The sequence below is a fragment of the Eleginops maclovinus genome, chromosome 17 (genome assembly GCF_036324505.1).
Source record: "Eleginops maclovinus isolate JMC-PN-2008 ecotype Puerto Natales chromosome 17, JC_Emac_rtc_rv5, whole genome shotgun sequence".
NCBI classification, from domain to species: Eukaryota; Metazoa; Chordata; class Actinopteri; order Perciformes; family Eleginopidae; genus Eleginops; species Eleginops maclovinus.
The window spans coordinates 3,778,935-4,067,292 of record NC_086365.1 but is presented as its reverse complement, the minus strand read 5'-3'; the positions used below and the strand labels follow the sequence as shown (position 1 = coordinate 4,067,292).

General features: G+C 40.3%; 14 protein-coding genes across 17 annotated transcripts in view; 6 read left to right on the top strand and 8 right to left on the bottom strand.

The window, feature by feature from the left end:
• The window catches only part of cracr2ab (calcium release activated channel regulator 2Ab), a 16,231-nt gene extending 7,675 nt beyond the window's left edge, over window positions 1–8,556 (bottom strand). For all 3 annotated transcript variants that reach the window (XR_010167778.1, XM_063905374.1, XM_063905375.1), the window contains exons 1-9: window positions 8,433–8,556; window positions 7,335–7,698; window positions 4,990–5,101; window positions 4,006–4,195; window positions 3,767–3,913; window positions 2,290–2,380; window positions 1,957–2,052; window positions 1,041–1,228; window positions 154–225 (exon numbers count right to left, since the gene is read on the bottom strand). Coding sequence is in view for 2 of the 3 variants with exons in the window: in XM_063905374.1 (XP_063761444.1) it covers window positions 154–225; window positions 1,041–1,228; window positions 1,957–2,052; window positions 2,290–2,380; window positions 3,767–3,913; window positions 4,006–4,195; window positions 4,990–5,101; window positions 7,335–7,487 (1,049 nt within the window). In the remaining variant the exon portion in view is untranslated. The remainder of the gene's footprint in view (window positions 1–153; window positions 226–1,040; window positions 1,229–1,956; window positions 2,053–2,289; window positions 2,381–3,766; window positions 3,914–4,005; window positions 4,196–4,989; window positions 5,102–7,334; window positions 7,699–8,432) is intronic.
• Window positions 8,557–8,709: 153 nt separating this feature from the next.
• On the bottom strand, window positions 8,710–11,024 carry ccdc59 (coiled-coil domain containing 59). Its single transcript, XM_063905472.1, has 4 exons — window positions 10,773–11,024; window positions 9,740–10,115; window positions 9,482–9,590; window positions 8,710–9,339 (listed from the first exon to the last, which is right to left on the bottom strand). Exons 1-4 carry the CDS (start codon window positions 10,915–10,917, stop codon window positions 9,172–9,174), a joined length of 798 nt encoding a protein of 265 aa, XP_063761542.1. The 5' UTR covers window positions 10,918–11,024; the 3' UTR covers window positions 8,710–9,171.
• Window positions 11,025–11,082: 58 nt separating this feature from the next.
• Window positions 11,083–21,617, top strand: mettl25 (methyltransferase like 25). Its single transcript, XM_063905469.1, is given in 13 exon segments — window positions 11,083–11,627; window positions 11,629–11,692; window positions 12,086–12,268; window positions 12,371–12,477; window positions 12,619–13,161; window positions 13,438–13,585; window positions 16,080–16,174; window positions 16,375–16,404; window positions 16,898–16,971; window positions 17,902–17,995; window positions 18,391–18,465; window positions 18,863–18,934; window positions 21,318–21,617. Coding segments are annotated over 13 exon segments (1,755 nt in total). The 5' UTR covers window positions 11,083–11,465; the 3' UTR covers window positions 21,426–21,617.
• A 6,766-nt stretch (window positions 21,618–28,383) lies between these two features.
• On the top strand, window positions 28,384–86,793 carry tmtc2a (transmembrane O-mannosyltransferase targeting cadherins 2a). The gene is made up of 12 exons (XM_063905468.1): window positions 28,384–28,734; window positions 57,821–58,418; window positions 68,124–68,958; window positions 69,299–69,413; window positions 70,649–70,734; window positions 71,385–71,569; window positions 71,730–71,808; window positions 72,905–73,026; window positions 75,464–75,545; window positions 77,721–77,835; window positions 80,377–80,440; window positions 85,412–86,793. Exons 1-12 carry the CDS (start codon window positions 28,652–28,654, stop codon window positions 85,619–85,621), a joined length of 2,574 nt encoding a protein of 857 aa, XP_063761538.1. The 5' UTR covers window positions 28,384–28,651; the 3' UTR covers window positions 85,622–86,793.
• On the bottom strand, window positions 41,877–44,777 carry LOC134879133 (E3 SUMO-protein ligase ZBED1-like). Of its 2 annotated transcripts, none has more exons than XM_063905471.1 (3): window positions 44,357–44,777; window positions 42,912–43,531; window positions 41,877–42,741 (listed from the first exon to the last, which is right to left on the bottom strand). In XM_063905471.1, exons 1-3 carry the CDS (start codon window positions 44,508–44,510, stop codon window positions 42,337–42,339), a joined length of 1,179 nt encoding a protein of 392 aa, XP_063761541.1. In that variant the 5' UTR covers window positions 44,511–44,777; the 3' UTR covers window positions 41,877–42,336. The 2 variants fall into 2 exon arrangements, with proteins under 2 accessions (XP_063761541.1, XP_063761540.1); XM_063905470.1 differs by having other exon boundaries at window positions 44,167–44,459.
• On the top strand, window positions 50,831–53,975 carry LOC134878964 (E3 SUMO-protein ligase ZBED1-like). The gene is made up of 3 exons (XM_063905153.1): window positions 50,831–51,802; window positions 52,207–52,835; window positions 52,930–53,975. Exons 1-3 carry the CDS (start codon window positions 50,956–50,958, stop codon window positions 53,326–53,328), a joined length of 1,875 nt encoding a protein of 624 aa, XP_063761223.1. The 5' UTR covers window positions 50,831–50,955; the 3' UTR covers window positions 53,329–53,975.
• Window positions 86,794–91,657: 4,864 nt separating the features above from the next.
• Window positions 91,658–95,045, bottom strand: LOC134879116 (protein mono-ADP-ribosyltransferase PARP11-like). The gene is made up of 7 exons (XM_063905443.1): window positions 94,805–95,045; window positions 94,585–94,699; window positions 94,443–94,512; window positions 94,270–94,333; window positions 93,584–93,717; window positions 93,345–93,496; window positions 91,658–93,256 (listed from the first exon to the last, which is right to left on the bottom strand). Exons 1-7 carry the CDS (start codon window positions 94,898–94,900, stop codon window positions 92,958–92,960), a joined length of 930 nt encoding a protein of 309 aa, XP_063761513.1. The 5' UTR covers window positions 94,901–95,045; the 3' UTR covers window positions 91,658–92,957.
• Window positions 95,046–95,134: 89 nt separating this feature from the next.
• LOC134879115 (protein mono-ADP-ribosyltransferase PARP11-like) lies at window positions 95,135–102,093 on the bottom strand. Its single transcript, XM_063905442.1, has 8 exons — window positions 101,918–102,093; window positions 101,543–101,667; window positions 100,689–100,809; window positions 100,480–100,555; window positions 97,524–97,596; window positions 97,226–97,353; window positions 96,862–97,013; window positions 95,135–96,767 (listed from the first exon to the last, which is right to left on the bottom strand). Exons 2-8 carry the CDS (start codon window positions 101,657–101,659, stop codon window positions 96,451–96,453), a joined length of 984 nt encoding a protein of 327 aa, XP_063761512.1. The 5' UTR covers window positions 101,660–101,667; window positions 101,918–102,093; the 3' UTR covers window positions 95,135–96,450.
• LOC134879113 (sodium- and chloride-dependent betaine transporter-like) lies at window positions 101,550–117,008 on the top strand. Its single transcript, XM_063905440.1, has 16 exons — window positions 101,550–103,052; window positions 103,144–103,344; window positions 103,939–104,073; window positions 104,287–104,427; window positions 104,602–104,713; window positions 105,148–105,210; window positions 105,799–105,928; window positions 106,526–106,660; window positions 108,460–108,563; window positions 109,096–109,220; window positions 110,680–110,792; window positions 110,880–111,017; window positions 111,690–111,792; window positions 114,380–114,480; window positions 114,943–115,089; window positions 115,197–117,008. The coding sequence occupies exons 2-16, from the start codon at window positions 103,155–103,157 to the stop codon at window positions 115,362–115,364; spliced, it is 1,905 nt and encodes a 634-aa protein (XP_063761510.1). The 5' UTR covers window positions 101,550–103,052; window positions 103,144–103,154; the 3' UTR covers window positions 115,365–117,008.
• Window positions 117,009–123,379: 6,371 nt separating this feature from the next.
• Window positions 123,380–133,773, top strand: LOC134879114 (sodium- and chloride-dependent GABA transporter 1-like). Its single transcript, XM_063905441.1, has 15 exons — window positions 123,380–123,616; window positions 125,089–125,497; window positions 126,552–126,683; window positions 127,348–127,448; window positions 128,354–128,463; window positions 128,690–128,822; window positions 129,788–129,922; window positions 130,002–130,105; window positions 130,194–130,318; window positions 131,133–131,245; window positions 131,467–131,598; window positions 131,914–132,016; window positions 132,318–132,418; window positions 132,563–132,730; window positions 133,177–133,773. Exons 2-15 carry the CDS (start codon window positions 125,257–125,259, stop codon window positions 133,270–133,272), a joined length of 1,794 nt encoding a protein of 597 aa, XP_063761511.1. The 5' UTR covers window positions 123,380–123,616; window positions 125,089–125,256; the 3' UTR covers window positions 133,273–133,773.
• Window positions 133,774–134,794: 1,021 nt separating this feature from the next.
• iqsec3a (IQ motif and Sec7 domain ArfGEF 3a) lies at window positions 134,795–228,145 on the bottom strand. The gene is made up of 14 exons (XM_063905439.1): window positions 227,526–228,145; window positions 211,564–211,644; window positions 187,084–187,831; window positions 179,276–180,540; window positions 167,945–168,106; window positions 162,415–162,537; window positions 154,874–155,040; window positions 151,184–151,323; window positions 146,055–146,180; window positions 143,824–143,923; window positions 143,258–143,416; window positions 141,526–141,618; window positions 141,020–141,063; window positions 134,795–138,169 (listed from the first exon to the last, which is right to left on the bottom strand). Exons 1-14 carry the CDS (start codon window positions 228,143–228,145, stop codon window positions 137,612–137,614), a joined length of 4,386 nt encoding a protein of 1,461 aa, XP_063761509.1. The 3' UTR covers window positions 134,795–137,611.
• A 9,269-nt stretch (window positions 228,146–237,414) lies between these two features.
• On the bottom strand, window positions 237,415–239,738 carry LOC134879493 (troponin I, slow skeletal muscle-like). The gene is made up of 7 exons (XM_063906041.1): window positions 239,703–239,738; window positions 239,497–239,541; window positions 238,771–238,812; window positions 238,389–238,520; window positions 238,202–238,291; window positions 237,937–238,119; window positions 237,415–237,817 (listed from the first exon to the last, which is right to left on the bottom strand). Exons 2-7 carry the CDS (start codon window positions 239,518–239,520, stop codon window positions 237,716–237,718), a joined length of 573 nt encoding a protein of 190 aa, XP_063762111.1. The 5' UTR covers window positions 239,521–239,541; window positions 239,703–239,738; the 3' UTR covers window positions 237,415–237,715.
• Window positions 239,739–249,632: 9,894 nt separating this feature from the next.
• On the top strand, window positions 249,633–264,863 carry st8sia1 (ST8 alpha-N-acetyl-neuraminide alpha-2,8-sialyltransferase 1). Its single transcript, XM_063905849.1, has 5 exons — window positions 249,633–250,375; window positions 251,380–251,524; window positions 256,458–256,567; window positions 258,747–258,839; window positions 260,663–264,863. The coding sequence occupies exons 1-5, from the start codon at window positions 250,158–250,160 to the stop codon at window positions 261,141–261,143; spliced, it is 1,047 nt and encodes a 348-aa protein (XP_063761919.1). The 5' UTR covers window positions 249,633–250,157; the 3' UTR covers window positions 261,144–264,863.
• Window positions 264,864–284,281: 19,418 nt separating this feature from the next.
• On the bottom strand, window positions 284,282–285,873 carry LOC134878982 (E3 SUMO-protein ligase ZBED1-like). Its single transcript, XM_063905185.1, has 3 exons — window positions 285,470–285,873; window positions 285,011–285,197; window positions 284,282–284,863 (listed from the first exon to the last, which is right to left on the bottom strand). The coding sequence occupies exons 1-3, from the start codon at window positions 285,853–285,855 to the stop codon at window positions 284,390–284,392; spliced, it is 1,047 nt and encodes a 348-aa protein (XP_063761255.1). The 5' UTR covers window positions 285,856–285,873; the 3' UTR covers window positions 284,282–284,389.
• Window positions 285,874–288,358: the final 2,485 nt, after the last annotated feature.

Genomic DNA, 288,358 nt, shown 5'->3' with positions numbered 1-288,358 from the left:
GCGAAGATTGAGAAGAGAAATTAGTGAAAACTGCTGTGGAAAAAGTATGCAAAAAGAAGCACTTTCTCCCCAAACTTTAACTTGCAACTAGAAGCAAAAGAGACCAAATACCAATAGAACCCAGATGTGTGCTCATGGGATGTAGTGATATACCTGAGGAGGTCAAGCTGCTTCATGAGGCTCTGCTTCTCCCTCTGAAGTCCTTCAGTTACTCTGTACATTTCCCTGAAACAAAAACAATGACAGACTTTATATTCAGTAGAAGTACATGTCAGTATTTTGGTTTGTAGTTTTAGGAATAAGATGATACAAGGAAACACTTTGAAATGCACAATATGACATTTCCTGCCACTAGGGGGCTCTCAATCAAAACAAAATAGCGGTTGGTAGCATGAAGTAGCGTGGGATCATGGGAGTGTTTTATCTTTACAACCATGATTCCTCAGTTTAATAATCTGATAACTCAAGATAGAGGTCTCCTAAATAAATTGAGAGGTTGATTAAAATCAGTTAAAACACTAAATAGAGCCGTTTTAAGTTAAGAAACAATTTCTCCCTTGATGCTGTTAGCCAGCCGCTAATGCGTTCATCTGGTTATAATAAAAACGACTACTTTCAAAAAATAGGTTGTAAAAACGTGGCTTAAAACTGGATATGAGGGCTTTTTTTTACTGTACTGAGTTTGTCACATTTTCATATTTTGTGTAAATTTTGTCTTTATTTTTCATTTGTGACAAAGGTCTTTAATAATAGTACTATTTTTGGTGAGTATTATTCTTTCTTTTTTGATGTATTCAGCATTTAAAGCATATTCCTCATACATGTAAACCTAACTGGTAATAAAACCAATTCTGATTCTGATTTTATGACAGCTTCTGGCATGGAAACCCCAAGACTGACACGTGCTCAAAGAGAACAAGATGTCATTGCAGGTGACCAAATAAAACCATTCACAGGTCTAACGTGAAAATGCAACATATGTTACCTTTAGATTAATGTTAAAAACAATACTCAGATGTGTTAGAGGTGTGTATACCCACATCTCCTTCTCCTGCTGCAGCTGTGCGGCCTGCTCCTGCAGCATGCCCAGCTGCTCCTGGGCCAGCCCCAGCTCCTGGCTCGTGCTGTCCAGCGCTTGGGACAGCTCGTCGTTGGTCATCTTCAGCTTGACGTTCTCCACGTGGCTCTCCTGCTTCTCGCTGTTCAGATCTCGGCACTGGAGTTCTAACTGAGAGAGGGAGTGAGAGAGAGAGAGAGGGGTATATGCACAGGGAAGAAATGCACTAATGCCGGGAGAGTGTGCCTTAGAGAGTATCTGCAATGGAGAGGGAACCGTCAGGCGGCCGTTTAAATCCCTCCCTGCAGCACATGTTAGCTGGAGGGAAGGATTAATACCATACAATACACTATACCATAACCACATACACACTGACACTTTATGGTATGTTATTGTTCTAAATGTATTTTTACAGTTTTTTGTTGTATTTTATCTCATTTTATTTGTATTTCACGTTCAAGTGTGTCTAATTATAATTCTCTTGTAATTTTAATGATCCTTTACTCTCATCTGTTTTTTAATCTTTAAAGCCCACTGAGACAAATGGGTTTTGTGATATTGGGCTATATAAATAAACTTTGATTTGATTTATTGAAAAATAGTTCAAATTCATTATTTTACAAAGTATCAGGACTATTGAAAGTAAATAAACAGCATTTGCACATTCAAAACAAAAAAAACATGCAGTATGTTTAATATTCATTTCACCCTCTTGCTTTCATTTTTTGTATTATTAAAGTGTGGAAACATTTGAAGAACAGTTTGTTTTTGCAAGAATAATATCTATGTCGTCTTTTTTTCTCTCAGACATTTTTCAAAGGACTGTTTGAAGAGCCGTTTGAAGAGATGCTATCCTGATGTAACTTTGACTCACGGGAAATGTTAAAACATGAACTCACCCTTTTCTGCTTCTGGAAAAGATGTTCCAGCTCTTTTTCTTTTGAAGACAGCTGGTGCTCCAGGTCAATGCTGCGCAACTGAAGGCGCTCAGAGTCCTGCTCGCCCAGAGGAAGAAAAGGTTAAAGGTCAAATGGTGATGAGAAGGGACATGATTAAAATACCCTTTACACGTGAACCATTCTGCACTGTGAATGCCAAGGAATCAAGTGAAGAAACAATAAACAAAATGCATTTCAGAGTGGAACGGGACTTTAATATCTGCTGTTTTGTTCTTCTATATTGTTGATAAAAGGGGTGTTGCTTTAAGAGTGTTTGTATCTGAGCTTCTGTACCTTCAGAACCAGCCTGTCCTTCTCGTTTTTGATCTGCGCCTCCATCTCTTCGTATAAATAGCGGATCTCACTGTCATGTGTTGCAGACTTTCTGAACGGGGACAGTAGAGACATAACAAATATAAGGTTGAATCGATTACATAATACAATATCTAGGAACAGAACGCCATTGTTGTCTCGAAGCGGCTTACGTGTAAACACTCAGGCACACAAACCTGCAGACACACAGTAACTTAGCTTCATTTTCAAAAGAATACAGAGTGGTGTTTACTGCACTCTAACAACTGCTAAGACCCAAACAGCCAATTAGGGGAGGAATAACAAGCTGGAGTACCATGGGAAAAGTATGCATGTTTCATTATAGTGATATTCCTGCACATTGTATATGTTGTATAATGCTTTCCAAGATGTTGCTGCTGAATCTCTCTCTCTCTCTCTCTCTCTCTATATATATATATATATATGAAAACAACTTTTACATTTTCATGTGCTGTAATGCATAGTATGAGTGTATTTCCACAGCAGCAGCAGGAGGTGGTGAGACTTCAGAACGGGCCTCCAGATTACTGGTCATTTGACATGGATAAAGGGGTTGTACTTTGGAGAATTACAAGTAAATCCATGCAAACACGTTCAGGCTGCGGGCCCAGCGGGTGGTAGGGATATAAACACACACACACACACACACACACCCACACACAAACACCATTGTGACACAAAATCTTTTGGCTACTAAAGACAGAGAAGAAAGTTAGCTTAACGCGGTACATACAGTTCTGTGCTTAAACACTCAAAGTGTGGGAACCAATTGAGAAATGTGGAGTTTTCAACCCAGGATCCTCACAGCCACAGTAAATACGCTTTTTGTCTTTAATCCCAGTGTTTCCATTTTCTCTTTCCGGCATAACCTTTTTCATTCTGTCCCTCACTCCCTCCACAGCTGAAGGGAATTCTCTCTCTTTTTTAGCTTCAAGTACATGTGTGTACTACCTAGTGGAGTGAGAAGTTCTCAGATATTTTACTTAAAAGTACGAATACTACAGTGCTAAATGACTCTGTGACAAGTAGAAGTCCTGCATTTAAAATATTACTTAAAGTAAAAGTAGAAAAGTATTGGTAGCAATATAAGTACCAAAGTAAAAGTACTTACTGTTCTAATGTCCCATTTTAGAATCATATATAATAAATGATTGGATATTTAGTTTTGATGCATTGATGTGATAATCACAGCTGTTTTTAATGGATGTATACACTGCATCTGGATATTTTAAGCCATGATTATGGTCATGGTCTATTAATTAGTTAACTTTTATTTAGTTTAAGCTAATCTGAATCTGTAAAGTAAAAAGTGCAATATTGGCTTTCAAATTGTAGTGGATTATAGTAGGATAACATAAAAATACTCAAGTAAAGTACAAGTACCCCAAAAATCGTACTTAAGAACAACACTTGAGTAGATGTACACCCATGGCGCTACCTCTGAAGGGCGCTCTCCATCTCTTTCTTCTCCTGGTGGGCTTCTTTGATCTGGTGTGTGACTCGGGCCAGGAACTCCTCGAAATTGGACAGAAGATGAGGCTCATCCCGCCTGAGCCGAGCCCAGAGACTGCGCACCTCGCCCGGACTGGAAGGGGTGGAGAAGCAGAGGGGGATTCATGTGTCAAGTAGGAATTATCTTTGCTAGAACACCCCAAAAAAAACAGGGATAGCACTCACTCCTCAAATACATTACTGGCCCCCAGGCTCTCCAGCAGCATACAGAAGTGTCCCTCCTCCTCACTATCAACTCCTGACAGCTTGGCTTCCCATTGGCTCTGATAGAGGGCTTCTTTGGCCCTGATGACATGGCTGGGGGCCGGATTCTGGTCATCAGTAACTGAGATCCTCCGGCCGTGAAGGAACTGACCTGAGATAAACCCGCACAGGGAGGCAGCATGGATGTATTATCGTGTGGAAGCAGCATGCCATTTCCTCTGAGAGCGAGCTTCTGAGTTACTTTCAGGACTGAATTGTCATTTGAAAGATAATAATGATAATAATAAAGATTATTTGTATAGCACTTTTCATACACCAGGTGCAGCTCAAGGTGCTTTAACAACAAGGCACACATTAAAACAGAAAGCAAGTAATTCACTTAAAACTGTAAAGCCTTTTTGCACACATGCAGCCTAGCAACATGATATACTGTAACAGTGCAAGGGACACAAAGAAGTAAGACAAATACATTCAAATAAATAATGATCCCTCTTGGTAAAATGAAGACAAAATATATAAATACAATAAAATAGAAAAACCTATAAAAATACGCAAAACAATATAATAATAATACAAAATAAATAAAACGTATAAGATAATACAGATTAAAGACAAATTTAAAGGGGATGTCGCTAATACAACTATCAAATAAAAAAATCAGAATAAAAACCTGTAAAATAAATGAATAAAACTATATAAAATGAATTAAAACGAATAATAAAGATTGAACGTTTTGGGAGCGTGGTGAATAAAAGCTGCTTCACTTATTTTATTTTTGGAATATTTAAAAAGCCATCTGAATAGGACCTCAGGGCTCGTGCAGGGACATTAGACTAGAGGGAATGGGTGAGATATTAGGGTGACTTAACATAAAGAGGTTTATAAATCAGTAAAGCTCAAGGTAACCTGTATGCAGATAGAAGCATTTGAGGGCAGGAGACCTACTGAATCCAGAGGAGAATGCCTCCAGCGTGAGGTAACCCGTGTGGTCTTTATCCAGAGAGTCAAACACGTCCTCCAGCTCCTCTGCAGACAGAGGCAGCTGTCTGTGAAGCCTCTGCCAGGAAGACACAAACACACAGGACCTTAAAGATGCTGCCATACCCAGAAACACTCAACAGGGATCACCTGCAATGCTAAGATGACCTGCACTTGGTTTGGAGTTAAATTTGATAAATGTCACCTATAAACAGAGGTGTAAAATAGATTTGGTACTGTACTTCACATTCAGAGGTACTTTACTTTGAGTTTGTTTGTTTTTTTTGGTACTTTGTACCTCTGCTTCACTATAACTCAGAGGTAAATCATGTACTTCTACTCCACTTTATTTATTGAATACCTTTAGTTACTTTGTAGATTTGGATTAATGATGGTAAATATAATCAGCCCTTAAATCTTTAGTTCACCTGGAGTAAATTCAGCAGCTACCCTGCAGTATACAAAGCCATTCAAACTAGCTGCACCTTTACCAGCTCTGAGAACACTTTAATGATCAATAATTATAAAACATATCAGAGATATTATTCTGAAATGGACCAATCAAACAATGACTACTTTTACTTTTGTGCTTTAAGTACATTTTGATGCTAATACTGTTGTGCTTTTACTTGAGTAACATTTTTGAATGCAGGACTTTTACTGTTAAAGAGTATTCCTACACTCTGGAACTTCTACTTTTACAAAATCATGTTCTTGTCCAACCTATAAACGTGATTTTAATCTCCCAGCTCTGTACTGATGTTCCTCATACAGCGAGTGCAGAGTGAACACTGGAGAGAGCTCTTCTTGGAAACCCTGAACACAAACAACAGCAACAAAAGGCATGAAGCTCACAAGGGCCCTGTCCTATTTAACCGACAGCTCGGACATTGTTAGCGCTTTGAAGAGGCGCGTGTGTCTGTTGTTGCCGCCAGTAAAATGATTTGTGTGTGTGTTTGACAGAGAGGCAGCGAGGTGAACCTAAACATTTCCATCCATGGTGCTTCTCTGCCACTGTTCGTGTGTGTTGAGTGGGTGAAGTGCTCCTTTAGCAAAAGGTAAGATGAAAAAATATCAGAATCGAGCGAGGATGGCACAGGGACAAAGAGTGTTTCATGCTTCCCCTTCACCGCCCATTACAGCTCCACTGGACACTTGATTACACCCAGGTAAATGTGTCTCCTTGACCTATTGTCCTCCCTAATGGAGGCTTAATGCATTCACAGAACATCATTACATTTTCAAGAAGAATGAGAGACTTTAAAGGTTGAGTGTGACGGAAATATGAAGTGTACAGCAGATTTATCTTTTAGAATATGTTCCTCTAAAATCATGCCATCAATATCTCTCCTGATAGATTGCTTAGGTTTTCAATATTGATGTCTAAAGAGTAATCAGATCAACTATTTGGTAATCCTTCACAGAATTCTTTGTGCAAATATGTCAGAAAAGGCTGTTTTAAGCCTCTCATATATGGACATGTCTTGCCTTGCTGTTTAACATATAATTATTTACTTTAAGTGCTTTGAGCACAAGGAGAAGAGCTATATCAATAACATGTATTATTATTATTATTATTATTATTATTATTATTATTATTATTATATCATATTAAAATGAATATTTATTGGTTTTGAACTGACAGCATTTTGACTTTTATAAACTGGGATGATTTTTTTTATTTTTATGTCCTTTTCCAGACTAAATGGTACACTACAAAATAATGAAAAAAAGGGTCAAATACAGCCGGAGTGTGGAGACTTCACAAACCAGAGGGGGAAGAAGTATTCAGAAGCTTTACTTAAGTAAAAGTACATTACTCCATTACAATTAAAAGTCCTGCATTCAAAATACTTACTTAAGTAAAAGTACAAAAGTGTTATCAGCAAAATGTGCTTATATTACAATAAGTAAAAGCAATGATTGTGCACAAAAATGGCCTTTATGTGTGTATATAATTATATTTATACATGTGATATTTCTAGATAATATCAAGTAGCATTTTATTGTTGGAGACTTAGAGCAAAATATTTTAATAATTTAACTTTTTTATGACTTAAAGTGTTAGTTTTGTTAAAAGTAGCTAAATCTTTTAAATAAATGAATAAATCACATTATTTCCCTTTCAAATGTAGTGGAGTGGAAGTATCATAAATTGGAAATACGCAACTTCAAAATTGTATTAAGAACAGTTCTTGAGTAAATGTATTTAGTTACTTCCCACCTCTGTCATTAACTTGAGTCTCCCCATCCAACCTCAACCTGATACACACACTTTAACACACACACACGCACACGGCCTGCTCTCTAACCCTCATATCTGTGCGGCTGATGAAGCCTTTGCCCTCCACGTCGCAGGTCTGGAAGAACTCCTTGGTCTTGTCCAGCAGGGCGATGCTGCCCCAGTCTGAGCGCCTCCTCCCTGGGTTCAGGCCGAAGCCGTTCACTCGGCCTTCCTCCTCCATGTCTGGGAACTTTAGGGAGCAGCGCGGTGTGTACGCAGCATGTATTTCACTGGCAGTCACAAGGGGAATCAGACATCAGGCCTCCTCACTGGCCCTGTATACAAAGCTGTGGGGCTCGCACAGTCTCCATGACGACAGAGACAGGAAGTAGCATCAGATTGTGAGATCACTGATAACTGTGTGGTTTAAACTGAGAGCTGGTTGCAGGTTCCTGTGAGAGAATAGCAGAAATACAGAACACATTTGAGAGAAAATGTCTGGTTACACAAATGATCCCAACATGAATGCAACAGTACATCACTTGTTACACCTATACAGTACTTTTCTTTTCTAATAAGCCAGGAACAACTCACAAAAGGTATGTAAACACGGTGTAAAGGATTATGTTAATACCCCGCCATACAGAACACATGACAGCATAATGCCTGCGGGAGACGTTACCGAGAGGCGGCTGAGTTTAGAGCTGTAATGTACCGCACAAGCCATTCTTGTTTTCACACTACAATTTTCCCTTTTAAGAGCCGGGGGTAGGAAACGGACATGTAAATTGAAGGCAAATTATGTTTATTTTAATGTTGTGATGGGAAAGTTTGTTTTACTTTCTAATAAGAGGGTTTCAGCTTTGCGGAAAACAAAGTTAAAGAACTGTGAATTGAACATTACAACCTTACACTCCTATTGAATCCTCCAAAGAAAACTAATAATGCACAAATCTCAAGTATGTGACCCTCAGCTGTATAAAATGACGGTCAAAATCTGTTATACTCCTCTAAATATGCAGTTTGAAAACATAAGAAAAAGTTGTGACCTTTCTTTACAACAATACCAACTTCTGGGAAACTCTGCTCCAAACCTCTCAACTTGACCACATACGCAGCTTTAAAATACTTTGCGGTGACCTACAAATGGCGTCTTTAAATACACTAGAAACAAGAGAGGTCTTACCTTTTTTACAGATGATAAGCAGAAGTGGAAGCCCTTTTTTTTCTGGCTCTGAGTGTCAACAGAGCAGCGGCCGCGCTCTGTGTTTAGGAGGTCTTGCCTCAGATGAACGTTACAGAAGTCACTCTGTAACCATGTGATGTCATGAGGAAGCTGCTGGAGGCTTTTCAGCCTGCGTCCCAAAGCGAGAGAAGGGGGGGGGGGATCTCTCTCAGCGGGCTACATGTATGCAACAGGTTTGTATACATGACGATAGCAGAGTAAATAAAACTACTAAGTGTCATTGTTTATATACAAGGTTTTATTACTACTGTAAAAGCTTACTAAAGTTGAATAAAGATTGACAATTTTTAAGATTAAAGCAAAATGAATGATTATGTTACATGTCATGGTAATACGACTGAAATGTCTTTGCCATGTTTGAAATTAACCGCCCGTTACAGAAGGAAAAAACATTTATTGTTTGAAAATATCTTACATAAGCACGTTTCTCCATCTCCTCATGTTTTACAATGCCATCTTGTGGTCTGATATTAAAAATGAAACACAGAATTTTAGTAAAAAGAGACTGAATACAGAAAACTCGTTTGAGATCACCACTCTATATAAATCAGCACTGAAACGACATCTGTGTGTAAAGATTTCAATCCTGGTTGTCCTCAGGAAATCTTTTAGAACTTTTTTTAAATAGCGCAATCAAATACAGGCAAGGTCCCATTCATTCTTCATCGATATCTCTGACTCATTTCCCAGATCCTTGAGTGATCTTTTGAAGCAAATACTCCATTTGTAAATTCAGATTGGGCTGTCCTTTTTTGGTCTTTTTGCTGATTATCTGAAAAGTCTCCTCCTTTTTCTGTTTGTACTTCTTTATGGCTTCATCTCTCTGCTGCTTGTTTGTCAGGAACTCCTGGAATTTATACAAAAAAATAGTCAATGAAAAGAACAAGACAACCGACAGAGGAAAGACAGACTGCATTCGATTTGAAGCAATAAAAAAACAAATACTTAAACTACTTTGTGAGTCTGTATTAACATAAAACTTATTTCACCTCTTTCTTCTTTTGCCGTTTTTCTTCCATTGTCTCAAACTCCTCTTTTGTCTTCTGGTAGGACGTCTTTTTCAGCATTTTTTTCTTCATGCGGTTGCTCATTGGAAGACTAAATGAGATTATAAAAGCAGTGTCATTTCTGTCCGCCAAATAAAAAGCATCAATACTGTTATGTAACTACTTAATTCACTTAAAATCTCACAAATTCAGGCGTCACTGCTCACTCCATGTCTGCTGCGAGTTGAGATGTTTTCTTACCCGTCTTTCTCTGGAGACGCTGTTGGTTCAGAGTTCCCAGGTCCAGAATCTGTCTGCTCGGATCCACCAGTAGCTTCTGTCACTGGGTCAGCAGCTTCAGCCTTAGCAGCAGCAGCATCATCATCTTCATCATCATTTCCACCTGTCACTTCTCTTTTGTCCTGCCCTTTCAGTCTCAGCTTAGTCCTGTTAAGTCTATTGGTCCAGGCTTCGTCCCTTAGTTTTTCTGCCTCAGCCATGTATAGATGCCGGAGGTGTTCGGGGTACTCCTCCTTGTAGAGAGCGTTGGATGCAGGGATCATCTTTCTCTCCTTACGCAGCAATTTGTTGTACTCATGTTTGACTTTTTCCTTTCTTTTTAAAGCAAAACCCTGTCCTGGAGACAAAAGACAAAAGGCGTAGCAAGAATTATTAACATGAAAAATGATAGAGAACAGAGAAATCTTTTTTTTTCATAATGAATAGAATATCAAATGAAAATTCAGCATTTTTTTGTTGACAAACTGGGTGACCTGATAGTGAAGCTTTTGAAAATAACTTATAATTTCAATTAAAAAAACAGCTGAATCTAATTGTCAAAATGTGTATAAAATAGAAAAATCTCTTGAATCTGATAAAAAGACGTGTGTCTCAATTTTTCAGCAATAATATCTGGTATAGATTGGACGTCAATGGGTAACATGACATGGAAGCTATTGAAAATAAATTCACTTTTCATTAAAATACTATAATAAAAAGTAGCTGGACTAAAATCAAATATAATCATTAGTCCATGGTAGTAATATAATAATGTATTCATTTAGAATCACTGAGTCACATGACATGGAAGATATTTAAGTCAATCATGTCTTTTCATAAAGATATTGATAATAAACAGTCACACACCAAAATACAAATGTGAGAGAATAATCTTTATCCAAAAAATGTAATTGCATATGTACTGTTGCAACTGGGTGAATTAACCAAACCTCCTACAATTATTTTATTACTGTCTCTTCCTGCTTTGAAGTGTAGCTACTAGCTAAAAGCGTACCTTCTTTAACACTGCCTTCAAATAGTTTGTTCTCGGGGACCCATTTCCTCTTCTTGACACCATGAGCTGTATTTTGTGGTTTCTTCCAGTTACCACCTTTCGCAACAAACTTCTTATCCTTCATTTTTTGATCTGTCGGGGCCATGTTAGTTAAATCTTGCCAGGAAAGGCGAAATGTTTACAAAACTCATGCGGGTTTAGCTTAAACTGCATGCCATTTGTGTCAAAGACGCGATGTGATGACGTACATGCAGCAGCCATGACCAATCCATCGCAGAGCATTCAACCTCGATACAAATTATCTTAAAACCTGAGGTGATTCATTTAATATTAGGACATTTCTATATTCGTTACATGATGGAAACATGTACTCAGTAACATGTTTTTATTAAACGGGCTGACCTGCTTGAATTCACTTAAAAAAATAAATAAAGTGAATTCAAGTTACTATCAATAACATCTTGTCAATAACATACCAAATCAGGGTTTTTATTATTTTAATTTTCATAACGTGCAGCTTAGTTTGACTATCTTGTCTTTTATTTTAGCTAGTGATATTTGAAATAGGGTTATAGTACAGTGTTTTTATAAAACCATCGAAGAGTATTTTCCATTACTTACGTCTGTGCGTACATCAGTGCAGGAACACTTCTTACATGCTTCACTCGCGCTATCTTTGGAGAGCCTTTTAATATGTCATCCTCCTTATACAGCCTCACGGAAATACAACGTCGTATAGATGAAGTTAAGCGGTTTCTGTCTATAACTCTGAGCATCGCTAATGCTCACACTGTGGAGTTTTACACTCACGATGCGTGGAACCGATTCACGGCGGTGCCACCTCAGGAGGTCCTGTCAAGCCTTTAGCTCCTGTAATGACGGCACTGACCAGCAGAGGGAGCCACAACACAGAAGAAAGGGTAAACAAACACACTTCTTGTGGGAATCATTATGGGGGCCAATATCTCATAAGGCATCATGTAGACAGGTTTTAAAAGTTATATCCAACAAAATTAATGGTCGACACTTGATTTACTAATGATTGATAAATGACTTTATGACTAATGACTAATTAATCCTACTGTTGAATGTTTTCAGCACCAAACAAACTTTTGCATTGGTGTGGTTGCCTAAAACACTAACTATCCAGATGACTAGATCCCTCAATTAGTTGTGGTAAACTCAACCTTTAAGGGGTTTAATTCCTAGCACTAAAATGTGTTGAATTTCTCCCCAAAAAAGGTCCCAACATTAAAATCCTTACACAAATTCTTGCAACAGTACAGTTATTTATGTGTTGTTATCCTTAATAGATCAATCCAAGACCACATTCGGGTTTTGCAATGAAACCAACCGGCTGGTCGATGCTTGTGAACTGTTGCGGGCTGCACAAGCTCATTCCCTCCCTGGCCTTGGAGTCTGTATGAGCAGGGAAGATGTGTTGCAAGCCTTCAGAGACAACAGGGCTGTGTCCAGAGCTCCAGCAGCAGTGATGGGTATGTCTGAACACATTGCTTCATCTCATGAGAATGAATTAGGGAATAATTTGGGCGAATATGAAATGTAAGACTACACAACATTTGTTCTCTCTAACCCAGGTGCTGAGATGGAGACAGATGAGTTTATGAACTCCAAAAAATCTCACGAGGTCCAGTCCATGTCTGAGGTGGTGGCTTGTCTGGCCCAACACTGTGGAGTGAAACAGGTAAAGTAACATTATAAAAGTTGAAATTAATACCTTAAAAAGATCATGTTTAGGTCAGACTTCAACCATGCAGGAGGAAGTCTATCATATTATCCTGAGCATTGATTCGATTTCTTCTTCAATTTTTTCTCTCCCACCCAGGTGATAGATGTAGGCTCAGGAAAAGGCTACCTGAGCTCCTTCCTCTCTCTGCAGTACGGCCTCCACGTCTACGGCATCGACTCTTCCAGCACCAACACCCATGGAGCCCAGGAGAGGAACAGAAAGCTGAAAAAGTTCTCCAGAGCGTACCAGAAACACAACAAGGCCGCGAGGGCACAAGGAAAAGCCGCACATTCTCCTCAGGAGGAGTCAGAAGAAACAAAGCCTGAAGTGGATGGAGATGGTGATGTTTCATATGCAGATGCGGTAGGGATTATGTCACAAGAGGAGGAAAAGGAAAGGGATTCAGAGCCAAACCAAGAACAGGACTTCTTCCTTAGTGCCTTATCACTGGATGTGATGCAGCCTACATCCCCCAGGGTTTCCTCCAGCCAGCTCACTGCTGAGGAGAGGGAGAGGAGGAAGAGGGAGAACCTGGAGAGGAAAGCTCAGAACAGAACCAGCGCCAGTGTCACTTTTTCTCCTCTCACTTCTTATGTTACTGCGGAAACGGAGCTCAGAGAGCTTATCAACGAGCTGGAGGTGAGCAAATCCAAAGTTTAAAAAAAGATCAAAAAAATGTAGAGGTTGCACATAGCTGCACATTATAGAAGCAAAGCATGAATCCCACAGGCGCTCATGAAATTACAAGTCTACCACAGCAGCTGGAGTTTGCTTTGCTGGAGTGTGGGACGTTATCGCGGTGCCAAATCCGCAGCGCGTCATAATCAATAAACTTAACCATTGATCACCACCCCTCCCCTCTTTTTCTACTTCTTCTGCTCTCTCCTTTCCGTGCGTTCTTTCTTAAAATTCCAGGATGCGGTCATGGTCGGCCTTCACACGTGTGGCGACTTGGCTCCCAGCACCCTGAGGATGTTTGTGGCTAAACCGGAACTGGCCGCAGTCTGCAGCGTGGGCTGCTGCTATCACCTGCTGTCTGAGGAGTTTGACCCTGCCGGACAGGGTAATCACACACACAGACACACACTGGCAGTGCCACACTTAGATTACAGAAAGTGAACACACTGGAAGACATATGGTTTCCGTTGTAAATATAGCTCAGCTTTTCTCTCTATTTTTATCTTTTTCTCCTACACACATGTCCCATAAACCGATCTCAGACACCTGCAGGGCTTATCTATATCTCTGATCCAATCTGAAATGAAATAATATCTTCCCACATAAACACTCATAGCCATATTTTATAGTAAACAAGTCAAATGTTCCACTGAGAGCCTGGAAACTCAGCCAAGTAACCCTTCTGGCGATTGAGTTGGGGTCTGTTAAAGCCATTACTGTGGATTTATAATCAGGATGGCTGTTTAAGTCTGCTGAAAATCAGCTTTTTTATTTTTACTTTGACTTATTCTGAAACCACCAGCATGTTGTAAATGCTTAATTTTTTAGTTAGCCTTTCAAACTGAGGAGATGGTATGTCATCCTCTACACCTCTAATTCAGGTGGCAAAACCAAGACAACACTGATGTCTTCCTCGCTTCTTCACCGCTGAGTTTACGAGGTATGAAATCAACTACATGTGTCCTCATGCTGTGACTGCAGCCTCTGTAAATCTATAGGGAGAGCCGTCACTACAGTGGATACAGTGTCGCGTCATCTCTTGTTAATGGCGTGACCTTCGATCCTCGTGTCATCTCGGTCCGACGTAGCTTCAGGCAAGAGCCAGCGGAAAATTATATCACGACAGCTGATTGAAAACACTCCCATCCATGCTTGTTTCTCAAGTTACAGCTTCATCCTTTCAAGAAGTGAACAAATGCCAATCACACCAACACACACACTTTCTCTCCCCTTACAGTGCAGCCTGGGATGCTGGCCAGCTCCTGTGGTGGCCTACGTCACTCTGAAAAAGAGCTGGAGAGCTGAAAAGCTTCATTATAGAAAGCTACAGTTATGTGATCTACCCATTCTGGTATCGTACAGTGGTGCTAGACCAATTTTACTGGGGGGGCTGCGTTTGGGCCAGTTATTCTATGAGAGGAGCACATGTAAAGCGCGACAAAAGACTCAAAGAACATGGTACGATACGAAACGTGTACTAGATTTTTTACATTTTTATTGTAAGAACTGCCTATGGTATCATCCTTAAATGCGTCATCCATGTTTAATACCTTAAGTGGAATCAGGAAAAAAATCATTCTGTTGACAGGAACACGATAAGTACATTCAGGCGTCTACGGTCTGGAGCCAGCGTGTCCCTACAAAAAATATTTGCAAGTGTTCAATCGAACACAAGTGACTTCAGAAATATTTGCCTTTCTGAATGCGAGTGCATGTATGTGGCCACTTCAGATGTGAACTCTGTGACAAACACAAAACCAGCTTCTATAAACATCTTTGTGTACGTACTGTAATCAGTAGGAGGAAAGGCCTGTCCACTTTGATTGCCTCCGAGGGAAAACTATGTGTCAGCAGGCCATGTGCCGGTGCAGAAGGGAAGCTAACACGATTGCTAACATGTTAGCGTGTCCAAAGCTGTTTGCTAGGGCCCGGGCGGCGGCAGCTGCACATGTTATTACTGCTTTCTTTGACCGTGTCCCTCTGGATTCACTGCGCCTTGGCCTCAGCCACTGACCCCTTTAGAAATGACATGGAAAGGATGGCTGGCTGTCAAGAAGTCACACTCAGTGCCCTCCCAAAGGGATTGTGTGTGTGTGTGTGTGTGTGTGTGTGTGTGTGTGTGTGTGTGTGTGTGTGTGTGTGTGTGTGTGTGTGTGAGCTCTGCTATGGTTCGAAAGGTGCGTTTGCTCAATATAGCAACATTTAGTTCAACTAGTCACACTATTTCTACGTTTATTTGGGAGCAATGAATTTTATATTAAAGGTTTAACCGTACATTTTAAGAACATCAAAGAAGAAGTTTGAGTTTCTGGGAAAATATTCGTTGATGTCGCAGGTTAAAGTACAGAATTGATACCACTTTTAAGTTTGAATTGTAAATGTGAAGCTACTGTATAGCCAGGAGACAGTTAGCGTGGTTTAGCACAAAGAATAGAAAGAAGGGGAAACAGCTAGCCTAGTAGATACATTTAGCTAGCCTAGTAGCTACATTTAGCTAGCCCGGTAGGTAAATGTAGCTAACCGTTTCACCCGTTTATTCCAAACGTTATGCTAGGTTATGCTTACTGTTTCCTGACTAACAGTGGTTTCAGATTCCGAAGACAAATATGAAATTGGTATCGATCTCCTCTTTTGATTTGCCTCTTCGCAACTAAAGAAGTTTATTCCAAAATCTCAAGCATTTTTTGTTAAACTCCTATTTAACACCATAACAGCTAGTTAAAAATCTAAATCGTTTTAATTCCAGTTCCAGACTCTTTCTTACTCTGCTCTCTTTTTCAGTTCCCAGGCAAATGTTTAAAATTCAACCCACTGATTGCTGTTGTTTGAGAAGCTGATCTGTCATTTCTGTGCTATTATCTCTGTGTGTTCCCTCACAGAGTGTTTGCACGGTGTGTGTGGCTTCCCTCTGAGTCAGTACCTCCGCCAATGCTCCTGGTTCTGCGGCAGAAACGCAAGGATGTCAGCGTGTTTGGTGAGTTTTGAGTTTTGCACACAAAATGTGCACAGCAGCAGCTTTCCTACAGAAACATGTGATCTTCAGACAGTGAATTGTCTTTGCTGTAAGTTACAAGCAAGGCATGTGGATGAGTGTTTTTTATCTTTATTCCTAAAGCTCAGTTTTTCCCAATAAATAATTTGTTTTAACACTTCACCGTTTTTCGCAACAAACAGGCACTTGAAAGAGTTTCACTCGGCCAAGGGGTAAGTAAGACATCCATATTCATCCAAGTCATCATCGCACATGAATGAGGCTCAAATCTCTTTCTATTCTCACTTCCCACCCATCAAAACAAATCACATTATTTTAAATATCAAATATGGGGGTTCACAATCACTCAAGACTGTTATCTTTGTAAGGATCTAAAACAATCAGCACATTGATTCTGCTATTGTTTTAAGTCCGTGATTGACTGCAGTGTATTTATTCCAAATGGAGCTCGGGGCAAAACGCTTGCTACATGATACCACCAGCCATTAATATGGAATGTTTATAAATATTAATGCAATCACTAGATTGATTTCTTGTTGGAAATGGGGTCTGAATCTGGCTTGATTGCCTGCTATTCCTGCATCAGGCTGGGAACGTGTCAGGAGTATTTATCAACTGTTCGTACACATGCTGAATGAATCACAAGGGGTAATATAAAGTAAACTTCATCATGTTGAATCGAGTTATCTTTGATCTTGTCTACAGATTCAGATGGAGTCTCTGTTTTACCGAGCGGTCCTTCATGTTATTCTGAGGGATCACTACAGCTCCTTCAAAAGGTAACATACTGTGCAGCGGTTTACATCTGCCATCAATTCAATATGAAAAATGACAGCAAGTATAAAGCTATTAAACATTTGCTGGATATTATTTCACAGTCTCCACATAGTTTAGTTAATTAGGGTTGTATTCAACTAATGCAGCTCAAATAAACATATACAAAATGGTTAAAATTGTAACAGACCAAATACAATGTATTTAATGCAGTAACTCATGGGGGTAGAGATCCACATCTCGGTCACAGTCTAGAAGATATAGCTACTTTTTTTCCTTCTGTTTCTTATTGCTGTTTTTTTATAATATAAACCAACCATAATGGCTCAGTTCTTGATATTTTTATAGACTGAAAACATTAAATGCACTCTTTTAAGGCATTGATATTTATAAGATTGCTTTTCTTGTAATTTAGTACCTTGAAAAAGGAAACAAAATGGCAGATTAGGCATCCTGGTGGTTTACACACAAACATCTTTAGATTTTTGGGTCATTAGCTATTACTTGGCTACCTAATAATTCCTTATTTTCAGGCATTTTGTCCACATTTTTGGCTGGATTATGATCATGCTGTCCTCTTATTAAGTGAATTGCACTAACGAAGTAAATACCGCAGATTTCACTTAACCTTTATCCAATGTGCTCAGTAAACATGATCAGAGATTCTTAACAGAGCATTGATCCGGTCCCCTCCTGCTCTGTGACCTTCAGTGTAATGACTAGATCAGATCAGGTTGAAATATCCATTACTTTTCTCTAAGAGCACCTATTCATCACTGTTTACTGCTTTTAGAAGTGTTCACAGCTTGATTCTGGTTGCTAAGATGTGAAAAAGAATGGGACCCATCAAGCGAGTAAAGGAGGGAAAGTTGTTTACTTAACTGAGACGTTCAGGCACTGAGAAATGCTGAATGTATGATTTGTTTGCTCTGCAGTGAAAAGCGAGTTGGGAATGTCTATTCCAAGGCTAAGTCCTTCGTGGACTATGTTCACCGAGCTCTACGCAGACTGGAATTGGATGAATCAAAGGTCAGGACAAAAATACTTTTGTCTTACAACACCTTAGAAACAAACTGTGGAAAAACACTGCACTCAAATTGACTATATTGTGGCTGGACTACAGGGAATATAATTCCTCAGTGGTGTTAACCCATCAATTCATAAAATGAATTATGTGAGCTTAAGGAACTACACAGGTGGTGGGTATAGGATCTTGCCAGGAACCAGGATGTTGAGCTCTTCTGGCAGACCTGGGTATCCATGGGAATAAGGATGATATATAACAACTCCAAAAGTCATAAACCTCTTTTTCTTTCTCTCCTACTTTGACTCCTTTTCAAATTTTCCCTACATTTCTCACTTTTATTCTGCTTTTAAATGCCCTTATATTCTGACTCACTTGCACAATTCTCTCTTTCTCACAGCTCTCCGACAAGGACATTCAGGATTACCACGACACATACAAACCGCGAATGGGCGAAATGCATGCTTTTAATTTGGTAAGTCCTCGATAACATTTGAATGGGACTGGTAAATATTTTAGTCTTGTGAAAAGAGATGAATAATACCAAGAAGCATTAAGTGAGATCATTGTAGCCTGTGAAAATGATTGTACAGAATGGGACCAGCCTCTGGTTTCACATGAGGCCACTAATTGTGGTGTCAACCAACATACCAATTTTCTTTCATGACATAAAGCAGTAAAAAAGGTTTTTGGCGATTGCCCATCAGCTACTGGCAAGACACTCGTCATGGTGGGTTTGTAGTGTAAATTTTGGGACTAGAAAATAAGCGGTTTTGTACCAGATAGACATATACCCTAGTCAAAAACACTGATATGAAATTAAATCAACCGATTTATATTCAAAGTCGTCTCATGTCATTGTTTCTGTGCAGTTGAAGGTGACCCTGGCTCCCTGTATTGAAGGTCTGATTCTCCTTGACCGCCTCTGCTACCTGAAAGAACAGGTAAAGTCATTTCAGTCGGGACACTCTCATAAATCATTTAAAAATAATAGGAATTCATTTTAGAGGTGCGGCCCTGCTCCCATGATGGACCCCCTATTTAGCAGAACCTGGAATATTCAGGTTATACTACTCAACAGGAAGTCATACTGTAAAAACATAAAGCCAAGAAGAGACAGGAGAGGTTAGAAATTAAGAAATTAACAGGTATGTCTTCAAAATGCTAGTTAAAATAGTAACTCTTACCAGCAAATCAAGCATTTTCAATGAATAAAAACTATACATTTATTTAAAATAGTTTTTATTCAATGGAAATAGCCAAGTCATAAGAGGAAATGTTTGATTTTGTAATATGTTTTATCACTTTAAATCTTAAAATGACTCTCAGAATACAAATTGAAATTGCACAAACTAGAAAAAAACTAAAACTAGTAACATTGAGTCAGTCATGATTCAACTAACAGTGATTTTCACAAGCACCCTAGGGACACGCATTGCTTTCTCGCTTTCTTTGTTCAGCTGGATTCACCTTTAAAATTGCTTGTACAGATCCTTGATTAGGATTTAAAACTTCTTCCCAGATGATGAAAGCAAAGATGCAGAAATCTCAGCTGAGATCTCCAAACATTTTTTTTATTCAACTCTACCGACAATAATATAGGTGTCGGCTAAATTAAAGCCAGCTTGCAATTTAACTTCTTGTGCATCTGCAGCCAAACTCAACATCCTAATCTGTAGCCTGAGTCACTGTGATGAGATATGTACAAGTGGGAAGCTTTGAACCTGTGATTACATGCATGGCTGTGTGTCAGATGGACTTCCTTACTAGGGTCATGTAATCAAATGATATAAGCCCTGGTCAGCTTTTAGAGATTTCCCCCAAGGAGGAGCAGAGGGGGAAAAGGAGGTGATAGATGTATGTGAATATGATCCATGTGATGATAAGTTTGCTGAAGCATGTTCAGCCTTAAAGGATATAAACACACTGATCAGGGTAAGTTCAGAGCCCTGATTATTACCCAGAAACATATTGTATATTTCTGTATGTTTTCATAAAGTATTCAGGCCCTAGGTGAAGTGTTGAAAACACTGATGCACTTATTAAGCAAGTCTACACTGTGACGTGATGCCTGCTGAAAAGAAAAAGCAACAGTATAAGATAAAATAGGGAATATCTTACAAGGGTATGACACCAGCTTCAACACAAATGTTAGTGTGGTGTAGTAATGACCGTTGTGTTGTTCATTTGCTTTACCATGCCATAGCAACACTGAAAAAACTGAAACGTTGACTTAAATAATGTATTATGGCAACACATTACACATAATTGTATCAGGTTATTTGAATTCAATAGTTGAATTGAATAAAAAGTGATAGGTTTAATTTAATACTAATGCTTTCAACTAACCTAATACAATACATTAGTTTGCCTTTTAACAATTCAACCATTATGTGGTCAGTATACCACAGTTAGCATGCTAACAAGCTAGGACAACTGAGATGTGAACATAGTTAACATTATAACTGATAAGCATGAAGAAAGTTAGCATAAGTTATGAAAATAAACCTTTGAATCTTGAATAATTGTCTTTTTAAGCATTTTAGTATGCTGATGCTAGCATGATAAAACAATAAGATAAGCACGATTTTAAACATGCTAAACATCAAAAAGTAAGAATGACATTTTTTAGCTTGCTGATGGTGGCATGCTAACACGCTAGGATAACTACGATTTAAATAATGCTAAACATGAAAAAGTAAGAACTGACATTGTTAGCATTTTAGTTTGCTGGTGGTGGCATGCCAACAAAAAAAAGGTTCAAAAATGTCACACTTGGTAAACTCGCGACCAATCGCTACAGCTGCCCTAAAGTTCCACCACTGTAGCTAGATCTAAATACAATTCAAAATAGATACTAATTCAATTAGAATCAGCACATCAGGTAGCAACTAAATGCTGTTTGTGTCTTGTTTCCCTTATTAAGGAAGTCAGCCAAATATGTAGTTGCAGTAGTAGCATATAGACTACCACGTGAACACCTCTACAAATAGTGGAAGGTTTTCCTGCTCTTCACATTCTGCCGACTTGTATCGGATGCAGCTAAAGTACAGCCTAACAAAGCGACTATGTTAAGACTTAGCCTTGTTACTATTCCAAAATGACCTACAACTTAAGAAAGAGACACTTGTTGTTCACATGAACAGTGGTCCACCTGACACAATATTTGCACAGATGTTTCTTCTCTGGGGATTCAGTAGAGACATCTTTTAAAGGGAGAACGTCATATGGCAGAGGCAAACTAGGAGGAGAGTCAAGACTGTTATGTACATGTGTTTTTTATCATCTTCTTTTGTTTCTTATTGTTTGGTTCTTTGTGTCCTGTAGGAGGATTTATCATTCTCTGCACTGGTGCAACTCTTTGATCCTTTGCTGTCACCGAGATGTTACGCTGTCGTTGGGCTGAAGAGTTATAAAGACACAATTTCATCTTGATGATGATTATAAATCGCTGCTGGCGAGGTCATGATTATACATGATTGTATCAGCAATCACACTTGAGTGGCTGTGCTATACATGTGATCTCTCTATGTGTTTATGCAGCCTCTGTCTCTCTTTCAGCAACATCTTGTTTTGTTTTATATACTTTTACTGTTTTTGATGAAAAATAAATCTTCAGTTCTTTAAGCGTTTAGTCCTTGACTGTGTTCTTCCTCATGGAAACACATGCTCACAACACCTGGAAAAACTGTCAGTCCCGTTTGATTTGATTGTATCCATCTGAGCCTTTTGTCTTTATGTTTCGTGACTCTTAAGAAAACGCTTGTTTTTTAAGGACCGTTCAGGGAGCCAGGGGCATTGTGGGATTTAGGAAAGCTTTGTTGACAGGTCTGGAAACGTCATTTCTAAGCTTCCGAACGAGAGGAAGCAGGGGAGAGATAGACAAGGCAAGACGCACCCTTGACCCTGTTTTACTTCTGTTTTTCTTTGTGCCGGGCCATTTAATAAATCAGCCTCTGCTTACACGTTTGATAACTAATGTGACGGTCTTGAGTACACACATGAATTATAGTTAGGTTTGCACTGAAGGAGGGAAATTGAGTATTTAAGGGACCAAACATGTCAAATTATGGTTATTTTTATATGCTACAAGTCTAGTTATACTATTACACCGCACTATTACTAGTACATTATACAAAAATGGTTATCTCTTTCAAAATGAACAGTCATTGTGTGTCTCATGTCATGTAAACGTGCTTTCATTGTTAAAGCTCAACATTTTCGAGCTTCATTACAACAAAATTAGCCTGAAACAAAGGGAATACAACACTTTCCCAGTGGGCACTACTGGTACAAATCACTTCCTGCTAACACATCTTCCATGGCTTCTATTATTGCTCACTGCCTGCACATCTGTAGGCCTTCCCCAGGTCTGTCAACATTCCGCGGTGAAACTGTCCCATGGCTTTATTTTTGTCTCGATAAAGACAGATGGTGAGTCTCTCTGCTGTGTCTGGACCGTGTTTGGATCCGGCTCTGTGTTTCCTACTGACAGCCCGTTCTGGGGACCAAACCGGACCAACACGAACGCAAGCAATTCAAGATGTGACGCACTTGTTGTGGGATACAAATGTTCCTCGGTTATGTTGCGGCCGAGTGACTCACGTCCTGCCCACTGGTCCCGTCCTTGATGCTTGCACGCATGCTTGTGCACATATATGTATATATAAACACACTGGCCCATCTCTCTTTCATGTGCCCACAGGGAAGACAAGAAAAATGACATGACTAAATGCCTGCTGCAAATACACACAAACAAACCTTAGCAAAAACTATCAAGGCAAAGCAGTAGGTGATATACAATTTCCTGATATTGCACTTAAGGCAGGAAAACGGGATGTGGGATGTGATGAAGGCCTGGAGACAGAAATAAGTGTGCATGGGGAATCATGCAAGCCAATCCTAGCTCAGATGACTTTACATTGCAAGATAGGAATGAGAGGAAGTGGAGGGGAAGTGAGAAGAGTGCGTCAAACACACGGTACTTTGCTGTGATCAGCGTTTCTCACGGTTTTGTTTGGATAGGATTCAAGTTCCTGTTACCTACCTTTGGACTGAAAAATCATCCCAAAGTTCAGATAACTGTATGAACCGGAAAGGACCTACATTCACAGTTTGTACACTTTTAAATCATGTCTACATAAGATCTGTGCTGGGGGATGTTGAGTGGAAAAATGGCCTTTTCCTAACTCAAACTCAAAATAATGAAAGACAACATTTGAAGAAGAAGCTTCAGGCTTTGACACTTGGAAATTAGGAAAAGTATTAAGTTATTTGAAAAATCGGCGATGATGAAAAAGGTAAATCAAAGGTCTTTTCATCACAAACACAAATCACCACCTTTACTCGCATACACACTACCCTGCACTGAAAAACCTGAAACGTTGACTTTAATTAAATGTATTATATTGACAGATTTCACATTACTGTATAAGGTAATATTAAGTTAGTAAAATAAAACAATAATAAAATATTTAAGGATTAATTTTATATTATTACTTTCAACTAACCTAATACAGCTATGTGCAATCAGTAGATATAATACATTTAATCAAAGTCAACCTTTCAGTTTTTTCATATTATAACATCTTCCATCCGAGCATGATCATCATGGTGTCCGGTTTTAACTGTTCCAATGCAAAAACTACATTTTTTTTTTCGCCTGGGCATGCAGCCATCATAAAGAAGGGTGCCAGGAAGTAGTCCTGGCCGCCAACGTCGTGCCCCTTCAGTCACCAACAGACTGCACCTCTCTGCCAGATGTCCTGCTTGTGTGAAAGAGGGAGATTTGGCTGGATGTGGAACTGGGCACACACAGCTTGTTTATGATTCAAATCTGCTGTTATCACCTCAAGTCACTGCGGATTAATTCTTTGAAGAACAATTTAACAAATGCATTTTTACACCTGTCAGAGAGAAATCTGTGGATGTGTAAACAGCCATGTCAAGATGTGTAAATGTTTGAATCAGAGCCTCAAACAATGTCACCCTCAGGAAACACTTGATGGAGAACGGACTTGAAACAGAGTCATCAAGTATCCAACAACAATACCACTAGGCCTCTGATTCATATTTTCCTTTAATCCTGCCCATTCTTTTGGAATGTTATCCAGATGAATATCAAATCAGATCAATCTTAAACATCTGCAAAATCATTGAAAACCGCCAGAGAAAACTAGAAACACAGTTATGTGTTGCTTGGAGAAAGTACTCTACATCTTCTACCTATAATGCGATGCTTAATTTCCCCGGCCCTAATATGATTGCCGTGATTAGCAACTTGCTTTGTTTGTATTGCATGTTCTAAAAACCTGTTTGAAGAATTTGAATTCTGAATATTCCATTATCATCAGTTTGGAAAAAAATAAGAGGATGAAGACTTTAAAATTAAATGCTAGATTTATTCTCATCACTTTGACTTTATTCCCAGTGTATTACCTTTATCATCTGAATGGTATTTCAACTTTATGATGAACATTATAATCTTCAAATGCAAAATAAAACAAAATCCCCTTATGGCTGAAGCTGATATCCTTCTTACTATTTCGACTCTATAGAAGCTGTAAAATACATTCCCTGTATAGTATTTACATGGTGTTGGCACAAACTGCAATGTTTAATGGATGTGACGGGAGGAAACTGAAGTGGAACACCACACAGATTAAGCATTAATTAAAAAACAATGTTTTCCTGTCATGTAGAATAAAATGTATCCTTTACTTTCATTGAGTTTAGAGACTTTTCAGAGGTGGGAAAATGCTTTGAGGTGAGTCAATTTGATTTATTTTACAGCATCGCTGAACTCTTTAATAAATAATATAAATAGAGAAGCCTCTAATATACCCGTTCCAGTTTAGTTTCACCCACGTTATAATCTCCCTGGGGCAGCTACAAAACATTAACTTTATTGCACACAATAATGATAATAGCTAATGGCATATGAGCTGCAGGATTTAATGGTTATGATGTAAGTATAATAATTAAGGTATTTTATTTTATTTTTACAATCCGCCTTCTCTCAAACAATGCTGACCCTTTGAACCTCGATTAAAGCCATTATACAGTCCGTCATTAAAAGTGAACGTACAATAACAATCATTATGTTACTTAATTCAGCTCCAACCCATAACAATCATCAGGCTTCAAGGTTTTAAATCTGATCTTGAAGAGGAAAAGAAGACGTGACACCCTGAATGTTCCACAAACCAGGGCGGGTTTGATTGGTTGTGCGATGTCTCTTTACTTTTAGGGTTGCCAAGCTTCAATGTTGATATTAATACCATGGGTGTGCTATTTCTGGGAGAGAGAGGTCTTTCCAGCTGTGATTATCTGTTTCCTGAGTGATTTTTATCTGCAGGGGTGAAGAGGCAGTGGTTCCGGAGTAAATGGCAGAGGGAAATTACTAGCTTTGTATAGTTTAAATGGAGAGGAAAACTCCTAATAACAGTGTCGATGGAGATACAGTTTGTTGTTAAAGATTTTCCTGTTGGTCAGTTTTGTCTCTTAAATTGGATGTTTGAACTTAACAGGAGCATTATCTTGTAATCTTTAAAAAAAAAACCATTACATATAAAGCCATGCCTTCGGGCAATTCTGCAAAATAACACAAGCACAATGCATAATGGTGCTTAAGGGAACAGCTCGACATTTTGAGTATGCTTTTCTAACTTTCTTGCCAAAAATGACGTAAGCTGATTGATACCACCCCTATGTGTGGTAAATAAGCTGCAGTCGGTTAGCTTAATATAAAGACTTTGTTTTTTTATATCAAAATAACTTTATAACCTTCCTACAGTATGTGTCACTTCCTATAACAGATGAACAAATAGAAGGAGAAATAACCTAAAAGTGTATATGCACCCAATGATTTACAGAAGCCCTTAAATGGCCCTTTAGAATTCTTCATCCAAAACCCCAAAAAGGATGTTTAATTTGGGACTGTTGCCTGTTTACAACTAAAGAGCAAGCAATATATTCATTACGCCGCTTCCCGGTGAGGTTGTAGCAGGTGATCAGTCAGAGGGAGTAAACACTTTTCTCCTGTAATGTGTTTGTTTTGCCCTGGGCCTGTTTATACCCTCTACAGGAACATTTCCCCCTCTATTCCTGAGCTAATCCCTTAATCACTTGTCGACTTTTATACAGAGCACCCGTTGTCCCCATGGGGCAAAGCAACACCACAGTGTGCATCTTGTATGCTTTGTGTTTGCCTGTGCGGTTTGTTTATGTGATAATGTTGGGCTACAACTCTCCTAAAGTAACAACACCTATAACATGTAGGCTGTGTCTTATAGGTGGCATGTGTCAAAGGCAGAAGGCTTGTACTTGAGTAAAAGTAGTAGTACCAGAGTGTAGGAATACTATGTTACTAAAAAAAAAGTAAAAGTCCTGCATTCAAAATGTTACTCAAGTAAAAGTATTAACATCAAAATATACTTAAAGTACCAAAAGTAAAAGTACTCATTGTGCAGATTGTCCCATTTCAGAATAATATATATGATCTGTTTTGTTCTTAAAGTGTTGTCAGAGCTGGTAAAGGTGCAGCTAGTTTTAATGGCTTTGTATACTGCAGGGTAGCTGCTGACTTTACTCCAGGTGAACTAAAGTCTGATTTAAGAGTGGATTATATTTACCATCATTAATCCAAATCAGCAACGTAACTAAAGCTATTAAATAAATGTAGTGGACTAAGAGACATCATTTACCTCTGATTTGTAGTGAAGTATAAGTATAAAGTAACAAAAAAAATGAAATACTAAATCACAAGTCCCTTAAAATAGCACCCAATTACAGTACTTGAGTAAATGTACTTAGTTACTCGCAGCGCTGTCAAAAGGACTAAATGTCTTCCTACAACCTAAACACAAGCGATCATTTGTTACCGCTGGACTTTGATGAATGCTGAAGAAAAGGAAGCAGGTATAAAAACACAGCAGCATGGCTTGCTAAATAATCCAACAGGTTCTACGAGGTCAAGGTCAAGAGTTTTCCAGAGTTAGGGGCGCTTGGTGCCTCTGTTACAAATGACTTCTTTTTGCCCTGTAACGCTCTGTTTCTGTTTCACCTCTCTACCAGCTGATACCTTTGCACTCTGCACCATCTGTTTTACTCTTTGCCGCTCTGCACTGCACTTCTTAACCCTGGAGCCCCGACTCAGAGACAGGCGTTGGTCCAGCTGGTAGTCAGCGGGATCTGGCTACACGTTTCCAAACTGACGGCCATATGCGTCCTCACCATAGGGCGAGGCACAACAGTTCATCCATCAAGCCTACTCTCCCAGTTTAGCCTCTCCATGGAGACAGTGGGGGGGGGGGGTGGGGGGTTGGTATAGCAAAGGAATCAATATTTTTAATTTGGGGTTAGAATGAGTGCATGTGATACCTAAAGCAACTGCTCCAGTCTCTGCTGTTTAGCAGGAGCCCAATCGGCTCTTTAGAAAAGTATTTAATTTATGATAACAATGTTTTCCAAAGTTATTCAGAGTGGGAGTTTATTATTCAACCATTCATCACATCTTTATCTTACTGGCAGGGGTATTTATTGTCTCTAAGATGGGATAAGAATTAGAAAACATCTTCCCTTGTGTCCTACAAAATATGTAAAAGAAATATATTTCCTGTGTTTTATAGGCTACATATTTTTATTAGGAATCTTTTTTATATATATGTGTGTACTGTCATAATTTGAAGACACATGTAGTTTATAATTAAGTCATTACTTTGATTGTAACTTAAGAAAAAAAACTAAATGTTTAACTTTTATTATGTTTTTTGTAATACTATTATTAATAATTACATAAAATACAACAAAACTAAGCCTACATTGTGTAAAGCGCCCATACAGTACACTAAAAACAATTCACATGGATACTGTAGGTTACTATACATTGGTACATTTTTTAAGCATAACCTATCTCTATATGTTCTTTATATGTTATATAGTATATTCTTTGGATACTCTGTAGACAAAATATTTGACAGGTCTAGTGCACTTGAGTATTGCTGCTTTGTACTTCTACCCCATTACATTTCAGAGGTACATTTTTACTCCACTACATTTATTTAATACTTTTAGTTACTTTGCAGATTTGGATTAATGATGTGAAATATAGTAATCTATTTATCTCTGAATTGTAGTGATGTATAGTACAACGTAGAACATCATTGAAATACTCATGTAAAAGTACCTCAATATTGAATATAAGTACAGTACTTGAGTAAATGTACTTAGTTACTTTACACCGCCGGTCGTCAGTGATGCATAAAAACACCATCACTTAACTCCGACACCCCCCATGTTATTTCCTCCAGTTCAGAGCCCAGTGCGCATGCGTAGCCTCTCTGAAAACCCCATGCGTCTCTCGGCTCGGCTCTCTCCACTGCCGAGGCGGAGAGATGCGCACAGCGAGGACACCGCAGCACAGAAATGCGCACAGCTCCGAGCCAGACCCGGCTGTAGCTTCACCTCCCGGCACCCCTCACCCTGCTCTCAGCACAATGGCTCACAGGGAATATGGCTAACTTTGACAGACTTTGCGTGCCACGGGGAAATGCCCTGCGAGCGGCTCCATTGAGAGCACAATAACAGAGAAGGGGAGGGGAGGGGGGGACCCGATTTCAGTCATTTCTAAGGCAGCTCCTCTCCCACTTCGGTTTGGAGAGATGATCACGGAGCTGCTGTGCACCGCCGTGGCTGTGGGTCTTTATGTGAACACGCTAGACGCTGATTTCTGCTACGATGACAGGTAGGTTTCACCGCTGCCACCCCCCCACCCCATCCGACCGTCCACTTGTCATCTCCCCCTGTAAGCACAGCGCGGAAGCGGAGGGGGGACGGGTCCGCCTGCTCGCATGTCTGCATGTGCTTTTGTCGTAGCCTGTCATAAATCACTGATTATTCTAAGGATGTTGTTAAAAGCAGAGAGACAGGGATAGGAGGAGTACGCACTGAAACATGCGCGGCGAAACTGCAGTAATTTAACCAGAACATGCTGGAATCGTGGTCCTATAACTTGGATACCTGTTTATTATGGAGTTAATATTGCTCTGAATAATCTTATCCCCGAAGTTGTGTAACATTCATTCCGTGAATTGCAGTGTTGTAAAGTAACAATGTTTTACTGCTTTCTGCTCCGCTGCAATTCAGCGGTAAATATAGTACTTGTACTCCACTACTTTTATTGAATACCTTTAGTTATTTTGCAGATTTGGATTAATGATGTGAAATATTATCAACCCTTAAATCTGACTTTAGTTCACCTGGAGTAAATTCAGCAGCTACCCTGCAGTATACAAAGCCATTCAAACTAGCTGCACCTTTACCAGCTCTGAGAACACTTTAATGATCAATAATTATAAAACATATCAGAGATATTATTCTGAAATGGACCAATCAAACAATGACTACTTGTACAAGGGTATTGTGATGTCAATACTTTGTATTTTACTCAAGTAACATTTGCAATGCAGGCCTTTTACTCAAGTGACAAAGTACACTCAAGTAAAAGTAGAAGTACCAAGGTATGAATACTTCTTCCAAGGAAGCTGATATTTCCTTTACTCCACTGCATTTATTTGACAAAATAAGTTACTTTCGAGATACGACAAAAATATAAACTAATACATAAACTTTGATATGTAAATAGAGGTTAATATATCCATTAGTAGTACATAAAGTAAATTAGCTCTACCTTTACCAGCAGTGATGAACACATGCTTGGATGATAATCCAAGTTAGTAATGTATATGATTCTGAAATGGAACATTACGCGCAATACTTTTACTTTTGGTACTTCATTTGATGGCAATACTTTTGTACTCCTTCTCAAGTAAGATGTATGCAGGACTTTTATTTTGACACTGTAGTATTTCTACTTTTACATAAGAAAAACATCTGAGTACTTCTTCCACCTCGCCTTGAAGTTGTGTGTGTAACAGTCGGTCAGGGACTTGCTCTCTGTTTTTTTGTTGTTGTGGAAACATGATATAAAGCGCCCTCCACATGGTCCATGTCCATAGAGGTGAAGTTCAACACGGTGTGTCCTGACAGCAGCCTCGCTCGGTGCTGCAGATGCTGTTCGTGTTGATGAAGCACACATGCCTGCTATAATAACGCCCAGAATCCCATGGGAATTAAAGTTAATTTAAACCGGGAGTTTCATTTTGCAAACAGCTGAATAAACATGTCAACACTCTGCTGTTTGCAGGGGCATTCTGGGGAAGACCATGCTGACCTCATGTACTGCAGGGTCCAAAACAAAGACCAGCATGAGAAACTTTCACTTACAAACGCCTGTTTCATTTTAAGCACAAGTGTAAATGCATAATAAAGCACATGTGTACATGCATAATACAGTATAATAAGCAATATCCAGGCAATGAATAAAAATGAATCATTTAGATTCACCAGTGGTTATATCTGGGGTCAGGACCATCTAAAGATTTCCAAGACAAATCTGAAAGGCTCAAAAGTTTGTTTGAATTTTCCTCCCTAGTTTATTTGCACATTATTTTAGCTCACTATTTGAGAAGTAGTTTAGTGGATAATATGTTTCCAAGGTGACTACTTCAAATGTCTGGCTTTGTCTGACCAACAGACAGAAAACAAAGACATTCGGTATATGATATAAAACTGAGAAAAGCAGTGTCAGACTGAGAAGAATATCAGAGAATATTTTTTATTTGATGATTAATCAATCATTGCAGTAGCTGTTGATCATTTTTCCTGCCTTACAACTAAAGCCCTATGAGATGATTTTTCTTACACAAAATAACACTTATCTCCTGATTTTGCTTTAATTTTTAGCTTTTTCTTTCACTAGTTGGTTAAACCGCCTGTGTTGAATATCAACAATGAGATGTCACCGAGCCAAAAAGTTAATGAACGCTAATATAGATTACTCTGAAAAGAATGCTTTAATCATATTCTTGGCCTGTTTTTTTTTCACATCCAAAAAAAATTGAAATATGCTGGTACATTTTTGTTAAGTGAGTGCCAAACATCTGAGCTCTTCGAATAATAATCTAACAGTTCAGCACCACAGCTGTTCCCCTTTCACAAAGAAGAACTGGACAGGTAGTTTCTGGCTCATGCAACAGTTCTGTCAAAACTGATATTAATTACTCGTCTATTATGAAGTGTTAATTCACATGTTGAAATCTGTGATATGCAAGGTATGTGGTAGATATTTCTGTGGATTCAAACACAGGACATTGAACAGCTCACCTCCCTTATTCGTTCTCAGTTGTTGCCGTCTGGTAAGCATCTCCAGACACCCTTTAAAAGGTCAAAGATCCCCCCCACTTTACTTTTCAGCACCACCAGTGACCCCTCTGTGTGTTATGCATAAGCAAGACAGAGTGTGCGTGGAGGTGAACGAGGAGACATAATGCAGGAACATAGGGTGGTGGTAGAAATGAGCACCGTACACAGACTCCAGTTCCATCACACCTTGCCAAGTATCCTGTGGAGCGCCCAGCGGGGTTATTCATCCATCAACCCCGGCCGTACATGAGACCGTGACACTGCGAGGTTGTCAAAAAGCCCCTCGGTGACGGATTACCCGCGGGTCTGCCCCTGCCTACGCTCGCACTCCATCCCGTCAGTGAAAATTCAGTATCCGCCAGTGTTGTGGATCTATCAAAGTCACCATGGTAATTTACGCTCCTGGGGACGCACTCTGCCGTTTTGGTTCAGCGGTCTCAGATGGAGGAGGTTGAATACCAATCAGGGGTCTGACCTTCCCTGGTCGTTCATCAAACACCGTCCTCTCTCGGGGTCAAGAGTCGCGTGCTCCCGGTCTCATCCCTCAGGGATCAGAGCAGAGTTATGAGCTAAAGGTTAAGGCGAGAGAAAGATTGAAGCGAAGGAGCATTCTAAAAAGATGGTCACAGTTGTGGACAAATTTGTTCTTCTACATTTTGTCTTTGAAAGGCCTTGTCGTGAGCTGGGACGATCTTATCTGATAGTTACCCTATAATCAAATTCATGTCACATGCAGCTCTTAAAATCGACAAGGAGATGGCGGAGGAGATAATTCAAGGCACTTCAAATTGTCGGGATGTTCTGGGCAGTTTCTGCTTTTCCAATCATGTCAAGTGTTTTTCCTGGGCACTGCTGCGGGCCCAGGCGAGCGTTCTTTCGGCCAGAAGTATCCCAATGAAAAGCTTCTGAGTGTGAAATGACTACTGGAAATAGTAGTCAAGTGAATATTTAAGCAAGGCTGATTTTTTGCTGGTTTACAGGTTCTGGTGTTCAGCCAATTGTAAAGGCTGGCTTGTGTGTAGAATTATATTTTGAACAAGCTATTATGGTGCTGATATCTTTGTACAGGCATGTTAAATTGATTCCTTGAGAGTTTTGGCCATAGCTTTGGACTCTCCTTTGAATACTGCTCATCTTTTGACAGGTTAACAAATGAGGCTTTGCATGATGCTGTCATTTTCATTATATTGGTTTCTAACACCTTTTGATGAATCGACCCTGTAAAAGATCTCTTTCCTAAGAAGACTAGGACATTCTGTAGGCACCAAGAGTGAAGGACAAGAGATAATGAAAGCAACATTAGGAAATGAAATGCATCCTAAGTGGCTTTCAGCGTTTAGAGTTGTGTTTCCGAAAGCATTTGCGACCATAATCACGTTACGGTCTCCCTGGAAATGCATTATGGTCCCCAGTGGGATTAAAGTGGAAACATCTTCCCCCTTTGTTTCAAAAGGGCAAAATACTTTAATTGTGTGAGGTTTGGTGGAGTTTGGTTAGGTTTGGATTTAACTTTCACATTCCACTTTCTAATTTCAGTTTTATTCTCTATTCGACATGGAGGTTGAAACTGAAAATATCCCATACAAACTTTAACATTATTATGCCACACAAATAACTCAGTGGTGATTCAGAGAAGCGCCAAAAAGAAGACTGAATATTTGGGTCTGTCTGTTCCAACATCTGTTACTTTTCTAGCTCGGTTTCTGAGGTTGAACGATAAATACATCAATATGGGATTGTCTTTAAGAAGTGCCCTTTCATCTCAGTTCAAACCACAGAGCTTGTGTTTGCCTTCATGCATGTTAATGGTGCACGCATTTATACATTTCCCTGGAACACCTTTAAATATTCAATATATCTGTGAATCCTTGCAAAGAGCATTCAGAAGAGCATGGGAAGAACGGTTTTGCTTCCTTTTTTTGTCCTTCTTGTAACTTCCTATTGTCGAATGAATGAATCTATTATATGTAGATAGTAATAAGTGGAAGTATGCTCAGTTTATAAGAGCATTGTTTGTCAGGAATGACAACGTGCTTATATTAACTGAGATAAGACAAGCAGTAAATTCAGTTTCAGCACGAGGCCAGATTTCATTACAGTTTATCTTTTGTTTTCTTTGCTACTGACTTCTAACTTAGATTTATTAGATGTACAGTTTGTATCGCTTACGCATGTTTTTAATTGGGTTCCGACAATAGGACCCATGTCATCCCTAAATCCTCTCTGTTTGCCATAACTGGTTATCTCTCATGAATGGCGTTCCCAAGGCTCAATTTGATGGGTCACAGCCCACTGTCGTAAATGTTGCAAGGAATCTTGGTGCCTCTAGTGGAAGAATTATCTGAAACATGTGCCCTAGTGGTGTTGAGGTTGTTTAAGTTAAAGTGCTCGGAGCAGATAAATATTGATGGACGATGAAGGCTAATAAAATGAGTGAGAGAAATCTTTTTGACCTAGTGCTGTAAGATGTTGAAGTGAAAAAGCATCTGATGGGAGGAATTTCTACTGTAAGCGTTTTTGAGATGAGTACACCGCCTTAAGACGTGGAAAATTTAATTGAACAATGTGGTGAGTGAAACTGATGAAAAAGTGTTTGCGAGCAGTAATTTAAGATGGTTTTGAGGCTTTTAACCAGATTTGGGTACATAAAGGATCATCTCTTTTCAAGGAGAAACACGCTAACCTTATTAGGAGTGTGGTTTGGTGGTGGAAAATGTCTTATAAACTATCCCAATGTATTCAAGCATTTACATGTTTTAAAATTGGCCTTTAAAAACGTTTTGTTGATGTCTGCTTTTTGCTAGTCTTCTCAGATTTGGTGGTGGAGGGATCGATTATTAGTCGAACAATAGGATCCTGCCTTCCTAAAGAATCTCACTTTGATTACTAGCAGATTTAAGTTATGAAAGCACTTAGTGGTCAACTCTGCAGATGTTGTGGCTTTGAATCGGCTTTAAACACCACAAGTGAAGGCTTGAACCCAACGTGTTGAGTTGGGTGAAGGACAATCTCCCTTTGGGCTTATAATTAAGTGGTTTAAGCTAAGAAATGGCAGCACATCTACAAAGACAGATGAAACATTAAATCCTATCTTCTTGCGATGGGATGTGCTCTAGAATTTACATTGCCTAAAGGGGCAGGGAAAACCACAGTCTGGCAAATAAAAGTGCTTCTATACCATGTGCTTCCTAACAAAAGGGTATTAAGGGCCGCACAAGGTAGATTTGTTTTCGTCCAGATTTAGGGTAAATATAAATCTCTAAATCTCATTCATTTAGACATTTTTTAAACAGTCAGATTATCATATATTTTCCTACCAAGGGTCAGGATGCGACGTAGCAGCTACCACGTGATTAAATCTGACAAATTTGTGTGCCAGTCATCCAGATATAGACCTAATTTAAGTGTTACTGTGAAATATCCGGCACAGATGGCACCATCATTTACTAGGGCGATTGAATTATTGTATTATATTATATTTAGATAATTTAGTATTTGTTGAATGTTATCCAAAAAGGTTAAGAAAATGTCACCTTGGGGTTTGGGAAATTGAGATCCCGCACCAAAATGTCTGTCATTTTCAAAACCCAATACATCCTTAAATCAAATATCATACACAACTGTAAGTTTCAGCTTTGTTTGAATCCTTTATTATCAAAATATACGTACATTACAGGTTTAATAAATGTAATACATAATATAGCGCTTGCTTTTGGAACTAATTGGACTCAAAGAAGGGTTGGGTTTTTTTATTTTTAGGTTGTTCCTTCTCCCATTAGGTCCCAGGCAGCGATGCATGATACTGTCTGAGGCCGCCGCTAACCCTTGTCTGCCCTGTATGCTTCTCAGGCCGCAGTCGACCCGCCCGTCTGCCAAGATAGGACCGCCAAACCCCAGTCCCACGACCCTCCCTGTATACACACCATATGTGGATACCAAAACACTGGTATCCAAGGACAACATGGCTCACAATTTTGCCAGAGCACAAAATATATACATACCAAAGCCGTAGATTTGTCATGCAACATCCATGCTAGTTTTGGGAGGATAACAACCTCAAACCAAAGATAAACGAGTGAGAACACAAGTTTCTTATCTGGCCAACCGCATGCGTGTTCATCTCGCTCCTCACTAACTGAGAGCCTTCATCATTGGTCAGCAGCATGGGGTTGAATTTCTACCCCAATGCACTAAACTCACTTTGTAAGCAAAGCTCCTTTTTGTGGCGTTAGATTACACTTAGAGGCTAAACTACAAGGTGGACTCTAAAGCAACTTAAAGCAGTTGCGGCGTTATACAAAACCAAACCCAAGCATGGGATCACACAAATCGCAAGCAGTCACTCTTTCTACCGTTTGTAATCAATAGCCATTGAGTATCACCTTTCAGTGAGTGTGGAGGGATTTTGTTTGTCTGCAGCCTAGAACAGCTGTCAGAACAGAAAATCAAACGTGGGTTTTAAACAGCTGCACTTGACAAAGCGCTCACGTTTCACGACTGCTCGTATCAGTTCTGACTCTGAAGTGAGCTCTGACTTTCATCAACCAGCTCTTCAGATTGGTGAAATGTGGAGAGGTTGGTGTCTCTCATGTGCACTGACAGATTTCCCTGGTGATGGTGATGCTGTCAGTGTTTAATGGTCTAAATGAACAGGGTGATGGAGCCAGTGTTGCCAAATTGGATTTTTTCCTGCCTGCTTGGGTTACTTTTGATTAATTTAGAAGTTAAAAAAAGAAGTTGTTGAGCTCATTAGGCTCGGCTGTACAAAAAGGTTAAAATGTCATTTCAGAATATTAAACTAACTTGATGATTGACAGATTCCAAATATTAAGTATTTATATTTAATTTAAAATGCCATTCTTGCACACTAAATGTAATAATATCCCACTTTTTATTGTGAGCTGTAATTTAGCCCTTCAATAGTGTTTTATTTGTGTCCTTTTTTTCTTCAGTTAACTTTTATATTTTCACTCTTAGTTTGGGTTTCTCTGCTATTTTGAGTTGTTTATCTTGTATAATTGTTTATTTTATTATTTTAATGTGCAATACTTGTTTTACATGCTGCTGCAACGAAAAAAAGATCCCAATTTGGGATCAATAAAGTATATCTTATCTTATCTTATAGCTCTGTGATATACCTGTGTGATATAATGTGTAAATATGATCAAAAATGTCCCGGATTAGGTCTAGGATTAATAAAGTAAATCTTATCTTATTATCTGATCTTATAAGGCTTGATTACATTTTAAATGAACCTTTCATCTAACAGTTTTCTGTTTGTTTTATAATACTGATAAAACAAAACGCCAAATAGAAAAAGGAAATGACCTTGATTGCTAATGCTTACCTTATTCAAATAAAGCCCTTAATGCTAGTTACAGCCTTTTGGATTCTTTGAACTCAGGAATACACATAAAGTGCTTGTTGAGATGACTAGAGTTTTTTATCTGCCTGCTATTATTATAACCTGAAGAATATCTACCCACCAAGTGTCATTCATTAAGCTGAGTAGCAACAACGGGCTCCTGAGGATAAAGTGAGATATTTGGGTACCCACATTTAGATTTTTGTTGGACAAACACCTATTGTTCGATGAGGCAAAAATGTTCAGTGCAAGCTGTAATGTAAGTCCCATTGTTCTCAGCATGACAGTGACACTGTGCCGTGGCTAATTATAAAATAAGTAACAGCTTCACAAAACCAACAGAAATTCATTAGCTTGGCCACCGTGGTGGCACTGAACCCCTAGCTGAGCCCTGCACACGCTCTTTTCCATTTTCACGCATGGCTACTCCAGCTAACTCTTGTAAAATATACTAATATGCATAAAGCTTTCTGGGTCAGAACAGGGCCGACGTTGTGTGGGGGAAAATGTGTTTGGGCTTCTCACATCATAAAAACCTGAGAGGGGGAGATTGAGAAAGTTGGTGTGAGGGCTTGAGGGATTTAAGACTCAGAAGGGATCAGATAACAGCCCTGTTACCTTTACTCAAGGGCACAGTTATAGTGTTTGGTATTGAGATGTAGGAGGAGAGAAGTGATTACACTGGAAGCTCTGTAGCTCTAGTGTGCTACAGTTAGTATTTGTTTACCGTCATATTTCTTTGTAGCACGATATCGGGGAAATTTGCTGAAAGAGGGTCATCATGAAAGGGTTATAAGGGATTTAAGATGGGTATGCAGTAATTGTTCTGTACATTTATGATTATATATTCATTTGTATATGAATAAAATGTCTTGTAAAGTCTGAAATTCCTTTTAAAACATACATTATTTGATTATGTGAAGACATAAATGTTTAAAAGGGATTCTTATGTTCATATTTCACGTCCACATGATTTATACTGCCGAGTTAGATAGCCTTTCTCCCTTTCCTGTTTCCTCCTGATAAGCGCCTCAAAGAACAGAACTTCACTAGATAATACAGATAGAGGAAGTGTGGAGGTCTCAGTGCAGCCGGGTTGTTTGGAGGTTCATTGTAGCACAATAGGCTATTTAGAGAAGAGATGACACGAGTTATGCTATGAAAGGAGATGATGGTGATTATGATAGACTGTTGGAAGCAGAAGGAAGTGGATACTAAGCTTGGAACTGGGATTTCCTGCTTCTCCATAAAGCCCCAGATTTTGGTTTTGTATCATTTCCAGCCAAATTGAAATGCACCAATTCATTCAGGTTTGGCTCAGCAGCAAGGTAATTATTTTGTGTTTAAAACCGTAAAGCACACCATCCTTCAACTTAACTATTCTCTTTCATTATGTAGGCAAGGTCAAGAAACTTTGAAGCCAATTTTCCGATTCTTATGGCCTGCCCATTTATGCTCAATAGTCCGCTCATCCATGTGACGGAGGGGAACTGATCTTCTCATTTCTGCAGAGTTGGTCTTGGAAGCTGATTTTTTTTAGGTACTTGGAGCTTGCTGGAGATAAGGTGAATCACTGTTTAAGTAAAAATAACAGTCCTGACTGTAAGCTGTATAAGTAAGCCTTGATAAATGGGAGGAATCTGCATTTGATAATAGCTGTTTTCCTGCCTCAGTCAGCCAGAGATAAACCAGCCACAATATTTATCTTTCTACAGAGTGTAATTTGTCTTACCATCGTTTTGATATTCATGGATCGATGGAACTGGCAGAGGCTGTATGGTTAGGCCTATAGGGCTTTCATGATAAGCTGTGACACTGTAATTTATTTTTTGATGTATTTCGGGGTGAAATATAACACCCCACTCACACCTTCCCTGTTTCAATTTATTATTTTCATCTTTTAATCCTGGATTGTACTGAAGGTCACTGAATTATTCATGTTTCTCTTTTGATAAGAACATGGCCAGTTCACATGAGCCCTGTGGTGCATTTTCCCTTTCATTTTGAGAAATATGCAACAGAGAGCTTGGACAATGTCAATGCTTTGATTGGTTGCCCACCCGTCTAAAAGAAAATTCTGCATCCTAGGCAATCAGATATTCTTTTTCATGTGAATTTGAACTTAGGAGACACACAAAGTCCATCCTGCATGTAGATTTGTATCTGGCTCTGTAAACATGGCGAGCAGGCATGTTAAAGGTCACCACTGAGTGTGACAGTGCCAGCTCATCCACCAAGCTGGGTGCATTTCATCTAAAAGTCCCCACAGACATTTTCCCTCCGAGGCCATTACTGGAGCTGCTGAAAACAAAGATTTAATCTACAGTCTGTGGCCTCCCTTTTTTTTCTCCAGCATCTACTCTACAGACCATGTGACATCCCTGTTGCAGACAGGAAAGATGATTGTCCGTAAATTCAAATTGCCCCTTGATTTTTTTTTTTCTTTCTCTGTTCCATACAGACATGTGACTTGAAGATTGGGCTATCTTTTCTTAGTGGGGGAGAGATTACCTATTATATTGAATTCCTGTTAACAATACACACTGTCCTTCCAATTATTGAGGTTGCGATGTTCTGGCAGTCTATGCTAAGATGCTAAGATAACTTCCTGTTGAATCAACAGCTTTATGTCCATTCTTGATTTATTTTAGAAGAAGTATTTGTTCCATTGGTTTATTCTAGGAATATTAAAAATAAGAATAAATTTGCATCAATCATTTGTAAAACATAAAAGTCATGAAGTTTTAGCACTAGCATGACATCATGTCTGCTTGTCCCCCTCGTCCCTCTTAGAGGGGAGTATAATACTTTTATGATGCTACACAATGCGTTTTATAGTTTTTATTATGGAATTTCCTGCCACATTTTAAACAGTGACATATATTTTGGAAACCCTGCTGATTGCATGACAGACTTGGATTATATTCAACCTCCTGGAGAGAATTGCATCCAACATATTTTATTATTGCACTAGATGCTGTGGTTCGCATAATTCATAAACTATATCAATTTCCGCTTGCCTTTGAACCATTTACACAATTTGTATTGTTAAGGTTAGTCAGAGCTGAATGAAAACGTGGCTCGAGTTAAAGTATCTTTGAACAACTTTAGTCGTCTTTTGCTTTGTCCTAAGTTAAGGGTCAAATGGATGGGGTTTGACTTCATTGGTTCCAATGTGAGAGTCGAGTTCAGGCAAATGGTTTCGTTGTACCAGCCGTGTTGAACAGATCACAGATCAGAATTTGAAAAGATCTTAGATAATTAGCACGGATCTTTGAAAAGAAGACGGATTTGGTCTGGGTTGGCCCTTGTGGTACCCCTCTATTGCTACAGTTTCTCTCTGGCTAATGCTGGAATGTGACAACTGGTCATGGCAGAAGAAAGGAGGGCCTATTCTGGATTGGTTACAGTGCTGGACAGCCTGTTAGTGCAGAATACTTGGCCATTACCAAAGCTTCATTTGAATGTGACCACTGCAAGCTCTCTTAGCAGAAATAGGCTTCACTCCTCCTGAGTGTGACACTGCAGTCTCTTTCTGAACTCGTTCTTCACATCCAGGCACAAATCCTCAACATTCTCAAAGTTGCTGTCATTTTTAAATTTCTGATCAGATTACAAACCAATTTCAGAGGAGAATTAAAGTGTTTTTTTTCTAATCAGAGACAGAAGGCTTTCAAGCAGGAACAGAATGCTGCTTTGTTTCTCCAGCTGCTCCTTTGGCTGTGCGGCAAAATTCAGATCCTCCACTGGCTCCGTGATTTGTCATCAGCAATTAAAGTTCTCTTCATTATAAAATCGGCAGAGGATATGAAATGATCTGGTTTCTCAAGGAGCGCCGAAGTCTGAACAGAAGTTGGCTTCCCGCTGAACGGACTCTTTAAACAATATATGGACTCCCCATATACACATTTGTTTACCCTTCAGCAAAAGTACTCTTTACTTATTATTCCCGTTTGCTACTTTATAGAAGAACTAGGGTCAGGGGAACATAAAAAGAACTTAAGGGTTTTCAGAGTCTTATAAACTGATTTTTGGGGCAGAATAGAAAGAAAGAACTTTTCTTCCTTGGTAAAAACTCCAGCCGGTCATTGCCAAGTTCTGGCATGCTTTTGATTCCAGAGAAGCAACACTCTGGAGAGAGTATTGGTGGGTATTGTCAATGCACTGTGGGCACACCTGGCACTCTGTAAGTGTGTTAGTAATTCAGAACATGTGCGCATGCAAATTCTACACTGGCCGTCCCTTCTGAGCTGTGTGTTCACGACCCATCAACCTTTTCCTCTTTTCCCTGTAGAGAAGAATCAATGCCAGACAAGGCATATTTGCTCGGTGTCCCCCCCTTTTAATTCAGTTGGGGAAGTGGGGCTTCCATAATGATGAGTGTAGGTGACTGGAGGTGCACGTTTTTATAGGTCACTGTGCCAACACCCACTGCTTCTCTGAAACTAGGCCAAAGGAATTGATTTTGGAAGCAGAAAGTGATGAATTAAGGAGGTGAGGGAAAAGGGAATAGGAATTGTCTCGTCACATACTGGTGATAGAGGAATAGTCACACTACTGAAAGTGAAATACTAAGGAGAATAATCTGACAGGAAAACGACAATTAGTTACTTCACATTTATTTATTTTTATAAATGAGGTAATCCAGAATTAGTTTTGAATTAAAAGCATGTAATTGCCTTCAATTTACCGTCATCTATTTTATTCAAGTCTTCAATTTCTAAATGTAAAACGTAACAGTTTATAAATCTCAAATAAGCAGTTATTGCATCCAGAAAATATAAGTATACCCTATAAACTGGATTTCCACCCATTTAATACTTATTCAATTTTCCCCTCATTCAAATAGAAGTTGGACATTGTAATAAAAACAGTCCTGTTGCTCCTTTTTCCATAAACTAGAGTGCAAAAGCACCATTAAAACCCCCCGAAAAATAACATCAATTTGCATACATTTCTGGAGATGCAACAATGTTGTATGAGCGACGGCTAACTGGAATACAGCAACATCTGTCCGGTGTTTTAAATCACCATCAGCCTGCACACAGCTGTGATTTATGTATTGTTGGCAAGAGCATGGAGAACAGCACTCAATGCGTTTTTAATCAAGCGTCACATTTATCACTGTGGATGCAGGCGACTCGGGGAGGCCACCCTAATTACCCGTCTGCAGGCAGACACTGTAATCAAACGTCGGGAACGCACTGGATGCAGAATTTAGACAGACTGATTGTAGGGCTGAACGATTTTAAGAAAAAATTGAAATTGCGATTTTTCTGGCAGAGATTGCGATTTCGATTTCTCCACGATTTTTTTTATTTAAACAAGTTTCAGTGTAACAACAAAGTGGAGCAAAAAAAGAAGTCTTACCTTAAAAGTAGTGCAAAATGGCTCAAAGGAGCTAGCTTATGAACCTCAACATCAGCAGCAGTTACAGATATTCAACCCGTGTATCCAGAAACCTGTGCTTCTTCTTCAAATAAAGTGGCAAGAGGAAGTGAAATGTAAAGGTAGTAAAACTAAATAATAATAATAATTAAAAAAATACATTTTCCTCATCAACAAAAGATGTCCAACTGGTTACATTATTTAACATCTAGTCTGTAAACAAAAGATAAGTAAAAAAGAGTGAACACCTTTTTTAATGGAACAAAGACATGTCAGGGTAAGGTGCAGAAGAACAACAACAAAAATCAATAAATCTTCCCCTTCATCCCTTCAGAGATTTTTGGCCAAGAAAACCAACATGTCAACCTTTGCTGGCTTCAGACTTGCACGCTGACATGTGACAATATTGCCACTGGCACTGAACAGTCTCTCTGATGGTGCACTCATTGCTGGTATGCAAAGGTACTTACGAGCCAACTTGCTAAGCCATGGGAAGTTGACATTGTGCACTCTCCACCAGGCCAGTGGATCTTGCTCTCCATCAATGGTAGGAGTTATGAGGTAGTTGTCCAGTTCTGCTTTAATGGTATCCTCCAACTGCACAGTAGAGGAAGCAGGGACCGCCTTGGTCTTGAAAAAGCTGCCCAGTGACCGCTTTCGCTTTGTAGAGGTGGATGGTGGTTCTTCTTCTGCACTCAGGGGCATGGGATGGGTTGTGACACAAGCCCTCTGCTCCTGCAACACACAGTAATAAGAGGCATCAATGTTTTGCTATCAGTTGTGATTAAGACCAACGAGGCATTTTGTCTAAAAGTTTAAAATGTCAGTAGAGTATAGTTCAAAAATAAAAAACACAAATACAACTTTGTTTTATTTTGAAACAACAAAGAAAAAGGAAAGCTTACCTTTTGTGCCACCTGTTCCATTTCCATCTTCACTCTGTCTTTGATGTATGGGACATTCTCTTCACTTATGTAGCTCTTCTTGAATCTTGGATCAAGGAAGGATGTGATGTCCAAGAGCTCCTGTGTCACTGGGTCGCTGTATTTCTCTTCAATGTAGTGGAGAGCTCTTGATTTGATCTCCTTGGTGAGATTCGTGTCCTGGTCAGTTTCAGCAAGCGTTGCTGTTCTGAGGAGATGGAGCACTGGCTTCAGGTATGACACGCTTACGTAGTCCTCACCTGAGAGGGCGTCTGTGAACTCCTGAAGAGGACCGAGGTCATTGTTTACAGATTCAAGGACATCTGTGTCTTGCCAAGTGAGGACCAGGTGCCGCGTCTTCCTGTCTTCAGACAGAACCTGGCACAGTGCCTTGCTCTGCTCCAACACCCTCCCAATCATTTTCTGCCCGGAGCCCCATCGTGTCGGACATTCAGTGACCAGTGACTGTTGAGGTAGGTTCAAGTCTTGCTGTGCCTGTTTTAGTGCCGCCTTCTTCTTCCAGCTGTGAGTGAAGACCGCAACCAGCTGCTTGCAAAGTCCTGTGGCCCGTTTGATTCTTTGCTCATCTTTGACAGCATTTTCTGGGGGAAAACATTACATGTATTACAGTATGAAAAGCCATAAGGATAGCTCATAACACAATATTCATAACATACCATTGATTACATCTGTTGTCATGTATTTAGTTCAATGACGTTTTTTTAGCAGCAGACTTCAGGTGGTACTACCACAGTAAGTTATTGCCCATAAATTAATTTGTAATTGGTAATTAATGCACAAGCAATTAATATGCTTCTTAGATATTCCACTAAAAACCAAAAAATCATTTAATCCGTATAGTGGCATCAGCTGATGTTGCACCAGCCTGACATGTGCTACTACTAAAACACGTTAGCTGTTTATTGTACCAAAAACACGTTAGCTGTTTATTGTACCAAAAACACGTTAGCTGTTTATTGTACCAAAAACACGCTAGCTGTTTATTGTACCAAAAACACGTTAGCTGTTTATTGTACCAAAAACACGCTAGCTGTTTATTGTACCAAAAACACGCTAGCTGTTTATTGTACCAAAAACACGCTAGCTGTTTATTGTACCAAAAACACGCTAGCTGTTTATTGTACCAAAAACACGTTTCCCCCTCGCACCGAAACACACATTACATGGCCTCACTAATCCCTAATCCTTAAAACGTGCACACACATACAAAGTTTACCGATGAAAGGGTTCATTTTTCTCCCTAGGATAAACAGTATGTTAAAGTAGCATTGCGCTAACAGTTGGTCAGCTAACGACAGCTTGACAACAAACTTCTCGGCGCTTCGTCCCCAGATAATACGAACTCTCACACTTGTAGTAACCTTGTAAACATACACACTCGCACAAACACACATTCTTGTACTTACCAATTGCAAGATGCAGCCTGTGTCCGAAGCACTGCAGTCTGGTCCATTGGTTAAGTCCCATTGCTTTGACCATATTTGAAGCGTTGTCTGTTATTATGCACGTCTGGGCCTCTTCTTTTAGACCCCAGTTGGCCAAGCACTCCTTCAACCCCATGGCAATATTCTCCCCGGTATGGTCAGTGGGGAAGTATGCTTGAAATTGAATGACAAGCTACACACTGACTTGGGTGGCGAACACGTGATCTGGTCACGCGCAGCCTGCAGCTTTCTGATCGGTAGCTGACACAGAGCCTTGGGCATTCATGTGAAATTATTGACGAAATTATTATTATTAATATACACCAAGCAAAAACCGCAGCTTTGACGATCCCAAAATCGTGTTGTCTGAGATCGCGATTTTCGGTCCAAAACGATAGATCGTTCAGCCCTAACTGATTGGCTGCTCATTTGTTTTCTCGTAACATGCTGGAGGTTGTTTCCTTTCTGGATCCCACTGGTGGGATGTGGATGGATGGTGTAAAAGTTGGTCACTGTTACCGCGATAAGAGCTGCATGTGTAGGAAAGCATATAAAACTCTAAGCATCAAGTGCTCCTGGATATTGGCAGTTTAAATGTGTTTCTCACTATGAATGCTGTTTGGCACGATACCATACTGTAGGCATATGGCATGTTTATTAGGTGCAACTTTTTTAAAGATACCTATGAATTTACAGCAAAAAGCTCCTATCTTAATGTGAAAGGCAGGAAAAGAACAGTTTATTGTAGCCTTTTTCCAAAGACGCACCTGGTGGTCTTAGGGGTGTTCATGGAGTTGTGAAACTATAATTTGCTGTTGAACTGGAAATTATAGTCCAAACCTGAGTCTCAATTGTTTTGCAATTACGTTGCAGTAACACATATGTCTTTTATAGTATGAACACTGATCATCTCATCAGGACAAAGGGCTGCACAGACGTCATGTGTGTCTGCAAATGTAGTTTTAATAAGTTTCAATGTTAAATGTTTAAATACAGAATCAATTCTGCAGCTTTATTAAGGCGTGAGTTTTCAACCCCTCAAATCGCAACTCGCTCTTTCTTTTTACTGCATCTGACATATTTCCGTCCTGAGGAGAGTAGGGCATTAGTTTTATTAGCCATTGATTTCCTATAGCGCCCCCCTCCCTACTGTGGGCAGAGGATTCATCACAGCCTTTTATTGACACCATCACTCAGGGGACGCTGAGGTGGACTCGGCCTTTATTTCAGCTGAAGTGGCAGTGTCGGCATTGTTGTAAGATCACCTCTATTTTGTGCTTCTAGCTAATGGGAAGTAATCAATCAATCACTTAGATGCAGATAAAGACTGAGCAATCCATCTGCTGAAAAATAGATGAAGGAGTTGCACTCTCAATGATTGGGTTCATAATTTCTAACCACAAAGAAATTGAGTGTATTACGAAATATCTGTGTGAGATATACTTTAATGAGATTTAACTTGTTTCAGCACTTGTAGGGCAATAAATCATGTTTAATATCAGTTGATCAGAAACAATATTGAATTGCTCATCATCAAAGGTACAGCTTTGTAAGTATAGTGCGCGAGAAGAATGTTAGCTTAGTTTAGCATAAAGACTGGTAGCAGGTGGAAAGTATTTCTTGGCCAAAAGCTAACTATTTCTTTGTGCCTTTCTGTTTGTACACGGATTAGAGTTGTTGTTAGGCTTATTTGTGAACTTTAGAGAGAGCTAGGGTAACTGCTTTTAGCCTTTTTAAGCTAGGCTAATCGACTCCCTGCTCTTGCTTTATACTAAAGTGAGACAAGAAACTGGAATCAATCATTTTTGTTCAGAAAGCAAGTAAGTTTATTTCCAAAACTATTTAAGTATTCAATTTATCATTTTACAGCAGTTTACGCATTTTGCTTTGCATAATGAGGTTATTTGGGTATAATCATTTGGTTAATTCATCAATGGGCATATAATTCAATTAATTTGCATCTCAGACTTCAACCAATCAATAAATGATTGCTTTGCTTTGTTGAAACTTCAGCACAAGCTTTTCTTGAACATGAGAACTTAAACTTGCAAATGATTATGCTGTCATGTTTTTAGGAAGTTGAACCTTGCCTTTTTTAGATTTAAAATATCTATTTGCAACTGTCAGGATATTTTAAGACGCAAGTCAAGAGTATTTACAAATTCAAATCACAGCACTGTGCGTCACCACTCTTCATTTACTGATTGTTTTGGGACCAACTAATCCGATGCCTTTTAAACCATCTCCTAAATACAGTTTGTGTGATTGTTTGATCCGCACTGCAATATAAAAACAGACTTAACTATTTATCTTATCTTTGTCATGCTCTTTATTATTTAGGTTAAGTACAATGAGTTGACCTTGGCTTATTTGGAAGTAGTAGTTCTGCCGATCAGGAAACCGGCTTTACAGGGGACATGAAAGCGAGTCCTTGGTCTGACAGAACAGACAGCCAACTTCCTGACTGTTTCAGCCTCTTTGAAGCAGAGAGCGCCTGGAAGAAATCCGTTTCTCCTGATTGGTTGCTGGGACAGACTGAGGATGTAGAGGAGACTTTATCTTAATCAGGTATTAGTCGGCTGTTGGGATCTGCGTAATGATGAGGCTGAAACAGCTGGACTCCGGTGATGAGTAGCAACTATTCTATAAGTGTGTTCTTATATAACTTAGTTGGACTCGAGCCAAATGTTGATGTGTGTGGAATCTAACCATGTTTCATCAAGTCGAAAAATGTTGCCTGTGGAAGTGTGAGCCACAAAAATGTTAACCGATGCCATGTTAGCGGCATGAGTAGCTTTTGTTGTGCTCCGACACTACTCTTTGCTTGAAGTTAAAATAAGTAATTTAACTGGCCTTTTTCTTTCAACAAACTTCTAGCTGGTTATTGTACACCCTTGGGATAAGGCTGGGAGCTGCAGGATGGGCTATTTTTAATCAATGAAAAGAAAGATCCAGTGAACTGTGCAGGAGAGATAAAATGTAGGTTAGTGCCTTGAATACAAAGTAGCTTGTATCCTTTCTGTCTCAGAAATAAATGTATTAAAAAGGTGAAATTCATGTAGGATATTTTGTCAATGCCCAGCTATGTTGTACACTAACTAGCAACAGTTAAAATAATGGAAAGAAACAATATTTGCGTCAGAGCTGGGCTTTAAATCTGTCAAATCTATGTCAAATTTCATTTTAAGCACTAGGAAAGGGAAGAGCTTCTGCAAGGCCGAGGATAAATCTTTCCCCAATAGGCCAATAGCAGTATGAGAGAGTTTTATGAATCCTATCTGGACATTTATGTATTTTCCTCTCCTCCTATATTCGTGCCAGTTTGGCGTGGGACGGAGTGTGGGAACGCAGCGGTGCCACTTCTGGTCGGGGTATTGTTCTGCCGCTTGTGTAGCTGACGTATGATGTTTAAACACACCCTTAATGCTCACTTCCTGACCCTTTCTGTCTACAGATATACAAACTAAACAGAAACAAAGAAAAGGAAAGATTGTATTAACGTCTTGTATTGCCTTTGTCTGCAGCAGAGATTTTTAGTGAGGAGAAATGGAAATCAAATCTTTATTAAAAAGGTAGGACGAATATTGATGAGGATATAAGATCCTGCTGCCAGAGCTCATCTTACTCTTTCATCTTCATCATCATCTCCTCATTGCCTGCTGTCATTCTGCGGCTACATACTGGAAGGATTATAGCAGCTGAAAATCAGCCAATGAATGAATAACTCAAGCCGGGCGTTACGTCTTCACGCTTTTTGCTCTGTGACGGATGGTTAGGTACTTTAAGATTAAAAAAAGATTAGATCTCCACGTGTTCAGTCACATCATGTGGTGCAATACAACACGCTCCCCACTGCAGTGACCAATGAGCTGAAATTTATGGGATTTTTTATCCTCAACCAGCTGTGGTGTTCAATGGGAACAAAGCCATGAATATTGTTTTCCTTCCAACCCCAACACCACATGGATTTGGAACACTGCTTCATATGGATTACATATTGTGTCGATGAACATGTGCAGTGTGAGTGTGGAGCCCTGAGCGCACACACACACACCACCTTTAAATCAGATTACTCTTGACCCCCAACCCCAGTGCATGTTTCAGAAACTCAATGCACTCTGATCACTTTCTAATCCTGTTAGTGTTGGATTAAGACAGAGGTGATCTGGACCCTGACACCCAACCGCACACACACTCCAGCTCTCCAATACACTGCCACCTATCTCTATGCAAAGACAGGATCAAAATGATGTGGATGAAACCAATAGTCATCATCAATGTTTGTTTTTGAATTAAACGGGACAAGTCAATGAAAATGTTTCTAATGCAGGCAACCGTCGCCCACCGAGGCCATATTCATGCTGAATTTGGGCATTAAGGAGTGAGTTTAAACAGACACATTTTTCCTATTGGCTGAGGCTGCCGATTGGCCAATCAAAGCCAACCAGTTGAACTCATGGTGGTTGTTTTGTAACCGGAAGAAACTGTTTTATTCAATCTTTCAGATGCATAGAATGTAAGTAAACAGGAAGAAAATATTGGCCAATGTTGTGACAAAGCCTTTAAAATAATATGTTTCTGCATAACCAATGAATTCTTATGGAAAACCTCATTAGAACCAATCACATTTTCTAAAGCCTGGAGTAGAGTCATCAAACGTCCAATGTTTTGTCCAACATAAATCAGATATATTTACTTTTCAATGACATAAGACCCAAAGAAACTAGTAAATATTTGCTTTGGAGAAGATGAGGCCAAAGAATATTTGGTGTTCTTATACCTGAAATTGACTTCACTTGAATGAATCGAACTGGAGACATTGCAGGTAAGGTGTATGGCCCTTTAAGCCTGTTCTTGAGAAGGCCTCTGTGAGTCTTGTTTTCCTTCCCTGTTTAGTACAAAATGGGTGTCAATACACAGGGATCCAGGCAGATTTCATGTGGTGGCAGCTCCTTAATCACAATGCTGTTTAGTGGCAACACCACAACACATTTTCCACTACGCTGCTCTGATTGTTTATCAAGTATGGAGGATTTTTCGTAATCATCTGCGCCCCTGTTACTGGCGCATAAAGCCAACAGCATCAGTGTTCTGTTTGCTTCAGCGTGCGTCAGCCCCGACATTAGCATTGTGTGAATAGGCCTGTCTGTGTACGTAATTAGCAATCAGATTGCTCAGTGAGGAGATGGAAATTTAATAGATCTTGGCCAAGAGGCACCGAAAAGATCTGGGTTCTAAAGCAGACCAGTTCAGATGAGTTACATTATGAAGGGAGAGCAGAAACATAAAAAGGAAATAGCAGCAATAAACGTAATGATGACAAATCAGGTAGATAAAAGTGAGGGATGAAATCCTATTAACTTCATACATACTTGTAATAAAGGATGGAGTGGCTTGCAAGAAATAAATAAATAATGGAAGCAAATGGAAGATAAAAAAAATGACTGTTGTGATGATGGGCTAATCCATCTTATTATTGCTGTCAGGGAGCAGGAGGATGCACTGCTACATGAAGTTGTAATTCAGCTGGCCCTGATGACGTTAAGTGAACGCCGTTTATACTACTGATGTTTATTAGGGGCCGGTGCTGCCAACGGACAGGCTAAATATTTAAAATGGACTCAAGTGCAGAATTTTGCAATGCAGTTAACATGAGTGTTATTTTATTAGAGCACACAAAAACATTACAAGTAAAGGTAGGTTTATTGAGTCAGACCACAGAGTTATGCACGTTTGTGTAGTGTTTGTACATAAACTGAAATCTGCAAACGGAATTTTACAAGCACGCAGTTACAAAAATGTTGGATGCAGCATTTCCATAATAAATATTGATATTGGTTGGAAACTAGTTGTTTAGAATAATGAGTTGAGCGTACATGACATATTTTCAGTACAAAGTCTGTTTATCTGTGGATGAGTTGTGTATAGACAAACCAAATTGGCTTTGCAAATGCATTCAAGGAGTTTGCAACACTGCAATGAAACTTGCAATGCATTTCAACAGAAATCCAATCCACAGAGCACCTTTTAATATTAAGAAGACTTACAGAAGGGAAACTGAAGACACTTCCAGAATTAGCTCTAACAGGCATGCTGATACCGTAATAAACAGAAGATGTTGGTGAAAATACTAAAAAAGATCCACGACTATTGTACTCTAAGGAGGGCAAGATTGAAAACCTGTGCATTTCCTTTAGGGCTGAACGATATATCGCATTTGCGATAATATCGCGATATGACCAAGTGCGATGTTCTAATCGCGAAAGTCTGCGATTTAAAAAAAATAATAAAATGAAAAAAAATTATTATTTTTTTAAATTTAAAAAAAAAACTTTTTTTTATATCATTTAAAAAATCATACAGTACATATCAACATACAAACGTACAAGGGGTACACACGTATAAAAATACATCAACATTATAAAGAAAGGCTGCGATTATACTCTGTTCACGTGATATGCGGAGTAAAACGAGATTGTCTAACCACAGAGGCTGCACTCTGGTCACGTGACACAGGGAGCAAAGTTTTGAAACAGTCTACCGGAGAGAACTCGCAAGCAAAGCTAGCTGTAACCTACTCAATGGCCTCAGGCTCAACAGAACCAGACCCTACGGGGCTAGTTTCAAAGAGGAAATACACATCAGTCGTGTGGGACTATTTCGGTTTTAAGAAAGGAGATGTTGCACAGAGTCAGGTACTGTGTAAAACCTGCCTGGTCAGAGTTGGTACATCACGGGGCAACACTACCAATTTGTACCAGCACCTAAAAACGCAGCACAAAACAGTGTATGATAGATGTATGGCTACAAAATCAAGCAGTGTGCAGAATAATCCTAGTAAAGTTAATCGGCAAGGATCACTGACCGAACTGTTTGAAGGTGTTACGCCATATGAACGCAGTTCAAAGCGGCACACGGAAATTACCAAAGCAGTAACCCAATGCATCGCGAAAGACATGATGGCCGTCAATACGGTGACCAAGCTTGGGTTCAATAATTTGGTAACTACGCTGGATAAGAGGTACAAAATGCCCTCCCGCACGTATTTTAGTCAGACTGCCCTTCCGGAGCTACATATGCAGTGTAGGCAGAAAGTAGCAGCGGACTTGAAGGCTGTGGAGTTTTTTGCGGCTACAACAGACATGTGGTCAAGCCGTACAGCGGAGCCTTATCAAAGCCTTACGGTCCATTATATCTCTGAAGACCTCCACCTCGAAGCTCGCAGCCTTCAAACGGCCTACTTCCCCGAAGACCACACAGGCGAAAACATTGCTGCTGGCCTGAGAGCGGGGCTTGCGTGCTGGGATCTCACTGAAGACAACCTTGTCTGCATAACGACGGACAACGCGTCAAATATGGTGAAAGCAGCACAGCTGAACGAATGGACCAGACTCCAGTGTTTCGGACACAGATTACATCTTGCTATTGGTAAGTTTCTGCTGAGAGAGAGAGAGAGTGTGTGTGTGTGTGTGTGTGTGCGTGTGCGTGTGTGTGCATGCACGCGCCTGTGTATCACTCTCTCCCACAAACACACACCACACTATTATTTCCCTTGTTCTTTAATGCTGTTAATTCTAGTTATGTTATGTCAACCCAACACTGATGTACCCACCTCTCCTTATGTATTTTCTTTTTTGTTTTTGTCTTATGGTCTGATGTTCTTGTATGTCATGATGTATGTAACAATAGCTTTGGCAACACTGTTCCCATAGTCATGCTAATAAAGCAAATTTGAGAGAGAGAGAGAGAAATGGTGAAACCTTGTATCACACAACTGCAATTGTTTGAGTTACACTAATTTTACTTTTTTACTTAATTTTTTTTTCCTCCAGAAAATGCAATCAAAGATGATAGAGTATCCAGAGCAATAGGGCAGTGCAGGAAGTTGGTGGGGCACTTCTCCCACAGTTGGAAGAAAAAGGCAGCGCTCACTGAGGCACAGAAGGAGCTTAAGCTTCCTGAGCACTCTCTCATTACCGAGTGCCCTACAAGATGGGGGTCCAAAGAGAAAATGATTGCCAGAGTGCTGGAACAGATGACAGCCATATCAAAGGTATTGTCAGGTGACCGACATGCACGCCCCCTCATCCCAACCTGGCAGGATGCTGCCGTGTTGAAGTCCATTCATAAGGCACCGCATCCTCTCTCCGAATTTACTGATGCTCTTTCTGGAGAGGAGTATGTGAGCATCTCCTACCTCAAGCCAGTTCTCCATCTTCTGGCAACATCAGTCTTGGCTGAAGATGCTGAGGACACTGATCTGACTAGATCAATTAAAACCAAGGTCCTGGCTTACCTCAACGACAAGTATAGTGACCTCATCACCCAGGAGCTTTTGGATGTTGCGTCTTTCATGGACCCTAGGTTCAAAACGCAATACATCAGCGCAGACAACCTTCCTGCCATTAAGGCCCGACTGAAGACAGAAATGGTGGAATCAGCAAGACGTACACATAATCAGGTTAATCCTTGAAAATAATTTTTCCACAAACACATACTATAATAGGTATATATAAGCTAACTGCAAAACTAATGTCTCTTTTCCCATCTGGCAGGAGAAGAGGTCTCGCACTGAAACCGCTCAAAATTCTCCAAGTGCACAGGCCTCTGGGGGAAAGGCAAAGAAGTCTCTTGGTAGTCTTTTTAAAACCAGTGTGGCCTCTTCAGCTTTGCCTCTGCCACTTGAAGATGTCGTGGAGGCAGAGTTGAATAGTTACCTGTTGAGCCCTGTCATTGACGGAGAGGATGATCCCTTAGCCTGGTGGAAGGTGCACAACATTCACTTTCCACGACTGTGCAAGATGGCCCGCAAATATCTATGTGTGCCAGCCACAAGTGCCCCCTCAGAGCGTTTGTTCAGCACTGGAGGGAATATAGTGACTTGCACTCGCTCATCCTTAAAGCCAGCAAAAGTTGATATGCTGGTCTTCCTAGCAAAAAACCTTGAGCTATGATGATTATGGCTGGCAGAGCCATACTCATTGTGCACTTCAGTTTGTGCTGTGTTACTGCAGATAATCAAGATGTTCAGCCAGTTTTAATTTAAAGGTGTGTTTGTGTGTGTATACAATTGCTATATTATGTTTGCACTTTATGTGTAATGTTACTGACTAGTTTTATTTATTTAATATTATTTTTTAATTTAATGACTTTCTAGCAGTTCACAGATGTCGAAAGTCGAGTGTGGTAAAGCCACAGATTGTTTTTATATATATATATATATATATTTCTGCACATTGTACTGACTTTCATTTGAATGTTTACACCAGGGTTCCTTGTCAGCACTTTATGCTCAGATGTTACTATACTATGCTCAGAGATGTTACTACTCAAAATATACTATTGTGTATGTTCAAATATACTGTTTTGATTGAATTAGTTGTCAGTCATCATTCATGCAAACTCATGTCATCATAACAGAGGTATGTCTTCCAGGAAAGAACAGTTTAAAATTAATGTAATATAGTATTGGCCATACTATATGATGTTTTGCTTGTCAATAATACAGAAGACAAAGTCCTTAAAAAATAATCGCATATCGCATCGCAATCGCAATATTGGCGCGAAAAATCGCAATTAGATTATTTTCCATAATCGTTCAGCCCTAATTTCCTTTACTTGAGACTATTTTTTTGAGTACCCTGACAGACTAGGGTGTGTACTCTATAGCTGCTGCACAAAGGGATGGAATATCTGCCAGTAGACTCTGCTCCACCTTAGCTGTATTTTTGGGAGGTGACATGATTTCCATTCCACGCAAACTGAATCATCTTTGAAAGAAAACACCTCTTTCGGCCCCATTCAATGTATATTTGCCTACCGTCCCCAAGAGAAAGAGGGCCTAGTGTGTGTCTTTAGGCCGCCACAGCACATGAAAAAGCAAAGTGGTGAGATCACCGTTGGGGAGGTGGTGGAGTGCTTCATTTGCATATTGAAAAGAAACATACTCAAACACTGAAAGACGGCCAATTTTCTCTTCACTGAAAGCGGTGGACAGGTGAAAGAAGAGCTCACCCTATTACTAATGGACCCAAAAAAAAGGGTTTCTTTTCAGCCTTGAATAGAAATCCCTTCGATTTTACCTCCCCCCGCAAAAAAAAAAGAAAATTGAAAAGAGTGAACCCGTCCTGTACTTTGAGGATTGTGAATAGAGCGCAGCCCGCCTGCCTGCCCCACATACGGTGGCTGAATACAAAAGACCCCCCCTCTGTAAGAGCAATCACTACGGGAGACCACTCTATCTGCACCGCTGCAGCGACTCAATGAAGCCATCAGCACAGGCTCTGCTGTCACACACACTCACAAACACAAAGACGGACACCTTACATGCAGCACACACACAGCCAGTACTTTCCCCAATAACCCTCATGGCCGATGCTTTCTATTCATCCTCCAGATCCCACAATGCCGGGCAGGAAAAGGGAGGGAGATGAGTGGTTGGTGCAGATTTGAATATTTAAATTATTTATCACCAGAGAGTATTGAGATCCAAGGCATGCCAGGGGACACGGGGGAGCAGGGTGAGGGTGAATCTAGCCTTGTTTGGCGTTGATAGCGGGCTGTTTATTGCCTGAAGGGACACTGGAAACAGGAAAACATTGCAGATTTTGTCGTTATTTATTCTGTCTACATCTTTTATGTGGTGTGTCCGTGAAGTAATGTGAGATTGCTGTAATCTCTCAGGACATTAATGTAAATACCACATTAATAAAACTTTCAATCATTATATTTCAATATGTTATTTGCTCTTAAAACCCGCTATCTTTTCAAGCTGTATTGGCGCTGAAAATGTTTTATAAATAATAGCTCACTGTGGAACAACACTAAAAAAATAGGGTTTTTAAACCAGATGATGTAATGCAATCTGAAGAAATATTGGACAAGGGAGGGTTCCACTTTGGCTTGTGAGAAACACATTTGCCTTTTTCTGACGGAGAACAATCCTGGGAAATGGAGGAATTTACTGTAGATCACGCGATGACAAGCCAAGGAAAAAAGATTTACATTTGGATTAACACATCGAGCAGTTGGATTCATCTGCTTTTTTCCTTCATTGTCCCATCCGTTCTTTATAACTTTCCTGCTTTCATGCTGGGTACAGGCTGGTCTGTGCTGATCTCCCCCTCCCTCTTCTTTATGCGCTCAGCACTAAGTTACAATCTCGAGACAAAGGAAGTCCTCGGCTGGCCCCCTGCGCTGTCCTTTTCCCCTCTCTGGTGCGCCATGCACAGGTACAGAAACAACACGGATCCAAATTAAACCCTGAGAAAAGATGATTGGCACTTGGCCATTGTGATCAGTTCATAGAAACTGCATTTCTCTTCACTCCACACTTATTGTGGTTGTCCTCAGAAGACAGCTTGCGTTCATTTAAATATTCGCTACAGTGATTTGAAATCAGTTTGTTTTTGTTGGCTCCAGTGCTTGAGTCAGTTGGTGCTCGTTAGGAGGCATTGTCCACAGCTGAAGTCTTTTTATATCAACTTACTATTCTGTTCTGTCTGATGTGAAGCCTATGTTTTGAAGTTTTTTTCAGCTTTCCTATTTTGTTCCAACTGGCTGATACAACTAATAATTTACAATTTTATTTTCATCTTTGGATTGACCCATTCATAGTGTTTTCTGAGGTACTTTACTGAGGTGTGTTTTGTACATGCTATAAATGGCTGGTTTTACATCCTTGGGTTAAAGACTCAAGCACATCCAATACTTTCACTACCCTTGGCCCACAATTTTGATTTATTAAAGACAGATCAGATGGTGCAAACTGATAATGTGATTTAAGGCCATTCAGAAAAAAAAATCCCAATAAAATCTTTGAAAATATATATTTTTTTCCAAAAGACATTTTCATTATTGACAGTGAGCTTTTTCTCTATCTAGCAGATCCTCCCATTCTGCTCTGAGTGGTTGTAGCTGCCATCCATCTCCCTTAGATCCCCGTGGTGAACCTCATTTGTTTCAGCCTGTGAGTGCACACCAGCGTGGATCGTGTCCCCAGTAATGATCTGCTAATTATGAGAATCCACAGCAGCCCGGGAGGTTTGAAACCACCTGTGTGTGTGTGTGTGTGTGTGTGTGTGTGTGTGTGTGTGTGTGTGTGTGTGTGTGTGTGTGTGTGTGTGTGTGTGTGTGTGTGTGTGTGTGTGTGTGTGTGTGTGTGTGTGTGTGTGTGTGTTGTGACATATGTCCATGCTGTGTGTGAGAGAGAGCAACAATGTGTTTAATCTCACTGAGGCCTGTTTCTTACATCTGGTTCCTCATTCTCTTTGTCTATTAACTTTCTCTTATGACTGGTGTATTGGCAATGTGAAACACATATTTTATGAGGAGGCGATGCTGTGTATGCTGTGTGTGTCCTACAGAAACTGCAATACGTGAATGATTTCATAAAATCTGCTTTAAGATGCTTAGTTTCTTATGATTTTATTGAGCTTGAAGCTGCTGAATTTTTATATTAACATTTGATCACTGCCTTTCTGTGACAGAATAAAGAAATTCACCCTGCAGTTCCTTTAAACTTCACAAAGCTTTCAGCTCATTGTTATGTTTTTATGGCCCAAATTTACTGTTTAGTCTGGTTGCTCTCAGCAGTGTTGTTTTGGAGCAGAGAAACAAGATTTCAAACTCATGCAAATGTTGTTTGTGTGGGCTGTGTGTGAAAACTCAATCAATGACAGTTTCAGACTCCTTTAAACATGATAAAATGGTCATCTTGGGTTCACTGTAGGTCTGTCCCAAGTGCAACCAAGTTTCAGTCTGATTAAAAGTAGACTTATAGTAGAGCGTGCTGACCAAAGGGCTTTGCAGAAAGAAAAAAGAAAAGCCATATCGGACTACCTACCAAACCAACATCTAAGTTCTCAAATATTAATTCCACGCCTAAGTTCACAGCTTGCTTAGACCTTCCAATAGAGCCCTGATGCAATATATGCAGCATGAATATATAAAACAACTTAATATGTAATTAATTCACAAAAGCTACATTTTCTCCCACGCCGGTCTATCAATATTCAGTCAACACAAACTGGTATAACAAGAAAAACAATAATGACAAAAAGCCTATCAAAGTGAAAATTTGATGACAACACCACCCAGGACTCCAACCTCACTTTGGACGACTGCACTCTGACCCCCAGTTTAAATTCGATAAACACAGACCACATCACCGGGACTGCCATCTTCCACCTCAGAAACATTGCTCGCCTCCACCCATCACCTCTTTCTCTGCTGCAGAAACCCTCATCCACGCATTCATCACTTAGACTGGACTACTGTACCAGCATCCTGTATGACAATAAATTCCAACACATCCAGAACTCTAAACTCTTATCTTATTTTGACCTCTGTAAAGCATCTATGAGCACCTGTTAAAGCGCTTGATGAATAAAATGTATTATTTGATGAACTTTATGGTTACTATTATAGTATTTTCTGCCCCTTTAGTCGAGCCATCAAGACCAATCAGGACCTTCTCCCTGAGACTCCGTGGACCAACGTCCTGTACGACGACTTCTGGGGCACCGTGCTGACTCACAGCGGCAGCCACAAGTCCTACCGTCCCCTCTGCACCCTCTCCTTCCGCCTCAACTACACCCTGCATGCCCTGCGGCCCTGGGGCTACCACCTGCTGAACGTGGTGCTGCACGGCCTGGTCACCGCGCTCTTCACAGCCTTCAGCCGCCAGCTTCTGGGCGCAGGGCTTTGGAGCCTGCTGGCTGGCCTTCTCTTTGCATCTCATCCGGTTCACACTGAAGCAGTCGCCGGTGTGGTTGGGAGGGCGGACGTTGGCGCCGCGCTGTTTTTCCTGCTGTCTCTTCTCTGCTATGTGAGGCACTGTCGACTTCGTAGGGACATCCAGAGCAGGAGATGTGGAGGCAGCTCTTGGTGCTGGGGCTGGATGCTGGCCAGCCTGTGGTGTGCAGCAGCCAGCATGCTGTGGAAGGAGCAGGGGGTGACGGTGCTGGCCGTGTCGGCGGTGTACGACCTCTTCGTGTTCCAGAGACTCCGGTTTCGCCAGGCGCTTCTCCTCCTGCTTGGAAAGGTAACTTAATGCGTGCCTCCTGGCATCTAAACCAGTTTCCTCTTCCTTCCCCTCAGAGGCATTCCTTATCCTGCCAGCTGTTAATGATTCCTGTATGGTGGATTACGTTTTGTGTGTGCATGCTGTTTGCTTTTCATTGGGGGTGTAATTAGGAAAGCTGTTTGCCAGTGCAAACCGCACAGTTGGTGCATAGAAAGTAAGCTACTCTCATTTGTCATCTCCCAAACAGGAAGGAACATGTATGCATAGGGGAAGTTTCCCACTTCCTCACATTGCTGCCCCCTTTTCCCGTTGGCTGCAGTAAATAGATGCTCATTAACGCAAGGAAATATAGATTAAGATCGCAGCCTGATTGTGTATCTTTAGGGGAAAAAAGAGCACAGGGTGAGTTGTTTTTTTCTAATCTAAGGTAACAAAAGGTATGTTCCACAACCAATTACACAACCTAGTCTAGTAAATGATCTGTTCTATCCGAGTAAGCTTCAAAACAAACACTAATGTAAACACGCATACACACACTATGCTTCCTCTGTTCTCCCCTTTAGCTTAAGTTATCTGACGAGGACAACCTTGACTTATCTGATTATGGGCCTCAGTGTTTGACTGGAAGAGCTCTCTACATCTGATTTGATTAAACTCCTCAGCCAACTTGATGCCCCCTCATAAAAGCTATAACTGTCATAATAAAAAGTCCCCTTGGGTTTACTGATCAAGGACAGTCTGGCTCTAAATGTGAAAGTCTTTTTATAGTTGTTCCTTGAGGAAACATCTATTAATACCTCTGTTTGTTTGTGCAAGGTTTGTGATGTACCCCTGCATAATACAGCACTCATGTGTTTCTGGTGTACAGACTGCAGCACTGTACCAACTTTAGTGACTATCTTATCCACACAGCCAGCCTGGAAATGAAAGTGTTCTCTCCTGAAGTGTGTGAGACTTCAGCGTACCTGGGGGGCCGCTTCTGTAGTAGTCCTTTCTGGCAGGATGATAACCTGCAGCCGTTATTAAAAAGGGCCCTGCAGTGAGCAGCCAGGAGAGATCAGAGAGGGGAAGGAGGGAGATGTTTTCCTTCTCCGCGCTTGGCAGGAGTGACTCACAGGCTTGTTTATGTCTGCTTGACAGATTCAAAACACCTCTCTTTCAAATTGTTCCCAGCAGTTTATTAAATTTACTGAATTAAAGTGTCAGCATGAAAAAGCATAGATCTTTAGCACAGGGATGTCAGATATATGGCACGCTGGCCAAAACCGGCCCATCCGACTCATGGGGTGACTTTGCAAAGTGTAAAAAATATAGTTCAGGTGTCAGTTGTCAATTCAGGTGGATTACTACACAGATGTGGAAATGAAAGTAAAATTATTTCTAGATCTTGACAAGTTGTTTTCATCACAAAATGAAATACTATGTTGTTCAGTTCCAGATACCGGTGACTCAGTGACACCCTTTGATCTGTAAGATGCAATACTAATTTACACCTGTTTACAGGAGGCTTTTAGAAAGAGGTCAAAAGAGCTGCTGGTATTCGTCTTACAACACGAGTATATTTGTTGAATAGCCCACCTCTCTGACATCATCTCCAACTAAAACTATTAATAAAAACATTACTGAGAAATACAAAGAAATGTCAGTCCTAAATAAAATCTGTTCTTTGTTGAGTTTGTATTGCATCATCAGGCATTCCTGTTTTTTGTCCGCCCTTGTATAAACAAAGGAGGCAGAGACAGCATGATGAAAGCACAACCTGAAAGACATCCAGCACCACTTGTTCCAGTCAGTTGCATTACCGTCTGAAGAATTTCATCACCAAGAAGCCGTTATGAAAACCCCCAATTCCCAGTATATTCATCACCCAGGAGAGCTCCACCTCTCTGCCCGGACACAGCAGCTCTGACCAGGCTCCCTGTGCCAGCCTGTCAGGTCCCAGTGCCAACCCCCGCGCCCCCCCCCCCCCCCCGCCTTCAGCACATCTGGCTCGTTTATCACTCTGGCAATGCTCTCCTCTCCTGCCCCGGTCACGGTTATCTTGGCGGGGAGCTCGTTATGTTCCGGGTCCGGCCACGGGGGCAATCGTTTCCTCGATTATGAGCCAGACGTCTCGGGATGCATGGGAACACAAAGGGAGAGGGAGAGAGATTGAGAGTGAGCGAGGCAGAGGGAAACTATGCCCTCACTTCCTGTCCTTTATCTGTTCTCCGTCTTTCTCACCTACTGTGCCCTAAAAGCACTTTGAGAATGCTGTATCACACTGAGAAGGCACTAGCCATTGAATGTGATGGAAGACAGAGAGGTTGCAAATATGAACGTGCTGTATAGTATTTTTCATGTTACCTCAGTTTCTCACATTTACATTTTGTGTCAATACATTTTTTGTAACAATGGTCTTTAAAATAGCTTTTGTAATAGTACTACTTTTTGCTCCTTTCCCATGTCTTCGTATACTATTTATATCAAAGCAAAATCGTTGTAAGTGTAAACCTACTTGGTTATAAAATTGATTCTGGTATCTTGGCAGAGAACAATGCAGCTATTTTCGTTCAATCTAAATGTGTTCCATTTCTTTCACAATGAAGTAAAATATTGAAAAACCCCCCTCATCACATTATCTGACCGCTCCCTCACAGCAGCCACAAACAATAAGGAAATGCAAATCAGCTGCAGAGTAGCGGAGGAGACAGATGCGCCTCGGCCAGCACTCCGTTTCTCATCATATTAACTCCCTAATCAGACTGAGATGAGATCTGAAATGAGACGCGACAGGACGGAAGGAGGAGAGCTAGAAAGTGTTAGGTGGAGACAAAGGAAGGTGTGGTGTTAGCACTGCAGTCCATTGAGGAGGCAGAATGAGTCCTGTATGCCAGGGTCAGGAGAGAATACTGTCTTTCTTCAAGGTAAAAACCTCCTTGATGAAGGACAGGGAAGTAAGTAAATAAATAAAACTCTGAACCAGAATTGGTTTTATTACCTAGTAGATTTACACATATGTGGAATTTGCTTTGGTATAAATAGTGCATGTTTTTATTTTTATTTGAAAAGATTCAAAATATAGTATTATTATAATGTCCATTAAGACTATTGTGAAAAAAATCAAATAAAGACAATATTTACACAAAATATACATTTGTGAGAAACTGAGAACAGTCAAATATAATAAAATATGAAAAATACTATATTAAAACATTTTCCTTTTTAGTATTAGTGACTGTAAGATCTCTTAGCTAAGCTTGAAGTGAACTGAACATTTAGCAGGACAGATTAATCTCATTAATTCGGTTTGTTTAAATGTTGAGCAAAGAATTTAAGCATTTACTTAACAAAGACATGAATGATTGTATAAAAATCTCTAGTTATTCTAATAAACACGAGACTGGATTGAGTGCTTTACTGTATTAGCCACCTTTGCATGTTCTTAATGAAACTTAAAGGTTGGATACAAACTAAAGATGACATTTATGCATTTTACCAGAGGCACATGGACGATAGAGGGATTTTACTGTGTCCTTAAAGTGTTACGGACTCCTCCTTCTCGTTTGTCTCAATGAACGCTGGAGGCAGGAGAATTAAGTTCAGTGTAACCAGCTGAGGGATGTTGTGCCAATTATCTTCTCGCAGGAGCATTCAGCTGTGAAACGAGGCCCGCTGTAGCACGTCCTGCTGCACGTCCTGCTGCATGCTCCTCATTTAGATGCAATTGTGTGTATACTGGGATTCCAGAAGTAGGGCATGTTCAGACTCTCTGGCTCATCGTCTTATCCTCATTCGTAACATTACTTACATAAAAACAATCAAACTCCGCACAAACTTTTTGGGGAAAAAAAAGCGTGTGTGATCCAATCATGTGGTAGATAGTTGTTAGCTAACTCGCTGTTATTGCTAAGTAAGCAAAGTATTAAAATTCTCAATGGAGCTTTTTTTTTTTTCTCCTTTAGCAAAGGGTGCAATGGACTATCATTTACCAAAGGAAAGGAGTTAATGCCAGCCAACAATTCCTTGCTACAACAAAAGTCAAAGCAAGGCTGCACCCTTTAGCTGTCAATAAATTCACTGAAGCTTTTTGGATAAATTAAAGAAAAATCCTTCTTGGTAGGTTTGATTCTGCTACTACAACAATGTCAGTGTTTCTAAGGGCCCTTTGTCTCGCTGTACATTAAACACACATTCAAAATGTTCAATATCTTCTATTGCTAAAACAAATTGATTAAAGTCTACCACATCAAAGCCAACAAAGATAAATAAGATGCATGACATTTGATTAAGAGATCCCTATGTTGTCCTAACCCCCCTTAGGACACTGATGTCCCTATATTACTCAAACGGGAAGCTCTTTTAAATGTCAAGTTAACACCGCCGCCCCCCCCCCCCGTTGCTTTTATCAGCCGTCTTGGTAGACACTCGCAAGACTTCAACCTGTGACCTGTCTCATTACAGGTCTCTGTGCCAGCAGCGGCACGGCATTCAAAGAGAGAACCGTGGGGTAATTAGGTCACTCTATCAAAGTCAACCCTCTCAATGCCAGCCGTGCTGCTGTCTGATGACTTGGGCGAGTTGCGCCAAGTCAGCAGAATCCGGAACACATTAGAGAGCTGGAAAAAGAACTGGATGCATGGCTCATTGTACCTTTCATCACACTTTAGCAGGTCACTGGTAATGCATCAAATATGAGCGCTGCTGGGTGTGTTTTACGCAAACAGTGGAACCAGAACTTTGGAGGCCATTCCATACACATGTCACTGACAAAGAATTGCTCCACAATGGAGTGATGTAGCTCCCACCTCAACTTTATTACAAGGTTTTTCCAAAATTATATTTGGAGAGTCTCATAAAGAATATTTGGCAATGAAACTATGGTTGGAATGAAAATTGTTGTTAGTTTTATCTTTATTTTTGGAAAAAAGGAGTCTATGTTTAGAGCGACATTTTCTACAATATATTTTTGTCGAGGATAACATATTGAATTCAATTTCTCAAACAAGTAGTTGGAATTAAATGCATGGTCAGCCCCGGTATGCTGGAAAGAGTTACGAGCAGTTTAAATTGGACACGACTTTCACAAGAAAAGTCCAGAAGATTGATCCCCTGCTGTCTAAAGTCAGTCCGCAGCAGCTCCAAATGGCCTGCGTATGAAGTCAGCTGCCGTATCCAGCAGTGTCTTCACACATGTTAAAAACACATGCTATAGTGTCAGTCAGCAGACCTCACGTGTCTGGGATTAATAAAACTAAAGCTCATAATGAATAGCAGTGTAAAAGATGAAGGCTCTAGAGCTTAATGATGAACTTGAACTATGTCTATGTGCTGAAACAGAGGGACAGGACGAAGACACTATATTTTAAATTCAAGAAAGAAGTGGAATTTGAAGTGTTACAGGAAAAACCACAAAGTTGAATTCCCAAACAGGGATCTAAAGTAGACGAGATATGTGGAAGGTTGAAAGGCTTGGAGCAAGGGAGATATTACGTTTGACAGTTGGCAGGGGATTACGCCAGCCTGCCTCTAAAACATAGAGATCTCATGAAGGCCAATCAATTGAAGCTAGAACATGTTCCCAGGAATTTAGGTTAGACAGCAGTAAAGCTGAACAGTAATATCAAAGAAAACTGAAAATAAACTCAGTTATATGTCATTGTTGTCATTGTTGACATATTCAAGCAGCCGACTCTTCAGAAAAAGTTAAATAAGAGAATTACAGATTATTATATATTATAGGTAAAATAAATTCGGAATGAGAATGAAATTGTTCTGCGTAGCAAATAGACCTTTGCTTGTGGTTGTTGCAGGGAGAGCAGGTATATTGTAATAATGGTCTTTTGTTAAATAGAGGCGTGTATGGCCTTACATATGGGGGAAAGACTGGGAAAATATCTGAATTTGATCTAAATTGATTTCACTAGTTGAAGTAAACACACCAGCCTGATCGAGCTGGCAAAAGAAAAGTAGCTTCGCAGTAGCGCCAATGCTGCTTGTCATCATTAAATTGTCAGACTTTTCTCGTTACTCACAAGGTGTTGAGGAGGAAGCTCCTTTCTGGTTGCAGTAGTCCGGCTTGTCAAACACAGGTGTGACGCATAGTCTTAACGAGGTCTCTGCAGCTTACCTAACACTTGCATGTGGCTGAGTCATCGTTAACGTGATCAGTCACACCTGTGCGTGCACCATGACACACGTACAAGAAACGTCTCGACTTTTTAATTTAATTTATTCCTCAAGGAGATTCAGAGATGGAAGCTGCAGGTGCCCACTTCATTATTTTAGCCAATAAAATACAAACATGTTTTGGGTCTGTATTGGTCAGGATACTGCCCTGTCAGCGTTCCTTGAACCATAGGATGACCATGGAAGAGGGAATCAATTAGCTGAGTGCTTAAATGACTTTTGAGAGCAATTAAAGGCGAAGCTGAGTAGGAGATAATTCAGTTGTTAGAGGGTTATTTAAGATCCATTTCCCCAGCGACCACAGATGACTTTATTCAGTGGAGTGGGAAGGTCATACCAGACTTCAGCAATACAGGAAGTAAAAACTAGTGATCCTTTTACTTTATGCATGCTTCATCAAGCTGATGCTTCTAAAAGTTGGCTAGAATACTTCAGATTTTTACTGCTGACGTTGGGAATTCTCAGTCATATATCATTATAAAGGCCAGCCATGCTTGCAGTTTGTGATTGATCAGGAAGTCAATTAAGGAGCGATTTAGAAATAGACAAGGCAGCTAAGGGGAAAATGAAGCTCATTCACCTAAATACCACAAATGACTCCTCTTGCTGAAATTGGCTTATCCTCTGATACCAAGCAGAATTGGATTTCTCAGACAGTTTTCTCCCTTGAGAAGCATTATGGGCTCATCCATCAATAAGCACATCCCCCGTTTAGTGTTCAAGGCACTCTCTTATTCTTGTGTACCACCTTTCAGCATCCAAATCAATATCCAATTTTTTCTCCACTCTCACGTACTCACTGCTTATTGAAATGTTGTACTCCTTGAACTGGCCCTTTTCCATCTCACTATTGACAGGTGGATTTGTGTAACTAGCTCTGTCTTTACACTTCCTCCCTTAGCTGATCTCTTGGGGCAACACGCTTTTCCATATCAGATGTGGAGAAACCAAGTGGAGCCAGCAGGTCACGCGAGTCAATGCTAAACCTCTTAATGTAATCCTGGCATTGTTATGGATAACTTGTGTTTTCCATCTCAAGCATACAAGAGAGGGATCATTTCTCTCAAAGGTTTACACTCAAGAAACTGAAAGCGCTTCTTTATTTAGAGTAGCTTTCACCTGCCTATTGTACATTTCATTTAGGGCGGATTACGCAGAGAGTCTAAATTATTACTGAAGAAGAAAAGAAGAGTAGGGCTACCATTGATCAACACTCTGATGGTGATTATCAGTTGTATTAAAGCCAATACTGACATTACTATTTGCTGTACGATACCACACAGTATGAACATCCATTACATTTCATAAGCATGCACTTGAGTTCGCACCCGCACAGATCCAAGTCTCCCCAGACAGGTTCCAAAAAAGAGTTCATTTTACATATCAGAATGAAAAATTGGGCTCAAAAAGTTGGACGTGAGCAGCATGTCTATTCTCATCACTCAGTCCATTAGGGAAGCTCTGTTAGGAACAGGAATTACAAACACTTTTTGGTCAGCAATGCGCCAGACTGTCTGTGTCAATAAGCTTACATGACATTTCAGTTTATTAAATGAAAGAAATTGAATCAAATTCACAGAGTTTTGGCATAAACACACTCTCAATTAAATTTAAGCAGTAATTGATTTCAGAAAGCTCCATATACAAAATGTGGTAGTTTGGAATCATCAGAGCATCTGACAGACGGAACATGTCCTGCTGTCATCACGCTACGCCTTTCTATTTCTCTCCCTGTCACTGGTGAATGTAACTTTATAACCAAGTATTCAAAGGTTAAGGGGTCAGGGGTGTGATGACATAACCTTAAATTTGTTAAGAATTGCAACTCAAAGTGCAGACATCTAAACAGCTCATTATGATGCAACTGAGATACACTATTGGCCACATCTAATTTATGCATCTAAGACTCATTTTCCTCAAGAGTCACCAACCAAATGTCATCTTTGTTTCTTTCGAACCATTAATCATTAAGTGTCGAACACAATTTTAGGTATTAAAATCAAGCTTTAAATTACGGCGGCAGCGACGACCGGGTGGCGTGTGACAGTCAGTACAAAGGTGCTGCGTGACAGAGGAACTAATGGTGATCATGCTGCAGAATTAATGCTCTTATGAGATGTAAACAGCATCTACATACCAACACAATGAGCCCTAAGCAGATTAGCAGTCACACTCACTGCAATCCTGACAGGCAACAAGCAAAGACTTAGAGGAAAGCCTCTCATGCTTCAAATTATTTCAAAGTTGACCTCAACAAGGTCAGAACAGAGGGGAGCGTGGGTTGCTCTTATGGAAAATGGTAAAAATAGTTTTGACTACACTCTCATTTGTTATTACTGTTTTTAAATGCCATTCTGCACTTTTTCTTAATGCTTTTCATTTCTGTAAAGCACTTTGAATTGCCTTGTGTTGAACGGTGCTGTATAATAAACTTGCCTTCACATCAGCCTAAATAAAAGACATGACAGAATATATTTGCAGGTAAATTCAAGTTAATGCGCCCAGTTTTAATATCACGCATCCCATCATTTTAAAGAAGATTATCTCAATGTAAACAGTCACGTTGCTTACCAGAAGTCACATCCATCAGTCCAAATCCCAATGTGTGCTTCACCAGTTTGAATATGTCATATTTCCCTATATTCACGTAAACAGAGCTCTGTTGTTTCTGGCTATGGTGCATTTTTTAATTTTAAGAAGTATGCTTGTGTTAGAAAGAACTGTATAATTTTACATGAGTGCGGTTTATGCCCCAGGCAGCTACCAAAAACATTCCAGCCATTGCTTTGTATAGTTTATCTTTCTGTATGGGATAGTGGGAACATATATTTGGAAGCTTTTTCAATGGCTGCTTTGCAAGTCAAACCCTTATAGCTCATGCCGGAAGACTGGAAACAACCTGAGACATTTGAGGCTGTTCAATGTAAAGATTTAATTGAATTGCAGACTTCTTCAGTTATGCATAAATCGAAAAACGGAATACTACCAGATAACATACCAAACAAATGTGTTTTAAATTTAGAGGATGAGCAACATAGGAGGAAATGTAACTTTAAGCCTGGTTTACATTGACTACTTTAAAACTGAGGTTTATCTCTGAGTTAAACTGTGGAGTTATTTACTAAATGATTCATAAAGAAAGAATAACCAGACAGTATGAAGATGAAGATTGTTATGTTTGATGTGTTTTTGGTTTCATGTTAGTAAGTTTCGGTTGTAAGCAGCTGTGACTGACAAACCATCTATTTTTGGGCAAGGGGCAGGAAAAATAAGACTTTCTTCTCCCTGCTCCTTTCCATCACGGGCTACAAAAGAAATTGCTTAATGTGAACGTTTAGAACATAATTAAAACATAATTTACTCTACAAAAAAACATGAATACATTTATCAGACCATTGTTGCTCTGATCTACGCCCATAACTTGAAAGGTATTACAATACAATTCTAAGATGAAAATAAATTCAGGTGGAAAATAGTGTGGGCTGAGCTGTTCTGGACTGAAATGTTGATTTAGGGGTTTTCCTTTAGCATGACTTTTCCACTCCTCTCTTTCAGAAGAAGAACATCAGTGTGTTGCTGAGTCTCTGCGTGCTCGCTTCCTGGGGAGTGATTCTGCTGTCGGCTCGCCTCTACTGGATGGGCAACAAGCCTCCCAACTTCTCCAACTCTGACAACCCCGCCGCTGACTCGCCACATTTCCTCACTCGAACACTGACATTCCTCCACCTGCCAGTCGCCAACGCTTGGCTGCTGCTCTGCCCCGACAGGCTCAGTTTTGATTGGTCCATGGATGCCATGCCCTTGGTCAGGTCCTTAGCCGACTGGAGGAACCTTCACACTGTTGCCTTTTATGGAGGATTCATCCTCCTGGGTTTGTTTGGCCTTCATGGCCCTGCCCTTAAAGCCAAGGAGACCAATGGGAAAGCCTATGTGACTAATGGGAAATCAATCACTAACGGGAATGGCTGCCATGCCCCTGACACAAACCATAACACAGACCAGGGGCCGCCAAAGACCACCCTGAATGGGTCAGCAGGACCCGACCAATGCCCCCCGCGGACGTCCCTGCCCCCTACACAACACCTAGTCCTGTTTTCATTAGGCATGCTCGCCTTGCCTTTCATCCCTGCCACAAACCTCTTCTTTTATGTAGGTTTTGTGATTGCAGAGAGGGTACTGTACATCCCCAGCATGGGCTTTTGTTTACTGGTTGCTGCTGGGGCGAGAACTTTACACATCAGACTGAGGACTAAAGGCTGCAGGGCCTTGCTGTTGTGTCTCTGTACGGGACTAGTGCTGCTGAATGGACTCAGAACTGTTCAGAGAAACAGGGACTGGAGCAACGAGGAGAATCTCTACAGGTCAGGGATCGGTGCGAATCCCGCTAAAGGTAGGTTCAGAAACTCATATTAGGGATGGGTATCAAATGCTAATATGTGTCATTAGTATATTTCGATACATGTCTGTAGATTAGTGAGATATTCAATTCATTCAATATTTTCTATAGTGTGTATTATTGAGATACTTTAGTGATACATGTCCTTTCTGATGTGAATTTGCTGAGTATTGAAATCTGATTTAAAGTAAGACATAACGTTGAATCCAGAAATGGCACCTTCTTCTAATCCACTGATTCAAAAGTTCATTTTATGTTATTTATTTCATTCAAATCAACAGAAAATGTGTGTTTTCCTGAAGTGCAACCTTACACTGACATGTGTCTCCTGTAGCCTGGGGAAACTTGGGGAACGTTCTGAAGAACCAGGGCAAGATGGCGGAGGCGGAGAGAGCATACAGAAACGCTCTTCACCACCGAGGGAACATGGCTGACATGCTGTATAACCTGTGAGTGTTAAAGACGCCTGTCTCCCAACCACCCACCCCCCCTCACTCCTGTTTGCAAAGACGTGACACAAACAGGTTTAGATTCCTGCCATCCATCACTTGAGATTGCAGTGGCAGAACAAAAGGCAAAAAGGAACAAGGGGAAAAGGAATACTGACAGACAGGAAGAACTTAAAGAAAATATATGTAAAACATGAGAGAGGAGAGAGACTCAGAGCTAGGCGTGATACAAGACTGTGACAAAGAGGAAATAACTTTGGGTTTCCCGGATGGCTCTTTGTACAGTCTTCTGCTTCTGATTTGATTAGTCTTGGTTTGTGGGGCCTGTGGGGAGGGACACCAAGCCACTTCCAATCCTGCAACACAGAGTCAAAGGTGCCAGACCCTCACAGCAGATCCTCGTCTCTATGCTCATACTGACTCCGTCTCTCCTCTGCTCTCTCTCAAGTTACGGCTGTCGGGAAGCTGGCAAAGCAACATAGGGAGCAGGGAAACCAGAGGATGGTGGTTCTGATTTCTTTGAAGTTGAGGTTCTGTTTGAATGTGATGGAGGGTTGGCAGTGATGGATAGAAACAGTACATTTACTCAAGTAGTATTTTGAGGTACATGTTGTTTACCAGAGTATTCTCAGTTTATGTTACTTTATACTTGTACTCTACTACATGTTTTAAGCCAATATTGTACTTTTTAACCCACTTCATTTATTTGACATTTGTTCCTTTAAAAAGCTTTATATTATTAGCTAATAGACTACAACATCTAAATGAATTATTTAATAAGCTTTAACATATATTTATAGGTTAAGATATCCAGCAACAGTATAAAAAGTTATTCAAATTAACTCTACATTTAACAGCTATGATAAAAACACACCAATAATCAGAATAGTAACTATAAACGATATTCTGAAATAGGCATTACACATAAGGAGTACTTTTGTTAACTTAAGTATATTTTGATGTTGATACTTTTACTTGTAACAGAGTGCTTTTACATTTTAGAATTACTACTTTTACTTAAGTACTTCCTTGCCTCTGATGGTTGGGTATATTGCAGCTTGTGTATTGATGTTTGGTAAGGGAAACAGAATCTGTTTCAGTGTTTTATTTCTCAGCTTCCTTCATCACTTTGTAATTATTTCAGGTAAACCTTCACTAATGCAACACAAATTCCTCTATATGCAGCTATTGGTGGCGTACAATGTCTCATATTTCTGCCTTTTCTCGTCCATTAGTGGCTTGCTGCTGCAAGAGAATGAACGTCTTTCTGAAGCGCTGCATTATTACAAACTGGCCATTGGGAGCCGGCCAACACTGGCATGTAAGTAAACTTAAAATTATAGTCTCTTTTCGTAGCAGTGGTTGTATTTAGCGCCGTTAATTCTAAGCGAGTTGAAGTTCTGCTATCGGATCAGCATCATGGCCCAATTTGAAAGCTGAATTAGATGGGGGTTTTTCTACATGCTCATTTGAAAGGCCATATTCAGGCTATTTCAGCCTGACGGTGAAATGATGAGATTCAATTCTCACACTCGAGTGCTTGCATGTGAGATGTTGGACCATCTTTAACTGTACCAAGGACACTTTTATACGGGAGGGAAAGGACAGATTGCTTTTTCAAGTTGATACATTATCTTCAAATTTCCGTTCAGCCCAATTTATTTATATTTCTAATATACTATTACAGTTATCTATTCTGCCTTTGACCTCTGACCTGTCTCTTCCTTGCATTGTCATCTTACCCTCCTTTCTTGGTAGATGCCCCACATCTTAGCCAATATAAAATACTTAACCAATGATGTTTTTACTCTGTTGATTCCTGGTATATTCACGTATATCAAAAAGTTGGTGTTGTATAGAATTAACATTCTAGTTTTCCTAACAGAAACGTAGTTGTTGTCTATTATTAGTCTGTGTATGAAAATATCATTTGGACGACAGGTTATAACTGGTTCCCCCCCCTCCTCACAGCGGCCTACCTGAACACAGGGATCATCCTGATGAACCAGGGCAACCTGGAGGAGGCCAAGCGCACCTTTCTGACATGTGCCGACATTCCTGATGAGAACTTAAAGGACCCCCACGCCCACAAGAGCTCCGTCACCAGCTGCCTGTACAACCTGGGAAAACTGCTCCATGAGCAGGGTCAGCAGGAGGTCAGTGCATCTTTATTTTTTTTAAACATTCCCTTTTTTGTGCTCTCTGAAGCAGTGTTGAAAGTAAAGTCTGTTTGCACAAAGTAATAGTCCCTCATCAATTATGCTGATGCAATGCAATGCAAAAACTGGACTCGTTAACTTTTTTCTTCCATTCCAGGAGGCCCTGTCTATTTATAAGGAAGCGGTACAGAAGATGCCCAAGCAGTTTGCACCACACAGCCTTTTCAACATGATGGGTGAGTCACCCTTTCACTCTGAAACATTGTTCTTATGCAAAAACTGATATTGCAGGATTAAAAATGCAAATACTTTGGTGAAATTTGCTTTTAAATGTTATTTAAAATGTGTATAATAAGTGAACCTAACCAGTTCATACATGTGATTAATAAGACACTCAAAATAAAAATGTATTTCTAACCTAAAATAATTTAGACATCAGACATGCTTGGCTTGAGTTGCAGCGATTCATTTCACTTGTTTATTTTTTTTTTTTAAACGTTTGTCTTCCATATTATCTGAGCTTTGAATTGAATTCAACAAACTGACATTAACCCATTGCCAAAAACAACCCTTGGGAGGACTTGAACCACCTGTTGGAGTGTCCTGGTGCAGAGCATTGAATGTAATCCTTGCAATACATCACATCCCTCTCTGTTATTGTAACACTAATTACACTATTGGAAGCTCATCCTGACGGCATAGTTGAGATTGCAAATAGATGTCTGCAAGTATTTCTTGGACGGGTGAAATGAGAAAGGGAAGTGTGTTTTGTCAGGTGGAGGGAGGGGGGGATGAAGGCAGTGTTTGTATTAGTGTGACGTCCAGGGGATTCTTTGTTTAAACTGCAGTCATTTTACCCCAGGGGCCAACAGCATGTCCTCAGATCAAACAATATCAGAGTTTTAAACAACAAGTGTTCTTTCAGGGGAAGAATGTAGATTGTTTCATAATTCTCTGACTACAAACTTAAACTGAAATGCTGCTGATAACAAAATATCTTTCCATTACATTCATGAAGAGATCCGTTTATAGAGATAACTCATGTCCTTTTTGTTGTTTCTATACCAAGTATTACTCAATATTTATTCTTATTTTATGTCTATTCTTATTATCCCTTGTGTTCTATCTTACTATTGCTGCTATGACAAGTCAATTTCCCTACGGGGATCAATAAAGGTCCATCTTATCTTATAGCCAGAGGAAACTGCGCACCAATAATGCAACTCTTGCACATATTGTGCCTAAGGCTAAGGCTTTCCTTTTAGTTTCCTACGGTTTGAATTTTCATCCTAAAACACTAACCTCAAATCCTGCCCTGTGTTGTGTTTTCAGGAGAGGCCTACATGAGACTGAACCGACTGGAGGAGGCAGGTCACTGGTACAGAGAGTCCCTCAGGGCAAAGCCTGACCATATTCCTGCCCACCTCACGTATGGCAAGCTCCTGTCCATCATTGTAAGTCCCATTACACACACACATACATACACACACACACACACACACACACACACACACACACACACACACAGGGAGAATCATGAGGCTTTGTCTCTGAAAGGACTGCCGTGGTTAACAATTTGGCAGAGTTTAATTAAACGGGACCTGAAGAGCCAGAGCGATGAATAATGCATATTGAGCGACTTATAGGAGCGAGGCGAACCCACGCCATTGATTTCTCTGCAGAGCCTGGAGGACAGTGATAATTGTTATGAGTTGGGAGCTTCTGACTGAGAGGTGCTTATTGAACAACCCCCCCCCCGATCAGAAGTCAGTCATTCATGAATATAGCGTTTGACCTCTAGCCAGACAAGTCGCATGAAAAGAGGATTATACAGTTTGAAAGAAGAAATGAAAGAAACGATTAATACCTTTTCGGCGGCCTTGGATCAATCCTGATCTAGGACTGATGCCAAGAAAAAAGCCAAATAGTAGCTACATAAATTCTCGTCTGAAGGTCGCAGACGTGCAGAGTGCGTCTGGATGAAAGCTATCCCTCTGTGTTTGGATGACTTCCAGATTTTTCTGTCTGTTTTTCATCCCTCCCTGTGTGTATACATGTGAGTGTAAGAAGACATCAAGGGCACCAGAGTTTGCCCAACTTCTCCCAAATGTTACCTTGCCCCCCCCCCCCCGATGTTTGTTCTGTGCAGGAAAGGCTCCCACTTCCCGGCCTCCAACCGCTCCATAAAAACAAAAACAGTGCTTACAGATGTGTTCACAGCTGAGTCAAGTTTAGATGTGGGGGTTGAACCGTGTGCCCCCCCTAGAGATGTTTGACCCCCTTCCCTTCCTCAGGCCTGGGTGCTGAGGAAACCAACCTTCAGGGTCCGACAGAGCTGCAGCTGCATCTTCTGATCATTTCCTCTCTTGTTGAGATTTGAACACACACACACACTAGAGTCGCCCGGTGTGGCTGGACATCTGCGGCTCCCCCTCAGGCTCAGCACTGCGGATCCATGCAGGGCCCCGACTCTCAGAGAGGCCCCCTTCCAGTACTACAGGGCTTAAGGAACAGGAGATTGGATGGACCCCGGACAATGGGCCAGTGGACAGGCTTATAATGCAATTACTCTCCTTCCTTATTGAATCACTCCACCAGCTACATTTTTGCCGCCGTCAATCGACAATACAGACCAGGTCAAACTGAAGTCTTGTACTTTAGTTTACCCCGACGTGTAATGTAATGCTGTTTTTGTTGAGCACTACACATCAACTTTCAAAGTGTCCGTCTCCACCTTCTTAAATCCACACAATATTTAAAGTTGCAACCTGATAGTGTTGTGCACCTCCACATCCTTCAGCAAATAGCAAGTGCACTTTAAGCCACTAATATCGCCTCATTACTCCCCAAGGTCAAAGTGATTAATAATAAGTCTAGTGTAACATTAGAGCCCTGCTGTCTGTCAGACATCTCTCGCTGGAGTCAGATGGGTGTGGTGTGTGTAGAAGGGAAAGCTGTGGTCTGTCGACACTAAGCTGATTTATGAATTTGAACTCAGCTGTGTGTTTAGATATATTCAGCACTGTTGTTCAATAATGCAGAAACAAAGACTTACACAGCAATACATCAGTGCACCACACAATTGTCTTCTGGTAGTGTTTCAAAAAATTACCATTGACCTAAACCTCTCATACATGGACTACAGTTCAGTTCTGATAGATGTCTGGGGAAAAGGGTTAATTGAATGTAAAGAGAAAAGTGCCAAAGAAAATGTGAAATAATCCATCGAGGCCTGATCCTCGCTCATTCATTTGGAGGGATTGTGATTGTATGGGAAAAAGCTAATGAAGCAAAGCCTATAGGTCCAGTCCTCTCATTTCTGTTTCATGGCAAGTCTATTGGCAATATGGAAGCAATCAGTGCTGAAGCATGAAACACAGGAGGAAGAGAAAGAGAGCTCCATGCACAGGAGCAATATGTTTCTCAGTGTGGTTGAAGCTTTTGTTTATGAGCAGCAGTTTCCTGCCATTACCTGTGTGATGCACAAGATGTATTCATGATATACATTTGTGTTGCATATACTAATGGTATTCAACTAAAGTATTGTTTCACATTGTATCCCCTCCATCAGTCAGTCGTATGCCAACTCGAGCGATAAACACATTGTGAAAGACTGAGATATTGCAGTCAGATTTTTGAAAGGAGTGGAACTAGTGTTGGCAGAAAATAAACTATAAAATATAACTCCCATTCTTTATTTTATCGGCCTTGGTTTGGTTTAATTTATTTTACAATAAGGCAATAGTGTTTTATTATTGTGGCAGTTTACTGAACTCAGCAAAAAGGCAGATCTAAATAATATTGGGGTAATATTATAGGTAACAAACCAATGTTTTTGCACAGAACTAATTATGAACTTGTAATCAATGATTTCCTTCCTTTTCCTTTTAGGGGCCAAAGACAGAAGCAGAGCGGTACTATCTGAGAGCTATTCAGCTGGACCCAACTAAAGGAAACTGCTACATGCACTATGGTGAGAACAGGAATCAAAGGCTTCCAAACTATTCCAGCAAAGCACATGAAATCATAAATATATCCATGTCCTAAAAATGTTTGTGGTCGTCAGAGCTATGCGAGTGTTAACTCCTTTTCTAACAAATTGCCTGATTGTCTGTAATCCAAACGTCTTGCTGTGCAGCCCTGTAGGATCACTCTAATGCCCAGGCTTTGCTGCAGTAAGCTGTACTCGGGTTAATCATTAGCCCGGGGTCTTTAGACTCTTTTATCCAAGACCTAGCCTTTGTAATGTCAGACGCAGAGTCATTAAACGCACCAGGTCCTCTTAAAACTTAAAAGCACCCGGGTCTAAGCTCATGTAATCTGATAAGGGTTTTTGAAACAAATTAAATCAGTGTGGTAATTATTTGGAAGGGTCAAAGGCTGTGCTGTTTTTATACATTTTCCCCAAATTATTATCTTTTATACAATCCTGTCATTGCCAGTGTTGGTATCCGTGCTGGAAGTGTTGCCGCTGTTTGAGTTATTGCAGATGGTAGAAACACACACACACAAACACGCATGCTATCTGAGTGTGGGGAAAGGATCAGAGTACACTGTTTACCATTTGTGAGATAGAATAAAACATGATACAGAGTTCCGCTTGTGCTGCGGTTAATGCAGTACTTCATATCAGTCTGGAGGACTAGGGTCCTGCAGCTCCATGTGGCTATCATCAGGATATTCATTCAGAGGAAATTAAATCTGTCCCGAAAGCACCATTGTGCTTCTCCTCTTCCTTATCTCTCTCCGTCCCCCCTAGTGCTTTCTCTGCGCTGGATATCTCTGCGTTCTAGTTTAGTTCGGTCCCTGACGACGCATTCATTGCTGTCTTTGGACCAAGCCGTTTCCCCCTTGCACTATTTTTCTCCCTCTCTGTCTACTTTCTTTTTTCCATGTTATCTTGTAGCTTCATGCTAAAGGTGATGTTTGTTTGGGCCGGTCCCCTCCTTTATCGCAAATCTGGCAGCTCTAGCTTTCCTGGGTTCACTGGATGAGCTCCAGGTGCGAGTGTGTAAGGAGTGATGCTATCTGTCCACATTATAGCACAACGGATGCACACAATAAACACACATGTGAGAGAGTGTGAGGAAGCGAGGACACAGAGGGTGATAGCTAAGAACTGGCCCCCTTTCCTGCCATGGTTCACAGTCACTCTTTTATTGCAAACTGTCCCTAATATGACCTGCTTCTAATTACTCCATTTGGTGTCCAATGCCTTGTTTTTGGAAGCTCATGTAAATTCAGTTGAATTTTAGTTCAAGAAAAGACAACCGCTCTGATGCATACTCCCCAAATTCCCCTTCCACCTCCTACAGTCGGTAACATCTGCGGCTGATGTCTGCTGTTAATTTATCTCCGCTGAGGAGGCAGAGGCTTGTGGGTGCCGCACCAGGTGGTCAGACCCCCACAGGAAAACTCATGAAATACCTCCATCTCATCTGTGCTCTCAAACATCGCCCAGAAAAACTCCTTTCACATTTCCCTCACTGTCTCTCCTTGTTGCGTTTCCTGTATTACTCTATTTCACCCTATTCATCTTCCTTTGCCTCTCAGCAGATGTCCATCCTCAAGCTTTTCCCATCTTTCTTATATTCTTGCCTTGTTAGTCGAGCGTGTTGGTATGCTTACATTTTCGGATTATTAATTGATACATTGTCAGGGGGTTCCCAATATATTACAGTTTATCTTGAGGCATGGATGAAATGTGTTGTCATCCAGGTACCATGAAAAGGTGTTAAAAATGTGTGAATTCATCCAGCTGATGTAAATATACTTTACTGGTGACCTGCTTGTGATTCTCCCAAAAATATTATTACTTAATTCAAGTGTTTAACTTCTTGGCACCCTGAGTATGGATGCCAAATATAATGGCAATCCATACAAAAGTTGTCAAGCTATTTAAATTAAAAAAACTTAAATGTGAACCTCTTGTTGGCCCTAGCTATAGGATATAAATGAATTGGGGTTCACCCTCTGGGGAACATCAATATCTATACAAAAATCAACATCAAATGATCCAATAGTTGGACCAAAGTGCTGGACAGACCAGCCAATAGAATGACATTGCCATTCAGAAAGCCATAACAGTAGCATGGGGAAAAATCATGAAAAATAAATAGAAATGCTCTCCGTTTTCCCCTCTCTCCAGGTCAGTTCCTGCTGGAGCAGTCTCGGCTCGGAGAGGCGGCGGAGATGGCGGAGAGAGCAGCAGATCTGGACCACTCAGAGTTTGATGTGGTCTTCAGCGCGGCTCACATGCTCAGGTTGGCCAAGCTGCTGACATAAAAACACTGCCTGCCATTGGAGTTTCCCCTCTTGGAAAAAAGCATACAGTACAGAAAGTCTAATGATCGTATATGTCAAGAAATGTTGAGGTTTCTGAACTCCTGTTTTTACAGACTTTGTGGCTTTATTCTCAACCACTGCCATTTAATAGGCATCCTCGAAATATGAATTATACTGATGTTATAGAATAGTAAATGTCCTCTCTATGGAAATTGTTGCCATAAAAGCTGTTATGTATTTCATGTATATACAGCAGTACCATTTCAGTGCATCATAGTCAAGTCTTAGTCCAAGTCTTGTAAAGAAGCCATCTGAGAATTTTCCGTAAAAAAAATTGGCAAGCATTCGCATAGACGGCGTAAAAGTCTTAAAACGTGTTATTCCCAGCAACGCGATGTGCTTTCATTCCTTTTTGCTCTATATATCTGGAAAAGTCATTACTACCCTCTAGCATTCATCTGAATGCAACAGCACAGAGGATTTGTATAAAGTTGAAAGTCTCAGAGTTTGGCTGGAGTTTCCTTTTAGTAAGTGAAAATCTAAATGACAGATCATTCTGCTCTAAGTGCTTATTTTCATGTGAGACTGACTGTGACATAAATCTAAACCCATAAGGATAAGAGTTTGATGGATGTGACACAGACTTGTCATTAGCTGGATTCAGAACTGAAACTGCTGATAGTAATTGTGAGCCACAGATATTGACCAGCTATAAGGAGGAATAAAATAAAGATCAGGGGATCAGTTTGAGGGAACATTTTACTTTAATATATTGTTTGTTCACCAAGTCACCAACAAAGCATTTGTTTATTAAACCCCAATGCATTTTAGTTTCACCTATTTTACTTTCATAAAGATGCAGAGCTGTATGAGAAATAACTTTTTATTACATATCGGAAACTGTCACTATATCCTGACAGCGGTGCATGAGACAGGTCATCTATATCAAGATCATTTGCCTCACTCTCTCCCTATAAATAGTTTGAACAGTAACATAATCTTGATTCATTTGTGATCAGTGCTGCCAAGTGGGACAGTTTCATTGTTTTTTAACAAGCAGTGATTGACACAGAGACTCCTCAGCTCTGATTGGTTGTTTTCCTTTGTGTGCTGTAATCTTAAATGTTTCAGGATCACTATAGGAGGACGCAGAGGAACCAGATTTTTCACAGATTATCAGTGTCATGCACTGCTGTCAGGATATAGTACAAGTTTAAGTAAATATGACATTTTCTTCTTTCTCTAACAGGTAGCTGCAGCTTGAAAGCCAGACATCCTAAATCTTTATTTACATTTCCTAAAGAAACAAAGACAAAGGAAGCACACTAAGATGATGACTATGATAGTTGTTCATCGACTCCAGTGAACCCCTAATAAAGTACTGCATTGGTTCTGAAGGCATATTTGACTTGAGTCACAGTCTTATAAATATTAATCAGCATGTGGGGAAAGAATGGTTTCCTTGACTTTATTAACTCTGGCACTGCAAAGTCCAGTTCTTATACTCTTTGGATAACATGTAATGTATGGACCAGATAACTGTTGAATCTTTATGAAACCACCTGTACAATGCAAGGGCAGACTCTTTTGGTGAAGGAGTTCTGGCATTATAAAAACATACATCTAGTAGTAAAGCATTGGCACCAAGCCGTTCGTAGTAGTGAAGTAAGTCTTAGCAGTGCAATCAATGCCCCAATATGAACTCTAACCAACATCATGACAGTTAAGTAAATACATCACTGTTTGGCCACTGGTAAAAAGCAGAAAGGAACTGAACTGCTCTTGCTTATTATAAATAAAGCTGATTCATCTATTATACCTGACAGATTGGGCATATTTGATTTTTTTGTAATCCAAATGTTCCAAGTTAAAGATGCAGTGTATTATATTATCGATTAATCCTCCTCTTGTGTTGTTTTCTCCCCCCTTACTTTCAAAATTTGATAAGTCTGTTAGAACTGCTCTTACACAAAAAACACAAGTCATCAAAATAATTGATTTAACACCCTTTTAAGTTATAAACAATGTCTCTACATGTACAACTACTGCTGTACATGAATAACTGCAGTGAGTGTACAAAGAATAGACACTGAAAACAAATTTTAAAAATTAACATTTAGTCAATTTTAATGTGTGCTATCTGATGGATGAACATGATCTACAGTTACCGTTCATTTCCTATAGCGGTCATTTTTGAGTGGGGACATAATGGGCGTTACAAACTTGACACTGAAAACTCGATGAAAGTGGTGATCAGAAGTTATATGTTCAAAGGCCTAATGTGGAGGATATTAGAGGGCCTTGAAGTGAACAAATGTAAAACACAATATTTATGATTTATCAAAGTAGTTAATTGGTCAGATCCACTCGAACACGACAGGAAGGTCCCCACTGAGGCATTTTTAGAGCAAATCCACAGTACTTTATACAGTATGATTAGCTCAGTGTAGTAATTTGTATTATTCAAATATTATTAATCTAACTGTGTTCTCATTCTTCTTTTCTCTGTGTCACTATAGGCAGGCCAGTCTGAATGAGGCAGCAGAGAGACAGTATGAGCGAGCAGCGAGCCTCAGACCAGATGTGAGTACCTGCACACACATACACACACTTCAATTTACAACATACTACGTGTTACTCATCATTCTGACATTATATTATAGTACTGTTGTTCCTGGCAAACAGGGAGTATGAAATGGAAAATATGCTCTGTTCACCACTGTGAACCGGAGCCTGGATGTGCTAATGCAAACACAGAGATCCCAAAGAGAGGAGAGCTCAGTGTTACCGGAGCGGTCTTTGAATTCACATATTCAGCTTTAGAGTAAATACTTGATCGTCACAGTACAGTGTAACAGACAGAGCCAGGAGGGGTATCATGTCTCTCAGGGTCAGCACATGTGCTGGAGGAAGGTATGGGCTATTATATCCTGTTCAAGTATCAGTCAGTCCTTCAAAGCGACAGGGTCTAGGAGGGGGTATTGAGAGTCTTAGCGACCCCTGTGTTTTCAGACAGGACTTCCTGCCGTCATCCGTCATGTTAATCTGCTCAGTGATGGTCGGCTCAGTGACTTATGTTACCACTCCATTCAGGAGGGAGCGTAAGACTTTCATCTTCATGCCCTTGTCTAACGTAACCAATGTTATATAGCCACACCCTTTATGCCAACGTTGTTTTGTCTAGAAACCCCTAAGCTAGACATAGGTGGAGATAAAAAATGTAAATGTAAGTCCTGATTTCTTTGGCCAAATTATTGCAATTCACTATATTATCCCAATCAGTGGTGGGCCGTCAGGGCCAGCAAGGCCTTCTCTGCTGGCCTAAACATCATCAGAATATAAATTAAATTTTGATATATTTTTTCCACAAATACGTATTAAATTATTCCCCATAGTCTATTCTCTTCATTTTATAGCGTTCGTCTTGGCTGCGCTGCTTCCAGCCTCAGAACGAGATTTGGAGGGCTGGCCTTTATGTTAGAGCTTTTATCCAATCATATTTCAGCCATAATGTGTTGCTAGGGTCAAAGAAATCTGCCCTTAGGCCTTCAGAATCAACAGTGCGGGCGGCTGTAAGCTTAAAGTGAACGCAAACAAAACTGTGGCGTTAACCAATCAGATTTCGAGGTGGCGACAACGGGCCAGCTAGCAGGCGTATGCTAACGTTAGCACGTGCACATCTTCTGATTGGATACGCACTATTGAGAGGCAGAGCTAGGCAGTAGGCAGAGCCATACAGTCTATGGGCAAAGCTAGCAAACAGAATTAGAACTTGAGCGAGCTAATTTGTGTAGATTTCTACAAGCTATTTTTTTCAACCCACAATGGCTGAAGGAGGACAAGAGATCAATTTGGTAGAAGATATAATTACAACGCCATTTTCAAAACGAACTTTTCAAGTAAAGCTACACATCTTGAAAAGGGAACGACCAACTCCAACGCTAGCGAGCCTAGCACAGCAGGGAAACTACGAGCGGTACCCCTGGCTCACAGCCTCCGAGAGGCACTGCAAATTGTACTGCCGGGAATGCCTGGTATTTGCAACTGATCGATTTGGTGTTTGGAGCCACACTAAATTTGCAAACTTGAGTTGTCTAACCAAGGCAGCAGCGAGACACCAAAGCACAGCTGGGCACTTGGAAGCACTGGTGCTTTTGTAAAGCTTTGGGGACACCCGAGTGGATCTACAGCTCAACGAACAAGTGCCCAGGGAAACGGAGCTCCACAACGAAAGGGTGAACAAAAATAGGGAAATATTGAAAGACTGATTGATTGTGTCCTGTTTTGGGGTAAACAGGAACTTTCATTTAGGGGACACGATGAAAGCGCCGAGTCCAGAAACAGAGGAAACTACGTGGAGCTTCTTTCTTTTCGTGCTGAGAACAACACAGATTTGCATTACCACCTGTACACAAACAACATGTTTACTGGGACTTCAGGCAAAATACAAAACGACCTGATTTATGCTATTGCTGAAGTGATGGGAGAAGAGATCAAAATGAAGATTAAAAAAGCACCCTTTGTCGCTGTTATGGTGGACGAGACGTCAGATGTGGGTAATGTAGCACAGCTGGCACTTGTCCTGCGTTATGTGACGGACACAGGTGTCAAGGAGCGGTTTGTCAGATAATCTGATTAATTAAGTTAACTGTAAATATGCTGATGTATTCATTATAAATGCTTCAGAAATATTAATATAACTCTGTTGTACTTGACTATGTTAAGGTGATGCAACGCCCGGTTATACTGCGTTTCTGTCTAAATGTATAGTTTGTAGAGCCATGGCGTCATAATGATGGTATTAAGAGGTGGAATAATTCAGGTAGGACTGTGTAGGACATCACTGAAGGCCTAGGTGTGAAATGCACGGCCCGCCACTGATCCCAATAACCATCAAAGTAGGCTTACTATTCTTGAAAAACATACAGGTTTACTTCATTTTACATAACGTAAGACTATTTTGATTGCATAATATGCAGTAAGAGAAAACAATAAAGCCATGAAGTAAGAGCTGAAGCAATTGGTTTAATATATACTCTATTCCAATTATGATGATAGCAAACATTTGCTGTTATTATCTTCATCTAATGATTTATCATAGGCCTCTGTTTCTACTCTATTACTTACTGTAGCTATTTCAATCATTTATCCATTTTAAGAATTTTATTTAACAGTGTCAATTGTTTAACTTTACTTTCAGCTGTTAAACCTCACTGGTTTTCTCACACTATCGATGGCTTACGTAGCGTTCAGATGCATTTTTCAACGATTTATTTTTGCTCCTTTACAATTTTTTCTCCGCATCTACTGACAACTGCTAAACAGTACCTCATAGGGCAAAAGAACTGGCTGGGAATCACCTCTTTAAAGCATCTGGCATTTTTAGATTTAGTCTGCCTGTCTTTTTATATCCGGTGTAAGCCTTAAAGCTGAGTAAATCCATAGAAGAATCCTGGTTGTCCATTTTAATTTGGTAAGCCATGTGTTTATATGTTATTCTGTAAGAGTCACAGTCATTATCATTCACAGAAGCATTCATGTTCACATACAGACACGCCAAGGGCTCTTCTTGTCATTTGTCTCAAAGTGAAGCACCTGTTGCCTTGACATTTCCCTGCACACGTCTGCTTAGTGACCGACAGTCTCTCAAATATCAACTTAATCCAGAAGTGTTCGGGTCATGAAAGATTTAGCTCTTGGTCTACGTGTTAGGAAAGGCAACGATCGTGTGCCTACAGGAAAAGCTGCAATTATAGTCTTCATTTTGCACTCATCGACTGAAGTGCTTATTTGTACCACTTTATTTACTGACAATGGTATGGGAAATGATCCTTGTAGGAGTCCTCGTGCGACAATATACAACATATGGTAAAAAAGGATGACATTGTGGTTAATTTCCTTTAATATAAAGTTGTTATTCTTCAAATGTCAGTCTTTTTTCATTTGGCTATAGCTGTGGTTAGCATGTGGACTGCAGGCCTAATGTATTGTGACAGCAAACACTCCTGAGCAGAAGTACAACAGAAGAAATGTATCCGTTTACAGAACAGAACAAACGCATGCGTTTTCAAGTAAAAAGATAATTACATCTGCAATCTTATTTCATGCTCCAGTTTTTTTTATTTTACAGCAAGGCACGCAACTGATTTGTTCTCTTGCTGGAGAATGGGTGTGCAACCTCTTGCCTGAATGTATCAACAAAAAAACATTCGATCGTTATATATTTTGGAGTTCCCAATGAAGGATTTTTAACAGCATAATTCAACTTTGTAGAAAAACAGCAACATATCAGACAAATTATTCAAGACAGTGTTTTGTAGGGGTGGGAGGGACATTTAATTATATAAAAGGGTTCACTGTAGTGCATAGTGCATCTCTAACGCTACCACAGGCAGATGCCATCTTCAAGAAATACTGTATATCCAACATGTTTAAGAACGTGTTAATTGACGCAAGAGCAACCAAATGTTATATCTAATCCCAACAAAGGCCTTACTAAATGACTGCCTTCCCATACACAGAGCATAAGCAAGGCTCTGTTTCTGATGATGAAGCCCAGTTTGTGTATTGCATATCAGCTTATTGTTTAGAATGGCAAAGGGACGCTCATTTATCTAGATTAGTACAATATGTTTCAGCTGCGCTCTCATTGGTACTAAAGCAGAGCAAGGGTTTTGGAGCACCCTGAAATGTAACGACTTGGTACATTCATGTGTTGCATTAGGTGAGAAAAACAAACTGACTGGACTGCAGCTCCTCTCTGCATTCATTATTGAAATACTCCAGCTCCTTAAGCATTCATTTGTTACATGAGGTGAGAAAAACAGGCACTTCTTGAGTAGTGGAATGTAAACGAGTGAAAAATCAATGTTGAGAAGAGACAGTTGTGTTTGGGGAGAGAAAATCTGTGAAGTATTTGCCAAGTTGCTAAGCATATGTCATGCGTCGAGGACGCGGGCCAGGGAACCAAGCCAGGTCCGACTGATGAGCTGCCGACTGCTTTTATGATGGGATCTGGGTGTTTGTCAGTAATGGCTTGCTGAGTCATGTCTGTGAGCTGGGTTTGTAGATTTCCACAACATTATTGATGTTCTAATTTCACCACTTATTAATATGGTATTATTTCTATAAGAACTCCAGAAAGAAACATGTATTAAATAAAAACAACTCGCAGCCGTAGACAATCTGTACCTATTTGTCCACTGTGGCCCCATCAAAGGACGTCCTTTTGTCTTTGGCCATGCCCTAGGTCTAATTGAACGCATATTAAATGTGCTAAACCTTAAACTAATTTCACCAGAGACCTTTGCTTAATCCACTCTCCATTTAAAAAAAACTGGCATGCTTCCTAAAATGTGTGTACGTCTTACATAACTGACTGTGTCCAATGTGGAGCTGAGAAGGGCAGGTTTAAAATACTTTGCCCGGACATATAAATCCAAGGTGGACAGAGTTGCAGTATCATTGGACAGCAACCCTGAAAGTCCTCTCAACTTAATGTAATTATGTAAACATGCAGCACTCTGTTCTCATGGTGTCTTTTCCCTCTCCTAGTACCCGGCTGCTCTGATGAACCTCGGTGCCATCCTCCACCTGAATGGGAAGCTTCCGGAAGCGGAGGCCAACTACCTGCGTGCTCTGAAACTGAAACCTGATGATGTCATCACCCAGTCCAACCTGCGCAAGCTGTGGAACATCATGGAGCGGCAGGGACTCAGGGTCAAAGCGTGGGATCGGGATGCACAAGAGCGGCCTTCTAACTGAGAGAGCTGCTGCTCTGTTCTCTCTGTGATGACAATGTGTCCTCCAGACAGTGAAGCAGGACAGTATATGAAAGAGTTGGAGGCTGAACTCTCTACAAGACAGGAAAAAACAATCTTTTATGAGTTCTGACTGTTGTGGAAGACAGCTTAAGGCATGTTGGAGATGTGAAGCGCAGAAAGAGTCAACAGCAGTCCTGTTTGGTGGCTCAAATCACTGATATTATCATACATCATTCAAGGGAGGCAAATAACTGCAAAGTTCAAAAGAGAGAGAAATGTCTCAAAAAGTAGCAGAATATTACTTTACTATGAGAAAATAAAGCTGGCTTATGTTTTAAAGCACTTCATTTGAGAGAGGATGTACCAAACTATTCAAACTATTTCCACAGATTGGGTTTGGAAGTTGTCAGCACTGATGAGTGAATGAGGCCAACTGGTTTTGTCAAAAGTAAACTCCAACAATTTCAAGCATTAGAGTCTTATTACAGGTATTTATGAATGCTTTCGCATATACAGTATAAAACAAAGTTATTAATCGGGATGTTAGTTGCGTCCGAAGACTACAATTTTCAAAAGGCAGAAAAAAAAAATTACTTTGAAACGGACCTCTGTAGACCACTCGTCATCTCAGCCAAATGCTAGCTGCTAATACTCTGACACACCTGAATCTCTGACACATTGCATTGTGGGTGATGTAGGTTTTGAATTGTTTCCGATCCTTTCTTTTAAACTGTGCATCGTGAGTTGACAGTTTTATAAGAGTGCAATGCTAAATCTGTTGAGGAATCTTGAAAATAATCAAAACTCTGATTGATATCATCAGGGTGCTCTTGCCATTAACGTATACTCTTCAGACATTAAATGCTTACCAATAAAAGCATGCTAATGCGTCTTCAGGTACCTCCCTCTAATACAGTGCTATGTAGTCACTCGCCTAAACCAATAAAATAGCAGGTTAAAGCATAATGCATATCCAATTCACATTGTGTTGTCTGAGTCACTGAAAATTGTTTGCACCTGGTGCATTGTAAATGCTTGTGACTGTAAACAGGTCATGAGGAAACTCTTCAGCGGTGCCAAAGCTTGTACTGAGTCTCTACGCCTCTCGTGCCAAGCAAGAACTGAAACGTGTCGTGTTCCTTGTGTCGAATAAAGATGTTTCATTTCATGTGATCAATGATCAGACTTAATTTATTAATACATGTTATTTTATGTGAAAAAGCCAACAATGTGCCGTCACTGTCACAGTAGCCCACCCTCTCTTGTTTCCCCATGTAGATAGGCTACCTGACAATTACAATAAAGCGTGTTATTTCCTCTCTGCTCAGGGACATCAGGGTGTGGTTCCTGTCACAGAATGGCTCTGTGACACAGAGAGAGCTTCTTAAAATTATGTACAGTGTTTTGCGATGATTGTGATGTTTGGTTAAATTATAGAACATGTGTAGCTGGAAATGTGTTGTGTTTTGTAAAGAAAAAGTGAACCTTTTGCCATAATAAAAACATGACTTTTGCCGTCAGCAGTGTGATGTCCTCAGGGAAGCCTTTGCCTCTCAACAATGTAAGTTCAGTCCCAAACCCACATGTATATTTATGTGAATACAGAGTCTGCACTGAGTGTATGCATGTCCTTTCATCCTGTCGCTGCATGCAAGCGTACACCTCCATCTGCCCTGGCAGCAGACACTGGGGAGTGACAAAATCAAAGCGTAAATTTCCCATGAGGCCAAAATGCCATGAAAATATGTCAGTGGGCTTTGTTCCAGACAGCAGTTTACTCCCCTAAAGCCAATATACTATATTATAAACTATAACGCTCAAGTTGTGCAGTGAGCGAATAGGAACTCACTTTAACACATAAAAAACAAGTGGGAAATGTCCAGTTCCAATCACAAAATACAACCTCAGGGATCTAAAACCCATTAGTTCATGACAAAAAGTAGATACTGGTCTATCCAGTCCAAGAATTCTACAACATGCACAATATATTAACTAAAATCAGATGCCAAATGTTTTTAAGGAAGCAAAAACAAAATAAAAGGTCCTTTAATTCAATTTGCAAAATACGAGTATACACCAACATAAATACATCTTACCACAAAACAAACAAAAAAGCATTACACATTCCAATCCATGGGCCACAACATCCAAAATGAAGCACGCTCAGCCTCTACTGAACATGATTCACATTTAATATCAGTGCTTATAAATGCTACCCAGATTCAGCACACGATTAGAAACTAGCCAACACTAAAACATAACATCTCTGCTCACCCTACAAAGACTTTAACTCATGATGTTGACCAAACAGTAACACAAGCAGCAACGTATCAAACAGCTAAAGCTCCTACCTTATCTGCAGTCATTGTTCTCTCTAGCTTTTGAAAAGTTCCATTTTGGTGTTTTGGTGTCTTTTTCTTTTTCTCTGAGTTTTATGGTGGTTGGCATCTGGCTTAATGGTGTATTACCGTCCACCACCTTTCTGTTCCCTTTAAAGTGATATCCTGTATAACTCCGTAAAATGATTCCTCAACATTGTGGTACTCATTGCAGCAAACTGAAACATCAGTTGTCCTCAGCAGGAAACTCACAGGTGAGACTGATGACACCAACGATGGCTGAGCCCTCGTTATCCTCATGAATCACACCTGTGCTGCTCCTGCTCTGACAGCTCCTAATTCCTGCTGGATAGAGGGTCTGATCTGTTGATAGAACCAAAGAAACTGGTTATACTGTATCGTTTCTGGAGGCCCTCCATAAGATTTGCGTAAAAAAATTAATTATTACAAAAAATACCTTTTTTTTTTCTTTGATCAAAACCTTATATGTAAAATCGAAGCACTTCTCTTAACCAAACATCTGAATAAAAAACAGAATCTCTTTGTTGTCATCAAGCATAATGACATTTCCTTGGCATCTCTCAAAATACAGTAATACACATAGATACAATTAAATAAAAGCAGTGATAAAAGCAGAGGTAGCAGCAATAACAATGCACTGCATAATTAAATTAAATGTCAGCTTGTATTGTTTTTTCACAGAAAGGGGAATTATTTCATGTTTAATATTCTTTATACAAAACAGAGAAATAAATAAAAGATTAAAATACAAAAATCACACAGCTCAGCTCACAAACCATAAAATAAGTTAAAAACACAAATAAAAGGTACCAGCCGTGGTCTGCTGTAAATATTTAACACATCAAACTTGACTTTGAGAACTCCCAGCCCCACTTTCAAACATTTCAAACTGGAAGTTAGCATAAATCTGTAAGGACACATCTCATTATGCAATTACAAATGCACTGTATAAAGAATTCATAGAAACAACCTTATTTTGAAGCTTGTCTCACCCCGGACTTGGCATTACACTCTCAATACTAATTAAAATGTCTATATTGTTTATTTGAAACAGCTTCAACTCAAAAAACTACAAATGTCAATACAAAAAGAGGAGGATGTGAGATGATATTTTATTGTGGTTTTTCCAAATCAAATTGCAGTGTTAATATTCTATTCACCAAACATGATGAAATATTAAAAATAATTAGCATGCGAATGTATGCATGTCCCTTGGGATTGTGCATGGGACATTTTTCACAATTAAATAGTCTAATGTAATAATTGCATCATCTTATGGGTTGGGATGGATTCCACTGGACCCTAATGTAATTCACATAGTTTATCCAATTAAGTACACAGGAGGATAAGAGTTTCACGAAATAAACACATTTCAGGGTAAAATAAACTCATAAACAATAAACACATTCAGGGAATTCCCTAAAAATGGATTTAACTTTTCTGAAAATAATTACCTTGAACACATTGCTGGGAGTGGTGACAAATATACATTTCAATGAACCACGATAAAAAACCATACATCAAGTTACATGTCTAAACGCAGCTTACTATATTATCCTCAGTGGTGTAAAGTAACTAAGTAGATTTACTCAAATACTGTACTTAAGGTTAATATTGAGGTACTTGTACTTTACTTGAGTATTTCCATTTTTTGCTACTTTGTACTACAATTCAGAGGTAAACCGTGTACTTTTACTCCACTACATTTACTTAATATCTTTAGTTACTTTACAGATTTGGGTTAATGATGGTAAATATAATCAGCCCTTAAATCAATCTTTAGTTCACCTGGAGTAAATCCAGCAGCTACCCTGCAGTATACAAAGCCATTCAAACTAGCTGCACCTTTACCAGCTCTGAGAACACTTTAATGATCAATAATTATAAAACATATCAGAGATATTATTCTGAAATGGACCAATCAAACAATGACTACTTTTACTTTTGGTACCTTAAGTATATTTTGATGAGAATACTTTCTACTTTTCGTTGAGTAACATTTTGAATGCAGGACTTTTACTGTAACAGAGTATTCCTACACTCTGGTACTTCTACTTTTACTCAAACACAAGATCCGAGTACTTCTTCCACCTCTGAATTTCCTTCATGAAGACACTCTGTACTTTACAAAAATGTTTAATTCAATCACACACACGATGGCGACATGTGCTCCATGTCCGCAGACATGGCTTCTGAAAGCAGAACTAACACCTGAGCCAATTTGTTACAGTGAACCAGTACAAATAACACAATAGGGAAGGAAGTAGGGCAGGCCAGTGACACATAAAAGATTTCCTCCAACTGCTTGATACTACGCCTGCATGGCAAGCATCTGTGAGTAGTGGAAGCATGTGTCTTGGTGTTCCAGTTAAGTGGAGTTCAGCAGACGTGGAAGACGTACTCACATCTTGTACTTGAGTAAAAGTAGAAGTACCAGAGTGTAGGAATACTCTGTTACAGTAAAAGTCCTGCATTCAAAATGTTCCTCCAGTGAAAGTAGAAAGTATTCTCATCAAAATATACTTAAGGTACCAAAAGTAAAAGTAGTCATTGTTTGATTGGTCCATTTCAGAATAATATCTCTGATATGTTTTATAATTATTGATCATTAAAGTGTTCTCAGAGCTGGTAAAGGTGCAGCTAGTTTGAATGGCTTTGTATACTGCAGGGTAGCTGCTGGATTTACTCCAGGTGAACTAAAGTCTGATTTAAGGGTTGATTATATTTCACATCATTCATACAAATCTGCAAAGTAAAAGAGTAAAAGTACACTCTATACTTCTGAATTGTAGTGGAGTAGACGTACAAAGTAGCATAAAATGGAAATACTCAAGTATCGTATTAGCATCTGTTATTATTTTTCAGTTATTCTCCTTGAGTTAAACATTGTTATCAAAGATGCAGTTTCAGGATAGAAGACACACCTGGCCGTTTTTGACCCAGTTTCTAACTGCAGATTGCATGAGAGAAGCTGGGATTTTTTTCTTTAAATTAAAAATGATCTAAACATTACATTTTCTCACTCAGGAAGTTCTTTTATCCAAGCTTATTTTTTGATGATTTGAAAGAGGATTGTATTGACGGTAGGGTCACAAACACAGTGTTTACACAGTTTAGAAGCTCTGATTAATTTAAGGAAAGCAGAAAATGGAATAAGTATTTGAATAACAAGTATCTTCAAATTGTACTTCAGTAAATGTATTTAGTTACTTCCCACCTCTGGAGTTCAGGGTTATTAGATGTAGTTTCATTGAACAAAGGTGTCTTTTTGTTAAGACACTCATCCCAGATCCATATATAAATTGTACTGATGTAGTACTTTACTTTCCACCACTACATATAACCACTTGCTGGGATCCTTGGGTAAGAAATAAAGACAATGCTGGGGGAATGAAGCCGGATGAAGTTAAGACTCCCCCTTTAAGAGTTAGGTGCAGAGAAAATGGCAAAATGTGCTATTAAAACCACTTACCATAATGTAACCCAGCCAGCTGATCTCTGCCACGTTTCCAACAGGTATTTCTAAAACAAAGTGCATACAGCGCCCTCTGCTGACAGTTTCCCTTAGGTACAAATGATCAAATGTATGTCTTTCTTTTCATTGAAAATGATCTATACTAAATTAATAAAGCCCTCTCCATAACATTTGCAATCCTTTAGGCCTCTAAATGCATTAAAAAAAATACATGTTTCATTCTCTGTATACAATATAGTTGTATTATTTATTTAAATTGTTGAAAACTCGCTCAGCCAGTGATGTCAGCACAGTGTGAGTAAGCTATTTGCTTCAATTGTGAAGGACGTCAGTGAATGGAGTGTGTTGAAAATGTACACCTGCAGAGAGTGCGTCAAGCTTTCTGGCTTGAGTTCACTTTCTATTGTGGCGCCAGGTGAAAGGGATGATAACAGTTTGGAAGTACTGGTTGTGCTGCTAACAACTATTCTACACTACCTGCACATGTAAACAGTGTGGTACTGATAGTGTATGTTGTAGCAGTGCCCTTACTGCATTATCTATGCCTCAAGTCATTTTAGGCCATTTATTCCACAGATAAATTACAGATAGTAAAATGTATCAAATTACACAATAAAGAGATTTCCGTTTGGTTCTGAAAACAATATTTATTTATGAAGCTCACCTGTTTTGAAGTCAAAGATACATCTGCGTAATGTTAGATTACTGTAAATCATATGACTAAAGTCACCTGGTAAAAATAAAAAATAGTACTTATAATTATACTATACTATTTTTATTTGTAGCATTACTTCCTTTCATAATTGGTTACCTACGGTATGTAAAAATACACTGCCCGGCCAAAAAAAAGGTCACACACTCTAGTATTCGTTGGACCGCCTTTAGCTTTGATTATGGCACACATTCGCTGTGGCATCGTTTCCACAAGCTTCTGCAATGTCACAACATTTTTTTCTGTCTTGCATTAATTTTTCGCCAAGATCTTGTATTGATGACTGGAGATTTGGACCACGGCGCAAAGTCTTCTCCAGCACATCCCAAAGATTCTCTATCGGGTTCAGGTCTGGACTCTGTGGTGGCCAATCCATGTGTGAAAAGGATGTCTCATGCTCCCTGAACCACTCTTTCACAATTTGAACCCGATGGATCCTGGCATTGTCATCTTGGAACATGCCCGTGCCATCAGGGAAGAAAAAATCCATTGATGGAATAACCTGGTCCTTCAGTATATTCAGGTAGTCAGCTGACCTCATTCTTTGGGCACATAACGTTGCTGAACCTAGACCAGACCAACTGCAGCAACCCCAGATCATAGCACGGCCCCCCACAGGCTTGTGACCTTTTTTTTGGCCGGGCAGTGTATTATGATATATGAGTCCAGCTCCTTCTTTAGAAATGTAGTTTAAAAGATGTCGTAAATAAATAAAAAGTCTTCAAAGACTATGAGAGGTTTTTTAGTTAAACAGGCTGATATTGCAGATTCTCAATATCCTCTGTTCTCTTCATCTATACTGAATCAAATACTCAGGGTATATTTGATTTGGATCAAAAATAACAAAGATCTTGGGATGATTGATATCATCCACACAGCTGTAGTGAGTGTTCTCAGTAATTCCATGATCAGGTTTCAGATACTCAGCCTGTCCAACCTTTGATTTTCCGATTATCACACGAGCCAGAAATATCACTTTGGTGCAGACACCTGGAACACCAAGTGTTTCCCTTCCATACAGCTGCAACGGATGTATGCTGCCTACACTGAATTTGTCTGCATATGTGGCGTGTTTTGCAAAATATATCCCTGAATAAAAATACAAAGGAACTGAGATCAGAATTGGCAGTTATTCATATTGTGTATATATATATTGTTGCACAGTCAATTAGCTTACCTTTGCCATACATGCAGCCATGTTTTCCAGTCAGTCGTAAATCAAAGTTATACTTGCAAATGCTGTCAACATTCGTACTATCTGTCCCATGAAAGAGTCTCTTCTCCTGAATTAGTTTGGCATCCTGGATTCGCATTAGCTGCTTCTTTTTCCTTTGACACACATAAAGGGAAGAAGCATTTTGATGACAAAGAACTATGGAGTGAATGAGGAGAGACAAAGCGAAAACACTTCCTCACCGACAGTACATCTCCCATAGGTCCATATTCTGTATCCTGATGATTGATACGATGGCTGCCGCCAACAATCCCTCTGTCTTCACGTAGTCTGCCACAGTGTGATACTCAGGGGTGAGTTCATTGAGAGGGATTAACTGTCACATATATAAAAGAAAATACATCTGATAAAGGCAGAACATGTACATATAAGTATTTATAGTGGGAATTATGAAGAGACTTGTACTTTACTTGAGTATTTTGGCTATTTTGTACTTTTACACCACTACAATTCAGAGAAATGGTGTACTTTTACTCCACTACATTTATTTAATACCTTTAGTTAATTTACAGATTTGGATTAATGATGTGAAATATATTAAACCCTTAAATCAGACTTTAGTTCCACCTGGAGTAAATTCAGCAGCTACCCTGCAGTATACAAAGCCATTAAAACTAGCTGCACCTTTATTATACTTATAGTCAAAACATATGATGACATAATGAATATATTATCTCGATTTGCATAATGAGTACTTTTACTTTTGGTACTTTCCATTTTGATGCCGACACTTTTGTATTTGTACCTGTAACAGAATATTCCTACACTCAGATCTTGTACTTTTACTTAAGTACAAGATCTGAGTTCTTTACATATATACAAATGATCACTTGAATGAAAAACATATATTTATTTGTGTATACGTCACCTGATATGGACACTTTGGATCCACCTTTTCCCAGAAGACAGGAGGAGCACTGTAGCAGGAGCAACTGTGGGATAATGAAAACTGTGCTGAGTTTCACTTTCACTTTCCAGGAAACTATACCTATCTATACCTCACAAATCTTGTTTTATTCACGCGTTTCAAACCTCATTTACCTTCTTTCAATGTTGACAGCCTTTTGGATTGTTCTCTGCCTTCCTGTGAGGAGGTCAGTCTGTAACATGGCTGTTTAAAACACAGTAGTCAGTCAAGTTCTTTATGAGGACTTAATGAGAACAAAAACATGCCGTCAGATACCTGAGAAGTCGATCTTGCGTTGACTATTACAGGATGATGTATTCAATACTCCTTTAGAGTTTTTTTGGTAATATTTTTCAATATCCTCGCTCCTCAGGGGGTAATCAGGGTCGTCCTGCAGGATGGACAGAAGGTAAGAAAAGATCAACTATTCTGCTTCATATACATCGCTTTTATATTTTGACTTGGATAAAAATCTTAAGAAAAGTTAACATTTTACCTCAAATCTGTGCCACCTTCCACAGTCTGCCAGATAATACCAACACCATGGGGAGTCTGATAAGTCCATGTATTCCACTTCCTCATTGCTACACATTGTCCAGACAGAAATGTAATAAATATCACAAATCAGCTGAATTAATATGTTTCAATAGGTCCTTCAGCTTTCTGGTGCTCAGTTAGCTGTTAAAGTAGTTATTGACCTTTCTCATGTACAGTATGAATGACATGTCACTCATAGCCACACCTCTCAGGTAGGCCGGCTTCCCTGTTTTAAAAGGGGAAGGTAACACTGGGACTGTGTGAATAAATTAGAAATATTTTTAAATGATTATGTTAAAAACTTTATTAGTTGTAACATGTGCAAATTACAGACACGCCATAGCTTTACTATAAACCCCTAAACTCACAGCTGTGTGTTATGACTGAAGACATCAGGTGGTTCCCTCATTTACAACCAGGAAATGCAAAGATCCGCTTCTGTACTTTTGCGCCATCTTGAGGCCAACATTGCTGTGACACCGTGAATCCTTACGTAGTCCTGGCTGACACACACATACACACACACACACACACACACACACACACACACACACACACACCCCCACAATCAATCAATCAATCAAGCAATCATTCAATTAATTCAACAAATACACACAGCAAAGCAATAATACATTGTGTGTTTTGTTTTCATTACAGTACTATACATGTGCTGGCTACATTCATTTCCTTTTTAAAGATACACCAGGTGCAAAGGAAACCTGCTTATTCCTTACAGAAATGTGTTAGCAGGCGCTGATGTCACACTTGGTTCAAAGTCAAATGTGATGCTAGATATTCAGTTTTGGTTGGGAATGAACTTGGTTGCAAAGGCATACAAAATCCAATGTTTTAAAGATGTCCAGAAAGATACACAGAAACATATTGCTGAAGGACCACAACACAACATCACAACTTCATGTCATTGTGACACAATTACAAAACCTTTCATGGAAAGGGGGGAAAGTGCAGTGATGCATGGTTTAAAAAAAAATGCAGAGGTAGAAGCGTTTTTTTTCAAACAAAAACAAAAAGAAATCCATGCCTACATAATACGTCTTAGATCACACAGACGATGAGTGACAGGATGTTGCTGGAGGAGTGAGCAGGAATGGTGGTGGGTTTTGGTTAGGTCATTTGGAATTATGTCTACATGACTTGTAAATAAGCTGAAGCGTGGCACTGTGGATGTGAAGGAGAGGCTGTGGCTGATGGCAGAACATCACTTGTGACCTAAAGGCTGCAACTGTCCCTCCTATTTCAAACAACTGGGTACAGATATTGGACAAGCGAGCACAAATTTCTGCCTTTGAAAAATTGCCTCAAAGGCCGACTTCAGTATTTTTTTTTCTCTCGACGGTGCAGAAACATTCTGACCCATCTTACAATGTATTGTACAGTGACAAACTCTACACAAAGCCTCTATTGTCTTTTCGATTCCCCAAAGGCACTTTATGCTCCAGTTAGGCACTGGATCTGAGGAACAAAACAAATGTCTCTTAAGCCGCTTGTTTTTCCAATATTCATCTCGTCATGTGACACTGTCTTTATTTTTTCTTTGTTTGAGAACCAGCCTCTATAAAAAAAAAAAACTCTTATTTTTAAGCTTCAGTAGAACTCAATCAGATACTCCGGGTAAATCTGATTACTGTCAAAAATGACAAAAATCTTTGGATTGGCCATATCGTCCACACAACTGTCGAAGAAGTTGGTGAAGCTGGCATCCTTGGAGGGCGGTCTGCAGTACATAGGGTGACCCACTGTGTGTTCTCCAACAAGCACTCTGGCCAGGAACATGGTCTTGTAGGGCGGCTCCGTAGCAAATATTGGCGGGGCGAGTCCATGTCGCTGCAGGGTGGTGTTGTGCTTCCCTGTGGTGTGACAAAATTTACTGGAGTATTTGGCGTCCCGGGCAAAGTAGCTCCCTACAGGAAGAACAATTGTAAAAAAAGTTAAATTCATCCAAAAAAGCGTGATAAATAGTTTCATGATGTCACATCACAACACAAAAGGATCTACCTTTGCCATAGACATCACCATGGCTTCCTGTCAGCCGCCAGTCAAAGTTAAATGTACATATAGCTTGTATGTTGCTGTGCCCTGTGCCGTGAAACAGCATTCGCTCCTCAATATCCAATGTGCGCTTGACTTTTCGTAACTGTGTTTTCTTCCTTAGGGGACCAATGAATGACAACAGAACACAGAGTACTGATCATCATTTTGGAACTCAGTGCTCTTTCAGACGTATCAAAAATAGATTTGGTTTTATTCTAAACAGAAGAAAGCTTTGTCTGTAGTAGGAGCTGGGAAAAGTACTCAATTGAAGACAGAGCTTACACAAAATAGCACTTTAGACATTCACTACAGTAAAACAGTTGTCTACCTGCAGAAGAATTCCCATAAGTCCAAGTTCTGAATCCTCTGGATGGATTTGATTGGATGATCCATAGTCCTTTCATACAATCTGGCGACTTCTTTAAATTCATAGGTGTCTCTTCCGAGCTGGATTAGCTGCAAACACACAACACAGTGAGTAAAAGTACTACAGAGCTATGCTGTAGAAGCTACACAAATATTCCTATGTTTTCTATGGAATAAAGTTTTCTCTGGGGTAAAATGCTGGGTGGAAACGCAGTATGTGTCGCAGTATTTAGTGAGTAACAGTGTGTTATTGTACTCACCTGAAAGGGTTCATCTGTATTGATTCTCTCCCAATGACACGGTACAGGCAAGGCCAGATTATCGCAGATGAACCTGACAGCAGAAGTTTCAAGGTTTCAAGGTTTCAAGGTTTTATTGGTCATATGCACAGCATATACAGCGTATATGTTGGCAATGAAAATCTTATATCCCATGCTCCTCCAACAACTCAACATACATGGTGCAAATAAGATAAATAAAATAGTGCAAAAAGAGAGAAGAATATTTACAATAACAACAATAAAGATTTGAGGATGTGAAATATATACATATGTGGAATACATTGAAAGTATTTAAACACTTTACACTGTTGAATGAGGAGGTATGGACAGATGCATATATTATGTATAACAGATATGTATATGGCAGATATGTATAATAGAAGAATAGAAGTTGCAGAGTATCCTGGAGTCCATGTTGAACTTCCGCAGCCTGCGGAGGAAGAAGAGTCGCTGTCGAGCCGTCTTGGATATGACCCTGATGTGATGTGTCCATGTCAGGTCCTCACTGATGTTTACCCCGAGGAACCTGAAGCTGCTGACTCTCTCCACAGGAGTCCGGTCAATGGTGATGGGTGTGTGTGCCTCTCTCTGCCTCTTCCTGTAGTCCACAATCAGCTCCTTTGTTTTGCTGACGTTGAGATGGAGGTTGTTGTCCTGGCACCAAGATGTCAGGGCTCTGACCTCCTCTCTGTACGCCGTCTCGTCGCCGTCTGTGATCAGGCCGATGACGGTCGTGTCGTCAGCAAACTTGATGGTGTTGGAGCTGTGTGTGGCCACGCAGTCTTGCGTGAACAGGGAGTAGAGGAGAGGGCTGAGCACACAACCCTGAGGGGCTCCGGTGCTGAGGGTCAAGGTGGAGGATGTGATGTTCCCCATCCGCACTGCCTGGGATCTGCCTGTTAGGAAGCTCATGATCCAGTCACAGAGGGCGCTGTTGAGCCCGAGGTCCCTGAGCTTAATGATGAGCTTGGAGGGCACAATGGTGTTGAATGCTGAACTGTAGTCAATGAACAGAATTCTCACATAAGTGTTCCTCTGGTCCAGGTGGGAGAGGGCAGTGTGGAGGGTGAGGGAGATGGCATCATCCGTGGACCTGTTTGCTCTGTAGGCAAACTGCAGGGGGTCCAGTGAGTCAGGGAGGGAGGAGGTGATAAAAGTTTTGACTAACCGCTCAAAGCACTTCATGATGATGGAGGTGAGTGCAACTGGGCGGTAGTCATTGAGGCAGATGGGTTTTGTCTTTTTGGGGACAGGGACAATGATGGACTCTTTAAAACATGTGGGGACTACAGACTGGAGCAGTGACCTATTGAAAATGTCCGTGAACACATCTGCCAGCTGAACTGCACACACCTTGAGAGCACGGCCAGGGATGCCATCAGGTCCAGGAGCCCTGTGTGCGTTGATCCTTTTCAGAGATCTACACACATCTGCACTGGTTAAAACCAGTGAGCAGGGATCCTGGACCTTTTGTGCCTCCACAGCCGGGGGCCTCTCAAAGCGTGCATAAAATGTGTTCAGTTCATCTGGGAGAGATGCAGACACTTCCTCAGCACCACTCGTTGTCCTTTTGTAGACTGTTATTTGTTTTTGTCCAGACCACATATTTCTGGCGTTGGAGCCCTTGTAGTTCGACTCCAGCTTGTCCCTGAATTGTCTTTTCGCACTGCTAATAGCTCTGCGGAGTGCATACCTGGAATTCCTGTACTCATCCAAATCACCGCCGCTGTGCGCGATGGCCCGTGCTTTAAGTTTAGCTCGGACCTCGCCGTTTATCCAGGGCTTCTCATTTGGGAATGTCCGTACAGTAATCCGCGGCACGACGTCATCGATGCATTTGCCGATGTAGCAAATGACCGCGTCAGTGTGTGTGTTTATATCGTCCTCCTCAAACACACACCACTCTGTGATGCCAAAGCAGTGGCGTAGAGCAGAGTCAGACTGCTCGGACCAACGCTTCACTATCCTCGTCACAGGTCGGTCCCTCTTCAGTCTCTGCCGGTAAACCGGGAGCAGAAGAAGAGATATGTGGTCTGACTTGCCGAAGGGGGGGCAGGGGAGGGCTTTAGATCCATGCCGGAAAGGTTGTTGTTATCATGAAGCACACACCTCCTCCCTTGCTCTTCCCTGAGTTTATTGTTCGGTCCTAGCGATGAATGGAGAATCCGTGTGGAGCAAGGGCGGCGTCCGTTATCGTGGGGTCGAGCCAAGTCTCCGTGAAAACCAAAACCTTACAGGTCTTAATGTCCCATTGAAATGCCATCCTGCTACGGAGTTCGTCCAGCTTATTATCCAGGGATTGGACATTTGCCAGAAGTAAACTCGGTAGAGGAGGCCTGTTTTCACATTTCCTTAGCCTGACCAGGACCCCGGCCCGGGATCCCCGTCGTCTCTTCCTCCTGCGCTCCACAGGTAGAGCTCCAGCAGGTAAACACAGAGACTCTCCATTGTTTGCAGGTCGTCGTGGATTATTACTGTCCACCAGCAACCTGATGTGTAAAAGTTGTTCACTATCATATTGGATGATAGGGCTCGCTTGGGCGGTTTGCATGTTGCAAAAAAAAAAAAGTTAAAAACAACCAACAAAGTAAAACAATAAAAACACTAAGATGTGGAGTTGGTGAGGAGCTCGAGGCACGGCAGCCATCCTCGGTGCCATTAAGTGAGAAGAGGGAGAAGAGGGCTCAGTAATTAAATGTGTTTGCATCTTTCTGCTTGTGTTTTTGGAGGGACCAAAGTTCGAGGTCAGCTGCAGGCCCTCTCCCTTGGCAGCTGGTGGGAATTCAGGATTTACATCAAGGATTCCTGAGGCTGACACAGACTGAACCCTGACCTTTCACAAAAAACATCTTAGTCAAACCTCATCCGGCCTGACCTAACAGATGAAGGGGGTGAAATACAGACAAGAAAAACTGCTTTATCTGCTAAATCTTACCTGAAGCCAGTTGCAGAGTGGAGGGATCGTTTGATTGGCCGCTGCTTCCCTGTCGTTACATTGATCTGTCGCATTGCTGGTGAGGAGTTCATCAAAGTTAAGAGACACATTAAAGCACTCCTTCTTAAACAGGATCAATCCCGAGACAAAGAGCAGTACCAGAACTCTTGACTCCTATCCTTCACTTACTGGGCAATCATTAATCATACCTGAGAAGTCCAGTCTGTAGGTGTACTTGGCTGTGTAGAACTCCATGACACCTCGTTGGTTTCGGCTGTAGCACTGCTCAATCTGAGCACTGGTCACAGAGCAGGCTGCACTGGGATCAATCTGACAGGGAAAATTGAGAAATTAGAAACTAAGTCAAAAGAATTCTTGAAATGCTCAGTTGAATTATTTAGTGGTCCATTGACAGAGAGTTCTGTGGCATCTATTTAGAGAACATATTATTGTTTAAGTATTTTCTCTAGGAAAACTGAAAACTTGTCACTTCCAGATTCTTTGTTAGGTGCAATTCCTGCTAATGTGATCCTCAATTAAATATGGTTTTGGCCAGACAAAATATAAATTTGAAGATGTCACATTAGTGCGAAGAAAGCATTTTCAACCACCGCATGATTTTGATTTATTTCTGACCAACGTCTTAAAACCAAAAGAATATTACATTTACAACAAAGAATTGACAGGGAAAGAAGTGAATTCTCACATTAAACCATCAAATGATTGCCATTTCGATTTACAAATTTGTATATAAATATATCATGGACGTATTGTTCATTGACTAAGCATTGTGGCTTCAGTTAAATTAAACTTACATGCAGAAATAATTCCTTCATAGAAATAAAAAAGGCAATGTGCCTTACAACCAGGAAATGCAAAGATGCAAATCAAAGAAGAATGCTAATCTATTGCACACATTAAAAACCTGCAGATTTTTGGCTGTCATTTGCAAACAATTAGAGATCACTAGATATCCCAGGTATCAATGAGGGAGGGGCAACAGCAGAGGAATACATTATAAGGAGTGTGAGAAAGTGTACGGTTGTCATGTCCTGTGAACTACCTCGAACATATGCCACACGCCACACTCAGCCAAGTAGAACCAGCACCAGTTCGGTTCCGAGGTGTCCATCTCCTCCATCTCAGTGGACTCCTCCTCTGCCGCCCTGATAGCTAACATAGCTAAATCTGAAATGAATAAGTGAAGAGACGCGAACACCTTTGGCAAATAGCAACTACAACAGATGAAAACATGGGGGCAGCAAGGTTTATATTCATGTGACAAAGCTAACGTGAAGCAAGTGTTTTAAATGCATGGTCGTGAGAACCTTCCATCCTGCAAATAAATTCAAAAAAATACAGGACATTGCCATAGAGAGCTAGCTATCATTAGCAACTGCCGCACCCGACTTTTGTTAGCTCTTAATGGGTATCTTACCGGTTTCCAGCCTGTGTCTACCTGGATCCCTTTCCTTATCGGGATATAAATCCTTTATGCATTATGAATCACAAAAAATTACAGACTCCGAATGACATCGGGTGACTGTCGCTACATAACATTTTCGTCTTCTTATGCGTTGTTTACTTTTATTTCCTGGTTCGTCACGCACATTACGTCAGAGCGTCCATGTGATATAAGCCCTCCCCTTTATCCTAGATCAAGTAGCCCTGAGTTTGGCCTGTCAGGAAAAAGTCTGCCCAGATACCGCAGCAGAGGTGGAAAAAGGACTCAGATATAGTACTTAAGAAAGAGTATAAGTACTATAATGTAGGAATACTCTGTTACAAGTTAAAGACCTGCATACAAAATCTTATTCTAGTAAAAGTTAAAATTGTTGGCATCAAAATATAGAAGCAAAAACAACAGTACTTATTTTGCAGATTTCTGAATAATATATCGATTTTAATAATTGATGCATCATCTTCAATAACTGTGTTTACTGTAAGGTAGCGTGTGTATTTACTCGAGTTATAAACAAAGTCATATGTATGTGTCCAAATCCATGTATTGGCGAATCCAAATCTGCATAATGAAGTAAGAGTACACAATGTCCCTCTGAATTGTCGTGAAGTAGAAAGTAGCAAGACATAGAAATACTCCAGTAAAGTACAATTAGCTCAAAGTTGTAATTACATACAGTGAGTACTTGATTACTTTACACCACTGTACCGCACCCATATGATTGTAAAAATTGTACATAGATTATTACATTAAAGGTTGTGAGTATAAAAGTACTCATCTAGTACAGTGCCTTTGCATAGAAAACGAGTATTGCGCAATTACATTCAACCAGTTTTTAATTCTCTACAGTTTGCAGTTGACAGTAGTTTGGAAATACAGTAGCTTGTCAATCAACTGTATACTTTATTTGATTTCTTTATCCCAATCCTCTACTTTTCAGAGAGAAATATTGAAACCTACTTATTATTATATTATATATCACCCATCCCACGATGTAAATTTAAGTATTTTTTACAGGGGTCCAGCCCAGGATCCGCCCATTTTTAGAAGAAAGCTTTTTCTTTATGTTTCTCTCAATCAGACTATAGACGGCGCTCACTGCAGCTTACTGGTGAGTTACACATTTCAATCTTATCTCGGAAGCCCTTTTTCAACAGACACGGTTGCATTTCACTTGTGTTTATTATCTGTGCATACATTAGACTGAGAGAACATGAATGAGGAAATAGCCAAAGGGGCTCCTGCTCCAGTCTCCGGGCCACATAAAGGCATTCCTTTGGAGCAGGGTAAACCCAGGGAGAAATGGGCCAACAAGACGGAGTTCTTGCTCTCCATGGCTGGAGAAATCATTGGCCTCGGGAATGTTTGGCGTTTCCCCTATTTGTGCTACAAAAATGGAGGAGGTGAGAAACCTGGTTTGGATGGGCGAGCTGCTGAGGTTGATTTACAAATGTATGCTGATGATATATCTGTGTGTCCACATGTGTATGTATGTACACCCAGGAAAACAAACACACTGTCATTCTATTTCCATTGTTGTCTTCAAAATCAGAAAACATTTCATAATATCCCATTTACATCATTTTACTTGTTCTTTTTGTTGTCCATCTGGATGTGTGTTTTTGTAAATTCTATTCTATTTTTATCTTGTATATTTTATGTATGCATGTTAATTAATATTTTGCTATTATTGACTCCTCACTTTTGCTGTAACAATGCAAATTTCCTGTCTGTGGGACAAATGAAGGTACTCTGATTATAACACCATTTTACAAAACAAAACAATTGTTTACCTTGGTTATGGTTCATGATTCTGTAGAAGGGTCATTTTCCAAGCCGAATTGAAAATTGTGTAAATACCGCAAACTTGTATTTAATTACAAATCACCCCTTTTATCCCACATGTTTGTATATGTGAGTGTGCAGCATGCCAATATCTTCGGAACCTTGTATCACATACAAGCGAGTCTTCTTCATGTCTATCTATGTATTTTCAGGTGTCTTCTTCATCCCCTACTTTGTTTTCCTCTTCTTCTGTGGCATCCCTCTGTTTTTCCTGGAGACGGCATTGGGCCAGTACACCAGTGAGAGTGGGGTGACCGCCTGGAAGAAGATATGCCCCATGTTCCAGGGTAAAAACAACACAAAGTTCTGTATAAAATGCATGTTTCTTACCTGAAACAAGGAGGTCAAGGAGTGGTCAACCATCAATAACAGTGCAAGCCCCTTTTAAGCCTGTTTTCTCAGTGTCTTTATTTCAATATCCAAAGTTGCTCAAAAAAACACCATATACATTTCAATTGTGGCAATTGTACTTATTTCTTTATCAAAACTGTGTCCTGCAGGGGTGGGGATTGCATCCGGAGTGATAGTGGTCTATTTGAACATCTACTACATCGTGGTGTTGGCATGGGCTATCTTCTACCTGTTTAACTCCTTCAAAAGCCCTTTGCCCTGGTCCACATGTGACAACGTGTGGAACACTGGTGAGCCTGCTTTGGGATGTATTAACACTGACTTGTTTAAACACATCTGTATTTGATTAGCTGTTTGCTTATTGCTTTCTTTCACAGGAAGCACAACATGCATTCTCTTTACACGTCTTTATGTTTTTTTAACCACGCTACATCCGTCTCACCTTTATCCCGCTTTCTTCTTAGAACGTTGTCACGGTCACCAAAGCGTCTTTGCCAACCCTGAATTGTTTCAAGCTGGCTCAAACTGGTCGTTCCTACACAACATCAGCTCACAAGACTACTTTGAATCCTTTACGTAAGTTGTATTGTCAAGCTGTACTGAGTAAACTATCAAAATGTTGTTAATTTTAATAGTGTTTACGTCGGACAGTTTATAGATTATTTATCTTCATAGTCAACTGCATATATCTTTTCTCTAATGCCAGTTTATTTGTATTTTTATTTGTATTTCTTATTTTGTCTACACTTTAGCATTGTTTATTTCTACACAAAAAAATGTCCCAGTTTGGGATAATGAAGTCATTCTTATCTTGTCTTATTTAAAATGTGTCTGAGACACATGCTGATAGTTTTTCTGTGGTATTATTCTTGGCTTCCATAAATGAAGCAGTTTGACACACCCTCACCTTCATGTGTTCATGTGGTGAAAAGTACACACAATAATTATTTGTGAATTATTGTGTGCCTGAAAGTGTTTTTTAACTTACCTGCCTCTGTTGTTGTTTTTAGCAATATCACCATGGAGGACATGCAATACCCCTCGGGCATTTCACCGGAAGAGGAGTTCTGGGTGTAAATTACACCACTCATTCACACACTTATCTTATTTAAACAGGACCTCTTTGACTGTAATGTCATATTAATATCACTTAATGCCTCACAGATACCAAGAGCCAATATTTTCTGTCTGTTGTGCTCAACATGTCAACATGATGAACCAACTTCCCCTTTTTTTTTTTCATTTCCAATATTTAGAGAATTGGCTGCTGCTCACATGATAACCTTGTGATTTAATGTGAGGGTAGACATTGGGAAAACAGTTTGCACTGCAAGATGAGAAAAATATGTGCTATTTCCACTGCAATTTATATAATCTGTACTGTAGCTCTCCAAAATAAACCAATGCCGGGTTTCACATCTGTATTTATGAGGCAGATGTTTGGTCTTTTTGCAGTTTTTGAATGTATTCTCACCGTGGACACAACAACTATGTGTTTCATGAAGGATTCAAAGCGGGGTTGTGTTTATATCCAATAGAAAAAAGCTTTTGAAAGAAGAAAGACATTTTGTTTGTATGTACTGCACATCCGGACAGCGGTTATTCTGCATGTCATCTGGATGGAGTTGTATGTGTTAACGTGTCTGATCTCCTCCCCACAGGCACCGTATGTTAAGGATGTCCGATTCTATGACTTTGGGAAATCTCAACTTGGACCTGGCTTTGTGTCTCCTCCTTGCCTGGATTATATGTTACTTCTGTATCTTTAAGGGAATCAAATCCACAGGAAAGGCGAGTCCTCCTTTTGCATACATCTGGAGTACTGTCTCTGAGATTCAGCTGCATACATACTGTATGGCTTATCCCCCTTTTTTTTTTACTCCTTTAGGATTGGTACAAATGCAATTAATCACAATCCATACGTGATTGATATTGATCTTGAAATATTAGTGCACAGACATTTTATTTTATAATTGAGTTAAAAAGTGTATGCCCACATTGTTTAGTAATAGCCATACGATGTGCAAATTAGCATTTTGTAATTGCCTCTCTTTATACTTTCGTAATTATAATTCATTCAAATTGTTTGCGTATGCTGCAGATATTCCCTGAAAGCAATGCTCATATTTATTCCTTTTCATTTTATATACATATTTAACATACTTGATCACAAAGAATAAATGTTGCTTTCCTGTAGACTTCAGATTTTAATGCTCAACTTTATTTCTCTATCCTCAATCTCGCCCATTTGTTTTGTTGCTCAATCATGAGTCTTTGGTATTCTTTACAACATTTACATAAACGTTATATTTAACGTAATAGAGGCTTAATGTAAAGAGTTAGTGTTTAACTTGGCATATGACATCATAAGCTACTTTTTGTGTGCAGGTTGTGTACTTCACAGCTACTTTCCCCTACCTGATGCTCTTGATCCTCTTTTTCCGTGGAGTGACGCTCCCAGGAGCCGGAGAGGGACTAATATATTACCTGTATCCAGACTTCAGCAAGATCGCTGATCCAAATGTAAGAACTCAAGGCTTTAATCAAGATATCTGTTGATATACATGACAAACAAGATGCACACCACAGAAATTCTGTATTAACTGATCCTTAAATTTGCAGAAAGATGCATTAATACAATTGCATGGTTGGCTTTACAACCAAACAACGCCTCTTTTTATTTCTCAATACGTCTCTATCTGTTGGAATACTCTGTTCTAACATGATGGATGTGTCCTATTATTTCCCCCTCTAACACACTCCCTTTCTGTTTTCCTTGAATCTTGTTTCCGGTCTCAAGACAGAGGCTTAACAAGAAAAGCAAACTAGAGTTTATTTTCAGTGAGAAGTTTGTTAAAAAAAAAAAAGCTTTCCTCTTGAGTATACAGACACCTCAGCACACAGGAACAGTCCCCCTCTGTGGGGAAGTTTTAAAACATTTTGATTGCATATTTACCATATTAAAATGTGCTTTTTATAAATGTTATAAAGTAAGCCCACTGTATTACATTCTTGCAACAGATCTGTCAATCAATCGGCAAAAGGATGTCATTACTGAACTGAAAACGGAATCAAACATTGAAAAGGCAGACGGTGATTTCTGGATGCATGCTCCTGCACAATGGCATCCTCTGTATTTACCAGCAACAACCTTTTAAGAAAAGGACCTTCCCCTCCCCGTGCTGCTTCCTCTTGAAACTTCACAGCAAGACGTCAGGGATCAAAATGAATGGGGGTCACCAGAGCCTCATACATCGTCTCCCCCTCTTCCTTTTCTCATGTTGGAATGTGGATGTGCATGCATGCATATGTTTGCATGAACATTCCTGCGAGTGGTGAATTGATATGTAGCATTTGGATACTTCATGCACAACTACTTCCAGCAAGAGTTAGAAGACCAAATGTGGCTTCTGTTGTAAGAACTATCTACTCACACACCTCTGAACAATCGTGTGTATCTCAGCGGGAAGAAAGCAAAACCGTGAGAATTTTCCCATTTGGGTCAAAAAGCAGAGCAAAGCAGTGCCAGACGCTCCTAAAAAAACATCTGATTCTAATGAGTCTGCCTTCAGCATGCACATGATTTTGCCTGCAACACAGAGGAAATCGGAATACAAGTCTATCTCACATCTGGAGTTCTTTTATGTTCCTCCTTTTGTCTGTGAATGCGTGTGTATATCCAGAGCAGCCGAAAGGAATTTGCAGTAAAGCGCATGCTTTTGAAGCAACAACAGTTTCTTCTGTGTCCAGTCACAAGTGAAGATACTTTGCCACAGGCTGAAGCATCCACTTCTGACCCAAGGCTGAGAATAAGTCAGGACCTCCATGGGGCCCGAAAAAAGGGCCTGGTTAGGGTTTGGAACCTCGCCAGCTCTGTCTTTCACTATGTGCCTCTAATGCTAACCAGATACTGTCAGAACGAGGGGCGTGGAAGACATTCATGTCAACAACTGCCCACACCTAAATGGACACGAACATGCTGCAACGTTTGAATGAAGGATTTTCATTCTTTTTTATATCTCTGTTATTCACATGCAAGTTAAACCCTCTCTGGTACTTGCACATTAAAATGTATATATATTTATCTATGCCCACATATCTGTATACATGTACATTCACCGGATCAGTGTTTAACTTCACTATTTCTGTCTTCCTTTCTTATTTTGTTGCTGCTATAAAACCTGCATTTCCCTACAGGGATTAATAAAGGTCAATCTCATCTTATCTTATGAGGAAAGTAGTTTATGAAGAGCTGTGTGTTGTGTTTTTTTAACAACGTTCCAGGTCCCTGTAAAATCTTTCTCAAATCTCTCCTTCTGTAGGTATGGCTGGATGCAGGGACTCAGGTGTTCTTCTCCTACGCCGTGTGTCAGGGAGTCCTCACCTCCCTGGGGAGCTACAACAAATACAACAACAACTGCTACAGGTCAGCGTCCTCACACATACACACACACACTGACTGTTTTTGCATTGTACATTTCCCTGTAGCCGGACAAATGAAGGCTTTTGTTCTTTGTATGCAGTGGTGGAATGTAACTTAGCACATTGACTCAAGTACTGTACTTAAATACAATTTTGAGGTACTTGTACTTCAATGTTTTCATGTTCTGCTATTTTATACTTTTACTGCACTCATACTGCATGTATGGATTTATATTAAAGAATAATACAATAAACCAATTAATCATTATGTATTATTATTGGTTCAACTACCCAGCATTGACATTAATGCATTAATAATAATAGTTTTATTATTATTATTATTATTATTATTATTATTATTATTATTATTATTATTATTATTATTATTATTATTATTATATACAATAATATAATATCTGATATGGGCCATATTGGTCAATGAGTACTTTTACTTTTTGTATATTTTGATGCCAATACTTTTTTTCTTTTACTTGAGTTCATTTTAATCTTCTTACACATCCGTTGGTGTGTTGCAGGGACTGCATGGCATTGTGTCTGCTGAACAGTGCCACCAGTATCTTTGCTGGCTTTGCTGTGTTCTCCGTGCTGGGATTCATGGCTAATGAGATGGGCGTTTCGATACCGGAAGTTGCGAGTAGCGGTGAGTTCATTCCTTCACTCTTTTAGTAATTTCCTCCTAATCTGCCATCTGTTAACAAATGCAAATGCATTGTTATGTCCAACCCGCATTAAAAACGTACCCCAATAACAAGTACAATTACTCAAGTACAATTGTACTTTACTTGAGTATTTCAATGTTCTGCTACTTTGTACTTCTACTCCACTACAATTCAGAGGTAAATCACTTAGTTTTTTTCCACTACATTATTAAATACCTTTAGTTACTTAAAGATTTGGATAAATTATGTGAAATATAATCAACCCTTCAATCTGACTTTAGCTCACCTGGAGTAAATCCAGCAGCTACCCTGCAGTATACAAAGCCATTCAAACTAGCTGCACCTTTACCAGCTTTGAGAACACTTTAATGATCAATAATTATAAAACATATCAGATATATTATTCTGAAATGGACCAATCAATCAATGACTACTTTTACTTCTGGTACTTTAATTAGATTTTGATGCTTTCTTCAGTAGCAATTTGAATGCAAGTCTTTTACTGTAACAGAGTATTCTTACGCTCTGGTACTTCTACTTTCACTGCCTGTAAGTACAAGATCTGAGTACTCCTCCCACCTCTGACTAATATATGACAAAACTTCAAATGCTCTTATCTGAGAAGCTAGAGACAGCAAATGTTTGACATTTTGGCTTCAAAAATTGTTCAGTGTAAAAATAGTTGCCCATTTATTTTCCACCATTGTGGCTTCAGTCTTTGCAGTGACAACAACAACAACCGCCAATGCCACAAGATGGCATATAATGTCCACACACAGTTCTGTTGAATGTCCACCTTCTTTTTCATCCTGTTTCGGAAAACACCATGCATTAAAATCAGAATGATTTTATTCGTCCCATTAAGTTAGTAACAACAAAGAAACAGAACTGATGGAGACAAAATAAAACAGAATCAAAACAGTATTTAGCAAAGTGAGCACACATATGAAACAAATGTAAGAATTACACATTTCAAGAAAAAAAAAGTAGTAGCATTGTATACAAAAAAAAAAAGTGAAACAGGTAAAGTAGCTGCAGAATGACAGTAATAAAAACTATATTTCCTAGTATATAAGTATATATTGTAAAGTTTTATGTTACATCATTGTTGTTACAGGTGTTGGATCTTACAATAACCACGGTGCATTAACATATATTCAACTGAAGCTATAAATAAATGTGTTAAAACATTGATTCTCCAGCCTGAAGTTTGGGACACCTCAAAGGGTCATGTGAAAAATGTGAGGGTCAAGATGATATTTATCTTCCATTAAAAATGTTTATTTTTTATCTCACGTGTCATCAGTAGGCTATAACCTTTTATGACAGATTTAGAAGTCGTTTTAAGGGCCCGCAAGGTCGGGAAGTCTCTAAATCCCTCATCTTGAAGATTAGCCGACCTCTGATGTGCTGATGGATGCGTTTATATGCTCTCTCCAGGTCCTGGTCTGATCTTTATAGCTTATCCAAAGGCTCTGTCAATGCTGCCTGGCTCTTCCTTCTGGGCTGTGCTCTTCTTCCTCATGATCTTCTTCCTGGGTCTGGACTCACAGGTATTGTATTTAATGCATCAACCTGTATGCGCTGTTTCTTCACCATTAAAATACGTTAAATAAGTTAATGTGTTCCCCTCCTCCCAGTTTGTGTGTGTGGAGAGCTTGGCCACAGCCATCACAGACATGTTCCCAGCGCAGATGAGGAGGCGCGGCCGCAGGGAGATCCTGGTCCTGGTCATCGCCGTCTTCTGCTTTCTGCTGGGGCTGCCATGCCTTACTGAGGTGAGGAAATGCCTCATGAAATAAGGAAATAGAGGAGACTCGCAATAATTATAAGAAGTAATTAGGTTTTTTTATGGTGAAGATTGAATTTAATTATCAAATAACAATGTCGACATAGAATAACACTCGCAGTACTGTGATCTTTATTGGTATGTTAAAGAAACACATTGGATTTTCTTAATACAGATGCTAGTTTACCATATTTGTGTGTGTATGTGACTGATTGAGGCAACTATTTTTCAATTTGTCCACTACCGAGCTAGACATACAGCTATTTCATGGAGTGTCATGACATTTGCTTCAGATATTTATGCAATTCATGAAATGACTTGTAATAACTTTCACTATCCGTTCGTTTTTCATTAGGCAGCAATATAAGGTGATTAATTTTAAATTGTCTTCAGTAATTACTGTAAGTCCATGACCAAATACCTTTACATTTGCATATAAATGTGGTGCTAATTGGAGAATTTCTTGGCTGTAAGTAAGTACTGATAAGATTTTGGTAGTCACTATGAAAGTTGCCTAAGAATTCATATGCTGATTATAAAAAAATGCATATGTTAATTATAAACACACATTTTGACTGACTTGGGTGTAAACTCTGCAATTTGACAGGTAATTGGAGCGTTCAACTGTTAGGCGGTAATTTGAGTAATGCTCATGTTTCAGGGAGGGATGATCGTCTTCCAGCTGATTGACACCTATGGCCCCAGTGGAATCAGTCTCCTTTTTATTGCTTGCTTTGAGTGCATTGTCATTTCCTGGGTGTACGGTAAGTCCTGCCATAGGCCATCACTGCACGTTGCTTCTCATCATGCACTGTATGCCGCAATGAACTACTGCTGCAATGTTTAATGCACATTTCTTGAGCTTGTGAGATCCTGGCAGCAGCGTTTGTTTCATCTGTATAATTAACTAACTGTATCTGCACAATCTTATCTGTAAGAAACCATCTTTTGATATCCACAACGTCAACTAAATTATATTTAAAAGAGATCTACCTTCAAAAGAAAAAAGGCCATTTTGATGAGATTGAAAAGACGGATGGATCCTGTGTTCATGTTTGTTCTTTTACACCCTGAAAACAGTCCAGTTCAATTCCAGAGTGCAGTATCCCAGGAATATTGGTGTGTATGAATGTAAGGACCAGTCCAACCTGTTCAGAGGCTGGTGTGTTGGTGCATGTTTAAGTGTACGGATTTCAGCGAAGGAGTGAAAATAATTAAGCCTCAACGTAGCTGAGGATCCTAGCAGGCCTGGGAAGATCACAGAGAATGCAGGGTGTGGTGTTGAAGGTGAATTGGTTTAACCCTCCATCTTCTGGGTTCAGTGATCGTTCAAAGACTGGTTGTTTAGGAAAAAGTCCAGAAGAATCCGACTGGGTTCAATAGCTGCAGTTCAGGGAGATCTCCTTCCTCCCCAGCTCAGGTGTGACTTATTGTCTTGATTATCTTCCTGGATTGGTTTTCCTTCCCCCAGCCTGCTACATTTGTTGTATTTTATGGGAACAACAACATGTTTTACATTTTATTGCTCAGTGTCCCAACAACACGCATATTCTGTTTTCAACTAGTTCTGACTCGAGGTTGCATTCCCTCATATTGTGAAACAGCATGAATGCGTCACAAATGATATGTCCTCTTTGGTGAAGGTAAAATATTATATAAACTAAGAATTCAAGAGTTGAAGCCCACAACTTGAAAAACTTCTATTGACAGCCTTTGTGTCTGACTTTAATTATGTTCACAACACGGCTGAGCTACATCTGGTCACAATTACAGCGGTTTACATTTAGTTACGGTGGTCGTTAGAACCGCACAGGAAAGACAGCCGTGTTCTTGTTTTCTTGTATTTTTAAAAACAGAAAACCCAATTGATACAACACAAAGAAACATCCAATCTTGAATTGTTTGTTTGTGGTTTCATGGCCTATTTAACTCAGTTATGGAGACACTATCTAATGATCAATCTGAGAGAAACTGGTCTGAGAGTGGCATGTGTGTGTGGGTTTTTATCTGAAACCACAACAACAAGCGCTCCATCTACTGGACTGACCAAATCCTGTGTCTTGCTGCTAATCTTATTCTCTTTGTACACTATAGACATTTAGAATATTTAATGATGTTTTCAATGGTTATCTCTTCTACTCAAATTATTCATCATTTTTGGATAAATCCTCTGAGTTCTGCCTCCCACACCTTCATTACTGGCTCAATTACAACTCGTGGGTGGAGAGTTCCTCTGTTCTCTTACTTTCTGTATATCTCATCTCTCAGAGCATCTGTATTGCATACTCAACAAGCAGATATCTTCATTTCTGCTACAAAACAATGCAGAGGGATATGTTTATCCTTTCTGCAGCTGCTTCCTAATCCCTACATTAAGTTGTTTAGCCATTCATTGGGCCTCTGTGACTCTTCTGAGTGAGTCTATGTACTCCCTCCTCCTTCACTGTGTACGTGAAGTTGGTTTCAGGGGTGGATTATTGTATCATTTGTTCAGCTGTGTCTTCTTTCCTACCTCATTTTGACAACTTATTGTGCTATTCTGCATCCGCACGAATCAATCTGTGGATGTTGTTACATGAGCAAGGTCATGAACCTGACGAATTCCGCTCCTGTATCTGTAGTCTCTCTTGATTTCTTTGGCATCCAAAGTAATCAATGAGTAATAACATTTCCAAAAACGCATAAACATTTCAAACATATTCAACTGATGCCTGGGTGTAAATAGCACTATCTACTATTGATACCTGGGTGCATGTGTTTCTACAATGCTATTAACACCCAGGTGCGAAAAGCTTATGTGGCTACATACATTGTGGTGTAAATAGCATCGTTGACTATTTTCACCCGGCTGAAGATAGCATTATTGTACATTTTCACACAGGTGTAAATAGCATCGGCTGTATATATCATCGTTAACTTTTTTTACCGGGTGTAAATCCATGTGAAAAGTAACTATTATATAAGTGAAGTCGACTTTAATGTAAAGGTAATGTAGGAGAGTAGAAGTGTTAGGTTGCATTGAGAGGAAATATTTTATTTTTAACATCGTACGATTCTAATCAATCAAGTAAGGACGGGTTGAGGAAAAGATGCAACAAGATGTCGCAAAGATGTAGCTATTTACACGATAACTATTTCCCCCGGGTATAAATAGCATTGTTGACTGTTTTCACCCCGGTGAAGATAGCATCATTGCAAATTTAAACCCGGGTGTAAATAGCATCGGGTGTAAATAGTATCATTGACTATTTACCCAGGTGTAAAAAGTCAATGATACTATTTACACCCGGGTGTAAATACCAAATACAAAACCAGTTGAATCCTTTTGGTTGACTTTTACTTTCCGTCCAGGTGCGGACCGTTTCTATGACAACATTGAGGACATGATCGGATACAAACCATTCCCCGTGCTGAAGTACTGCTGGATGTTCATCACGCCGTTCATCTGTTGGGTGAGATACACACACCTGTCTTGTCATGTACTCTATTATATTTTCTACCTTATAATACTTCTAAAAAACAGACCTTTGGTGCCTATTATCTTTGCTTTTTCCTCTTCCTTTTTCTCATTGTTTTCTATCTTTGCTGAGTGTTTCACATGTTTCATTTTGGCACATGAGTAGATATGCTTACGCTCATGCATGTAAAAGAAGACGTTAGAACGATCAATCAAACAGTAGTCTTGTATGTGTAGGCTGCATAAATCCCAAACATTTTGTAGAATATGTAGTTAAATCACACAATCTGTGCAGTTTTCCGTTGGATGTAGATAATGTGCTTCCTGAATTTACAAACACCTTTTTTTCTTCTTTCTGTTGGTCATAATTCTTTCTTTTCTTGCACTACGAAGCTCACTGCAACAATTGACAATAATGTAATATTCAGCATTAACTTCATCTCTTGTTCTCCTCTAGGCCACATTGATGTATGACTTGAGTTTAAAAAAAGAATTCTCCATTAATGGTTATAAAATCGGTCCACATTGGGGCATATTCAGCACGATACTTGTCCTCACTCCACTGATATGCATACCAGCATTCATTTTATTCGCAATGTGCAAGGTGAGATTTCAGTCATAATTTATTATCTTTTAACCTCAGGTATTTACTTTTGTACCATGGTGATAGCTTGACTGTATATTAATTGCATTCTCCTCGCTCTAAATCAGACTCCCAATACCATGGCTACACCATCCAGTGATCTGCGTCAGGCTCGGCCACACAAGCCCATTCTCACGCTTTGTAAATGGGCCATCTTCAAGGCACAGGCGCCACCAAACAGGCCTGTGGAGGAGAACAGTGTGAAGAGGGAGATGGAGGAACCCAGCATGGTTTGATGGTCATTAAAAAAAAAAGACCTCCAGTTAACTATTGTGCATATAGAAGTCATCCTTAAACTGTACAAATGTGTGACAAAAACACATTTCTTTATATTCAAACTTTTACAAAGGTATTCAGGGATGTTTTTTGTAAGTTTTTTATATCGGTACTCAAGTAAACTTTTTTATAATAATTAAAAAGTCTAACATAATCATCATTTTTGCCCTTATTGTCCTAATGGATTGCAAAAGTATATCACCAATTGTATAATACTGTACAGTATGACCTACAATCGAGATGAAAAAAAAAAAATCAATATTGATGCAGCAGAAGCATATATCATTTTTTCCCAGGCATTCTTCTTCTTCTCTTGAACCTAGGGCCTACATTGCCCAGAATGCATCTTAGACAGAATTGGGCGTGTAATGCAAGTAATGGAGAAGACTATTACGGGTTGGACCCCCTTTTGCCTTCAGAACTGCCTTAATTTTGGTCGATATTGACATGATAGCATCAAGCAGTTGCTGCAGATTTGTCGGCTGCACATCAATGATGCCAATCTTGTTCCACCAAGTCCAAAGGTGCTCTATATGAATTAAATCTGGTGACTGTGGAGACCATTTGAGTGTAGTGAACTCATCGTCATGTTTAAGAAAGCATATGGAGATGATTTGAGCTTTGTGACATTGCACATTATCCTGCTGGAAATAGACATCAGAGGATGGTCAGGACATGGTCAGCAATGATGCTCTGTGGTGTTTAAACCATGCTCAATTGGTATTAAGGGGCCCAAAGCATGGCAAAAATAATATCCCCCACACCACTACACCACCACCACCAGTCTGAACCGTTGTTTCAAGGCAGGATGGATCCATGCTTTCATGTTGTTTACGACAAATCTTGACCCTACCGTCCTAGTTTGATGAGCCTTTGCAAATTGTAGCCTCAGTTTCCTGTTCCTAGCTGACAGGAATGGCACCCAGTGTGGTCTTCAGCTGGTGCAGCCACTCCCCTTCAAGGTTTGACGTGTTGTGGTTCAGAGATAGTCTTCTATACCTTGGTTGTAACGAGTGCTTACTGGTTACTGTTGCCTTTCTATCATCTTTAATCACTCTGGCCATTCTCCTCTGACCTCTAACATCAACAAGGCATTTTTGCCCAGAGATCTGCCGCTCACTGGATATTTTCCCTTTATTCTCTGTAAACCCTACAGATGGTTGTGAGTGAAAATCCCAGAAGATCAGCCCGTCTGGCACCAACAACCAAGCCACGTTCAAAGTCACTAAAATCACCTTTCTTCCACATTGTGATACTCTGTTTGAACTTCACCAGGTCTGCTTGACCATGTCTACATGCCTAAATGCATTGAGCTGCTGCCATGTGATTGGCTAACTACATATTTGCGTCAACGAGTGGCTAAACAGGTGTACTTAATAAAGTGCCCAGTGAGTGAACACTGAACCCTTTACGGTTTTAATGGGATAATCATTGTTTTTAACTGATATATCTCCATTTTAAGACACTCAACAGGATAATTATAGTTTTAGAATAGATATGCACATTATCTGCAATTTATACAATATATTTGTGTTGATACCTTAGACTCTATATATAAATAATGCAGACAATGCTGATCTCATTAAAAGTGTCCCTATGCTCAATATCCTGGAGCTATGTGTCATTTTTGATTCTATTGATATTGATTGCTCACCAGCGGCGATCAACTTTCGATTCATGTTCAGTTTGTCAGGTCACTGAATGCATCTCATGTTTCCTGTTTTGTAGCACGAAAACCAAAACATATTCCACATGGTTTCAACCATCTGATCGTCAACAAATAAATAAATGTGGCTACAGTATGTGCTGGGCTGTGTGTATATGGGATGTCACAGGATGTTTTAGATTGGTCAACATGAACTTGCCCCATCATAATGCCAAGTTCAGTCATCTGTGTGATTCAAACCGGCATTCAATTAACAGACAATTCCGGCCAGTTGCCACCTTCCTCTCCTCCCCCATCCCGCCCGACAAAGCTGTCTCTGGTTTACCCGCAGTGACACAGAGTGACCCTCAGTCCTGAAAAAAATATGGCCCTGAATCCTTTAACGCCAACCATTAGGTCAAGTGTGGTAAAACTGTAACTTTCAGGTTCTTATGAAGAAAATACGAATCAACAACTTGAAGCTATAACATGTTCCTCAGGTGATTGAAAACCACAGTAGGACTGTTAAAAGTCACGACCCCAATTTATACATAACGGCTCTGTGCTTAAATTAAAACTTGCCTGAGGCTGGACCCTAACCCTAAGAGCATCTACCGGTTATCCTTTACATAAGTAGCCACTAACCAGCTGGATCAGAGAGCCAGAGATGCTGTAATGGAAAACAATTGCATGGGAAACAATTGACTATATGTACACTTCATTTGAATGGTGACCAAAATAAGGTCAGTGGGACGTTAATAGCTGTCAGAGCGTTATTTTGAGATCATTCTTTTTCTTATGTTAAGGGGAAAAAAGGTGATACAAAATTAGAATAGAGTATATATATTATTTTCTGAGCAAGTGAGTGCATTTGCAGCCATTATGTACCCAACAAAACCTTAGAGTTAGGGTTAGGGTTACAGTTCTGTCTCGTTCTGTAATCAGGAGCTCTTAGTTCCACCTTTCACCTGTCAATTCAGGATCGAAATAAACCAAGATGGCGAATCGCTAAAATGCCGAACTCAAGGCTTCCAAACAGTAGCCCACAAATAAACGGCTGACGTCCGGCCACTACTGTGATGAATCAGGGACAGTTTCTCAGACTTTATAAAGTTCCCTCCAGAGCCACAGAATAATTTATAGAAATGTTTCCCAACTCTTTTTTCCTTTCAGAAACACATTAAGTGACTGAAATGTGTTTGTCAACCATGTAGGATGTGTCTTCAGAAATCACCAGGCTAATCTGAGCATGCTGGGATATCACATTGAGAAAATCCTGCTGTATCATTACTTCACTGCACTAATAAGCTGCATTATTTCCCAAATGATAGTGTCGTTGTTTTCCCTTCCTTTATTTTGTCTCATAAAAACACAAACAGAAAGGAAATGCCACTCAGCTGGGGGAAAAAATGCTTAAAAAATATTCATTTTGTAGATCCTCCTACTATTGGAGGACCGAGGAGTCGAGGAGGAGAGGAGAGAAAATTGAGGAATGAGAAAGCGCTCCAGTCTTCCTGAAAGAACTTGCGCTGAGCTTCATTGAATGACATTGTCTGCAGGACATGCATCACTCTGAGTTCCATTTATGCCCATCAGTCCCCGCACATATATATCCCCATCAATGTTTAATGAAGCCTTTGATTGTGTGCCGTACTTAATTCCCATAATGCATAAGGTGAGAATGCCTGGCCTTATCTTTCACTCAACTCTTTAATCCACATAAAATTACTGAATGCATTTTCAAATTGCTAAAGTTCCTCATAACCCAGATTGTTTTTCTGCCTGATTGCTTCTTCGGGGCTTTAAGTGTACTTAATTGCAGGGCATATTAAGGACAAATGCTTATACAAGGTCACAAGGATTTGTAACTCTTGGAATGAGAAGACATGACTCAGGAGTAATAGAAGGGAAGCAAAATGAAACGGCAAATGAAGGGGTTGATAGATCTCCAGGGAGGAATAGCACACTCTGCAGTGACGCCGATGAAACTCTACTCGACTCATGTAGCAGGCGAACTCTAAATGAAGACATTTCATGGCTCTATCTGCAGCAATGGTACAATCTTCCTCTGCTCCATTTTTCAGTTTCTTTATATCTTTTCATCTCATTCCCCTCTTATCCACCCAGGCTCTACTGCGACAAATCAACTTTTCCCATTTTTTGTACCACTATCTTTTCATTCTGCCTCCGAACTCTATCTATACCCTATACGTCTTTCTTTACAGTGACTGATCTGCCCTGCCTCCCTCATCATCTTTCATCTTCTCACTCTTTCTCTCTAATTAACACAGTCATGCTCTCTGATGTTCGCCTCGACCAGCATTTGTCCTTAACCTGAGGAAATCTATGCTGCATGAATCGTTCTACTGCATTACAGGATGAAAATGTTGGTTATATTAGCATCTACGCATGCCAATCGCCTCTGGGAGTTCCTAGCTTTATAATAACCCCCACATTGATTCACAGACCGATACATGCAGTGGATTAAAGGCAGCACACAAGGAAGCCTTACAGGCAGCACTTTCTCTCATAAACGGTTGCACACTTCATTTTTAATGCATTGACTCAGAATTGAAGTTAGAAAAGTTAAAAGTATATTACTTGAGCTTAATATTCACCAGAACATTTAGTCTGTATCGGATTGTCTTGTTGATGCGATGTTGAGAAATATAATTGATACTTTACTGTATGAACAAAACTAAGAATAGCCATGCTAGCAGCTCTGTGAGACTGAACTGGAAACAGCAACATAATTTAAAAGACAAATATTATGCCGTATTTATAAGAATTAAAAACAGGGATTGTGACCATAAATGGCAAATGTTAACTTTGGTTTGTTAAAAAAGTGGGAATGAGGCGAATTGTCTGGTTGACTTTTGCACAATCAGACAACAAGTAGTGTCTGTTTAGATGCTTCCTGTCTGTCACAGAATTGATTTAAAAACACTGCTGCTGGTTTATAAAGTATTGCATGGTTTAGGCCCAAAATACATTTCTGATCTATTGCTAAATTATGAACCATTAGAACTAAATAAGGAGAAGCAGCGTTCTGTTATTATGCTCCAAATATCTGGAACAAACTCTAGTAACAATCAGCTTATATTTCAAGCCTATTAACCCAGAGTGGTTATACAACCTGGCAAGGAGTGGGGCTGATTTATTAAGTGTCCAATAACAAATAATGTTCCCCCCCAAACTAAACCCGAGACAAGGTAGGTCTGGCTTTTCATAAACTGTTTAATTGCCCAAAACATACACACACCTCCAACAAAATTGCAAACATAGAATAATTCTGGAGTAATTCTGAATTAATTGTCCAACTTAAAATGCAGTTTTTATGATAGGCCGAATATTCCCAAAGGAAGCAAAAAAACCAACACTAGTCACTTCACAAAAATCATATTCCAGAAAAGCAAAAACACGGCAAAAAGAAGAAAAATGTCCAGAAAAAACGCTCACCGGCTGCTGTCCAAAGGAAAAATAGGGGCCTTCGAGCGGGGGTTGAGTAGTTGCTGAGTCCTCAGGTTCAGGGGCTCTCAAGGCTCCTCCGACTAGCCCTATATCAACACCCCCTCCTTAGCAGGTTAACTAATTAGATAAATACCCCTCCAGCAAAAGCTCCCTTTTTCCTGCTTCCTCCTGGACCAAAACCTTTTTCTCACCCCTACCAAACATTTCCCCTCTCCCTTTGTTCCCCTTGGGCCCCGCCCCCTTCACCACACCTGCTTAAGGCCTTCAGGGAGTGACAGGGGAAAACTGAAGGGGAGAGAGGCAATGCTGCCCATAATGGACAGAAATCTAGCTCATAAGTGATCTACCTGTCACACGCTGCTAATCTTACTGCTGAAGACTTTTCTTTTTGCAGCTGCTTTTAATCGAGGTATTCATATCTAACACTGCACTGTGACTTTCATTTATGTACCTGTGTTATTCCTGTTTATTTTATTCGCTTTGCCATTTAAAATTATGTTTCCGCTGCACTATTTCTTATTGCTCTTAATGACTTTCATTTTTGTAAAGCACTTGAATTGCCTTTGAGGTGTTGAAGGTGCTCTATAAATAAACTTGGTTTGTTTACTAGAGGAGTTTGAATTGCATAGCTTGCATTTTAATGCTGCCATAAAAATAACAAACCAAGAATGTTAATCCTAACATGCTTGTGGTTTCCAGGTATAACATTTCACATGATTACTGTCTTATTTTATCATGTTAGCATAGGGAGCTGGAAAAACATCCAATATGTAACTGAGGCAAAAGGAATGTCATACATTCACAAACGTTAGATTATGTGATAATCAATCTGGTCACTGTTGAGATATTTTACTAAATAAATGTAAATTATTAGAATGATAAACTGACAGACTGACATCTGCAGCCATATTGGTAGCATAGCTAAAGATCCTCAAAGTCTAAGATTTGAGAATACACACCAACTTCTCTGAAATGCTGGGCATTGTTTTGTTGTTCTGCATCAAATCTACATTAATTTTGTTATTCTAAACATTGTTCCAAAGAAATATTGACAATTTACAGCAATTACCATTTTTTAAAACAGCACACATGATTTATCTTTGAAACCGGTATATGAGCCATTCCTCTGTGCTGTTTGAAAAATGGTTTGGATGTTGCTTCAGGCACTCATTACGCAGCGACAAGACCGGAGCTCCTGCATACAAATGGCTTGCTGCTAAACTCTACCTCTGGGCAATACAGACTCAGCAAATCTCAGAAGTATCCATACCAAGTGAAGTTGCTGTCACAAAGTAAAGAAGAAAACAACAAATAACAATGGATTTAATGGGGCCTGAACACAGCATGCTGTTGTTCCTAAGAGCAGAAACAATGGGATTACATGCAGTAAATATAGTGTCTACACATGTGCTCATGTGAATGGTTTGTGAAGTGAAGCGATTGTGATATGAACCAGTATGCATTTGTTCTTCCTTTTCTATTTTACACTTTATTTGTATTTTTGTCTTCCACCTTAGACTTTAATCTGCAACAAAACAGGACATTCAATTCTATCTGTGTTTTGGGACAGCTAAAAAGCATTACTGCTGACATTTATCTTTTACCATTATATTGCCACTCTTGCCTCCACCAAACCTCTCTTACATTTTCCTAACTTAAGTTACCTTAGTTATTTCTATCCTCATCTTAAAATGAATTTGTCATAGGGAATTACTACCAATCAAATGTTGACATCTTCGAAACTCTGACAAACTTTAACTTCAGCTTGAAGTCTCTCCCTGTTGTTCTGCCTCTGTCACCTAAATAATCGCTCCTTATTATTCTCGGCTGTGGGCGCTATGGCATCATAATTAGGTTGCATTGATCGGGGACGCTGTAAACAGATTGATGAAAACCAGCTTTGACAACTCCAATCGAGCCAGCTATCATCATCGGGTCCACATGGACAATAAACCCCACCAGAGATCACACTGAATCTGCTGTGGATAGGAGCGGCTCACTTTGGGTGTAATTAAGCTTCTAATATGATTAAATCTCTCTCTTTTGAATCCCCGTCTCCACCAACCGGTACAGCAATGGGCTCTGGGTAAATGTTCATTAGTCTTTCTAATTGGCTGATGATGGACTATCTGGATCAGATATTAATGTTAGGAGGTTACCTGCCAGGAGAAACAAGAGAGCTTTTGGCGTCATATCTAATAGCATTAATGTTAATGAAGATATTGTTTTACATTCTCTAGAGTAATTACAAGGAAATATACACTATGTCTCTATATCCACTGCCAGGTCACAAGTGCACATGTTTTTAAATTAACAACACGGTCTCTTTCTGAGTCTAACAAGCAGCAAAGTGAAACTGGAAATTTCCAAAATCCCTCATGACTATCACATCAACCATAAAATATTTTGAAAATAAATTAATATTGTTTTGCACTCATACACTTTGAGCTGTCCTACATTTCCTTCAAATCCTTTAAATGAGCACATTGAGGATGACTATTAGGTCACTTTATAAACTGATTGCTGATACTGGCATGACTGTATTTGTGGTCCTACATTTCCAGGATCTTTGCCAGCTGCCATCGCTCGTTTCATTTTCCAAAACTCCACGATCCCTTTCACTGATCAGGCCCCTTTCTGTTGGGAAATACCATGGTAACAGTTTTGGCAAGGGCTGACCTCGGCTATCGCAACAAACACATACACACAATGCACAAACACACACTTGCTGCTGCAAGTGTTCTCCACCAGAGTTGGCGATTGACATATCCCCCATGGCCTAGGGGCCTCACTAGTCAGAAGTGAAAAGTAATCAAAGCAGACACACAGGTCGAACTTTATTATCAAGAACTCGATAGCGGCTGCAGGAACAACCACAGGTCCTCCAATATACAGTAAACAGGAGGTGCAAAATCAAAAAGGGCTTTTCAGGCAGCAGATACATTTTGGCTTACCTCGGGCCTGGAAGCTTTTCACAGTTGGCTCAAAGATGATCTCTTTTCCTTTTGGATGATAAATTGAGCTTTAAGGACTGCTTTTGGTGCTGCTGTATGAACCAAAGCTGATGACCTGACAGAGGACTTGGATATCTCTCAGGTATGATTGACCTTATTCCCCCTCCTTCATCCTTTAACACTGCCTCTCATCGAGTCAGTTATGTTGGTTTTGTCGATCAATTAAAGTTTTTTGTAGTTAAATGAACAGGTTGAGATTATTTTATTAAATAAACAAATACATTAGAATTATTTAACTTGTTAGTTATATGTTAGTAATTGTTGAAAGGAACAAAACGTTTAAAAGGCATTATAAAAAATGTTATCTGTAAAGTCTCAGCCAACAAGAAACAGCAGGATTTACTTTCAATCGCAGTGCATGACATTGTCAAAGGGAATCTGTGATGTGTTTGGTAATGATGTGCTTTTCAAAACGATACTCACCTAGAAAAAGATTTAAAAGTAAACTTCTGATCATTTCACTGTATAATACTCCGTCGTAGTATTAGGATGGATTGAAGTTCATCCCTTTTTACACAGTGTGGGACAAAACTCATTGCACATGGGAGAGAATAGTTTTGATCATGGTTGTCTTTGATTACATCACGGTAACTGTTTGAAATGTTTCATACTTTAACTTTTTCTAATACATTGAATATTTTATATGAAAAAATCTGTGTCCATTGCATTAAGTACACTCTGCCAATACATCAGCATCAAAGTCTAAAAGGCATGAAAGATGCATCAATTAAATTATGCAAAGGCTTCTCATCATGATAAAAAAATTAAACATGAATATACATTGAATGCTTTGAATTTAACAACACGATGCAGGAAGCAGATAAAAAGCACAGACAATTAAATACAGCAGCCTTATTGAATCAGTCCAACAAAGGGTTGATATGCAGAAAAGTGATACAATAGAAAAAGCCCAGCGTGATACTGCTGATTCGGAGCTCCCCTGTGTGAAAATAAGCAGCAACGTTTCTTTAAAAACTGTCTTTGGCTCTCTGAGTATTGGACAGGCAGCACATGCCTTGATAACTATAGACAAAGACTTGACTCAGCTCTTCAAATACCGTTTTATGTTTTCTTGTGTGTGAGCAGTATTGTGGACGGCACATAGTGGAACCTTTGTGTTATTTTCATCCATGCATTAAATTATTTTTCCGGTGTTTTGGTATTTTTGTGACTCACCACGAGCTTTACTGGCATTGACTCAAGTGAAAGGTTAAGTGGGGTGTGTCAGTTGTAATTAAGATGTAAATGTTCCAAAGGATGATATGGATTGCACCACCTGCCTGCTCATATCAGGCCAATGGTGCTGTGCTATGCTTTTTGTTTGGCTTAGTTTGCTGACCACCATAAATCAAAGTATAACCTTCATTGTGTTAATTATACAGAATTGCCAAAGTTTATAAAAAGGCCACAAAACCCCATAAAATGCCTCAGTAAATTGTAATTTAAGGACTGTTCCTCTTCTTTAACACAGTCAATCACAGCACAAGTGTTCTATATTGTATATAAATAATTCACATAACACCTCTAAACTGTAGTTTCTCCCTCTCTCAACAGCTTTTAAACACATTCAGTGTGGGCACATTGTCCTCAATCTGTCAAGTGGAGAACCAAACTCAGTGTGAGAGGCTGAGCCGGACAGTAACAGAGACTGTTATTCGTCACAATTACAGGCTGTGAGGACTGCGTCATTTACTGACCCCACTGGTCTGTAGTGCTCCCACCATGGGGAAGACTGGGAAGAGTACAGTGGACTTAAACTCCCCAACAGAGGTCAAACAAGCAGTCCCCTTTGAGGAGCTGGATATTGTGGCGCCCCCTGCTGATGAAAAGGAGAAAAAAGAAGAGCCGCCTGACAGGGGAAGCTGGAAGGGAAAGTTTGATTTCCTCCTGTCCTGTGTGGGATACGCCATTGGCCTAGGAAATGTCTGGAGGTTCCCTTATCTGTGTGGCAAGAATGGTGGAGGTATGAAGCACATAAATTATACATATAATTTGACAGCAGCTGGGTGACAAATCCTACAGAAGCCCTGCTATGTAATGTTGCTTTTGATAGTCTTGCAATGAGCCCCCTTTCAGGAGACCAGTTTCTAGGACTTGACTAAGCTTTAACCCCCCCCCCCCTTACCTGCAGTCACACCCTCCATACCAAGCTATATTCTCTTTTGACTACTACATCACCAGCTAATGGCCATGCTACCCAACTACCACCAGCTAACATTATATTAAACTAGCTATCAATGATGCTATCCCCCCTATAGCCTATCAGATAATTAGTCAGCCAGTTACTTAATTTTAGCTAGCAATAGTAACAAGTTTAGCCATATCTACCACACCAAGTTAGGCTACAAATATGTCAGGCTAACTAGCATTCTAATGAGCTACCAAATGAAACAAACAACCTGTTAAACTAGTTAGCGGAGAAAATGTGTGCTGCCTGAGCCAAACCAATGCTCACCACAGTACATGATGTGGAACAAAACAAAATGTATTTGCTTAGTCTAAGAATAATACATGCACGTCTCTTCTTTCCTCTTTTGCCTGCTCTTCCAAACGTTAAAGCCCTTAACAGTTCACTTTATTCAAATGAGGTACTTAGCCACCCATTAAAATTTACTGAAACCAGTTGTAAAACTTTCTCTCTGGGCAATGTGAACGTTCTCTGGGAGATGGGTGTCTCTTGCATGCACATTGTGAAATATGGAACAAGAAACACTGCCTTCCAGCATTTTTCGTATAATGATATGAATATAATAATCAAGTACATCTTTAGGCAGGAGCTGTGGTTTAACAAATTGGTGGTAAAGAGGCCATTTTCCCAAATATTACATTTCCGTTTCAGCCTCAAAGAAAAGTAATCTTTAACTTGAACTTAATTGTTTCTAATTTAATAGTGTCCCCTTTATTATGATATTGTGATATGCCATTCCAAATTAAATCATTCTGACCCAATCTTTCTTGTTGCTGTCTGCATTATCTTACCAAGTGTATTTTGTTTAACTCCTTTGTGACGATCATAGGGGCCTTTCTGATCCCGTACTTTATGACCTTGGTGTTTGCTGGGATACCTCTCTTCTTCCTGGAGACGTCCCTTGGACAGTTCACATCAGTGGGAGGGCTGGGGGTGTGGAAGCTAGTCCCTATGATGAAAGGTAAGATTAGGTAGAGTATATTGAGTTACCGAGATGCTTTTGAGCATCCTTAATCAACTGTATGCCATCAAGAATATGCCCTTTCAAATAAGATTTTATTTATTAGCACACATTTTCTTTTGGTAACTGAATCTTTTCTTACCTCACACACACAATTTAAAATGGAACTTGAAGGACACTCTCCACTTGACTTTTTGCCCAATATATTCACTTGACATCAGGCCCGTTCTCTGTGCAATTTCACAAACAAACATAACAAAGACACAAAGATACCAAAGAGGTGCAGAAACACAAAAGCTAGAAACATTTTTTCATTTTCATTTAAGAATGAAAAAATTGTTGTGATTTCTTGGTCCTAGCAATCATAACACTGCCTCCAAGCTCAAAGAGCTCGAGTGAAGCACATTTTATCTCCCGCCAGCACAGATGGCTACAATGAAAGTGACTGTGCTGCTGTGCAAACTAATGCTCAAAGTCAAGGGCAAGTAAACATTAGGAAGAGCAATATAAAGATGATGAGGATGATGAACGTTATCACTCACATGCTGAGCGATAGACAGTTTTTTCTGGCACCCCTTACTTATTACCTTACATTTTTCCTTGCATGTTTTCTGACTTCTAAAACATTGTGAAATGCTGATGTCTGTGCCTCCTTCTGCTTCAGGTGTTGGTTTAGCTTCAGTGGTGCTGGCCTTCTGGCTCAACATCTACTATATTATCATCATTGCCTGGGCACTCTACTACTTATTCAACTCCTTTGGTTCGGTATGTTGCTTAATCATTTGGGGTAAAACTTAGCTAAAGATGTGTGTATTCTAAGCAGTGCTAAACTGAGTGTAATTATTACATAAACAGCATTTGAATAATGTTATTCCATGCAAAAATGTCAAAAATGTGCAACTTCAAGCTTCTCAAACGTGACAATTAGCTGTTTCGTCATATATGATAGGAACTTGAATACAGTTTGGTCATTTGTGCTTCTTTGTGACTTTTTATAGACTAATGTACAATTAATTAACATGTCAGATGTATCCTTGATGAATACGACAGTCGCTTGCAGCCCTAATAAGTTTGTGTTGCTTTACATTTCTCATTTGGTTACGTAGCCCAAGCTGTTTGAAAGAAATGCGGAATTTCATCAAAGACCTAAGTGGTGAAATTGAATCATTAGAGAGTTTTGTGTCTTTCAGCTCATTGTTTTGGTTTTCTGAACCACATTTTACTGAATGGGTTCACTCTCTTGCCTCTCAAAAAGCCTTTTTTTGGCAGCAGCTATTACCATCTCTGATACAGTGATTTTGATACTACTACCTTATACAGTAGTGTCATGTTGGTGTTTACTGCTTGTTTCTGCTGCTTTACAATTGGCCAAAAGATAAATGGTGCAGGCTCAATGTGAAATCGAAAAGCTTTTGACCTTACTTTTCTTTTGTATCTTGAGTGACTGGCTCAAGAAACCCTGGTGGAGAACATGTAATGACTTTGGTTATGTTAAAAAAATATATTGTTCAATGTTGTTATCTGAAGGGCAAGAACAAAGTTAGGCCAGTGCAGTAAGTCAAGGACACATGAAGTATCTAAGTAGTGTTTCTAAGTAGTGTCTTAGAAATGTCTTTATTTGTGTATGAAGAACTATTTTATCATACTCATACATATGGTTTTTTTTGCAGGAGCTGCCTTGGCAAAGTTGTGATAACCCCTGGAACACAGAAAAATGTTTTTGCAACTACAGCCTGACCGACACCACCAACCTGACTAGTGCTGTTACAGAGTTCTGGGAGTAAGATATGCCATACAGTAGCAGTGTGTGGGTACAGGATGCTCTGTGGAAGAATGCGTTGAATTGTTACTGGAAGATACTTTGGTTTATCTGTGTGTGTGTGTGTGTGTGTGTGTGTGTGTGTGTGTGTGTGTGTGTGTGTGTGTGTGTGTGTGTGTGTGTGTGTGTGTGTGTGTGTGTGTGTGTGTGTGTGTGTGTGTGTGTGTGTATGTGTGTGTTCCTGCAGGCGTAACATGCACCAGTTGTCCAGTGGGCTGGAGGAGCCAGGGGAGCTGCGCTGGCCCTTAGCGGGCACCCTTGGGCTGGCCTGGATCCTTGTCTACTTCTCAATCTGGAAAGGAGTGGAGTGGACAGGAAAGGTCAGACTTGTCTCTGACATGTCCCCCTTATTATTTATTGGACATATTTCCCATGAAATGTTGTACAAAAGAACAGGGTAGGCTACCTACTTGGATCACCTAACTTTTCGTCTAGCACCATCACAGGATTAACGTTTTTGTTTTCCCAATAACTATTGGATAGATTGCCATGATACAATCACTCATGTCCCCCTCAGGTGATTTGAATAAATGTGATCCAATCTTTTCGTCTTGCACCACCATGAGTTAAATGTATCCACTTTATGCAGAACAAATGACATTCCAAACAGAGGATGTGTTATCAGCCCTACAGATTCGAACAACAACGTCAAATCTATTAAATAAATAATAGAGATGTATTAGTATGTATTGATTCTCCTCAGACTGTTTCTACCTGCTGTCAACTCTGTCTTTCTATCTGTCTCTCAAAATGTTACAAATAGACATGGTTTTGAAATGTCTTGTTCAATGCCAAACTCCTGGATGATTTAGAAGGGATAGCAAAGAGTTGGAAAAAATAATAATTTCAGGAGCCTCGGATTTTTAAAATTACAGCAAGTCCATGTGATGTATGTGGGCAGGAACACATTTACACATTCACTGCTAGTGGATAATTGGATTTTAATGTGTGGCATGTGAAAGCAGTGAGAGAAATGAGTTCCCCCTGGGCCCCAGTCTTGACGGACAGTACCAATTAAGAATAATGATTATGCAACAGAGCTGCGGGCCAGAAACGTATAAGGCTCCGGGAAAGTCTTCAAGGCAAAGAAAAGGCGTTGAAGTATTTTTAGTACATCTGAAATGTTTTACTCTATTTACTGAAGAATGGATTTTGCATCTCCTGTTCAGTTTTTGTTCAACTATCTAGGATTCCACACCTATTTGTATATACTGTTACTGGTACTTTTACAGTTTGTTGTCAACCTGGCTGTGTATTTTGTGTTATTCCCGTGTCTTTCTCTCAGGTGGTTTACTTCTCAGCCACCTATCCCTACATCATGCTGTTCATCCTGTTCTTCCGAGGGGTCACTCTGCCTGGAGCCATAGATGGGATCCGCTTCTACATCACTCCAGACTTCAATAAGCTCCTCCGGTCTGAGGTATACAGTTTCATCCAATTGCACAAACATGACCAAAGACAAACAGACGTGAACATGGAAGCATGTGTGTTTCTGACAGGTGTGGCTAGACGCAGCGACTCAAATCTTCTTTTCCTACGGTCTGGGTCTGGGCTCGCTCATCGCACTGGGGAGCTACAACCCTTACAACAACGATGTGTACAAGTAGGAACATGCTTTCTTCATCCTGATTGTTCATATCAAGTTCTTTTTTTTTTCTGTCACCTTAACTGTTAAGTCTCTTTCTCTCCAGGGACTCCCTCATAGTGTGCTGCATCAACTCCTTCACCAGCATGTTCGCTGGCTTTGTCATCTTCTCCATTGTAGGCTTCATGTCCTTTATCACTAAGAAACCTGTCCATGAACTAGCAGCATCAGGTACAATACTCTACTCACTCAATGCAAAAGTCTAAGTATCTTGCAGTAGGATTAAATTCCACACCCAATAAAAAGCAGCGAAGTAAATGATAATGTGCAGTGTGGAGGTCATTATTGAAAAAGAACACCCTCGCTGCACATTATCCCGCTTATTACACGGCCACATACCATCAAATAAATGACTTGTCCCCCAATACGAATTGAAATGATTTCATTGACTTGAAAAAGATCGTATTACTTCCAAGAGTATATAAAATACTCTGTTGCACGGTGAACCAACAGCTGGAACTGCAGCAACAACAACGTAACTTAAAATGACAGCAGTACTAATCGAGGTTTACTGTAACTGTCCAAGTCACAGTTTATTTTCGATAGCATGTCCTAAAATATAACATAGTTCTGTTGTGATGATTTCTCTGACATCCAATGCTCTGTCTTTTAACCCCTTTCCTTCTCTCCCATGATCCTCCTTAGCAACGGTGATGTTATGCTTTGCAGCAGTGTGGTATCGAGTATTAACAATCTCTAAAATGTCCAAATTGACCAATCGGTATCGAGTATTCAACCAAGCCGAGTAATAAATGTTCCAAATACAATGGATATAGGGGTTGTACTGGATTTGGGGATAGAGGGTTTGGGTTAGGGTTAGTGAAATGTACTTGCAGTGCAGTGCAGAAAAATAAATAGTATAGTGGTGTTTCTGTCCTGTTCCGACATGTTTATATCCATGCTAATGCATCTTATTAGGTTACACTGTATTGTCTTAAGACTGTCATCTGTAAAGTAAATATTTTGTCTTGTGTATGACATTTAGGTCCAGGTCTGGCGTTTTTAGCGTATCCTCAGGCCGTCACCCAGCTGCCCATGTCCTCTCTTTGGGCCATCCTCTTCTTCTCCATGCTCATGATGCTGGGCCTGGACAGCCAGGTACAAACAGCACACACTTTACCTGCTGCTACACAGAGAGTATTATTTATAACACTTTAGACTTTAGACGTTTTTGTCTTAATTTACCCCGTACTATACAAATGATGAGTGACATATAACATGAAAACAAATCAAGAGTTCGACTAAGCTAATAAAGAGTGCTTTCAATAACCAATTGCAGTATTATCTGACACATGTCTCTTTATGATGTCATGTATTAGTTCTGCACAGTGGAAGGCTTCATCACAGCTCTGATGGATGAGTATCCCATGCTGCTGAGGAAGAGGAAGAAGATATTCATCCTCATTGTCTGCCTGGTCTCCTTCATCATCGGCTTCTCCAACATAACACAGGTACAGTTGTATAAATCTCTAATTGTAACATTCTTTTAGTCCATGTTGATTTTCTAGATTTGCTTATAACTTGTGCTGCAGAATGTGTGAAGTTATGACTTAGTATTACGTAAAGGAGCATGTTTCAAAAAACATACACCTAAACAGAGGCACATTTTTTGGACACAAAGAAAAAGACACCTTTGCTGCATTACTGAAAAGATTGCAAAAAAAGCCTGCAGTGTACATTCATAATGCATATTTTAATCAATGAAGAGAGGGTATTTATCTTCAGCCTCTGATATGTGTGTCTCTGTGTGTGTTGAAATCTCCCAGGGTGGTCTGTACGTGTTCAAGCTGTTTGATTACTACTCTGCTAGTGGGATGTGTCTCCTCTACCTCGTCTTTTTTGAAACCGTTTCCATTTCCTGGATCTACGGTAGGAAATCTATTTCACGCAGTCTACTCTTGAACCTGCAGAGAGAAAACAAACCAAAACTAAACAAGCTGAAATAAGATGAGAAAGTGCCAAGTGACTAAATGAATCAAGCAAGTCGATTTCCAATAGGCTTATACTCTGTAGCCGTCCAACAGGAAATTACAGGGGATCTATCTGCTCCAAGACTCTCCGTCCAATCAGCTTTCCCAATCTTCCACCCAATATAGCTTTGTTCTTGTGCTAATTATCTCCACATTAACACACTCACTTCTTTTTTTCTCTTCCTCTCTTCATTCCAAAGGAGCTGAAAGGTTTTATAAGGACATTGAGAGCATGATCGGCTATAGGCCATGTGGCTGGTGGAAGCTCTGTTGGAAGTACTTCACGCCGCTGATTTGCCTGGTAAGAGGATATGATCATCGATTAAATATCCCTAATATGCATTTATCAAACTTGCATGTTCTCCCTTATCAATCCTCAATGTCTTCTACACTGTTATGCATTCTGTAGATTACATGAACTAAATAACTAAATTGCATATTTTAGGGGGTGTTTACCTTCAGTGCCATTGAGATGACCCCTCTGACCTTGGGGAAGTATGTCTACCCACTGTGGGGCCAGGTGATTGGCTGGTGCATGGCTTTGTCTTCCATGATTCTGATTCCAGGCTATCTCATCTACATGTTCTGTGTCACCAAGGGCAGCATCAAACAGGTACAAACATCCTGCGCATTTCTCTGTTTCTGATGTCTCTGTGTGTAGGATCGTATGTGGAACTGGTGGAAATAGGGACAAAAAAACTAAAAATTAAGTAAAATAGTTGACTGATATGGTGCAGGAAGCAGGGGGGGATTTAGTATGCAGTAAGGAGCATTAAAAATGGGTTTGGCCAAAGGACAAAATCATTATTTGGTTTTTTGGTAGGAAGGTAATTTATTGTGAGGTGAGCACTGTTAGAGTTAATATTCTGTTAGCGTTTGCATGCAGCCAAACATATTAGTGTTGGCCATTTGTAAAATTCAGATTCTATTTAACATTTGCTTTTCTTTGAATAAACACATGTACATTCACAAAAAATGTTGGTCATTTTGATCTATTTATGACCCTGTCTCCCCTGTTTCTTTATTGCTAATGTGATGTTGCTGTCTTTACTTGACCAGCGTTGGCGAAAGATGATAACACCCCGGGACGATGAGAAGCCATCGGGGCATGAAGAATTTACACACACAGGGAGCGTGGGCGAAGCTCGTGTCTAGCCAGGATTGTTCAGGTTTAAATAATTCCCGTCTGCCAGGACTTACTGTAGTCCACATCCAATTTGACAATTGGACAGATGTAGTCTATGATTTCTTTTTCCATAATACATTTCATGGAAAAGTGGAAAATGACGAGACACTTTTTTTTTTTTTATAAACTTAGAAGATAGAATATTTCCTGTTGCAATAAAAGAATAAACTCTGACAACAGATTGAACGTTATAGATCAGCATTGAACCTGTGTACATATTTCACAAATATACCATTCATGTGACTGTATATCTTTCTCCTATACTTGTACATTTTCTCTACCATCTATCAAAATCACTGTCTTTGTCTAAAAGCTTACCACACATGTCTTGAATGTGTTAAGCAGTAACACAAATCCGGTAAAACTTGATTCTAGGTGTAAAACTGTAATGCATCAAAGATTGTTTTCTTGTGGTAGCTTAAAGAACCAACCAACCAGCCACTGCGATTTTTTTTTCCAGCAATAAAATATGTGGGTCATCCATTTGTTTTTGTTGTTTTTGCAGATTCAGGCCAACAAATGACTCAGAACAAAGAAAAACACATTTGTATCGCATAACCTCAAAGCCCCACTCACAAATCAGTATAATTAATTTGCAGAAAGAGAGACAACATGCACAATAAATAAAGTTAAAGATGAATTCTGATTCAGATTGTTGGTTAAATGCTACAAACTGATACAGGAATAGGCCAAGGTAAAAAAAACACATCATCCCTTAATGATCACCTTTTATGCAAAGTCCACTTTTTCATGTCTTTACCACATAAATGTGTCCCCTTGGGAAGTTTCAGGTAAAAAAAGACCCCCTCTCCTCTGGTCTGATCCATCTATATAAAAACCTGTCTGAAAATCAACTGATCAGATGTTGGCCGCTTTGTGACGTCACAAGGTTTTTATGAGTTGTTCAACCATTAGCCAATAACTAACAAAGGTAACACATGCCCCCTTTATCACCTGAATATCCTCTTAGAGCACCATTATGTCTTTTTAAACCAATCATATCACAAAGGGGCGTGGCCAGCAGAACAGAATCAGCACTTCTGGAACAGGGCTGAAACAGAGGGGTAAATGGCATGCTACAATACATGATCTGATTGGTATTTCAGCCAAACACTTTAGACACATGTTTTGTATATATTTTTAAATAAGACCTATAATGTATTGTAGAAAAAGAGTGTAATAGGAGCTCTTAAAATCTGTTTTTCTTTGGCCACTTGGGGGCAGCAGAAACCAGTTGAAACAAAATACTGACATATTACTTAAATATTTTTAAAAGTTGCCTACATACACATCCAGCAGACAATTTGAAACCGTTCATACAGCGTAGTTTGGTGATATTTTTCTTGGGTTTGTTATTACAAAGGGGAAATATTGATTATAACCGCTTTAACCATTCAAGGAAGGAGCTTCACTTGTTCATATGGCACATGTTGATTCAACTTTATTGTTTTAAAAGAACATTTGAGCTGATACCAGTCTGGGTCCTATCCTTTTAAAATAAAACATATTCCATAGCAAGTCTAAACAAATTAGCCAATGGTGGCTTTTCATTTTTTCAAAATTCAAGCTATAAAATCCAAGAACCAAAACAAACCACTGTAGTGAATAGACTTAAATCATCTTTAATAGCATGTTGATATACTGCAAAGACAGGTAGAGAAGGAGGGAGGTGATGGTTCATATCTCTAACACTCGGTTTCCACCTTTTCTTATCCTAAATATGTCATTTTTATTTTAACCAGTATGAGCAAACACAGTGTTGAAGAGCCAGTCCAAGTAGATATGTGTTTTATGAAGCGGTGCACTGGTATGGCAGAGCCCTTTTTATTATTTCACTAAGAAAGTTAGCCACTACTGCGCTTTGATATCATATGCTGCACTCCCAAAATGCTACATTGGTTTTCTTTCAAACATAAACACATGATTTTCACTTTATTTCACACAAAGGATGTATTTTCCGAAAAAAGCTTAAACACATTGTCATGTTTGCAACTATAATAAAAACATTGTGAAAGACAGATAAACAAAAATGGCCACTGGTAGGCCTTACATTTGCAGTTTGAAATCCATTCTCTGTTTGACTGGGTTTGCTTTATTTCTTTTGGCTAACCCAGAATCAAAAAAATGAGTAATCCTCATTTCCCACTGGTATGCTCAAAGCTGATTCAGTCATGCACAAAATAACTCAAACCTTTGGGAATCAAAGTTCAATAATCTTCCAAACTGATGGCATGCATGAGAAAATAATCACATTTATATCTGAATGTCAATCTAAACAAATTAGCAATCATACAATCATCATACATCACTCTAAAATCCATAATGTCAGAACCTTTGCGATTATTTGTATTACGTAACCTTCATACGTTTTTTCATAGCCAGTAAAAAATATGAAAACTGTCTTTATTCATTAATGAAAGCGGTAATTCATCTTATGGTGCTCTGAAACAAAAGCATGAAGTCGGATTTGATGACAGGAAAGTTAGGAAGTCACTGTGAGGTCAAACACTCATTATCTATGCCAGACTTGTTTTTTTCCCTGCTGTGGCTCTTTGATAATAAACCAACAAATCAGACAGGTATGGGTTAGATGGGGGCAGAGTTAATCGAAAATTCTTCACGCAGTACCTGGTGGATCTTATGTTTAAAAGATGGATGTTGACCTATTTCCCAATGAAGGATGTGTGACAGGGTAATAGCATTTTGACGAGGCTAATGGCAGCTTGTTGTCCTTTCTGACACTGCTCCAATGTGATATTTACAATCTAGGCTGGGGTGAAATAGAAAGAGATCAGATAATGCATTCTTTTTGTCCTATTCTTATTTAAAGCAGGCTTGCCAGCAGCACAAACAATACCATTAATGCCAGCATTTGCAATATAAGCTGTGTGTGTGTGCCTCTTTAGTTTTTTGCCTTTTTTTCAAAATGTCAGACTGAAAGGTTAGGAGGGAAAAAAAGAGGACCAGAAACACAACCTGCGAGATGTACCGACATGAAGAGACAGGGTCTGGATGTTTTGTGGGAGTCCTGTATTCATCCACAGACGGGGAAAACACACAAAGGTGGAATATGCTTTTACGCAAACCATAATAGAACACAGATCTTGACAGTTAACAGTTGCAGAAGCATCTTCATGGAAATTCATGGTAATGTCCCTGAAAAAGCGATGGAGCGTTTCACAACAGATGACAGCACAGTGTACAGTACATTTATTACATGTGAATGCTGTATCGCAGAGTTCTAGAAAAATCCGAGAGCAGCTGAAACGATTTCAGCATATGGGGGAAAAAATAACGTTCCCGCCACCAGCAGATAACATGTGGCGTTACTCCTGGGAAGCAATATTTCACACGAGAGTGAAAGACAAACAAACAACAGGAGAATCCCGGACCGACTTTTTGGTTTTGGCAGCATCCGTGTGATTTGATTTGTCGCCTTTGTTTCCTGTCATACTTCACTGTAGGAGGATCTATGGAGAGTGACAATTGAGTGAGAGTGTTATCTCATGATAGAGCCACAACACAACAGGGGAGCAGATGAAAAACGCAGGTTATCGCAGGATGTCCTTTTTTCATTTTTTTTTCAGGGGAGCAGAAAAGAGTGATGACTCTCAATCTCCGAAATAAAACAGCACTAACCGAGATAGTGTTTTCTTTTCATATTTTTTTTTTTTTTTGTGGTCCTTGAGGGAGAAGCATGAAAGGGCTGTTTTGTCAAAGTAAAGGATAGAGTTTTATTTTTATTTTCTTCTAGCCCTAGCGTTGAAACAAGTGTAAAGAAGTCAGTGTAAAGTGGAGGCTATGTATTTTGGCACAGGTTTTCATTACGTGTCAACTATGCACGCAGGCGCACATACAGCACAGTAGGCATGAGGTTGGGAGGATGAGAGCGGACAGAAGCAGAAGGTCCTTAGAAGGTGTCGATCCATCACAGTCCATTTCTGTTGTTGTTGAGGATGCAACGAGAAGACATCCATCCAGAAATGGAATATCTGTGTTTTCTTAGCAAGAGTTAAAACTGACAAAAAGTTTTAGAAATTTGTTAAAACTACATAATATTTCAAAATACATGTGGAATCAAGTAAAACCTTAGATATGCACTTTATTTCTCTGTTTCTCTTTTGAAACTTTTTCTTTTACTTCATTTTTTTCCTTAAATATATGCATATAAGTGAGATTTCATTTTTTTTATTATAGCTCTTTCATCTGTATGTATATATGTACATTATGTACTTTTTAAATAGGTGGAGAGGGGTGGGGTTAGGGTGTGTGAACGTGTTTTTAGGGAAAGACTACTAATTCATTTATTTACACCATGCTCCGAGAGCCACTTGGGGTCCGGTGTAGACTGAGGAGGGGGTCCGGGGGTATGTACTGGTGTGGGTGGTTGTAAGGCGGAGGTGGGGGAGGCAGCGGGGGCTGGTGGCCGTCGTTGCCGAGTGAGCTGTCCGGCGAGCGCACCGGGGTGGACATGGCCGACTGGCTGAGCTGGTGGTGGCTGTGGTGGTGGTGCTGGTAGTGGTGGTGTGTGGGGGTCTGGGCGAGGAAGGCCTCCATGCGTCCATGGCCGCTGTTGTCCAGCATGAAGACCTTGACGATCTGCTGACACTGGATGAGTGTTTCCGGCCTCAGATCAGACATGCTGACGGCCCCCTGGTGGTGCTGCTGGAGGTGGAGGAGGTGGGCGGGGATGCTTGTTGCTGACTGCAGCTGCGTGTACTGAGGTGGAGGCACCGGCCCGTAGGTTAGCCCCTGGGGCCCCTGCTGGAAAAGCAGCTCCCCCCGGTGGTTAAGAAGGGCCACGCTCTCGGGACTCGGAGCCGTGCTGCTGAGCTGGTACGTCTGAAGCCTGTTGTGAATTGACACCTAGTTTAGAAAACAGCCAAGAGAACAGCATCAAATGTTATAAAACTGGTTCCTCCTCTACAATCCCTCAAGCCCTCTTTTTTTTTTTTTTTTGGGGGGGGGGGGGGTGGGGGGGGTTGTGAACGCACAGCACACACACACACAAGGCATGCGTGGGGGCTTAGGTGTTGAGGGTTCGGTGGAGGTGTTAAATCATTGTGACTACTGCACACTCCCCTCCCTCCACCCCCACAGGTACTGGGAACAGTGTAGTTTGGATGCTGGGAGCAGCAGTGTGTGAACGGGGTCAGGAGGAGAACAGTGGTGGGGAATGGGGTTACTGGTGCGATTTCACAAAAAAAAAAAGGGGCCTGGTGGTTCCAAAGGGGACACTGAGGGCCCCCATGTCACCTTTCAAAACCACTGTTTGGCGCTATGGTGACAGTGGACACGAGGAGACTTGTGGGGTTGGGGAAACCAAAACAAAGACGGAGGTCGTACGGAGAAGAGGGAGAGGTGGAAGGAGAGGAGGTGAGCAGACCGACAACCACAGACGTCCACAGGCAACACTCATCAGAATGCAAACCTCTGTATGTCACATTTATTTCAGCTCTATTCTCTGCAGAAACTGTTCTAACCGCAGTGTTTTCCTGCTATCTGTCTCCCTTTAATGTACCTCCCCTTGAACACTTTTCATTCGCCTATTTTAGGAGAGAGGTCACATTTCCAAGCAACCTTATACTGCATTTCTCCAAAAGCATATGCCAAAGCCCAGAAATTTTTTTGAGGATCTATTTGAAATGCATACTGTGCGTGGTGGCAGAAATGTGGAATGTGTTTGCGGTCAAGGCACATTGAGCACACTACTTTCATATTGGTTGTAACTAAATAGGGTCCATATAGTGTTTGTCACCTTAAATACAGTAAAGTCATCTACCAGTTTTGAACCGTGATCCCTTGTACATTTTTTAAATTAAAACCCTGCCTTATTTTCAATTATTTTAGATCAGTTTACTAATATAAACACCCACACAACCGACCATTTTTAGCAACTGCATTGTCAAACCTGTAAGAGCAGTTCCCACAAATACACCTGATTGTTGTATCTACTAGTTGAAACCAAAGTTCAACTTATGTTTAATGTATATCCGTAACATAAATAACGTAAAAAACACTTTTCTATTTCGATAATCAGTCAGCCAGTCTTTCTTTTTACGCCTTTTCGCCCGGCTATCTAAACCAAGCCCCCAGGAAGTGCTCTGGACTCTGAGGAAAATATTTGTAATGGTAATTTGTAATGAAAAGGCTACAATTAGATACTTTGGACATATGTAAAAATTGCATCGCCAATGAAAATGATTGTACTTGGAAAGGAAAACTGAATCATTGACTTTAATTAAGTGTATTATGTCAACAGACTACACTTGACTGTATTAAGTTAGATGAAAGTAATAATATTAAGCTTGAATAAAATATATTAGGTTCAACTTAATAATATTGCTTTCCATTAACCAAATACAATTATGTGAAATCTGTTGAAATAATACACTTAATTAAAGTCAACGTTTCAGTTTTCAGTGTAGGGAATGCCCATTTTCCCATGATTACGTGACTTCCAACATAAACCGCGCCCACTTCTGTCTCCTATCGGAATACAGAGAGGAATAATTGTGTTGGTTGAACAGATACATGTAAGTATAAGGATTATTCTGAACATCCCAATTTGGCCATCCCTATAGTTATGCAATCAGTTTAAGCAGTATCCTCTGTGTGAGCCTCCTGCTTTCTAAGATTAATGTGTTTGGACGGCTAAAGGCTCCCAACTAGTCACTGACATTTACTGCAGACTGCATGGTTGAAGGGAAGACGGCTCGGGAAGGTAGCTCGGACAACCATGAAGACTGCTGGTCATACCTCCCTATTATGAGGACCTAAAGGCAGAGAGAGCCCTGTATGCATACAATGAGCAGATATTCCATTCCACGACAAAACAAAATCAATGGAATTTGTAGGTCTCTTAAATGTCTCTTGTGTAGCATGAGTGCATGTTTGCTCGGCTTTTATTGTCATTCTACAGGCATTTACGGCTTTAAAAGTGAAAGAGCATTGAAGCATTTAGGTGTGATTGACCGTGTGTATTTAGCTTTTTTGCTCCAGCCCTTCTAGAAAAGCAGAGGAAAAGGTCATCTGATGCCACTAGGATGGAAATTGCAAAGCCCCATGGGTACTGTAGTTGCTTGCACAAAATGTATCGCATGAGATGTTTTCCCGAAGAGCTCACAGAGTGGGTGGGGAAGTGATGTTTCCGGGTCAAAGGAGCGCTAAATCTTTCCGCCTGCATGTTACTGTGTTAATTAAGGCCTCAGTGCTGCATTTGGGTGCACACACACAAACACACACACAGTATGCATTCCACACGTCCCCAGCTTTTTCTTTCAGTAATGGCTGCTTTTTTTTTTTTTCTTCCTTTAAATGCCCTAAAGGAGTCACAATTTCTGCCTAAGCTTGGGAAACTAATTACAAGTAATACTTTTTGGGCTTAAAGATAATATTTAAGCCCCTGAGTGTGATGCATTTTAGGGGGTAGAACCTGACTGCTAGGCTTTTATGAGTTCCCCCGAAAACCACCCATCTTTTATTTCTGTACGTCAAGGGAGGACTTTTATCTAACATTCAGTTTGGTTGAGTTACCTCCCATGCCCGCAGCTTTACCCTGCAGCACTCTCATCCACTCTTCACCACTCCTGCTTGATGCCTCTAACCCTAAAGATATGACTATTCCTGGGGTTCAACCTTTCTCCTCCTACCTTGGCAATGACCCAATTCACTGACTTACCTTCAGTGACATGGGACACATCGCTAAGCACTTACCTCTACTGCATTGTGTCCACTTCTGTCATCCATCTCCTGGTTTCCTGGACAGAGGGGAAAATGGAGGGAAAAGAGACGAAAGTGGCAGCAAAATGTCTGTGTTAAACTGTCATCGTTCTTCTTGATTGATTATTTTATCTTACCGAGTCCTAAACTGTTTAAAGGAGGAAAAAAATACGACCCCTTATAAAAAGAAAGATAGATAGATGGATGGATGGATAGATGGATCATCCCAAATTGGGAAATGATTTAGTAAAAGCAGCACTGTGACCAGGCTTTAAAATATTTCAAATGTGGAATTGAAGTATAATTTGAAAACAATACACAGCAATTTCACTCCCCTTGTTTCAGGAAGATTTGGTAGTCTAGCGCCTCAAATTTCAGGTTTAAAATGTCTCTTTCCAATTAATTTATTCATAAAAACAGCGGTGGTTAATGCAATCGAGGCAAGTTCTCTGCAGTGTGTTTTGAAATTAAAAAAGGTGCACACACACTCACTCACACACCTGATGGGGAGCCCTGTTTGCCACGCAGTTCTAGCTGTGTGCCGTTGTTCTTTACTGAGTGTGTCTTGGCTCCCTGCTGCTTCTCCAGTTCCCCTGCAGAGAACAGAAGACAAACATGATGATCACATAATCACTATGGCAGAAAGCAAAGGGGGTATATCGACCGACAGGTAGAAGGTGTGTGGGTAGGCGTTAAATATTAACCAACAGAGCTCTGCTTTATTTCAAATGCCTAACACACGCTCGTGTTGCCTTCCCCTCCCACTCTCGCCTCTAATCTCAAAACGCAATCTCCCTAATTACACTTCACACTTGATGGTAATTGCATGTCATTTCCAATCATGATTACTAAATGTTGTTTTGTCTCCAACGCTGCCATGAATTCAAATTTGTAACTGCAAAACTGCCAGGAGCCACAGTTAGAGTGCAGCACACAAAGTCCTTCATTTCGTTTTGGTGCAAGTGTGGCAAAAATACAACAAACTAAACAGGAAGTGACCGGTTGGGCAATTTATTAAAACATCCTTTAACAGAGAGTTAAATGAAGCTTTAAGTAAACAGTGGCAATTTTTTGGGCAAAAATGATAGAGAAAATGGATAAAGTGTTATGTGCAATGATATTTCTAACTTACCTATAATTATCACATTTCAAAGGTTTTTTCCCCAGTGCTTTATGGAATCGGAACATCTTTTCGGGTTAGATGTTGATAATTATGAAGATCCAGATAAAGGGAAAAAATGTACCATTTTTGAAAAAAGAAACTGTTTCCTTCCTATCTCAAAGAGGGAAAGCCCAAACAGCCACGGGCATGTTCGCTGATGTGCAAACAATTCAAATCCCTTAGAGGACAAAAGAACTGCCAACAATCCTAACGTTTTAAAATGATTTCGTAGTGAAAATTGTTGTGCTGCTTTCGTTTATGTATGTCTTTTAACAAATAGATCTCACCATGAGGCCTACATTGTGTGTTTGTGCACAGTAGCTGTCTCTCCTCGCTCCACTATACTGAAAGAAATAACTTCCGTCTGTCATCCAATGCCCGTCTCCGTATGTTGTTGCCTGCTCTCCCTGGGCAGCTGGCCCTTCCTCTCTGTGAAGGGTAATGCCATTGCATCAAATCCCAGCAGGGATGCTCCCTTTGATGCCCACTGGCAGGAGCCGGGCTCTGAATCCTCTGCTTTTTCATGTGGGTCTAAGTATGTGCATGTCGTATTGTCTGGAGAATTTCATATGCACGCAGACCCAAACAACTGAGATGCCTGGCAGCTTCCAGGAACACTGGCCTCCTTTCACCTCCAGTTTACGGCCCTCCTGCAGTCTGTTAGAGCTGCAGTGCACCAAAGGAAACTAAATGCAAAGAGTCATCCTGCAACTACACACTAGAAAAATAATACAGCACAAAGAATGGCTTCTGACCCACAGACAAAATGTAATATTTCCCACACAGAGTGTAATAATACACTGTAGTTTCCCATTTTCCAAGATGTGAGATTATGATTTAGGCAAAATAGGATGCTGGGTGCATTGCCAAAGAGGAACCAGCTACTTGGTAGACACAAGCTTGCACAAATATAATGAACATGCTTGCAGCAACAAGACTCATGTCGAGGATTACTGATTTAATTTATCCAACATTATATGAACCTTCTTTTTGTCACATATACCGTCTCTCTGTGGCAGCGTCCAGTCTTAGTGGTATTATGAAAGGGAAAAACATTTAAAGGCACTTACACTCGATGCGTATCTGCTCCATCTCCGACACCTCCGCGATTGATTCCTTCAGATCTTCTACGAACTTGAGCAGCTCCTCTGCACTTTGGGCACAGAAGTTAAGTACCTGCTTCTTGTCCGAGCCGAAAGGTGAGAGGATGGTGATGCCATGAGGGTAGTCTGGGCAGCACCGAGGATATTGGATTGTTGAGAAAAGAATAAGAAGAGAAATTTCAAGAATTGTCTGCTAAGATATTAGCCAGTGTAACACAGCTAGGGAAATGTTCTAAAAAGTAATTGTATTCTTCTTATAGAGATAGTGTAAAGGCAATATTAATGGGAAAGATGTCTATAGGACCAACCAATTCTAGGATAATGAATGTCTGCCGTCATGAATATAAAATAAAGGGATAATATCAAGAGAAAGTCTAATAAAACTATTTAAAACCTGGCAATAACTCTACTATCCCTTGCTCACTTGAACTTGAGGATACTTTTCCCTGTTTTGTAACGCTCCAAATCATTGGGTGTTACAGGTGTTGTGTTTTTCATGGGCAGCTGTCTGCAGTGAAGACATTGTGACTTACATTCATTCTCAAACAGATGAAACTGCATGCCAAGTAGGCCCATTGCTTTGCAGAAGGTGTAGGCTGCAGAACTCTTCTTCTTTGGACAAAGCTTCAAGATCTGCACACAATGACAAACCATGACTTTGAGAGACAGGAGAGCACGTCAAACAACAATGTTCTTTTTGTTTGTCAATTACATTCTCTATCAGCAAAAGAGCTCTGATAGAAACACTCTACTTGATCATTAAAAGACTATTCAAAAAACAAAAAGTCAATGTTAATGTTCACCAGATTCAAAGAGTTCCAGATTGTGCTCTCTGAAAAACAACGCCTTGTCAACCTTATTTCAGGATGTATTAGAGGTATGATTGTGCTTTCTCATTGAATGACCTTCCGGATAGAGAAAGATGAGGGGAATCTGTTCTAAAGCGCAATTGTGGGGGCCATTATCTGCCAAGCGATCTGTTTTCTAATAAAACATCACATCGGCACTTTAAACACCTCTTGACATGTTTAAGCTGCCAGAACAGGGGCCAGATTCAAAGAAAAAACTCCCCATCACTTTAATTTACCAGTAAAAGCTTTCAAAGACCACTTCTGCCCTGCTTTCAAAGCTGTCAGGAGAAAAAACCTGAAAGTATCGCACCGCTAACTTTTAGTGCTAAATGAACAGAATTCCCCTGTGGAGACTCTTCTGCTTTTTCACCTATACTTCAAAATCGGCCTTCTCACCTCCTTCTCCTGCGGCTACCAATTACTTTGATGCTTCAGCAGGACAGAGAAAAGTAGACTAGCCCTGTTTTTTTTACTCAGGCTGTATTTTTTGGAGTGAGATCAACATTTGACATAATGATGAGAGTAGTTAAAGGCTTTGGATGGATAATTCCTAAGTGGCCCTTTATGAGTATGTTAATTATGCCCATCGTTAAACCTTTGATCATTTTCCAATCTACATGACCAAGTGAACAACTTATCTATACTGTGAGGCATAACTTTATAACTGGCCCTTAAAGCTGCTCTGTTGGGGACAGATCTTCCTTTATGAAGGCACTGCAAAACTGTATGGGCTACCAAGTACTATTAAAAAGGAAGGGCTGGAACCACAAAGGCTGATTTTAGGGCTAGGGTTAACTAGGAAAGGCCAAGATGTATATTCTCAGAGTTCTGATATTAATACCCCCTAAAATGATTACGATAAACTGGCTTAAAACCCTCACACCTACCTTGGACCAAAGTCCCAAAAGACTCAAGACTGTAAACAGTAGAGAAGGTATAACAGCAAAACTACTAGGGCTACCAAAAAAGTCTTGTAGACTAATTCTTCATTAGTCCATTAGCTGAAAGAATCAAAAATCTGAGGAAAAGAGCAGCAGTGAGTCAGGCAGTATCCTAGCCTAAACTACTGTATACAGACCGTTGATATATAATAATTCTGACCCCAGAAATAAAATAATTCAAGCTTACATTCCATTATGAGGACGTAATGCGCATATTTCTCAGTGTTTCCACTTGCTGTGTTGCATTAATGGGTTTGCTAAATTCATTAACATTTTAAATATAAACTGTAATGATTATTTTCGCTTTAGTTCTTTTTAACTTATCATTTTGTCTTCTAATTGTTGGTTTTAAAACTTGGTTACACATTACTTTGCTCATTCCGACACACATTAAGAATCCTAAACTGGCGTTTCTGCTGTTTATACTGACTATTGATAACCATAATTCATCATAAAAGTGCAACGCTTAGCGACTTATCGCCTGAATTGACACATATTAGTCGACTAGAACAATCTTGAGTCGAGGGCAGCCCTAGAAACTACAACTCAAGATAGAAAAGTATTTATAGAAGTGGTCAGCTTTTATAAAGAATATAGTGAAGTAAACATATGTTAAACATTTAATTGGACTCACTGTATATCTTATACTTTTGTTTTGATAATTATTATTTTATTGTGTACTTTTATATATTCTTTAATAACAGAACTTTGTATCTGTACCCTGATGTGTGAGACTTACTGTAATGGAATTTGTTTTAATAAATACAATAAGGAAGGTCCAGAGAGACCTGATGAAAATAAAGGAATAGAGGCAGCTCACATTGCAAGGAGGTGATGGCGCATTGCACCTGTCACAACAAAATAAGCAGCTTTAAGATCCACTGAATGCAGCAGAAACAAGCACTTTAGAGGCGGCTAAAGAAAACTGTAAGCAACATAAACAGTATGAAAAATGAATCTATTTTAACTTACCACAATGAGATCATTGAAGAGGAAGACTTCTCTCTGGTGCGCTGCCTGTTTTTGGGCCTTGTTGACATCAGTCACCTCAAACAGCCGGCTGCAGCACACCAGTCTTCTGTGAGGGACAGACAGAACCTGCAGAGAGAGAGACAGGTTTAAAGGAGAGCTTCAATCACTCAGATGAGGTGTCACTCAGAGAGGCTTTAAAGTCATTTTAGAAAATATGAAGACATAGACTCTGAGAGAGACACATTCCCCTCAGAGGAACTGGGTAAAGAGTACTGAAGTGAAACAGGGAGACTTTAAATACAAACGACTTTTGGCCGAAGTACTTCAAATTATTCACTGAGGTTAAAAGCTGGTACTGAAGTGTCAGATAAAAAGTCATTAAGCACACTTTGCTGAGAAATATTAATGGCATTGTAAACTGAACTCGGAGTCTTAAAAAACATTAATGCAGCAACAGATACAGTAAGTGCTGTTTCAAGGTTATGCAAGTTGGTGAAGAACATGGGATTATATGACTGATCCTTTTCTGCTTTTTTGCATCACATCTCTTTTAAATTAACTACCTAAGATGTGAGCAATCTAATCTAATTTTAGTACATGACATTTAAGAATACAGGCTTGGTGATGCTTGCTCTAGCTTCTTCCAGTAAGTCCTCTAAAGCAAGGTCAAGATAAATTTTTTAGTTTGTGTTGAAAATGTGTTGGCAATAAAGGTGTCTTTGTCTTTGTGTTCCGTTATTGGCTCTAGTTTAGGCTGAATCAGATTATAAAAGGTGGAGGTCCATTGAAACAAAATGCTGCAGTTGTGTCGCTAAAGGCCTGACCTCTGCTTTTGGACTTAAGTGCTTTTCCCAGTTTAAGCAGATTACACTACAAAAATGGCGGGCAGCGATCTAATCATGTCCTCGCCTCTTACACGCCCCGTCTCCGTGCTTGTCTCGGTGTTGGATCACTGCAGGAATCCAAACAGCGGCAGCGTGACAGTCAGTCGATGTGGAGTACATCCCCTCTTCATGATAAAAAAGAACTATCCTCAGCCTCTGTTTAGTTCTCTCTCTGCGCATTTTAAATCTTTATTCTCTCTGATCCCTGTGGACTGTTTACAATGCAGCGAGTACACACACAGCCTCTCTTCTCTCATCACTGCAGGGTCTACAGACTCACAGCCAGCCTGCTTTCTCATTACCCTAATGTCAGAAACATGTAGAGACATCATTAGCTGCAAATGCTTCTTGCATGTAGAGTGGTCTTTTTTAAATGGGATTATTTAGAAACGGTGGGACAGGACAGAGTTTACTCATACGATTAACAATTTATGAATGAATAAATAAAAATTGGTTCTACAATTGTTAATCGTGGGTGGGAAATGATTTGCAAAGCTACTTTATCACATTTAAGAAGTGTATTTACACCAAGCAAAAAACAAAAACATCCTCATACAGCTGATGTGATATATATTATTATAGTATAGTAACAATCACAAAGCAGTAAAACTTGAGATGCCTCGTAAGGATCTCACCGAGTTTGAGAATGAATTAATAACAGTCAGCTGGGATGAGGTGCTACAACATGGCCAAGTAAATGAATGCTGCAATGAATTGATGTCCATTATCAGTCGCATTGTTGACAAGTTCATTAAACAACGTAAAAAGCCACAGAGAAAAATACAGCTCCGTGGCTAAGTGACACTGTTCGTCAGTTACTGAAGCGAAGACATTATGCACTTTAGACCTTCCTCAAAACTCAAAAAGACACTGACTTAAAATTATTGAAAGCGCTGAGAGATCAGGTTATTAAGGAACTGCGTATTTCAAAGGCAAAATATTACATTAAGGTTCTATCAGAGGCTAAAGGGAATGGTAATATAATCTGGAACCAACTAAATACTCTAATAAAACCAAAGGTCAGTGTCTCCAACAAACATGAACTCAGAGCTGGGGAAGACATCATGTCAGATCCTGTACAAGTTGCTAACAAATTTAATGATGTCTTCATTCAATTTCTTAAAGATCTTGCCATGAACTTCCCTCCTACTAATGCTAATAGGAATGTTGAAGCTTCTGATGAAGATGTCAACTCATTTGCTATCAGGGCAGTTAACCAATCAGTGGTCCTGAAAGCTATTAACGACTTAAACACCACTTTCTCTAAGGACATATATAACCTAGAAAATGTATTCCTAAAAAAATACAGTAACATTGTGGTTCCGCCCCTTACACATCTTATTAATGTTTCCATCAAGACTGGTCAATTCCCAGATGGATGGAAAAATGCCTTGGTAATGCCTATTTTAAAATCTGGGGATGCTGAAGAGATTAACAACTACAGACCAATGAGTCTTCTTCCAGTCCTGTCTAAAGTGTTGGAGAAGGTTGTCTCAGAACAACTGCTACATTACTTGGAGACAAACCATTATTTGCACCCTCTACAGTTCGGTTTCAGACACAACCATTCCACAGAGTCAGCGACTTCTCTACTATTAGAAAACATTAAACAGTCACTTGATAAAGGAAATGTAGTGGGTGCAGTGTTCCTGGATTTACGAAAGACACCGTAAATCAAAACATCTTAATTTCAAAACTGTCAATGTACAATTTCTCTAAACTCTCACTGGCATGGTTTGATATTTATTTAAAGGGTCGTGAACAGTGTGTTGTGATCAACAACATCAAGTCGGTTTTTAACAAAATTGTAACTGGAATCCCCCAAGGAACTATCGTGGGTCCTATCCTTTTCAGCTTGTATATTAACGACCTTCCAGTAGTATGCCCTGGTATAGGTCTTCAGATGGATGCTGACGACACAGTCGTCCATGTATCTGGCATAACCTGTGATGCTGTTGCAGATAAGCTAATCAAAAACTTAGAAAGGGTTTCAGCTTGGCTTGATGCCTCCTGCTTAACACTAAACACAAAGAAAACAAAGTCCATCTGTTTTTCCATCAAAAAGCTACCTGCAACAGAATCCCTGAACGTCAGAATAAAAGGTGAGTCCATTGAACAAGTATCAGATATGAAGTACTTAGGGATCATTTTAGATTCTCAGTGCGAAAAAGATTTGCAAAATGATTAAGGCTAACCTTAGCTGTTTTAAGATAATAAGACATTGCTTGACATCTGACTGTGCCTTTATCTTTTTAATTCAATGATTTTTTTCACATCTGACCTATGGTTTGGCAGCTTGGTCCCAGGCCAACCAGCCTGTAATTAAATCCATAAAGAGTCTTTACAATCGGGCCTTGAAAATCTTGGACAAAAAGCAAATAAGGTATCATCATTGCCGCATTTTAAGGAAATACAAGATTTTAAGTTTTGCTCATTTTACTGACTTTCATTATGTAAAGCTTTTGTTTAAATGTGTAAATGGACTTGCTCCTCAGTCTCTGTGCAAATACATCCAGAGATTACAGAGCTGCGGCAGATCCACCAGAGCAGCTTCTAGTGGCAACTGTAAGGTCCCGTTCTGCAAAACACCTTTTGCTCAGACAGCTTTTTCTGTGAAAGGAACAAAGTCCTGGAACTTGCTACCTGATCACTTGAAATCTGCTGCTAACTTCACCTCTTTTAAGAGAGCTACCAAATCCTGGTTAATCCAACAACAAACATGTACCCATGTCTAGTTTTAACGTTTTTAATGTATGCATTATTGTATCTTGCTGTATTCTGTTTAACTCTGTTTTACCTCACTGTTGTGCTTTTCTAGTTCCAACGAGTGTTGCAAACTAGCACTCGCTATAAAAAATATTATACTTGCACCGGATAGCTGTTTTCAGTCTGTCAATGTATATTGTATCTGTCCCTACCAAATAAACGATAAATAAATGAAAACAATTGTAAGGAAGAAGTCTTTTTATAGCAGACAGCTCTGATGGACAGGAATAGTCTCTACCTGTCACAACAATTCATCAATGTTTGGAAACGCTCCCTCTGTAATCCTATGGCTATTTATCCATCACTGACATCATCTTAAAGGCACATGTTATGAGGGCTATACACTCTGTGGTACCTAAATATCAGAAATGAAGAAAGCGTCCAGACAATGGAATAAACCCAGTGTAGTTCCTTAATTTAAATAGTTTCCCATATTAGCTGTTGAATAGTGACATCGTCGATTCCCAGAGTGCGTGGGAAACAAATCACCAACTTTTATCCAGGATCTATTTCCCATGAATAAATGATAAAAGTGATTTGACAAGATTCAAAAATAATTCCCTGAACTGTTTAATCATTTAAAAAAAGCCTTTCAGTGTTATGAGTTGGCACACAGAGCACATTCCCACATGAATCAGTGCAAGCAGTCAATTATAAAGCTAAACATCTGCCTCAGATTTACTATTGTCAAAACACAATCAACTCTATAAACATATTCACACAATGAGGTCAAACATATGCCATAAGCAGGAGTGGAAGAAGTACAATTTTTCTACGATAAAAGTAGCAATACTACAGTGTAAGACTACTCAGTTAAAATGCATACAAAGTCTAACTTGAGTAGAAGTACAAAAGTATTGACTTATACTCAAAGCTCATTTCATTTCTGTAATGTACTACTACTCATTATATTGATATACTGTATGACTATATATCATAGTTTATGTATCAGTTTTTATTAATATGTTTTATTTGCTAATAATGCTAATCTGTAAAGTAGTAACTAATTTGTCATGGAGAAAATACAATATTGGCTCCCAATATGTAGTGGTGTTAGTACAGTTAGTTCAGTACTTGAGCACATGTGCATTTTCTGTAGTTGACTCATTGTATTGATGAAGCCAAGGGAAATGATCAGTGGACTCTCCTTGACGTAGCGTTTAGCATCTTTCAATATGCACACATATTTTTTTTTAGCAAATCAGCTATTGCAAACGAAATGAACTCCCTCTGCTTAGCACCAGATTGCAGAAAAACAAAGTTAGTGACTAGCTGAGGAACATAGTAGAGCATTGTGAGCTATGGTAATGAATAGTTTCATGATTAGTTGGTTGAGACCAAAATCAGAGGTTAAAGCGATTTCCTATTGGTCTTGCATTCAGGTGGAAACCATCACTACTCTGAATGATCTTGTTGCTTTCTGTCTGCTGGATGATGAATAGTCGACTGTTTGCCGAGATATTGAGAGTGTGTCCTAACCGTTTTCATTCCCACGATGGACTGCTCAACCTTGGAGACGTAGGTGACGTGGTCTTCGTTGGAGCGTAACTCCCTCTGTTGTATTCGTTCATAGATTCCCACCACCATGTCTCTGGGGATGTCGGCTCCATCATCAACACCTATGACGGAAAGAGGCTGGTTACACACAGTTATGCACACATCACAGAGTGGAATATGGAGTGTGGTGTCCGTTTAAATATATACTTCATGTGCAACATACCCTAGTGCCATTTATTTCAAATATTCATTTAAAGTACACTTATTGTCTTTACTCTATCTTCATTATACTTCTGCTGTAGAGAAGCCATATGGTGTTTACTCTTACATACAGTAGGGTTTGTCCCCCTGATACAAGAAAAGACAATATGTTTGTACATGACAGCATTCATATTTTACTGACAGACTTTTCACGCTTGATTTCTTTTGCCTCGGTATTTGACTTGCAGACAGTGGAATAAATTCTTCAGAGCAAGTCAGAGCTCTTTGTTATCTCGCCTGTCCTTCGGCTTTCTGTCTTTCACTGTCTTCATTAAATAATGACAGAAGGCAATGTGAGAGGAGGTTAATTGGCGAGGGAAAGGTTAACACCCATAGAAGTTGTTCTGTCTGGAACACAGTGCAGTTCAAAGCGCTGGCATTTGGACGCAGGTAGAGCTGCATGCCATTAGGCTGAAAGGTTGCCCTCCGGTTGCTCCCCATTATATGGGCACAGCTGTACCGTGCTGCGTGCTACATTGCGTTTTCAATGGGGCACAGTGTTTTTGAGAAAATGAAGGAGCCACAAGTGATGGCGGTGACAGTGAGGCACCGTGGGACACCGCTGAGACATCGTTACACATTATGGAGTCAGGGGGAGTGGATGACATGTCCTGGAGGAAATGTGTGTAAAGTGTCAGATAAATAAGTTACTCTGCTGAGCGTGTCCGCTTTTAAAATGCTCTGCCACATTCCTCACTCTTCTATGACCTCGCTTTTTTTTCAGTCGGTTGGGCATTCATGTTCCCTAGATTATAAACCCTAAAACTAGTGACTTTGATTTAGATTTAGAGCTGTATTGTGATGTAAGTGATGTATGTTCTGGTAAAGTTGGTGATTCCTTAAAGGGACAGTCAACCCCAAAATAAAAAATACATTTGTATCTTTTAATCAACTTTGATTGTTAGTTTGGTGAGTGTTATACAAACCCCAATTCCAATGAAGTTGGGAGGTTATGAAAGTTGTCAATGATAACAGAATACAATGATTTGCAAAACCATTGTCAGTTAACACAGTTTGTTGCTACATATACAAGTGCAGGTTAAAACTCTACCATGCAAAGCGAAAGCCATATATCAGGAACACCCAGAAGCTGAGATGGATTGACGCAAATTGAAAAATTGTGCTGTGGTCTGATGAGTCCACACTTCATATTTTGAGGGAAATCATGGACGTCATGTCCTCCTGGCTAGAGGAAAAGGAACATCCAGATTATTATCAGTGTGAAGTTCCAAAGCAAGCATCTGTGATGTATGGGGGTGTGTTAGTGCCCATGGCATGGGTAACTTGCACATATGTGAAGGCACCATTAATGCTCAAAGGTACATAGAGGTTTTGGAGCAACATACGCTAGCATCCAAGCGACATCCTGCACATGTTACAACAGCGAATGCTTATTGAGTGTTGTTAAAAGGAAAGTGATGTAACACAGTGGTAAACATGCCCCCGTCCCAGACATCACATTCAAAATGAGTGATTATTTGCAAGAAAACATAAAAGCAATCAGTTCAACATTACATATCTTGTCTTGGTAGTGAATTCAATTGAATATAGGTCGAAAAAGGATTTGCAAATCAGTGTTTTCTTTTTTTATTTACGTGTTTTTTATTCAACGTCCCAACATCACTGGAAATGGGGTTCGTATAACTACATGACTTTTGGTGTGTGGTGGTCAAAGCCCCGAAAATACATCAACAGGTCAAACATTGTAATTGTTCATTTATTTAGTTTTTGACAATGAACTGTACTTTGTGTTTGGATCAAATAAACAAAAGATAAAATAAATAGGTTAGAATTGTTCCACAATTAGCATAAGCTAAAATCAGTATCCAGAGCTGCTAGCAGGACAAAAGGCCTGTTTTATTTACCTCTTCTCTTTCCCTGTCTACATGTGTTTTCATCTGAAATCTCTCTATACATCTGAGCCCAACCTCTCAATCCAGTAAATGAGACTTCAGAATTGCCATTGTTCTGTGAGACATAGATGATTTATTTATGGAGGAAGCTGGTTTACATTCTATTTCCCCATTTCGAAACAGCTTTGACGCTGGCCTTCTGTTCTGATTGAGATAATGAATTTTCTGTGATCTTCATCACTATTGGTTTCTAGAGCATAATTGCATTTCACCTCAGTCAATTAGTTGATTGAGTTATTCTGCTGTCAGTGTGTATGAGGGGCGAGAGTGAAAGAGGAGAGAGAAACGGACAGAAAATAAACAAGGAAAGACAGATTATTAAACAGAACAAATGATATTCTGACTGGGAACACAACACGATAAGAGAATGGAGACAGAGACAGAGAAAACATAGCGAGAAGACAAATAGAGAAGCCAGGAGAGAGTGGCATATTTTAATTTGCATAAGATGCCGAAATTGATTTTCCAACTTAATTTAATTGTGGGGAACAGTCTGGATGAATCTATTAAAGTTGTTCTGCATCGACCTCAGTGTTCGCTGATTGATTGTACAGAGGGAGAGCAGAACTACAGCGCTCCCGCCTCGTCCTCCGCGCTCGGCGAATGAGCATCTGTCCGCATGCGGGAGACAAGAATTACAGGTGCCTTCTGTCGGCGTCGCTATGAGTTGTGAGTGCAATAAAATGTAACCAAATTTTTATTACCTTAAGTTATGGCGGGCATTTTGATTGAATAAAGATCCAAACACTGTTTGACACTGATTCAATTGTAATGATTCATATGTCTGTTTGGAGATTGAGTATGTATGATTTCTTACCATGTTGTTCCCGTAACTCTACAGTCATTCAATTCCATTGGCGGGCCCTTTTTGGCATCTTGTGCCAGAGTAAATTGAAATTAAAATCCATATATTATAAATATGGAAAGTTTCTTGGTTTCCACCTTACCGTGGTGACTCATCCCAATTTTGGTGGTATTTTCACATCAACAATCGACCAGCTAGAAAAACTTAAACCCTGTTTGTCCATGATTTATAAACCGCTATTCCTTTGTTTAGTAATTATTAGCACTATCACGCAAAACTAAGCCAAATAACATGGAAATCCTGACTCTTGCTAAAAAAAAACAGGCTGCTAGCGTTGCCATAGTTAGCATCTTAGCATGGCTGTAGTCTCTTCTTTAGGGTTACCGTCGGCCCTTTTACTGATCCTGGTAAATTATACAATGTTTCTTGGCTTCTATAGAGGGGTTTTAATGTCAGGGTTGGCTAAAGAATACCACTATGAGGAGCTGGCAAGTCAGTGAGAAGACGTTTCTCATCCAGCCACAATTTATAAGCCTGATCCTTGCTTAGCTCCAAACCACCCAGCTTATAATTCTCAAATGACACCGAATTACCTAAAAACTAACCTACATCACTCGAGCCGATTATGTAAACTAATTAATGACTCCTAATTCCCTTGAATGTGCCTCTACCCAAAAATGCTGAGTCACTCACCTCGTAGGTTGCGTATGAAGTCCTCCAACATCATCTTGCGGTCGGGCTTGATGTTAGGACTGTACATGTCCGTGTTGAGCAGAATGATGGCGAAGGCCAGAATGAAGATGGTGTCCGGGTTGTGAAACTGCTGCACCACGTCGGGGTTACACATACAGTAGCGCTGACTGTCGGTGGAAAGAAAGAAGAGCATTTAATAAAAGGGGACAAAAACATGGATGAATAACAGAGAGAAAAACAGCAAGATAGGATGTTAAAAATCATCAGTCCAGGCCAGTTAGAGGGGATAGAGAAGATACAGAAGATAAATAGGTTTTAAAAAGACAGGAGACGAGATGGATCATTCAGTATTCTAGACACTAAAGGCATCCTTCAACACTGTGTGTGTAAAGTTACTAAATGCATTTAAGTTCTGTACTTAAGTACAAGTCTGAGGTACTTGTACTTTACTTGAGTATTTCCATGTTAGGTTACTTTATTTTCACTACAATTCAGAGATAAATAGTGTACTTTTACTCAACTACATTTATTTAATACCTTTAATTAAGATTAATGATGTGAAATATAATCAACTCTTAAATAAGACTTTAGTTACACCTTTAAGCTTGATAAAGAAATGAATACATCAATAATTAAAATGACAACAAATAATATATATGTTTCTGAAATTGGCTGATCTGCATAGCGAATATACTTTTATTTTTGAGTGTATTTGGATGCCAATACTTTTGTAATTATATTTGAGTACAATGTTGAATACAGGACTTTTACTTGTAACAGAGTATTCCTAAACTCTGGTACTTCTACTTTCACTAACGTACAAGAACTTCTGCCTTGACACAATCGGAGCGCAGGGAGAAGAAGAGCAAAGAAGAATAAGAGTTATGGTTGTAATTTTGCATTTGGTTCATCTGAAGCGGTTTGCTGCCTCTGAGAGCAGAGAAGCACCGAGAGTTTCATTTTTGCTAACATTGTCACTCTGTATAAACACATTTGTCCCAGTGGAACGGATGCTAACAATCATTGTACACTACCCAAGATAACATCAAACACAAGACATATGCACACTCTTGGTTTTCCACTGAGCCATATTTAAACATTCTCCAACATTTACGGGTCTGCTTGCCAGATTTATGCAGGTTGTAGAGAAGAAAGATGAAGTTTGAAATATGAAATCCCCTTACCTAGGCATTTTCTGCAAAATAATGTGACAGAGGCCAGGCTCAGTTAGATGTAGTTCCCAAAAACACCACTAAATATAAGAGGGTGGAGAATGGAAATGCCTCCGCCTCGTGTGGAAACCATGAATCTAACAGATTTGTAGACACCTACTCTGGGTGTTAGCATATGTGTGTGTGTGTGTGTGTGTGTGTGTGTGTGTGTGTGTGTGTGTGTGTGTGTGTGTGTGTGTGTGTGTGTGTGTGTGTGTGTGTGTGTGTGAAAAAAATAAGTGCCCACAGGAGTGTTTCTCTGTGAAGTGCATGGACACTTTGCTGTTGAGAACATGAATAATACAATAGTACAACACCTACCAGGTGTGAGTGATCAGAGACAGCAATATACAGAGTAGAATGAAAAGTTGTGTGTATGTGTGGGTGTGGGGACCCTGTGGGTATGAGGTGTACTATAATCGTTATCTTAATCAGTCATCATTTCCACATTGGAGCTGTAGCAGCGTTTTGCAGATCCACTGAGCCGCGTGATTGGAATCTAATGTCTTGTGGGGATGAGTAAAGACACACACTTGTATGCATACATTAGGTTTATACCTTGTTGCACACACACACCATTTATAATGCACTTTCCAACACTGCTGAAGCTTGGCAAAGGGATACAAAAACAAAGCTTGCATTTGTGCTCATGTGCCTGTTTTTATATACGTCTCAATAAATGGGGGATTTCCAATTTCTCTCCTCACTTTCTATAGCTCAAGGTTGATTGGACCACTTTACTTTTTACAATGCACTCAAAGAATTTAAGCTTTACAAGCAGTAGAAGAGAATGATTTCATTTTGAGGACTTTTTGTCCCTGGTAAGCCTCTAAGGCAACACTTGTAAGGAAGAACTGCAGACCTGACTCAAGACTGAGGAAAGCCCATCAACTACAGTGCAATTTCAGGTAATTAAAAAGGAGAAAGAAATCTTTTAACTTGTTTTATTTACTGAAAATTCACTTAAACAATAATTCATTATCAAAGTAAGAGATGTCTGTAAAAGAGTGCTCAGTGTAGCATGGACTTTAAAATGATGTTTTGTCATTAAAAGACATAAATACAGGTCTGGTAAATGTGTAGACATTTTATAATAGATTATTTGAGTTTTCTTGAAATATAAAATGTATAAGTGTATTATGATGCCATGTGTGGCTTTTTTATTTATACTGACATTAGTATGGAAAGCTTAAATGAATGCAATCACAACTAAATATACATTATATTTATATGACACATCTTGTGTGTCTACCTTAAGCAGCAGTGATCTCATGTGTGTTTCTGGCATCCCTTTATTTGTTTAGCCTGGTAATGACAGTGCTTCACACAGATGCTAAGTGTCTGAAAACCGTGACTCAACAGTAACCAGCAATTACACCCTTGTCTGTATATCATTATGCTCTGCAGAACCATGCAGGGAAAAACCTTCATTTTGGCCTCTTTCTGTCTAGGTGTGCTCTTAGTCATTTTGCCATATCCTTGTGTGCGGGGTTAAAACAAAAACAAGAGGGTAGAAAGGATCACGATGCTGCTTAGAGAGTGGATTTGGCAACCTTCAAATTCGGTATTTGCTGCCGTCTTCTAAAACAGTTTTTCCTTGTTACAGATCCCTAAAGATGGTGTCATGCAAAAGCCACTATGCACTCAACAAGGACAGATGTATGTGCAAGATTCATACAAATAGCATGATTTTTATCTTTCGAAACCATCAGAGAAACCGCTTTCATATGTGACTGCAGGGCAGAGGTAGGAGCAGTACTGTAGGAATACTCTTGTTAAAGTCCTGCATTCAAAATGTAGAAAAATGTATCTAAATATACTTAAAGTACTGACAGTAAAAGTAGTCATTGTGCAGATTGGACCATTTCAGAATATTATATGATAAGTTTTGATCATAGTTATTGATCATTAAAACGTTATCAAGGCTGGTAAAGGTGCAGCTAGTTTTATTTAAGCATTTTAATTTAATCCAGGTGTAACGAATGTCTTATTTTAGGGTTGATTATATTGTTTATCATTAATCCAGATCCACAAAGTAACTAAAGGTACAAAGAAAAAATTGAACTGTTGAATTCAATTAAATATATTATGTAAACACATTTCACATACAGTGGTATGCAAAAGTTTGGGCACCCCTCTGAGATTTCATGACAATTTGCTTTTCCTTTATAATAGAAGATCACAGCAACAACATTTGTTTTCCTACAAAGATGTAGACGTTTTAGTGTTTTCCAGACCAAAATTCTTAGGGTAGCATTACATAGTTTTATTATAATAAAATAAAATGCAAAAAATGGGATGTGCAAAAGTTTGGGCACCCTTATAAATAGCATTCATTTCAACACCTGTACGGATTTATAGCTGACAGGTTGCTGCACAAAATTGCTTTGATTAGCTCATTAGACCTTCAATTACAAAGACAGGTGGAACCAATCATGAAAAAGGCTATTTAACATAGGTAATAGCTGGCTGTGCCTGGCCTAGGTTCTTTCTTAGGGAGTGGCAAGATGGGGACCTCAAAACAACTCTCCACTGACCTGAAAGCTAAGATAATCCAACATTATAAATTAGGAGAAGGGTACAAAAAATTATCTGACAGGTTTAAACTGTCTGTCTCCACAGTCAGAAACGTAGTTGTGAAATGGAAGGCCACAGGAACAGTCCGTGTGAAGGAAAGATGTGGTAGGCCGACAAAAATAGGGGAAAGGCACAGGCGAAGGATGGTGAAAATGGTCACAGAGAAGCCACAGACCACCTCCAGAGAACTACAACAACATCTGGCTGCTGATGGTGTAGTTGTTCACCGTTCCACAATCCAGCGTACTTTGCACCAGGAAGAGCTCATTGGAAGGGTGATGTGCAAAAAGCCTTTCCTGAGTGTTAATCACAAGAAGAGTCGCATGAGGTATGCAAAAGCACATCTGGACAAGCCAGAAGCATTTTGGAACAAAATACTGTGGTCAGATGAGACCAAGATTGAGTTATTTGGTCATAACATGAACAGGTATGCATGGCGAAAAAAACACACTGCATTCAATGAAAAGAACTTGTTGCCCACTGTAAAATTTGGTGGAGGATCTATCATGTTATGGGGCTGTGTGGCTAGCACAGGTACTGGAAAACTTGTTAAAGTTGAGGGCCACATGAATTCCTTACAGTACCAGGAGATTCTTGACAAGAATGTTCTAGAGTCAGTCACAAAGTTGAAGCTACGCCGGGGTTGGATTTTTCAGCAGGACAATGATCCTAAGCACCGATCAAAATCCACCAAGGAATTCATGCAGAAGCACAGGTACAATGTTCTGGAATGGCCATCCCAGTCCCCAGACCTTAACATCATTGAAAATGTATGGATTTATTTGAAGAAGGCTGTCCATGCACGGAGGCCAAGAAACCTGACTGAACTGGAGACGTTTTGTGTGGAAGAATGGGCCAAAATACCACCTGCCAGGCTTAAGGGACTTGTCTGTGGCTACAGGAGGCGTCTACAGGCCGTTATTGCAGCAAAAGGAGGCAATACTAAATATTAATGGAATTATTTCTTAGGGGTGCCCAAATTTATGCACATGCCTATTTTTGTTTGAATGCACATAAACATGTTTCTGTTTGACCAATAAAAGTTATTTCACTACTGAGATGTTTCTGTTACCATAAGGTATAACATATGTTAAAATGAAGTTGCTGCTTCAAAAGCTCAGCAAGTGACAAACTGATGCAGTGGTTTTCCTAAGGGGTGCCCAAACTTTTGCATACCACTGTAACTGTATTAGTTTAATTGAAACCAATAATATAACGTTTAAATAAAACATAGTAGTTTCAACCTAATATTATTGCTTTCAACTAACCTAATACAGCTATGTGAAATGTGTTGTCATAGTACATTTAATTGAAGTCAACGTTTCAATGTTTTCCATGTACTAAATAAATGTACTGGAGTAAAACTCCAAATATATACCTCTGAATTGTGGTGGAGTAGAAATACAGAGTAGCATAACGTGGAAATACTCAAGTAAAGTACCTCAAAATGATACTTAAGTGCAGTACTTGAGTAAATGTACTTAGTTACTCAACACCACTGCTGCAGGGTGTGTATATAAGGGTGTGTGCGTACTACCGTCTGATGCAGGCATGAAAACATTAACAGAGGTTTAACTGCATTGCTGGGATCTGGCTCATGGTAGCTCATTCATTAGCACACTGACGCAGCAGATACAGAGGCTGCTGGCTGCTTCTCACTTTCCCCCCTCACTCTTTTCACTGCTGCTTCAAATCCTCTTCACTTACTTCGTAGATGTCTCTTTGTGTGTGTGTGTGTGTGTGTGTGTGTGTGTGTGTGTGTGTGTGTGTGTGTGTGTGTGTGTGTGTGTGTGTGTGTGTGTGTGTGTGTGTGTGTGTGTGTGTGTGTGTGTTTGGAGGCATATCAAAGCCCAGGAGAAGGCACAGAGAGGCAGTGGCAGTTACGCAACGCTGGTTATTTATAAACCTTCCTCCCTCTCTCCCTTTTTCCCCCCTTTCTTCCTTTTCCCAATCTCCTCTCTCTCACTATCTCTCACTCCTAATAACATGCAGAGCCAGCCTGATGTCCAAACATTAGCAGTGCCAACCTCCCTGCCCACTGACTATGACAATACCAACGCTTCTCTCGTCATTGGGCACCTCGACAACTGTGACAGGTGGTTGTTACTCCAGAGGGGCGAACAGTTAGCGTTAACAAACAGAGCCGCAGCTGCATGCTAAATTGTCTCCACGCCACAAATGGTGTCTAGAAATGACACGCCCGCTGGCTATTTGGATGGGGGCTGCATTGTCAAAATCGTAGCCGGTAAGCAAAGAAAGAAGGTGAGGAAGCGTGACTCGACTGCTGAGATCATGTGTGAGGCATCAAGATATAAGCGTATTTATGTTCAGTCACTTTCTCCATTACTCCTGGACAGTGGTGTAAAGTAACTAAGTAGATTTACTCAATTCCTATGCTTAATTTTAGGTACTTTCTACCTTGTATTTTTACTCCACTACATTTATTTAATCCCTTTAGTTAATTTTCAGATTTGGATTAAGGATGTGAAATATAATCAACCCTTAAATCAGACTTTAGTTCACCTGGAGTAAATCCAGCAGCTACCCTGCAGTATACAAAGCCACCTTTACCAGCTCTGAGAACACTTTAATGATCAATAATTATAAAACATATCAGATATATTATCCTGAAATGGACCAATCAAACAATGACTACTTTTACTTTTGGTACATTAAGTGTATTTTGATGCTAATACTTTTCTACTTTTACTTGAGTAACATTTTGATCGCAGCACTTTTACTGTAACAGAGTATTCCTACACTCTGCTTCTACTTTTACTTAAGTACACAATCTAAGTACTTTTCCCAGCCCTGCTCCTGGATGACAGTGGGATTTGTGTGCATTTCCAATTTTATCTGTTTTTGCAAGCAAGGCTCTCCATCTTGCCTGATTAAATTGAGTCATTATAGCGTGTTTTTCCCTGTATATTTGTCTGGCATAGCTGTACATAACCTAAAACAAGCCTGAGCTCGCATCTGAAGAATCACAAATTGACCTCTCAGCACGGCTCCAAAACTCCATGTATGCATATTTCATGATCAAAAAACCTGAGAATTGCAAAGCTCTGCAAGACAAGTTTGGCTCAGAGGTAATGCTTGAGTGACAGTATTTCATTTCACTTTTTATATCTGCGCAAATATCAACACGCCCAGATTTACATTACAGTGGAAAGTAAACGACACGAGAAGGAAAAATTAGGGGTATTTGCATAACACACCAGATGATACATATTCATATCTGTCTCCAAAGCAAATGTTTTCTCCTTGCACAACAATGTGTCTGAATATTACTTATCTGTTTGAACTGTTTCATGAATAACACATTTGTTGTCTGAAATGTTAAAGATAATTTTGCAAGATAAGAAAGACTCAAAATGCTGAAGTATGAGACTGTTACAAGAGAGCATTTTGACACCCAGGCTTAAAAACATGAGTCATAGCTAAGCTAAGCAACACTAGCTAGCTTGTAGGAGACTTATATAGTGCGATGGATTTTACAGAGCAGTTACACACAAAACTAAAATGAACACTGAAGGGAGGGACTTTGTCTATCTGTATCTCAAGAAAACTTGCTTTTAACTGAAACAGAAAAAGCCAAGAGATTTAGGGAAGTGTTTAAAGAACACAAAAACACCCAAAGTTAGTTTAAGAAACCTGTAGTAATGTTAGATAATGTGCGCCCTGCGTAACACCGGTGAGTATACTTAAGAGATAAAGCCAGACTCTCACAGCAGCTACCACTTTTATAATTACCTGAAGGCCTCGATAAGACGTTCCACTTTCTGGGCTTCTCCCTGGACACGAATGTGGGCCTGAAATTTCCTCAGCGCTTCGTCCAGCTCCATGCCTGAGAAGTCCATCTCATCCACCACACAACTGTTGAACACAGGGAGGAAGTCATTTAAAAATGGAAGGAAGAGACAGGAATAAAATACATACTCATACATATCATCATGGTATTGGGTGGCCTTTCTTTGGGAGCAATATGCAGATTTACACCTAGGATAAATGTCCACTTCCCAGTAACATCACTACAGCCTGCACCGACACCAGGAATAAGACTGGGCCGGGCTACCTTCTTTGTACCACAAGACACACACACACACACACACACACACACACACACACACACACACACACACACACACACACACACACACACACACACACACACACACACACACTTACACGTATAAAATCCTCCAGAGCAGAAAATCCTTCTATTACCTGACAGACCGAGCTTAATGGCTTTAATTAAAAAAGCACAAATATTCTGTCCAACCAGTTTGGGGGATAAATACAGCGTGGGCAATTTGGAGGTAAGATGAGGTTTTGAAGTAAAAGGTGACTTTGGAAACAAGTTTTTAAAGTTTCCCTCGCTTTGATGTTTTCACTGGAGGTATAAAGTGGAATGATAATCGAACTATGAAATTAAAGTCCTTTTTTTCTTACACTGGGTTCATCTTTCATGTGGAACTTCAAACCTACCCACACTCGTTAAAGGTAGTCTTTGCCTCAGCGCATTGAAACACGATGCTGTTGATCTAAAATGTGAAGTCGCGTCGAGACATCTCCGTCTTCTTCTGATCATTTATTTGTTGTACTACGGAACTCAATGGGGAACATGCACACACACGCACACACACACACACACTCCGCATAAAGATGGATTACTGTGAACAAAGCGAGTTAATGAGGTGAGTACTTGACTGTGACGAGCTGCTCTGGCAGAAAAGAGTCAGATTGCTGAGTCTACAATACTGCCTGACGCACAAGCATGCTCATGATAAAATACCATGAAGTACTATTTAGTTTAGTGCTGTGATAGTGCTAAGACTAGGACTACCCCTACTAGTAATGCAAGGGCTATAGAAGTGAAGGAAATAAAAATAAACTACCATTACTACTTCTCACAGTCTCACAGGAGTTTGTGCAATGGTCACAATATGTATCCATTCATTCGTGTACAGCACACGGACAAACATTTTCCCTTTTTCTCGTGTCATAGAGAACGATTGTATTTCAATTGGAAGTATACTTCATGCCTGCACAACGTCTTCTTGTGAGGGCGAAAGCAGTGTCTTGGGAGACCTGAAGCTTTATGGTGTATTCACTTTTGTCTAACTCAATATCAAGCCACAGTTATTCATGTTTTTGGGCTCACAATACCAGAATCTGTGTTCAATCTTTTGTTTCCTTCTGATTTGTTATTCTTTTTTAACCACACACTGTTATTAAGTCAACAATCAGTCACAATTATCCTTGTTTTTATTTATTTGTTTTATTGTATTATGACTGTCTTTTTGCCGTCCATCAGCAGAGAGGGAAATTATTACTGTTTGTTTGTCAGCAGGACTATGGAAAAACTACTGGGCTATTTTGAATGGGTGTTACATGAGCCATTGATGAACCTGTTACATTTAGAAGTGATTACCAGCAGGGTGAAAGTGTTACAGTACATTTTGAAATAAAACATATTATCGGTTTTATATAAATATATTATATATATTTATGGTTTATATTAAGGCTACTTTAATTTGTTTTTATTTGAGATATTTCTAAGGCAGCAGGTGAACACATCATTTATTGAACATTTATTGCTTTTGATTATTGTGTTTAGATTAAACAGCATTTGTAAACTATGACTGTTGCTACATTTTCTATATGAAGTCTTTTGTTTCTTCTTTTCTAATGTTATTTATTTTCTCTTCCTTTATTTGCATTTCATTTGGCATTTGGGGTAATCCAAAAGGAAACGTAAAGTAAACAGGATAAATTACTTACTATATTTATATACTCCTACATAAATGATGAATAGGTTACATTTTTTGACATGTAACTAGTTATTGTATTGGATTACATTTTTAGAGCAACCCATCCAACCCTGAAACTGCATATTATAATATAGGGACATCACTAGTGCAGCTATAAGCTCCATGTACTTGAGGATATTCCTTGTAAAACATATCTACCCTGAAACTTGGATAATACCTGTATTATTTCTAGTAGTGATTGGGTTTGAAGCACATTTCCAGCACAATGCCCCATAAAGGAAACCCTTACGGTACAGTGACTGTGACCGGATCCTCCTCCTGATCGTCTCTCTACTGTCGAGCCTCTTTCATCGCCCTTTTCATGACTCACTTCCTCCCCCACCACCTCTCTCCCCCTTCCTCCCCGGCTGTCACTCCTTGTTTATGTAACGTCAGGCGAGATGCTCCCTAGCCCTAGTACATCAGCCCTCTCCTCCCCCCTCCCATCTCTTTCCCATACACACTTAAACATAGCAACACAGGCAATCTAACATGGATACACTGTTATGATGCATGCTCTTTGTGTATCTGTATGCAGTACCTTGCAGGGGAAGAGACACATCTGTCTGCAGAGCAAGGCTTAAAAAGTGCATTTACAAAGATGCGTTGGCAGGTGAACACACACCGACACACACACACACACACACACACACACACACACACACACACACACACACACACACACACACACATACACACACAAACACAAACAATGCAAATAAAAGGAAGCAGATGGAACCATATTTTAAGCAACAAATGAGCAGATGACAGTCTCAAAACAGATCTAATTTTTCTTGCTAAACAAGTAGACTCGATTATCAGAGTCCTCGGGGTGCCTCGTTTCTTGGAACCCAAATCCATAAGCACAATTTGGCTTAATTGACTTGAGACGTTTTAACTACTGTTGTTTATGCTCGGAGAGATGTGAAGAGAATGAGGCAGCGTTTGCTTTATAGGGAGAGGAAGGAAAGGAAAAACAGGAATACAGACACACATGCATTCACAACTCTCCCTCACACACATTCAAGCTCAGTGAATCAACATGAGTGATTTTCACATTAGCCTGCGATCCCTCACCGGCTCTCCTGTGACTGCGCTTTATCGGAAGTGCTCTCACAACCTTTGCACTCACCTGACATGTCCCCATTCAACATCACTTCCACTCATAGTGTGGCAGAATGTCTGCACCGTAGGAAAATAGGGTAAAATATACTTCTATGTATCCCAGTGTCACCTGCACTGCAGCATATCAGCACTGCAAATTTGAGTATGAAGGCTTAAAAGCATAATCCTGCTAATACATTGTATTTGGGGCCATGATGGCGTCCGTTTAAGCAGAACTGGATATCAGATGATGGCAGCCTAAGGTGAACAACTTTGCAGAGTGCTGTGTCGTGTATGTCTGACCTTGGAAAGGCTAAAAGTGTGTTCTTCCGCGGGTTTGATAACTTGGACAAAAGAAAAGGATAAAAGATCTGCGGTACCTCCTCCGGGTTGATATGCAAATTCTGAAGTAATTGGTGAATCAGAGATTGTAATAGAATAAAAAAAGACAATCGCTGAGATAAAGCAAGGAAGGTGGAATAGAAGGAAAAAATCTCTGCAGCTTCAAAGCAAATGAAGTCAATGAAGTTAATGACCTGGAATGAAACATACTGGGGGAAGTGAGTCATGTGTGCATGTGTGTGTTGCAGTGTCTCCATATTTATTTGATGAGACATAAATAAGGGGCAGCTATATACCCGGTGGGCATAGAAGCTTTGTTAAGTCTGATCAAATAATCTTGTTATCAGGGTTTACATATAAAAAGATAGTATTTTGGGGGTCCTATTATCCAGCATTTGCCACAAATGGACTAAAGGTTATGTTATCTTTAATATGTTGGGATATATTAAAAGGCAAGCTTTGTCCTCATCTCCAAATAGAGGATATCATTTGATCTACACCAGGGGTTTGGATCTAATTTAAAGATAACACAAGGGTAAAACTACAGAACAAAATATTCCTCTATTCTGATGAGTTGCATGGTGAAATCTCCCAAACATATTTTACATTATCAGATGACAGCTAAATTCTTTGTTACTTCCTGTCTGATAAAATAATGCAAACACAACAGCTAATGCATTTGTGATACCAATGTGATAAAAGAAGAAGCAAAACAAAAAAGGGCAGGAAAGGTTTTTATTTTATTTTTGTCTTATCAGCTTGATCCCCTCCTCCTGCAGTTCTGTCTGGCGAGTCACCCTAGATTTACAATCTGAAGAGTCACATGAGGGATCATTTTTTGGATCGTTACACTTCAATTTCAGCTTGTTTTCTGTTTGTTTACTGGGGTGAAAAATCTAATCATAAGTCAACGTCTGCTGAAATAACAGCTCTGATAAGTAGAGACTGATTTTTATTGTATTCCTTTTTCATTTAGGTTTCAGGAAATCATCTAAGATAAAGTTGAAAATGTCAAAAAGTTGTCTGAGGTATACACAACTGGAAACTGCAGTGTTGCTACTAATAAGGCTGGGCGTTTAGCTAAATCATACCCTGTATCCTGTCATGTGCAACTAAGGACGCATTCAAACCTAATAGTCCGCTTCTTTGGTGCGCACCAGACGCCAGTTTGTTACATTGTTTGATTTTTTAGAAGGTTGGGTTTGCGTTCACACGGGCAAAACTCAAACGCACTATAGACTCTAAACAAAGGTCCTGTGCACGGAAATGCTGTTCAACAATTGGTCAGACATAAAACAGGTAAATCAAACCCAGGCAATTTCTACCTCCACCTTGGAGCATGGGCAGGTTATTTTAATGCAGCTGTTAATCTGGAGAGCATATCAACAGACTCTAGCTGACGGCGCATATAACCAGACAACATGCATTAAAAACATTATAACACATAATGAGAGACGTTCTGCAGTAAGGAGGAGGTTTCACCGACGACAGGGAGCTCTGATCAGATTGTACCACAGCTTTTTGCTGTTCACAGGAGACCAGTGAGGTGAGCAGTCACAAAAGCAAATATAGCCTAGTGTATTTTTAGTTGTTTATATGTTTGTACATTTATGAATTCAAGCGCTCAACAGTTTGTCCCCTGCCGCTCATTTTGTTAGCCACAACTTGCTATCTTCTCCAATAACCAGAACAGGAAATGACGCATAAATACTGCGCTTCTTATGTTTTGTTGAAGACTGCGTTCACACCAGCGATTATTCCCTCCAGAGTTCACTAGCAAGCGGACCGAGGACCACCTGATTTAGGTGGACCAGAGACTGGTTGTTTAGTTCGCCTCGTATATCTTGCACTTCAAACCAACCCAAACTAACCACACCAAGGGCTGAAACGCTCCAGGGTTCGATTCAACCGTACTTAACAAGGCTGGTGTGAACGCGACCTGACCCCTGTTCCCCTACGGAGGGCTTTGTAAGAGAAGAGCAGGTAGTTTATCTTAAAACATGGAGATAATGTGTGCTACTCACTCTAGCACATCTCTGTTGAAGGGTTTCTTGCTGTTTCCCAGGAATTCTCCGATCATCTGTCGGCTTAAGCCCTTCCTTTGCAGCAGGAAGTGGGCAACGCCGATAGGTGTGTCGGGAATGAAGCCTCGAGAGATCAGGAACTGAAGGCCTTTGTCAGGGTTTCTGAAACAAAAACAGATAAGAGAATAAGGAAAGGGACTCAATGGGTTAGAGGAAATCTTGCCAGTGATTCAGCGGTGTTTTGAAACTGCACAAATGCTAATGTACGTCATTAGCATTTGTGGTAGAAGTGTAACTGTATAGAGACAGGTTAAGGATTTAAAATACTTAACCAGACCACACCAGCAGCAGTAATCCACACTAACACCAAATAAAAATGCACCCTTTTTTGGTTTACTATTTAGTATTAGAATGACTGCTGTGAGGACATTAGGTATGTTTAATAATAGCTAAAAATAAAAAAAATGACTCATTGTTATAATGAAGTTCTTGGTCTGGAATGCTGTGTTGGGCACTTACTGTACTGCACACCTGTGAGGTGCTGCTGGAGACTGCTAAGTGTGATAAAACACACAGGGCAGAATCTCATCAGTATTCATTCCCCTGCAGAATTACCAGCATTCATTACCAACCACTAAACAGCACGACACTAAATTCACTGAATGGCTGATCCGGGATGCAGCTTTAAATCCCTCCTATATGCACGGAGGTGTTCCTAATTAGAATTTATTGGAAAGAAAGAGGTCCATGATTGCCTTAATCTAAATTCTATTTTTCATTCATTTAAAGACAAATTCTTCACTGTGATGAACTGTGTTATGTTAAGCAACTCTAAGTTGATTTTAACCACACAATTGATTTATTCAACCTGAGAAAAATAGTTTGAAATTACTGTGGGTATACTACAAACTACTACTAAATAATAAATGTATTTAAATAGTTAGAATACATTACACGTCACTTATAAGACGCTTTTATCCAAAACGACTTACATACAATCCATACTGTGGACAGTCCCCTCTGGAGCAATTGGGGTGAAGTGTCCGGGGACACAACGACATGCTGACTGCAGTGAGACTCAAACCTACTCTCCCCTGATGTGAAGATCAGCGCACTAACCCACTGTGCCACAGCCTCCAGTACCAGTTAGCAGCTGACTGTCAGAATGAGGTATACTCAAGCAGTATTCCCTGCGTCACCTGACTGCATCAATATTAAACATTACCGCTTAATCACAACTTTTTCTCACCAATCATTTGAATATTATTTTTCAATGGATATTCTGTGAAAAGGACATACCAGGGTGTGACCAGCGTTACTTACAGTTGCTTTATATTTTAACATCTGGGAAGTGTCACTTTTGCTGCAAAATGTATAATCCTACTTTAACCTTCTTTGGTGTTACCAGTCGAATTTAACATCAACACAAAAAACATGTATAATCATCAAATTGTATTTCACACCCTATTTAAAGAATAGACACTGAAAATGTATTCCAATGGGTGTGTACTATCTCATGGATGAACACAATCTAGGGTTACCAATTAATTTCCTATGGCGGACATATTTGACTGGCAAAACACAATAGGTGTTACAAAGTTGACTAAAACATGGGAATTCAATAAAAGTGGTGATCAGCAATGTTATATATTAAAATAACTCCCGTGGAGGATATCATAAGGCCTTACGGCAATTTAAATCACAATGTTTATGATTAATGAAGGTAGTAAATCGGTCAGATTCAACCCGAACGTGACATGGAGGATTACTAGAACTTTTGAAGGAGAAAATTCTCTATATACTTTCATTGGCTTCTTGCTTGATGCACAACTGTTTACCTACATGAAGAGTGAGGGGATTGTTGTCAGCTGACTGCATAACAATAGTTATTTACATATGAACAAGGGAGTGATATCCTAACTATTAATAACCCCATTAGACACAGAGGGTAGATGCTCTAGGGAGGCTACATCACTGCCACAGCCCTCCCTCTGCAGTCTCTATACAGTGTTTAAACCTCAGCTTTTACATAACACAAGTCTGTGTGTGTACCGCAGCTAATGGGTTTATACCACCAGGGTGGGACGGAGGGGAGGGGAGAGGGGATAAAGGGCAGGATGAGGAAGGAGGAGGCTGGAAGAGGACCAGACAGAGCAGATGTGTGGCAATGTGAGTGTGAGGAGGACGGAGAGGCAGGGCGCTGAGTGCCGGCTGGACCGCCTGAAAGCATCTGCTGTGACAGCCCTCAGCACGCTCTCTGCTGCTGGCTCACCCTCTCAGCTGAAGGTGATGTCTCGCCAAATGAATCTGGCAGATATCGCACATTTGATGTTTGTCCAACAACAGATGGATCGCACATGGTGATTATTATTCGCACAATCACAAGTGGATTGGGAATGAAGACAGGCGAAGGACAGGGAGGAAATGATGCAGGAGATACAAAATGCTGAAAGAATTGCAATTTTGAATGTATTACCTAAAAAAAACACATAACTGTATTAGGTTAGTTGAAAGCAATGATATTGAGTTTTTAAAATAATAATAGGTTCAACTTAATATTATTGCTTTCATCTAACTTAATACAGTTATGTGCAATTTGTTGACCTACTACATTTAATTAAAGTCAACATTTCAGTTTTTTCAGTTATCATCTATTTTCTGAGTTTTGTTTAAATAAATGGACGACAATGGATCATTAATGTCGATGTGCGTGGTTTTTCTGACGGATCACAACAAGATGGATGGCTGGATGCAGACAATCACAAGTGATGTTTGTTGTAATGTTGAAATTGAACACTGTGAACATTTTTAATGACATGTAACTCGTTTGATCATGCCGATGATTGTCCTTTCTCAGCAGCAAAGGTGGAAGTACTGTTAGTACAGTTTACAGTATGTTCTTTATTTCTAGGGGAACTTAATCAAGTGGTTGAGTCTTATTTTAACCAAATGTTTATGGTGGCCGAACAGAAAACAATCATAGGAATTGTTCCTCGAGGTCACATGAGTCATTTTTAGGATTTATGTTATGAGTACACACGAGGAATGACACAAAAGGACTTTTTGTGACACAAAAACCACAGTAGTGAAACCAACAGAATCCACATGTTATGGTAAAAGGACATCTGGGTCCAGATAAACTGCCCCATGCCCATACATCCTTCTCCCTCACACACACGTCTCCCTCTTTATTGCACACACACTTTTTATTTTGTATCTTGGACTCCATCACACACTTCCCGCTACACATTTATATCCACTTTTACTGGCCCTGTATTTCAGATGTATTTGTGTTGTGCACAGTGACCGTATCTCACAGCCGTGTTTTATAGCCTTTACAAGCCGAACTGCCAGCGCTGCATGTTGCCTATTTTTCCAGATGCGTGCACATTTCTGTTTCATTACTAACCAGTGATAGATTGATGGCTGGTTAGCTCCCCTCTGCATTTCTCTGAGAGCTAACACGATTATGTGGGGTGAATGTAAACGCTTGAAACGCCTGACTCATTAAACTGGTGTAGAATTGCTGTTGCAAGCAAAATTATAACAATACAGCTTCCTTTCCTCGATTATGTAGGCTAAGCAACCTGGTCTGATGTATACCCAGAGCCCTACATGAACCCCTGCATTAACACGTGTGCTTAATGTGTTATTTTGAAATGATTTTAAACAGGATGTGGTTAAAACTCTTTCAGTAAGTTTAACCTAAAAGGGAAAGTTGCTGCAATAACCTTTTCTCATACAATATTTCGGTCAATTTGGTCAAATTTACAATGATACAGGCTTACTACTTAGAGCGGTAGGAGCTGGAATCATAGCTTGAGCCATTTCACCGATTATCCTGCACATTGATTACTATTTCAACCGTTTATCCATTACTTGTTCATAGGTCTATCTATTACTTTATCATTCTTATGACAGTTTATATACTTTAAGGTAACAATAAACTGTTTATCCATTACTCTTAACTTAACACCACATGCAGTTATCTTTGGAACACTCCTTTTTTTCTGTTCCTTAGATTCTTTTATATATTTAAATGTGAATGTAATACTTGTAGTAATATTTTAAACAAATATATTTTTTATATATTATTTTTTATAATCGCTATATCTTTGCAATACCATACACCAAGGCAAATTCCTTGTTTGTGTAAACGTACCTGGATATAAACTAGATTCTGATCTTGATTCTAATTGTGAACTAGATGTTGCAGCTTTCTATTTATTAGCTTTTGTTGTGTCTCGTCAAAAATGTTAGTCTTGTCAAGTTTCTTGTTTGTGTCATCATGCCCCAGGCCTATGGTTGGTCATGTTTTATGTTTTGTTTAGTCATTTTTATCGTGTCTTCCACTTCCTGTTTTATTTTGGTACTCACCTTCTGTGTCTCGTTCCAGGTCTCTTGACTCCCTGTCACTGCCCTCTCAGCGTCAGCCCCGCCCCTGATTGTTTCCACCTGTTCCCTGTTACCTCATGTTTAAATAGTCCTGTCTCCCCTTGTCTTGTGCCAGTTCGTCTTGTCCTGTCTGTGGATCATTAACCAGCGAACTATCAGCATTTTGTTTATTTATCCTCCATGTGAGCGTCTTGAGTTCTCGTTGTTGCATTTTTGGAAATAAAGTATTTTTTTATACTTTAACTCTGTCTCCTGGGGTCGTGCATTTGAGTCCTACTACCTTGTGTTTAAAGTTCGTGACAGCTTTAGCAATATGTTTTTGCTTGCTCACTCTCGCAATGTCGCAACACATATATAGCAGCTGCAGAAGAAAAATAATAAATGCTTTCTCTGTTGGCCATCTGGAGTTCAGAGTAAGTAATTATGTGCCTGGGAATTTAGCATCAAGGGCAGAATGTTAATACACGCAAGGTTTGTGCACAAACAAACAAACCTGAACTCTACTGCAGAGCTCTCCTCCTAGCGTCAGGTTATCCCTCTCTAGGAGTTTGGCAGGCTTTTCTGATGTTCTGTGTTAATTAGCCTTCCCTCAGATATGCTTTCCTCTCTTCACACTCCCCCCATCCCCTATACATTTCTATGCCACCTTCTATTTAATTCATAAAGCTGATAGTGCTCCATTTCCATGCATGATGGAGAGCCATTCTGAATCCACCAAGAGGTGCTCTGATGTCAATGCTTTCACGACACGTCTACTATGTCTAACCAAGTCATATAAAATGGGAAAGCCATGCATACAAAAAGAGCAATGTGCCATAATGTCACCTCTCCTCACATCCTCCCCTCCCCAGAAGGTATCAGCTCCCTTGTGTGGTGGCAGTGTCCTTGACACACTCTCTCCTCACATAATGGAGTCATTGTTATTCCACACACTCAAGGTGGGAACTAGTCTCTCAACTTTCCCCTCTCCACCTTTTTTCAGCCTCTTTCAGTTCCCTTCTCATGTGCACGCCATTTCTATCTGAATCGTTTTTTTCAATGCAGCCCAGTGCAAACACCAAGAGTTCTTCCTTTCCGCCTGCCAAGGCTGCAAGACAGACATATTGAAACCTAATTGTGTGCATCAGGGTTTCCACTAGGATTTTTTCTTGCCGGTCAAGTGTCAGGAAATAATTTATTTTACCGGACAAATTTGAAACTTACCGGTCATGTTTCAATAACAGATGTTACAAAAGCAACTATAATGTTAACCCCCGAAGGCTAGAGCCTGATTAAGCTGGGGTGCAACCTCTATTCCGACATACCCCTATTACACATGCCTCTATTCCAACATGCATATTAAGACACCATTTTAGTACCGCCATTCCGACAGTTTAGTACCGCCATTCCGACAAACTACCCAGGCACGTCGGGGGAACGTCTTTCTTTCATTTTGTTCGTGTGTCTTTTTAACATATACATTTTGTTTAACATATTCAGTTTATTTTGTAGAATATAATATAGCCTATTGTTGTAATGGATGCACTGACTGGTTGGCACTCAATTTCGTTGTTGTCCGATCGCCCTGCATCCGATCTGCAAGTGGCGGTGGATTCGGGAGGGCTATCAGAAGCGTCCATGAGGGAGGAGGGGGATCCTGCGTGTCTGACAGTGTCAACTACCGCTCCGCAGAGTAATGAATAAACAATGAACCACGGCACTCTGGAGAAAAGGATAAGGTTTGAGAAGCAGTTCTTTAATTCAATCTGGCTTTGTATGACAAAAGCAAGACGAGTCACGACCATCGACCCGACGCAGTCCCCGGCTGCTGTTGTGAGCAGAGTTGGGGAGAAAATCAGCGAAGTAAACGGTGATGTCGTGACGCAGCACCAGTAATGTAGCTGTCAAAAGACAAATATCTAGGGATAGCCTACGTTATCTAAGTGTTGTATGAGCATTATTACCGGACACTTTGACCGGCAGGTTTTGAATTGACCGTTTTTTAATACATTTTACCAGCTAAAAACCGGTAATTACTGGCTAAAGGAAACCCTGGTGTGCAAATGTGTGAGCTTTTTTTGTCTGCATGATCAAACACCCACGTTTTAGCCTTAAGCAAAATGCCCTGTTTAGGATGCAAAGGATACAACAGCGCAGGTATTAGAGGGAGGATATGAGCTGGTGGAACTAATAAGCCCCAAGCTCGATTGCCCACTCTTCAGCTCTACTTTTATTTTGCTATCTCTTCATTCTGTCTCTCCTTTCCCATGTAGCCAATTTATTAAAAGTCAGCTTATCGTTCAAGGTGTTTGATCAGGGGAATGAGAAGAGGGGATTGCAAATAGATAGAAAAGGCTGTGAAACTTGTGATTTTCTGAAAACTCTAGGCTTTCATTCAACAGTCATCTACAAATACACAGTCCCCGATTCCACTCTAAGAATATGTCCTAAAAAACTCAAATAAAATCTGAACAAACAGATCAATGCTTCAGTCAGACCTTCTCTACCACTCCAGCTGTCGTTCAGACTGACACAACAAAGTCTGCAAACTAATTGAGAAAGAAAAGTAAATATAGAGCCGGACCAAGTGATCTTGTTTCTCCTTTATTCCACCTGGCAGGGATTTTGTAGACTGACATAATGAAAGTAGCAGAAATCCATTATGTTGTCTGCATAAAAAACAGATAGTTCAAGAAATTATATTTGGAAAGGAGTTCCTACGTCAGGGTTCAAGTCTTAAGTTGTATTTAAACTTAACACAAAAAGTAAGGACATTTGTGTTTGGTAGATTATTTCTTTGTTGTAACTATGCTCCTTGGCAATAAATCTTATACGGTTGGAAAGCCTGTTTCCTTACCTTTCAAATGCTGCCACATTTGTGAGGAAACATGCATTTGTGGGAGGAGCAGCAGAGCTGAGTAACAACAGCCAATCTCTGGTCTCGTACGGCCGCCAGGAGGCTTGCCTTGACCGCCCTTCTCTGTCAGGCCCACTTGCACTGGAAACTTCAACATGTGGAGGAACATTATGTTCAGCGGTGAGTCCAGATTCTGCCGACGGCACTTGGATCGTAGGGTCACAGTGTGGAGAAGGCACGGAGAACGCTTTGCTGATTGCTGCACCGATAGAGTAGAAGTGGAGAGGAGGGAATGGCCTCCAGTCCTGACCTGAACCCCATTGAACACTTGTGGGATCAGCTTGGGCGTGCTGTCCGTGCCAGAGTGAGCAACACAACCACATTGGCTGACTTGGGACAAAAACTGGTTGAAGAATGGGATACCATCCCACAGCAGTGTGAGACAGACTGGTGACCAGCATGAGGAGGAGAAGCTGTTGTGGCGGTGTATGGTTCTTCCACACGCTACTCAAGCTGCTTGTTAAATGAATAAATTGTTAATAAATAAATTGTTGCCAATATGTCTTGTTTCATCAGACTTCAATCCTCCAATCCACCAAACAACACCAAAAGAGTCAACAGCAAAAACAGCAGTTTGGCAGAGGAGATTTGTCACATTTTTCATGGGCGCAACCCACATAGTCAGCTCTGCTGCTCCTCCCACAAGTGCATGTTCCTCACAAATGTGGCACTATTTGAAAGGTAAGGAAACAGGCTTTCCAATGGAATAAGATTTATTGCCAAGAAGCATTGTTACAACAAAGAAATAATGTACCAAACAAAAATTTCTTTAATTTTTGTGTTAAGTTTACTCTTAAGGTTTCACTTTAGATTTCATTTAAAAAATGAATAATTTTAATGTTTTTGTCTTTTTGCTCATTTGAGCAAGACTTTCTCGAATTCTGACCTAGACTTGGACCATGGTTGCTTCAGTTGTTGGAACATAACTCTCTCCTTTAAATGTTTTTTATGTACTTTGCGCCGCTTTTGATGTAGAATAAAATCTTTCAAAAATGGATGCACTTTGGGGGATTTCTTAATGTTTATATATGATGTTATCTTATTATCTTGCATTCATTTTGTCATCATCTGCCAAAGTCTGATTCCTCTCCCTTCTTGCTTCACCTCTGTACTTTTTCACAACACCCGCTTCTACCTCAACCCACTGGCATCCCCCTCCCACCTCATCAGCTCACCTGTGCTCCCAGCTCAAACTCATCTCTAATCAGGCCAGTATTCAAGCCTCTCATGCTCTTACTGCCATTTTGTTCTTGGCCTTCCATGTAAGACTGTCCAGCAGTTTGTGCAGTTTCGACCTTGCCTGCCTCTGACCTGCCTTCCTCATCTGATTCCCGGTAAAACTCACCAGCCTTCTGTCCCACCCCTTGAGATCTGCCTTTGCATCCTTGGTTCCTGCCTGTCATATCTTCTGCCTGCCCCCTTCTGGTTTGTCTGCCTGGACTCACCTGTGTAAGTCACGTCCTCTGCCCTGTACCTGCTGACACTTACCAACTTTCCCTGGTTTCCTGTGCTGCGTTTGGGTTCAAACACACCCTGTTACATTTCATTTTCCTGATTATTCCCCCTCCACACCCTGTTCCTGCTCCTCCTGTTTTCGCTGTAATGCTCCGGCAAGTTAATCAGCTTTATTGTGCACTTTTATTGTGCAGCAAAGCTCAGCAGTGAGTAAAAAGCTAATGTGTGTTTTAAATGTGTATGAGATTGCTTAATTGGGGCAATATCCTAAAAAAACAACAAGCACCCATAGGAACGGAGTGTATTTTCCATCATAGTGAGATATTTTGGAAAGCAGCATGCGCTTCTACAGAATTAGTTGGCGTGGCAGGGACAAAAGAAACTTGGATTGAGATGTTAAAACATTTTTCTTTCCAATTCCCAAGGTGCCAGTTCACACAGAGCTGAAGGAACTTTTAATTACATTCACGACTCGCAGCAGAATGACTAATGAGAATTTTAGGCTTTGTGGATCGTTGCCATTATTATTATTTTTTTAATTCACCGCTCATGTATTCCAACTAATTGTTACCCAGCAACTCTATCAGTGGTTTGGCTCAATATGTGAGTCCAGGTCATTTACTTGGAGATTGCGTGTGGGGTGTTTAGGTCTTCAGGGTATGCTCTGGGTAAAGATTTAATAGAGCATATGGCAAAACTGCTCATTTAAAGATTCCTTTCCAGTGTGCTGATGGCTGCTTAGCACGTGTGGTTACAAACATTTCTAAAAGGAGAATTAAGACAGTTGGACAAATAAAATGAGGTTTTGCTTGCCTTTTATAGCTTTAACTGAACATAAAAGTACTTATCTGCAATATTTAATATGTAAAAAAGTTTATTATGTGAATATAAAAGATTGTTCAAGAAATGAGTGTTACATTTTTGAAACTCAGTACGTTTGACAGACATCTTAGGGATTCAGTGTGTCTCTCAACAAATCAACAAAACAGAATTAGTCAGCGCTGGCCCCATGCACTGTTGTCACCATAGCAACACTTTTTCTTCCTATCTCTCGCTGCCATGTAACCACCTTGCAACCTGTCTGAAACACGTCCTGGGAAGTTCTTATCAGGTTTTGGCTTTGTCACTCTTCACTAGGCAGCGGGGGAGTACTGAATTCACAATGACTGAAAAGCTGCAAACACAAACAAGCTGTCCGAGTCAGACGTGTTTTTTCTTCTGCTGACAATTTGTGAAGCCACAGAGGACAATGCAATGGGAGTAGGACACAAGAGTTTCCTGTATCAGTATGGGTTCTTGGTTAAAACAAGCTAAAAGACAGGCAAGTCATACCAGAAAAACATCTCAAATAATGCTTCTGCTTTTGTCCTTATTAATCTCTAATTTTAGAAAAGGCAGGGGTTGTCCAATCACAGCTAAGCAACCATAACTAGATGCTATTTGAAGGATTGGTTTTATTACACTGTTAGGCAGTGTTAATTTGAAAAGAGAGACACTTGGTTTGGTGAGTATATCTTTAGCACTGAACAAGAACTGAAGGGGATGATATGGTTTAAAAGGTGTGTTTGTTTTCCAACCAAGCACTTCTTACAAGGCCAAAGGAGCACACCATTAGCTGATTAGTTTAGATGTGTTATAATCTAACTATAAACTAGATTAACCGCTTGTGGACAGGATATATTAAAACAAATCTGAAATAGTTTCTAACAGGCATGCTGCTGTGTCTTATTTCCCCCTCTATAAGCACCATCAACATTAATATCAGTCCTGGTCTTTATTAGACTTTGGGAAGTTTACGATTCTGCAATCCCAGCCCTTGTTACTCAAAATAATGTTGGTTATTAACACATCAGTTAGTCTTGAGAAAACATTGTGCTTTGAAATACAAGTGTAAGCTAAGCAGCCTATTATTTTTATGTCACAAAATAACTTACTTTGTGCTGCGCATAAAAACAAGGACATTGTGTATTCTGTGCTGAGCAAGAATGAAAGATAGAAAGGCATGGTAACAATATGTTTTAGGTCTTAACCAACCGTCATTTCTATCATCTCTCTGTAACTACATTTTCTTCCTTTCATTTGTTTCCTCTGACAAATCAATCTCCACTCAGCTCTCCGTCTCAATAACTCACCCTCTCTCTTGTTTTATCGCTGTCCTGATTTGTCTTTCTGAGAGTAAGGATGACACCTAAGATCTAACTTTGGACATTGGATCAATTCAGTTTGTTCTTTTAGCCTGATGGGGATCTGTGAGGAAAAGTGCTTTTCTTTGCTCTTTGGAATCCAGAGGGCGTATCAAATGCCACTAAATTCCCTTACTAAATGTACCATCTCATCACATATCTGCCCTTGAATACTCAATTGAGAAATCCTGTTTTGAAGAACTTAACTCTTAGGAGCTCATTCCCTCAGTCTGGGAATATAAATAAATGTCCACATTACAAACAACTCTCATGTTCTAATCTGATTTTGTATTTCATGGCTCACCAGTCAACAATGAATCAGCAGTGATTTCCTACCACTTAAGCCCTGAATTAAAATTGAATCCCAATCATCGAAATAATGAAAATGCAGTTTCTACTCACACATTGAAGAGATTGAGGCCGATGCGGTAGAGGCGTTTCCGCATGACGTCGGTGGACAGCGTTGGTGACTTGCAGCTGGCGGGATTCTCACACTGGTAGCGTGGCAGACTGAGGATCATGGCCTGCAGCGCCTCCTTGGACGAGGCTTCAGACGTGGAGCGTGCCTCTGTGGACGTGCTGCTGCTGCTCATCTGCTCCGAGCTGTTATCTGCGGTCTCTGAGCCGCACCGCTTCACCTCCAGCGGCTGCGCCATGGGGGAGCTCACCATCAGGGGTGGAGGGGCATACGGGGGCTCTGTGGGTGGTGGCATCATCTCCTCTGGGCTCTGAGGAGCAGCCATCTTATCCAGAGGGGTTAGGGGAGGCTGCTCATCATCCCCTATCTCTTCTTCACTCGGGGGAGGAGCAGGGAAATCATCATCGTCCTGCTCGTCTTCTTCTAACTCTGATTCCGGGGGCGGAGGGGGCTCTTGTGGAGGCGGCGGGGGATCTATGGGTTCAGCTGGGAGTTCTGCAGGGGGAGGTGGGGGCTCTTGTGAGGGACCAGGAGGTATGTAGGCCGGAGTGGAGTTTGAGGAAGCAGATGTGACAATGGCTGGGGCTCCCTCTGGTTGGACGCAGCTGCCAAGGGTGACCGTGGACGATTCCAGGACTGAAGATGAAACGCGGAAGTTCTGGCTGTCAAACTGCACCGTCACATCGCGGAACGCCATCATCAGTTTGCTGGCGCTTCTCGACAGGTCACTCGGGTCCACTGGAACGTGAGGAATCGTCGACTCTCTGACAACGCCCCCTTCTCCTCCACCTCCCACTCCTGCTGCTGCCGCTGCTGCTGCTGCTGCACTGAAGGAGTCGGCAGTGAACTGATAGGTGCCGCCTTCCTGCAGTGAGCACATGGTCTTCAGGCTCCAGTTGCTGAGTGCATCGTCTATAGACTTGGCCAGTGACTGGACCTGTTCCGTGAATGAGTCTTCCAGGTCGGTCAGGCTGCCGCCGACTGTGGCCGGCAGAGAGGGTGAGCGCACCAATGGGATGCCTGTTAGATTGCAGCCTTCTGCCAGGGCCCGTTCAGCGGAGAAGCCCTCCGTGTTTTGCACACGGACCTTTCGCAGGGAGATGCGTCGAGGCAGACGACTCTCCAAAAGCGAGTTGCGGATCTTTTCGAAGTTCTTGCTGAGCTGGTACTGGCGGAAGGCGGTCTGGATCTTGCAGGCGGCGCGGCGGGAGATGAGATGGCCCCCGTATTTGTGCTCTAACATTTCGATCTAAAAATGGAAAGAAGGATAGAAGGGAAAATAATGAATTACTGTTGTAATATTTCATTTAAACCATCAGTACTCATTCACATATGACAATTATGGCTGCATACTGATTAAATGGCAGAAGAACCACAATGTTTACGCAAGTAGGTAAATAAAAAACAATGCTAAGGACTCCCATAATCCCCTGTATAACATTGACTTATGTTTTTGAAAAGGTCACTACCAGTGTTTCAACATTTGTCAATTCTCCTGCCTGTCACTGTGCTGCATGGAGGATGAATATGGTTTATGATTTGATTAACGTGTACAAAAACATGGAGCATGTAGGTGGGAGATGAATGAGCCGGACATTATAAAGGATGGAATAATGGTAATAGTAAAAGGAAAAACAGATTAAAATCCCAAGATGAAAAGGATTGCAAGTCCAATTTTAGTTAGTAGGCAGAATGAGAATATGAAATTCATCTCAATTCAAATAATTATATCATCCCACAGTTTGGTAATGGTATTCTGCTAGCTGGCTTTGTGTACTGACACTACAACCAGTTTGTTCAAAGCCCCGTTTGTAAGAGAGAACACAGTAAAGGCTGACTCATGGCATTTGGACAAAGTGTTCATATCCTCTGGAAATAGCCCTCATAATCTCTGCGAATTCCATAGAGGAGTCCTCCACACAACTTGAAATTGTCTGAAACTGAACAAGCCATTAATCTTGCCTGTGAAAAATTGCTTAAATGCTGTGGGAAATAGATAGAGATGTAATATAGCCGTTCTCATCTGGCAGCCGCTCAAACACTCAATGAGACCTCTTTGAGTTTCCCAGAATAATCAGGGTGTGTGTATCTTTTGAAATGCTCTTATCTCCTGCAGCCACTCTCAAAAGCCTTTTTTCTTTCACAGTAAATCAATGAATATAATTCTGCTCCTGTTCTAACTGCATCAAGGGTACGCGTGTGGAGGAGGACTCAGCTTTAAAACAGAAGCAGTGTCACCTTCTGTCATTTCACAAACATCAAAAATAATGTACATGTTGTGTCACATTTAGAAATTTCACATTAAAAATAGCATGGCATTTGATTCTAGCTGGTTCCTTGTATCAGGGTGCCGGTACATGAGGATTAATGTGGTCGAGCTGAGATATCTCCCTGTAAATTCAAATGCAAGTGAACGCACAGTCACTGTGGCCACGAAGGATCAAAGTGTGACTTTCAGCTGCTAATCTGCTCTCGCTTTAGTCCGGGACAAAGTCACCCAACCAACTCCTGATAGGCTGTAATGCCTCGAGGGTTTGCAATTTGTGATAAGTGGTTAGTTCAACAAGATGCAGCCTCTGCCGTTGTCGCAAGAGGTACGGAATCACATACAAAGCTCTTTACAAAAGTGGAATGACACTAAAAAATCCATCTTATCTACTCCATTTACATTTCACTGCAGAGCCTCTGCGTCCAAAGTGAGACGTAGTGAGAATATTAAGGTGGTTCCTGAATAGGAAGCAGGATGAAGCTCTACTGTATCAACGGATGGTTCTGTCTGTGCAGAATGATCGATCTCAGCCTGAATATCCATCACTTTTTAATCTCCATTGTTCTGTGCAGAAAAAGACAAGGTTATCTTTATTGCACTGACTGCTCTCCAAACTAGACCTTGTTTTTTTTTATTCTAAGACTGGCACAGAGACAATACGATTGACCTCATTCAGAAAGGTGTCCCTCATCCAAACAAATTCCTCCAACAGTTCCACTGCAGAGGTGCCCTTGGTAGGGAGAAAGGGGACGTCACTCTGCTGCGTTTGATTAAATGTGGCAGTGGAGCTTGTTTGTTTTGCCTTGTGCGTAAGCAGGGTCGGGGATGATGAATAAAGCATTTGGGTCACGTTGCTTTCTCTACCAGATATCTGATACACTTTGCCATCCAGATTAAAGCCACCAGGATGAGCTGGGAGATGATGGATGGGAGGAAGCGTAGAGAGGAAGCAGACTGTAAGAAAAGGGGACAGGATTTCATGCCAGTTGAGCATGGGTTGTGATAGGACTAGAGATGAGTTTTCACACTGCTTTTACAATGGTAAAACCACTATAACCTTATATGGAAAATCCATAATGCTAAAGGGAGCTGTAGATTTGGACGATCATCCTCTGCAGGATTCAACACCTAACATGTTTTACATTGTCATAGAAACACTTCCTTCAACGGAGCAAACAGGCTAACAGTAGAGTGAAGGTGGAGCTTTTTGAAAAGTTTGATTAGTGTTTTTACCATCTGATATTTTTTGCAACAATAATCCTCTCATGGAAATTTAAGAGCTGAACATCCGTAGTTTGAACCTCTTTACAGATGTGATAAAAATGGAAGACATAAAAACAGCAAAAAGGTGCATGGAACAGAGCACAGAGGACACAAAAAACAAATGTATTGAGGGGAAGATGAGAAGAGATAAGAGGTGATGAGACGGAAGACCACGCTAAGAGTGGCAGTGCTGTAAATCCCCCCCATTAGCCCGCTGTCAGTTCTACCTCTGATCACTTCACTAAGTGCTGATAGAGAGAGATTATTCTGGAGACACAGGGATTTGAGAGAACAGCGATGGCAGATCTCTGTTCCACCGGGGCTCTAAATCGATTTTGACGGGCAGATCAGCCTCCTGCTGACCCCATGTTCTCTTTTGAATGAGGAGAGAATCAAGGTGGAAAACAAGCCAGTGCTAAGAGGTTAGACACTGCATTGTAAGGATTTATATTATGCAGAAATGGATACTAAAAACAAAGTGTATTATTCTATACAGGAGGATAGTGATGTTTAAATACAACTTGTGCATATAAAAAGTAGCATGGCTCTCTACAACTTCTAAAAATGGGAGCTGAAATGTTATTTTGAGGGAAGGCTGATTTTAAGAAACCGTATGGAGATGGTAGATTTTCAAGTCTTGAAATCTGGGACTTCTTCTGTTTTTTATATTAAATATTAATAACTATACGTTCTATGGAAGTCATTTGTTTCAGTCTGAATGTTTTTTCTACAAATGGAAATGTGCCTCAAAACAAAAGGTCAACCAAAGGCACAACACAGCATGTTTAATTTAGAGATTTACGAGAGAGGGATATAGCGATATAGAGTTATGTGCGGGGATTTGTTTACTCCCTCTTCTTTTGGAACATTATAAGAGAATTTATTAAAATAGCCTGGCATTGCAAGTCTGCCTCAGAGCCTTCCTGCTTAGCAGCATTGAATATACACCACAGACACATTTAACCTGTGACATTTCCACTTAACTTTGAAAACGAAACGCATAAAGGGTAAGATTGTAATGGTTAGAACCTTATTAACCCCCAACAGTATGAGATGTTGTTTTTTTTCCAGCAAGCTTCATGACCTATAATAGCAGCCACAGTAAATAGTGAGGAATTATTAAAAACATATATAAGGATTCAAAAGTTTGTGGTTCAACATTGATTGTTATAAGCAGTAATACATTATTACGAATAGGGAGGATTGCTCCACCTTTTCGAAAAGGTAGTACTTATTGGCTTTATATAGCAAACGTTACATGAAAAGATTAAAACCCCTGTCATGCTCCTGGGTCTCGATTTAAGATATGCAAAAACCTCTGCGTAAGTAAAGCAGCACATTATCAGATCTCACATGCTGCAGAAATAGGGGGCAAAATGAAAAGCCAAGATTATTAGCCTTCATGCTCATGCACAGTGTCTTACAGCACAGAAACATCTGCATGATTAATGAGATGATTATATAACAGCAAAACTGGGACACAACTAATGCTGACTGTATTACAAAATGAGGAGGACAACAAAAGACGTCATGAGAGGAGGGATCAGTTGGGATGATGCATCCTTGACCGCAGTCAGATACTGAAAAAGGTCAATGTTTACTGAAGACTAAAGGAAAAGAAAAAAGTGCAAAAAAAAAACATGAGACGAGAGCACCCGAGGAATTTCATCATATTTGTCAATCAGGGATTTTGCATCCTAAAAGATCAAACACAAGAGGGCTGCATTGCAGTGCACTCTCCTCATAATTCTAAGGCTGCAGAAGTTATATTAGTCTATAATTATATTTAATATATCCTATTAAACTGTTGATATATTGTAACTACTTAAAGCTTCAAGGTTAACATTTTGTAAACTGTTAAACATAAAAAAAGGAACCGGGAAATTTACATTCTGCATTTGACCCATCCTAGTGTTAGGAGCAGTGGGCTGCAATTATGTGCGGCGCCCGGGGAGCAGTGTAGGGAACGGTGCCTTGCTCAGGGACACCTCGGTAGAACTTGGTCTTTTTTTTACTTGAACCGGTGACCTTTCAGTTCACAAGCTCTACTGACTTCACCACCACCTCCCACTGAAATAAATCAAATGTGCTTTGTATGAGGCTTAAACATAATAAGAAACAACACAGAGAAATGAATATTCAAGGAATGTAAAAAACTGCCTATGGAATGAAAATGACATGTTAATTTATAAGCTTTCTACTAAGGGCATCGTTTGAAATTCAATGAGAGTCTAAATTTAAACCGGTTTGAAACAAACGTATACAGTTGAACTAGAGTTTGAGTGCTCAGTTTAAAGTGAGTTGATGCATCGTCATGAGGTTCCTGCCATGCAATCAAGGTATCACACCGCGGATCCAATTACCCTGACATTGATCTGGAGATGCATCAAGCCCCTGCAAGCCCAGCTGTGCAGACAGAAGATCAATCTAGCGGATCGCCTATCTCCAGCATTGTTGACAGGGAGATAGTGGGGGAGATGGGAGATTAAAGGAGCGAGAATGGAGGTGAGATGGAGACATGAGTTAGGAGCCGAGGTTAAAATAACTTTTAGTCTCAAATAGGGAGGCGATGAGTGAAAATGGAGTTGACAGAGTGAAAGGAAGCAACCATCTCACTCAACTACATTCGTTCCAGCGGCCAGTCACATGGAAGAAGGATTTTAGGAAATAATTCTCATAATGATTTTGTACGTTTTCTTTTTCGCTAACTGAATTTTTACCAATACGGACACAAACTAAATGGGTTGATTATTAAATGTGATCAAGTTTGAAACTAACCATTCAGACTGACAGTAATGGAAGTCAAAACTTACGGGAGGGGGGGTCATCATTATTTGAGCCTGTTAAATAAACCAATCCATCCAAAAGCATTGCTGAGTCTGACAAATGCAATTGTTATATTTGGGGCTTCAACTAAGGAGTTACTCCAATGCTGATTTCTCTGGCAATAACAGCTTAGCCAACTAAAATGTATTGAAAACTTCAAATGTCTTCTTTATACAACCAACAGTCAATAATCCAAAATTAACCAATTCACAATGTTATAAACTGCACATCCAACTAAGAATCTTGAATGCTAAATGCTGCTCTACATTTGCATTTCTTCTTGAAAAATAACTATAACTTTAATATGGCACTTTCTTATAGCGTAGTCCCATGAGACAGATGTAAAACAATAATGGTAAATGGTTTAAGCAGACTTAATTAGCCCGACCTGCAGTCCCTACTGTTTGCCATGCTCATAAAGTGTTCAGTCCTACAATTCCCACAATGCAACATAACAGCTTTTTCTTATTACTGAATGCAACATAAGTAATTTAAGTGGCTGTGTGATTTTTCTTGTGACAAGTCAACTGGATTTCATGAGCTAAACAAAAGATAGAAGATATGCAGAAAACTAGTTGGACCGAAACTCTCTTGCCTTACCTGGCTGGAGATCCATGGACTGAAGAATGTAGGGTAGATGGATGTTAATGAAAACAGATGGCGAATGTTTGATGGTTCTTGAAATGGAGATGATTATGCAATGACCTCCAAGCCCCTGATGAACAGCGTGATAAGAAGACAAGCATGTGAACATACAAACACATGTTTCAATACCGTCACAGTTCATAGGCATATTGGTTTCACACAAAATTGGTTTAACTGGCTGTAATAAGATGAGAACAGATAACGGTCACATGCTTTCATTCTCTATGGAAATGCAGGGCTTTTCATCATCCAGAGTATCTCATAAAGCAGCAGAGAAAAGACACATTTAAAAGGTTTTCTATTCTTGCGGATACAAATTGAAATTGATGTGTGTATTTGTGCATGTTGCCAAATGAATGCATTGTATATAACATAAAGAAACACACAGGAGTTTTTTCATTTCAGTAAATTGCAACACAGCGGAATCAGTGGATACATTATAATATCTGAAAAGGCTGAAATCCAAATTTGGTGAATGACAAACCATCTGAGGATGTTGATGAAATGATGGGATGACAATGATGGCTTATGATAATGGAGTAAAGGAAGCTCATCATTAGTTGACACAGGGAAGTGTCGAAAGAGAGAACACGACATGACAACGGAAAATAAAAATCTCATCAAACACCAGCTTCTCCCCTAAACTGGAAGTCTTCCTCCTGAGACAGACACCACAAACATGTCGGACCACAAGACGGACAAAACACCAAGTTACTGTACCTGCTGCCCTCCCACTCCCCCTCACCCAAACAACACACCCGCTCTCACCCATCCCCAACACAACCCTACCTGCTTGTTTTTGAGGTCAAGCGAGAGCTCATAGTCGGAGGTCGCGGAGTGCGAGCCGGCCCCGTTGCGCTGCACCCTCAGGGGCGAGGCCGTGTGATGCAGGCTGGCTCTCCTGCCCGCCCCACCTCCTTTAGCTCCTCCCCCTTCCTCCTCCTCCTCTGCTTCCTGTGCTGCCTCGCCCTCATGCCACTCGGGCGGGGCCTCATCTGCCTCTTGCTTTCTCTTTGCCTCCTCGACTTCTTCAAACGTTTCCCTTTCCTGCTCCTCTCCGGGAGACGAAGGGGCTTCAGGGGTGTCCTGTATCGCTTCCTCGACTTCGGGCTCAGGCTCGGGCTCCAGTACAGGCTGGGGTTCGGGTTCGGGTTCTGGCTGAGGTTTGGTTTCGGGCGGTGTTTGGGGCTGAGGCTGCGGTTGGGGTTCACACTGGGGCTCTGGCTGTGGGGGCGGTTGAGTCTGTTGCTGTGGGGGCGGTTGAGTCTGTGGCTGTGGGGGCGGTTGAATCTGTTGCTGTGGGGGTGGTTGAGTCTGTGGCTGTAGTGGCGGTTGAGTCTGTGGCTGTGGGGGTGGTTGAGTCTGTGGATATGGGGGTGGTTGAGTCTGTGGCTGTGTGGGTGGTTGATTCTGTAGTTGTGGCTGAGGTTCTTGCAGCGGTTGCTCGGGCTGTGGTTGTGACTCGACCTCACTCTGCAGCTCCCCCTCTCCTCCCTTCCCTTCCTCCCCGATAGACGGTTCTGGAGGAAGGTCATCGCTGCAGAAAGGAGGAGAAAACGCAGAGTGAGGTTGCTGCTGCATCCGTGGTGAGCTCTGACCTCTTCTCCAGGCTGCCTGGGGTTAGTGGTAAGAAGTTGACCCTTTTTTCTCTCTGTTTTCTGTAAGATCTCTCTACCAACTGAGTGCAGGGCCAGTCAATCTGTCTACCTGCTCTGTTCTGTCTGCTTTAGTCTGTCTAGACACTGACAGACAATGAAACAAAGTAAAAATGTACAGCACAGAACAGCTGACAACACCACAGTGTACAAGAGGAGTGACAAAAAGATCAAGAGCGACCATTTATTCCAGCAAAATCTTCAGGAGAGAAAATGTAAAAGAAAAACAAGAAATTTGACAGCCAATTGTGACACACACACACACACACACACACACACACACACACACACACACACACACACACACACACGGACAGTCAAGCAGCCAATAAAAGTGTCTTTACATCTTTTAGACTGTGGTTGCAGGTAGTATTACTGTGGAAGGAGGGCTTTTAATGGTTCCTCTTTTGTTTTAAGAGTGAAGAATATGTTTTATCCCCTTCTTACTTTGTCTTTTTCAGTCTTCACGTCATATTAGTATCCAATTATATCGCAATGACCTTGAGTTGAATCATTCCTAGTGATCTCAGACTTCCTGTAATGATGTTTCTATGTGCATGATGTCATGCATGCATTAAATATATATCTGTCTCTGCAGTACAGGCTCTTTTATCATGCTGGTGTTATTACCAGTGGCAGATTAAAGCAAATGTATCGGTACATCTTAATAGAGAGAACACGAACACATGACAAGCCATCATGTCTCATGTCTGTTGAATTAGCAGAGATATGAACTGATATAAAGTATGATTTACTTAATGAAAGCCTTGTAGCTGGAGTCTTATAGTGTGTGTCACAGGAACATGGTTAGCATGTTAGCATGAACACTTTGTAATAAGCAGAATACAGCTGAGGGTGATTGGAGGAAATGTGTTGCCCTCAAAATGTAATTGACAATGCAGTTTTACTTACATCGTCCAGCAGTGGCTCAGTCAGTAGGGGCTTGGACTGGGAATCGTAGGGTCGCCGGTGCAAGACCCCAAACAGACATGAAATATGGAAAGTGGACTGCTACTTGGAGAGGTCCCAGTTCGCCTCCTAGGCCCTACTGTGGTGCCCTTGAGCAAGGCACCGGACACCTCCAATCCCCCCTCCCCATTGCTCCCCGGGCGCTGCGCAATAGCTGCCCACAGCTCCTAGTACTAGGATGGGTTAAATGCAGAGGACAAATTTCACTGTGTGTGCTCTGCTGTGTGCATGTATGTGACTAATAAAGAGGGTTTCATCCTCCGATTCTGTCGATTCTACATCATTTTGAATTAAGGGATCCCTTAACTCATTATAGGCAGCCTGGTTGCAACACACTTTTTAATTAGAGTTCATTTCAGGGCAATCCATTCTAATGTTTTTTAGACACAAAAAACTAACTCATGGTAGCACTAGTTGGTACGATAAACCACCTGAATGTTGAGATCTTGACCTAAATACATTAGAACTTTTGACCTTCTAGTGTGTTACATAAAATGTGAGGATCACCAAGTCAGTATATGTACTTCATTTATGTCTGTAAAAGTTTCATAGCAATCCGTCTAATAGCAGTAAATATATCACATATGACAGAAGTGTCTGACTGATTGACTGACATTGCCTTGACTGGAGTCGCGCTGCTAGCATATAAGCATTATGCACAAATAAATCAACTATTTGTCTGACTTACAAACATGTGCTGCTTGTGTTTCTGCTTCAGTATTGTCACAGCTGTCACAGTATCAGCAGAATTATTTGAAGTATCCTTTTGAATTCGAACCAGATTTCCACATTAGTTGACAGTGTGATAACAGAATGTTATTACCTTGATTAAGATAAGGCTCTCGTATTGGATCAGTGATAAGACTGGAGTAGGTGAACATAAAATCAGGACACTCGGGCTGCCGTACGCAGAATGCTGAAGGAGAACATCAGCATGTTATTCCCCAGAGGGAGAGGAGGCTATAGAGAAAATACACACTTGTAGTCTAAACAGAAAGAGCGATTGAACAGAGTTAACGGTGAAGCAAAAATATTCTCTACATGTCTCTCTGTCTTTGGGTCTTATATATATTTGTCCATGCATCATTATTTCCACACCCGGTCCAGAGTGTGTTTATTGCCGCCTAAAATGCTCTAATAACTGTTCTGCTCTGTTCCGTCTGTTTCCTCTTCCTGCACAGGAGGCTCTCTTTTCATATTCCTCACACATGGCAGCACATAAGCTTGAGTATCTTTAGTGTGGATATAGCTGGGTCTTCTAAAATAGAGCTGGTATGAGTAATGAATAATGAATAGAGGAATAAAGGCTGCTGCTTCGGCTCAGCTTGCAGGTGAGCCTTCTTCTCATGCAAAAAATAGACCTGCCTGGAAAACATAGGGCCTCTTTCAGAGGAGGGTCGTTCTGTACCGTCACAATGTGTCTGCTCATTGTTGTGAATCTAAATGTTCCTATTTTCATTCTGCCGGGAGATAATCTGACAACCAATAGATTACGTGAGGCTGGATTTAAGTCCAATACTGATAAGAGAACCAAAATAAAGTTACACGCAGTGGATAAGGTGTTCAAAAGGGATTATTTTTGAGGGGACAGAGTGAAAAAACATCACATAAAATGACTGATAACCTATGTGTATTTATGTAAAGCATAGAGTTGTTTTGAACATCTTCAAGCTTCACTTTCCTCCAACCACTAAGTCTGTCACTATTCTCCTCCTCATTCCTTTTATCTAGTTTGTCAAGCTTGCTGTCATACGCTCTGTCCAAACGTACCTTGTGCAAACACACACACAAACACACACAAATTCACACAGCCTTCTTGCCACTCTGTCCTCCAGAAGGTAAGGAGATTGAGCGGTTCCAGCTGTCAATGTGACTGACGAGGTGGAGACGAGCCTCGGATGCTGCATCTCTCTCTCCTCTCATCTTTCCATACGTCACTGAAGACGGATGAGGGCAGTGTCCTCAGTGTGTTCTACCCAGAATAAAATAACCTTTTCTGCCCTTCCTACCATGATTGCTAACAGGTTGGGACTGGTGTGAAGACTGGCCTGGTGTGTTTGTTTTTGCAGTGTATTGTATGGACAATGACTTGCAATTCAACATTGGTTGATTTTGGATGGAAATGCATGACAGTAAAGGCTTCATTATGCTTCTGTCTGCACACACCTTCTGTAGGTTCAGCCTGTGTCATTTTGCAGCATCGCAGGGGAGGAGAAACCTATTTTATTTGAGTAATACTTTTGTAGGAAACAAAGCGTGTTGTCACCCTTTTTCCAATGCTTCGATTGTTTTATGTAAGATTTCTGTTAAGCTATTTGTGGCGCCATCTATGGCAATAAGCTGTAATTGCAGGTGTGATTTTTGGACCTCACTTCCCAGAAATTAGTGCTTGTGATTTTGTTGGGGGAATGTCATCAGAGTTTGTAAAACTACAATCTCAAAGACATCGACTATTGGCGATAAGCCTCTGTGAGCAGATCTGTATTGATATGCATGCATTTTTATAGAGATTTATAAAAAACCTGAATTGTTATCAGATGATAACCTTTGTGTAAGGACATTTTGGTAAATGCTTTCCGCCTCTTTTGCTCTCCACACAGACTCTTTACTGTTTACGAGTGGTTCCACTGGAGGGTAAAATACTGATATGCCCCAGTGCTGACTACAACCACTGAGCATCTGTTGCACTGTCTAAGGGTGATGACATATGAGAGATGAAGATTCAACATATGACAGTAAGACTACCATCTTTATGCAGGAGGTCCACTCATTATGTCCTCAGAGTCAACTCAGTCGCTGTGGACATGCTCTGACTTTCCTTAACCTTGATCGCACAGATTTTGTTGTGTCATCACAGAGGTGTGAGGCAGCAGAGATGAGATATCAGGCCGTGTGGATAGTGGAGTTCAAAGGGTCTTTCCTCTAGTGGACAGCAGCCAAATAGTTGCTGAAGAGGCCATTATGTTAGGGACACCATACCAGCAGAAGTCATAGCAAATGAGATCCCTGAAGAAGCTCTTTTTTTGGATCTTTCACATGGAATTGATTTATTTCCCCATATAGAAAAATGCTTTATGAGGTATAATTCCACTTTCCGTTCTATTTTCTGCCTCTTTAAATTATTCCTTTACAAGGCTAAGCAAGAATCAGCCGTCTTATCCTCTTCCCTTCACCCCTATATATTCTCATACTGTTTATGGAGAATGAATCACTTCATTAGCCGAAACATAAGGGCAGATTTGAGAGCGGAATCTTCTGCATAAATAAGCATATTTCTTTCTTCTGGAGCATGCAGAGGGTAATGTATGGGGTAAATCTGCTGAATACATCACCGAAGTGTGTTTGAAATTCATCAGTTTCTGCAAGCAGGGAAAAACATGATGTAGTGTTGTGTGCATGGTAGAGAAGTCAGACTTACACAAAGTATGGTTAAGTGTTACAATGCTACATTATTTCTAGAGTCTAGTAAGTGAAAAAGTCAAAATAGCAATAACAGCTGCAGGAAAAACATAAATTCAACCGCCCTGATAGTTCTGCACCATCGCCATTTCTCTTGAGACTGCAAATCATTTTCATTCCAGTTCATTTAGGAAGCTTTCAACCGAAAAACAAAAAACACTGGCAATTAATATGCACACTGTGGGCTTCAAATTAGCATCAAAATGACTCTGGTTTTCTCTAATCACAAGGTCAAGTTGAGTCTTTTTTTTCTTTTTTGGTGATAGTGATTACAAAGAGCACATAACACCACCTCGTCCTAATTAATCTGTGCCTTAACCTCTTGTTAACCTCTCTGTGAACAATTATTAACAGCAGTTCAGCAAGGTGCACACTTTCACTTATTTTGGTTCACTTTTGAGGTACAGTATAATTTCAAAGGTGTGTGTGTGTGTGTGTGTGTGTGTGTGTGTGTGTGTGTGTGTGTGTGTGTGTGTGTGTGTGTGTGTGTGTGTGTGTGTGTGTGTGTGTGTGTGTGTGTGTGTGTGTGTGTGTGCATGTATGTAGTAAGCAGGGTCAACAGACTGCAGGGAGGTGTGGCCATGAGTTTTACATTAGGAATGAGGAGATGAGGCAGACCATGTGGAACATGTCTTCTGTAGCTCAAGTGGAACTTTAAAAAAAAAAGAAAACCTTGGGGATCATCAGCTGGTGACATGTCCCTTTAAGAAAGGCAACAAGCTGCATCATGGGAATTGTAGATCTAGCACTTTTGAAGCGATATCCATTAACGCTTTGGAATCGATTTTGAAACACAAACACTTTGACTTAAAGTGTTTGACGGAAACATTGACTTTTCTTTCAACATATTGAGGAAATGCCGTTTATTAACTATTTCATGAATGTTGACTTAACATATCAGAAAATGTTCATTGATAACGTATTTGTTTTCCCCCAAAATATCTGATCTCCTTGTAGTCGCTCTAGCAGTATTGATCCTTATAGTTAGGCACTAGCGTTGTGTGATTGAGGTTATCGAAAGATCAAGGTCTGGTTTATTACTGAAAAAGTCAGCAGTGACTTGACAGACGATGTGTTTATTGATGTTTACATTTGAAACAAGTCTTTCCTGAACCCTTTCCTCTATCTAGGCTTATCTACTGATGAAAAGCCACATATATCTTGTCTTTGAGCCTCTGTTTTAAGTCTTCAAGGTCAAATGGAAACATTCATCTGCCTCCAACACACATCTGCTGGACCCTCAATCCCAGAAGAACCACTATCTTGTTTCAAAGCAGACAATAAAGTCCGGAAAAGGAGTGAGGGAGGGTTTCACATGCTTTCTGCATTTTGTGTAATCTCCAGAGAGCAGGCAGCACGTTCTTGGCCATGTTCACTGAAGAAGCTTTTGTGTAGAATGGCTAACATAAATAGCCATGACATGTTTAAATCATGAGATGGATACTGGATTTTTTCACTTTCCCAGAGAACAGGATGTTAAATCCTCTGCACTTGTGCGTGACTTAAAGCATCTAGGGTAAGGGTCATTCTTTTGATTGGCCTTTCGAGCGCACTGATCAGAGAAGAATTGGAAGATTCTCCAAAATGTAACTCTTCTCTTGTTCACTGGTATAATAAGGTAAAAACTATACAATTGTAATACTTAAATAAATATATAATATGAATGGAGAAACTATGCTACTATACCAAGCTCAGCCAGTTCTACCCTTAAAAATTCACCTTGAGATGACATGCAGTGATGCATACTAGGTGCTATCCTGTTTTTGCTCCCTGCTCACCTCACACGATCAATCCTCCCATGATGGATTGGTTTTAGAGATGCTAATCAATACTGCACTCACTTGGACGGGACGATACAGCTAATAAATAGCACTACAGTATATAGCAAAAAGAACCAAAGATACAAGAAAGAGAGGCTTTTTGTATCACTGTATTTTTGTGTTAGCTGTACATTTGAGGCACTGGGAGCTGACTGAAAAGAATCAATGACCACCAGTTTATTTCTCTGAAAAGCAGAGGATCAGCTTCAGCTCTTGTTAAAATCTCACACTAGCACTGTGTTCTTTGATGGAGGGCCAGTGATCGGTATCCCAGGGTGAGCAAGTTGAGGTGAGACTACAAAACAAGACACTCAGCTTCTTACCTCCTGCTGTAAAAAGGGCAGGCTTTTATTTATCGTGTTGAATTTTAAGACTGCACGAGTATCCTCTCCCCAAAGGTTTTTAAGAACAAACAGCCTGCACATACAGCACGCAAGTCTATACACACAGAACGTTTTAACCACAGGCATTCCCATGCAATGTCAATGAAACATCTTTCCAGCTACAACAGAGCACAGTATAAAAACAGGTTGGGCTCGTGAAATATGCAAGACAGAATTTCAAATTGAATCTCTTCAAAAGCTTATGCCCCAGGATGTGGATAAAATGGTGGGAGAAATAGAAAGAGGCAGAGACTGCAGTGGTGGAAATTGCGCCGCAGATTTGACACAATGCATGTGCCCAGTACTCATTGGCCAGATTTCAAGGATGGAAAATGACAGGAAACATACGCAGTTTGTATCTGTTGTATTCATTACAAACAAAAAATATGAAAAGCACATGACATAACCGTGTTCGAGTTACATCATTCCTGGCACTTCCTGTTTAGGTTGACCATACAATGAAATGTACAATGTGTCCCGAACATATAGCCTGTTTTTAGATCGTCAAATGGCCTCTCACCTTTTCTCATGCTCATTTCTCTTCTTATTCACATCTTGTTACACATAAGAATCACAATGCTATTTTTAAACCTAGTGGTAAAACCATCTTTTTATTGGTGCCTAACAGAGGGGAAGAAAGCAAAGGATGTGTTCAAGAACAACAGTGAAAGGATTCGACTGCTGCTTCGCCTCGTTCTTAACGGTACAAACAATTGAGCCGTCCCCCCACCCAGATGATTTCACAAGGTAATTGCCTATCATGTAGCACGTCAGGGGGAAATAACTTTTTTTCTTTATTTGGCTCACTTCTTTTCAAATATCTGAAAATATCCTCAGGCGGTTTCCCAAAGCACAAGTCTCTTGTTTGAATTCACCTCTTTTGAGCGGCGCTCAAAACTTCTAGGATAACACGGCACAGGCTCCGTGAAGCTGAATCACAGGAGCTTGAAAAGAATATTGGAATGGTTTGAAAATATATGAAGTTTTTTTGTTGTTTTTTTATAAACAAAAGACGTTCAAGAAATCTACCCTGCACACAGTGTAAGAGTGTATTGATTCAAGTGCTATAACTTGCTGCAGCGGGCATATTGCATTTTTAAGGTTATTGGCTACAAAGGAGGGAAAACTAATAAACTGCAATTATTAAAGACACTTTTCAAGCAGCGGAATAGTGATTCAACATCATGAGTGTCAGATAATTAAGCTTTAACATAATTTTACCCATTGTTATTCATTGCACAAGGGTAATGATCAAAGTGTTGGTTGTCATCCCAGTTTGGCTGTGAGCCTCAAGAAGGTCGGAATACTGACGCGAGAGTGAAACAAAAGAGAGGGCCAAAGACACCGCTGAGAAAGGACAGGGTTCTTGTGGCGTGAGAGTTTTAAAGAATGGATGGCTAGTGACAAAATGTTGTACACAATGGCCCATGTTCAATTTCTGTCACAGGCAATTGACCACAAATTTGGAGAAAGGTTGAACTCTGAACCAGTATAACTTAACATCAGTGCTTTCTACTTCTTACTCATGCACTTATCAACTTAGAGAAGACTAACCATCCAAATCACACATCTGGAGTCTCCCAGGAGCTAATGTATGTCATGTGGGTGAGCATGCACAGACAAATATGACACTTTCCAATTTTAGACATTTCTTTTGGAATTAGCACATTAATTGTGATTAAGGTGTTTACTTAAGCCATTGAGCCCTTGGTAGCATTAGTGGAATTAGAGGCTCAAAACAAAATCTCTAACTCAAAAACACTCCAGTTTACAGTAAGAGGTGATTTTATTACATAAAGTAAAAACTTTAAACGATGTCTTCAAAAACATTTTCAAGAACCGTGATCATCATTTTGTATTTCAGCATATAATAAGACTCTGTGCATGGGGTTTTAATATGAGGGACACTCATGTCCCTTTTCCACCAAACTGGATCCAGTTGGAGCTCAAGTGGAGCTACACAAGCAGCTGATGCATACCCCCTCCCCATAAGTGTATGTGTTTCAGTCTGAATTGACGCTGTTTGGCATCACAACGCTGTTATGAAAGTGTCTCTGGCATTAGACAGGTGATGTTAGCATAGCAAGTGAGGCTACTCTGACTATCTTCACTACTTTGCTATCCTATTGTGGCATAAGCCGTTTTCTACAGGCATATTTTACCGGCGTAGTTTTCGTTATGATTTTACTTCTGCTGGCAACCTGTGTAGCCCATGTATTGATTCCATCCGAGCTGCAATAATACAAAACAACAGGAAAACATCTCCATACTCCCCATCAACTGTTATTGCTCAGGTTAATCTCCCCCCTCTGAAGTAAGCGTGACATATTGGATCTTGGATCTTGCCAGGCAGCCGAGAGGGGCCAGAAAGATCCGGTTTTTCGGCGCTTAAAGCCAGCGCCGCTGCGATGGAAACACGAAAAACCAGATCTTTATCGGCTCCAGCTCCGGGTTGGTGGAAAAGCGGCATCAGTAAAAGATGGGGGTTGAAATTTTGTTTGCCTTTTAAAACCTAGTCATGTGGCAGCTGGACAAGAAGATGAGTTGGGTATATTACATGGCCTGTTTGACAGAAAAGTAATTCCCACAGACTGATACTGCGAATGGCAGAGGGAATTGTCAGACCATTCAGGGGAATCAGAGGCAGCTGCTGACATGGAGATAAATCCAGACTTTCATTAAATCCAGGAAGGGAGAGGAAATGAGCGGTTAAATTTATGTTAGGAGCTGGAAGTTGCTTGAGAATATCCATGGACTTGCTGTTATATTTCAGTACTGGGCGGTGAGAGAATGAAGCCGTCTCGGCAGCACAAAAGAGAGATCACCAATGGAACAGAAGGAATGGAAAATGAAACTGTGCTGTGTCTGGGTTGGCGACAGTTGAAATATTAACACCAAATAAGATGCTGCATGTAAGAAATACCCTTGGAAAAAAATGACTGACAAGAGAATCAATCTATCAATACAGTGCTGAAACTGATCTATACGATTATATCCAAAACAAACCAAGGAGAGACAAGATGAGGGAATGGAAATAACACTATCTCCAGAATGATTCAGATAAGAATGAATGAAGGCTGGTTAAGTTAAAGATTATGGACAGATATCATATTTGAAGGGACAACCAGTGAAAATCTAAGAAAATTAGGATAAAAGCAAGGAATAAATGTAAAATCTCAAGTTCCTGACACATGACATGATACAATTTAAAATACTTGATTGGTTTAGTGATTATCATCCGCTAAGGAAACCATAAGGGTTGAAAGATGCCAAAACCCTCTGTAGCTGAGGGGAACTGCTAATTCAGGGGATGATCTCTGTCAGTTCATCACTGTGAGTGAATACTTTCATATCACATGTGATCATTTGCATGAAGATCATTATCATTATTGCCCCCACCCCCCAGCACTTGCTGCCCTAAGCACAGGGTAAGATGCATGTAAACATGGTGGCGAAAGCTTTGCCAAAGTCATTAAGCCATTACCGTGTGGCAAAGATGAAGTAATCCATAGCTGATTATTTTAAAGAGGAGAGAGAGGAGGGGGCTGATGCAGGGAGAGACAAGGAGAGGTTTCTTAGACTCAGAATGCCTCTGATGAGGAGAGTTGAGGCAGGGAGAGACCGACTGAGACAGACAAGAAGAAAAAGTAACACTTTCAAAACTAGGGTATGCAAATCAAAACAACTGTTCATCAGCATGCAAGGTCGATTAATATCATGCTGTACAAAAAGAAGTTTGACAAAATCATGTGCTGGTGCGGTAAACTGAGAAAGTTGGGAGCAGAGTCTGGAGCACTGATTTGACATTTAAAACTGCAGTCATTGACTTAGACAGTGACTAGGTGGTGGGACAGAGGATGGAAATATGGGCAGAAATCCAAACAAATCTGAGTCATACTTCCCCATTTCCCACAATGCAACTGGTTGGCAATTAGCTTTGTGTTAGACCCTTCCTACTGGGTAAAAATCCAAACCCCACTTTGTTACAAAGCCACTGTTGTGAGTGTGACCAGGATAAGATGATTATGACATCATTAGGGATTATTCTTAAAAGCTCGGCCACATAAGGAATTCAACTATTCATCAGCATGGAAGGTCGATTAATATCATGGTGTACAAAAATAAGTTTGACTACATCATGTGCTGGTGCGACCAACTGAGAGAATATTGAGTAGTGATCAGTCAACAAGGGTGAACATTTTATATGAATTATAAACTATGTTGATTTAAAATGATCTGCTCTCGTTGTTGTCCTGTTTATCAATATGCACTGTCAGCCAATTATGGATTACTTCTATTTGATAAACCGCATACACTATTGCTGTATTTATGGATGCTGAAAATAAATGTGAGTTGAAGAGGTTTGGGATATAAACTGAATCACAATCCTTTCTTGAAACGAATGCCATGCTTTGATATTCATAGTAAATATAGTTCAAGGCTTTTATACTGCATTCTGCACATTGTGATGTGATGTAAAAATAGTGCCAACAGGAATGGAAAACATCAATCCTCCCTCTTACACTGCACTTCACCTTCAGCAACATGTAAAGCCTGCTGATGATCACTACCCCACATACACACACATGCATACAGGTTTTGCTGCAATTGTGAGGACCATGATCCCAAAGAGTGTTGTGAGGACCCCCCTTTATGTTGTTTCCAGGACAATGAAACAAATATATTTACGACGAGGTGGGGAGAGGCAACTATTTAACACAAGTAGAGCCTTGCCGTAAAGAAAGGGGTCCTGGAAGGTTGTTTTTGTTTACTGCATATGGTCCTTAATATCATTACACGAACTACAACTTCAATTACTTAACCGAGCTCCCCTCACCGAAAGAGCAAGAATCCTATTACAACTCATATTTAACTTTGTTGTTACTCAGCATTTTTTCCGATGAGATCGCAGTTAATGTGCAGTGTGAAATCAAAAGACGCCACCTTGAGGTTATGTTATGTCAACTGCCTAACTGCCTCATTTGATAACCACCTTACCCCATACTTAACCTCCTATATAGGACATTAAATTAAAAGGTCAAAATGTCATTTTCAAGGGAAGCTTATGACCTATTTGTAATAGGTTTGAGGAAGTGTTGTCCTAACCGAAAATCACAGTCCTTTTTGCTTTAGCACTGAATCTAGACACAGGTCATTTTAAAGAACAAATAATGGAAAAGACAGTCTTCAAATTATGTGCACAGACTTACAGTATTTATTTCCCTTTCTTGCGGGGCTTCTGTGTCACTAGCCCTGGCGTTTCAAAAAGAAATAGCAAAAGAGGCATGGTCTTGTATCCGGCTCACTATTTACCCATTGGCCCGTTCTCTATTATTTGTCTCTGTACTCATACACACATGCACACACTCTTAAACTTTATATCACTCTCCTCATCTGTGAAATTGCTTTCAGGGGATGTGTAAGAAAAATAATGTTTCACTGAGTTCATTTTTATAGCAAAAAGGAAATTTCCAGTGTTGTGTTTTCATTGAGCTTTCAAGTGGTGAGATGCTATCCCATCACCAAGCCGATAAGACTCGGAGAAAATTCAATTACATCTCAGCGAAATGTGAAAGGTTTTTCTTCCAGAGTGAGAGCCTGTCCATGCATGTGAGGACCTTCACGTTCAATCTTTTCTCTGACATTGGTCCTCTTTCGAAATGTGTGCCGATAGAGAATGACCGGTCTGGGTGGCGATGTCAAGGCAAGTCTGTCTCAAAATGGGCTTAGTGGGCTAATGTACAAGCAAACTAATGGTGCATTTAATCCTTACCAAATAGGGTGAAGGAGTGGAATCGAAAAGAGAAGGATACCTAGTCTACAAAAATAAGTCTGACTTCACCAACAATGTTCGGCACATTATAAAGTCAGAACTAAGTTCTGCAAGGAAAAACTACAAAGATTTGACCAATTGTAAGTCACTGACACCTTTTTTAGCTTCTTTTTTTATTCAAGGTTTCCTAAGGTCTCTTCATCTTGAAGGTTTCTGCATGGTTATTTTCAAAAGTAAAGATTTTTTTGGCCCGGCACCGCTGGGTCTGTTTTAACAAGTAACTCATTTTGACCACCCATCACCTCTTCAAATCGAGGCTTGAAGTGACAGGGAATGACAAAGCCTGACACACACACACACTGCAAAGATGACTCACACATAGTTGGAAGTCATGGTAACAGAGCTGCACACTGTGCACAAAAGCATGACAGTGTGAAGGGGAGATGCTCTCTGTAACCTTTCTTTTCATCAGCATTCAGTCATCTGAAGGTGGGTTGCTGATTTGAATGAAACAAAGAAACACAAAAAGCTATTTTGAGAGGAAATATAACCATAACCCTCATCACAAGTCCTTCTGATTAATATATCCTACTTATTTCTAAGATGTTTTAACTAGATCAACATCTCCCTCTCAAATCTAAACCTCAGTCTTTCCTCTCTCCCTTCACTCCCCCTCCCTCGCCTCCTTGTCATTCCCCATTTCTCATTAAAGCGAGCGTGGCGACAGCAGGTCGCCTTGTCAGCAGTTTTTCGTATCCTTCTCCACCTCCTCCTCTCTACTCATTTCCTTCTGATCTACCGTGGTGAGGCTGTCTGTGGGCTGTCAGGACAAGGACTCTCCTCAGTGATGTACACTGAACCTGACAGTGTCACCCACGCCCGGGACACCTAATGTCCCTTCACAGGGAACAACCTGTACCCGTTAGATCACTACCTGTGTCAGAGTGTGCGTGACGGGGAGATGATGCAGCAGTAAAGGATACACAACATACATGCAGCATATTTGACCATTGTTTTCTGTAAATACCAGAGGTTTAAGAATGACTCAGATTTGTTAATTACGTAAAAGGTGCAATAGCAATGTATTGGCATCAACATATAATTCAAGAACAAAAACTGAAGAGTACAAATGTTCCATTATGGCATATATAACATTTAAAAATCTAACATGTTTGTATTATAATTATTAATGCATTAGCAATGCATAGCTGGTACATTTGTAAAAAGAGTAGTGTAAAAATGTAAAAAAGTATAAAGTAGCATAACATGAAAATACTCAAATGAAATAGAAGTACCTCGAAATTTTACCTGAATATACTTCTTGAGTAAATGTACTTAGTGACATGCCACATCTGGTAAATACCTGCATGAGAATATCTCACTTATTCACGCTTGCCCTTGGTTTTTTTGTTTGTTTTACTTGCTTTTGGCATGGATTAATTTGCAGCACAGAAGGATTATCTGGCACCAACAGGAGACCCAGATGTACAATATGGCACCAAGCTGCGCAAAGGCAATACACATTATGCTTGTGTTTGAGTGAAACTCAGAAATGTAGCCATTAAAGGTTTGACATGCCAGCTTGAAATCTGTTGTGAACTCTATGTTTCAAAATATGCAACCGCAGGGTGTTTGGCAATGTTTTATTGTGGAAGCACCCCAACCCATGTGAGAGGACCGAAGAAAATCAACTTTTATATAAAATATAGTATTAGGGTTATAAATTAGGATCTCACTATCACATTTTTTGACTCAGTTTCTTAAATATGTTGGGGTAGGTTAAGGTTTAAATATGCTGATACATTGATATTTACACAAAATTATTATTACTTGAAACAAATAGAAGAGTCAATTCAGTTTCTGTCATCAGTAAAGTCATCGAGAGGAGCAGTAAAAACAAGGCAATTAAACTCACACACTATCATTCAGAAGTCTAACGCTGACCCAGAAAGTGAAGCAAAAAAAACAAATACCCCTCAGCGTTTTAAAACATCCTCCATAGGGATTTGCTTAAAATATATCATGAAAGTTATCAGTGAAAGTGTGTTCGTGTGGTGAGACGTATCTTTTGTTGTGCTCCAGGTTGAGCATTTAAAAGAAAAATTAAGGAAATCGAGAGGGGTGAGTTCACTTACAAACTATGCTAAACAATGAACAGATTAGAAACCCTGAACCCCTTCACAAAAAGATAACAGCACTCCAGTGTAAAGTGTTCAAACATGACAGTGATGAGCATAATTTGTATTTAAAGGTCAGCCAGAGTCACATTTTTAGCTGTGAGTACCTCTTCAGTTTCCCGCCATGCGCTGCGGAAGAGATAGATTGTTAATTATTGCCTCCGTTTGAACCCAGAAAAGATTTACAGCTTACAGTCTGACCTCTCCACTACCTCTGCAGCTGATGGGTAGTGCCGCTGAGGGCACCAGCTGCCGGCTTTTGGGGCATTCGGCTTATGATTTCTTTCCAAAATAAATTGTGCTTGGCACTGGCTGGCATGATGTGGGTGAATGGGAAGGTCACAGGGCTCATATTTTAAAACTGCAGTCATTGACTTCTTGACAGTGACTAGGTGGAAGGACAGAGGATGAAAATACGGGCTGATGGCCAAAAGAAGAAAGGTCAGGACAAAATGTGCAGCCAGCATGTGGACAAACAAATGTTTGTGACTGCCATGATTTCTGTTTCTCTCTAGCAGCCCCTGCTGTCCAGATGGGGGGTTATTTTGTCCGGATATGCAGGCAATTTAAACACGCAAAGATCTGAATCGCAGTTTTTCACAACATTATGCTTTTCTTTTGGCTCACACTCTGCCTTGCATACACAAACATTCCCCTCCACACACAGAGGACATTTCATTGCAGAGCATTCAGGCAGGAGTTGAGGTATTGACCGGCTGCAGAGGGGGACTATGGGTATTCTGAGACTCAAGAGATGATGGGGACTAATAAGATAGCAGACCATTAAAGAAAGCCAGAGAAGGAACAATGGAGGGGAGAGGGGGAGCATTTTACTACCTTGGCGCAATGTGTGTATGTGCTTGCCTTGCAGGTGTGTGTGTGTGTGTGTGTGTGTGTGTGTGTGTGTGTGTGTGTGTGTGTGTGTGTGTGTGTGTGTGTGTGTGTGTGTGTGTGTGTGTGTGTGTGTAGGAATGACTGAGACATAGAGAAAGAGGTTGATGCTTATGTCAACGAGTCTATATATTTAACACTGTGCTAAAAAACATTATTATCTGTAATCAAAAGAGCTGTTTGTGGCCATTTATCTGAGCCGGCGGCAAAATTAGATCCATAATCAGGATAGAACTCTGAGAAATGGAGAACATTACTGAAAAATGTGCATTTATTGTTTTATTCCTGGCTGTAACTCGGCTACTACTGAACGGTTATTACTGCAGTATTTCCGATGTTATGGCAGTAGCTGTGGCTCCAGAGACAAGTGAGACCGAAACTTTTGTTAACATGGTGCAGTAAAGAATAGAAAATTATCACAATCCCCCCCAAAAGATTCGGAGGAACAGCATGCATTAGGCAGTTTTATGTTTTCCCCCTGCCTGTCTCAGCAGAAAATTTAAATAGTTGTGCTGTTTTTATGACATTATCATTACTTCCTGCAGCTCATTGCAGAGGGTCTCGTGGCAGTGGCTTTGCCTCAATGGACAACTTAATTTATAAAATGGTCAAAACCATTGTTTCACATGATGCAGTGTTGGGAAAGAATGACCAGAAATCCCAACAAATATGAATCATACTTAATTTTAAAACTAGGATTCATAGAAGCAATTTGTACAATCAGAATTACAAAGAAGAAAGTGTGAAATATATGAGTAGAAGAAGGGAAGAGTTTTTTGTTAGACCCTTCCTACAGGGTGAAAATCCAAACCCCACTGTGTTACACAGCCACTGAGTTTGTGACCAAGACAAAATGATTATGACATCATTCGGGATTATTTTTTAAAGCTCTGCCACATAAGACACTAAACACCCGCCTTCTCGGGCTGAGTACCTCTTGTGACTAGCAAACTAACTTTGCAGTGCCCCTGTACAAATCGTATTCTACTATCAACAGTTTTCAATCAGCCTTTAAAGGCAGTTTGTGAGTGTCAAAGAAGACCTAAGCACCAGGCCCTGACATTTATACAGAGAAACTTAACTTAAAAGACTGCTGATTCTGGGACACACAAGAGATGCTGCAGCAAAGTCATCAAAATGTTGTGCTTCTATTAAATCTCCTCGGTAATAAAACCTTCGGCTCGCTCCACAATGCTGAGATAAGCTGCAGCGCGGAGAAAGAAGAGGAGAAGCTCTCAGATCTGAACGTTTGACGCTTGCCACGTGACGCGGTGCAGGAATGCGGCAGAGCAGCGTCTAGAGTAGGTGGTCTTCTTCACGTGCCGTATTTCTGACTAATCATGAATTACACGCATCAGAAACAGTGAATGACGTCTATGATCACGCCTCTTAACACGAGCAGATTTGATGTAACTATATTGTGGTAAGCGTCTTGCATAAATCACGCCTAAAGGTTCAAATAAATTAGTCGGAGTGTCACTCTAATTAGAAATTACTCCGAGCACTCACTGTCTTTGAAAACTGCTTTCATTCATTCACAATGCTGCCGAGTGCCGATTTCAATTTCCGGGAGAATTTAAGCTACTCAAACCCCAGAGTATGTGTTTGAAGAGAAATGGGCTCTAACAAAAACCAACAGCTTAATGAGCGAACCCCTGAGGAGAAAGACACATATGTGCTGCTCTGATTGGCTATGAGACAAGCCCTTTGAGCCAATGGGAAGATGACTACTGAAGAAACAAGGAAATAAAACTAGAGCTGACATTTTCACGATAACAGACTCAAACAAATACGGTCGAATTCCGTCAGACACGCCTCACTCCTGACAGACAGTCAACGGTTACTAAGCCATATCTTCCCTCTGTGTCCTGTTTCCATGACAACAGCACAGCAAGCCGACAAGGTCACTCTCTCCAGATGAGGCAGCACGATAGCAATGCAACGGAGAGAGAGAGAGAGAGAGAGAGAGACACAGGCAGAGGGGGATGAGGACAAATATTAAATTATGGGGTGAAGAGGTGAGGGAAATTTAGGCCATCTATGATTGAGGATCCCACGTGTGAAATTTAATTTGTGGATGCACAGGTGAGATTATTGCAGGCTGTCTGGAGGAAAATAGCGGACGTGATCTTGCAACTTCAGTCCAGCCCTGTGATGGCAGCACTTCCCTGTAGAGTGCGAGCGTGGGTATGCATGTGTTTGGTCGAGACAAGTCCCGAATGACTTGTGCTCCAGGCACATTTTTTCCCATCATGCCCCTGAACGTCCTCCTGCAGGACAGATCAATCATTCTATCAGTTCCTCCTCTGTCCCCGATGCATCATGCCTCCTGTAGTCGCCCCTCACACTGAACCTATTTGTCTCGTTGCTAGCCACAGTGACAAATCATTCCAGCCCTGTCTTTATTCATCCCGAGTCACCTTTCCGTTCGGCACACAGCATGAATCCTCTTAATTAGTGCAGTTTATTATAAATTCCAGTGATACATTTGAGGGAAAAAGGTTTCTTGGCGAGACCACACAGCTGATTAATTTCACAAAACCGAAGGTGAATTAATTTCCTGCAGAAACCCCATCATTCTCCCCACTGTGATCTCTCAGGGTGTCAGCTCTATGTTATGGCGTCGGCATAATATCCGTGCATATGATCAAGGACAATTTTCCGAGGTGCAAACAAGAATTATGATACAAACCTCCTTAATCGGATCTGGCAATGACCCGAATGTGTTGTCCTTCTCTTTGTATTTCTCTAAAGACATATGCTTCACCAGATGCAGAGTGTTATCCTGCCTTTTCTCTACTTTATTAACATACTTTATAGCCTATCATAAAAGATAAGGTTGTAACTTTAATTAAGGTTTAAAAGTGCAGATCACCTCTAATTTATACTGAATTCTACATTTAACTACAAATCTTTCTTTTACCTTTTTGTTGAAAAGTTTCACAAGGAATATACTTTGATAAATGCATCATTAGATTGTCAATCGTTCATTCATATTGTCTGCCAAAATAAGTAAAGGAAGAGCATGAAGTTGTTAGCTAATTACCTTTTTGACAAGGTAAATCGTTATGGCAGATTGGGCTAGCTAATTAGCATAGAATACCTCATTAAGGTGTTGGTGTGTGTAAGGGTGTGCAAGTCATTTGTCAGGAGCACAGCAGGAGGACTCATTTAAAAAGGGTTTGAGATGGAGAGCAACATGTCAGTCTTTCTGTGCACACTGCAAGCTGGTGGGGAAAGCAGTCGGTTTGGCAGCTGAATCGCCGACAGGCTGAAGCAACATGCCAAAAATATGGGCTGTCACCTGCCAAAGGCTGACTGGTCAGTTTATATTTATCTCTGAGACCAAACGGTTGTTTACTATCCAATCAGCTTCACCAAGGATGACTCACCAAGGTGGGAAGCTTTTTACCAACTTGAGCCCTTTAAAGTAATACAGCTGAAGCAAGAAAATGCATACTGTGTCAGTCTTTCTGTTAACAAAGCTCAGCTTAGCTTAGCTAAGTATGAGAACTCAGCAGAGCTGTTTTTATTTCAATGGTTAAAGACATTATTATGCAAGACATTGTTCTGTGTATCTTGGATGATATTCCAGGAATATGGTTTTATATATAAATTGTGGTTGTTGTCAGGGAAACGGTTGAGTTTGGTTTCGAGTTGGATACGTTATTCTTTGCAGGAAAGACAATTATTTATGAAGTTATTGCAACAGCAGTTTTGATCTGTAAATGTCACTGGTGTAGCAAAATGAATCCTCATGTCTCTGTGACTGAGTTATCATACCCAGCACTCACACTGCTCAGACTGATACTTATACTTGTTTACACACACTGTTGATAGAACAACACTACAGCTATCCCCATATGCAAGTGGGAGTTCATGGGAACACTTGGTAAAATGTTTTGGATGTGATCCCAAACCCTTGAGTAAACTTCAAACTGTGGCATCCAACTGTGAACATGAATTTGTGCAACATAAGTTTTATCAAGTGCAAACAGATACGGTTTCTTGGGATGTTTTCCTCATCCTAGTTCATTACTCGGAAAGTCAACAGTCTGACAGTCAAATTCAGATATTGTATGAATAAGTATGAGCATTTCTATACTCAGTTCAAACATTTCACTTGTGTGTAAAGACCACAGATGGCTTTATTTTGGTTTAAAAGTGGACTACACAAAACACACAGCAGCGAGTTTAAAAGTAACATCTACCTGCAGCTTGAGTCTCCTTATGTATAGTTCTCCTGCTGTGCCATTCTCCGTGCTAGAATATTCTAATAATGCTCTCCTTCCATTAATTAGGTTTCTGGGGACTTTGTGTGTCCACCACAGCAGTTCTCAGTTTCGCTGCTAAGCAGAAAGTATAACCAGAGGTCCCCTCTGGAACTGTAAGAGTAACAACTCCGGTGTGCAGTGTTAGCACGCTGCAGCAGGAGATAGCTCACAGTAATAATTGAAATGCACTGATCATCCAGCACCATCAGCTCCTTCCATGAGTGATTATAGATCTGACTTGGTGACCCTAAATGTTATCCCCTATAGTCCCTTATCCCTGTGGTGCCTCCTTAAAGATCTACAAGAGTGACCGGACTACCAGGGTGAGTTTCCGACCTCCGTAGGGTCCTTATTAAATGTGGCAGAGGAATCCTCAAAACACTTTTCAGTTGAAAACCTCCAACTTCCTCCTCATTTAAAGGATCCTACATACACCGTGTTGGACTGTAACACCCCTGATGTGCAATAACCCTGCTTGGTAATATAAAACTTTGTGCAATATACATGGGTTAGGGTTTCTTTAATATGTAAGTCTATTCTCTTAACTTTATCTGTGCCATACTTCTGCTGTTATAATAATGTCAATTTCCCCGTTACGGGACTAATAAACAGATTCTGATTGTGATTCTGATGATTACTTGTTGTTTCACACCTCCTAACTGATCAGATAAAGCTCCACGGATGCGTACAGGTACAAATCAAGAGCAAGTATGGGTTCAATTTACTACCATGAGTTCTTGTAGAGGCTCACGCAGGTGCCCTTTTCTGAGCTGACCCCTGTGACTCAGAGGCTTGAATTGCTCTCAGCAGAAAGAGCGGCGCAAATGAAATATCAATGATTGCACTTTGTCTGTCCGGTTCAGAGCAGGGAATAGGGTTTCATTACATCCTGAAGTGGAGGCCGTGCACAAAGAGGCTATGAGTTGTCCTTTTTATATGTTAATCAGGCTTTGTTTGTTGGAAGGTAGATCCCTCAATCATTCAGGATCAAAGAATTCACTTGCTTTTATTAGAAAAAGAGGTACTTGTAGGATGTTTGCAAAGTTTAATTGTGGCAGTTTGCGTCAATGATTGCTATAACTTACTTAAACCAAGACACTTGGAATACATACACACATTTATTGATGTAGCGTTGCTTCGACTTTCTGATGACTGATTTCCTTTGTGAATGTATGTCCATAAAACAAATGATAGAAAACAGGCGCCTTGAATAACTAACCCTAACCCCAACGTCCTTGCCTGAGTTTGATGTGTTCTTCAGTATCAAAGTAATCCCGGGATAGTTGTCTGTACATCCATGTAAACATTGAAAACACCTCATAGCTAATTCGGAAAACTTTAAACTGTTCCCATATGTAAACGAAGTGTAAACACATACACTTTAACAGTGCTCAAGTTGTGGGCCACCTCGGGATTCATTCAAATGTTTACAATCTACTTTCTGCTCGCTTCCTCCAAAGCATTGTGAAAACTTTAGTCGTGCAATTTACAGAAACACGGGCGCATTATTATCCCACAAAATAAGTCTGACAATCTTTGAATCAGACAATTTCTCTATCCATTCATATACTGATATATTGAAAAGCAAAAGCAGAATAGCCTTAACATTTTTTAAATTAAGTTACTCTATAGATTTCCCTGCTGATGCGGTGGTGTGCAGAGTTGTGTGTTTTCCAAATTAATCTAATGTAGGCTGTGTGTACAGTAGTGACACACACACACACACACACACACACACACACACACACACACACACACACACACACACACACACACACACACACACACACACACACACACACACACACACAGAAAGACAGGGAGCTATGTTCTGATCACTGCCAAGCCAAAGCATGCAACATGATAAGAACTTTTTTTTTTCACATGAACACAGATGCATTACATGTGTCAACAAGGAGGCTCACCAGGTTCCAGCGTGGGAAAGACCCTACAGTACACACATCAATGCATTATGGTGTTTTTACATTGCATAGTTACACTTTTGTTACATGGTAATACTCATACATGACGCTTTCAAACTTAACGTGAGCACAGTGGAGAGACAAGCCCGAATGAAGTGAACATGAATGACGATGGATGCGATGAGGTGTGGGTGCCATGTGGAGCTGTGTCGCTGTGATGTGATGTGGTGATGCCACGTGAGTAAATGACCAACAAATCACTGACAACAATGCGGAAATACAGAAATCAACGACGGCTTTCAAAAAGAGATAAGACTCAACAAGAACAACAAGAACGAAAAAAGACAAAACCACAAGCTGCTTTCTGTCCCGGCCCCAGAGAGTCCTGCTTTGAAGTGGTTCGCTTCAGGGAATGGAGAGTTAGCAAGGACCTTGGGTTGTGAACTTTGTTTGTACCTTTAGCTAATGGTCCCTAAGCCCAAAGTAATCACAAAACACAACAGTACCAAACAGCTTTTATCGAGCAAGCTGCTGAACGACCATCGATTCACGTCCTTTTTTCCCCTCCTTCTTTGATTTTATGGAAGTACCTCCTGTTCGACTTCAACAACTGTCTTTGAATGTATTACATAGAGGCATCAAGTGACTCAACAAACACTGTAAGAGACTTGGGTTTTGAGTCATACAACATCGGAGAAAAGATCTGCTAAATGGCCTTTAGAAGCAAACAAAGCAAATAAAAAGAGTTCCCTGCTCTCCATTCAACCCATTCAAAGTCTGTGAATGTGAGCTTTCAGTCTATCCATGTGGCTGATTTAATACGGCACCGGCCTCTGAGGGGTTTAAAGTGTGATTTTGTTTGTTTCTTGCTCTGCCACTTATTCGTTCCAGCTCTGCAGGGTCTACGATTTGCCATCAATATGTGTTAGCCAATCTGCTATTTTCTGCCAAGCTCATACAATGTGTGAGTAGCAGTCGACTAACTATAATTGCTTTTGCTGCATGACAATTGGCATAATTATTAGTGAGACTCTGGTGATCCATTATTAAGTAAAAGCAGGAGGAAAACACAATTGTGTGTGGTCAATTCTGCCTCTAGTTTATGAAAGGCGATTATTATTTCATTTTTTACTTGCCAATCTAATCTTTCAATATCTTACCGACTGCTCATTCAACACTAGCATACCCTCACAAAGCTGCAGTCCAGAGGTACAGTAGATGTATTACGGGAGCTTATCATTAGCTGCTATATTTTCCTATAATGAGGAAAAGTGGTACAAATTATCACATCAAAACTAACCTTTAAATTGGCTGTCTTTAAAAATGTGTATTGAAACATTTTTGGAAATCGTATGCAAGTGTACACAGTTGGATTTCCAATTGGCCAGCATCAGCTCTATCACTGTCATGTGCCAATCTGACAGAAAAAGATAACAACATAATCGCCTTGCTTTGCTGACTAAACCCAATGTAATATTATCCAATAACTCACCAAGTACTTGACCATTGTCCAGGAAATGGGATCTGGATGTGATTGATTTGGATATTACAGCTAAGTTTATTTATCTTTATCTGACACCTCTGTGGAAATAACCAATCCAGCCGGGCCTATAATCACTCAGGAAACAATCTCTCCGCCTCAACAGGACCCAAAACCCAAGCTGATAGTACAGTCTCCTTTTTATTGCCTTATTATGATCATGGAGGTTAGAAATCCAGATTGTCCCTGAAAGTGACCTGAAGCATTTACAACCACTTCAACTTACAGGAACCACTGCTGGGGTAGTTGTGTTGCCTAAAGGAGCTACTGCAGCACCGCTATTAACGGGATGTATGGCAAGTGGCTGCAATTTAAATGTACAAACAATACGAATTAAACTGATCAAAGGATATAATAAGTACAAAGAAATATTAGTGCAGGTGTTTCAAGGATGCGGAGGTCTTACCTGGGGACACAGGCAGTAGAGGTCTCCCCTTCAGGGGCCTCGGGGGCGGGGCAGCAGAACTGATGAAGCACTGTTTGGTTGCTGCGGGGAACAGAGATGTATAGAAAACATTAGAACAATGTCATGTCATGATCTTTTTTCAGGTTTTCAGTCCTGGGATCAACTAGAACCAGGCACAGTTGATTATCCTCCACAGTCAGCCTTCACTATTCCTCATGGCCATAGCCTGTCTTCTGACTCATCTTGCATTAGCCCTTCTGGTTTTGTCAGCCCAGGGTCGGTTAATTTGACAGACAGAAGACAATGGCTGCTTGGATTTGAGCCATTGACTGCCTTGTTGCCAGATTCACAGCAGTAAAAATGAATCTTAGTGCAGCTAGATATATTTTAACTATCATGCCAAAGACTAACGATGTTCCGATGTTGGCAAGAGCCCTCAATTTCACTCTCTCAGGCCAATGTAGAATCTGAATACAAGTGCGCGTACATTAACATTTCACTCTTTATTAGGGCATGATACTATTATGTATTCTCTTTCTTTCAGAGCTCCTAACACCTCAGTAGTAACTGCTTATTTACTTGTTTTCACAGGCTCTGCAGTTTGTAAAGTCGTTGTTTTTCTCTTGGTTAAACTCTTCTCAATGTGTTATGCCCACAAACCAAGCAGAACAGGTAGCCATAAATGGGGTTTAGGGGTGTTGATTATAAACAAACCTCAAACAATCATCATGTACTCATGAAGGCGTGGCATTTTGTAGGCTGAAAGTGTGTGCAGTTAAGAGAGTTAGATGAAGGACAAATGTCTTCATTGGGATAGGAATGAAAAAAGGATATTTTAATGAACCCTATTGTGTTGGATACGAACCAGTTAATGTGAACATTTGTGTTTACTACACATTTAGAAATACACTGCCCGGCCAAAAAAAAGGTCCCACACTCTAGTATTCGTTGGACCGCCTTTAGCTTTGATTCCGGCACACATTCGCTGTGGCATCGTTTCCACAAGCTTCTGCAAAGTTACAAAAATTTTTCTGTCTTGCATTAATTTTTTGCCAAGATCTTGTATTGATGACTGGAGATTTGGACCACGGCACAAAGTCTTCTCCAGCACATCCCAAAGATTCTCAATCGGGTTCAGGTCTGGACTCTGTGGTGGCCAATCCATGTGTGAAAATGATGTCTCATGCTCCCTGAACCACTGTTTCACAATTTGAGCCCGATGGATCCTGGCTTTGTCACATCTTGGAACATGCCCGTGCCATCAGGGAAGAAAAATCCATTGATGGAATAACCTGGTCATTCAGTATATTCAGGTAGTCAGCTGACCTCATTCTTTGGGCACATAACGTTGCTGAACCTAGACCAGACCAACTGCAGCAACCCCAGATCAAAGCACGGCCCCCCACAGGCTTGTGAGTTTGTTTTGGTCCGGGCAGTATATATGTTTGTTCACAAGATAAAGGGTAACAACTCGTCAACTTTTTCCTTTACAAAATCAATGTAAAGTGTTAGTAGCCTTAAAACTAAAATATGAACAGTGTCTCGACAGATGGAGTTTTTAGATAGAACGAATACAAGTTCAGATGAAGTGCAAGGCCACATTAAATGTGCACTGTTGTGCTTTGGATGGCTGTCTGTCTTTGTTCAGTTGATCTTAATAAGTATATAAAGTAGAGACAGAGTAGAAGTAGAGACTGTATTTTATCACCATGATGATACACAGACACAAAGACATGCAGGGTTTCATGGTTTCAGCACCACGGACAGGGACGTTGATGTGGTTCTAAAACATGTTTCTGTAAAGTTTGTTCTCTTGAACAAAGGGGGGAAATCAAAAGTACAATTTGGCTACAGGGCTGCCTCTTTTTTAGGTTTTTCTGTTGTCAATCATGTTGTCTGTTAAATGTTAGAATATGGTAACAAAAATATCTCGCTAGCAGCCAAAATATATTCAGTTTACTATGATATATTATAATGAATAACAGCAAATTTAAAAATTCCTGGAGCAGGAGTCAGAGGGTTTTTGCTGGATAAATCACTTAAACAATGAATCAATTAATTCCCCCCTCCAGCATGTTTACCATACATTAAGGTTGCACTTATGTAGAATGTAGAGCACTTCTACCAAATTTCGAGTTGCATTAAAATATGATTTAATGAAATAACTGTCTCCACATTTTGCTAGAATGAAAGTGCTGCTGCTTAATCTTTTTTGAAAAATGTGCTTATTCTACTGCAACACACTGGTGAAAAGTAGCGAAGAAAGAGGGGGGTTATAAAATGTTAACATGCATGTGAGAAAGCCCTGAGTGCTTCAGGTTACCTCCTCCATCTGTATGTCCTATCGTTCAACCTGGTCGCTGCCTCACATTCCCCTAAATCTATCTTGTTCTTCAGTATCATCCCTTCCCCCACTCTTCCTCTCATCTGCCCCCTTTTACACTGATTTTCCATCCATCCTTCCTATGACTACCCATCCCCCCTGCCCTGGGTCCTGCAGGCACAGTGTGTGCAAGAAAGCTATTTGCTCAATTACTCTTGCTGTCAGAAGAAGTAGCCAGTAAAAAAGAGCAGCTTCCATATGCCATGTCCTTATCCATGGAGTGAGGACACGGGGAAGGACAGAGAGTACGGAGTTTAGACATTAAATGAAAATGGAAGGCCCGTACAGTCCAGCTGTAACCACCCCTGGATCCCTTATCACTCCCCTGTTGGCTTTCCATCTTCTGACCTGTAGGAGAACTCTCTGCCCTCCTCACCCTCTGATTCTCTTTCAGTTTGTCCTCGGGGAAAATGACCTTGGAAAAAAAAGATGTATGTCTTCTTGTTTATGTCTTTCAAGAATGCTGGTTCACCTCAAGATTACTGCAATCTGTTCTCTCTGCAGTGAAGTGCAACACTTTATTGCAAGATACACAAAGTCTTTACAAAAGTTAGAATTTGTAGGCTAAGCACAATCTAAAGGTCTCTTATTGTACCGCTCTGTAAAGACTGACAAAGAAAAAGACAGAAGGAGCTTGAAAGGATAGTTGGGGGGTATTTGGCAGCAACAGTAGAAGACAATACAAGGAGGGCATGACAGCAAATTAATTCCCATTGTTAACGGCTCCTCTAATTGTGTTCGTCGTAACGACCATGACACCGCTGTGGCCGTTTTTAATAGGTCGAGAACACAGGCGGTCTCTGAGGGGAAACAGATTAGTGCCAGCCTTGGAAACACCAGAGCCACTAGCTGCTGTAGATAGAGGCCGTATATTCAGCAGGACAAGGTATAAAAACAACTAGGTTAATAGACTAATTAACTGTGTGGCATTAATGCTGTTGTTTTCTTATTTACATGCTGGAAATGTACAGCAAACGTTCACAAACCTAATGAAGTCTTGGAATAGGTCTTCAGTGTTAATATATTTTGAGGAAAAGATTATCAACACTGTTATGTATGCATGCTAAATATGGAGCAGGTACTGTTAGCTTAGCTCAGCAAAGAGTCTGGAAACGGGGAAACAGCCTTGCTACGTCCAAAGGGTAACAAAATGCACACTAGCATCTCTAAAGCTCACTAGATAAGATATTATATATCTTGTTTGTGTTGTTACTAAAATCAGTTTAGAAAGTGTAAAATCTGCTGCAGTCTTCTCTTCTAGTAGCGTGGCAATACCGTGGTGAGGATTAGAATATTGAATCAATACTATTGGTGAGAAAGAGAAGCGTCCAGCGGGTTGGTTTCCTCGGATGACGAGGCGCTCGTAGATGATGCACAGACTATAATGACCTGTGTAAATAAAAGCTTCATGTTCACATCTGAATCAATAATTTCTCCACATTTGAGATAAAAAAAAAACTCACAGGGGAGTATTATGGGATGCAAAGAGAGAGAATTCTTTTTATTTTTTCATGCACCTTTCCTTTGATTCATCTTAACCGTCCATCTGTTCCTGCTTTGATCTCTGCCTTCCCAATTTTCTCTCTTTTTTGCCATCTTTCTGCTCATTTTTACTATTGCCTCCATCTCTCCCTTGAAAAACAACTGACAGGCATTTTAAAGCCATTTTGGTTTACGAGTGGACCTTTTAAAAGCCACAGTTGCACCACAGAGATAGCACGTGCAGCACCAAGTCTGCATAAAAGTCAACATTCATGTCATGTATCATAGAACTGCTCATGTTTCAAATTTCACTGGCATGATAAAACTAGGAGCAATCATTTCCTAATTATTCTTTGGATCATTTCGACGACAATGTTAGGGAAACATTGTCTCTGGTTAATTTGCAACACTACAAACCCTTGCCTCCAGTTTCACCTTTGATCAATACGGACGCTGAAGATTAAACCAAAATTGCATGACCTGTTTTCCGATCTTCCACACCATTGACTCAGTTCCCCTCATGGCCTCAGTCCGCTAATACCACGTATAAAAAAATCTATAAGCTTTTATAAGCTCTTCAACACACTGGGTCTGTTGGAAGCCGAGTATAATCTGCACACCATGGTTTCATTGTATTTTGTTTTAACTTCTCGTGTCTAATGTGTTTGTCGATGCGCTCCTCCTTGTGTTGAATTCAGCTTTACTGTGTCAATAGGTCTCCGGCTGATTCTGCTCAGCTAAAGGCAGAAAAAGATCTTTGCATACTGAAGTGATACTGTTTGAATCACGGGACAGAAAGAGAGAGGGAGAACAAATCTTACACTATTTGAAGGATTAGTTTTACAGACCATTTCCTTGGCAGACGAGGAAGAAAGCAGCTGTCATCATTCAAATAACATAAAATGCCGTTTCAGAGGCAGCCCCTGAAGGCCACACATGGTAAATACAAATACGATTGACCTTGGAGGAAGCAAACATATTAACTAAAGTGGTTCAGCTGAGGACTATAAGGCTGCATGGCTGCAGGCTAAAAAAGGGATTTTCTTGTTTGCGGCCATTCTTTTATTTTAATGTTTGTTTTGATGCAACATTTTGGAGTACATGTATTTTACTGTCAAGGTCAAAGACAAATCAAGAGCTTAGTCAGGGGGAAACAACAACAATAAATACCATTGTAATGTATGCTTACAGGAATTTCTTCTTTTGATAATGTCTTGAAAACGTATTTCTGCATATCTATTCCACACCAAGAAATAGCAAAAAGAGAACAAGGTACAGTTAATCACAGTCCTTGAGATTCATTTAGGTCGGCTAACACAATACATGAATTCAACACGTAATTTCATCTTCAAGTAGAAATTTGTGGGGTACTATGATCATGTTGAATAAAAAAAGACTGATCTTTTGCAGTACTTCACTTCCATTTGGCAAATTGGCCGTCGTTGTAAGTGCCAGTTTATCACTATGTTTTATAGGCTTACAGTGTGTAAGGCTTTTGGACATATAGTTAATCACACACAGATAGTGCGTAATGGTGATGCTTGCATGTCTCTGTGAGGTTACAATTCTGCATTCAACATCACTGTGAAGTGGATTATCAGTCCAAAAATACCCTTGAATTAAATCAGATGAATTTTGTTCAAGGACTGCACCAATCTTGCACGCACAAACACACACAGAGATACTCCTAAAATGCAGTCCTGAAAAACTGTATCATTTCCTTTACACACTCGCACAGTGGTATGAAAAAAGCTTCCTTGAAAGGTTTACGTCAGTGCGGACTCGTGGGCCGTCCCAAGCGGCTTAGCTTGCCTTCTGCAGAACTGAGAGAGCTGGAGATGGACAATAGAGCAAGAGCTGTTTCCCCAGGAGAATGCGAACAACAAGGAAAGGAAACCGTTCTTGTGTTTGATCCCTTTATAACAAAAAAAAAACTCCTGACAGTGCCAGTGTCAGGAAAGCTGCAGAGTTTGAGCTTTATTCCCACTTTCTCCCTTGTTGTGGCCTACTTGACTCCACTGCCGCACTTGATAGTAAATATGAAACCGTTTCACCATCACGCTTTATGCTGCGTCATGTCTGTCTGAACACTAAAAGCCTCCACCTTTGAGATCACAGCTATAACACGAAAGCCGGTGACTACTTTGACTTCGGAGCGCAAGAGGAGGAAATGTGATGCACGGCAAACATCAACAGCGTGTCCAACTGTGGGATATGTCATCGGAGACATTCATTCAGTAAAAGCATAATTTAAAATATCAACCCCCCCCACATAAAACATTTCTTTCTAGGCGTTCAACATTTCACACTTTCTTCAACTCCTAACTGTTGGTTCCCCCTCAATAACACTTAAAAGAGAAGCCTTTGACAGAGGAGGCAGAGCAAGGGGAGAGGGAGAGAGCTGAGCCAGGGGGGGGACAGGAGTGAAGCATTTTCTGGTGTCGGAGAGAGCTCTGTCACCTGAAGGGGTTCAGGACTGACTGAGCTGGATTTATTTCAAATGGACAGATTTGTGTTGGAAATGAAACTGTTCTTTAGTCACATGTGTGTAGTGTGACAGGTTCCCCAGGGTTCAACTGTTAGACTGCAAGAGAACTTTTCTGTTGCCACACAAAAACAGAACTAAAGAGTAAGTAAACATCATTAGAAAATTAATCCCACCAATTATTATGACACTAATTTAAAACACAGCTAATATGAGCGGTTATTAGGCGTAACAACAGTGGAAAATGTAAAATGTAGCCTTAATTTAGCTCACTCTGCTAGATAGTTTTAATGTGAGTTGCAGAGGCAACCTAAAAAAAGAATTGCATCATGTTCTTTTTCAGAGGGGGTTCAAGACAGAAAATCATATCGATTGAATTCTACTTTGTTACAATTGTTATTTATCCACATTTTTTATGCATCATAGACTACGTTCACATGCATCTCAATTTGGGTTTCATCACAGTTTGGGACACAATGGCAGTTACTGCTCTGTGCTTTATACACGTACAAATGCCAAAAGCAGGAGATGCAACTTAATAAAACCCTAATGTTTAAACATGATATCATATACAAAATCAGAACTATCAGGGGTGTTTTCTAGAAAAATACAGTATGAGGGCGCTTTAGATCAAAATAACGGCCCCGCCCACTTTCTGGCAAAAATAATGCATTAGAGCGAAGCTGCTGAGTCATATATTGCACCTCAAACCACAAATGCATCCCGAGTAATAGTCTCTTTACTTCCTCTACAGAAAAACGGAGAGTAAACAATCTAATCCAGAAATCCCAGTTTCAGTGTAAACCTGCTGCCTGCCAGTCGTCCACCGGCACACCCACCGGACATCCATCCCCTATTTATTAAGAGCTCTGTAAAAACAAAACTATGACGGTCAATTTGACATGATTTTCATATTTTTGGAGTTATTATACTGTTGTTGTCGAACAGACCGATTTTTTTTGCATAACTTTAACATATTACGGGGAATATCAACATTTTGGTATGAGGACACACGCCAAAATAAGAGGGCGCAGCGCCCCTTGTTACCCGGTTTAGACAAAACCCTGACTATGGTGATGAAAAAGTTTGCCACTGTGACATAAAGCTTCTCTCAAGGCTGCATGCAATTTGTGGGAGGAAAAAAGAAAGATGTGTCACTAATTTTGCCATGAAAGCAGCAGTTTCTCCTACTGTTGTCTCCCCAGCTGGTGCCTCCACTATTGAGCAGTCTCAGCAGCTCATATCGGGCATCAACACTGCCGCTGTGTTGCTGCAGGGCCATCTGCTGAAGACTTGGCAGTGGGTCAAATTCCACAGATATTTCCCATGCTTCACACTGATGCTTGACAGCCATCAAAATGATATGGTTGTCATCTATCAGCCGGGGCTGGTGCTGATGAGGAGAAATCCCATCAACCAGATCAGAAACAGAAGTCATACATCTCTGCTGAAGTCAATTATTTTTCATTTATACATTAAAGGAAGTGCAGAAATTGAGATTGGGATAGTGTAGTTTTTCTCCACAAGGAATAAAGCAACAAAAAAAAGCAGGATTGTAGGCTGAAGTAAGTTTCAACGTCAAACCTTCTTTAATCTACGCACGTACAGTATGACTCATTCAGGCTTCATGTCTTGCTTATTTCATGTGCTTCTTTCTTTTAAGTTTATACTTCTAATGACGTCACTGGAAGAGTCATCAGCTCCTCTCTCTGGCACTGTGTACAAGATGATGTAATCCTGGCTCAGAGAGGTTGACATACGGGGCGTTGATCACATAACCAAAGCACAGGGGAAGGGCAAGAACATTTAATGGTCATCTTAATGTGAAGACTACGGTTCATGTGGCATATTCAAATACAAGATAGTGAGACACATGCAGTTTCATCATTCCTACCTACGGCCTCCAAGATTGTCATACCAACCAAAGGAATGCACACATAACCATTTGTAAAAAGGAGTGCCAGTGGATGAAGGAATGTGTGTCACAGGTGTAGTATGAGGGAAAAACGGCAGCGAGGTGGATGTATCCCCTGTTATTTCTCCTGCACAGGACAATAATTCATGGCTGAGCCTTAGTTGAGGCTTTGTGCGATGTGTTGAGAAGACCAGGAAAGCCAATTGGACGTGCTGTGCCTGTTCCGATCAGCTCTGCAATGCCTCCCAGCCTTAGGTGGAAGGCTTTGAACATTACTCTGGGTCCTAGAGTTAACCATACCTGACATTTCCCTAGGCAAGAGAGTGCCTGTGCATGACTCTGTTTGAGTTTGTTTCAGTATTCAATGCAACAGTGGATAGGGATTGTGTTGAGTAGAGAGGATTGGCCGACAAACTAGAATGATAGATTACATACCTAAAATTGCAACTCAAAATGTTCAGCCAGAATTGAACCACTAGCCTAAATCTCGTTGGACAACCACAGATGCACACTGCTGCACATGCTGCAAAACAATTAGGATTGTCTGGTGAGGGATTTTCAGGCCTAAGCTCCCAAGAGGTGAAATCTCTGCGACAGATGGGCAGGACATTTTTCCATAACTGCACATTGTTCTTTCTTCCGAAGATCCCTTTTCCCTGAGCTGCAGAGGTCATTAGCTCACTGACCAGTGAGAGCTGTGGCACAGCATTATCTGCCTATAAGGAATCCCACCATCTTACAAACATTGTTGTAACACATTCCTAGATGATGCATCACTTTCAGCCACATGCAGGGGTTATTCTATGGTCGGCACATCTGCTTCATTAAAACGCCTGGTACTCAAGCGTCTGCTAACTGGCAGCTAATAGCACATTTTGTGTTGACTGATAGAACATGTTGAAATGCAATGCAGAGCCATTAAACGGGTGTGGAATGAAGAGTGTTATATCATAGCTCAACATTTGCATGTTTTTTTTATACCTAAATGAAAATTGTTAAAGTTATTAAAGTGTATTAATGCTAAGCAGTTGTGGAAGTGGCTGGCTCCTTCAAATATACTGCCAAGGCTTCCCTTTTATGTAAAACGTGAGAGATGTGTTTTGATCACAAACTGAAGCGTGTTCTACATAACATGCATCATAACATGCATCATTTTTAGTAAATATTATAATATAACTTTAAGGATGTAGAGACATTTTAAAAGGATTTGATTTGTTAATCAGATATGGAATCAGATTGAGGAACAGTAGATGAAAACACTTATATCATCCTGTTTGCATCCACATGAAATATGTAGATACCAATGACACACACTGCTGATTGCTCATTACGCCTACTGCTCGTTTGCATAAAACAGACATGCAATGCAACAATAACATGTGTGAATAATTTACTTCCAACCATGAAGAGGACGAGCCAATGTATGACTAACAGCAGGGACATGTTACTATGCAAAGCCGTTATGAGGATCATGTGCAATATTTACATATTAAAGCGTCATCTATGGCATCTGGAAGTGTCAAGGACGAGGATGACATGTCTGTCTTTCCGTGAGTCGGCATGGTGCCCAAGTGACAGAGGACTGCCAGTAGGAAGCAATGTTTAAAAAATATTCAACGTTGAGCCAAACTGTCATTTTGATTGATTTTGGATACATAGAGGCAGAGGACAAGGTAAAAAGTTTTCATTTTTGCCAAGATTTGACTCCTTAATATGTTTTGTCCCTTAGCCGAATTTTTTTTTATCTGTCTGCCTTTTTAGCTTGTCTATCAATCTTTTTTTTTCTTTCTGCATCATGTTCCTTTTCATAACACTCTTCTATAGTCATCTTTTCGTTCTTCTGGTTTTGAACAACATATCTGGCAACCTATAAGACACAGCAAGGCAGACAAAACCGTACTATCAATCAAAAGCTGCCGGCCAGAACTGACACACATAATTAGTTAACAGATTCACAGCGATCCATTTGGATAGTCTGGTTTCCTGTTAGCAGGATTATGGAAAAACTGAGCCCGATTTTCATGAAACTTGGTGGAAGTGGATATCAAAAACCAAGGAAAAATCACAGGACGCGTCCGGAAACAATGTGTAGTGGGAATGCTCTTAGAAATGAAATTCAACCCATCTTGTAGTTAGCATCTTTGTTGTGGAACACACCATGAACACACCAAAGTCGGAAGATTTCTAACCTCTAAATCTGGGCTCTCCTAGTGCCATTTTAGTTGACTGTATTTTTAAATTGAGTCTTAAAAAGAGATTATGTTTGTAGTGGTTTCCACATTTGGGTTATTGAAAATGTACACCATAAGCAAAGACCATGAGTAGAACATATTATACTTAGTATAAGTGTGGTTATGGTTCAATCAAATTTAGATATCGTTACATGTTCACTAAATTGGACCAAACCAAGCCCATCAGAAGTGTCAAGTAAGCCAAAGCATAAGCAAGTGAAATCCCTAACTACCATACACTAACTACTTTAATGAAAAAGACAGAAACCATTCCCATATATCCACTTACAACAGCTGTTCTCTTGTCCCGTTTAACACCCGAACACAACACACAATCCTCACCACACGGCTGGAACACACACGGGTGGATTACCAACAACTGGGACTGTCTTTTGCCGTGCTCAACTTGTGCATGAAAACAGCTAATATTCTACTGGAGACTCAGGAATCACCCGGCAGCTACATCCTCTGAGAAATGAAGCAATTTAAAAGCACTACGCACCAAATGTGATATTCATGATTTGGATTCCAGCAGCAGCCGAGCCAAGCCACCCTGTCATAACCGTGCAGACGTGATTCCCATTCAGACGGAAGAGAGGGAAAGTGAAGTAAAGAGCTGGGGATTGCAAGAAAGGATATTCCAGCTCTCCAGTAATGGTGGCAGGAGACGAAATAAAGACAGGGAGAACTAATATGTCCATTTGAGCTCATCACATCCATCATCCATCATCCACCCATCTTTCTCTCTAGGCAGAGATTCTACTTTTTCTTTGCGTCTCTAAATGAAAGAAATTGTTATAATTAAAAGGTCAATTTACCAAAAATCACAAAATAATGTATGTTTGGTCATTTTGATTTGCTATGCAGTTTCACAGTTTTATTGTTTTGTAGTAACATCATTAATTTTGTCTCCAGCAGCCGGCAGCTGTTTCCAGCTAAAAGCTCCTTATGATATCCACCCTACACGACCTGCCCGGCAACAGCAGGTGGACAGAATTAAAAAAAAAATGTTACTTTCAGTTGATGATGAACTTTGAAAGAGATTGTGTTTCCATTGGTTTCCACATTTGGGTTATCGTAAATTTACACCATTGCAAAGATAATGAGTAGAACATATGTCTTTATTAGATGTGGTGATATTTCCACTCAATTCTAACAAACAATAACCTGGGCACATCAGAAGTGTCATGCAAGCCAAAGCAAACACAGAAAACCATCCCATATATCCACTTAACAGCTGTTCTCTTCCCTGAAAAATGGTCTGTTACTTTGGGTTAATAATGAGCCCAGTTTGGACCAGCTAGCCATACAACTGTCTAACCATTTTGGACATAAGTTAGCATGACTCTAACGTGAAACAAACACAATACCCCCACAGAGTATGGCTAATATTTAGCAGAAAGGTCTTTTAACCTAACATAAAAGCTAGTTTGACTTTAAGATGAGTATTAGTACCTGAAGATCAAGGCTAGAGTAGCTCCTAGGGTATAGCATAGCTGCTGGAGCCTGTGCTGACAAAGCTGCAGGCTTATTGATCTGAGAGCGTCAGAACAAGGAGACACTGCAGCATCCAGCAGGCGCTCAGCAGGGTCACTCTGTAATGTATGCTAGGATGTATGTGCATGTGTGCTTAACCCCACCCCCATCCCTACATCCCAGCATGTGAGATAGAATACATTCTGAGCTCCAGCTGGTACGAGGCCAGTAGGAGGAAAACGAGGGCATGGCGGGCGCATTGGGAGTCACCGCCAATGCGGAAAAACATGCGGGCTGCCAGGTGGCATGAGGCATGTTAGGGTTTGTGTGCATTAGTGAAGGTTTTGTGTGTAAGAGCGAGAGCTTAAAATATCTGTGTGAGTGTGGGAGGCAGGGAAGAAGCACCTGGAGCTATACGAGAACCCTGGGATATCCACCTTCAGAAATGGGATTGCTGCCTATCAGACACGCACGTGCCTCTACGCACACAAAACACCACCTAGACTATACTCATTGACACTCTTCCTGACTCCCAACTTCATGTTCTCGAACTGTAACACACACACTTGGCAACCTCCGAGTGTAGACATAGGACCAAAGCATTAAGTGGACTGAAAGCTTTATTCCATGTGATTGGTTAAGTGATGTAGAGCCTGATGGTTGGATTGGACTGAATTCTTATCTAGAGATGGTTGCTAGCATAAGACACTGTTTACTGCAAAGGATAATAAGGAGGTTGGGGATGCTACAGTGGAGAAAAATAAGAATTTAGTTTAGATAAAGGCGAAAAGAGATGAGGACAGTCAAGAAGGAGTAATACGGTAGGTGGACAATTGTATCATTTAAAGTCAACGATAGTGAGAAAACACGAGAGATTGAGGCTGAAAGAATATCAGCTGGAGTTGACAGGGAGAGGAGGAAGCAAGACGAGTAGACAGGATTGCTTAAGGCTTCCTTCAGATCATACAAACCCCTTAAGAATCTTTCTCAGACTGGAAAACACACTTGCAAAACATCAGGAGCAAAAGTCTGCTAGGAATGGATTCAACTTTACAGCCATGTTTGCTGATCGAAGATGAAGGTGCATTTGCATGCTATGCAACTTGATGAGATGAGGAATGAATGATGTGAGTGATCAGGTATTCAGGCATTTTTAATTTAAAGCTTTGCAAATGGATTTGTTGCTTCATTTCAATCAAGCAAAAACACACCTAAGCTGGTGGAACGGTGGATAAGTTGGATATGCAGTCCATCCTGGTATTCCGAGATACTTGCTGTTTGTCTTATGTCCTTTTGTCACTATTTAACAAAATAATCTCTTAATGTTATTATTATTAGCCCCGTTATAATTTTGCTTGCTGAAAATTAGACGTGAAGCTCGGTAACTCACATGTCTTAAATCTAAATATGAAAGTACTGCTAGCAGCTATGCTAACTTATCTTAGCACAAAGACAGGAAACTTTGTGCACTGAATACAACATGTATACTGATTTGTTACGGTACATAGAAGAGACACGTTTCTGTTTCACTCTCATATTTAAATGTGGATAGCAGACATCGGCTTTATAGAAACAGTAAAAACGTTGATAAATATATAAACAAATACACACAGCCCTTATTAGTATGTTTGTGGTGTGTCCCTGTCATCCTCCCGTTAATAGAAATGTATTATTCCTCCTGCGGCACTGACAGCACAGATACACCATCTTGTGTGATCAGGATCAATGTTCTAAAAGGAAATTACAACGCTGTTTCACGTCTCCTGCTTTTCATGTGTCACTGCATTCCCATTACGGAAAATAAATGTTTACAGTACCCTCCCTCTCTTTCTTACTTGAGTTCTTTTCAGAATATTTACTTAAAAGTTTGGAAGTGTGCAGAAGAAACCCAGAGGCGCATCATTTTTATTGATAATGATTAAACTTTTATGCCTAAAGCAACATGTTTTACATAAATATACTTTATAGTTATTGTGTATGTACTGGGGTTTGGAAGCTGTGGATTTTAGTTACATTTTATTTCCTTGAGTTAAAGTGAAGCCTGGTGGGAGGGGCTACTGCCCTATTAACTATGGTTCCCACCCGCCATAAAACCTTAAAGATAAAAAAGGTGAGTCAGGCCTGGTTATGCTACAGAGCAAGAATAAGACCTCTCCACATTGAATGCTCATTGTTTTTTTGTTTTTTGTTTTTTTTAAAAGATCAGTTATTGCGGAGCTCGTTATTGTGATAAATCACGTCGGCATAATTTTTCAAAATATGCCACTGTCTCTTAAGAGTTTAAAATAGTACTCCATAACACCCCAGCTGAGATTTAATTGGTAGATCTCATATCTAGTGTGTGTTTGTCCCAGTCTGGCTGGGTCAATCCACCTAAAAGCAGTTTACTTCCATGCTAATGTTTTATATTCCTGACCGATGTTTTTAGGAATCATCTCTTAATGGCACGATAAATCAACCTGGATTAACAGAAACAATGCAAATGCAGCCTAGTGGAACAGATGGGGCTCAGCGCGGTGTGTTTTGTGTGCATGTGTGTGTGTGTAGCTCTGGCACAGGCAGGCTTGTGACCTTGATAGTGGCAACAAAAAAACATTCAGCACATTCGAGCAACAGCCACAAACCCAAAAATGATCCGGGAAAATAAAACAAACTCTGATTATTGAGAAGCTGCATGGAACTATGGTGAATATAAGGTAGATTCATGATTAAGATAGTTGCTCCATACGGGTAAAAAAAGAGACTAAATAACAGAATTCTGATGCCACCAACTCTGTTTGACCAATCTGACACTGACTCGAAACATATCTTCAGGGAGGTGGATTCAAACTGATCAAGGCTTATTAGTAACTCTCAACAGGCTGTAAGGTTATAAATAAGCAAAAGCCCATATCTTTCTGTCTTTGTTGTTATTAATCCAGCTGTGTTCCTCACAGTGTGACAATCCTTTAGCGTGTGGCTTAATAAGGAAAACACTGCAGTCTGTACAATCACAAGTAGATCCAAAGTGTTTTTTTTTTTTATGTACGACCGTACACTCAATTGCCTCAAGGTCAATGATATGCCTTCAGGCAAAATAAAACTCACTAACTATAAAGTGTGTGTTTATAATGCCACCTGGCTCTCTGGCACCTGTGAAAATGCTACCTCAGCAATCCTATAACAGATGCATTTTAAAATAGCTCATTACACATTCAAGGTGTGCAAACACAAGTGTGCACAGCAACCTCGCAGGTACAAACGACTACTCCAAATGGAAAAGTAAGGCTGACCAAGATGCTGAGTACATGACTGAAATAAACTCATGCTTCATTACAAATCACCAAAAAATACTCTAATGCCAACAGGAAGTCCCACCCAGTAGTGACAATCCACCTTGGCCTACAAAGCAAAAATATCAGCCAGGGTGTTAAAATGAATAACCATTAGGCATTCCATTGATTTACCGGGGCAACAAGTGAACAAGTGAATAAACGTGAAAACACTGGAGTAGCTTGAATTACCTGTCAGGAAATTAAGCCTCGGGGGTGTGGAGTTAATCAAAGGCCACTCCAGCACAGACCTCATGCAGTGATACTATTCCACGTCTTCTTTAAGGCTTCTTTACAATCTTAACTGTAGTGCAGTTGTTGGAAATGTTACCAAAATGTCATCTGACACCCTCATGGGAAATAACAGGCTGTGGTGTTTGATCTCATGGCCCTTTTGGGCACTACAGTGTTATTCTGGGCAAACACCTTTGCATTACTTAGACAATTTTATTAGGGTCACTGAATAAAATATGAAGTACTTCATGTGTTTTTTGAGTCAAAAGAAGCCTAAATAACAATTGCTATTGTTTAAATAAAAAGGGCATCTCTGTTATGGACATGAACATCCAACAAGTTTTGTATTTGTGATTATTTTATCAGGAAAAATCGGTCCGAATTGTTCAGTAAATCTCTCATGTACAGTGTTGTGCAGTGAACACAGCATTAAAAAGCTACTTACTCTGTTTTCCTCGCCAGCCCAACGGAGCGGCAGAGAGTGGTGGGAGTCTGAGGAACCAGGGACTTGCAGCACGGGCTCCTCTTGTCCTCCTCCACGGAGTCCGGACTGGCTTGACTCGTTTTGGGCGACTGTGGTGAGGTGGGGACGAGCTGGAGCTGCTGGGGGTGGTGGGCGGCCGGCGCAGGAGGGATGGGATGCTGCTGAGGCTGGGCCGACAGACCGGGGATCTGCTGCTGCTGTTGCTGCTGCTGCTGCTGCTGCTGCTGTTGCTGATGATGATGCTGCTGCAGCGGCGGCGGCAGCTGCTGCTGCGCCTGCTGGCCGAGATGAGCCGCAGCCTTGTTGCTCCCTGGGTGCGGATGGAGGTTGGCCGGTGCCTGGGGACTGGCGCTGCGGTGAGTCGGGTGGTGGTGATGGTGATGATGTTGAGGGGGCTGCTGGACGTAGTGATGGGGGTCCCGCAAATTTCGGTTCTCTCCTATCAGGTCCTCTACCTTTCGCTCGAGTTCGTCGATGCGTTGGCGCTGCGTCTGGATCAGGCTCTGCTGGTTTTGCACGATAGTGGTGAGCTCCTTCAGGTAAAGAACGGCTTTCATGGGATTATCCAGCAGGCTCTCCATTACTGACTGTAAATGTGGCCGTGTGCCCAGCTATGGTGACTTCTTGTTCAGCTGCTTCTGGCGCTGCGAACCGTCGATGGGCCCTCTGAACAGTGCGTAACCGGAATGCTCTGGCGGCCGTCTGACGCCTCAGTACGCTCTGCTGGGGTTGGGTAGTTTCTCTCTCTCTCTCTCTCTCTCTCTCTCTCTCTCTCTCTCTCTCTCTCTCTCTCTCTCTCTCTCTCTCTCTCTCTCTCTCTCTCTCTGATGCGAGGAGGGCTCAGCATCGGGGGCGGGGCCGTAGTGTTGACGTCAACACGCAGAGAGAACAGCAAACCTGTTATGCACGTTTTACACACCGTGGCGAATTGTGTTAATAATACAAAATCATTAGAACGTTATATTATGTGTAGTGTTATGTTTGTGAATATCTCACAAGTGGATTCCGTCCAGGTGCAGCCTCTCCCTCAGGTGATCCCAATCACTAATCAGGGTGTCTGTAATTTGTTCTCTGTCCCTTCTCCTCTGGGCTGCATGGACATCAGTGCATGTGTTAGTCTGTGTAGTGTGTTGTCTCTGTGTGAGAAGTGCAACTGGTGTTTTGTGAAGTGTTAGGAGATTTGCTCCATTGTAACTTTTTCCATTGTTTACTTTCATCGCTTTCTTTTGTAAGAAGTGTGTTCTTAGTTTGTCCTTAGTTTATTTCGTAAATTGGCTACAGAGTGCTCTTTGTTTGATTTATTATACAACATCTTTTGGTTTCACAAATCAGTTTACTCTTTCTATTTTTCTCCCCATTTATTTAATTACTTTTAAAACTCACTTTTCAAATTGCTTTTATTCTATAATTTTCTATGTGGTTAACTCTGTGTTGTTTTTGTTTAGATGCTGTTGTTTAGTTCTCTTGCTCTCTGTGTATTTTTATGTGAAAGCACGTTGCAACTATGTATTGAAAGGTGCTATGTAAATAAAGTGTATTATTATTATTAATCAATTGGTATTACCTTTTTACCCCTAGACTAGCCTAAAGGGAACGTAACATTATATCAGTATAAAACACAAGAACCCGATATTCCAACCAAAAGGGTTGTGTCCTATCCAATGTTGAGTTGCAATTACAATGTTCATATAAAATAATAGAAGCCCTTAAATCCAATAAAAAGCAGTGTGTCTTTATGCAATGTAGTACGATGCTATATTGATTTGGAGTAACTCACCTGATGTGGAAGCCATTGAAAATATCAACAATTTTCTGTGAAAATAACTGTTGATTTTCTCGTTAAAGTAATACAGTGATTAAGAGTCACTGTTCATCATTCAAGGTTGGGGAGAGACACAATACCTTTATCCTGCTATGTTGAGAAAGCAGTGAAATTTTGTATGCAGATTTGTTCAGCCTGCTTTTCAGTCGGCACCTTGGAATCTCTGACTTTACCAAAAGGGAAATAAAAAACAAGTCAACCAGACAGATAGTGCGAGCAGAGCAAGGAAAGGAAATGGGTTCTAGGTTTGCAGAGATGATCCCTCCTGATACAGACTGAAGTGATATCTCACAGAGAGTGCTCGGCTCCTGGGGTTGCTGTGTTTTGATGCTTTTTAAATATGCACTTTCAGTTGTGGCAGTGCAAATGTGAAGAAAGTAATTCCTTATTGGTCTACTGCCAAGAGAATAAGGTTTAATTTGGCATTAGGGATTAGACAGGGAATAAAAACACATGTAACTTTTGTTACAACACTTTGTTTTTCTCATGATCATTGTTTTGAAATCCAAAGGCTGCCCATATTCAAAATGGTTGTTAATTGGATTCAAAATCTAATGAGGCATAGAACAGTCTGCCAAATCCATCAAGGACAGGAGTGACCTTAAAACAAGCTGTGATTAATGCTGTTTTTACAAAAGCAGAGAAAATTGATTTGTTTATGTGAAACTTTTTAAAGGTAGCTTAGAGGAAATATAACTCTGATATGACCTTGAGACAGTGAGAAATTAAGAGCACAGTGGTGAGCCAGTGTTGGTGCAGCCAGGTCCCTCTTTCCATATGGCTACTTTACAAGCTGCATGAAGTGAGAAATGATTTGCACAGCCGACCACGCAGACATGGCCAGAAGGAGAGAAAAAGGAGTGTTGCAGTGCTTATAAAAAACAGATAGCAGTGACTTTGGTTTTAGGCGACATCTGCAAGGTCCAACTTGACTTATTATAGACCTTCTGCTGGAAGAGGTACAACCCACCTTTAACACCAATTACCTTATGGAGAAGTTTGAGGCCTGTGAGGGTCACACATCCCTGATCTGAGACGACAAGGACGGGGCGCAAAGTGTGATACGAATAATCAAGTTTTTCAGTTCACCGGCAACTTCTGATGAGAAAAGCTTTGAGATGTTTTAATGCACAGTCATATAACTGAACTCCAGCACAGCATTGCTAATTTCAGCCTGCTAACATGCTCCCCTTAACAAGTGCTTAACAAGCATATAGAACAAACCTTCGATTTCATCATTTGTAAAACATTACATTACATACTTATCAGACGCTTTTTTCCCTAAGCAACTTAGATGCACTCAATTTTGTGGACAATCCCCACAGGAACAATTTTGGGGTTAAGTGTCTTGCACAGGGATATCTGTACAACCTTATTGAGGTCACTGATTTTTGATTTCTTCACTCGAGATAAGATAAGTTTAAAAGTTGGCCATCTGTGTTAAAGAGTTGCCCTGCCTTTGGCTTCTGCCACGGAACGTTTTATTTCAAAACTGTGATGTAACAAAATAGGCTTAATCCCCAGAGTGCTTTTGTGTGTCGGGTTTGTTGCTTAGTGCTAATCAACGGTTATTGAAAGTTGCCTTTCAAAACAAAGAGTGTCTGGAACAAGCAAGGACTCCTGCCTTTGTTTTCAATAGCCATGGTACTCAGCACCTACATACATATTTCAAGAGCATCCATTTGAAGAGGTAGCTCTCATTAATTCTATCACTCCATTATTTAAAGCTCTTTAGACCACCCAATAAAATAAAACTGCTAGCACTTTCTGGGACAACACTTCTCATTAATATTGATAATTGGCCTGTTGCATCTGACTTGAATCAGAATATGAGAGACTTTATGCCCTAAGATGACTCAATGGTTATGGATGTGTTATGTGTCAGCATCATCCCTTTGGCACGAAAAGTTTTAGAGAAAAAAGGAAAGATTTATCAAAATGAAGCTGACATTGATGTCTTTTGCTCATTCATGATGCCAAAAAAGTCGAGCTCAAGTTCACATTTAAAAAAAATAAAAACAGATGAAGAGGAAAGTTTTAACGTAATGGAAAGGAGAAAGGATTTAAACATTTTTTTAAAGGACTTTGCAGCATTACAGAGAGATGCGATAAGAGTAGACGACAAGATAAAGCAATTAATGTCAGGTACAGATTGATTACTTGAAACATTAAACTTCATTAGTGCCAGCTGAGATGAGCCAGTGACATTGACACCATGAGCATCTGGTGAGAACAGAAATGAAAACAGAAATGATTCAGCAAAGTTGCAACAAGGAGTGTTTACTATTCACTCATGCAGCTGTCTTTATTTGACACTGAAAGGAATTTTCTTATTCCAACATGAATTGAAGTTTATCTTTTAATATAAACAGGACTAATTGTCATTCAATTACAGGCTAAACAGTCACATTAATGCTAAGTGCAAAGGTTAGCATGCTACAATGGTAAACATGTAAATGCTTACATGTTAGTGTTAATAACATGTTACCCTCTGAATTGAGTATTTTTGATTGCCAAAGTTATCTAATTAGCACTTAGCCGAGGCTGATGGTAAAGTCATTTGTATTGTCTGGTGAAGATTCACAAAATAACAGTGGTTATTATGAAAAGTCTTCTGGTCACAATTAATATCTTTGGTTAAAATCCAGATTTCTATTTTAATTCAAATATATTTTCCAGTAAGGGTAAAAGAAGCTCAAACTAAATGTTTCAAATTCTGCACAGGCATTTTATGAAGTGTACTGCTGAGGTGAGTCCAGGTAAAGTCATTATTTTTAATTGATTTTTCTTGGTATCCCTACACTGAGAAGGAGATGGAGATATGAAAAAGAAGCAGACGAGTAGCAGAAGCGGTTTAATACTTGATAAAAGTGAGATGTGGGTATCAAAAAAGTTCCTACATCAGTTTATTCATCCATCAAAACCCACAAAGACCTCTTATAAATGTGGTTACAAAAGCTTACATAACATCTGTTTGTGCAAACCTGTTCCTCCATGGTTTCCAACATCTTTTAATGTGGTCATTTCCAATATTAATCATTTAGAATCAGGCTGTTTCCAGAGTCGCTCCAAGGAGACCTGAGGTGACATGAGATATTAGATAATGCCTGACATTAGGGCCATTATTTGGACAACAAAGAGCCAAATAAATGATGAGACCGTAATATCAAGGTTTAAACAAACAAAATGTTACCATGCTGCTGACTAATGACCTGTTTTCTACTTTAACCAACTAATATTGGCCTGTTAAAGTCTTATTCAACTTGCTCTGCTTGACTTGCTGCATTTGGTTCCTGTTGCAAAGTACCTTAACTGTGAAAGGATAATGATATTAGGGAAATATATTTGCATTTAAAATGTCCAAGAAAACGATTTACTCAATGTCATAATGGCTACCCTTCAGCCAGTAAGAATAAAGTATTCATCCCAAAGTAGAGAATTACTTTAGCTTGTTTCCCGGGGCTTTTTAAAATCACAATACACCGCAAAGATTATTTTTAAGATTTGAAATGTGTAGTCCTTTTCAAAGCCCCAATCTTATTAAAGCAAGGGGAATTTTCAATGGCTGCATCTAGTTGACCCCTGGCCAGCTTTAATGTCCAAAACCAATACCCATCAGCCCCCTTTTCTTTCCTATTGGCTCAGAAGAGATCAATATGAAGGGGAGCAAGGCCATGGGCATCTGTTGTAGATTAACTTAAACCATTAGAGGTGATGGCTGGAAAAGTGTGGATGGTGCAGTGTTGGGGTCAAGATGCACATCAAGCGCATATATTACTCATTTAATGTTGAGCTTTTCTGATGAGAGATCAGGAGATAAAATGTTCTTGTGAGTCTTAAACTTCACTCAGGCACAAGAGCATTGATTTGTGTGTGGTGAGGAAACACTGTTACACATCTTCACTGGGAACGGTTGGGCTTTAACCACCTTAGAAATTGTAAACTATGAACAAGTCTCAAATAAACTAAGTGTGGCAGGGTGGTCTGCTTAAATATAATTTATATTAAGTTAGATGTTTAGAGAAAAAGGACCAACAATGCCACCTGGGGACGTGGACCCCAGACACAAGGCAATGCTTTACCTACCAAAACCCAGTAATCAGGACGCAGGTTCCTTAACTGAGGGGCAGAGACGTGTTAATAAATTCATTTTTATTAACGGTAATCAAAAAAGAGGAAACTCAGGAAATTTCGCTGCAAGTTCAAATTCATTGCTTAGAACAGCAAAGAAATATTCAGTTAACATTATTTATTACAGACTTGTTTTTAAATGTAACATTTAAAGTCCGTGTATGTAAAGGAACGAAAACTAAGGTGGGCTGAGGCCAGGTCTACTTTACCTGGAAACTAAGGGTGCTATATTTAGCATGTGCAGTCACAGAACCACAAACTGGTTCTATGCATTTCCCAGTGCACTTCGACACAGTGAGGGTGTGAGGAGTCAGGCCTTGAGCTGCATTCAAGAGCACTGCACTCTTCTTGTAAGCATTACCCCCGACATAAGCAATGTGTGAATATCTCACATTGCAAAACTCCCATCTGCTACTGTTTTTAAACATTTGGTGATTAATCTCTGCTCTTCAAGTTGCAACTGTTCTTAGTTTTTATTTTTTCTCTTCATGTTTATCAGTCATTGCTGTTGTTGTGTGCATGACCCTTGATGTAAACTTGTCGTCATTGAAAATGAGGGAAACCTCAATGCCCTACGAGTATAAAATAAGGTTTCAGAATGGAAAAATATAAATCTGCAAATATTCTGCAGCTCATTCCTTTATCGACTAGATTTTCCCTGTGATTTGTCGATCCTCTCAAGCATGTTTCAGTGAGGTGGATATACTATATAAGAGGAACAAGAGACGACCCAAAGCCTGTAAGGGGTGGGCGCGGTGATGCCTGACCTGTTGTGAACCACTGCAGAAGATGATGAAAGAGCCCTGAAACAGCTTTAAGAGTACGTACACCAAAAAGCTTCCCACTCTGTTAAACCTAATGTGTCACCTCGTTTAACACAAAATGTTCATCCATAAGCGAAGCTCCGGAGCAGAGAAGTGAAGCCAGTGTAGAAGTGCTTAAACTTTGCATTCTTTCTAATGACCAAAAGGGGGGCAAAAGGTCTTAATGCGTAGAAGTCTATGAGAAAAGGATCCAACTTCTCACTAGATTTTTTATCAAGGTAAACATTTTTCTCAGTGAGTGTATGGTCTCAAATGCCTTCTTCAACACAGCGTGATTTTCTTTTAGTAAATGATGATCCCATTTAAAGTAAAATAGACGATAAACCAGGAATGCTTTAGGACGGACCTATCCTGTAATTTAAAGGTTCCTCCCATGCCTGATTGTTACTTTTTGGTTGCCTAAAAGTTACAGATTTCTAACTCAGAAGCTATAGTAATAAAGACGTTTGAATATGTGTGGCAGATTAGTGTGGCACATTACTGCCTAATCTGCCCCTCTACATTTTAGTTGGGTCAAATAGATCAACAGTCAATTACAATTTGCTTCGATTCATTTCCATGTGCCTTTTTGAATGTTGAGGTTGAATAAGAGATTTACCTCTTGCTCCATAACAAATTAACACCTTTTGACTGAGTGTAGCATTTTATGTGTGTGTGCTTTTTCTTAAACCCTTGAATCCAACCGTCTAATACTTTGCAAAAGCGCCTTTTCTGTGTCATTACCTCCAAATATAGACATTTGGAAAAGCAACAGGATTTGCCTCAAGCTGCTTATTTGCAATTTATCCCATAACCACAGAAAGCTGTAAACACATACAGTAGCTAGTCAGTGCAACATGCCCAGGGGTCACAGGAATGGGCTTGTTTCAGATTTGCGCCCCCTAACCAATGCTGAAAGTAAATTAATACATTTCCCTCCTGCCTTCTTGGAAAACAATGTGTTTGAAGTGGTTTTCCCTGTGGCTCGCAGTGTAGGCAAACCAAACAATCTACTACGCCTTCTTCTCAAACTACACAAATGAAAAAAGCTATTCTATTAGTTTTTTCTTTGATGGGGTTCAACATAAAAGTTTGGAAAGGCGAAAATACAAAAACTGTTTTTCCTTGACAGCACACATGAATAGGGTTAAAAAGTCTTGTGCAAACATTTCTTTTGAATTCTGTGAATTTCATCTATATTTATTGGGCTATGTCATCACCCGAAGATCCACCTGGCTGCACACCTGTTTTATTCAGCTTGAATTGTTCTTTTGTTTCTGCTCTTCCGCTGCATTCAAAAAATGTTTCTTTTTTGTGTACGCTGTTTGTGCGTTTGTGAATGTGTCCTGGTGTCACTTGGACTAATTCAAAGTCTGGCAAACATTTTGACAAGACCCGTAACGACAACATTAGCCGCTGCATGAACTGAGCCTGGAGCTCCGAGTCACAGGGCAGGCTGGCCCCCCCTCTGTTACTGTCAAATACATTTTAATATTGTCAAGCCCCCATTCCCTGCAGTAAGAAATACATTGCTTGTGCTGTGTGTAGAAGATTAATAACATAAATCATCACGCCAGTTTAGGGAACAATGCCTTGCTCATGGATACCTCCTCAGCACTTGGTCATTCCGGGCCTCGAACCAGTAACCTTACGGAACCCAGGTCGACTACCTGCGGACTGAGCCACCATCACCCTGAGGTTAAATTGTTCAAATAAAAAAAACAGACCCAATTCTTTCAATCACGTCATTGGTGTTTTGTTGCGAGCGAAATAAATGAAATGAGAATATTTAAACTGAAGACACATTTTAGTTGGATTTACCTGCACTTCCATAGCTTAAGACTTTCTTCAGCAAACCTTTCTAATATTTAAAATGGTAAATGTACTTCCTCTTATTGTGGACTGCCACCAAGTGGCACTGACAATGAAGCACAGTGCGTTGCATCCCATAAACACATGAGTTTTGGCACATCCATCCACACTTGAAGGTGCTTGTCATCCAAACCGGTTTGGTTGAAGACTCCGTCCTGACCTTTTGGCATTTCACACTCGGCATGTGGCGTTGACAGGAATGAACCCGGGATGGCACATCTGGAACATTTGTTCTATGTGAAGGTCACTCTCAGAAGGGCCTATTAATAGATACTGAGTGTCTGTCAAAACCTGGGGTTGCTTTTGATTATCATCTTGCTAAGCCTGAGCGCTGAGAGGTCATGTATCAGCTTTTGACGCGAACAAACACACAGAGGAGGATGATGATGCGACGAAATGACAAAGGATGTGACTTTTCACCGTCCAGATTTCACACAGTCATCAGACATTGTTTGTGATTTCTAGCATGTGTAAGAGATGTCTATCAGCTGTTTGAACACACACACACACACACACACACACACACACACACACTTATCCAGCCCTTAGAAGCATACAATACACCATCTGAAGCTATTGTTGGGGTTGCAGTCATACTTCAAATAACAATGGCTGGACGCATCAGTCCCACACTGACAGAAGCAGCGTGCCACATGTAGGACAATAATGCCAGTGGCTTTTGCTTTCCAAGGCTAGGAATAATGGAGGACTGTGATGGATTAAATTCCTCAGCCCGTGTGTTCCAGCGTCTAGAATACAAGTCACTCCTCCTGTGGTTTAGGTCTATCATCAAACTACTTTAAATATATATATTTTAGCAAAACGTTCTGCATCAGAAGTTTAACTTTAGTAAATTCTTTTTTTTAATTATTCTTTTTTGATATTTTTTTTGTCTGAAAAATACAATTGTCTTGATGGCAGATCCATTGTTTTGAAAGTTATTATCATGAGACCAATTTTCATTGTTCAAATTGTGCCTTAATCATTATTTGTGACTATGAAACATGGTCTTCCCCTTCTTTCATGGCTGCGTCACGATCTATTTAAACTTTATGAGAATGAATTTAACTAGGTAACACCTGTTGCAGCCCCCCTCCCTGGATTTATCATCTCCCTTTTGTAATCCATCATGAGTTAAGCTCCTTTCAATCCTCTTTACGTGCTTCACATAAACCGACGGCTGCCAGTGAAATGAATTGTGGTAAAGTCAAGTACAAATATGGAACATTGAAGACTGAAACTTTATTCATATCCACTTTAGTCGTCTAAAGATGTCATAACAAAACAAAAATAATGAACTTTAGTAATATAAAAAAAAACAATGGAGGTCTCCCATTTTGCACTTTTCTTCAAGTGTTTTGAGTCATTGCACAGAAGATGGCTACAGCTATAGAGGTTACGACCTTTGTGCTTTATTCAGCTTTTAAGCCACTTGGCCTTCAGATAACTATTCCATATTTCTGACTGAAGTACTTTTCTTTTCCTTTCCCATTTGACCAGCTTCATAATTTCCTCAGAGAGTCTCACTGCGCCCCGCCGGCTGTATCGAACATTTTCTTGCGTCCCTCCATGCCGGACATGGCCTCCACGTTCTTACGCCAGTCACCCACTTCACTGCCAGTCACCTGGGGACGAACAGAAACAAAAAATCCAAATTATAACACCTCATATTCCCAAGACAAAATAGATTTTTGTGTCTCTGTAACCAAATTCCCGGCATGTCTTAATGTGTGGAAAGCAGTACCTTGTCCTGTTTGACGTCCTCCTTCTTCACGGACTTGAGGTTGGCTCTGAGGTCCATGGAGCCCTTGTGTTTGGAGCCCAGAAGAGCCCTCATCATCTCATCTGCAGACACCCTCACCTTCCTCAGGGCGGGTTTTTTGAACTTGCCTCCAAGATCCTGTATTTTCAGCTTCAGCTCATGGATCTGAACAATAAGACAGAAAATATATGAAAAATGAACATTTGAAAATCTTAGTTAGCATTGAAAAAGGCGTTCAGAGACTCACATCTTTGTTGTGTTTGCCCACTTTGAATTCGCAGTCGTATCTCTCCTCGTCTACAACGTCAATTTTTGAATGAAGCTGCTTGACTAAATTCTGAGGGAAAAGGAGGCTATTAAACATATTACTCAAACATCCTACTTTTTTTTCTGCTGTAGAAATAAATGTGCTTTGCTTGGCGTATGACTCTTACTTTTAGTTCGTCCAGTGGTAATCCAGACAGCTGCAGAGGGGGCAACTTTTCTCCTAGATAGCGATTTTTGTCCTCCTCCCTATCCAGTCTCTCCTTGTCCAAATCCTCACAGGCCCTTGTGAGGAGAAGCATCTGATTGGACAGAACAGATACCAATCAAAACTTCAAATCGAATGACAACCAGTTTTATTTGGTGACATGAAAGTAACAGACTCCAGGTTACTACAGTGAATTTACTTCATTAGATATTGATATACAAGTGTTTTGGCTTAACATAAAGACAGACAGTATCTAAATATCTTGTGGAAATATGAAAGTAATTCCCAACTTCTGCCATTGCCACATGGGATTAAACAAACAAGAACGTGTTATCATTACCCACCTTCAGAGAGAGCTTGCGAGAAGCCGAAATCTTTGACTTCGGCTGTGAAAGAAAATAATGTATTATTACATTTTATGACCGTTAATCAAATAATTACTCAAGGCCTTCAGGTTTTTAAAGAAGAAGGACAAAATTAAAGTACACCATATAATGTACAGTATAGAATATGCCCATGTACAGAGGTGGAAGAAGTATTCAGACTTGAGTAAAAGTAGCAATATATTATTATCAAAATATTGAATTACAAGTCCTGCATACAACATCTTACTTAAGTCAAAGCACAAATGTATTATCAGCTTAATGTACTTTATAAAAAGTCAAATAAATCAAATTGCAAATGGCCATTGACTTTGTAAAATATTAAAATAATTTGACTCTTTTGTGCTCCCCAATTAATTTTTACAGACGCATTTTGTTAAAAATAGCTAAAGCTGTTAAATAAATGTAGTGGAGTATAAAGTAGCATTAAATGGAAATACCCAAGTATTAGTAGGCCTCTGCCTATGTATGGAAAGACCTGTAAGTCAAACTGCCCACCCCCCTGCTGCAGACGCATGTGAAAAGATAATGCTTTATTATTAGGATGAAGTCAAGAGGAAAGCGCTCAGTGATGCTGATAACAACTCCTGCCAGATAACCACTGCCAGATCTCTGCCGTGTGAAACAGGACAATGTGTCCCCTCTCCATGCATGGTGGATTAACACTGTGGAATATAGCAGGCTTACCTTTTCCCCCCCTTTGGGATTCATGGCTGCGGGTCTGTCGGGCTCCTAAAACCCCAAAAATTGACAAATGAGGGCGAGGATATAGGAAATAACATTGACTGTGAAAGAGAGCTTAAAAAATGTATTTAAATAGTGAATAGAACAGTCAACTACATAAATATGAACCATGACAGGAGCACTCAGGAATAGAAGATTCATTTTCTTACCTCACTTGAACTTTAATCCCAGAAACAAACAAAGTGGGACAAACAGAAGTGTTTATTAGTACAGTCTGGGAGAAATGTGTGGGCCCAGTGAAACACGATGTAATTTGACCCATTAAGCCACGGCATAGCAAACACTCCTCAACATCCCTGACAACAGGATTAGAGCAAGGACAGGACAAGAGCGTTCCCTTCACTATATTCAGCATCATCTCAGTTTTACTGTTGATATCCTGACATAACAGACAAAATCTTAACAGCAGTAGGCTCAAGGAGAACATTTGACATATCTTCTTTCATAATCCCAACAAGCTCTAAAGAAAAAATCTACTTTTTATTTACGTGAAAATACAATTGCCATATAAAAGATTTGACACTGTTAAAAATATGGTCTATATTTACAGATATACTGGGAATACTGCGTCAGACTTTTTATAACCAGAAAAAAAACAATGCCAAACTATTGTATAATATAATAGTATCTAAAATAACTAAATGGAATATCTGAAATGTAATGAAAGCTTTAAATAATCAAACAGGTACAATAAATTAATGTTTGTATTACCTGTGAATGGAAGAGAGTCAAACAGCGGCTGCTGGAGACAATAGGCAGCTTTTATGTGAGCGGTGTGGCGCATGGACAGCAGATATAACGTCTGGCCCCAAGAATGTGCTGGCCCCGGACCGAGCATGGAATATCACCTCCCCTGCCACTGTGACAACACCCGGGGAGGGTTATAAAACATGAGCACTACCTTAATGGCATTGTTAAGATGTTGCTAACTGAGGCCGTTAAATAACAGTAGCAAAAGAAAATACATCAATGCCGACAACATTGACAGAATATATTGTTCAAGTGTAACTCCAAGGAAAATATTGTCCTATCTGACTAAGGAAACAAAATCTACCACCAACACCTTCGAAAGCAGAACTGAAGAACACATAAAAACAAAAGCCGAGGTGCAAAGTCATAGTTTTATGGACGTTTATGTGTGAGAATATTTCTCGACCAGGATCAAATACTATGCAACTAGCAAACCTTTTGTTAGTACCAATTAAACTATTGAGGCAAACCTTGTTTATAAGTGAGCTTCAGAGAGGCTGCTAGATTGATTGTGTTACATTTAAAAATGATCTGTTTCCCCTTGTTTCCAGTTCTTAAGGCTAATGATAAGCTAAACAAATGTGCTATATAAATTCATATTAAGCGTACAAACATCTTCTCATCTAACTTTTGATAAGAAATCTAGTTAACTATCAATGTACAGTAAACTAAACAAGTTCTTTAGATAATACCATTCAAGGGTTGAGGTCAGAAGAGTAAAGAGGAAACAAAACAGGACCAAGAGTTTATATTTAGCTTATTAATAAAGTATTTGAGGGGAATAATAAACACCCAAAGAGCAAAATGATAATGTAAGAACAATTACAATCAGAGGCTGTTTTTGACTCATCAATACAAGCCCTTTACTGACTGTTTACTTAGTCAAACACATCATCCAAAAGTTAATTATATGCTTGTCATAAAGTGTGTATGGCAGCCATGCAGAGACCGTTAGCTGCTGTCATTACCTCTGAGATATTCAAGGGGCAAGTGTAGAGTGATCAAGGTTAAATAACAGAAATTAGTTCCTGGGACATTTGATCTTCTCTAATCACAGTTATTATGATAAAAAAATACTGGTTGGAGTAATTATATATTGGTCTAAAATAAGAAGAGGTTTGTTCTCGTCGGCTCTGTTCTTTTTGGTAGAGATAAATAAGTGAGTGGAATTGCAGGTTGTGAATTTCTGCTATGTTGAAGATGTATAATTTATTGTATTCACAGTCGCATGAAGAAGATGGGAAAAGTCGAAAAACACAGATCTGTTTATTAACAGACATGAAATAAAATATGTCCTTTGTGAAATAATGTTTTATTTGTACAGCGTCAACCCATGAAGCTATTCAAGAAGATTCTAAAAAACAGAATTTAAAATGTAGAAATTCTTCCTTTGAACTGGGGAAAAGCCTTCATCATGTGAAGAAAAGCTACACACACTCAATCATGGACATACATTTTTTGAGTACAAAATGAACAATGTGAAAAGGTTGTACTTGCCCCAGCTTAGCCTTTAGTGCAAATATGTTAGCAATAGCATGCCAACATGCTAAACCCAGACAATGAACATGTTTATACCTGCTAAACATTTGCATGATTGCATTGTGAGTGAGCATGATAGCATGTTGGCGTTAGCATTTAGCTCACAGCACTGCTACCATAGCTGTTCTCTATATGAGACAGATACAGTGCGTTACAAAGGAAAACATGTTCATTAAAGGCCTGTGTTGTCTCTGAGACTTCCTCACTTCACTTGACTTTGACTCTTGACCTGCTGCTGTGTGTTGTTGTAGTTACTGCTGTCAAGTATTTCTTGGCCTGCCCATCGAGATATCAGAGCTGGAGAGCTAATCTCGGCCTGAGCTGCGGCACTTCTTGCAAATCAGCTCACCCCTGAGCATCAAGTTTCTCTTCTTTCCACTGACTTATCCTGGAATAAAGCTGATGCAAGTGCTAAGGTGTTTTTGGTAAACAGAGCATTAGCTACAAGGACATCCTCAGAGGAGCAACATTTAAACAAGGAAGTGTTTACGTTGAGCCCTTTGCTCTAAGTGAGTTGTGAAGGCTTCTCAGAGATTAGAAACCAGATGAAGATGAATGACAACATTTTCTGCAACAGGAACATCTCGTATAAAGGTTAGGTAATTTCTTCTTTCTGATTCTCTAATGTATCTGTGATTTGTCTCTTTGAATATTAAATAAGTAGTCGTACATGTACATATACTGTATATATTTATGTCTGTCAATAAATGTGACAAATCTTACATAACATTTGTATTTTCTTATCATGTTCCACATTGCCATGTAACATATAGTGTTATCACAACGTTTGACAGTTTAAATGTTTTATTTATGAACACAAATATTTTTGGCTGCTGCATTCAAAAGTGATGTCATAGTCTCTATGGAAACAATATCATTATGTGCCATACTGTATGTAAGTATTAATCAATTGGTATAATCCAAGCCATTGAAAAATGTACATTTCCATAGTTTTCCAGGCTATCGCATCACCTTTTTGCTGCAATCACAGTTCCTTATTAAGCATTTTAGTGTCAAACAGTGTCTGAAGGCAGGAGCTGAAGGGACAATGCCTCAGTGAGCAAAGAGAGGCAATAGAAGTAGGAAGACACGGGGGACAACAAATGTCTGTCATCATTTTTTTTTTTCCTGTGATCCTCAGCAGGTGGGAGCGCTATTTCTGCTGCAACCCAACTCCCCTCCATCCCCACACAGACACACACACACAATGAAAAAAATAACAGGGAGGCCTTGGTATCCGGGAAGTGCTTGTAATGCACTTTCTACTCTCACTGCTTTTTATAAATAGGTGGGTGACAGCTTAATGTGTCAGCCCATAGTTCTCCTTATGTGGTGGCAAATGTGAACAATTTGAACCTGTGGGAATAAAAGAAGGAAAAATGCACTAAGGCCGCATTAATCCCTGAGGCAGGCTGTCAATGCGTGATCTTCAAGTCTCTCGGTCCGTTCTCACCGGCTGTCGGAGTGATATTTGTTTTGTCAGTTGTCGGCTTTATAATCCATCTGAACCCACTGTCATGGCCAGCTCAGCAATGACGTTGATGTCTGTCGTATCATTAGAAAAAGCATTATAACATGTCGCTAACAATGTTTGATACTTCTTAGGTGACACAATGGGTACTATAAACTGAACATACAATGTTTTAGGCACACTACTACTTTTCATGTTTTTACATAGAGTAGCAAAGTGTAATTTTGAGGTAGTTCACTTGAGTATAAATGCTACATTATACTTGTACTTCACTTCAATTGAGCTGCAGATATTGTAGTTTTACATTTATTTAACATATTTAATTACATTCAACATACTGTATAATATAGTGTATGAATTCTTAGGTATATTTATATTTAATGTAAATAGTTGTCTATATCTTTATGTTATATCAAAACAGTTCTTTGTAATTGTTTTATTTTTGGTTTGTTTTTCTTACAATGTATCTTCTTTAACTGTGTTTATATGCACCATATACACCAAGGCAAATTCCTTGTATGTGTAACCAGCTTGTCAATAAACCTGTATCGTTCTGATTCTGATTTATATATCTTTTTGAAAAAGTCTACAAAACAGCATGAACAGTGGTTAGAATTAGCTCTTTCTTGACTACTACAGGAAAGTGCTGCATAAGGATCTGTTATTATAACATTTGCAAAATATAGTTCCCAAACGGGCCAATGCTTTAAACACACTTATAATACTTCTAATGAATCAATTGTTGTATCAATAAATGTACTGTATGAAAGGATCTGAATACATCTTTCACTTATAAAATATACTATTCTTAACATCTAACAAACAACGTTGTTGATATACAGTAGATTGTGCTATCCAAATCTACAGACAGGTTTTTTGTTCACCTTTCAAGCCTGTGCACCCCTCACATGCTGCCGGATCATGTACAGAGCTCCAGTGGCTCAGGGTTTGGACACAGGGGCACAGGGAGCAGCTGTCACATGACTTCAGCCAAGTGGACTGCCCTCTGCCCGCTGCTCTGACCTTGACGCTGCCTTTGGAGATCCCATCAGGGGGCAGAGGGTGCCCTGAGTAGCCAACATTTCTCAGCTAATCGCACTTTCATTAGCTTACATCAGGCGAAAGGGTACGAGGGCAAGGAGATAACTTTAGGATTGTTCTTGTTTTTATGTTATTTGATGTAGACATGTAAATTGAGATGTCTTTGTATGCTTTTTAACTATTCGGTTGTTATTTACTGCTTTACTTATTTTGTATTTATGCGTTTTTACATGGTATTTGGGAGTAGCACAAGCACAAGTTGCTTTTGTGAAATGTCTGTTGAAATTATAGTTGCCTATTTGGGAAAGACTTGAGGGTTTTTCAAGAGAATCGGTTTTTGTTTTTTTTGTGCAGAAAATTCTAAATGCAGAAATTCCTTCAATCCAAGACATTATGTTATTCTCCCTTGAAAGACAATTGAAGCACCTTTGAACCCTGAAGCATCTGCATTAGCACAATGCGGGCTAAGGGTGCGCAAGGACAAGTTTATTTAAAATCAATAAAGCTATACATAGAATTCAATGCACACAAATAGCCTTGTGACACGTCAACATTCATATCTAAATGTGTCCCTAACCTAACCTTAAATTTACCCTGAAATTGAACTCCTTTAACCAGTCAATCAGTGCTCAGAATTGTAACGCAAAGACTCCTGTGGTGCCTTTAAATAAATAACATACGATCTGAAGAAATTTGCCTTCATAAACACAACACTGAAGATAAACACTTCTTACACACAAAGACACAATCACAGAGCCACGGCTGGTAAAATGATTCCAGGTAACACTGACTTTGTCCACAGGAGGACAGCACTTTAAACAAAGACTCTTCTGGTGTGCAGAAACACCAGAATAGAATAGAATAGAATATAACATAATTCAATATTTCAGGGCAGAATATGAAGAAGCTGCATAATCTTGTGTAAAAGACATTGTTAAACCATGTATGGATTAAAATAGGATCACACGGTGACCTCGGTATGGAGTTAGGGTGTGGTAGCATGCTGCAGCCCTGTCTCAATTAATCGGCCGCATGCTTCGGAGGACCCAGCCGACGTAGATTGGGTAGGCTGGACCAAGCGACCTAGGAAATGAGACAGTCTAGTTTACGGAGCACTTCCTGTTCCTGTTTACATCATAGGCACTGTTCTGTTGCGCTCCAGAAGCCCGATAGCAAATTACTTAACAAGCAAACTCAGCTGAAGAGGATCCAGACACTTTCCTTTTCCTTTTTTTTTGTTTGATTCTTAACAATATTAGTTTTCTAATGTTATTATCTAGCTGTGGTTTAAAACTGTTTATATTCTCCTTCTCTCCCTAAACCTATTAATATAATTAAAACAGAATTTAAGACTGCTTAATGACCTAGAGATATCCTATTATTCCACTGTTATACTTCATGTTGTAAATAATGGTTCAAAGTAAATTAAATAAACAATGTATTTAACAATTACTATTCACATTTTTTTGTTCATCTAATCTCAAAGTAGAGGTAAGAATATATCCATCATCCTCTCTGCAGCTTCATGTCTTCTATTATGAGAACTTCCATCACTAAGACAGAGGAAATCCATCATGTCATTTAACATCACCAGCAGTAAAACAAACTGATCAGCAGAAGTGTGTTGATGGAAGTTGTTTCTTTTATTCACATTCATTAGTGATTCCTCCGTTTGCTGCTGCTTTTCAATCCGCTCTGCTGCAGAGACCTGACCGCTATTTCCTTTGAATAAACCTCACTGGTCACCAGTGCGCATTGCATCCTGGGATACGGTAGACCGCGCAGGACACATCAGATGTATCCTCCAAATCCGGGAAAAGTGGGCCACATTCGGAGGAGTCTTGTCTTTTTTTTAAGTTGGGACAGCCTTCTCTCAGGGGAAGTGACGCAAGCGGTCTACGAATGCAGCCTCAGAAGGATGCGGCTGTTGAATTGAGACGCCGCTACGTCTCAATCATCTTAAAGCCTTTTTTCCTGCAGTGCAGCGATAGTCCAGAACGGGGCAGCAGAACTTCACATTACAGATCTCCGCTGGGAGCAGAGGGGGACACTTTCGTTAGATTTCACATGCAGCAGTCGGTGTCAAGCTTGCGGAAGTTAACAGAGGACAGCTAAATGCAACTTTCAAAATAAAAGACAAGTCGCATCTAATGCGTTGTTGTAGGTAGGCTATAATCCATGAAAACAATGTATTGTAGTCGATAGTTGGTAAACGGGAACACATTGATGTATGGATCCATAATAGTCAAATTGATAAAATGATACAGACCCTGTTTGCAAATGTTTTCAGAAAAATGTTATTGCTAGCAAACTGCTGATGTCAAGAAACTGATCAGGAAAGCTGGCTCTGTCATCGGCATCAAACTGGACAATCTTGAGGCTGTGGTGGATCATGGATAACCCCACCCACCCTTTCCACCTGCAGCTGGACAGACAGCGGAGCTCCTTATGCAACAGACTGCTCCAGCTCCGCTGTCACAAGGACAGGTACAGGAGAACATTCCTGCCCACTGCAATAACTCTGTACAATAATTCCCCCCTGGCTGGCAGACAACTCACTGCTCCATAGCCTCTCTGTAAACTGGATTTAACATGCACTCCTTCACACTTAACATTGTACATTTACATTATAGTGATTTACATTATTGCCTTCTTTGTACATTTGTATATTTCTCATTTCATTTTAGTTCTAATTATTTGTTATTTGTTTTGCTTCTTTTTATATTTCGCTGCTGCAACGAAAACAAATTCCCAGTTTGGGATAAATAAAATGTTTCTGATTCTGATTCTGGTTATTCTAGTAAAACTTTCCAAACATCTTACATTACATTTTTATTTCTGTTCTTCTTGCACTATTTTTTATTATGTTATTGTTTTATATATTTTGCATTGTTGAAGGACCCTTGGACTTAATATTGTCATTGCCATAATTACACTGGATTTACTTTGCATTCGACAATAAAGCCTTTGAATCTTGAATCTTCATGTGGATGCTAACACATATCCTACTATTTTAGAATTGTATTTATGTAACCACACTGTGTTACATATATTTTGAAGAACCTTTTACCGGCTGTTTATAGTAATGGTGATAAATTAGCTCCAAACATTTCACTCACAAATATAGTGTACTTCGACAAAGTGATCAATCTTTGGATAGCACTGCAAATATAATATTTCAAGGGAAATATCAGTCCCTATAAGCTTTGCATTCAAAGTGTGTAGACTTCTGCAGTGACTGATGTTTCAATAGCCACTTGTGAGAATTTTCTTCATCATTTTGTTGACAGGGTGGATTCTGTCAGAAAATATATCAGTAAGAGTGTCACCATGAACACTAACAATGATCTGCTCGTTGCCCCAGCTCATTCTGCTGTGTTTGAACAGTTTGAGTTGGTTTCCCTTTTTTCTCTTGGTGACATAATGAAATCCATGAAATCTACAAATTGCCCATTGGATACTGTCCCTGCCAAAGTGCTGAAAATGGTTTTTAATACTGTGGGGCCTAGTCTCCTGGTTTTTATCAACTCCTGCCTTAGATTAGGAACTGTTCCAGATGCTTTTAAACATGCTGTGGTCAGGCCCCTTCTTAAAAAGCCTAATCTTGACCCCTCTGTGTTATCAAATTTTAGACCTGTCTCCAATCTGCCCTTTCTTTCTAAGGTTTTAGAAAAAACTGTTTTTATACAATTACAGTCCTTTTTGGATGACAACTCCGTACTCGAGAAGTTCCAATCTGGGTTTAGGTCTCGCCACAGTACTGAGTCTGCACTGTTAAAGGTGCACAACGATATTGCTCTGTCTGTGGATGCCAAGTGCCCCGTTATCTTAGTGCTGCTTGATCTGACAGCAGCCTTCGACACGGTGGACCATGCAGTCCTCCTGTCACGTCTAAAAAATTATGTTGGCATCCACGGCACCGCGTTGAAGTGGTTTACATCTTATTTGTCCAGTAGGACTTTCTCTGTTATGGTTGGTGACCTGTCCTCTTCCAGTGCTCCTCTCTCTTGTGGAGTCCCACAAGGATCTATTCTTGGCCCTATCCTTTTTTCTTTGTACATGTTACCACTGGGGTCAATTATAGCCAGGCACAACCTTTCCTTTCACTGTTATGCAGACGACCTGCAAATCTATCTGCCAGTGAAGCCAAACAGTAACAGTGCACATTGTTCTTTATTTGACTGTATTGCTGATATTAAGCAGTGGTTGGCTCAAAATTTTCTTAACTTAAATGATGAAAAAACTGAATGTATTGTGTTTGGAGATACTGCGTCAGCCGACTTTGGCACCCTGTCTCCAAAGCTCAGTTCAACTGTCAGAAATCTTGGTGTAACTTTTGACAGTCATCTCAAGTTCGACAAACAAATCAGTAATGTTGTCAGGACCAGTTTTTTCCAGCTGCGTCTTTTAGCTAAAGTTAAAATGTTTTTAAGCCGCCACGACCTCGAGAAAGCCATTCATGCTTTAATTAGTTCACGGCTAGATTATTGTAACGCACTTTATGTTGGCCTCTCTCAGTCCTCCCTCAGTCGCCTCCAACTCGTGCAAAATGCCGCGGCACGTCTTTTAACCAACACTTACAGACGTGTGCACATTACCCCTGTTCTTAACTCCCTTCATTGGCTTCCTGTCCTTTTTAGAATTGATTTTAAACTTATAATGTTTGTTTTTAAAGCTCTTCATGGCCTTGCCCCATTATATTTATCCGAACTTTTAACCATCCGAGATCCAGGTAGAGCGTTGAGGTCGACAAATCAACTTGTACTGGAAGCGCCCAGATCAAAATATAAACACTGGGGTGACCGAGCCTTTTCCGTCGCTGCTCCCAGGCTCTGGAACAAGCTCCCCACCGAGATGCGTCTCATCTCGGACCCGGGCCTTTTTAAATCCAGGCTAAAAACCTACTTATTTAGGATGGCTTTTAATACCCAGTAGAACGATGGCGCTTTTATCTTATTTTATTTTATTTGACTTTGCTGTATTTTATTGCTCTCACTGTTTTTATTGTTTTTAAATTGTTTTTATTTCTGTCTTTTTATTGTTACACTATGTAAAGCACTTTGGTACTCCGAAAGGATTGTTGTAAAGGGCTGTATAAATAAAGTACATTTACATTTACAAAGTACAAACAGTCAAATAAAAGTCAGCTGGAGACATTTTCAACCAAGAATCGTGTTATTTGTATACATGCTTTTATTTTGAAGACATGATTTCCGTTCGGACCAGTGCAGTCTCTGGTGAACTTGACGCGCCCTCAGCAGCACAAGCAGCACTTTGTCTCAGTAGAAGGGGGTGTTGACAGGAGACCGAGGGGGAGGTGAAGGTGGACTAAATTGGACTGGCCCGGTTCAATTTGCACCGTAGAGCCCGAAGCAGTAAGAGGACAGCGTAGGCCATAGAGGACCGAAGGGCGGGAGAAAAGGGGATCAACGTGGACCAGAACATCGGGGAACCCCTCTTTCGGATTGGGATACGGAGGGACACCGGGGCGGGGAGGAGGCCCGCATGATTCCTCACAAGCAGGCTGTAATGATGGTGGTGATGCACCGGGAGCAGAGCGGAGGATTCCTGCAGAGCCCGACACACTGCACCACAACCCCGCACCCGAGTGTGAGCTGCTGCAGGGTCAGGCGCTTCTGTTTCTCCCCATCTGAGCCCCACCAACAAAAACACGGATTTTCAGACACAAGCTTGACACACGCAACCGGGTAAAAACCTACCGTACAAGATCAATTTATTCTTCAACAGTGTCTCTGGCGGAGAGAACCTTAAGAGGAACCTTTACCGTACCGATTTGAAGTGCATGCACCGGTTGTTTTGCGCCAAGACTACAAGGGGAAAAATGTTGGTGCGATGCTACAGAGGCAAGCTCTCGGTGTGGGCCGCCCTGTGCGTGCTGGTGCTCTGCTGGTTCTACATTTTTCCCGTCTACAGACTCCCCCGCGATAAGGACATAGTGGAGGAGGTGCTGGGGCAGGGGGAGGCATGGCAGAAGAACCAGACGGGCATCGATCTGTACAGGTTCGTGTCAGGTCTCACATTTCTCTCCATTGGTTTAAAGCAGGAACCTGTGTTTTATATATATATATATATATATATATATATATATATATATATATATATATATATTTTAAAGAACATGGGAAGAGATGCTTTTTGTTTATGTGTTTTTGATTTTGCATCCACTTAGAAAAGGACATATACGAGAATATTGAGCTACACACATATCACCAGGGATTCTTGGGAATAATTTAGCGTGACCTCCTTTATTTCTATTTGGGGTCCCTGAACATATGGACATGCCAGTGTTGAAATTGTATGACAAAAAAGTATTTCAGTATTGCTTGAAATGCCCATATCTTGCAAAAATAACAACTTAATTATACCAAAAGCACTCAAAAGAAATGTAAATCCATCAATTGCTATAAGATAAATTAAGATAAAGTACTTTTTGTCTCATCTTAAGATATCTAACAGGAAAAACAACAGGAAATCAGAGAGATGCAAACAAGTGTCACAGACTGTGACTTCTTTTGGACTTCGATACCATTTTGCAAAGCAAATTTTATCAACAGTACATGTTATTCCCACTGTGGCTGCCTTGTTTAGATCCTTTTCTGTTGAGAATTGACAATTCTCCAATGGCAAAGCGGATTAGGTTAATCAGAGGTGACACCTGAGAGCGCTGATGCTCACTTAGAGCTTTACTTTAGGAATGTTTTTATTTTAACAACAACATATTGAAACGTCCCACTATTAAACAGCCTTATAAAGAGCCTTTTATTGATATTCTTCATTCATATTAATCTTTAATATGTGATCATTTCATGTACAGGCCTTGACCTTACAAAAGAGTTATTTGCCTTTCATATAACACATACCTTTTACTCTGTCTCCAGGTAAATAATTAAGCCATTGTTAAAGCCTGTCTTTCATCAGAATCCAAGCAGTCATGTTGAATCCAATTTGCGTCAAAGATCACCACAGAGAACAGACTCTTCATTCCCCACATCGTCTCTGTACAGGAAGTTGCTGACGGAGTGCTGCGAGCCACGGAAGATGTTTGCAGTGACCAAGGAGAACTCGCCGATGGGCAAGGTCCTGTGGTACGACGGAGAGTTCTACCACTCCCGCACTGTCAACAATGAGACCTACCCCCTTTTTGTGCAGGTATGTTGTCATCAGAACCACAAATAGAAAAAGCAAGGTTTTCCCTCAAGAGTGCCACATATTATTTGCCACAAAAAAAGTTGATGCTTTGAAACAGTGTTCTTGAAAAGCAAATAAGAACAGGTGGTCTGATTTGATTATTCAAGGACTCAGCATAATACGACAGAGTGTGGGGGCTGTGGTTTTTAACAAGAATTGTTGGTGATCCATAATGGAGGTGGGGGTGGAGGACAGACATCCTCTGAAGGAGAGAGGATTACTGGTTTAATGCTCTGTACTGTGAGGGGAGTCAACGATGAAATGTGGAGGCTGGTTGGAGAAACCAGACACAGCATCAGTTAAAAGCTAAAATGAAAGATACTCCATCTTTCTCTTTTAGTTGTGTTCTTATCAACATGATATGCATCTAACACTTCTTGTTTCTGTAAGGTTCAGACATGACACAACTGGAAAATAGCAGTGTGAGCGTTCGGGCTCACACTTGGAAGGACACGTCGGGATAGTGAAAACAAATTAAATCTTTATTATAAAACGGGAAATTAACTCAGGCACTGAATGAATAATATGCCGCTCTCTTCAGACGTGGGAGGGGAGACATTCCTCACTCAGGACCCGGTCTACTGCAAGAGACCAGAACCAGGTTACAACCATGTTTTTATTCAGTGACTCATTAGCCGTGTCTCAATTCAACAGCCGCATCCTTTGGAGGCTGCATTCGTAGACCGCTTGCATCACTTCCCCCGAGAGAAGGCTGTCCCAATTTATTTTAAAAGACAAGACTCCTCCGAATGCGGCCGACAAATGCGGCCCACTTTTCCCGGATTTGGAGGATACATCTGATGTATCCTCCGCGGTCTACCGTATCCCAGGATGCAATGCGCACTGGTGACTAATGACGTTTATTCAAAGGAAATAGCGGTCAGGTCTCTGCAGCAGAGCGGATTGAAAAGCAGCAGCAAACGGAGGAATCACTAATGAATGTGAATAAAAAGAAACAACTTCCATCAACACACTTCTGCTGATGTTTGTTTTACTGCTGGTGATGTTAAATGACATGATGGATTTCCTCTGTCTTAGTGATGGAAGTTCTCATAATAGAAGACATGAAGCTGCAGAGAGGATGATGGATATATTCTTACCTCTACTTTGAGATTAGATGAACAAAAAAATGTGAATAGTAATTGTTAAATACATTGTTTATTTCATTTACTTTGAACCATTATTTACAACATGAAGTATAACAGTGGAATAATAGGATATCTCTAGGTCATTAAGCAGTCTTAAATTCTGTTTTAATTATATTAATAGGTTTAGGGAGAGAAGGAGAATATAAACAGTTTTAAACCACAGCTAGATAATAACATTAGAAAACTAATATTGTTAAGAATCAAACAAAAAAAAGGAAAAGGAAAGTGTCTGGATCCTCTTCAGCTGAGTTTGCTTGTTAAGTAATTTGCTATCGGGCTTCTGGAGCGCAACAGAACAGTGCCTATGACGTAAACAGGAACAGGAAGTGCTCCGTAAACTAGACCGTCTTATTTCCTAGGCCGCTCGGTCCAGCCTACCCAATCTACGTCGGCTGGGTCCTCCGAAGCATGCGGCCGATGAATTGAGACACGTTCATTACCTGATTCTAAACAGTTGTTTAGCCTCCGGCTGAGCCACTCCCATCACTCAAGCAGCTGGTGCCCTAAACACACCCTACTGCCACAAGCAGATAAGGCTAAACCTGATGTGTTTTGTCACCTGCTCTGTGTTCTCAAGAGGATATGTCCTGTTCTTTTTCCACTTCGGCCTAATATAAAATGGAGAGACGTTTATGCATGGGTAAAACTGGAGGAGAGTGTGTGCTTCAAGGGTCCCCCCCCCATGTCCTTTTTTCACAAAGAGAATGCAAAACTGGACCTAGAGTGTGTTTTCCTACGCGTGTGTGTGTATACAGACAAGGGCTATTTTTACATGTTTTTACATGTGTGTGGGTGTGCATTTGGATGAGGGTGTTTGTGTCTGGAAACAGGACAGAATGAGAACCTCTGTCATAATTGCTGTTGCCGTGGTTTTTGTATCCAGGGGCAATACATTTCACTAATAAAGAAGATTGGATCCCCATTACTGATGCAGTTAGTTTAATATCGTGGTTGGTAAATGCGACACATTTGTGTCCGTAATTTGCGAGTGAAAGCCAGGCATGTTCATTCATGAGGGATGGGGAGGTGAGGCCAGTAAATTAATGCATTTGAATGTGGAGCGGGAGTGGCCGCGCTGAACCACAGTCTGCAATCATGTACAGTAGAAGGCTTAAACCAGGATCTTAATGTTGCTGGTTGCTTGACCTAGTTGTATTTCTTATTTGTGATAAGTGAAAATACATAGTTTCGTCTTAATTAGAGCTTACATGTAAATAAAATTTATAGTGGAAGAAAATTAAACCATTTATTGCCAATTAACATTTCCGTACATTTTGCCCCAAACACAAAAACGTATTTAATGTTTTAAGTTGTATTTGACAATCCCATTTTAACTTGAGTAATATTATTTTTTACATTTAAAAAAACTGTGCATCAATGTGTCTTCCCAGAACCATTGTCTTTATTAACACACTTTATTTTTGTAGTGGTAGAATCAATGATTCTCCTAACTGAACTTATTTGTGTGGCGTCCCCACTCGAGAAAATGAAAACTATTGTTTCTTTTATTGGGATATGGATGAACCAACCTTTTACAATTTATTATAAAAAGCCATTCATGCCAGGGTTTTGTCTAAACCGGGTAACAAGGGTGCTGCACCTTCTTACTTTCTAGAGAAACCCCTGCATGCCATTTTATCCATGGCATCACCTTTGTTCCTTGAGTGATGTTAGCTGATCTTTCTTTCTTTATGGTCTTTTTATGCTACATCTATCACTGTCACCGGGATGTAGTTGGTGTTTTTCTTGGTGTGTCAGACTCCACCCTCTCACCCTGCCTCAGGTCATGGTGACTCTGCTGCATTTGTATTTTGTCTGTGTGAGTCTCATGCTTGCATTGCTTAGTTTTAGGGTTTGCATTTCCTGTCAAGGCATAAAGTGTGGTCAGGTGCATATGTGCTTCACAGAAGGAACGTGACTAGTAGTTTTGTGTGAATTACAGGTTTGACACAGACAACCAGCCACACTTCACCAAACTTGCAACAGCTACAGTATCTGGGCATCTGCCAGGGAATGTGCCAATTAAGGCTTTGACAGTTAAATGCTTGTTGGTCCGACGGCTCAAACAGAACGTCCATACACGGAGTTCACTCGACTGTATCAATTACTTCTGATCAATTATTCCTCAAATCATGATAACACATTTGCATGCACCTGAATGATCTTCTTATCTGTGGTGAGTCAAACAGTATCTGGCTCCAGTGTTGTTTGGAATATTTGTCCCTTGTTGGTGAGACAAAACAAGAGTTGTGATTACGATTTCTTTAGCAATATCATTTTATTGATAAAACCTGATGGCTAATCAACATATTGGAAATGAAAGGAAAATGATTGTTATTTAAAGCACTTCATTATTACAATCAACATAAACTCTGTCAAGATATTGGATTCACTTTCTAGAAATAACTGTGCTACTGTAAAGTTTCCCCCTCTTAAATGTTTTGCCAACTTGCTGGTACCCATCCTCTACTGGATGTGCTGCAAGCAGCAGGGTATTGTCCTCTGACTCACCCCCCTGTCACGGTCTAAAAGAGAACCCGAGGCGAGGAGAGTTGTGTGTGCGTTTATGTGCCCGTGTATTCTCAAGTGTGTGCACTCCGAGGGGAATAATGAGCACAATTGTTTACGCCGTCCCTCTTAATCCATGCCATGACTTTAATACAGCCAAGTCAAAGAAAAAGGACATTTGTGGCCCCGGCCTGGTGAAGCTTGGTATTTCAGTGTTCTCAGTAACAGTTTTAATACAAATCTATCCAAGGCTTTCATTTAAGTGATGATAGGGCTGCTGAGATTTCCACCCCCGGAGTTACTCCTGCAGTGGCAAGGGTGTAGAGGGTGGAGAGATCATGGAGTAGCTTAACTATATACAGAAAATACAAAACAATATATATTCCCAATTGTGACAACAGCTCAAGATAGTTAGCTATAAAGAATGGAAAAACGATAACAACAACTATCTTTAAAATGAATAAACAGTTTCAAATAGCTAGCTAAACTTATGAAGAAAAAAGCTCAAACTAATAGATTAATGGTTGAAATACCCAGCGATGTTACGCAATTGGAAGTACAAATGCAAATTTAACATATCTAAATATATTGATGGTTTCATTTTATTGTAATTATTATAACAATATCTACTTTGTTCACATATGAAGGGGTTTCTTAGTTCATCTGAGGGCATTTGGGTTACTATAAAATCCACTGTGATTACCAGGCACACATGCAGAGACAAAACAAAAGACATGTACCAGAATGCAGATTTGATTAAAATGGAAGAGTAGGAACAGAGATTATATAACAATGTTTTGTTTTCATTTCACTTCCTTTGGTATCCTGATGTGCTGTTCAGTTCCAGTAACAATTCTGTTCACAGGCATGATAAATTAAAGTGTTTGCTTGGCACTTCCTCCTTTTTCTTTGTCTATGTTTGCTAAGATTTGTTGATGCAATAATTTTATGTATAATATAGACTTTGCTCTTATGCAAAAGCCCTGACAGAACCGGATTTATTTGTCCACCTCTCTCATATGTCCAGGCCTGTTTGTCCTTCAGCACTTTTGTCTGTAAAGGGAAATTAGAAGGAGGCCAAGGTCCTTTTCTTTCCTGAACACAAGGTTACACATGCAGCTGCCTTGATTTTGGTATCTAAGTTGAGAGGAAATTACGTTCTGTTTTTATCCACTGTGTGTGTGTGTGTGTGTGTGTGTGCGCGTGCGCGCTAACTCTGTATGTGTCCCTCTGCGCAGGAGAACCCTCTGCAGCTGCCCCTGAAGAAGTGCGCGGTGGTGGGCAATGGCGGCATTCTCAGGCACAGCAAATGTGGACGAGACATTGACCAGGCCGACTTCGTCCTGCGGTGAGAGACAAGGGGACTTAAAGGGGCTGTTAGTGCATGAGTGTGCATTGTGTATGACTGCTTCACTGCTCCTCCAAATGTGAATGTGCCCATGAGAGCAGCCAAACACCCTCAGCCGGTGGTGATAATGAAAGCTGGTGTCGACTGTAACCCAGAGAGAAAGGCCTGGAAAGAAAAATGGGCCATAGTGAAGGGAAGAGAAAAAGGAGGTTAGACGTGAGTAAGCAAAAATAGGGACAGACTAAGAGGGAGGAAGAGGAGAGGCATAGAAAATCCATCAGGAGAGCACTCATTGAAAGCTAGATGCTGGATAAAAGAAATGAGGGTGGATTGGGACTGAAAAAACTCATTTTTAATATGAGATAAAGGTGATTTTCTTTTCAAAACGAGAAGTGAAAGTGAATTTGCATGGGTGGAAATCCCCTCTGATGAAGCTGTTTACTTTCTGAGAACGTGATAACTAATCCAGACTGTTGAAGCAGAACAAATTGAAGAGAGAGCTAATGATTTAAAATGTAGACCTTGGGCGTGAAGAAAAAGCAGTTTATGTATTTTGACAGCAGCTTTGGCGGCACCTAGAGTGACGGTCACCTTGTATAGCCCACCCAGATCTGATTCCAAAAAACACCTTAATAAACTGCTCAATGACATCTTTTTATCCTCATTTGTCAAACTGACAGTGCTTGTTAAATTCCACTGCTAGTCAAACCACAAATGTGGTATTCCAATCACATGCATGTTTCCCCCCCCCCCCCCCCTTCTCTCCAGAGAATTATCACTGACTCTCTTGGGTAGCCTTTTTTTCAACGTTTTTGGGGGAAATATCACGTTATGTAACCATGTGAAGGCTTACAGTAAACAGCCTCTTGTATTGCCAGCTAGGCAGCTGGGATGTTGTTGCAAAACTTCAAGACACTGAAACTAAAGTACTTGAAATATGTCCTCATGTGTTATTATAACTGGAAGAAAAGAACACCCCATCTTCCTCCACTTCAAAACTATTGTTCCATTTCGAAAACTTTCATTACATCAGAGGAAGTGATGGGATTGGGTATGATTGCATGCAGACTCAAAAAGCCCGATCATTATCTTACAATAACCACATGTGTGTTACAAAGGCACTGCGGATAATAGAAAAACGTGTTTTCAACATACCCAATGTAATGTAACCACTTTTTGAACACAACAGTGTATTTTGGGCTTAAATATGTGATACTTCTGAAATGGACTGTTAATAAAATATCGTATACCAGAAAGTTCACATCTTGTGACATATACATTTGATATGTCATTAACTCAATACTCAGCTGTATTGGTTCAGACATCAAGTTTTGGAAGCAAAGCAGGGCAGATACACCCCTATAGAGGAAACACTACGGCAAGGACACCATGGATATTTTCATCATTCACAAAAAAACAAAGTATCCTTTCCAGCTGTCCGTAATTTCCTCCATCTGCGGATCATAAACAGCTCTGATGTGATTAACAGAATTTGGCAGGAGGTCATTATTCCTTTACTGTCATTCACTCTGTTACACACATCTTGCAAACACAAAATTAACTTTAGTTATTCATTGTGGATTTATGCTAATATCGTTTCTTTGTGACAAAGAGAATGTAAGGGAAAGTTATATCTATCGGGCGTTGTCACACCACTATTTTGCAGGTGTTGTTGCGTCATCATTTCTCTCTGACCTTAAACTGAGTGTGTTTGAATTTTGGACAACCACAAGACATTTTGGGGTTTGGGAAAGGCTAATCGACATATTGCACTGTTTTTAAAATATTTTATAGATATATAATGTATTTTATTTATAAGATTAATTAGACAGATTGACAAATAGTTCATAGTTGCAGCACTATTCCACATTTAAAGTTTCTTTCTGCTGTTCTCACTTCTAGTTTAATTATTAACTGTTACTTTAAGCTTTTTACAAGTATTTCAAAATCTTTGACCTGCTGATTCTGTTGTAAACACACACACACACACACACACACACACACACACACACACTCTACCATGGAAACTGTCTGTTCGATAGCGTAATCAGATCAGGTAATCGCGAGGAAATTACTTTGAGGAACTCGTTGATTGTTTATTCTGTCAGTGCATTTTGTATGTGGAGTGTGTGGAAAAATGAAATAAATAAAAAATACTGTGTGTCTTCTCTTCATTCAGGTGCAACCTTCCGCCGCTTTCAAAGGATTATGTGGAGGATGTGGGAACCAAAACGAACCTGGTCACTGCCAACCCCAGCATCATAGAGAAAAGGTGATCATTAGGCCTTCTCTTCTCAGTAAAACATCCATCACTTGTAATCGTACAAACAAATGGCTAATGGTGATGTCAGGAGATGTATTGTGAGTTGTGGATTAAAATAATTCACACTTTATGTGGCACTTAAAAGTAAAGTCTACAAATAGCTTGTCAGGAAGGCATGAAATTGAAATGTGCGTTAGGCAAGTCGAGTGTTCAGAATGGGACCTGAGAATGATAACGAAAGAAGCAGCGAAAGGCAATATGAAATACAAACCTGAATAGGGATTAAAGTGTAGAATAAATTGAATTGACTGAGGCATTTTGGTAACCCTAACTGTAACCCATGTAATGCTGAATAATAAAGGTTCATCTTAGCTTATCCTATAAAGTGGGTAAGAGCCCTAACAACCCATTGTGCCGCAGTACCGACGACACGATGCTCATTTACTCTGTAGAGGCTCTGCAGATAACTAAACCAGGTCATGGGTGACTTAATGTAAGAAAAGGCAGAGGTGGGAAGTAACTAATGTACTTTACTTGAGTATTGTCATGTTATGCTTTTACTCCACTACATCTATTTAATACCTTTAGTTACTTTACAGATCTGGATTAATGGTGTGAAATATAATCAACCCTTAAATCAGACTTTAGTTCACCTGGAGTAAATTCAAAGTCAAAGTCCACTTTATTGTCAAAGTTTCCACATGTGTTATACATACAGAAAATTGAAATACCGTTTTTGGCAGTCCCACAGTGCAAATATAAACAAGAACATATAACATAAAAAGATAAGAGCGTAGAAAAAAAAAGGGGGGGGGGTAATATAATATTCAGCAGCTACCCTGCAGTATACAAAGCCATTCAAACTAGCTGCACCTTTACCAGCTCTGAGAACACTTTAATGATCAATCATTATAAAACATATCAGAGATATTATGGACCAGAATCAGATATCCTTTTTCTGTCCCGCGATGGGCAGATAGTGGAGATAAAGTGAGGGGGAAAAAATGGCTTTTAACTACATGTTATTTACAACACAATAAGTAAAAAACTAAATAGCTGATATGTACACCATGGTAAAACATAGCATTGTATTTATTTTTAAGAAAAGATCTAGCTGGTACCGTATGCCCAATTTGCATAATAAATACTTTTACTTTTGGTACTTTAAGTATATTTTGATGCTGATACCCTTTATACTTTTATTTGAGAATCAATTTGAATGCAGGACGTTTACTTGTAACAGAGTATTCCTATACTCCGGTACTTCTTATTTTACTCAACTAAAGTAGTACTTCTCCCAAGACTGAGAGCAGGGCTGTCAAACATTGGGATGACCTTGCAGTGTAAAAGTGTTATAATTACAGAGAAGACATTTGACAACGTTTCTGTATTTTGTATGTAGACATGTTATAAATGGACAAAGCAAGGGATAACTCAACCCTCTTCCTTAAAGGTTTATTTTGTATGGTGGTGTGTAAGTTGTTTTGATCATAAAGTGAAATACTATATTGTTCAGTTCCAGATACCGGTGAATGAATGCGTTGTGCCCATTGACTGTGCCTTTGTAGCTACACTGGGATCCGTTCTGTAATCATGAATTTATTGATAAATGTCAGGTTGTTCATAATGTTTTGTGAAATGAGAGTTTATAAAATGTGAACAGAATTTACTTTTAGCACTAAAACAAACGGTACCATTTGGAGTTGTCGTTATTATTCTGTGATTTTACTGGTCCGACCCACTTGAGGTCAAATGTGGCTGTATGTGGCCCCTGAACTGAAATGACACCCCTGCTGTAGAATAACTCTTTCTCTTTTCACTCTATCTCTCAGATTCCAGAACCTCCTGTGGTCCAGGAAAGCTTTCGTGGACAGTATGAAGGTCTACGGATCCAGCTACATCTACATGCCAGCGTTCTCCATGAAGCCTGGCACCGACCCGTCACTGCGGGCCTACTACGCCCTGGCCGACAGCTCCTCCAACCTCACCATGCTCTTTGCAAACCCAGAATTCCTGCTCTCGGTTGGTAAATTCTGGAAAGGCCGCGGGGTGCACGCCAAGCGCCTCTCCACGGGGCTCTTCCTGGTCAGCCTGGCTCTGGGGCTGTGTGAGGAGGTGACAGCCTACGGATTCTGGCCATTCTCTGTCGGCCTGGACGAGCAGCCAGTCAGCCACCACTACTACGACAACATCCTGCCCTATAAGTGGTTCCATGCCATGCCTGAGGAGTTTGTCCAGCTCTGGCAGTTGCACAAAAGTGGCACGTTGCGCATGAGAGTGGGATGCTGCCCCCCTAAGGAAGGTGGGAGTTAGAGCTTCCTGATGAAGCGATAGCGGTCAGTTCAGTGGGCTACTGGAAGCAGATGAGGATTGTGAGGCTGCAGGAAGTTGGCGAACATATTTCCTTAGAGGAACCTCGGCACTTCATTTCTTTCCATATACACTCCTGCCGCCCCCCACCAGAGCTAATCCCTAATTATCATAAGAATGTCCTCCACCCAAACCAGCGGCATCTGGGACACAATAAAACCAGACACATGCAGCCAAACGCACACATTCCCAAACTTGCCATATCTCCTCTCATTTTTGATATTGTGCGTGTTCATGGTATGTCTCGGAAAGCCTTAGCTGGTAAAGTGTGTGGGGTTGGATAGGTGGGGGATGTTTTTAGTTGTTTTTTTTTGTATGCTGACTACTGTATCTGAATGACATGTGTGGCAGCTCGACCAAACACCCCCTCTGGATCTTTTCAAATAGACACAAGGAGCGGAGGACCAGGGGGGGGATAATAAAAGGCACTGAAAGACAGGCCAAATGCGAACAAGGGAGAGATAATGGAATCCTGGTACCTAGTAGCTTGAATAGGACTGAAATGTAATGGAAGAGGGGGAAAAAGGACTGGCAGGGGGGAGAAAAAGAGTGAAAGCTGGCTGGTATGTGCATGAAAGGATTTCTCTTTCTCTGCTTTATTTCAACCAAGCGCTTCATTGGCATTTTCTGGTGCCAAATAGAGCTTCAGTTCGGGAGCCATTAGAAATGGAGTCTTAAGTACTTTACACCCCAGAATGTTTAGCCAAGTTGCATTTGAACACTTCACTGGAAAGGGACATTGAGTAAACCATGTATTGTTTTTGCCAAATTGTGGTTGTTGGGATTAATGTGAATTGTGTTTGTTTTTTTTTCCTGCCATGAAGAGAAGAGAGAAAGCGTTATGGACATATGTAATCAGACATGTTTGCAAACTAACCTCACATATCTCACATGTACCTCACCTGGAAGCGGACATCCTCACTAACTATATAGTACAATTCACTCTCAAGAAGGCTCCTTGGTTTAAAAACAACCTGCTTCTTTTGGGGTTACCAAGTCATCTCTTGGAATCTGTACTATATCTGCCAAGGGAACAGTGCTCTCTTTCAGGCCCACTCTGACACTGTCCTTGTTCTCTCAGATGGCGAGACACTGATATAAAGAGCGGTAGTGACAGAAGAACACTCTATGACTCGAAGTGGCATTTAAAAGGCTGACTTTCGTTCTCGCTGTTATCATTTTTGCATCCGGGCGCAGTAAGAACTGAGCCTCTGTCCTGTGCATCTTTTATAATTGTGATTTTTATTTTTTTGTGTACAAGGGAAAAACAACTCGCTCATGTAGAAGCTAACTCTACTTACACAACTGTTTTTTTGTGCTTGTAGGCCTTGGAGGTGGAACACTTGATTTGAAATGTCTTTCTTTAAAATGTTCTTTAAGAGTGATAAATGTGACTGTGCCATGTTGTTGATACAACACAGGATGACTCTGCATGGAAAGTGCATGGAAGGTACTACAATCCTTGAAAATACTCCTCACGGTACGGGACATGTCGATAGTTTAGTGATTTATGCTGGTCTTTGACTCCTTGTCTGTTAAGCTGCAAAAGGTCCAGTGCCTTTTGAGATATAGTAACGCAAAAAGGATCATCTAAGTGAAAGATATTTCGACGCTGACCAGGCTCTTAAATGTTTTGTTTTATTTTGAACAATCGTTGATATTAACTCTACATCAAATAACTTAAAAAGAATTACATACTGCTGGACCAAGTCAAAAAAGTTTTAAAAAGCTAATAATCTCGGGTCCAAATGCAGCATGTGGTTCTTCCAAACTTGATCAACACTTTTAGCTATTGTTGTGTTTCTTATTTGCACCTTTTTGTTTCCTCTCTCCTGCCCAGTATTGTGAAGGACTGACTCTGGACAGAGTGTGATTTGTAATTGGGCATGAGGATTTTTAAATGTGTACAGGCTTTTTGTACACATATTTTTGTATCTATTCCCATTACGCTCTGAGTTGAGCCCTTATTCCATCCACTGAGTTTTCTTACCAAAAGGGAGTTGAATCTGTCATGTGACTTGAAGGTCTATGTTTAAAACGCTGAAGGGTCGTCATTAATTTGATAGTTTCTCTTGTTGATTTAGCATGGAGGAGCAATCTCACCATGGAGGGCAGAATATCAGCTGTTTGTTTTACATTCCAAATGAATGTTCCTTACCAAGAGGTTGCACATGCCACTATGTTCTTGACAGTTTCATTGTTGTGTTTTATCAGATATTGTTGCATTGCAAATTCAGGAAGTGTACAGAAAGTGATTTTTTGGGGGGAGGAGGGGTGCACTTTTACGTGCTGAGGAAGGTTTGTACCACTGCTGTATGTCAAACATGAAGTTAGCAGCCAGTTAGCTTAGCTTATTGAAGGATTGAAAAAGGCTAGTTTTACTTGGAAATTACATTAAAACATGACAACGTATTTTTAAACAAATGTTCATGCAGGCTCCACAAGAAAAAACACAGATTTTATTTATTATTTCACGGCTGTTTTTTTACAGTGAAACCGCCAAGCTAATATCACATTGGGAGCCATGATCAATCCTTCCGATATAGGGATTCAGTTTAAAACAAATAAAGATACAGTCATAAATACATCTAACTGGCTGCTTGCTGTTGCTTCATATTACGCGTACAGATGTAAAAATCTTTGTCAAACTGTTTCTTTAAAGCTGCCATGAGGTCTGTGAAAATAAGGTTGAACTGGACAGACCGAGAAGGCACGGACACAATGGCAGTATTGTCCATTTGTCTGTACACATTTCTTAAACTGTGGTATGTGTGGCCACAGGGAGATCAATTTGTTCGTGTCTGTTCATGGAGAGGTCACATGTTTGATTCCAGCCGCAGCTACACTACCAGCTGATCTCTGACGTGATTACCACTATGAGACTTGCCATTGTGTTCGTGTCGATTGATCCGTTCCGTAGCCTTCCTTCACGTCATGATGAAAACGTCTTCTAGCGGCTGTTGGTGGTTTAACACAGCAGAGTCGTGATGTGGAGATTGTTATTGTTCAAAGTTTTTAAATCATATCTTCAACTGGGCTCATGCTGTGTCACAAATTAAGCTAAAGTGGGTCAAACAGTTGATGCAAACACATTTTTTGCATTTATTTTAATCTGATTAAATGACTGAATTTTAGGCAGAAGAAACAAGTTAAAGCCGATAGCATTTCCAAATGATTCTACTGACTTAAATCAACCAGTGTGAATATTGATACAGTATTTTTTTGAATTACACAATCTCAGATAAATAATTTAAACAATGTTAGTTGTGGTTATACCGTAAATTTGGTTGAGGCAAGTACAAATAATAATTTGTAAAGACGGTTTGACTCACTTTTAATTAATATCAGTCAGGAGGGCTCAACTTTTCTTACATATTTAAATATTTGATGTTTTGTCAAGCTTTGTTATTTTAAACAACAGATGTAAATGTGCTTTCTCTGCTTTGACAGACTGAATTTGATACTTTGAAAAAAACTTCTTGAAGGCGTTGCTGGTACTGTTACCTCCCGTGCTCATTCATGTCTTCTGATTTAAAGAACCCTTCCTGAGCATGTTAAAAATAAACCAGAAATGCAGTTAAAAATGGAAGTAACAGATTGTATGTGCCTCCTGGATTAAACTGAAGGATGAATAAGTTAAAAAAAACAAAAAAACGATAACAACCATATCCATATAAAAGGCAAACACTAGTATCAAATAAAAGAAGGAAAACTAAAATAACTTGACTGTGGTTTCTTTTGAATTTGAATCCCAGATGTTACATGTGGTTCTGCTGGTTTTTAAGGTTTTTTTTTGCTAAATTATCATTTGAAACAGGAGACAAATGTAGTGCAGATGTGCGTACAAAAGGGGCCCATTTCTATGCCTTCCCTTTGTGTGGGTGCACACATTGTTTGTTCAGTGGTGAGGAATATTGCTGCTGCTGGGTAATGTCATCATTGAAACCCTCTGCCTGCCACAGCCCCGTCTGCATGGCCTGTTTTTCTGGGGCATCGCATTTTAAAGATCTGTCAGCAGCTGTCTCCCAGGCCCCATGATCCCGCCGGACCCTTCAGCTTCACGCAGCTGTTTTTATGATCAAGTCCTCGATTTGTCTTATCTGGTGTGGTGAGATAGCTTGCGGAAGGATTAGGGATGTGTTTTAATGGGCTTCTTCCTGGAATTAATCCTTTGTTACTGTAAAGGAACATTACCGCCTTCAGGGAATGATTAACCGAATCATAAATAAAAACATCCGTAGTGCAATATTCCCTAAATCAGACAGCTCCCTTACTGAAAAAACAGTATGACAGGATGCTCAGGAAAGTATCAACTATAAAAATTTCAATATTAAGATATTTATGGATTCTTAACGATATTTCATTATAGATGTACCAGGGTTTCCGCTAGGATTTTTTCTTGCCGGTCAAGTGTCGAAACTGACCGGTCATGTTTCAATAACGGATGTTACAAAAGCAACTATAATGTAACCCCCCGAAGGCTAGAGCCTGATTAAGCTCTGGTTCTTCACAGGTAAAATGTGCTGAGCTGTTGTTGCCGGTTTATGCCACAATAAGATAGCAACAAGTAGTCAAGGTAGTCAGACTACCTTCGGCTGCTATGCTTACATCACCCATTTTATACCAGACACACTTTCATAACAGCGTTGTGATGCCAAACAGCGTCAATTCAGACTGAACCACATACACTGATGGGGATGGGGGGTATGCATCAACTGCTCGTGTGACAGTCAGACAGTGAATACTTTCCAGCGGCCGCTGCCGTACCGGCAGACTAAACGTCGGTGGACGAGCAGCACTGCAGAGTAATGAATAAACAATGAACCACGGCACTCTGGAGAAAAGGATAAGGTTTGAGAAGCAGTTCTTTAATTCAATCTGGCTTCGTATGACAAAAGCAACACGAGTCACGACCATCGACCCGACGCAGTCCCCGGCTGCTGTTGTGAGCAGAGTTGGGGAGAAAATCAGCGAAGTAAACGGTGATGTCATGACGCAGCACCAGTAATGTAGCTGTCAAAACACAAATATCTAGTGTTGGAAATGTTCTTTTATTTGAAGCCCAGGAGTCGATTCAAACGAAAGAAAACAAACCTCCTCTTGTAAGTTTTAAAAGGAGTATTTAATAAAAGATGCAGCAGTAGGTTTTACAAAAGTTTCACAGCTGTGGCTCAATAGCCCGGTACACGCGTCCACAGGCCGCTGACTGAGTGGAGCTCATCAGTAGTTACTGTCTGGCGGTCCGGAACAAAAGAGAGCTCGATTTCACAATACAAACATGTTTTATAGAACCATCCCTTTCCGACCATACAATAAACAACTTCAAAATCAGACGCGCTCCGCTCTCGTGCTCTCATTGGTTGGTAGCGGGGGGCTGGATCCTGTTGGCCGCTTGTCACATGGGGAGTTTTTGTTGTACTCTTTATTTGCTATCGGTTGTTGTCACCATGTTTTATTGTCTCATTTGATTATACAAGGTGCCTAAAAGTTCAAAAGTAGGCCTATGCTGTTGCCATTTTTGTTAAATGCTTCTTCCAGCCGTCTTCCTCGTCGCCTCGCTCTGCCCGCTGCACACCTCCAGTAATTAATTGGCCTGTTCTAAACTCAATCCCTGTCTCAGTATTTGTATTCTGGCTTCAGTCTTGCCGCTCCACGTGAGCCTAACACTTTGTTCCCTATAAAATGAATGCTGATAACTTTAGGAAACCTCAAGGATCTCCAGAAAGTTGCCTGGTTCTTATCTGTGATATCAGCAGTGTCACGTAGTAGCATGCAGGAATAAAGCATCACAGAGCTGCTGACATGGCTGAAGAGTTTAATTCCTTCATTCCCTCACTGAGACAAATGTACATCTTATCTGTGTAGTTTTTCCGTGTTATAGGTGAAATTTGCTAAATTACTGAATGGATTTGAAGTATTAGCTCAACTGATCTGCTGTTAGTTTCTTTTATAACATGGCCGAGTTTCTAGACTCCAGAAATGTACTCGCATGTTTGTTTATATCTCGCTTTATGTTACGTTACTTAAAAGTTGCAGCCCAGACGTGTGGTAGTCTGAGAGCAGACGTGCCTCACATTTCCTCTGCTTGCCAAGTCTATGTCATATGTCTATTTCTGGCACTAAAGCAATGTACCCATACAAAGTAGCAAACGTTCAAACTAGAGAGGGATTAAGAAACGCTGTCTCTCTCTCATCAACATCCCCCTGCACTATTAAAGCTTATTTTAGAAACTCTGGACACGGATGAGTGTTTCTCGCCTTTCCACAGAAAACAGCTCAGCTCAAGAACCTGAATCACATGAACCTGTCATGGGATTTTTACGTTTAATAAGCTAGAAGTATATGGTTTAATTAGCCATTTTTGTCCCACGAGACACCATAGTGACACAGCCTCTGCCTTAACCCGCTCTGAGACTTTTCCCCCCCTACTGCTCCTTGAAAAGCCTGTATTCAGACATTCCATCGGAAAGACATGACCTATTTCCTTTCTTGCAGAGATAAGGACATCAGATGGTCATGTTAGGGTTTCTCTCTGACAATACAACCTTCCTGTTTGCATACAGAGAAGTATGAAGAGGGTCATCTCTTAAGACAGCTGATGAAGAGAGTATAAGAAAACAGACGACAGTTTATCGTAGTCCGCCCAAGCACCAAGGTCGAATAACTTGTTTCTATACGGACAGAGAAACATGAACTGTGTCGAGGACAAAATAATTATCAATCAACTTATGTTTCATTTTCTCAGTTACTTCTTGTCACAGATGTGATACATAGGGAGAGCTGCAGTCTCAGGGAGACTCGTGCTCTGCAGTAAGTGGTGACTGGCCAGCAGAACAACTGTAAACACTATTTTGGACGGCCAGATCACCTCCTTTAAGTCTGTAATGAAAGACTAAGCCACTGTCTGGCTAAGGCTTGCTTTTATTTGCTTACCGTAGCAACAATGGTGCACTTAGTGGCAATTCTTCTCGTTTTAGATACAACTTGAACCTTAATAGATTGCAGGATTCATTTATGCTTTTATAAGCAAATCAACTGAGCCTGATGCATTTGAACTCTAAAAATACAGCCTTTGGCCCTGCCAGTGATGCCAGCAGAAATTCAAAACATTGGATTTTATTGTGAATGTCTATTTAATAATTGCTCCATGAGTGTTAAACACCCTCAGTTTATTCACTCCTTATCATACTATTGTGACATATAGTAATCCCACTGATTTAAACTTTAATTGCGGGGGAAACTCAATGTATCATCAGTCTGGTTTATAACAAGAACTTGGTGTTATGTTTTGTATATACAGTATGTGCTGTATAGTCTCATGTATAGTGCATTGTACGTAACATACGCGTCCCCTTTACACTTATGAACTCTGTGTTTTTTAGCACCATGGCTAGCTTACATAAAGATAAGAGTAAAAGAGGTTACAGCTGCCCTATCAGGAAGGACTTTGAGCTAATGCTAGCCTGGCAACATGATGAGAAAAGGGACAGTGGTGTTCAACCCACAGGGATTTTAATATCTGTAGAAAGGTTCCTGGTAATACTTTAAAGGGTTAGTGATACATTTCAGTCTGGTGTGAGTGTCAAAGAGCTATCATGGTGAAAAATCATAAACATTCATTACATTTGAGAAACATGAAATGTACTTAAAAGCGCACTAATCAAGTCAATGCCATGTGATACTCCCCATCATGGCCATATCAGTATATTATGCAGCCTAATGTGGCCCCTTGCCTTTTAGCGAGGGGTTCAGATGTGCTGCTGCGCTATTAAGTGTCAGCCGCTCAGCGCACACTGAGGCAGTATGAAGGACGGCTATGCAACTGATCAATAGTGTAATCCCACTTTATGTTGGCCACTAACTGGAGCTGGATGGTGTTTTGTTGCGGTCACACATAGACACATAAACTCCAAGTCTGCATCGGGTTGCTCACGCGGAGATTCCTGTTTTAAAACAAATGGGGTTTGGCAGGGAGCTAATGGATTTTCCCGAAGTTCCAATTCTCTTATTCTAAAGTGGAACTGATTCCGAACCGCTTGCAGTTAAATTTGCTCAGCCTGCTGTACCGGTGTCATTGGAGACATCCTAACTCTTCCTAACATACATTTTCAGTTTGTGCTTGTGGTATTTAAAACTGTTCTATAACATAGCAGATTCACTGTCTACGCCTTTAAGCTCGATAACTCAGCTCCTGAGTGTTAATGGTTTCCATTTTATCGATCAGGTCCAAGTAGTTTATGAATATATATGTACTGTATTCATGCATGCTGTATTTAAACTGTATTCCCTTCACATATGGACATTCTGTATAACTGACCAAGGGTTTTCTTCAAATTTCACCCTCCCAGCGCTTCTTGAATACAATCAGTATTTACATACAGAATGTCAATGTCACCAGCGTACAGTCCTTTAACCCTCAATGGAATCCAATCGAACAAGTAAGACAGCTTTGTTAACATCTGCAATGGGGTGGCACGCATGCGAGAATGCAAAAAGTTGAAATATTGTCTTATCTTCTTAGGTAGATTATTGTGCAAAATAGACAAATATACTGCACTGCATGTCAAGTTGGTAGCAGTACAGTTGATGCCTTTTCAAACCGGCAGTGCCAAAAACGCTGCAAAGAAAACCCATAATGGCAATTTAACCATTATTTGACACAATTTGTATCCATTAAAGAGGATGTCAAACAGCATTTATATGAGCATATTTACAAAATGTACATAAAAATGCATGTGGTGCAATATTACAACCTTTGTCTGTCACAGATTACAGCAAATAAATGACCTTTCTGTCTTTTAATTTGCATGCCCCATCTATATTTCATTTCCTCTGTTGATACGGGACTGTACTCCTACCATTTTCATATTCACACACATGTAGCCTCACACACAGGCACTGGCCTTGCCTGAGTTCTCTGACATCCTGTATATGTACAGAGAAGAAAGAGGGGGAGACACAAACCTAACGAGAAGCCGCTGGGATCTGCAAACGAAAACAGTTTCCCCACCGGTGCCCAACGTCAGCTCTCATTACACACAGCAGCAGAACCCACTGGGCCAATTAGGATATGGGGCTGCACTCCTAAAAGCTGTGGGATTGGCCCTTCACTGTAACCCCCTCCCAAATGTTGCCATTATGGAGAAATAATAAAGGAGGACGTGTGGGAGGTCAGCGTTGCACAGGAATGTTTCAATTAGTGAATGGAGAGAGTTAGTGGCACTGAAACAGACACTGAGAGCTACTCTGCTAAATCCATCTGTGCGCACTTTCTACTTTGATTATTCTGTTAGTAGAAGGAGAGCTAGTCAAAGCCTGTGTTTGAAATCCAAGGGATGGAGTGAAGCTGTCTGTGTAGCTTACAGCTTACAGTCTGCTTCAAACATCTTGATCATTTATGTTTTACAAAAAGGTGACCAACAGATGTTTAAACTATTGATTGGTCCATGGGAATCACATACAAACAATGAGAACTCACTTCAGTGTTCTTGTTGTTAAATTCCGGATGGGTCACAGGCTAATGTTTTCTGTGTCTCTGTCTGACAAATGAAGGTTCTTTTGTTGGAAAAATGTGTTTTTATTCTCAAAGATGTAAAGCAAAAGATGTGAAATAAGTATAAATAACGATGAGGAAGAAAGGAGCTATCATCTGCTCTCAGTTATATAGCTCTCCCCCCCCCCCACCCCATCCAATCCATAATGTATCATATAGCCAACAGGGGGGGAAGCAGAAAGCTTCTGGGATGATTTCCAAAGAATGGAGGGGTAATTTGGAGATGGCCCATGTGGTCCATTTGAATTGACTTAAATATATGAGATTTAGGAGCTGCAGGTCAACTTTGGCCACTTGGAAAGGAGCTGATTTAGCAGATTGTTATCCTAGTAATGATTCAAACTAGGAGGGGGCGAATGAAAGAATTAATATACATAGCAGACACACAAATACACTCAATCCTTTGATGTTCCCAATGGCTGAAATGTGTTTGTGCAATGTGAAACAGATGGCCATAGTGATGAATGCAGAATGTGCAGATCCCCGCAGCTTCACACAGTTTCTACAGTGTCTATAAACTAACAGTTTTAGGTCCATAACTCCCAACTTTGATGTATGGTTCACACTCAATGTTCTCTCATTGGCAGTGTTTCCCAATGCAGCGGGCAGTAGTAATAAACGCTAGCTCCAAACCAAAGAATGATTAATTAGCATTAGCAGATAAACATAGCAAAACATACACCAGACATATTTCCCTCAACAGTTGGTAGTGGCTAAACCTGAGCCAAAAAAGAGTGAATACTCAACCCAAATTCATCAGGTGTGACACAAACAAAACCCCAAATGAATGTTAATGTATGCTTTATGTGTAAGTCAACAACTGTCTGCTAACAAGAGAGTTAGACATAGCCACTTCAGAAGTGATGACAGCTTGTTTCGGTTGGTTTACTAAATCTTTTATAAGAAAACTGTGTGTAACTCGTGACTACTCTTGGGGTCAAGCTTTTTCATTGATTTTTGACACTTTAATACTTTGGCAGGCTTAATCCACCGCCTATCTTGCGTAACTACTGAGGTCCAAATGTCTGGAAAGTTTGACCTTTTATCACTTCCTCAGCAAGTAAGATACAGCTGGCAAAAAGAGTAAGATGAGTCACTACAGGAAAAGAACAGAGAGAAGAGTTGGAAGTGACACAGTAGCAGCTGAGAGATTGCTTCTGGACCAATCAATGCTCTTTCTGGACCAAGGTGACCCCACCCCCACCCCCCCTGTACCAGCACTCAGTGTATCTGAATAAACGACCTGGCCTAGCACCAGCTGGAGGCTGACGCTGAGTATAAGGAATGAGAATTGCTAATTCGATTGAGGTGCTGTATGACCTTCCTTAGGGCAGACAGAAAGAAAAAATCAATTTGGTTAAAAGCATTGGTAATTGGAAGGAAGATGACAAAATGCAGCCCCTGACACACAAGTCCAGCCATTTGTCTAAGATTTGTACTGACAAATCAATGCACAGCACTCTAAATCAGAGAGTGAAAATTGGCTATCTTCATTCTTTTTCTTTAATTGGCACAGGCAGGGTATCTCAATCCAAGCTTGAGACCCAGCGAAATGAAAAATACATTCCCCCAGTTTTAATCCTGTCCATAATTGTTCGTTAATCTCTTGCTAGTTTGATGACGAAAAGTCCTCCAATCAAATGAGACTTTAAGCTACTAGCTCGCCTAGCTATATAAAACTTCACTGCACCGTATGTGGGTCGTAGGAACTAACAGATAAGGTATGGGGAGATCTAACAAGAGAGGAAGTAGGTGGTTGGGAGCCTACAATCCTCTGGAGCTTCGTATCTTGATACACTATAAGCCACTTAGAGCGATCCAATCAAATGCATTGGATTTGATTTAAGTTTCTTTAGTAACTGTGCACCACTTGAATATTCAATTTCACTGGAAAAAGACAGTACAAAAGCAAAAGACACTCAAACTTGACATTAAAAGCCTAGCCACCTCCAGTGTTTTAATCTATCGCCAGAGTGGTATGATATTCTGTTACTGTAAAAGGCCTTTTGCAGTAACAATAAGAGTCTCTATTCAGTCTCGCAGATTAAACCACACAGCCACTTTACTACAAAACATGCACCCTGATCACTTCCAGGATTCATTTATTTCATCCCTAATGCATGCGGTTTTTCTAACCAAGTTCTAACGGTTTAAAGGCCTTGTCATGTAGCGTGTATTGTCGATGGATTCTGTGGACCCTTTCAGTTTTGGATAGCTGGCCAACTAAGACACCATTGAACTAGAACTGCTTAAGTGCACATTTTTGTTGTCCGTTTTCAGGACGAAAAGCTTTTCACCGTAACACAAAGTCACTTCATGCAACTATGTAATGAAATATATTGCCATGTTTGAAGTGGAAGTTCGCCTTGTATACATGGCATGAGTTTGCAGAATGGTTAAACAGCTGAAACCACAAGATTTTTCTCTCTAAATTCAAGGTGCAATTATTTATTTAAGTGACCTAGTTTTCGTGTCAATGCAGTTACAGACTTAAAGGTGCATCTCAGCTGCGAAAGACATGTACAACATAACCAGAAAAGTAACAGTAACTTGGTGTAAAGCCACCCTGGAACCATAGTCACGTCCACCCCTCTTGTACAAAATAACTAGCTAATTTTAATGGCATCGAAGTCTCTTTGAAATGAGTACAAGCGTGATGTATATAAGTTTGCAGCCAAAGGAGTAATCCTGCCTTTTACTTTCTATCTGCTTATTAGGAAGTGTAAAGTCATAAAATGTGTGACATGCAAGTTGAATTTACAGACCTTTGAACCTGTCACCATGGCAGAATCAACATTTGCTCATGTAAGCCAATAAAATTATGTGTGCTTTAAACTGTATTCTCCTATACACAACATTTCAAGGTTTCAAGGTTTCAAGGTTTTATTGGTCATATGCACAGCAGATACAACGTATATGTTGGCAATGAAAATCTTATGTCACGTGCTCCTCCAACAACTCAACATACATGGTGCAAATAAGATAAATAAAATTGTGCAAAAAGAGAGAAGAATATTTACAATAACAACAATAAAGATTTGAGGATGTGAAATATATACATATGTGGAATACATTGAAAGTATTTAAACACTTTACTCTGTTGAATGAGGAGGTATGGACAGATGCATATATTATGTATAGCAGATGTATATGGCAGATATGTATAATATATATATATGTGTACTATAAACAGATGTGTATGGCAGATGTGTATAATATATATATATATATATATATATGTATGTGTGTACTATAAACAGATGTGAGTAGACATTCACAGAGCTCAGGAGTTCAGTAGTCTTATAGCCTGTGGTATAAAACTGTCTCTGAGTCTGGTGGTCTTGGTCCGGATGCTGCGGTACCATCTGCCAGACGGCAGCAGACAGAACAGACTGTTGCTGGGGTGATTGGGGTCCTTTAATATCCTACCGGCCTTCTTCCTACACCGCTGGGTGTAGAGGTCCTCCATGGATGGCAGCTCCGTCCTGGTGATGTGCTGAGCAGTTTTCACCACCCTCTGTAGAGTCTTACGGTTGAGGGCGGTGCAACTGCCATACCAGGCGGTGATGCAGCCAGTCAGGATACTCTCGATGGTGCACCTGTAGAAGTTGCAGAGTATCCTGGAGTCCATGTTGAACTTCCGCAGCCTGCGGAGCCGCTGTCGAGCCGTCTTGGATATGACCCTGGTGTGATGTGTCCATGTCAGGTCCTCACTGATGTTTACCCCGAGGAACCTGAAGCTGCTGACTCTCTCCACAGGAGTCCCGTCGATGGTGATGGGTGTGTGTGCCTCTCTCTGCCTCTTCCTGTAGTCCACAATCAGCTCCTTTGTTTTGCTGACGTTGAGATGGAGGTTGTTGTCCTGGCACCAAGATGTCAGGGCTCTGACCTCCTCTCTGTACGCCGTCTCGTCGCCGTCTGTGATCAGGCCGATGACGGTCGTGTCGTCAGCAAACTTGATGATGGTGTTGGAGCTGTGTGTGGCCACGCAGTCGTGCGTGAACAGGGAGTAGAGGAGAGGGCTGAGCACACAACCCTGAGGGGCTCCGGTGTTGAGGATCAAGGTGGAGGATGTGATGTTCCCCATCCGCACTGCCTGGGATCTGCCCGTCAGGAAGCTCATGATCCAGTCACAGAGGGCGCTGTTGAGCCCAAGGTCCCTGAGCTTAATGATGAGCTTGGAGGGCACAATGGTGTTGAATGCTGAACTGTAGTCAATGAACAGCATTCTCACATAAGTGTTCCTCTGGTCCAGGTGGGAGAGGGCAGTGTGGAGGGTGAGGGAGATGGTATCATCCGTGGACCTGTTTGCTCTGTAGGCAAACTGCAGGGGGTCCAGTGAGTCAGGGAGGGAGGAGGTGATAAAAGTTTTGACTAACCGCTCAAAGCACTTCATGATGATGGAGGTGAGTGCAACTGGGCGGTAGTCATTGAGGCAGATGGGTTTTGTCTTTTTGGGGACAGGGACAATGATGGACTCTTTAAAACATGTGGGGACTACAGACTGGAGCAGTGACCTATTGAAAATGTCTGTGAACACATCTGCCAGCTGAACTGCACACACCTTGAGAGCACGGCCAGGGATGCCATCAGGTCCTGGAGCCCTGTGTGCGTTGATCCTTTTCAGAGATCTACACACATCTGCACTGGTTAAAACCAGTGAGCAGGGATCCTGGGCCTTTTGTGCCTCCACAGCCGGGGGCTTCTCAAAGCGTGCATAAAATGTGTTTTTAACATAACCCTCCTGATAATACTTCATATTTTCTCAAACCATAAAGGAAGACTTAATCCTTCTGTTTTCTTTGGAGATCAGAAAAGTGCTGCTGAAGGTGACAGACTCAGTTAGATTGGAGGTTCTAAAACATTTCAGCCAGATCCCCTGCTGCTTGTTTGTAACCACAGCTCAACAACAACCACCTGCAGAGAGCAAAGTCCCTAAATCATAATTAGACTGAGCCGCTTTGGAAGTGTGTGTTGGAAGTCCTGGGTTTACACTATATATGAACAGCCTGGATTTTCTTTCCCATCTTTTCTCTTCCTCTTTCATTTGCTTTTACTATCACATTTATTGACAGGGTTGTTTTTGATTCCCACACCAGCAGCCGTGACTCATAATGTAGTAGCTGGAAGGCATGCGGGCAGAGTTTGGTGGGAGAGTTGGCGGGGGGGTCTGCGCCTGACTGTGCTGAGGAGCTTTGTCCATAATTTATTTGTTTCTCCCTCTCTCCACCCCTCCCCCCTCTCTCAATCCCCTTTTCATTCTTGTCATCCTAGGAGGGAGGAGCAATGGGAGTAAGTGCATGTGTGTGTGTGTGTGTGTGTGTGTGTGTGTGTGTGCAGAGGTTGCAGTCTTGCCAGCCAGGTCTGTTCTGGGATATTTATAGCTCTCATTAGACACATCCTGCTAGAGCCAGGGTCACAGCAGAGTGAGGTACACACACACACACACACACACACACACACACACACACACACACACACACACACACACACACACACACACACACACACACACACACACACAACAAACAGTGGCACCTGATTGGAGTGACAGCCTGCCGCAGACACAGGAACACCATGTAGGATACTCTTACCCAGGACTCCTACTTGCAGAATAAGAAGCCTCCTCCAAGCCCATATTTTAAAACCATTTTGGCATGTTTTGCAGACACACACATACTAAACGCACTGTGAGCTGATTGTCTGTTCAATCTGTCCAATTGGGAGATCCCAGCATGCATTTGGTGCACCAGGTGGCGAGTGGGCGTATAGGGAGTAGAGCAGCAGGACACGGCCAGAAAGAGACATGAGTGAATGGAACAAAACAATGTGTGCACACGCAGTCACCCACGCGTCCATGTGTGAACCGGAGTAAATCACACACAAAGGGCGCTGATGATGTCCCTCTGCTTTCACATGAAGGATGGAGATATTTTCTTTGGTGGTTGTCATGGCAACAGGTTCCCCACTGGAGAGAACAGGCCTGTTTTATTGGAAACATGTTGGTTCTGCCAAAAGATAATAACACTAGATGAAATCTGTTTAGAGAAATACCAGGGAAGAGTAACAAAGATTCAGCTGACGATTCTCTTAATCAAATATTTAGTCTGTCATCACATCAAACTCTGAGCTGATCCCTTCATATTGTGTGTACCATCCATCCATCCATCCATCCATCCATCTCCATCCATCCATCCATCCATCCATCCATCCACATTCATCCATCCATCCATCCTCACAATTCAGAAGCTGAAACTAGGGAATGTTTTTATATATAATTAGACAATCATGAGCAGATTCAGAATCCCTTTATTGGTCCCACAGAGGTGAAATTATAAGGTGCTACAGCAGCAACAGAGTCAAACAGTTTTATAAAACAAAATATGCATTTAAAAAAAATATTGACATAAAAAAACACACAATTAACAAAATACACATCCTGAAGGAGATATGACATATTGCACAGTTATCGATAATGGCATGTTTGTGTTTATATATTGCACATAAATTGTTATTGCACAGCTAGTCCGTTTTTTTTGTTGTTGTTTTTTTTGTATGTATGAGAGGTCTACCAGGGGCCATGCTGGTTGTAAAGTCTGATGGCTGTAGGCAGGAAGGACCTGCGGTATCTCTCGGTGAGACACCGCGGATGCAGCAGGCTGTCACTAAAGGAGCTGCACAGTGTTGGCTACCGAACGCCAACTGCGCCACTATTCACCCGTTAGTTTTGCGCGTTTTTTCGAAAAACGCATATATAAGCATATACGTGCGTTTATGATAATGAGCCCCTCCTTCTGTTTTACATAGCCACTAAATTCAAAGTTTCTGTAACCAATCAGTGAAGAGTAAAGCCAGACCAAAGCAATGTGTAGAGGAAAAGTTCCTGACATTGTGAGGCAGTGCTGTGAATATTATTCCAGATTGAGAGGACTAAGTATTAATTTGCCTTTGAATATAAGCATAAGAAAACCAATATAACAATATAACCCTGCTTTCATTGTCTTTTAAAATAAAATGTATCAGTAAACTCTAAACCACCACTGGACCATGAACGTGTTGTGGGGTAATGGTTAAAGTGCGGGTCAGCCACACCGGAGACCCGGGTATGGATCTGCGCCAGATCATCTGTTATCTCCTTTTTCTTTTTATTATATGTTTAAGATCAGTTACAGTCTTTGTATATAATGCAACTTATTGCAATGTCTGCTTTACCTTAATTGCACCTGCTGCTTAGCAACAGCTGTCTGTTCTCCAGAGTTTTGAGGTGCTACCTTGTCTTCTGCATTCATGTTTCACACCAACGAAATGGGAAGATACGGCTCAAGGAGGTGACACAGATAAGGAAATATATATTATGATGTGGCATGATGTGATTGATGATGGGATTTGAATGAAAAAAAGTTACAGTAACGCGGACTGTAGTACGCAATGCCTGAGTTACTTTGCTCCGGTTAATTATGATGTGGCGCTTAGCACTCGATGCTCTGCACGGTCCTAAAGATGGCGGCAGGACAACAAAAGTCACGTGACTGAAACCCATGAATATAAGTGTCTGATGTTGGCGCCAATTCGCGGCAAAATGAGAGGAAGATTACTTGAGCTAAGAGACAGAATGAATGGTTCTTTTGACAGGTTGTTAAACCGGTCTGAACACCAGCAGCAAAACCATCAACCAAATCAAGGAGGACTTATGGAAAGGTATGTCATTTTAATATAATAATAATTAACAATAATTATGTGTCTGAAACTCTAGAGACTTTGCTGATGGCGAATTCTTGAAAGCCAAAAGTTCACATCGCATTCGTCATGAATGGTTTTCTGCGCCAATAATAGCGAACGTCTCCCTATCTACTGTATCGCCATGGGTGAGGGAGATGAATATCTCCACTGCTCTCTGTATTTTCACGAAGTTCATCCACCTTGTCTGCCTCTCCCGCTTCTAGCATTACGTTCGTCATTACTCTGCCAGTTGTAGTTGTGGTATTGGCGCGTTTTTTGAAAATGATGGCGCCAAATTCGCTTTTTTTTTAAAATATGCTGTGGGTGAGTTAGTGGATGTGTAGGACAGTAAAGGGGCTATTCAAGTTTTGTCATCGCACACACTCTGGAGTGTCGTACAGAACACTGCTTCACGGCCAGGATGTTCAGGGTATGAGGTGTACGTTGGAGAAGGCAAGGAGACGACGACAGGATGTTTTAACCACTTGTATTGACTTATATTCATACCTGCAAACTCAGAAGGGCTGAAAAAGGTGACAAACTAAACCCCCCCCCCCCCCCCAGCATTTGTACACCGCATGCGCATTATATCCTGCTCCGCTCCGAGTTATAGTAGTAGGCTATTCATGGGAAACGCATGAACAGCACGTTAAGATCTCGGCCAAGTCGTAATTAAAAGCAGTTCTTCATTATTTAAGTCAAGCGGCGGTAACGCCAGTGTTAAACAAGGTGTTAAACAAGGTGTTAAACAAGGTGTTAAACAAGGTGTTAAACACGCAAATGCCGGTTGGTGTGCGTACGGTACTGAGTGTTTATCGGTCCACGGCCGTAATGAACGTGTCGCATTGGTCCATATGTAATGCGCACGTTCTGTTGTTCCCATTGGCATAGAGCTATTGAACATTCATTTTAACAAAGGATACGGATAACATATCACCCACGGCAGTTTTGTCATTGTATGTATAGCCTATATTTGTATTACGCTATCATCATTCAACATGTAGAATGAACGTGTTATCTATAGAGTCGATTTACATAGATAATTCACAACCATGAACCTAATCTGGATCTTAAACCTGCCAATTGCCAACAATTGTTACTACATATAAAATATGTTTCCGTTTTTAGATCGCGTGTTTCAAAGGCATCTGCGTCTTGTGTACATAACACAGCACAATATGAATACTGTCATTTCCAACAGTGAAGCGTTATAAGTGCTTACGAACACTTTAAACAAACTCTACACACGGTCGCCAGCGTTTGTAGATTTTGTTCGTAACTCCAAACTTTTCGTAGCTACTAAAAAGTTGATGAATGCGAAACCGAAATAATTGATCCGAACGGATCACGGATCAATGAACGGATTGATCCGTGATCCGTTGCACCACTACTAGCTACTCACTAAACCACACGGATGTGTATTTGTTCATTACGTGTTCGTTTTCATCCCTCTCATATCTGACCACAATGACAGCCGCCAGTAATATCAGATAACAGGACGGATGCTGTGGAGATCAGCCTTCACAAACGTATTCTTTTCGCATTGAATGAGGTGACGTAGAACTGGTCTAGCTAGGCTAACTTTAACACAATTCACTGAGGTTAGCTAGCAACCTAACAAGCTGATAAGCTGAAGCATGTTAATACACTTTGTTTGGCTAAAATCATTTTACTTCAGCAACGTTAAAATGATACAGCATACAATGTTTTTGCCAGATTACCTGCTACTAGATTTACCTCAAAACTTGTATCTGTAACATATCCTGAAAATTGTCCAGAAGAACCACTCGCTGACGACTGAGCACTCCACTCCAAGAGGGACCGATGGGTAAAAAGCGCGCGCTGTGGTTTATCTTGCTTATGATTGGTCGGTGGTCGTGGAACGCGAGTCATTTGAACAAAGATTTTATTTATTGTGAAGATAGCAAACGTGTTTCTTGCTCATTATACAGTCCGTTATACAGTCTATGGTTGGTCGGTCAGTCGTCGGTCACCCCCCCCCCCCCCCCCCCTAAAAAAAACTCTTCGGATCTACACGATTCACGTCAATGACATATTTTGAGTTGAAAACGGCGAATTTCGCCGAAAGGTGACTAGTTTGCAGGTATGTATATTCAAGCCACCAATGGGCAACAGACGTATGGTTACAGGGGGTTTGTGTTTGTGTGTGTGTGTGTGGTCTGAAACAAAAGAGAACATGAAAATAATAAGTACAACTACGTTGTAACCCTCACGCACATAACTACATTAACATATTAGCGTAGCAGGCTACACACGGCATCACGGCGAATGTAGAATATTATATGCATACATAACCATATACCCACAAGTACTATAGGCAAGTATATAACTACATTATAACGAACGTACACGTAGAGCCTATGGGTATTTGTGATCAAAATGTAAGGTTTAGAAGTAAAAAGTCGTCAGAAATATAAGTATTGTACTAATACAAGGAAAATGTATTTAAATACAGTAACGAAGTATTGGTACTATACTTACCACCTCTGAATCCACAATGATCACTCTTATTAATCCTTTAAATGCACTGAAGTAACTGCAAAGTAGCAGTTTTTGTTGCAGCGTCTCCAAAGAAGGCTAAAAAATGACATTGTATGAGCCAATAAAATGAATGCTTTCCGGGGGGAAGAATTGGATTGTGCCATAAGAGCATTTTGCAGGGCCAGTTTTGAGCCAGAAACAAAAATCAATCTCATTTGTGTCGACACGGAGGGAGTTGGAGAAGGGGCAATCGATGAGGGGGGTCCCACAAAGGAATTTTGTGAGAGTAGGACATTGGCCCTGGACAGTGTTGGTGCATCCTTTATTTTCATTCAAATTTATTAATTTCACGTTCATGTTTTGTGCAAAGGTTCGGTCTGGTGTGTGCTTATAGTGTGTACTGTTGAATTTGGCATAGCATACTTACTGTAAATACTTACTCTTAGAGTTATAGAAAATGAAATTTGATATGGTGGGATATAAAATGTCTATTATTGTAGCATAATGTTATCCATTATTTCTGGCTGACTGACACCAAGAGCTAGATGGAAATAAAATGAATATTTAACACTATGAGGTTGAGGACTTTTACAAGATTCCTTATCTGCACAAAATATATGTAATGTATACATGCTGTACAACGGAAGGTTGTAACAGGACATTTTGCAAAGCATTTACTAACACATTTAGTAATTTTCTCTCTTCTGGTAATTCTTACATTTACAGGTTTTGCGACGGGCTAACTGTTTTTGGAGCGTTAGACCTTTTGAAGGCACACCCACCTGTGATGCAGAAGGTGTTTGTTGAGGACCAGACGCCACTGCTCGCAGAACACATCAGTGCCGCCTTCAGGACTGGCACTCTCAGGGCCTGGTTCCAACCGCAGGCAGATGGAGGCTAGAACCATTGGCTTTTGGCAGGACTGGCTGCTGAAGGTGGAGGGTAAGAAATTGCCAAATGAACACACATTGCATTCCTTATGCAAAGTTCCATCAAACACAATACCACCTACATTTAATGCAGCACATCTGAATAAAAGTATTAGCCTACTGATTTAATATTTGCTTGCACAATGTATTTGCAAACCTTTATTAACTCCTTAAGCTCACTTAAAGGTGTACAGGTAATGTAGAGGGATGATACAGTTGTCATCTACATTAAGAAAAGGCACAATTGGCTGGCCTATGCCGCCCTCTATTGGCCAAAGGCCGCGACAGCATAGCATCGACATGTGCTATTACACGAGGCCTATTATAACATACACACATAACAAAGTACAGGAATGCACACGATTCTATATAATAACTGTAGTGTACATAATAATGTTTATATTAGCCCTGCACTTAATGGGTGATAGCGTTATACATTAATACAGGCTGGGCTGCCAAGTGCTCCGCATGGCAAGGCTAGCTGCTATGGCTAACTAACCTCATTTACGGAGTTAGCGGGGTAATTGCGGACATAAACTTCCTGATTGCTCAACTGGACAAGACTACATGCACTTACATTATTCATGCACGCACACGCATGTCCACAACACAGACTCCGCCAACACTATAACAGTTATGCGGTTATAACACAATAGTGACATTCCAATCGCCATCAGTCTCCTTGCTTCCACTGAACAGCAAGTGCACGTTGCGAAATTGCGCCACATGGTTGAGACCACTTGTAATTCTGGCTAGGGGTTACATGGAATAGTCCAACTAACGGGCGAGTTTTATACATAGACCTCAAAATGATCTCACGTTTTTCCTACAGATGGAGGAAGCACGCTGAAGTTGGGGGATGTGTTGGCCTTTGCAACTGGTCTTCAAAAGATCCCTGCAGCAGGCTTTCCAACACAGCCACAACTGCAGTTCCTCCACCCGGAGGACGGGCCAGCAAGTTTCCCGACGGCCAACACCTGTGCCCTTATTCTGAGGCTGCCAGTGTTCCCGACCTATGAGAAGTTTGAAGGCGCCATGGAAAATGGCATAAACTTAGCTGGCCAATTTGGGGTAGCTTAGAGAAAAGTTTGATGTGTGGAAGTATTATGTATTTTGAAAGTTAACTCTTTGTGTTCTGTCCTCACCAGGCGCCCATTCACTTGACTAGACAGACAGCTAACAATAGAACGATGGAATGACTTTCTGAGGCAGAAGTGGGTTTTGAACATTTACTCCATCCTTCAAGTTTACAGAATTCTTCCTTTTCTCCTTCGTAAACTAAATAAACAAACAGAAATGTACATAAAAGTGTGTTTGCTTCATCCTTCTACATACATACACAGTGTAGCATAGAAATCACGTGAGGAAAATAAAAGTAGTTAGCTTGCTCGCTCTACATGACTTGCAGAAGTTCTTCAGACATTCTATCTACACAAAAACGATTTATTGCCATTAATTTGACTACAAATTAACTTAAGATGCATAAAAGCATAAATTGGTCCTTCATACACAAAATCATAAACATTGACTTACAAGCAAAGCCTTAACAAGGGCAAGAACGTCCTTCAAGGATGAGCATCTCTTCACCTTGGCATGTTCTGACTCAACTGAAGTAATGAACTTCCTACTCTAGCTAGATTTGACATCACAGGAAGTTACATCAGCTGAAGGTAAGTATCAAAATAAAAGGCAGGATTAATAATGAGTGTTTCCTCACTAGAAAGACACTAGGTGGCGCTAAAACCCCCAAAAATTCCAATGCCATGACACTTTGTGTCTTCTCTGTTTATTTCCTGCCCTGTGTGTTTTCCCTCCATTTTTAATTGCCACCCCCCCCTGTATATAAATCCTGGTATTCTGTCCTGTTCTTGTCGGTTCCTTGTTTGACACGTCACAAAGTTCAGTTTTTTCCGTGTGGTTTTATGTTGCTGTTTTGTTAAAAAAAAACATTTTGGGAAAATGTTCTGCTGTCTCCGGTCTCTGCATTTGGGTCCAACCGCTCCTTCCTTCACATGACAATGATTGATTTTTACTATACATCGAATTATTATTATTACTTTAGATCACATAGATATTAACAATAATATATATATATATATATATTAGTGGTGGGCATAGATAAAAAATTTTTTAATCTAGATTAATCTTGGAATTAATCTAGATTAATCTAGATTAAAATGGCTCATTTGAATTCTGCCGAAGGCATTCAGAATATGTGTGCTACCCAAATAATGACTAAAAGTAAGTCTTTGAGAACGGGTTTCTCAAGCCAGGTGGTGCATTAGACCAGGGGCTCATCTCCAGTTTCCAAAATGCATCACAAACTGCTTGAGAAAGCTGTTCTATGATAATTGGTGATGAAAATAAATCAATGACAATGAGATGTACTTGTGTTTATTAACTGTTTCTTTTTAGTTGAACAGTAGGCCTATATAACAGGTTGTAATGAACTGTTTACAGTCAGTAGCTTTGTGTCAGTCAAAGCTCTATTTCTCCTTCTTCCACCAGTCACTCAGGCAGACCAGTTTGTTCACATTTTCTGGTGACAAACAAGCTCTCCTCTTCTGCACAATATGGCCTGCTAAAGAAAAAAGTCTCTCGCATGGGACAGTTGTGGCAGGGGTCCCCAAGTATTTACGGGCAATTTGGGCCATCTTACCATAGACAGCAGTGTGCTCCGACCACCATTTCAGTGGACACTGATCTAGACTGGCACTGGGCTCTACCTTGTACCTCTCCACTGTACTGTCTTCTGGTGTCTCCTCATCTGATTCTGAGTCGGATCCCATCAGTAGCAGGGCTGTTTTCTTCTTGGGTGGCTCAGGGTTCTCCTCCCTGAGTGGCTGCACAGCAGGTTCTTCTCCCTTCATCAACGCACTTAGCTTTGCCCACACTGGCTCCCTCTCTGCTCTGGGCAAGCACTTGAGGTCCTTAAATCGTGGATCTAGAGCAGTCGCCACCTTTGATGAATAAAAAATAATAATTATTGATTGATGAAAATGTCACTTTCCAAATCCAACCTCCATATTTCTTCATGACTTATTCATCTGGCTTTACAGTCTATTATGGTCATAAAATGCAGTTATCTTCTGGTCACTCTGACATACCTTAAGCCATTCCAGGTTTATTTTCTCCCTCCGCTGGTTGAGGTCCTTGATGAAGGCAGCCTTGAATCGCACAATATAGGCAGGATCATCATCTGAGATGTTCATCGCGTGCTGGAGGTGGCACAGGGCAGGTAGAACCACAGAGCAGGATACATACTTATCTCCACCAAGGAGCTCAGTGATGTACCTACAGACAGACAGACAGACAGACAGACAGACAGACAGACAGACAGACAGACAGACAGACAGACAGACAGACAGACAGACAGACAGACAGACAGACAGACAGACAGACAGACAGACAGACAGACACACACAGAGCAAAAAATTATTAGTGACAGATTCATTTAACTCAGATTACACATTTAAGGGCAGGTGTTTCTTACATACAAAGTGACATTTAAACTCATACAAAACTTGTATGCCAATTCATGAACACACTATCTTTGTAGACCATACCTGCATGGCTCCAGCAGTTTCTCTAGCTTTGCCAACTTCTCATAATCCGCATTTGTTGGGAGGGCCAGGTTGTGCTTCTGCAGAGACAGCGTTGTGTGCAGTGCGTCTCTGTTGCGCCTCACGCGCTTTATCATCTCGAGAGTGGAATTCCAACGCGTTGGAACATCTTGCACGAGTGACTCCTTAACTTGTCCAAGGGAGGATTGTTGGACATTTAGCTCGTCTGAGTTGGCCGGACTGTGTTTGAAATGTCCGACCACTTTACGGCACTTGGCCAGTGCACCATCAAAACCACCTTCCCGAAGTGACATTACAATAGCTCTCTGTACAACATGCGCAACACAGGGCAAGTGCTCGAATGGCAGTATCCTCCCTGCTGCCACCATATTAGGAGCGCTATCTGTTCCAATAGTGCTTATACGTCGAGGAACTGCCTTGCACACGCTTCTGCAAAGTGACGCTCCTCTGTTTTCATCACACCTAACGGACAGACAAAGTAAATTAGAATAATTTCACTACTAGTAGTAAACATATAGCAATTATCAAGAAGCAAACATAACGTGGTGGTAATTAATAGGCTACAAAATTAAATTATGTAATTTAAAATGACATAACGTAGCATACCTAAAGCGAAGGAGTGAAGTTCCCAGCTAGCATCGATGAGGTGTACTGTAACGCCGAGGTAGTTGTCGTTGTTAACGGACGTCCAATGGTCCCCAGTCAGTGCTACAGACCTCGCCTCTACCATCTTCTCAACTTTCGTAGCTTTCTCTTCTGTGTGCTGGTCATGTATTCTCCTCATGATAGTTCGCCTCGCAGGTAGTTTGTAAGATGGGTCACCTGTGGCCGCCTGGAGAACAAGCTCGAGCCCGTCATCTTCAACCACGCTAATCGGCCTGCAGCTGGTGGCAATCCACTGAGCGAGGAGACTAGTTAGCTTGGCTGATAGAGCTGTGCTGACGGGCTTGCCTCGGTTGCACTCAAACATTCTTTATGCTTATATTCAAAGACAAATTAATACTTAGTCCTCTCAATCTGGAATAATGTTCACAGCACCGCCTCACAATGTCAGGAACTTATCCTCTACACATTGGTTTGGTCTGGTTTTACTCTTCACTGATTGGTTAAAGAAACTTTGAATTTAGTGGCTTTGTAAAACAGAAGGAAGGGCTCATTATCATATAACAAAAACGAGCGAAACTAACAGGCGAATAGTGGCGCAGTTGGCGTTCCATAGTGGCGCAGTTGGCGTTCCATAGAGGTGCAGTTGGCGTTCCATAGTGGCGCAGTTGGCGTTCCATACCGGTGCAGTTGGCGTTCCACAGTGGACAGGGTGTCCTGGAGGGGGTGTGACACATTATCCAGCAGGGAGGACAGTTTGGCTGCCATTCTCTTGTCTCCCACCACCTCCACAGTGTCCCCAGAACAGACCTGGGGAGTCCTCTGGATTTTGATGCTTAATGGGCTCACTTATATTATGAAACTGGGCAAGTTAGTCGATCAATAATGTTTTAAGGATAAATTGTTCCTCTGAACAAACACGCACAAAGCAGGCGTAACTCTGAACGAGACATTACTGCTCAGCTTCAGGTGGCTCTGTGTTATGTCACCACTTCCCTTCGCCATCTAAATGTTTATCCAGTCCTCTCTGTTTATCCTGTAGGCCTACAAACCGGTCTTCTGGAAGGATAAAATATCAAAATGTGGGGATTGTCGCCAAAAAGATACTGGCTGGGATTTGATTATTGTACATCTGATATTCAGTCGCAATCATTTCTATGAATTGTCAGTTTGACCCGTGGGCCTGACGCCTAGTTAAATGATTCTACTGCCTAATGCACAAACAAGCATGAATAAAAATAAAGCCAAGCCAACTATCACTCTCTGTCACTGTGTAATTCCATTAGAAGGTCTTATACTGGAACTCACAACAAATCATTCAGTCAGTTGCCATGAACAGATGAAAAATGCTGATCCAGACCTGCAGGCTAGCATATCCTATAAATCATTCATTTTGATATAGGCTACAGATGACCTTTCTGGTGTGTAGATACGCAGGACAGCTGTAGGCTACCTGAGACAAGAGAGGATATCTGTCCTTGGGTAGAGAAAGTGAGATGTTCATGGTCATGATGAAGGTATAGGGGTCAGAAAGAAAAAAAGGAAGCTACGTATAAGATGGGGAGATCAGATTTATTGGCACTTCAAGTGAGTTGCAAAATGTCCAGTTGAATTTAAGAAGTGAACTGTCAGCGGGTAGAGCCTCACACGTGCAAAGTCTCATCAAATGAGTCAAAATGTTTGACAAAGCTGCCGGTGTTTGCGTGTGTGCAGTGAGTGGTGTGTTTTTAGGGTGTACAGTCTCTCTCAGTTTATCTGTCCTCCCACCACCCCCCCTCTCTCTTTCCCTCTCTGCCTCCCTGTCTCTCCACAGAGCCACTGCACTGCGGAGGAAACTTGAACTGTGCCCAGCTCCCGTGAATATCCTTCACACACAACTCTGTCTTCGCCCTGCACACACAGCCAATGCAAACACACACACGTAGACCTACATAGGAATATGTACGAAGGAAGAAGGCTGGTAGGATATTAAAGGACCCCCATCACCCCAGCTACAATCTGTTCTGTCTGTCTATATATATATATATATATATATATATGTATATATATACATATATATATATATACACATCTGCCATACATATCTGTTTATAATACACATATCTATACATTATACACATCTGCCATATACATCTGTTATACGTAATATATGCATCTGTCCATACCTCCTCATTCAAAAGTGTAAAGTATTTAAATACTTTCAATGTATTCCACATATGTATATATTTCACATCCTTAAATCTTTATTGTTGTTATTGTAAATATTCT

Bases quoted from the DNA above. Each gene is read 5' to 3' on its own strand.
- ccdc59 (XM_063905472.1), bottom strand. From the start codon at position 10,917: ATGGCCCCGACAGATCAAAAAATGAAGGATAAGAAGTTTGTTGCGAAA. The intron at 10,116-10,772 runs GTACGCTTTTAG...TTTTGTCTCCAG, and splicing joins TGAAGGCAGTGTTAAAGAAG to GACAGGGTTTTGCTTTAAAA. The intron at 9,340-9,481 runs GTGAAATAAGTT...TATAAATTCCAG, and splicing joins AACGGCAAAAGAAGAAAGAG to GAGTTCCTGACAAACAAGCA.
- tmtc2a (XM_063905468.1), top strand. From the start codon at position 28,652: ATGATCACGGAGCTGCTGTGCACCGCCGTGGCTGTGGGTCTTTATGTG. The intron at 28,735-57,820 runs GTAGGTTTCACC...CTGCCCCTTTAG, and splicing joins GATTTCTGCTACGATGACAG to TCGAGCCATCAAGACCAATC. The intron at 75,546-77,720 runs GTGAGAACAGGA...CCCTCTCTCCAG, and splicing joins AAACTGCTACATGCACTATG to GTCAGTTCCTGCTGGAGCAG.
- LOC134879133 (XM_063905470.1), bottom strand. From the start codon at position 44,344: ATGTGTGTTTGTGCGAGTGTGTATGTTTACAAGGTTACTACAAGTGTG. The intron at 43,532-44,166 runs GTAAACTTTGTA...GTTTTCCCCCAG, and splicing joins AAAAATGAACCCTTTCATCG to AAAATGCTGTCAAAGATGAG. The intron at 42,742-42,911 runs GTAAGCTTTCCT...TGTGTGTTGCAG, and splicing joins TGGAACAGGTGGCACAAAAG to GAGCAGAGGGCTTGTGTCAC.
- LOC134878964 (XM_063905153.1), top strand. From the start codon at position 50,956: ATGGCCTCAGGCTCAACAGAACCAGACCCTACGGGGCTAGTTTCAAAG. The intron at 51,803-52,206 runs GTAAGTTTCTGC...TTTTTCCTCCAG, and splicing joins CAGATTACATCTTGCTATTG to AAAATGCAATCAAAGATGAT. The intron at 52,836-52,929 runs GTTAATCCTTGA...CCCATCTGGCAG, and splicing joins CAAGACGTACACATAATCAG to GAGAAGAGGTCTCGCACTGA.
- LOC134879116 (XM_063905443.1), bottom strand. From the start codon at position 94,900: ATGTGTAGCAATGAGGAAGTGGAATACATGGACTTATCAGACTCCCCA. The intron at 94,334-94,442 runs GTAAATGAGGTT...ATTATCCCACAG, and splicing joins GCTGTCAACATTGAAAGAAG to TTGCTCCTGCTACAGTGCTC. The intron at 93,257-93,344 runs GTAAGCTAATTG...ATTTTTATTCAG, and splicing joins TGGCTGCATGTATGGCAAAG to GGATATATTTTGCAAAACAC.
- LOC134879115 (XM_063905442.1), bottom strand. From the start codon at position 101,659: ATGTTAGCTATCAGGGCGGCAGAGGAGGAGTCCACTGAGATGGAGGAG. The intron at 97,014-97,225 runs GTAGACAACTGT...TGGTCCCCTAAG, and splicing joins TTATGGGAATTCTTCTGCAG to GAAGAAAACACAGTTACGAA. The intron at 96,768-96,861 runs GTAGATCCTTTT...TTCTTCCTGTAG, and splicing joins TGGTGATGTCTATGGCAAAG to GGAGCTACTTTGCCCGGGAC.
- LOC134879113 (XM_063905440.1), top strand. From the start codon at position 103,155: ATGAATGAGGAAATAGCCAAAGGGGCTCCTGCTCCAGTCTCCGGGCCA. The intron at 104,074-104,286 runs GTAAAAACAACA...TGTGTCCTGCAG, and splicing joins GATATGCCCCATGTTCCAGG to GGGTGGGGATTGCATCCGGA. The intron at 110,793-110,879 runs GTATTGTATTTA...CCCTCCTCCCAG, and splicing joins TCCTGGGTCTGGACTCACAG to TTTGTGTGTGTGGAGAGCTT.
- LOC134879114 (XM_063905441.1), top strand. From the start codon at position 125,257: ATGGGGAAGACTGGGAAGAGTACAGTGGACTTAAACTCCCCAACAGAG. The intron at 129,923-130,001 runs GTATACAGTTTC...TGTTTCTGACAG, and splicing joins ATAAGCTCCTCCGGTCTGAG to GTGTGGCTAGACGCAGCGAC. The intron at 130,319-131,132 runs GTACAATACTCT...TATGACATTTAG, and splicing joins CCATGAACTAGCAGCATCAG to GTCCAGGTCTGGCGTTTTTA.
- iqsec3a (XM_063905439.1), bottom strand. From the start codon at position 228,145: ATGGAGAGCCTGCTGGATAATCCCATGAAAGCCGTTCTTTACCTGAAG. The intron at 211,645-227,525 runs GTAAGTAGCTTT...TGTTCCCCGCAG, and splicing joins GGGCTGGCGAGGAAAACAGA to CAACCAAACAGTGCTTCATC. The intron at 143,924-146,054 runs GTAAGTTAAAAT...CATTGTGTGCAG, and splicing joins TCTTCAATGATCTCATTGTG to ATCTTGAAGCTTTGTCCAAA.
- LOC134879493 (XM_063906041.1), bottom strand. From the start codon at position 239,520: ATGAATCCCAAAGGGGGGGAAAAG. The intron at 238,292-238,388 runs GTAAGAGTCATA...CTTTTCCCTCAG, and splicing joins TACCACTGGACGAACTAAAA to AATTTAGTCAAGCAGCTTCA. The intron at 237,818-237,936 runs GTACTGCTTTCC...GTTCGTCCCCAG, and splicing joins AGGACGTCAAACAGGACAAG to GTGACTGGCAGTGAAGTGGG.
- st8sia1 (XM_063905849.1), top strand. From the start codon at position 250,158: ATGCACCGGTTGTTTTGCGCCAAGACTACAAGGGGAAAAATGTTGGTG. The intron at 250,376-251,379 runs GTTCGTGTCAGG...GTCTCTGTACAG, and splicing joins ACGGGCATCGATCTGTACAG to GAAGTTGCTGACGGAGTGCT. The intron at 258,840-260,662 runs GTGATCATTAGG...TCTATCTCTCAG, and splicing joins CCCAGCATCATAGAGAAAAG to ATTCCAGAACCTCCTGTGGT.
- LOC134878982 (XM_063905185.1), bottom strand. From the start codon at position 285,855: ATGGTGGCAGCAGGGAGGATACTGCCATTCGAGCACTTGCCCTGTGTT. The intron at 285,198-285,469 runs GTATGGTCTACA...GTCTGTCTGTAG, and splicing joins AAACTGCTGGAGCCATGCAG to GTACATCACTGAGCTCCTTG. The intron at 284,864-285,010 runs GTATGTCAGAGT...TATTCATCAAAG, and splicing joins TAAACCTGGAATGGCTTAAG to GTGGCGACTGCTCTAGATCC.